This window comes from Zonotrichia leucophrys, chromosome 1 (assembly GCF_028769735.1).
Source record: "Zonotrichia leucophrys gambelii isolate GWCS_2022_RI chromosome 1, RI_Zleu_2.0, whole genome shotgun sequence".
Taxonomy (NCBI): domain Eukaryota; kingdom Metazoa; phylum Chordata; class Aves; order Passeriformes; family Passerellidae; genus Zonotrichia; species Zonotrichia leucophrys.
Genome location: NC_088169.1, coordinates 82,383,365 through 82,622,051, shown reverse-complemented (window position 1 = coordinate 82,622,051; position 238,687 = coordinate 82,383,365). Strand labels below are relative to the sequence as shown.

Sequence of the window (238,687 nt, the reverse complement as noted above, 5' to 3'; positions counted from 1 at the left end):
TTTGCAGTAGAAGAGAAAAAAATCCAAACAAACCTCAATGTAGGAGAAATTGTAGATTTGAAATGCCAAAGAAATGCCGACATCAGGCACTGGAGGGTGGCCTTTGACAGGGGCACCATCCACTCGCTGACCTTGCAAACCTGTGGCAGGTTAGACTCTTGTTCATGCAAGATGCTGGATTTGTGTAGGATAAATGCCAGATGATGGTTGGATGCTTTGGCTGTCTTTTATTCTTTGACCTAGTCATTTTTTTGTTTTTTAATGCCATTCCTTCTGTTCAGCCTTCAACTTGCTGTTTTCATCCTCACTGAACTCCCCTGGAGTTCCCCAGTGACCTGCCTTCCTCAAGGCCTAAAATCCTTTCGGACAAGATCTTCCATTTTAAACCTTTTGTCTTTTGGTAAATACATTTCAGTTTATGCTCTGACTTCTTCTGGGGCTCAGGTTTCCTCCCCTGTGCTCTGCCCCACATCAAAGATAACTCCTGCTAACACTTAACACTGGGAAACGAGCTGTGAAGCTTGAAGACACCATGTGTCTTTTACTGCCTCTTCCGCTGACCTTGAAGCTCCTTCCTTGGTAAATGTCTGACATGAGGGCTGGACCATCTGCTCTTCCTTCCCCAGGAAGCTGGCAATTTGAGTCTGTGAGAGAACAGAGGGGTATTTGGATAGGGAAAAGTCCCTGTATGTTTCCAGGTAGGTACAAGGCAAAGAGAGGGAAGGAAACATCCTTCAATGCTCAGACCTCTTGGGGAGTGAATATTTACTGGAGGAGAGGAGGGCTGGAGTGTGTTGCTCTTGGGAGTTGTGTTATGTGTTGCTTTTGCTGGAGAAAACAGACCAAACTCTTCCTGGGGGAAGGTAAGGGGCACGTGAAGAGTGGCAGCTCTTCCTTGCAAGGAGCATGTAACCAGTGGGATGTGCAACCTGCTGCTTGTTCAGCAGGTGTAGCAGCAAGGGCACAGCCTGTGCCAGGCTTCTCTGGGGTGAAAGGAATGGGAGCACACCAAGACTCCCTGCAAAAAGGGAACAAGCTGCCCAGGGGAGCACATGCAAGGCTGACTGACTACAGGCGCAAAAGCAAGAGAGCTTCTTGTGCCTCTCTTCCATCCTCTCATGGTCAAAGTCTCCCTACCAAGCATGAGGGGAGCTCTGCCCAGAAGATGCCATCTTGCTGACAGGAGCCTGTCACACAACAATACTTTTTGCTCTCACTCTGTGTGCAGTCCTCTTGCACAAAGCACAGGAGATCCGAGTGCTCTGCTTTAATTTCAATGGTATGGCACAGACAGTCCTGCCTAATTTAAAATCTAGTCTTGATTTATGGATTTCTATGCATAGGGAATCAATCACAAACCCAGTGTGCATTTTCAGGAGTTTTATTACCCTCAGAATTAAACATGCTGAGCTTTAGTCTTTTCATACAAGCTTATAATTATAATCACATCAGCCTGCACCAGAGCTATCACTTACCCTGGTATGTGAATGAATTGTCTGCTGAAAAAAAATCATTTATGCTGGACCCAACATTTCATGTCAAGATGCTGTCAGGTATATGATGTAGAAGCTGTTTCATAGCCAGCTGCATCAAGTCTCTGGTGTCTCACTTGGATCAGCTCTAACTCCTAGTGATAGAGTGGGTATCAGTCCAGTTCATCACAAGGGAGTGCTTAAAGAGCCAATGATAACTGCAGTACCCTATTATGTGCTGTAGTAGAAACAACTGGTTTCAAATGTTATGATGTCTTAAAACCTTTTCTGTATTGCCTTCTCTGTGCTCAGTGATTTGGATATGAGTAATGTTGCCTTTCACTTCATTTTTTCTACATAAGCTATACACGCTGGAGATTTATAATCTCCAGGCAGGCAACATTTCTTACTCCTTTTCCACTTGCCCCAAGGGTTCATCAAGTTGGATTTTATTTGCAATACATAAAATCTTTTCAATAAGCACAGCACTTGGTAAATGCAGGCACGAGTCCAGGCCTTTTCACTTGGCCTCATCCTGGAGCCCTGCCCTACCCTGACTGAAGCAGCCCTGGTGTGGTTTTGGTGTGCTGATTTGCTGGGCTAAAGCTCAGCTGGACAACTCAGCAGCAGCTTGCAAAGCCCTTGTACCTTCTTCTCCTGTGTGTGCCAGGAGGCCTTGTGTGGGGAGCTCTGTGTCCTTTACAGCAGAGCCCTGCCATGTTCTGCAGTCACTGGCACACTTTGCAAGCAACTACACCCACAGGTTACCTTGGGCACAGAACCACAGAATGGTTTTGGGTTGGAAGGGACTTCAAAGACCTCATTCCAATCGCCCTGCCATGGGCAGGGACACCTTCCACTACCAGGTTGCTCAGAGCTGCATCCAACCTGGCCTTGAATGCTTTCAGGGATGGGGCATCCACAGCTTCTCTGGGCAACCAGTGCCAGTGCTCACCACCCTAACGGTGAAGAATTTCTTCTGTGTATTTAACCTAAATTTCCCCTCTCTGTTAAAAAACATCATTAGTTTATCAATTAAACATTGTTAAAAATTGTGATGTCTATTCTGCTCTTTTTCTGTCTCTCTCTTTACTATAGCAAGATGTTCCTTTTTCTTCTGTTTATTTCTAGGGTTCAGGGACTGTAGAGCTCTAGGCTTGGACCTGTCAGAAGAAATCTTGCGCCTCTTTCCACTGCCATCTGCTGTTGCAGGATCCTTAAATACCAGAGCAACTTTTGTGGTGTGCTTGAGATTCTTGCTGGGGACAGCAAGGAGAGATAAGGTCTTTCAGGGATCTCCAGAGCTGTGCTCCCTGTCCTTTCAATGCCAGGCAAGTCTTTGAACTTGTGCCTAAATTTCAACTGTAAATAAGGAGGAAAAAAAATAACCAAACCAACCAATGCTGGCTTGAAAAAGCTTCTTTGTAGAAGGAATTTACCTGTGCAGACCTGCTGTATAACCATGTGTGACTTTTTCTTGGGTCAGCCTACAGGAATGCCTGCAGCCTCAGCACATCTGCACCCTTGGCAGGAGAGGCTGTACCTCATTTATACCCTGCTCAGCCACAGCAGAAGCCTGTTTGATTCCAAATGCCCTCCTCCCTCCCATCTCTCAAAGGGAAAAACATTTGATTAGAAGGTGCAGAAGTTAGGCTAGAGACTGAAAAACTGAAAATAGTTTACCTGTATGTTCTGTGATGGTGATCTATGCTAAAAATCATGGATAAGGAACAAGGTAGTGAGAGTAACTGCCCTTATTCCTGAAAAACTCTTCTGAACAAAGAGAGAGGCTTAAGTAGATGCTGTAGAAATTATGAGGCCTCAAACATAGGAAGATAAAAACATCTGCCTTGCAGCTGAGAAGGAACCAAGTAACCCCTCCCTGTCACCAGTCACAATGTAAATGGTTCATATTCATTTTACACCTCAAAAGTCACAGCAAGTCCTTTTAGATCTGTTTCTGGTTCTACAAGTGTGATGCATTCCTTCCCCCCTTGGGCCACAGCAGGACCTTAAAACACTCACTCACAACAAAATGTCAGCTGCTCAGATCCTGTGACACCAGATTCCCACATCCTTCTGCAGAACCGGACCTACAAGCTTACAAGCAGCAGATCCAAGATTTCTCTGTTCAATGATCCCAAATGCAGCTGGTTTGGATTTGGGATATAGAAGACCTTAGAGCAAGGAGAGGGAATACACTGTCAGGAATCTGCCACTACCAGTCTTTAACTTGAAAAAGCCTGTAGGAAAACTGGGAGCTGCTGCCAAGCTCTCAGGATGGCCCCTTCCATCCAGCTCAGGGCTGTCACAGGATCTCAATGGGCTATACAAGATACAAGGCTCCATCAAATCTTCAATGAAAATTTGGCCCTTCTCCTGAGAGTCATCAGGCAAAAATGTGGAGTGGACATGGATTCCAGCGCTGCTCTTATGATGAAAAGACAGCAGTGAGCATTAAAACACTTCACCTACTTGTACTTTATCAAGTGACATCTATTCAACACTCACACATTTACAAAAGTGAGTTTATTGCACATCCTCATTAATTTTCAAGAGAATATAGTAACTACAAATTCTCATTTCCCTCACCTCTGTGGTACAAAGGTCTGAAAATAAACCCAATGCCTCTTTGCAAGATACATGCTGACAGGCGTATAAACAATTTATCTTTTAAATAGCTCTTTTCTTCCACCAGATAATTCCCTAAAGTTTAAAAAAAAATTAAAAAGAACACAACATAGAAATGTATCTCTCCTAGTATTTTGGCTTCTTGGACAAAGGGGTGCGTGCTTGGAGGAACAGCTCAGGGGACCAGACTGTTGGCCTTTCCAGCACAACCCCTGAATAATTTCCACCTGAGAGGTGATCCTCACCTTCTGAAGGGGAACAAGTTTTCAGGACAGGATCATTTAAAAACAAGGTCTTGGTGACACTTGCAGATAAAGGAGTTGTTAGAATCCTGGCTCTTTCCCCAGGGCTCATTCTCTCATTCTGGATGAGAATTTCATCATTTTCACTGCTCTTTCTGCTTTCAGAAATAGGGTTCCTGCCAGTGTGCTCACAGGTGGATTGCAAGTCAGCAGCCCAGCTATCTGCTTTTAAATTTAAAGATGCAGTTGGTTTCAGCCCTTTGGTTGAAGATGGAGGGATCCACTCCTCCAAGCTGGCAGGCAGTTGGCTGTTCAGGAATTTCTGGGAAGCAGAGCTACCACTTTCTTTGTCCTTCCTGCTCCTTGGTCTCTCACGTTTCACTAACTTGCTGGTAAGCTGCTGCAGCAGAGTGTTCTGAAAGGAAGACCTGGATCTCTTGCCTTTGGAATGGACTTTGGTGGGATCTTTAGGGGTGAAGAGGGTGGTGAAAGAGCTTCTTTCCCCAACAGGCCATAGTCTCTGCAGAGGTTTTGTCATAGGAGTTGACTGTGAATGAGGAACGAAGTCCTGAGCACAAACTGAACTGCATTCTGAATCCCAGAAGGAGTAAGTTACAGGTGTGCTGTGCTTGCTGAAAGCATGAGGGGACCTGGGTAGGGATGAGCTCAGTTTTGAACTGTTACAAGGAACACCTCCAGGAGAAAGCACCGATTCAGCTGTGACCTTCTCTGTCAAAGTATCTTCCTGTATTGAAGAACCACATGATTTATTGAAGAATTCCACAGGTTTTGCTACATCTCTTACACTTGCATCAAAGAGATCAGCAGAAGCATTGTAGCTGCCTTCAGGGAACATGTGGTTCCACTGCAGCTCTTTCCTACTAACACTTTTGAAGGTATTATCTGACAGTTCTGTCAATGGTTTTAATTCTCTTTTATATAAACTTCTTGCATTGTTGGGAGCTGGTGCATCAGAGATCTGGGCCTCTGTAAGATCTGTTTTTTGGCTCGGTGTAGAATAGTTTTCTTTATTTTCACAAGAAGCTAAACAGCTTTCACATGCAGAATGCACACAGGTGGCTGTCTTGCTCCTTTTTGAACAGGAGGTTTCTCCATGCAGCCTAATAAAGGACCAAGATGAATTTGCAGGGTCATTATTTGCTTCTTCGGAGCGCACCCATCTGCTCTGAGAAACAGAAGGCTCTGGTGTAACTGGTGAGGACACTCCACCTTCCTTGAGGGTTGAAGATAAATCACTAGGGGAACACTCATATTGTGAGACATCACTTGAAGGGTTTGCATTTGACTGAAGACAAGCAAACACTGTGGTCTCCCAGCTATCATTCCCTACTGCTGGCAAGAGCCTCCCTGAAACACTGGCTGCAGGCAAATCACCTACAGCTTGCCTGGAATACGATTTGTTAACACTTACACCCAACTTGCTGCTCTTAAGATGGACAAGTTTGCCTGCATCAAGGCTGGGTGATGTTACAACACTCCTGCCATCCTCTATTCTGGCCAACAATTCATTTAGGCTTTCTGAGAATGGGAGCTCTTCCCAAAGCATGGAGTCCATTTGAGACACTCCAGCTACATTAACGTGATTAGGAGCTGAGGCATCTCTCTTGCAAACAAGGGAGTTGTGGGATTTTTCGGCATAAGAATAATTTCCACTATTAGCTGTTGGGTAATTGTTTTTTACCTCAGATTCCAAGGGATGTTGTAACAACTTGGAACTATTTCCATGTGAATATTTGGTGTTTGAAAAGGAAACTCTCTCCAATTTATCCGTTGCAGAGATACCGTCAGTCCGACTAAGCTGAGAACTTGATTCATTATCCTTCTCTTTATCCCCTTCCTTCACAGCAGAGATCAGAAACTGTGAGTCCCAAAGAGTTTGATTGTTGAGGCTTACACTGCCCAATTCTGCAGAGACAGGCTTCTCCTCTTGTTCATGCTGTTCACTCACCAGCTTTCCCACTTCCAGAGTGGGAAAGTCTTCCGCTGTTACCCAAGCAACAGATGAAGTCAGATTTAAGGATTGCTGCCAGCACCCTAAAAAACTTTCCCTGCCACTAGACTGAACAGAACAGGAGCTCCTGCTCAGGCTAGACAAGCTGCTGAGCTCACTGAGAGGTTCATCTATGGGAGCTGATGACGCAGCAGGTAAATCTGAGCTGTTCCTGCAGCTCCTGACCTGTGCCGACTGCAGGAGATGATCTAAGCAGCTGATAACAGTGAAGCCAGTAACAGCAGCGCTTGGCGGGAAGATCTGGCACGCCACAAGGCTTTTCGTGCTTCTATTAATTCTGGAACACTTCTGCAAGATGCTGCTGGCAGCAGAATGCCCTCCATCTTCCCTTGCACAAACCTGGGCGAAGGGAAAGAAAACAAAAAAACAATCAACTTAGAGAAAAAAATATTAACACATGTTCTTCTAAGTCAGGCGTAAATTTAGATCTCCCTTTTTGTCAGGATCTGCAGGGGAGAGAATACAAAACAGTCTGTCACACAAGGCCCTCCCTGGGAAATAAACCCTGGCAAGGGCTGTAAAGGGCATCACAGTGAGAAGTTCTTTGCTTGTTGCAATTACAGAGTTTTGGAGCTGGATAAACAACCAAGAACTCTGAGAAAGGACTTCACAGGAAATTTCTTCCTCCCTTTAGGGCACTGAATGCTTCCGGGCCTCCTCTAGTGCAGTTCAGAGTGAATGGCTGGCAGCCTAAGGCCAGTGCTTTGCTTTTATGCAGGAGGCACTGGGCAGCACTTGAAACAAAGCACTCTGGTGAGCAGACACTTGACTTGGCAGCTCAGCTGCCAAAGCCAGCGTGGTACTTTCTGTGCACTGCATCCGTGAAAGGGAAATAAGCTGCGACCTTCATCTGCTCAGAGGTTTTTAGAGAGCAGCGTTTCAAAGGAGCTTCAACTGCAATTCTGTATAAACCTGCTTCTCTCTACACTGAAATTACAGGTGAAAAATGACATTAAACGGAGAGGGAATCAGCTCATATTTCAAGAAGTGGATAAACCCTTTCTCATCTACTTCTCAAGGTCTGGCAAAGCCAGAGAGGCCAAAAAGCAGATACAGTTATCTCCAACAACCCTCCTCCTCCCTGAGCCTGTGCACAGTTTGAGGCTGAAGGCTGTTAGCCAAGGACAACACCCTCCTAGGTAAGTATTTAAAAAGTATGTTATGCTGATTCTGAGAACTATCTGGGACATACACACAGCTGAACACAACTGCACAGAAATGTCTACAGCCAAGGGCTGAACAAAGCCTTTGAATGTGCGTTCAGCTCTTGTGTGTGCATGAGCAGCCACAAGGCTGCTGATATCTAGGATTAGTTCTATTTGTCAAGGCATCAGGCCCAGAGACCTGGTCAAGAGTTCCAGGTAAGTAAAGTTAATCCAATAAGTCCTCCAACTTCAATTACTTAAGGTGCTGTCCACCAGGAAAAATCTCAGTTCAGATACAAGCTGTGGGAGAGGCAAAACACCTGCCAGGTAGGATTTAGTTCAGAGATTTCATAATATGAATGACTCACATAAGCACCACTTGAAGAGAACCTTGAACACTGTTTCTATAGAAATACTGCTAAGAACTAATATTTCAAAGGGTGTTGAACACACAAAAGAGCCACCAATGCAGATGCTGAACAGCTGTACTTTAACAACATTCTGAAAATGCTCTTGAATCCAGAAATATTAAAATGCTACAAGGGGATGTGCTTCTCCTTACATTTCAGGCTGGAAAGGAGAATACACAGCATGGGAAAGGTAGGGCAGTGCTTGGAAAGAGAGTCTGTTTCTTGCTCCAACCGTACATGGCTTTTTTACAGGCTGCAAGCTGTTACTGATATGCACAGGAGCTGGCATTGCTCAGGCTCTCCAAAAAGCACCCTGACAAGCTGTTAAGCTGACTACTGCCATTCAAGATGATTTTTGGATGTGACTCATTCAAAAAAAAAAAAAACCCAAACCACAGGAGTTTTGGGCAAAAGAAGCAGAGTCCTTCTCATGTCCTAGCCTTACATTTTCTCAAAAAGAAGTTGTAGATGAAGCTTTGATAAGTCAGTCTATACTCCTAACTGGCTACAGAAACTCATTAAAAGGCCATAATGTGGATTAAAAGTTACCTTCACTCCAAATATAAACCTTTTTCCAATGAAACAGGTTTCCACTGCTTGAACTAACGCTCTTGCAGTTGACTCTGTGCTTGTTTCTCCTGACAGCTGATTGAAGTCTTGAATATACCTAGAATAAAAACACACAGAGGTATTGGACTAACAGAGGAAGAAGACTTACACAGCATTTTAACAGTACTATAGTGCTAATGAGGACACATGTTAAGGAAAAGATTTTGTGCTAGCTTCAACTAAACTCAGAATGAAAACAGGAAAACCATGAAGCTATAAATTCAATTCTTTAGTTCACCTAACTTGTTAGTGAGATACAGTAAACAAAACAACCACTCAGGACAAGTTCAATACACTCACCACTTTCAGGTGTTCCCCATGTGTTTGTGATTTTCCTGCCACCACAGTGACTGTACAATGCTGGTCAAGATGCTGCTGTTCCTTACGCATCCCTCCTGCCCAGCCTTTACAGCACAGCAGTATCCATGCAAGACATGGAAATAACTGCTTTGCACAGCTGACAGCAGAACAGCAGTGTAGGGCAGAGTGCCTGTCATGGGCATGTTATTAATGCTGCTAATATGCCATTACAAATAATTCATCTATGAGCCAAGGCACTGGGAAAACAACAGACTAGAGAAAGAAGCAGGGAATCTATCTGAATATCCCATCCTGGCAGTTTCACATTTCAGAAAATCTGAAGCCTATAATGTGGGTGGCCAGGCTCTGAGGACTAACAGACTTAGAAATCCCTTCTTTCTTCAGGAAAATATGGTTATACTGTCAATTAGTCACAAGGTGCATTCAAACTGTTAAAAAAGAAAAGCCAGAGGCTCTATCTGGAAGAGCCAACTTACTTACACAAAGGAAATTTAATCATCCCAAAAAAAGGAGAAAGGACACAAGGAGGAAGCCAAACCAAGGAGTGAGGCTTACTTAACAGGTAGAAGCAGCCTTCAATAGACAAGTGGGGGATTTCTTTTACTACCTAGAAGTAATCCATCTCAAAACATCAAGATTTCAGGAAGAAACTAACTTCCACACTTTCTCAAGGTGATGGGTACCAAGCAAATGCTGGAAGGGAGCACTTTAGCAGTTACTTCCCACTCATCTTCCCACCATCTAGGCTCGTTGCAGTTATTATAGGCTGAACAAATAGCAGCAGCTATATGGTCAGACAATCTATTCCTTACCTCTGCAGATTCTCTGCGGTGACCCCAAAGAATGGATCTAAGCAACTTCCAAAAACAGTGATGTCAAACAAATCATTGGTGTCAGCAATCTTTAGGGACAATCTATATCTGTAGCTTGCATCTTTAGCTTCACCTGTGCAGCCACATTTTAGACAGCTGAACCTGACAAAAGACAGTAAAAGCATAAAAAAGATTGAATAGATGAAGTTCTGTTAATTACTGCTGAGGTAAGAATTTATCTGCAGCGGTAAATATTACTACTGTAATGTATCAAATATTCATCAAAAACTGTAAGATTTTTTCCTTATTCTTTACTCCTTGAGGTAAAGCATTAATCTTACCAAAGGCTCAGAGCAAGATGTGTGTATTATGACAGAATGTCTCTGGTTTCTATCACTGATTTATTAAATGCTAGCCTGTTGTGAAATTGAAGGGACAGTGGGTTTTCAGAGACTGTTGGGGTGCAATGTTGAATTTTTGAATTGCCTGTGCTCACTTTTCTCACATTTCATTTTGGTTTGGGATTTTTCCTCCTGCAGCTTGAGTATAAATACCTAGGTTTAAAAAATAACCAGGAAACAGCACTGTTATTTTGTACTTCAGCATTTGAGACAACAGATATCCTTGTTTTACAAAGTCAGCTCCTTCTATTTAGTGCTGGCATTCATTGATTTACTCTTCTTCTGTGTGTCAGAGATTTCACCCACTGCTGCAATTAAAAAAGAAAGCTCATCCCTTTCTGGACATGCACTCAGTGAAGAGTCATGCAGGTGCACTGCACATGTAGAAGGAGATGAAAAAAATAAAATCAGGATTTGATCTGGAGGGGCTGGATTTTCATCACTTTGTTTAGGGTTCAGCTAACAGAGTAATGGAAATCAGTAAGTTAATGGAAATCAGCACATGATCCCCCAAACAGGACATACCTCCTGGCATGCAGTATCAGCCTAGAAAAGCAGTTTTGACAGGCAGGATAGGTGAAGCAGGAATTCTGGATGGAAATCACTGAGGCAGCCAAGAGTCCCTGCACACTATTCATGTGCTCACAGCATCACCTGAAACGAGAAAGTTGAAATGGTTTGAAGAGTTCTCATGAGATGTCAACATTAACTGCTTTCAGTTGGGTTATTTGAACATTTTGAACAGCAGCTTTCAGGAAATTAGGATCTCTCTTTGAAAACAGAAATTCTATTAATTACCTCTTAAAAAATAAAATTAAAAAAAGGATAAAGTTATGCAATATGAGGGAACAGTTCATGGCATTTGTACACCATTTGCACACCATTGCACACACTTGAATTTAGAGATCTTTATCAGAATTATCCTCGGGCACAGCACTGCAGAAAACAGCTTTTTAATTCTTTCTCTTAATTTAGATTAAAGTCACAACATGGGGTTAAAAACTGAAATGATTCTGCACTTGTAATGCTACAAATGTTTCAACACCAATGACTTGGAGAGGTTACTCAGAAAATCCTGAAAAAGGCTCACAACAGAAACTCTATTTTCTTCTATATCATGCTCTTTGTGCTAAAAGGGAAGCTCCTGGTCAACAGAGGCTGCACAGATTTGACAAATAAATGATGAAATAAACAAATAAATAGGAGTGAATTTATTTTTATTCAGTATTACTTTCTTGTAGATTTATTTGGGCTTTATTACACTACTCTGCCCAAAAACGTCAAGTTTTAGGAAACTTCCAGTATTTTAGACAGAGAACTTTTTTTCTCAGTAGAAGTCAGGAAAATGTAGACAACAATCACAGAATCCCGGAATGGTTTGGGCTGGAAGGGACCTTAAACAGCACCTATTCCAGCCCCAAGGCCATGGGCAGGGACACCTTCCATTAGACCAAGTCACTTGGAGCCTCATCCAATACCTCAAACCACAGAGTTCCCACTGAAATGGCCAAAATGTTCTCTACAGCTGAATCAAGTCTGTATGTGCAAAAGCTCTTTTATCACAGCCACAGCTAAAGATAAATCTCTCTTTGATATAACTGCAGAATAGGAACGGAATTCCACAGCTTCATTCCAAAACTTTCTTGAGAGGCAAAAGACCAAAGAGATAGAAGAGACTCAACTATGGTTTTTACAGGTAAAAACAAAATCCCACATTCTATAATCAACAGTGATGTTTGGTCATGTTTTGCCACCAGAAAGTTAAACTTATGGGCTATTCCTTTGCCCTTTGGAACACCTTTCTCAGCATCCTGGTCAAAACAAGTTCTGTAACACTGAGTACTAGAAAAATGTGAGAGACTAAGCTCATTGCCTCTGAATAGGTCAGATAAAAATAAAAAAAAAGAATCCCAATATTCCCTTATTCCCTATATCTGGAAAATTGAGGTAGGAAAAGAGAAAAGCTGTAATAGGGACCCAAACTAAATAAGAAAAAACCCATCTCTTCAGAACATACATATTAACAGAAACTAATTTGACTCAGTATATTGAATGGTAAATGCCTTCAACTCATACCAAAAGGGAACTATTTTGTTTTAGTAACAAAGACTTTGTTTTAGTACAAGACAACAGTAAAAAGTGGAAAATACATCAATATATAGAAGAGGAGAAATAAGGTTAAATTTGATTTTTTTACTGCCCAAAAAGGTGGGCTTGGAGAAACTAGCAGGGCCTTCATTCCCACCTGTTTTCAACTCAGAACTCCAGAAACGAAGTTTATTACGTAGTTTTTGTTAGTGCACTTTTCCGAGACATTAAAAAACACACAACAAAATGCAAAACACCCAAAACACTAACGCACACCCTAGAAAATAGAGAACACTGCAAGTATTAAACTGAAATAGGGGAGACAAAGCACAGCGTGGAAGTGCTCACACAAGTTCTGTCAATGACAGACTCGAGGTCTCCAGCCCTATTTCTCTTCGGCAGAAATACAGCACTCACTACCTGGACGCAGTCTGACAGAGGTCGGCACGAACAGATCTGTTTTACTCGAACTTTTTGTAACAAACCAAACAGCGCAAACCTCGGTGCCCGGCCGGGCGATCTCAGAGCGCTGCTGCCCTCGCTGCCGTTCAGCGCGGTCCCTGCTGCCCTCTGGCGATCCCGCTTCCTCGCTCTCTCCCTAAGAAAAACCAAAGCACGGGTGGTTAACACATCTCGCTCCCGTTTGCACCCCTGGGCCTTCCCGAGGCCGACAGCGAGCGAGCGAGCGGCCGCTCCGGTCCGACTCACCCGGGCCGGTTTGGGGCAGCAGCGGGGTCGGAGCCGGCGGGCGGTGCCGGGAGCTGAGGGCAGAGCGGAAGGGCGGAAGTGCTGCAGCTGAGGGGGCGGGACAAGGCGGTGCTCAGCCAATCGCGATGCACTCCTAGGGGACGGTAGCTCGTCTCGCCCAATCACAGAGCGAGAATGTCGGCCGCGCCCCCGCAAGGAGCGGAGCGACGAGAGGGGTGGGTCATGTGCTTCGGGGCAGCCAATCACTACCTCCCTGCGGCAAGCCGCGCGGCCGAAACACCTATGGAAGCCGCCCCGGCCAACGGCCGACCGGCAGCCAATGGGAAGGCGCCGCTGGTGCGGGCCCGCCCCTCCACGTGTAGCCTGGCCCCGCCCCCAGGGCCCCGTTGCTCCCAGCGGGGCAGCCCCGGGCGGGGAACCCGGGCCCTGATAAAGCGGCGGCACCGAGCTCGCTCTCGCTTCTTCCCTTCCTGGTCCTCCTCCTGCCGCCCGCGGCGATGCTGCGGCTCCTCCTGCTCCTGCCGCTCCTCGGCGCGGCCGGCGCCCTGCCTGCCCCGCTGCTCCGCCGCCGCCGGAGCGCCTCGCTGCCCTCCGGGCCCTACCAGACGCGCTACCTGAGGCAGCAGGTGGGAGCCGGCTGCGGGGGGAGGGAGATTCCTTCGGGAGCGGGGGCGCTTTCCTCTGTCATCAGCCTCACTCGGGCCGCGGGCGGGACACGAATGTTCGCTTCAGGCTTGTAAAATAGCGCTGAGTGCCGGTTCTCTTATCTCGGTAAAATATTCCAAGCCGTGAGTGTTCCGGTTAAGCGCAGGTATTTAAAGTACTGCCGCACACGGCGAGGGGTTGCGCTCCGCGGCTGCACACACATCGTACCTACGGACAGAGCAGCGTGGGGATTTTTGTTTGTTTGTTTAATCACAGAGTGGTTTGGGTTGGGAGGGACCCTAAAGATCCGTCTGATTCCACCTTCCCCCCCAGCCATGGGCAGGGAGAAATAGCTTTTCCCTGGATGAGCACAATAGGAAAATAGCTTTTCCCTGGATGGTGATACCCATTTCATTTTTACCTTTTTTTTTTTTTTTTTTTCCCTTTTATACATTCTCTGTGTTCTTCGCACATGTATCTGTACCTCTGTAGCCTGTTGTATTAGTGGCTGGTTTTTCCAGTTATTTTCCATGGCCTTTCCCTAGACAAAACAAATTCCAGAGCTCCAGCCCCAGGGGGCACAAGGCCCCTCTCCTATCTTGGCTCTTTCAGGGAGCCAAGGTTGAGAACAGCTCATGGAGATACTTTTCGTGGACAAAGTACAGCTACTGCCAAAGGGACTCCAGAGAAGGGGCTTGACCTGGGGGGAAATTGCATCACCGCTTGTCCTCCTAACTGGTGCTTTTTATTAATTATTCTGACTTCCTAAAACCTCTAAAAATATACTCAGCCCTGTGGGGCTGGGCTTCTGTGGACATCTTTTCATAACTGCCTCTGAAAACCTTCAATAAAGATCCACTTTTATGTTACCTCCTTAGTAAAATTATCTCGAGTTTCATTAGAAAAAAAAGGCAAAAACAGAACATGAAACAGATTTCTGTTGCTAACTTGGACTTTGTCATCCTGTCTCCTCCAGCAATTCCTTGGTGAAAGCTATGGCATGTGGATAGAAGAGAGGGCTCTGCAGTGTCTTTAAGTGTTGGTGTGGTTTTCTTGAATCAGACTTTAAACCCTCCTTGTTAATAGATTTTCATAAAAACAGTCAGCAGGTCCTTGGGTGTGTCGAGCAGTGTCTGCAACGTCCCCTGTTCTGTACCTGGGTTTCCTGGGGGAGGCAATGGTTCTTTTTGCTGGGAGGCACAGTAAGGGAGGTGGATGTTTTCCTAGTCCTAGGACTCTCTTGGTTTGTTCAGAATCAGGCTTGGAGCATGTGTCTGAATTTCATGCCCTGGTCTGCACAGAGAGCGGTGCAAAGGAGATGTTTAATTTAGGATAGAATAATAAAGATAGAATAATTTAGGTTGAATAGAATTATAGAATAGAATTATTTAGGTTGGAGAAGACCTTTCAGATAATCTATTATTAACCCAGTACTGCTAAATGCACCACTAAGCAAGTGCCATGTCTACACCTCTTAAAAATCTCCAGGGTTGTTGATTCAACCTCTTCTCTGGGAAGCCTGTTCCAATGCTTGATAACCATGTCAGTAATTTTTTTTTTTTAATATCTTATCTAAATGTCTCTTGGTGCAACTTATGGCTGGGCATCTTGGATGATATGTGGATTGGATATCTCCTGTTTCAGCTTTGTACAAGGTGAAGTTATGGTGGAGTGAGCAAAATGGGAAGATTACACTCACAGAGAGGACAGATGTAAAGAAAACAGATAATCTTTGTAAGATTATGCTAAATAGCTATGGAATAATTTTAGCATCAAGGTCCCTGTCATTTGAGGTGAAAGGTAGATTTGGAATGATTTTATTGAGAAATCCATCCACTGAGATTACAGTCTTCTGCAGGTAGTGTTAATGGTTTGGGAATGCTCCTGTTCCAGGGATCTCCCTGCATGGAATCTGCCTCATGTTCACTCGGATAATGATTTGAGGTTTGTGTCCTGCATTAACTCCTCTAAGAGCCCTGGATTTGTACTGTGAGCATAGTGCAGATAGCTTTGGCAGTGTGTGGCCAGCGCTGGCCAGGACACCACTCCTGCAGCAGTGCTGTAATTAACCCTCATTGTTGTGGCACGCTGGTTGTTGCACATTGCTGTCATAGTATCAGTGATACTAATTCTGTGCTGTGGGCTCAGCCACCCTTTGTCACACTTCTGTCCTCACCTCCTCCCGGGGCCGTGCTGTCGCCTGGCTGTTTCCTCAGCTCTGGCTCTGACAGCCCAGCTGCCATCCAGCTGCCAGCAAAGCAGCAGAGCTGTGTGTGGCTGAGACCTGTGAATTTTGGGACATGGATGGGTATTGAGAGATGGGAGGGAACAGTCACAGTAACGACCCATTGTAAATATTGATGCCACATCTTGTTCACCCTTCTGTCTCTTCCTCTCATGCCTCAAGCACAATCATGGCTGAGCGCGCCTGCTGCAGGAAGGAGGGAGCCCATTCACCAGCCTGGAAATCCTTGCTTTCCTTGTCCAAAGACTTGCTAATATTGTTGAACAGAGTGTGGGAGGTTTGTTCATCAAAGATATGAATTCTGCTGCATGGCACTTGAAAGATACAGGGGTAGCACGAGAGGTCCAATCACACGGAGAGCATAGGACACACTGTCAGTAGCACGGTGTGTAGAACTTGTGGCATTCAGCCCTGATAAAGCATGCACTCGGTGCTCTTGTCTGGCAGTTTGTAATTGCATTATTGTTCAGTAGTGCAACATAAAATTATGTTTATGATTAACATGGTAGATAAGGTGGGGTGATACTTTGCCACCTCTCAGGATTGTTGAAGTTTAATTACTTACATTATATTTCTTATGACATGAATTATCTGCTTGTGTATCTTCCTGCCAAGCCTTTCTTCTTAGCTAAGGTTCCTGATTTGATTCTTGTTTCTCTCTTTGGTGATTTTCATCACAAGTTGAAATAATTTATCTAAAAGCAGTCAATATAAAAGAAATACTTCATAATATGGCAAAATACTATGCTGTCACAAAGGAAATGTTTTTATACCTATTAATATTAAACATACCTTTAAATCGAGTCTTCAAATACTTAATACTTCTACAGAATAAAACTTTTAAAGTATAAATAGATTCCTTACACGATTTGTTGCCTAAAAAGTTACTTCTTGATAACTGTGAATAATTTATTGGAACTTCCAGGCCTGACAGTCTATAGACATGTTACATTGTTTGAGTGTCTAGTGTCAACTTTTACTGTGAATCAGTGACATTAAAGTCTGTTTTCATAAAAATGGGGAAATAACAGGGTCAGAGTTAAGCTCAATGCTCATTGCATTAAACTTCCTCCTGTTTACCACTTAAAGTGTCAGACATCTGTGATGATGGGGCTAAAGTCTAGAATATTGAGAAATCAGTCAAGCAGTGCCTGTGTCACTGTGACTAGCATCTTAGCTTGTTTGCTAACCTGTGTATGCATTTAATAACTTTTATTATTTTGTCTTGGAGGTGTGATTTTTTTTTTCTTTTCCTCTCCCTTCAAAAGTAACTGATGTCTTTCAGCCCTCTACTCCTCCTATGTATGAATGAAATACAAAGTTTTTGCTCCAGTAAAAAGATACCTCATGCAGACCTGGAAGAGGAGATGGTCCTTGAAGGAGAAACTCTGCTATCAGCCACATCTTTAACAAATTTTGTGTGTTTAGAGGATGATTATCTCCTTTATAGCTTTTCTGATGTATTAATGTGACTTTTGTAGGCAAGTCTGTGGTAATTTGTTTGCCTGCTACACAGTTGTTTGTGATTTGTGTGTTAAATTAATCCATCCAAAATGGAACTTCACAGAGAGAATGATGTGTAGAATGTATAGAGCTGTATCAGGATCACCACTGCTGGGATGGCTTCTTTGTAAGCAGCTGGGTCTGTGGCCACAGTTCAAATTCATTGGAATGACTTGGTGAGGTATCCAAGATGCATCTAGTTCTCTTTACCCAAGCAGAAATAACATTACAGCATACTGAGGAGGGTCTGGAGTCAGTCAGTTCTGACTTTTGGGGAGCCTTATCTTGTACCTTTGTGTCTCTATCTTTGGCACACATACCAGTGATACAAAAACCACAGCCTGACGACTTGTGGTGCTTTATATGCAGCACTGCTGAGAGCATGATGCCTTAAAATTGCTGATATTTGAAGGCTTCTCAGTGATAAACTCATCTTAGGAGAGTGGAGCTGGTGTCTCTTCACTCAGTTTGATAATTGATGGCTATGTGAGACTCTGTGCTGAGGAACCTTCACCTCAGTCCTGGTTTGTGAACCGCTGTGAATTTTGTAACAAGTGTAACAAGTACAAATTAATTTTTGTTCAGCTGCTTCCTGAGCCTGGTCCTTCAATCAGATTGTCTTTTGAACTAATACATGTCAGTTGTGTCACCCCTTCCAAAAGAAGGATTCTGATTACATTTCATAACTTCCTAGGTTTCACCTATGTCAGTATCTTGTAATAAATTCACATTGTCTTTGTGCTCTGAAATGCATTCACACTTCATATTGTGCGTACATAAAAGGAATATATGTTGAAGCTTCAAAGAGATGAAGTTTAAAAAGTAATGCAATTGGATCCTTTCTGGCTTTATTAGGGGTCTTTAATACCCTATTTTTTATTACAGACTGAAATTCTGAGGTATAGAAAATACCCTGATTAAAAATGTGAACAATAGAATGAATATAAATGTTTTTTTAAACCTAATGAAGTAGTTTTCAATCACAGGTCTAAAACTTGCTTAGGAAGACACTGAGATGGGTTGAGGCTATAATTTTTAATTGTGGTTAGCATCTTATTTAGCATATTATTGTGACTCAGAATAGTAACAGATGTCGAGAATAGTTAAGATGGGTTTGTTTTTCATGCCTGGCACCATAATACAATAGCACTTTTGGCTTCTGGTGAAGGAAAAGCAAAGTGCTTTTTACAGAGCCCCTTGGTACCAATTAAAAGTTATGCCGGTGTTTAGAGAAGTGATGTTGATGTTTGTCTCTGAGGTGAATTACTTGGAATATGTGTTTTACTCATCAAGTAGTACAGGGGTTCTTGGCAGCTCTTTCTCTGTGATTTCATAGCATGATTTAAAATGGGAACTGTAAGCTATAAACCAGGAACAATAGCTCTTACTCAGTGAACAGGAAAACGGGGAAGTACTTGTTAAAGCTTGTCAGTGAAATTTTATTTTTATGCACTACTTATCTGTGGGGTCACAATGCAGACATCAGCTTCTCAAATTAATCAGGAAACAATTTCCTCACAACTTGCAGCCTCTTCCTTCAAGTGAGCAGTTAATACTAGTGACTCAAAAAACATCAATGATCACTACTGCCTCACTGAAAATGAGCATATCTCAATAGCTTTAATCGTTCAAAGCTCTAATAGGCCACTGACAGATTTCTGATAGACTGTCTTGATTAAAGAAAGTCTAAAGAGCAAAACAGTAAGCAGAACTGCCTTGTGGCTGAAGTAGCAAGCTGTTCCCAAGCCAGATGTGCATGAGAACTCCTGTTACCTCCATTAAATTTGGCTTGTACCATGAGATTCTACAAGCTGAAGCAGAGTCTTAGAGCTGATTTTTTTTTTTTTTTTGTGGGGAGATATGGAGGAAAATGAAGTTCAAAATGAAATTTTATGCTAATGAGTTCTGTATCTATTTCTTCATCTGACTTTGATCAAAACCAGCCATCAGCATAAGAAATTGTAGATCACGCAGGTAATTTGTAGCCTTTTGCCAAGTTGATGAGAGACCAGAAATCAAATTTGATTATTTGATTTTAAGCTTTCAAAAATCAAATACCTTAATTTATTTCATACATCCTGTCATATTTGGATTTTATATCTAAAGCTGTTAGGCTTATAAGAAATTTAGTGGGGTAAACCAGGCTGTACTGGGCCACCTTACTAATATTCACAAAATGGTCAATTTCTTTGTTTTCCAGGCATGTCAATTCAGAGAATTAAACATACAAAGAAGAATGGGATTGCATTTCTTTTAAGCACAGTCAGTAGATACCCTTTGCCTGTGGTGTAACAGGGTATTTTTTTTATTTTAAATTTCTAGTTTGTCTCGTGCTTTTGTTCAGCTCTAGCACACATGTAGTATGTTCTGATATTTGGTGCTGTTATAGTGCTGCTGTCAGGTGTGCTGTGCATGGTTGTTGTTCTCTAAACACACACAGTGAGCAAAGAACAAAACTTCTGATCCTTGTGGGCCGTTGTTTCTAACTTTAAATTGATGTAACAGCTTTTTCCATTATTCACATCTGCCACCAAGATACAGACAGAGCTTATGTACAAGTTGACCCTTGTGTCAGGCTTGAAGCCAAAGTGGATATGTGAAGATTAGCTGGAAAAGGTGCTTGTGGAGGGAAATTTGAGATGTGTCTCTTTCCTGCAGATGGCTCACTGAAAAGCCTGCCTGCATGGGATACCGTGGAGCCATGATAGTGTGTGATGTCCTTTCCCTCTGATTACCACTATGGACACACTCGGTGGTGCAGGGAGCCACAGATGATATTTCCCTGAATGCTGCTGGTTTCCCCGCCATCCTGTCTACCAACATCTTGCAGCTCTTCAAGCAGAAGTTGTTCCTTGGTGTTGCAAGCTTGACAAGCAGCAGTTGCTACATGGTATTTTTGCTATTGCATCAGGGCTGCAGAAGTAATTGCTGCTTTCCTGCTTTGTTTTGTGAAATTTTCTCTCCCTCCACCTCAGTGCTGATCAGAATTGGTGGCTACTGAAAGCATGATTCACAGTGGCACGTGTAAAACACTTAGCCTTTTGATGCTGATAAATTGCCATCCCTGCACTGAGCTCTTGTCATTTAGTCTCTGCTCTGCCTAATTAGAAGATTATCTGGATAGATGACAGCACAGTTTTCCTGTTTGTTGTCATTGTTCATCTCTATTTCTTTGGATCCTCGTTTCTAGGATTAGCAATAGAAAATATAATACAAATAATAGCGGTTGAACTACGCCTGGGAGAATGATAAAGCAAATTTGTTTATAGTTGTGAAAACCTGGGAAATAAAACAGTTGTAACCTGGATTAAACCTTTTAAAAATGTTTAGCAAATTAGACAGTTCTAGACCTTTTTGTGGTAGAGGTAGATCTGGTTTAAATATTTGACTAAATAAAAATATTATCTTGGATCTGAAATGCTTTTTTCCCTGTGTCTTTACACAAAAAAAAAAAAAAAGAAATATTGAGGAAGTCTTTCAAATGAGAACCATGTTCATCAGAAAAGATGAAACTTTGCAAATTATTTTGCTTAAACAATTAGTCCTACACAGAGCTTTAGGTCACTCTTTAAAAAACCTGGAATGCTTTTATGCTGCTTAATCTGTGATATATTGACATTTCACATCCAATTTTTTCCTCTCCTCTGAAGTTAATCCTCTGAATGTGATGGATTTGTAATTCAATCTGGAAGGCACATGGAAAATATTAGTGTCCTTTGCCTGTTAGGGGTTTGAGAGGCCTTGCACAAGGGTAACTTTGTTCTTGCTGGTGTATTGCAACTTTGTGCTTTTTTCAGCCTTGAGAAATCACACCTTGTGAAGTAGGGCTCTGAGCTGGTTGTTCCCCATGCCTTGCCCCATCCCTTGTCCTGTGGAAAAATGTCACCAGGAAAATAATGCCTTGAATGGAAGCATCACATTTGGGGTGTTTACTGCCACAGTGGTTAGTTGCAGAGTTATGTAGCTGGTGGAGTCTGAGCAGCACAAGCCCCTTTATTGCTCTGAAAAGAACCAGGTGGCAGAGGATGGAGACTGGTTAAGGAGTGACAGCTGCTTGAAGAGATTCCTGCCTTGGTCACCCATTCTCCCCCCTGTGCTGGAGCTTTGTGGCTCTCAAGTCTGGGACAGAAAATGGTGAGAGTGCCTGTGGTACTTCTCCTTCCACATGGAGGAGTTTTAACAGAGAGTAGCACCTTCACTGTCTGCTGGAGGATTTTAAAGCCTAAATGTGTTTATGGACTTCATTTTTTACAGGGTAAGCAGAATCTGGAGGTTCAATTGCAGCACAAACCTATTAATGGTTTGGGGAAGTTGAAATCAATTTGTTTGTGTTCTCATTAGCTGGTTGGGCTTCCGACATAAAAATAACCTTTCATCATGTACTGTTTGTTTCTAACAAGGGCTGACCCGAGTACCCTGGTACTTTCCTACAGCATATCCTGTCGCTGTTTAAATTTTCTTTGGTCTTTTCCAGTGCCTGTCCAAACTGTGTGACTCAGGGCAGGGGTAGAGTTCCTGTCTGAAGTTTTCCTTGTTCGTGTCTTTTAATCACTGAAGAGATAAATCCATGCTAAAAATCAGACTTCCTTAAACATCACAAGAGCAGGTGCTGTGATTTCTGCATCATAAGAGGAGCTTCAGAAAGATACATGAAGTGTAGAATCATAAACACATTTAGGCTGGAAGAGACCTTTAAGATCATCAAGTCCATTTGTAATGTAGCACTGTCAGATTTATCACTAACCTGTGTGAATTATCAAAGGCCACTTCATTCTCAAGGACACAGTTACAGTGAGATTCTTTCTGTTACAAGGATTTGATCCTAACCCTGCTTTTGCTCTGGGGGCATGGTTGGCTGGAAGCTCATTATAGTCAAGGAAAACTTGGTAACAGTTGCCCTAGACTATTTCAATAGTTGAATAGAAATTAAAAACTATAAATAGTCAAAAAGCATGTCTGGTGTTATCCATATGGTTTGATAAATGTGATGGTTTAACAATTAAAATTAAATCTGGTGAGCAAAACCTCTGAATTACGGATCTTGTGGAAAATAACAATGACAGAGGCAGTCCTGGCTTGGATGAGCATATTCTTTGCTGGGTGGAAAACTGGCAGAATAGCTAAGCCCAGAGTGTGGTGGTGAGTTGGGTTAAATCCAGCTGCTGGTTTCAGGAGGGCAGGAAGGCCCAGCAGAGGGATCTGGACAGGCTGAATCCATTGTCCAAAGCCACTTGTATGAGGCTCAGCAAGGCCAAGTGCTCAGTCCTGCCCTTGGGTCACAGCAACCCCAGGCAGTGCTACCGGCTGGGGGAAGAATGGCTGGAAAGCTGCCCAGGTAAAAGGATCTGGCAGTGCTGGCTGACAGCAGCTGAACCTGAGCCAGCAGTGCCCAGGTGCCAAGAAGGCCGATGGCACCCTGGCCTGGATCAGCACTGGTGTGGCAGCAGGAGCAGGGCAGGGATTGTCCCCTGTACTGGGCACTGGTGAGGCCTCACCTCCAATCCTGTGTCCAGTTCTGGGCCCCTCACTGCAAGAAGGACATTGAGGGGCTGGAGAGTGGCCAGAGAAGGGAAATGGAGCTGGGGAAGGGTCTGGAGCACAAAACTGGTGAGGACCAGCTGAGGGAGCCTGGGGGTGCTTAACCTGGAGAAAAGGGGGCTGAGGAGAGACCCTAATGTTCTCTACAACTTTGTGAAAGAAGATTATCGGTAGGTGAGTTTCTGTCTCTTAAGTAAAAGGCAATAGAATGAGAAGAAATGGCCTCGAGTTAGAACAGGGGAGGTTTAGATTGGATAGTAGAAATCTTCACTGAAAGGCTTGTCAGGGCCTTCAGCAGGATGTCCAGGGAAGTGGTGAAATTGCCATCTGTGGACCTGTTCTAAAGGTGTGTGGTTGTGGTTCTTGGGGATGTGGTTTTGGGCTGGGCTTCTCAGTGCTGTGTTAATGGTCAGTCTTAAGGTGTTGTTCCAGCCTAAGCAGTTCTGTTATTCTAACCTATGATCCTATCTCTCTTAAATTTCTGCTATTATTTACATTGAAGACTTTCCAGTTAGTGAGTTACACAGCCTGATGCAAAAAGGTGCAGTTTACATCTCCCTGCTCTTCCACAGAACACCAAATGATTATGCATTTCAACAGAGGGGTGCAAGTCTTCGATCTCTGCAGTTCCTTGCACAACTATCAGCCTTGAAAGCAAGGAATCACCTCATTCCTTGCATTTAAAATGAAAAATATGAAACAAAACTAAGCTTGATTTTCTTGTCTTTTCCCCCCTCCCTTTCCTGCACTGAGCAGGGACAAACAGAGAATCTTAGCAGGTACTGGTGGGATGAAACTTCAGTCCTGGCAGGCTCAATAAAATCTGCCCCCCACCCCTTCCTCCTTTTTGTTTAGACATGACAAGAAAGTCCCTGCCCTCATGAGCTTCAAATTTGAGTAGAGGAAACAAAGGTTGTAAGAGGAAACAAAACTAATAGGGCCAGCTGACTGAACTGGAGTCCCCCACAGCCCATCAGGAGTAAAAGCAGGAATAGAAACACATCAGTGAAATCCCAGGGAGGCTAAGGTCTACACTGCTGTTCACACAGGAGGATATCCTCAGGCTATCCTGTATCTTCCTGTCCTCAGGAAATAATTCAGACAGGATGAGCCCTCAAAACAGCTCCATGTACATGTGGAGAGTAAGGCACAGCTTAAAATCCCCTGGCTTCTCACCAGTAAAACAACTGGCTTGATTTCACATGGAATATCCAGTTTGGGGAAACAAAGCTATCGCATAGAGGATTGAAATTCAAGGCATCACAGAAAGGCTTTCAAATGCTCACAATCTTGCCAGAAACCCAAAAGCATAAAGCCATCAGGTGCTGATTTACCACCTCAAATGGTATTAGATTCCTTTGGTTAAAAACTGCCCTGTGAATTATTGTCTTTTTTAGTAGAGGCTTGGCTTTGCTGCCCTGTCTCTGTAGTCACTGGTGACCTTAAGGTGCTGCTGAGAAGGAAGTGGGTTTTAGCCCACATGTCCTGTTTTGTCTTTGTACTCTACTCATTGCCTGAGTTCCTGAGTACTTCCAGAAGCACATTAAGCAGACTAACATCTGTACAATAACTAACATCTGGTGAGCCTTTTTTTGTCTCCTCCCCAGGGGAGATGTGTGGCAGAGTAGCTTGTTTTATTTTAAATGGACTTTGAAAATAGCAGAAAAGCACTTTGCAAAAACCACCTTGAGATAAGTAATCTTTGAGAGGTTAACAAAAGCACATGGTACATGTGCACTTATAAGATAAAGATACAGAAAGGTGCTGTGTAGTTCAAACAGAGGGCACCAAGGTGGAGTTTGGCCAGTCCTCCCAGTGTGAGTTTGTTCAGTAAACCAGTCTGGGGAGGGTGCCTCACCCTGGGCTGGTCAGCTGCACTTCTCTGTAGAAAGTTTCTCTGAGCTCAAGGATTAAAGCTGCTGACTTGAGCCTTCAGTCAGGTGCTCTCATCATCCTCATGGGCTCAATGCCTTGTGCTGCCCACTGTTTGTCCTCAGCTCAGGGAGTGCAGTTCCCAGCAGCCCTGCCTTGGGTAGCACCCACAGTCTTCCATCAGAGCTGCCTTGCCTCACAAGCCATCTGCTGTAGGTTTGCTTTTATTTTCCCCAAATGCTTTGTGAGTCTTTGCACTCAAAGGTGTGCAGGAAAATACGAGGCTTTCTTAATTGAGCAGTGTTCACAAAGGTTTTTGTATGTGGGACTGAAATTTAAGTGTTCACTCTCCCATCCTGCCTGCCTCAGCTGACAAGAATTTCTCTTAAAAACTTATTCATAACTTATGAGTTTCAGTGCTGCTTTTTCTAGTTTTATCCTTCCTCTTATTAGTATCAGAATGACTGTTCTTGTGTCAGTAGATGATAGTTTCATCTGTAAAACATTTCTGTTGCATCACTGATGATGATTGTGGTGTTTTTTATCAAACGTGCCACATAATCCTGTTTACAGAAGCTTAGAATTTTAGGCTGAGTAACTGGTTTGCATTAATTCTAGAATTGTTTAGTTTTAGAAGTGAACTGAGCCATCATCTCTTCAAACCTCCCACACAAAGCAGGGCCAATTTAAAAATTGTTTAGGATTGCTCAAGACCTTGTACTTACTGCTGACATCCTGGACATGGTTGTAATTATGAAAATTTTAATTGGAAAAATCACATATCTGCTGGAATACCATAGCCATTGTTTTAACCAGCAGTTAAGGTATTTTAAGTGTGTTCTGAACAGGTATTTTTTTCCTTTTTGCTGTTGTGGTCTGGTTGTAAAAGTAATTGCTTTTATCTTACTTCATTTGTGTTAGAGTGCAGAAAAAACCTTTCTGGTTCAATTTTTTAATGACATCTGCTTAAGGAAAAAAAGCTATAAAAATACGTGGTTAATTTGAGTACTACAGTAGGCATCACACAGTTGCTGGGGTTTATTACCTGTTTGCATGCCTGTTCCATAAAGAGTGGTGAGATACAACAGTTGTTTGAGGCCCAGCAGCTCCTGTGCCCAGCCCTGCACGCTCCTGCTGCACACTTGGGCTACACAACAGCTCCATCTGCTGTTCCTCAAGTGCAGCTTTCCTGTGTGTCCAAACCTTCCACCTGTGTATCAATGTAAAATATTCAATTTTACATTGATTATTGGGCTTCTTCCCTCTGGCTGGAAAAATTTTAACATAGTTTTTACTCTTGTGAGAAGATACTCCTTGGGATACCACTACACTGTGTTTTGATGTTCTGGATTTAGAATTTCTTTAAATTTCTGGGCAATAACCAGCATTTGTGACACTTTTGTTTCTGACTGCCTTACAAACATTAGGTTTTGTTATGGTTTGGACTTTTTTTAAACTTATGTTGTATGTCTTACCCTTGCAAAGACAAGCTAGTACAAGGTATGAAGCCCCATCATCTAGCATTGAAAGAGTTTCTGCTCTTCAGCAAAGTAATGGCTACTTGTGATTTTTTTTTTCTTCTGGAGAAGTCTGGATTTGTGTGTGTTCTGCCTGGGATCATAAATGTGTCCACAGTTGGATGTGCTGTGAGTGTGATGAACAGAGGCAATCTAGCTGTTGTGGGAGAATCAAATTTCTACAGACTGGGTGAGGAATAGCAAAGAATAACATGGCTGATGGCAGTGAGGGAGTGTACAGCGTGTCAGAGTCAAGACAGAGGATCGTGACTCTCTGCTCAGTGTGGTTACTAAAACCACCAAAAGAGAACTTAAATTCGTTTTTCTCCCTCTTGGTTTTGGAGACAGACTCACTGGAGCATTGTGATTTTGTGGTTTGTTTTGGCGCATCAGAGGAAAACTCCAGTAAATCACATCTCTAAAGAAAACTAGCCATAATTTGGGAAAAGATGTGCATATTGGAGTATTACTCTCTTAATTTTCTAGCTCTTTGAAATAGGAACAGTAATATGGGCTTTAGAGTCTGTTCTGCATAATACCCCATTGGATAAGCTCAGCCTGGTATAAAAAATTTTCTCTGTTTTTTTTTTGTTTGTTTGTTTTGGTTTGGTTTTTTTTTTTTGTTTGCTTGGGGTTTTTTTTGGTGTTTGCTTTGGTTTTCCCTCTGCGCTCTTTTTTGTCTGTTGCATGTTAGGTTGCCTGCACTGGTATATATTTTTGTAGTTAGGAAAGTTGAATACTTTTTGGGGTGTAGTCCTTTAGCTGGCACTCTGGCTTCAGGCAGGAAGGATGCAGAATCAAGTTCTAGATCTAAATATTTAATTTTAGATGATTCCATAAAAGGCAAGCAGGACACATGGGCCTGTTTTTCCTATCTCTGGCAAGCAGCCTAACAAGAAATTTTAAATAGAAAAATAATTTCTCCCATTTACAAACAAAGACGGGACAAAAGATGTGTTAGTTGTACTTTGTAACAGTGTTGGAGTTTATCAAACTATACAGTGACTTTTTTAGATGTGTGTTAACTGATTGTTCTCTTTAATTGTCCCAAGGTCTTATGACCAGAGACTTTTTCAGTTGCTGACCTTGTTCTGCCTTTCTGCATTTAATCACTCTTAATAGGTGAAACTAAAATGAATAGCTGTGCAGGTGAGTTGTCAGTGTGAAACAAGGCCAGTGTGTGCTGTCAGTACTGAAGCTCGGTGAAAGAGCACTGAAACATGACATGATATGGTATTACCATGTACTTAAGAGTAAGGAGCAAATGGCATCCTAGAGGGAGATTGTGAGAGTACATAAAATAGCTTTATTTGGGCCTGGAAGCAGTCACTGAAGTTACTTACTGAAGGCAAAGACTGTCACCTGTCTGTCCACACCATGCCCAGACCTCCATGTGCTCCTGCTGTTGCAGCAGTGAGCTGCAGCACACACACCCTCCCACTCGAGTCCAAGAGTGAGTAACCCCTCAGGGAGTTCAGAGAAGACATTTTGCAGCAGACTGTGCATCTGAAATAATAATAAATAAGTTCCTGTGCTCTCTTTGACCCAAAGCAAAGATAAGTACCTGATGTGGAGTAGCTGCATCCTGCCCTCAAGCATTAGGCTTTTCTGAGCTGCCCAAAGGAATCCACCTAGCAGGTATGTCACTGTGATATCAGCAAGTGCTTGGGTTTGGGTGCCATCTGCTGCTCTTCAACTTTAACTTGCAGATGTCCCCAAAACAGGGAATGTGGAAGTTTGTTTTCTGTAGCAGCTGGGAGGTGTGGCAGAGTTTGGGTGTGAAGGAGATGGATGGGTGAGCAGAGATCCTCAAGCCAGCAGATGTCAGGCTGTTACCACCAGCAGGAACTATGACAGGAAAAGGTGGATTGATGCACTGATAAAAGTCAAAATTGGGAAGCTACAGGTCACCTGCAGCTGATGAATAAAAATAGTGAAGAACTGTGAATACATGGTAATTAAGTACAATAGGTCTTCTGGAGTAACTCTGTGGTTTGGTTTGATTTTTTTTTTTTTTTAATATTTCATAGTAAAAGCCAGTATGGGTATTCCAGAATAAGATTATACCTATGCAGGGAGTTACTTGCAAAAGCAATTTACTTGTAAAAGCACAGCTTTCCAGAGCAGATGAATTCTAGGGGAGGGGTCGAGGTGGATAGTGAATACAAAGCACTCTGAGTAAAAACTGGGAAAAAATGACCTTAGGAATTGAATTTCTAATGAGAGAATAAATCTAACACTGTGGGGTTTGGGTTAAGGGCTATGATGTATATAGGCTGGCAATATTTGTAGAGCAGTGGTAAACAGTAAAAACCCATTTTCTAACAAGAATCTGTTTAAATTTAATTCTTATGCCAGAAAGAGGACAGAAAGAAGAGGTGGGATTTTTGTTGGTTTTAGTTTTGGAGTTCTTTTTTGTTTAGTTTGCTGGGTTTTTCTTAGTAACGATGCTAGTAAGGTTTTCATGAGACTCAGAACATCCTGTGATGACTTTTTACTTGTTCATACAGTTTTATTGCATGAGGTACTTTGTGACCTCTCAGCAGATTTGTCCAACTTCCTAAATATATTTAGAATATCTGTTAAGTAGGATGCTATAAAGTGGGCATGGATTTTTTTTCTTAATGCCTGAAGATAGCATTCTTCCGTCAGTATAAACACCTGTAATTTGACTATTTTTTTTCCCAAAGCAGAAATAATTTCATGAATTAGAAATATAAATTAATTTAATGACATATTTTTTTAACCTGTTAAGTAACTGTCAGCACTCCCAGTGGGCTTCAGGATCAGTTCTAGCTTTCTGACCGTGTTGCTGACGCTTGTTCCTACAGATTGATCACTTTGGATTTGATGAAAATGGTACATTCCAGCAGAGGTACCTGGTAGCAGATCAGCACTGGAAGAAGGACAATGGACCAATTCTGTTTTATACAGGCAATGAAGGAGACATTGAGTGGTTCTGCAACAACACGGTAGGTGGCAAACAGTGGCATTGCAGTCCTGCCTGCCAGCCATGGCATCCTGAAAAAGGGAGGGGGAGCAAGAAGACAGTCACACAAGGTCATTGAAGGATAAGTTTGTAATGACTGCTGTCATTGTTATAGGAGGAAGAGGAGCTGAACAAAAGCACAGAAAAAGTTTAAGGGGCTTCAGGGTCCTATTTGAAGCCCAAACAAATAAAGGGATACACTTCTCTTAAATTCCTGGGGCAGTGAAGAAAATTTCTAGAGAAAACACTGTAGTTGCCCTGAGCTAACAGTTCATAATTTTGGACCAAATGAAACTTATCCTAGTACTTTAGAGTTCCCCAAGTAAAATTGAAGGTTTTCATGTTTGGATTTTTGTTTCTCTATTAAGAAAAATATGAAGGCAAGTGGAAGTCAGAGCCAGATAATTCTTGTTCTCTACAGTACCTGTGGAAGTTTTTACTGTCCTGACTGATACAAATGCAGAATGGAGTGTGTGGGTATTTTTCAGCCATTTCAATACCAAGTCCAGTAACATGATAGGAGGTGGCATGTGCTGAGCTCAAAGCCACCAAGGACTGCTTGCAGGCTTTGTGCTGCCAGCTGATGATCTCTGTCTGCTTCTTCTCATAGCTGGTGGTAACAAACTCTTATCAACAAGTAACGACAAGTTGTACTTTTTTATTAGTTGAAAATAACTGTATTGCAGTGCTCCAGATTACTGTTATTGCCAAACAAATTTTGTGTTTTCTGTAATGTAGTCCTAGGTCAAATGCATGGTTTTCTCCTGTAGCCTGTTTTATTTCCTGTGTGTTAAGCTTGTGCCATAGGAGTTCTGTTAAATTTCCTATGTGTAGTCACAAAACAAGGATATTTAATATTTTGCAGCATTGAACTATACATACTGTCTTTGTATATATCAGCTTCCCTGGGTTGATAGCTGTTTTGTGTGTTTCCTTACTTCAATGATATCTTAAAACCAAATTACACTCTGTCTTTCTAGTGGCATTTTGATAGTGATAGCTTTCTAATCAAAGAATTGGAATACACTAGATTGAAACTAGAGACTTTTAAACAAGTTGAATCAATTATTTTCTGTGTCTGTTTTCCTTCAACCAGGGTTTTATGTGGGATGTGGCTGAAGAACTTAATGCCATGTTGGTATTTGCTGAACATAGATATTATGGAGAATCTTTGCCCTTTGGGAATGAATCTTTCAGTGTAAGTGTCATCTTTTGTCTTCCTAATAAATGTATTTCCTACAAACATAATTCTGCATATTTTAATTATTGCCGGGGCATTGAGTGTTAACTTGAGTGATATATAACTCTTTTGTAGCTATCAATTCTAGGGTAAAAAAATAAAACCAAACTAGAAGGTTCTTTTTAGTGCTTCAAGTGACACCTGCAAAGAATATTGCATTTGTTCTCAGGCACAGATTTAGATTTTGTGATTTTAGCTGTACACCTGATTTTAGCTGTAGCTGCTGTGGGGAATAGAAAGGCTGTTGCTGGAAATCACTTGTGCTGTCCATAACCTGTCTTCTTTCTCTCAGGATTCCAAGCATCTCAATTACCTGACATCAGAACAAGCTCTGGCAGACTTTGCAGTACTTGTTGAGTACTTAAAGACAACCATTGCAGGAGCCAAGCACAGTCCAGTCATAGCTATTGGAGGGTCTTATGGAGGAATGCTTGCAGCCTGGTTTAGGATGAAGTATCCCCATGTGGTGGTTGGGTGAGTGTGCTTCTCCTGCTTAAACACAGCAGGCATTTCTTACTTCTGTGCTATAAATGTTACTGCTCTGGGAGAAGTACCATAATTCAAGCTGGCGTGAATTTTTCAGTACTGGGAGAAGGATTCAGGTTACTTTGAATTTGGGAAGAGGTGCTGTTTGCCTGACAAAGGCAACTGTTGATCAGCAGGTACTGGATGGTATATTTTGTCATATTTGTGAAAACAACATATGAATGCTGACTTGGTACCTAACTTTTTAGGATCTCCAGACTTTAGGCAGGCCTTTAATCTCTTCAATACCCTAGTTACCCTCTTGGAAACAACCTGGAGTGTATATTTTCATGGACTGGGCCTCTCTTCATTTGAGTTCACACAGTGCCTAGTGAGAAAGACCTAATTGATAGGTGAGAATAAAAAGCAGTAAAGTAATCAAGTCTGAATTCCTACCTTTTGTTTGCTGATATTGTTGTACCAGTGTCCAGGACTTACGTCCTCCAGCAGCCTTTTGCATACAGACCTGTGGAGTAATTTTGCAGCATTATGGTTGGTTCATCTAGAGCCCAGCGTCCAAGCTGAATTATAAATGCTGCCTAGATAGTGGCTGTTGGGAGGGTATGGAAGTCCTTTTTGCAGGGGTTCAGGATCTTTTTATGTCCCTTTGCAGAGCTCTGGCAGCCTCTGCCCCCATATGGCAGTTTGGTGATCTGGTTCCATGTGGCACATTTTTCAGCATAGTGACCAATGATTTCAAAAAGAGTGGCAAGGGCTGCTCAGAGAGCATCCGGAACTCCTGGAATGCTATAAACCACCTTTCCTCAACAGGTAAGACCTCACCAGTGCTTTTTCAAAGAATAGTAAAGATCAGGAGTGTGTTATGACTTTCACCTTTGTATGTTTTGGGTTTTTGACTAAAATTTGATCTGCTGTGCTTGTATGTGTGTGGAATAGTTTCACTAAATTTGTTAGGCTAAGTGAAAATGTTTTTTTAGTAGCAGCACAACTGATGTATGTGTTAATAGTACAATACACTAAATATTGTTTTATTCATTTATTTTTATTAAAGATGCAGGTTTGCAGTGGCTTTCCAACGCATTTCATTTGTGCAGCCCCTTAAAAACTCCTCAGGATGCTGCTGTATTGAAAAATTGGCTGAGTGAGACATGGGTAAACTTGGCTATGGTGGATTATCCCTATAAAGCTGACTTCTTGCAGCCTCTGCCAGCTTGGCCTATACAGGTAATTTAGAATCAATATCTTGTAAAATTGACTATTTGGTTCAATTAATTCTCTCCTCCCCTCCTAACTTGCACCTTTTCCTTTGTTTTCTTGGCTCCATAGAAGCAATGTGCTGAGAAAAGATAACCAAGATAATATCCTGTGCATATCTTGGTTTGTTGCCTAACTGCCCCTTGTAGGTATAACAAGTTATTGCAACAGCCCAGGAGAAAAAAAAGTGTCAGGGATGACTGAGAAACCTCAGCTGTCCTGCAGAGCTGTTCTTGAGTAGCAGAAATGCTGCACAAAAAGCACATGCTATTAGAGTTTCTTATGTCAGAATCAGCTGACAGAGCTTACAACAAACAAGTTTTGAGCCTATGTCCTTTTTGATGTGGGAAAACCAGTGAGAGAAAATGTGGATCTCCACAAATACACTCCTTGGAGGGTCCCTTCTCAAAGCAGAACCTCTTTTTACACTTGCAAGCCTTAGTTTGTGCAGTTCTCTTTATCCTTGGAGTGTTCTTATTATTTTAAAACTCTGCCTGAATTTCCCTGCAGGACTCTGGGTTACTATGTGAGGTAGGTAAGATACAAGTATTTTAGGCAGTAGTTAATTATAAAATAAAATCTTTCCCTTGTGTAGAGCTGCCTGACGGAGGAGGGAGGGAAATGAATCTGTCCTATGTGACTGTCTCAAAGAGCAGAATAAACACCTTGCAAATTATTTCTGCTTATAAACCTAACCCAGAAAAGGCCACTACCCATTGGACAATACTAATGTATGAAATCTGATTTATATAAGTTGTTAAGATACTTTATTTTCTGAAACAGTAGCTCTATTAGGACTCTGAGGGCAAGAAAGGGGGAGGGAAATGTGGACTTGATGATCTTGGAGGTCTTTTCCAATGTTTGAATAGCTGGAGATATATATATATATATATGTTGCTTAATCTGTTCTCTCTCTGTGATCTACCTGCATCAAACTGCAGGGGGAACCCCAGTTGATATCTGGAGCTTCTCTGTTAGGTATCTGTATGTGCAGTCTTTAATTACAGAGGTACTAAATACTATTTATTAAATATAATCAATTTTAAAGTATGGAAAATGGATTGAAAAATTTGATGAATGAAACATTAAGGTGGAACTGTTGGGTTTTGAAAAAAAAAATTTAGTCAGGAAATATAAAGTTTCAGGTTCCTCATAGTAGCATGCACGACACATATATGATACTGCATTTTGTGATAATCAGGGTATATAACTTCATAGACACTTTCTGGAAGTGGTCTGATTGTGGAGAATAAACGAATATCCTACCAGGTGTCATGTATTAATATTGAATTACTATAGATTGAGATGACTTCTTATTTCTTCATTGCAGGAAGTCTGCAAGTTCTTGAAGGATCCCAGTCTCTCTGACAAATTGTTGCTGCAGAATGTTTTCCAGGCAGTAAATTTATATTACAATTATACAGGAGAGACCTCATGCTTAGATGTGTCACAGACTGCAACGAAGAGTCTGGGTGAAATGGGTTGGTACTACCAGGTATGCTCACTAATCCTTATAAATTGCAAGTCAATGCTGGTTTTTTAATCTAGAGCTGATGAGAATTGCCATTTAGCTGTCAATATATTGTGCCAGAAGTATTGATGTGTACTGATAACAAACCTAGTCACAAACCAAGTGTGATTGTAGTGGGGAAGGCAAGGCAGAAAAGAGAAGCAGGTTTCCCAGGAGGTTTAGATTGTATCTTCATTATCTAGCTACTTGCCAAGTTTCAGCTGTTCACTGACTGGAAAATGATGTACAGCAGACAGTTGTAAGTTGTGTAGGGCAGTCAGTTGTACAAGGTCTAACAAGGCCAAGTGGTCAGTCCTGCACTTGGGTCACAACAACCCCAGGCAGGGCTAGGGGCTGAGGGCAAAGTGAATGGAAAGCTGCCCAGGGTAAAAGGCCCGGGGGCACTGGTGACAGCAGCTGAACCTGAGCCAGCAGTGCCCAGATGGCCAAGAAGGCCGATGGCACCCTGGCCTGGATCAGCACTGGTGTGGCAGCAGGAGCAGGGCAGGGATTGTCCCCTGTACTGGGCACTGGTGAGGCCTCAGCTCCAATCCTGTGTCCAGTTCTGTGCCCTCACTGCAAGAAGGACATTGAGGGGCTGGAGCGTGTCCAGAGAAGGGAAATGGAGCTGGGGAAGGGTCTGGAGCACAAGTCTGGTGAGGAACAGCTGAGGGAGCTGAGGTGTTTAGCCTGGAGAAAAGGAGGATGCTGAAGAAAGACCTTAATGTTCTCTACAACTTTGTGAAAGGAGATTGTAGGGAGGTGGGTTTCTGTCTCTTAAGTAACAAGCAATAGAAAGAGAAGAAATGGACTCAACCTGTACCAGGGGAGATGTAGACTGAATATTAGGAAAAATGTCAAGCACTGAAACAGGCTACATAGGGAAATGGTGGAGTCACCATCCTGGAGTTTTTTAAAAGATACTATGCACTTAGGTACATGGTTTAGAGGTGGACTTGGCACGTTTTGGTTTATGGTTGAACTCAGTCTTACAAGGTCTCTTCCAACCTAAATGATTCTGTAGTAGTTAGGTTGTAATTACTGATCAAATGCTGTTTGAGCCTGCCTTTTTAAATAGTGTAGTAACAGCTATTGGATATTCTCCTGAGAATATACTCTATTGACCTGCCCTTTCTTTCAGACTTGCACTGAGATGGTGATGCCCTTGTGCACAGATGGTGTCCATGACATGTTTGAGCCTCAGAAGTGGGACTTTGATGCACTTTCAGAAGAGTGTTACAGGATGTGGGGAGTGATGCCTCGCCTCTCTTGGATTCTTTCTATGTATGGAGGAAAAAACATCAGTTCACACAGCAACATCATCTTCAGGTAGGCCTTGTTTCAACTGATGGTGTAGTGTCTTCCACCAATTTGTGTTTCCAGTGTAGAGAATCTGCTCCAAATAGCAAAGGCATGGTAGCAAAGGGATCTGTCTCCAGCACTGCAGCTGAATAAATGATGGGCATGCTTTGTGTTGCTATTGAGAGTAAAATGGTCAGTCTGCAGTGGCCAAAGAAGCCAACTGTTCCGTTACTGCCTGTGTGACTCTAAAAGAAGTATCTGAGCTGGGATTCTGCCAAACATCTTCTTTCCATGTGGATTCCTTCTTACCTTGTGGCCAAATTCCAGGTTTCCCATGCTGGTGAATTCCTACTTTTATGAACCCAAAGCTCTGTTGCTTTACACACAAAAGGAAAGTCTAAATGAGTTCTAACTATAACACAGAACCTTGGTCGCCAAAATTACTGCTCTGAGCGATAGCCTTGTGAAGGGGCTGGCATTGCATTCCTTTTTCCCTTTCATACAGAAAGGAGAGGGAAGTAACTTTGGGAGTTTTTCTATTACTGCCAACAGCTTTTTCTTTTAGTGGCATTTAGTCAAGTTTCAACAAACTTGCGTAAGATCCAGATACAGAGATGTTTCTGTTTTTGTAAGGAATACTGGTAATACAACAAAAGCTTGTCTGAAACATTTATTTGTGGACAAAAAGTGAAAGAAATGTTTCAGTCTAGCACAAAAAACTAGTCCATGCTGCTTGCTGTCTATTCAGCCTTCACTTCCCTGACTTTTAAGATTAAACTCTGCTGTCTTTAAAGGGAGGTTCATGTGGTTGTACTTATGCTGTGAGGTGATTCAGGTGAGTATTGTCTATCCATCTTATGTGGGTGGGAGGTGTTCCACAAACCCATTTGAGACCTCAGTAGTCCTGAATTGCTGTACCCATTGCCCACTGTGGGAAGCTCCTGGATATGTAGTCCTCTGTGTTCTGGTTAAAATTTTGCAAGGCCTTTTCATAAAACACCTTGCCACTTCTACAAACCAAGCTCAGATTTAGTCTTTTGGATGTGGTAGATAAGTATGCATTTTAAAAGTGGAAAGTTCTCACTTGAATTGGGATTATTTTCTGGATCACTGCTGTTAGTGTCGGTCTGTTTGGCTGCAAAGGCCTTTTGCTTTCCTCTTGTTTGCCTCTTGCTGTTTCTGTCCCAGCAGGATATCTACTCTGGAGGGAGAAATCCCACCCTTTTTTGGAAAACTTTTTAATAAAAAAAATTTGTTGGTTTCACTTAGTTTCTGCAGAGTGTTGCTTATTTCCAAGGCTGCACAGCTCTGTACAGTAGAAATCTGCTTTGTAAGCGATAGACAAACAAACAAATCTAAATAAGTGTTTAAGAATTTATGCCAGCTGAAGGAGCTGGAAATGAGAAAAGTCTGAAAGCAACCAAATGAATGTTAAAGTAGTGCTGTACACACAAAGCTTTTGGATCTCAAGCTGGGATGTTTCTCTTCAAACAAATACATTGTCAACACTGTACATTTTATATAAGAGCCTTTTATCCTCAAACACTGCTGAGTGCTTTACAAAAAACATCCCAGTGTTTACCAGGGGATGTGGCTCCCTGTGGGCTGAAAAGAACTGTGTTTCAAGTGACAGGCAACTTGCACAATAGTGTAGAGCAGGAAGGGAAAAGTACTCCATCTAAAGAGAACCACTGTAGGGTGGATTTATCCAGACACAGTGGGATTTGGCCAGGATGCTCAAACTGGTGCTGCTGCCTCTCCCTCTATGAGCAGTACATCACTCTGCACAGTCACACTGTTGTTTGCACTGTGTGGGATTAGTGCAGGGAATTCCATTGCCATTCTGGTACCTTCCTGGAGTAATGTGGTGTGCAAGTGGTTACTTAGGCTGTGGGCAGGTGGTACTTGCCTGTTCTAGGCAGTACGCCTTTATTAACGCTAGCCTGAGGAAATGGGGGGTTTCAGAACACTGTTTCCCCTTTCTCTTCCAGCAATTTCCTCTCTTCTTATGGGAGCATGCTGTGTACTTCTTGTGGAAGTGTTGCACAGTGGTGGGAAGTGACATTTTAACACTATTCATACCTGTGGTGGCAGAGAGCTTGTAGCAGTTGTGGTGTCTCATCATCAGTGTACTGTGGTAGTCAGAATCAGCCCAGGTTATATCAGACAGTATGAAATTCGGTCTGCACAGTCTAAAAATGGGGGTTTTCAATCTCAGTGAATCACACCTAAGTTGTAGGCTTCTGAGCCAGGGCACCCACATATCCAGTCCTGCACTGGCACGGGAGAGGCAGAAGGAGAAGGCTCTGTGTTAAGAGATTCTGGTTCTCTGTGCAGAAGGAAGAATTGTTAGCACTAAAGAAGGGAATGGAGGCAGAGAAGAGAAGACAGGACAATGTGTTGCTGAAGAGAAAAGGTTAGAGAAAAAAGTTAACAGGAAACATGACAGTTGTGGAGGGTGGTCATGTTAAAAAAGGATGTACAGACAGTGCTGCTACAATTGTGTTTGTAGCAAAATGTTTTGTGTAAAACTTCTGGGCAGGACAGGAGGGCTGAGGAGACTGAAGAGAAAATAGGAAAGGGAACTGTGTGCTGTGGGATAGGCAGAACCCTATGGATGCTATCAAGGAAGTATATGAATTGAAAGCAGGACTAGCAGGCTGATTTTTGCACTAGTTTTTTCTGAAGTCCTGCTTGCCTGGCCACTGCTACAAAGAAATGTCTGACTTATTCTTTCTCTTCTTTGGTTTATACTGGGAAATTCCTGCCCTGTGAGATGGGCAACTGAGTACTTAAATGCTTGCTTAGTTTAAACACATAAATAATTTATTCCAGTTGGAATGATCTTAATCTGCAAAAACTGTAGAGATTTATGATTTTGTGGTGAGCCCTCCATCCCCCCTCCCTTCAAGTTTCACTTCCCAAACTGCGTCAGTGCCTCTGGTGCCATCCTTTGGAAGGAGCTGCAGAGGATGCAGCCAGAAGCTCACAGAAAAGCCTGTGGCATGCTTAGCTTCCACATGACTGGGACCAAAAGATCCAAGTTCATGTGCATCATGGGTCTCTCAGCAACTCATTCCCCTGTTGCCAAGGTGCTCTGCTGATTCAGGTGACCTTTTAAATCCAATGCTTTTGGCTTTTTGGGCAGCTCTCAATGCTTTTTGTTTTGCAGATACAAAATGTTTCTCTTGTCCTAAGTCATATTTAGAATCACTGAAAGTAAAGAACTACAGAGACTCAAGATACTTGGTTGTTTTGGTTTTTTTGCAGTGGTGAAACAAGTAAAATATTAGTTTAGACTCCAGGTTTTTACTTCTATTATTTTCTAAAAAAGCTTTAAAAAATTATTTTACTGTTATTTTCTGGTGCTACCATTGTGGTATTTTTCTAGCTGCATATCTCTGTGTCAAGGATGTTTTAATGTCTTAGCTTCTTCTAGAAATTTGCCCTCTCATACCTCAGCCCATCTCTGACATTTCCTTTTGTGGGCAGGCCCCGTGTTTAAAGTGAGAAACAGATCTAGGTTTGTGTAGTTCTACAAGTATATGGATGTTGCTTTCTTTGTGCAGAAAGATGGGACATGTGTGGGAAGGTCACTGCAGTAAAGGAAAATGAGATGTAGTTGGGGTTATTGGGTCAAGTCCAAAGCTAGGAATGAGAGATGGAAAGCTCTCTCCCAGCTGAGCCATTGGCCTGCTCCATCGACTATTCTTTGGAGCCGTATCTATAGTGTAAGGAATTGTTAAAATTGATCGAGGATGAGGGAGGAGGGGGAGTAAATGCTATTAAGTTGTCCTTTTACAGAGGAAGAGTCAGTTTAGACAGTTTTTTAAGGGATAAAATCTTCATTTTCATAGGGTTGTTAATAAAGTCAGCACACTAACAAACCATGCAAACATTTCTTTGCAAAACCAGGTTGGCACTCAGCTGAAACAGCAAAAGGTAGAACTTCCTAAAATTCAGCTCTAAATGGTCCAGTGAGTAATTTGTTTATGGCAGATTGTGAAGAAGGAAAGTGAAGTGCTTTAGTTTGGGCATGTTTTGGTAGAGGGAAACCTGAGACTTTAATGACAATTACAGGTGGCAGCATATTTCTCTTCAGAGGTTTTATAGGTTATTATCTGAATAAGCAGATAATTAATAAGAAGTGTTGCCTTGCTTAAGCTGCCGGTAGGTGCATACCGCTGTCAAAAAGTTGTTTCTTAGCAGAGGGGTGGGCACAAGACATTAAGACAGGGCTGAACTCTGTCACTGCATGTGCAAAACTAGTAGAAATGGTGATGTGAGCTGCAGCCTTGCTGCTGACTGCTGTGCACATGTCCCCTAATGAAATAGTCTTTCCTTACAGCAATGGTGGCCTGGATCCATGGTCTGCAGGTGGGGTGACCCAGAACATCACCGATTCCCTCGTGGCAGTTGTGATCCCGGATGGAGCCCATCACCTGGACCTGCGCAGCCGCCACCCTTTGGACCCCAAGTCTGTGCAGCAAGCTCGAGCCATGGAGATCTGCCTCATGAAGGAGTGGATTGAAAAGGCCAGGCACAGCCTCTGAAGTGCTACTGCAACATCTGTGGCCATTGCCCCTCTCTTGGCTTTGCTGGGAGTAGGGCCAGGCCTTGTGATACGGTCATTGGAGCATTTCCCTCCTCGCCTGCAGCACAGTGGCCACCATGGCTCATGTCCATGGGAGAGGCAGGCAGCAGATGGATGGAGAGCATGCTCAGATGATAAACTCCAGTCAAAGTGCATGGATTGAGCTGCCTGCTCTGGTTTGCTTTCCTCTTCTGCTCTTCTCAAATGCTGTGCTTTACTGCACAGTAGTGGGTTCCTGTTCTAGGCTTGTTGCTCTTCTCCTCGCTGCACTTGAGTGATTGTTCCAACTGCTGGTGTATCCAGCAGTGGATTACATGGGAGTGCTGTTGGTGTTGAAACTCTTGCTGCCTCCAGTGTGATTGAATTTCAGACATCCTCTGCTGGTGGAGATAATGAGGGAACAGAAATCACATCTGACTGTGATGTTTGGTGGAGATGTAGGGAAGGCCTGGGGAAAGTGGCTGTGCTGTTTGTAAGGAAACTAAACCCTTACTCAGCCCTTACCCTTTGGAATCAGTGTTGGAAAAGAAATAAATATACAACTTTTTTTCCTACCTAGTTTTCCAGCAGCTTATTAACCAGTGGATTTTTGTATTCTGTGCTGTACTGAATGGTCAGGGCTGGGCCCAGACTCACTCTGCTAACTGGCTGAGCATGCAGAATCTGCATCAAGATTTTACTACTTCTTTTGCTATGAGTCCTAATTCTGAGATATGTCACTGTCTGTGCTGGTGGTTACCAAAGAAAAATGAGTATGTATGTGTGTGTATCCCTCACAAATACTTTGCTTTTTAAAATCAGGAAGCTTTTGAAGCTATTCTCTTGAAGAGCAAATGGGACACTTGTGCTGGCTACATCTTATGAAGTGACAAATAATTGGGGCAGTGCCTTGTGTGGGTTCTTCCCTCCCCTCCATTCTGTGTATTGTTCAAATTCTGCATGATCTGTTTGCTGATGGCTCTTCAATAAAAGCCTTTTAAAAAAATTGTTTGCTGGACAAACTATTGAAAACACAGAATGCAGCTATTCCCTTGGATCAGCCCAAAGCCTGATGCTGAGCTCACCAAGCCAGGTGCACTGGGCTTTCTGTAAGGCTTCCAAACCAGACAAACTGCCCTGATTCATGAGACAGCATATTTGACATTAATAAATGGCTGGGGCAGTCCTCTTGTTTTCCAGCTTTGGCTTCATTCACACTGCAGCCCTTCTTCAGAAAGGATTCTTTGCAGTTTAAAGGACAACTCCGTTTTAGAATGACTCAGGCAAGTCTTCATGTCCCCAGACTTTTAAAATTCCATCTCTGTTGAAAAGTTTTCTCAGCTTTGGTGGTATGCCTGACAGTTGAGTATATTCCCAAGATCCCAGGTGGCCTTTTCTGTTTCCAGTCTCCTCCTGTCCTCTGGGAACAAAGAGAACCCAACACTGAATTTTTATCTTTTCAAACACTTCTTAGATAGCAGATTATCCAAGATAATAGATTATCTTTCTCCTCATCTAGTGTTAAACATGGCATTTATGTTCAGACTCTGTAGTCTGAACATTCCTGTGCTTTTGAGCAAGGTAATTTAGAGACTCCAGAGAACAAGGCCAGGGCTAAAGGAGGAGCTATGGAGGATTTGCCTGAAACCTGTTGACTGAAAGCTGTTGGTGTTCCCCTTTTCCAATAGTTCCAATTTTTGCTGTAAATATACTCTAGACTCTCACTCGTGGACATTAGAATAACATATCCTTGAGTCTTTTGAAACAAAATGTATTGGTTTTTATCAATTATGTTACAGCAAAGTTTTTAGAAATACTGTTGTATCTTCTTACACATTAATTGATGTGTGGTAATGCCCTGGTTCACTGTAAAACTTAGTATGAATTTGGGGATCAGAAATTATTTACTTGAGCAAACAAGATCCCTGGTCTAATCAGTCCCTGCTAATTAGGGAGGCTCTAATTAATTAGACTCCCACTAATCCACTGATTGCTCAGGGTGCTACTCCAAGTGAAAATTTTGGGAGAAGCATTTCCATGTTGTATGGATAAAGATGTGAACAGCCCAAATTAACAGCTATTGTATATTGTTAGTCAGCTTGTGTCTCCTTTCTCTCCCCTGCTAGTGAACTTACTGTGTCAGGAAACAGCTGCTGCTTTGTTGTATGGAAAACACTTTTTAGTGTCAAGCAGCATAAGTAATTTAAAATTTCATTGCTTTTCATTTGCTTTTCACTCCTTTCATAAGCAAAATATTACCTTCAACAACATTTAGGACAACATGGAATTTTTCAGTTTTAAGTTTTGTGAAATGACACTTAGAAAATTTTTTTTTTAGAGGGGTTTTGTGTTTTTTGTTTGTTTGGGAGAGGATGTTAATAGTCTTTCATGTTCCATATGGTTTCTGTCTCTGAGACTGATTCAAGTGCACTTTGGATCAGGTTCTTATTGGTTGGACCAGTTTATGAATTATGTGACTTGTTTTTATGGTATTTTTAATTGATTTGACTTTTTTCCCATCAAGCTGAGTAGTTCTTATTTATCTCAAACATCTCAAAGAGGTCTTATTTATCTCAAACCTTCAGACCTCATCTTAAAACCCATGTACACATCTCTGAATGCTACCAAGGGACTGACTTGTGGTTTGGCTACCTTATCTAAATGTTAGCTCTCCTGAGAGTTTCATACAGGTGAGAACAAGTTGGGCCATAACAAATGGTTGATGCCTCTTTCCAGGCATATGATGATGGGCCATACTTCATCTCAGGCTTCTGTAAGTTCTTGGCTTGTGTCAGAAATTACTGGGATTTAAGACTTAAAATTTTATATTTCCTACTCACTGGGAAAAATGCAGATGGAAAAAGAGTTAATGTTTTCCCCAAAGCATGAATCTTAGTGGTGAGCCTGCAGTTTGTATCAATAAAAATGCGTTTCTGAAACTGGATTTTGTTTACAGGGTCACAAATTTTGCATCCTTTGGCAGATTCCAAGTTCTGGAAGTGACATTGTCTGGTTTGTACTTGTCTGTTGAGGAGTAGGGGGAGAGCTGGTCACAGGAATCCTGGAGTCACACACATGGCAGTCAGGATGACAGATGGTGAGTCTGCACTCCTTTGGGAGTTTCTCACTTCAGAGCTTTGGCTGTGCTGGGAAGCAGGTGTATGAGCTGGCTGTTCTCTGTAGGTGACCACACTGGATGCAGTCAAGCTACCTATAATGGGAAAAGTCCATTTTCCTTTTGAAAGCTTTCCCAGGCAAACACACACTTCCCACATGTCCATACTGAGGAAGGTTGTGAGGACAGATCTGTAACCTCCCCTGACCTTGCAAGGGAATATTTTAACCAAATAGTTAACAGAGCAGAGCTAAGGCTGCAGACTCTTGGGAAGGAGCTAAATAAGTTCTGCAACTCATTTTTTTTTTGTACAATAGTTTTAATTTTGAAGATGATCAAATATTTCATCATCCAAAGAGTGTATAGAAAGGAAACTCCCTCCTGGAGCATGGATTCTAAATAACAGGAAAAGTGAGAGGTTTTGTTGCCCATGTTGTCTGCCCACCAAGGATGTTGCAAAAAAAAGTCATTATGCTTTAAATAAAGGGATTTCTTTTTCTACCTCTGCTCTTAAAAGGGGTATTTAGCTCTTGTGAATTGAATCTCTAAGGAATAATGAGTGACCTAAAGAGCTTTATGTAGGTTAAAGACAGCACAGAGACTCTTGGATATTTCAGCTCCTTGCAGGACTAATGGTGGAATCATTGTGCCTTTCTGGCAGTCAGGAGGACACTGTGAAGCCACTAAACACGGGATGAAAGAATTCATGGGATTGTATACTCCAAGCCTCCATTTTTAGCTCTCCCTGTTGATTCAGAGCATCATTGTTATGCTGTTACTGGCATCTGACTGGATGTTTATACTGTAGTCTCTAGGTTTTGGGTTATTTTTAAAATAATCTAACCTCTCTGTGTGTTTTTAAACCAAAGCCTTGGTCTTATGGAGATGACTATAAATCTGTCTTTTTTTAAGACCGTCCCTGTCAAAAATCCTAAAATGGTTTGTTTTGGCAGTGCAGGTTAGCAGGAAATGTGCAGTGAAGCAGTGGCAAAAAATATGAACTGAAGATATCTGCAGTACATTAACAGTGCTTAAGTGCTTTTTAATTTCCCTTCTATTATTTAAAAAATCCAGATTTATCATCTAAAGATGCTGCGCATTGGAACTTCCACTGGTCTGAGCAGACTTGTGCTCCTGTTTTGTTTGCATTCCGTGATTTCCCAGTTGAGCATACTGGGAAATATGGAACATAAGCCATTATGCAGGAATATGAGCCTTTCTTGTTTTACCCTCCAGTCCAAGTTTATTTTACCAGCAAATCTGAAACCATTTCATCCACATGCTTTAAGGCAGCGTCCATCTCTGTACACTTTCCATGCAGTCCCAATGAAGAAATTGCTTTACAGCAGAGTTAGATTGCTGACAGCTGATTGTGCTCCTGGCCCGGACCCTGCTGAGGTGGGACATGCTCTGTCCTTGCTGCACCTCCCGTGGCGATCCCTGGGGTGTGATGCAGAGACAGCAGTGCCCTCAGCACCCACAGCAGGGAGGAGGGAGGAGGATGTGCTCCTTCAGCACGGAGCGCCTCACAGCAGTGCTCTGCAAGGCAGCAATCAGCTCAGCCTCACTTGCAGCTGGGTTTTGATTTCTGCCGGATATTCAGCAGAGGAAAATCAGCTGTGGGGCTGCTTTGGGTGTAACCCGTGGGCATCTCCATGTGTAACAATGTCCTCTCCAAAGCCTCCATGCTGTACCCAAGTGTTTCCTGTGGGTGGGGGCTGCCCAGCTCTCAGGGGCTTTTCCCTCCGCTGGTGATTTGAAAAATCTTTTGGTTCCATCCCCCAGTTTAGAAAGTAGGGGCAGTGAAACACTGGGGCGGGGAATAGCAAATCCCTTCCGTTTGTCTTGTTGTTTTCTAATGTATGCGACCTCTCTGGGTGGTTTAAGCGGTTTAGGTACTTTCTATAAAAGGGATCTTTTAATGACAAAACTAATGTGATTATCTTACCAAGTGTGAGAGGCGTATTCAAGGTTTAAAGAAAATCTGTTAGAATAGCTGAATGTATCTGCTTAATCCTTTCTCTAATGTGGGTGGACAATGCTCTGGGAAGCAATTGGGCTTTCTTTCTTAGAGTAAATGCCTGGTCTCCAGAGGTAGGAACTTGTTTGCAGCTTTTTATACCCTTACGCTTCACCTTCTAGAGAATACAAAGGCACAGGAGAGAGGCAGAGAGCTTTGAGAGGCCAAGTTTTACCTCAAATAGCTGGGGGTGTAACCAATACAGGGCCAATTCCGGCAGGAGGCTGAGCACTCTCTGCTCCCTTTGACTGCCACCTGAATAGAGGGTCCTCCTTTTTTGCCCTCCTGCAAAACCACACTCCCTGCAACATGGAATACAAGAATGCATTCTCCTTTCTGAGCATGTGCTGAAGTTGTCTGCAGTTCCTTGGATGATAAGACCCTGTCTGGTTTTGTGCTTTGGGTGAGCAGCCCTACTGATGCAGATTCAGGGCTTTAGACCCTAAGGTCCAGTTTTCCATATCAACCCCTTGGAAAGGTTTGACTTCTGACAAGTTTTTGCAGGGTGGTGCCTGAGCAGGGGAGGGAGGACAGCGCCAAAGGGTGATGCTGTGGGATGCAGCTGGACCTTGTCTGGCACCAGCCTGGTGGTGGTCAGCTTCTCTGCTGTTCATAGGCCTGTGCTTGTGATTCTTTGATTTCCCCATGTCCATCTGAAGGCACAGGTTTTAGACGCATTAGAAAATATTGTTGGGAACAGATAGCAAGACAGGTAGAACCCCCCATATTGCTGAAGCATTTAACAAAGCAAGTAGTGGCTCTGGGACGCTTTAGCAAATGCATTTGGCTTTACAGCAGAGACAAACACATTGCATTTTCTAATTTGTTTTCTGAACATCCTCAAAACAGCACATCAGGAGGTAAAGGATATTGAGCTATTGCCTTTCCCAGTTGTAATGAAACACAATCTCCTCTCACCACCCAGTAGAGCAGCACAGGAAAAGGAGGTACCTCAACATCGGTGTGTCTTTCATGAAGACAGACACTCAGCTACACTCCTATATCTCATCTACCTGCCTTGACTGTGGGTTTGGTGCTGGGTTCTCTGTTGTGGAGAGAGAGACAGTGCTCAAGAACTTAGTGCACCACATAAAAACCAGTCCCAGATTGTATCAAACTGAATGTTCTGAAGGAGGGAAAAGCATTCTGCACCACTGCAGTGAGTCCTTCCTTCCAAAGAAACAGGATTTTGTGCTCACTCTCACTGAATGCCATGAAGTTCTTGTCTCCCTCTTTCAGCACATGTATGAATGGCTACCCTTCCTTCAGTTCTTCCCTCTGACTTGGTGTCATCTGCAAGGCTAAGACATTCCAAAGAATTTGAAATCTGGGAACAACATAGCTTCTTCATTGTCTTGTAGAAGATATGCTTGGACTTGTTTTGAAAACACTTTTTCTCTAAAACTTTGGCAGCAGTGAAAGGCTGACCAACTTCCTACATTGATCCCTACATCAATCCTGTCATGGATTCTCAGCTGAGATCTGACCAGCTGCCAGGACTAGGGAGGAAAAGCTTTGGCTGCTCAGAGCTTTAGAAGTGATGTTCAGTCCTCACAGCCTCCATGCTGCAGTGAAAACAGTGCCCAGTCATTTCTGAGAGGGACTGCGAGACGGGTTTGACAGTTTATCTCTGTCCACGCAACTGGGATGAGGAGGAGGAGCAGCAGTCTGGGCTGCCTGCATACAAGGATAAGGGATTTCTTTTGGAGGGTGGTTCAGAGGGTCAAACAAGTCTGAGAGGGCTGTGTATGGGATCACCAGTGCTTCATCACAGGTGTTATATAACTATCTCATAAGTGGGAAATTGGAACCAGAATAAGATCAGTCAGGTCTAGACTGTTTTTCTTCAGAAGGAATTATAAACATTTTAATGTGCATCTCTGTCCAAATCTTGAGCGGTGCTCCAGGGCTGCTCCGCATTCCCTGGGAAGCTATCCAGTCATCAGGAGAGATGGCAGGCACAGCTCAGTGTGTCACTATTTCCAGGACTGGCTTCCCAGGGCTCTGCTTCCACACCTGCATACCTGCATCAGGCTGATAGGAAGCAACCCCACTTTTTGCAGTGCCTAATGTCTCTTGGTGCTCCTCCAAGCATCTCACAGATCCACCAGCTGTGCTCAACTCCTTGGCTGAGGCAGGCTCTGGTGGTGTGAGCCCCATTCCTTCAGTCTAAGGGGAGGAGAGCGCGCTCCCCTCCAAGGGACACGTATCCATGTGTGAGCGCACAGATGAGGCCAGCGCTTGCTAGGCAAACGAGACTAATAAATGTCGGGGCAGCAGGAGGTGAGTGCAATCAACTGTGAGAGCCTGAGTTATAGCGGTAACCTGCTGAATTCCTGGGTCACAAAGTAATTTACAGAAGAGCCCCGATGTCACTCAATAATTGCTGGGCCAGCCCGGGCCCCGGGGGGCGCAGCCTCCTGCCGCGGCTGTTATTAATACCATCAGCCAGCAGCAGGATGTTGGTGTGAAGAAAAGAGCCACAGCACAAGCGTGTGAACCTAAGGAACAAATGGAAAATGGTATTAGATATTGGACCAGACTCTAGAAACTGATCCATCTTGTCCTAGCAAGGCATTCAGTGAAATATGAATGCGTCCCCCGTGGCAGGGGCTGATGGTAGCTTGCAGCAGGAGGGGAGGGAGATCCGTGTGTCCGTGCTGCTCATTTCTGTCGCCCAGCCCCTGCGATAGTCCCCATGGAGACTGAGCAGGAGCAGGGGGGAGGTGGTTTCCAAGCACCCCAGAATAATTTAAATTAATATCCAGTGAACAATGTAAACCTTCCCTTTGACGTGGCGTGGGAATAGGCAGTCCCAGCACTCGGGCTGGGTCAGCCGAAAGGGAAGGTAATGCCACAGCCCGGGATTTGATCAGCAGAGTGAGCCTGGGGCTCGACCTCTGCTACCTCAGTTCCTCCCGTCCCTTCCCACCCCCCACCCTCCAGAACGCTGAGAAATGACAGCAAAAATACCTTTTGGTGAATGGAGAATTTCTGGATAGAAAGGATGTATAGGAAACCTGTGAGTGGGTGTAGAGGGCAGTGCCTTCTGCAGTGTGTGTGGACCCCGGCATGTGGGTGCCAGGAGATGCAAGTGCCAGCAGGATTGCGTTGGCAGAGCTGTGCTTGTAAATCATTTCACAACACCACTTTGGGTTTTCTGAACTTCCCTGTCCCACTTGAAGTTCTGTGTGCTCTAAAGGTGACTGCAAATGCACAATAAGGAATTATGCGGGCAAAGCCTGAAGGGAATCAAGGCTGAAGTAAACCTGAGTTGTTTCTCAGCTGGGAAATGACAGCAGAGGGCTACTTGCTACTTTGCTTTGATCTGGTGCTCATGGCAAATAGACAGAGGTTCTGATCCTTCCTCATGCAGAGGAGCACACCGTTTATTTAAACATGAGGGCAAGTGATTCTCCAGGGCTTTTAGAGCATCAGAGCTGTTCCTGGCCCTTATGTCAGGGATAAAATAGCAGACATTGGCCTACAGCAGAAGATCCTTAGCCCCAGGGCTGTTCCTGTAACACAGTGATGGAGCTGGGCTGTTGCCCCACACTCTACCTGAGGTACTGGATCCATGTCCTTGCTTGTCCTCACCACATGTGTGAGGAATAGGCCACCACCAGTGACCAGAAGTGACCATCATGCCTGAGGTGCCCTGCTCTGCACAGAGCCCTCCTGGAGCCTCCCTGGCCACAGGGTCAGGCTGTTACAGCATCAACACTTTGACTTGCAGTATGAGATGAACTCAGCGGTCCTTTTTGCCACTTAAATGTGCAAAATGAGAAATCTCCACAAAATTTTGTGGCAAACAGAAGCTGGCCATGTGGAGTTGCCCAGTGGCAGGCAGTACCCTGGACAAGTTCAACCTCCACTGGGCATGCCAGGCATGTGAGGAGTGAACACGGCCAATTCACTGCTTTTTCATAGGCTGGATAGAATCCAGATGTCTGTGTAACTAAATCAGAATTGAGCAGAAGTCCAGCAGCTGATAAATGTTCATCTGCCAAGGAGAAGTGCCCAGGAACCTGCAAAACCACCAGGCTTGGAGAGAATCCCAGCAGGCAGGCATTTTATGACTTGGACAATACAGGGAAGGACAACCCTATAACTGTGGGGATGCTTCATTCCTAGAAATGTTCAAGGTCGTGTTGGATGGGACTTTGATCAATCTAGAAAAATATGCCCCTATCCATGGCAAGGGGAATGTCCTAGATGGTCTTTAAATGTCCCTTCCAACCCAACTCATTTGATCTAAGGAAATGGGGTGATGGGATTTCTGGCTGGGAACCAGGGGGAAGTAGGATACATGAGTGTGTCCTACACCCATGGTGAGCAGTCACAGCCTGAGGTTTAAGAAGCAGCTCAGCCATACAAATTGTTCCACTGGCCGCAAATGACTCCTTTCTGTGATCTTTTCCAATATTAGACTATTTCAATACTCTTTTTCAGTTCTCAGTTCTGCTTTGTTTTTGTGCTGCCAGTGCCTATCAGGCAGACAGGAGGTCTGCAGAGCACTGCAGGCACTAATGACAGGAGGTGTGGGGCATTCTGATATTAGTTTTAGGCTCTGGACCCTTCCTTTTGTTCACAGTTTAGCAATATATTGCTGGTGACCTCCCCCCATCTAGCCTTTCTCTTTGACTTTTCCTACACAGCACTGCCAGAAGTGACTGCAATTTTGTGCTTGTGCTGCTTCTCTTGATGAGACCCAGGAAAAAGGGGTGAGAGATATGTTATTGTGATGTTATCACTGTTGCTGCCTAAGAACAGGATTACCAAAATTCTTCTATTTCCTCTATTTCCCCTTTTGTGCTCATGCACGGATGTTGCGGCTGATATTCCCTGAATTCCCCTGAAAAATAAAGAGTGTTTTATCCCATTCCCCAAGTGCCCAATACAAATGCAAATCAGCTCTGGGCCATTGGTTTGTTGTTTGTTTTGTTTTTGTTTTTTTTTTCTCTGTCTGGCCAGCATTGCTTGGCAGGCCTTTTCTCACTTGTTCCTTTTCCTCCCTTTCCTTTAGCTGGTGTGTCCGAAGCAAGGTCCCCAGGAGGGTCAGAGACCTGCTTCATTCCCACTCCTCTTCCTCCTCATCCTGTTGCCCAACTTGTGTCTTTATTAACCCTTTGTGCAGAAAGATCTGAAGGGCTAAAAATAAACCAGAACTCACTCAAATTCCCTAAAATAACAGTCAGGTGGGCCACACTGGTTCCAGACGAGCCACTATGTTCCTGCTTTGTTGCTGCTCTGCACAGCTCATCCCTTGGACAAAATTGAGTAGGAAATCACAGCTCTGGAGACCCAAGATCAGAGGGAGGAAGGACTCTGAACTTTCCCATTGCTTTAAGTACGTTGGGATTTTTAGGTAATAATCTAACTAAATGAGTGACTCCTATATCCCACAACTGGGATTTGAAAAAGGGGGATTTAAACTAGTGACGCTGGTGAGACTAACCAGTGCTCTAAACCCCTTGGGCAAAAGCAAGTGCCTACTCACTTAGAAAATTCATGCACAATTTTTAAAAAAGGACAGAAAGTAGACTAGGCTGCCAGGTTAAAGCCATGCCTGCCCTTTCTTCTTCTGCAGCTGGCACATTTCATTATGTGCCCAAATTTCAGTCTGATGCTGACTCTCTGTGTCCTCAGCATCTCTTGCCTATTTTAAAAGAAATTGCTTTTAATTGTATTTAAAGCTACAGCTGAACATATTTGCAGGTTGTGTTTGATATGTATGGGATTACTACAGGGAGAAGTTAAAAATGGGATACCAGCATCAAAATTCAGCTCTAACAATGCAGCCAAAGGCAGCCTGCAGGTGCTGTGATCCTGAACTGAGCATCACTGCCAGGGGCAGCCAAGGACTTGGTCAGGACCCTTGCCTTCCTCCCATGGGTTTCAGATCAACCAAACACTTAAATACACACTTACCAGTGGTGCCTGAACAGCTCCTGCCTACCAAAATGTTCCTGCAATGGGCCTGGCATTTGGGACACCCTCCAACCCCAGCAAAGGGCTGGTGAAGCCTGGGTGAGGCTGAGATGTGGCTTCCTTCCCTGCTTGGGTCCACAAAAGAGGCTCAAGATCCCACAAATCTGCTGAGCCTGTGGCTTCATGTTCTGGTGTTGGGGCCCATGGAGACGAGGAGCTATCTGCTGGGGGTGAATGAATTTGTGTGGGAAACATGTGGGAACCAGTATGACCCCCTGCATCCCTTCATTGCCATTTCCCATTTCCCAGGTGCTGACACCAAGCAGTTTGTTCTGCCCTCAATGCTGCAGCTGAGCTTGTTCCTAAAAAAAAAACAACGAAAAACTCAAAGGGAAAAAAATAATTTGTGTGGGTTTCCTTCTTCCCTTCTTCCCTTTTCATCTTCTTTCCTGCTGCTATTCATTTAGCATGAAATAACCCTCCAAAATCAATCCGGAAGAGATAATTTGCAACTGTTGCTGTTTTCCCATTGCTAATTGCTGGTTTGAAATCCCATTCACATCGCCCTGAATACACAGTCCAATGTTCCTAAGCTAAGTGCCTACCAGGTATTTTTCCCAATGGGCTTTTATTTCCCTGCAAAAAAACCCACAAACAACCAGTCCTGGATCACTGGTTGGATTTAATAGGACAATAGCATCTCCATAGTACATCTTGTTTCCGAAGCAGAGCAGTGTTTTGGCAGGCACCGACCTCTGCTGAGTTTCACAGGCCTGGTGGCGTGTTTTGGTACTGGCAGAGCCAGAAATGAAGCAGTTAATTGCCCTACTGGGAAGGAGGAAATTTCTTGTAAAAATCCAGAATCTGGTTGAACAATGTGGCCTTTTATTTTTCAGCCTTGGAATCAAGCCTGGCTGCCCTTGTAAACAAAGAAAGGAAAGAATCACTGAACCAACCCAACACATAAAAACTGACCACATCTGTCTTTGAAGTTCCCTTTATGTTGTTTGGAAAACTTGGGATTATAGAGATTTTTTCTTTCTTTTTTTTTTTTTTTCTTTTTTTTTTTTTTTTTTCCTCTTAGAAAAAGAGGGATGGAAGTTAAGGGAAACTTTTTCTTAAACAGAGCAGAAGTCATTAATTAAGTATCCCATTCATCCCCGAGGCACCGGCTCATCAATCAGATTTCTTATTAGCATTCTGATGACCCGCCTGACCCCCTGTCTCTGCACTGTCTGCATGACGACACCGAGCAGCAGACCACACACCGAACGGAGCAGGAGGAGCAGGAGGAGGAGGAGGATTATTCCACACTTTTCCTTGCTCCAGGGCGGAGCACTGGGCTGGTAAGGGGAACGAGGAGGGATGTTGTTGTTTTGGGTTGAGGCGAGTCAGTAAGTGGCTCCTGGAGAAGCAGCCCTGGGAGGGTGACTCAGGAGGAGTCAGCTGCGTGCACGGGGCTGGCAACCCATGGCTTGGTGCTATCACTGGGTTATATCAGCTGTCACAGGGTATCTCTGCTCCCACCGGGGTCACAGGGCGCTTAAATCCAGCGGGAAGAACAGGATTTTAGCTCAGTGAGCACTGTGCTCTTACTCTCAGATAACCCCTGTCAGGAAATGATTGGGCCCTGAAAATGGGCTTCATAAGTAGGCTGTGTCCTCAAGATGGGCAAGGGCCCCACATTACCACTCCTCCAGCCTTTCTCCTTCCAAGTTATCCTAATTACAAGCTCTTATCTGACTAAATCTTTACACAACTGCTTTTGGACAAGGTTTTATGTTAAAAAAGAAAGAGGACAGTGACAGCAGCAAGCTGGGAGGTAGGCACATCTTGAGAGAAAATGCAACTGCAGCGGCCCCTTGCTTAGAATGGGAATTTACACATTGAAGGAGTATGGGTTCAGATTAGCTATAAGAAAGAAGTTCTTTGCAATGAGTTATAGAGACACAGGTTGCCCAGAGAGGATGTGGATGCCCCATCCTTGGAAACATTTTAGGCCAGGTTGGATGGGGCTCTGACCAGCCTGATCTAGTTGAAGGAGTCCCTGCTTATTGCAGGGTTGTTGGGCCAAATGGCCTTAATGGTCTCTTCCAACTCAAAGAATTCCATGATTCTGTGATTCCATGATGGCCCTGACCAGGGAAGGCCGTGGCCAGTGGAGGAAGGCAGCAGTGGCAGTGTGAGTGGTGTGCCCATGTGCCAATAGAACTGATATGGCACTACTCCTGGAGCAACTTGTTACCAAGAGTTGGCTGAGGTTGCTAAATGACATTTGTTCTGCCAAGTGTTCTTAAAATAAGACATTTTGATGAAGCTGGGGTTGCTGTTTTCCTATTTCTTTATTATTTTATCTTTCTCTTTTTCAAAAGCAGAAGTAAGGTGATGTGGTGGTGGATGGACAAAAGGAAAACTGGGAAATGTGAAGAAAATTCCAAAGTTTCTAAAGTATAGTTGGCTTGAAGCTGACCAAGTGTCACATACTCTCCTTTAAGTCTCCCAACCCTGGAGAGTTACCACCACAGATCATATCTGGCCTTAGGCAATATTCCCTGAGTCGTGCTAAAACTGGTAGGGATTAGACACCTTCAGGAGTCTGAGCCTCAAGATTTAGCCTAACGAGAAAAGTCCCTGCAAATGCAGCAAATTGCATCTTCTCTCCAGGCAAAACTCCAGTGTAAGAAACATCCTTTTCTTTGGGGCTCATCTTCAAGGCAGAGGGTTGCTGTGACAATAGAGGGAACACAAAGGTCCTTCCTGCAGATCCCAAGCTGTGCATCAGTCTTTGCTGATGGAGGAGGGAATGGAGAGGATGGAAGTGAAAGTAGGCAGCAGTTCCATCTGTCATGTTAAACACCAAAGCAGCACTGGGAGCCAATACCTGACCCCAGGGCTTCACAAGCCACGCAGGAGCCTTTGGCACAAAGCTACAGGAACTCTTCAGCTTGCTGTCCCAATGGACCCTCAATTACTGGGCACCAGTCTGAGGGGGGCAAGTCAACTTCTTCTGCACTGTGCTCTGAAATTAGCATTTTGTTGTGGTTTAACCCAGCCAGCAGCTCAGCCCCACACAGCCATGCAGTCATTCCCCCCACCCCCAGAGCAGCACAGGGAAGAGAACGGGAAGGGTAGAAGTGAGAAATAATGACAATTTAATAGATGAAGAAAAAGCCGCACACACAAGCAGAGCAAAATAAGGAATTTGTTTCCCACTTCCTACGGGCAAGCAGGTATTCAGCCATCCCCAGGGGAAAGCAAGCAATGGTGACTTGGAAATGTTTTCTTAAGCATCAGTCTGGACATCCCAGGCAGCCTCTGTGGCCTCAAGTGCCCAACTTTGACTAATACTATAGAGGTGTAAGCATCCCCTCCTTGGCAAATAACTGTGGACCAGGGCCAGCAGGATCAGCTGGGCCAAAAAAAAACACAACTCAAAGGGAAAAAATAATTTGTGTGGGTTTCCTGCTTCCCTTTTCATCTTCTTTCCTGCTGCTATTCATTTAGCATGAAATAACCCTAAGGATAAGGGCAAGTCAGATATCAGACTATCAGTCAAAGTAGCTGGAAACTGCTTCCCTGGGCTACCAACACAGACGTATCTTCCATGCTCTCAGAAAGGGATCTGTGTATCCCAGACACTTTTTGAAAGGCCATATTTTTTTCTTGGTGATGGCAAGAGTGCTTTGACAGACAGCTCTTAATGATGATGCCTGACCCTGGGCATCCTCCCAAAGCTGCTCCTGGTCTCAGAGCCCTAAAGACTGATACCCCATTGGGTTATTGCTGGACCTCTCTGCACAGCCCTTCCTGTCATGGAGCAAATCATGGATGGTGGGTGTCAGACTGTGAGGCTCATCCCCACACCTCCATCCAGCTGATTACTGGTGTGTATTCTGCAGCTGGGAAACACAGAAAGGAATTAAACCCATCACTTCCTGAAATGTTAAGGGGGTGGTTTAGATATTGACAATGAAGTCTAGTTTTCATGGCCCTTGTTAACCTAAGCAGTGTTTGATCTAGTTCCTCCCTGAAGTATCAGGTGGGCAGAGACTTCTATGTGGGAGATCAGAGAATGCACAGAATTGTGAGGAAGAAGGCTCAAACCCTCTCTGATCTCTCTGGTGCAGCAAACAAGGAGGTGAATTCAGCTGGGTACCAGTTTGGTGGCTGCTGTTCTGGTGCTGGACCATCTCACAGTCAGGTATTGTTTGCAAAGATGGCATAAATTAAATTCCATGGAAAAAAAATAAACTGGATGTCTGGTGTCAGCAGCTCCTCTTATCATTTTTGTAGCCTGTTCACATTCCCTGGCAGATAATTGCCATGACTAACATTTATCTGACACAGCCAATTTTGCCACCAAAATCTGTTTTCTGACCTTAGCTGGCAATTCACAAACATGACAGCTCCCCCCACAATAGTATAAATGCTAACAAAGCTCTCCTAGAAAATATATCGGTTTTGTGGGCACTACAATATCAAAACAAGATGTGATGAATGCCAGAGAGCTGGATGGAGGGGCTGAGTGCCTGTTATTTCTCTGTCTCAGTGGCGGTTTCCTTCATCTGATTTGTTTATTTGCTGTTGTCTGTTGTATCTTCAGACACAGGGAGAATTTCTGCAGTTAGATGGCCATGCTGGAGAACCTGACTTCTGGGCTTCCTTCCTCTGTGATTTTCTGCATTTCCAAGAGGTCTGTAAGGTAGGAAAAGCTGTTATAAAGGACAGGTTTGGCAATGCAGTGGAGGGCTCTGGGAGTTCAATCAGTGTTCAGGTGTCAAGAATGAAAAAGGACAGATTTATCTTTTAGCAGCAGTTTGGGCTGTTCACCATGGGGCTGTGTGTGATGCTGGCCACAGACAGTGGTGGGAGCTGGGGCTGGGACAGGGAAAAAGAATGGACCACAGCAGAAAGAAGGGCACAGGTCTGCCTGTGGCTCATCAGCAGATTTCTAATCTAACAAGATTCTGCTGCCCTGACCAATTCCCTCTGAAAGGGACCCAAGTTTCTGTAGATTTCCACTCAAGTCATGTGCATTGTAAACCCCCAGTTTCTCCTCTGGGACACAGACTGGGCAGGATCTCAAGGAGCTCTTGCTGGATAGATACGGGAACATTTAATCCACAATGATTTTTTGAGCACTGACAGTTAAGTTGTCTTTCTCAAGAACTAAATTCCTCAAGTTAATCTGCCCAGCCTTTCTAAAATTCTGTTAACTGTTCTGCCCTTTTTCTCCTTCTGATTCTTCCTCCATGAAGCCCATACCATCCCACGAACCAAAACCATGCTTCTAAGGAAAACCACCTTTAAACAGTGCATCTAGGCCATGAGTTAACTCTGCAGTGGTCCACACTAGTGGTTCCCACCTGAAGATCAGAGATGAAGGCTCCAGACTGCAGAGATGGCACAAAGATGGTATCTTGCACCAAAAATATCACCAGATGTACTGAAAACAGATATACATAACTTCCTATGGGCAAAATTGAGAGCACAGTATTTGTATTTCCATATCTCCATGTCTGGCTGCTTGTGAGGGTGACAGGCTCAGAACTGGCCTGAGACATTGGCAAAAGGGCCCACCCTGTCTGTGTCTGAGGATATAGTCTGAATCCTCTCATCCCTCAGGGTTTTCCAGTGGATTCTATTCTTCCTCCTTGTGTTGCCACTAGGAGACTGAATTTTGTCAATATTAGTGAGTCTCCCCATCCAAGCTGAATGACAGCCCCATATTCCCTTTCATATACTTCTTAAAAGTCCCTTTCATAGGCCCACAAGAAATAATTAAAAGTAGTTTGGAAGATAATGCCTTTCCTCACTTCCATTTTCCTGAGCATCCAGTCATATGAACAAGGCTTACTACATCTGGCAACTATTTGTTGTGGCGTCTGTGTATACTTGGCATGAGGCTAATTATGGATATTTTGATATACTAGTAGATTTTCTAAACCTAAAAATGGGAGTAAGAGGGATTAGATGACTTGGAGATTTTGGAGAGAGGTGCTCTCTGTTTGTCCCCTTTCCAGCTTTGTTCCCAGTCCAGTTTAAACCTGCAATGAACAAAAGTAGTTACTGGATGGGAGTGTCCCCCTCAAGAAGGAGTGTGGTGACCTCTGAATTTCTAAAAACCATTTTCAGGACATTTTGGGCAACTGCCTGCACTGGTTTGGCACTTGTAGCTCCAATGGATGTTGGGACAAATCTGCATCACTGAAATAGGACAGGGGAGTTACTCTGGAGCTGCCTGCTTCTCCCCATGAATAAGAGATTAGGGGTGAGATCCCGCAGGGTCCTCTTTGACAGCCACAATCAATGGCTTCTGAGTATTTCCTGTTTGGTTGTCATGTGGCAATCTGGCGGGCAGGGCCTTGTGGTCCTCACTGAGGTCCTTGCTGAGCTGGATGAGGGCTGTGGCCATGGCTGTGCCCATCCTGGCTGGCACAGCCGGGCTCCTCTTGTGGCTCCACACAGAGAGGACGATGAGAAACCCTTGCACAGCTCACCAAGGGAGGGTGGGTGTCCAAGGGTGATGTTATGATACTTGTATCCCCGTTAGTGTGTTCTGTTTATGCTGGATATCATGTTCTGTGCCTTCAAGACTGGCTCTGAAGAGTTAAAATTTTGTTTTGTTTTGTTTTGTTTTGTTTTGTTTTGTTTTGTTTTGTTTTGTTTTGTTATCAGCCTCTCCCCCGCGGCTGGCGGGACACACAGACGGGGCAGTACATAGTGCTGCTTTTGCTTTTCACTTTGCTCTTGCTCATGCTTCTGCTTTGCTCCTGCTCTTTGCTTCTGCTCATTAGTTAGTTTAGCCAAGCAGTCTGAATTTTCCCTGGATTGTTTCTCCTTTCCCTTTTTTGGACCTACTTGAACCTGCTCTGCACTGTGACCTAGGAACACCAAGAGTTTTGCACCTTGTGGCTGCAGCAGCTGCCCCTGCGCCGGAGGGACTCATAACAGAGCGTCCACTCCCAAAAGAGACTTTCTGAATTTGTCATCTTTTTCAGAGCAGTGAAGAGTGGTGTCATCCGGGATTGTTCATTTTCTGTGCTGGGGGGTGCTTTGCCTGTTAAATAAACAGATTCTTTCCACTTCTTTCCAAGAAATCCTTCCTGAGCTGGTTGAGACGAGGGATCATGTGGGTTTCCTTTCTGGAGGGGCCCCCTTTTGGAGGTTTTCTCCCAAATTTGCTCTAAACCAGGACAGTGGGAAGCAAAGAAAGCCTGCATCCTCCAGCTGGGAACCCCTGAGAGCGCAGGGACGGAGACAAGAGCATCAACACATGGAAAGGGCAAGGCCTGACTGTGGTGATGGAGGCCCCATGGAGGGGGGCATGGAGGATGGTGGATGGGCATGGAGGATGGCAGCCATGGAGCTGGTGCTGCCAGGCCCCACATGGCAGGGACGCCCAGCCCGTCCCTCCTGGCGCTCCGGGCACGCCGGGCGGGAGCAGCACGTTCCCACCGCCGGGCGCGATATGATGGCGTGCCAAAGGATCCCTGCGAGCTGAACGGGGGGAATATCCTGGCATAGTATTTAAAATGCGCTCTAACCTTTTCTGCAAACTGAAAGCAAGAAAAATGCTCATAAAACTAGTCTTTGTGCACAGAAAGAAGTCCGTTTTTATACTGTTGCTAAGTTCCTTATTGTTTTCTGGCTGTTTTTTGTGTTTCTGTGGCAGCCTTTTCTGTGGGCCTCTTTCAGTGACTTAGCTATATTGGCCTGCAGATAATTAGATCAGTGCTATCATTTTCACTGTCCTTTTTCCTCTGGAGCAATTTGCATGATAATGGCAGTTTGTGCGACTCTCTCCCTCCGTCTCCCTCTCCCTTTTAACCAGACACCATTTCTAAACATGAAATAATTCAGGGAACAATCTGTGAGTGGCTCTGTTAAGAAAAGACTGAAAAATCTGGTTAAGAATACATTTCTGGTAACCAAGAATCCAATATTTATGTCAGCTGTAGGTTTAAAAAAGAGGTCTTTTCTTAACAGCATTTTTGGTCTGTATTTTAGTCCATATACAGTATTGGCTGTATGCAAAGCTCCTAACCACAGTATACTCCCACCCTGGGTATATATGTCTTTATTATATATGTCTCTATTATATATATGTCTTTATTATATATACAGTGGCCATCTCAGCCTCCAGGCTGTGGGGCACCACTGAGAACATCATCTTTGCTGTAAGAAAGGGGTCTTGGGACCAACTCCTGCTCCTGATGGGATTAAACTCCCTGCAGACATACCTCAGCAAGGGAGAAAAATAAATAGTGGAAAAAAAATAGAGAGCTAATAAAATTGATCCTGGTATCTGAAGACTGTGAAATTAATTTGAGACTCTGATTTCCCTGTGGCAGCTCAGACAAGGAACATCAGCTGTCCTACACTGCTAATTTTTCACATGGATCTTCATGTCACCTTGGCAAAATTGTATTCCTGGTCTGGCTTCAGATCTTGCAGGGCCCCTCAGAGCAGCCCAGTGCTGCAGTGGATGGGTAGCAAGGCTGGATATAAAAAAATCAAATTTGCCTGTTGAGTTAAGCTTATTAAAGATGATTTGAAATTTCCTAAAAGACAATTTTTGATAGGCAAGACTGGACACAGTTTTGATAGCTTTCTAAGTTAAAAGCAAAACAATTAAAATTTCCACAGTTGTTTTTCTTTTTATGAGAAAAAGGTTCCTGTAAAGAAATGGGGTTTAATGAGTTTTCATTTATGTGAGTTAATTAACTAATTATTTTTATTTAAGTACTGGAACCTGTTGCTGAACATGAGAAAAAGATTCTTGTAAAGAAATGGGGTTTAACCAATTTTCATTTATGTGAGTTAATTAACGAATTGTTTTTATTTGAATACTGGAACATGTTGCTGAACAGTATTTTTACAGATGAACTTGTGCTGCAAATATCTCATAACAATTGTAACACACCAGAAAAAGCTTCCCTGTGGGTAAATATCTGCAAGGATTGGGCTCTCTTTTTGTCTGCCATGGGGTCACACAGAATCCCAGAATGGTTTGGGTTGAAAGGGACCTTAAAAGTCTAATTCCAAACCCTACCTTGGGCAGGGACACCTTCCACTAGACCAGATTGCTCAGAGCCCCATACAACCTGCCTTAGAACACTTCCAGGCTCGGGACATCCACAGCCTCTCTGGGCAATCTATTCCAGAGCCTCACCACCCTTTACCCACAGTAAAGAATTTCTTTCTTACATCTAACCTAAACCTATCTTCTTTCAGTCTAAAGCCATTCCCTCTTGTCTTGTCACTCCAGGCACTTGTGAAAAGCCCCTCTCTGTCTCTCTTGTTGCCTCTTTAGGTACTGGAAGGCGCTTGAAGATTTCCCCAACCTTCTCCTCTCCAGGCTGATCCATCAGCTGAGCTGCACTGAGAGACACAAAGGAGTAGGAAAAGATATGATAACACTGCTGTGGTGAGAGGTGCCTGAAAATCACCTTCAGTTCAGACAGAAGTCACCTCCCAGTCAGCCTGGCTGAAGCATCATTTGAGAGCTGCCCAGTGCTGGGAGAGCAGTGATCCCAAGCCATGGGGGAGCTGGAAAGACAAGCAGAGTCCAGCTCATTGCTACATGGAGCAGAGATGCCACAAATCATATGGAGATTATGACATGGGGTTTCCTGGCTCAGGAAAATTGATTATTCCCAAAGAGAGGGCAGGGACAGGGAGTGGCTTACCAGAGACATGAGAATTGCTGATGCCCAGCAATTGCGAACGAGCAGAGTTATTCATCCCCCAATGAAATCCAGCGGAAGTGGCTTCCCTGGGAATGGGACCAGGTGCTCACCTCAGAGCATAAGTGCTGACAGAGAAGGCTTCTTTCTGCAGCAGTGCTGCCAGGCAGTGTGTGACCATGGCCACAGCCAGCCCAGAGGGTGCCAGGCCTCCCCGGCTCTCCCTGTGCTGTGGGTGCTGCACGCAGGCCCTGAGGGACACCCAGCACCTCTGGTACCAGGGCCCACACTGACATACACGAAGGCTCTTCTGCAGCGTTTTTAAATCCTCACCCTTTGCATCAGGTAAGGTTTGAGGAGCTCCTGTCCTCCCCCAAGCCACACAGCCCCTTCTCAAAGACACGTAGCACCTCCTCAAAGCCTGCCAGCCACCAGGAGATCAAACAAGCTGGCTCCTGCCAAGCAGAAAAACCCAACATTACAGGGAAGATAGTCTGCAGCAAACAGGACAGTGCTTGACATTACTTGCTGTCTGATAGCATTTCACATTTCATCCAAGAAGCAATCTGCACTACCAGAGAAATAAAGGAAGGAATTTGATCCTAACCCCTGCACATTTACCTTCAGAAATGTCCCTGAGTGAAGATAAAACCCTGAAAATTTAAAGGAATACACAAGAGCTGAGGACAAAAATAATTCTCAATAGTATGAAAACTGGTTTATTTTCTAATTAATTTTATGTATTTGTAAATGTGTCCTCACAGAATATTTCTACCAGTAGCCAAGTGCCAGATTAGGAGCAGGACTTCATGAAAAACAAAATTACAATTTCAACCTCCAAAACCCTTTCTTGATGACGCCAGTGGTGTTTTTTCACAGCTCTTGCAGTGGTGAGTCAACAGTTGATAAACCACAAGAGGTGGCTTATCAACTTATTAAATGCACTATTTTTTTGACGGTGAAGTTCATGATTTTGCAGTTCTTGTGGGATTTTGATCTACTCCAGGTAATTTATAATCAAACTTTATTTTGAACTACTCCAGGTAATTTAAAATCAAACTTTAAATAATTATAGACAATTTAGGTGGAAGACTTACACATTTCAGCATTCTTCCTGAATGCTCCATGTTTTCAGAGTATGAAAAAATATTAGGCTACTGAAGGTAGCTTCAGTGAAGAGCTCAAAGCCTGCTGCCATCAACTTATATATTATATACAAGATTTGAACAAAAATCACAAGTGTGAAGAAGATGAGGGTTTCTTCAGGAAGTTTACATAAGAAAAAATAGCTACAATGTGAAATGTAATAGCAACACTAAGTTTTTTAAGCTGATGCTGAGGTTTCTTTTCCGATGAGCTGCCCCAGGAATTAGATTTGGACATGGTCCCTTCCCCATTGCACGTTTCTTCTGATGTCCTTAAGCTTCCAGTCTACATTCACACAGATAGATTCTCTTCACAACATTTCATATATAAAGTACAGAACACAAGTGAGGAAGAGGATTTAAAATTTCCAGATGAAGGAGACTGAGATGGCTGTGATGGAAGAGCTGATTCACTGCCCCAGGTTTACACTGGAGTAACCTCACTGAAATAAGGAATTTCACCCCTCCAAAACCAAGAGTTGGGTCAGGCTCAGCTGAATGATGGAATTTTGCATTTATTCAGAAGATTAAATGGAGTCCCCATGTGTGCTGGTTTTTCAGCTGAGTCCTGCATACCTCACATGAGAAAAACACCCCCTGCACTATGAGCAACATGATGGCAGACCTGGGCGCTGAAGGACTGGACTGCCCAGCACCGCAGAATTTCAGACAATACTGGCAAACTGGAAATAAAGTGTCTCCCTCATGACTTTATGAACTCAGCTCCAGTGGAAGCTTTGCCTATATAAAGTTGATGGGATGAGGGATCTACATACAAATATTAAATTCATGTTAAGGGGACTAAATTTGGCATAAGTGGAAAATGCCTTTTATCTCTCCTGATTTTATTGAGTATTTTATTGCAATTCTTTCTTTATTAGTGGGAAAGCAAATCAGTGTGTTTTAAAATTGTTCCCACTGTTGTGAGTATAAACTTCCTGAAGATTTTAGCCTGTTTGCAAGAGATTGAGTAAAATAAAGATTTTTTTTTTTAGGTCAACATTTTCTTCTGGCAGACTGAGCCTGAAGTGCACTTTATTTCCCTTTAATTTAACAGCTCCAGCAGCTTTTCCAGTTAAATCGACTGTTCATTATTGAGCCCATTTATGAAGGGCTGTGCAGTGCAGTTTAATGAATCCCTGGCACAAAGCTCCCTTTCAGTGTAGGGAAAGAATAGCAGCCTATTTAGGTCCTGTAGGGCTGTATGTCAAAGGCTGCCTATAATACTTGTCAGGGAAGGGCAGAAATTCCCACTGATATAAGAATGCGCAAGAAATCAACTTTCACAACCAAGTCGCCGATTAAGACGCGATCAGGAAATGAGTCTGTAGGTTGGGAGCGGTGACACCTGTTTGGGCAGCCTGATTTTCCCAGAACTTGATAACCATATGGGCCATACAACCAGGAAGGGGGGAAAAAAAGAAAAAAGGAGCCCTCCCTCCCCTGTCTCAGAGATTTCCTTACTTTCACGCTGCCTCCTTGATGCCACGATGAAAGGAAAGTGGGTGCTGTGAATGGTGAGAGCCGGGCTCAGCGCTGGATTTGGTTTGCCTTCCCTCGGAGAAGGTTTTGCTAGTGATCATAAAATCATGGAACAGTTTGGGTTGGAAGGGACTGCAAAGATCACCTGGTTCCAACCTCCCTGCAGTGAGTGGGGACATCTTCAACAAGACCAGCTTGCTCAAAGCCTCATCCAGCCTGGCCTTGAACACTTCCAGGGATGGGGAACCAACCACCTCTCTGGGCAACTTGCACCAGTGTTTCACAACTCTCATCATAGGACATTTCTTCCTTATATCAGCCTGAATCTACTTGTTTTTAGTGATGAGGCACAACATGAGATATTTCTTTCAGGCTGAATCCCAGTGAGATCCTTCCCTGGCATGGCAGAAGATTTACCCTGGGACACTCGGACACTGAGGTGAGCAGCCCCATGAGCTTCAGGAGGGCAGACAGAGCTTCTGCAACTGGCTCCAGCAAACAGCTGCTCCGCAGAAGTGCTGGCACTGTAACACAGCCCTCGACTCTGCAAGGCTTCCTCGCTTGTGGAAACTGCTCTCCTTTGTGTCCCGCCTGGGCTGCAAGGGTAACAAATTGTTCTTCTTGTGAAGGGCTCAGTCGTGTGGCCATGAGCTCAATCTGTGGCCAGAGCAAAGCATCAGTGATCAGGGCATGCTCCTACTCCCTTTGATTCTCAGTGATTCTGCCCTGGTTTTCTAAAAAAGCCAAGTTTGATGCCAAGGGTGTTACTCTCAGAAGCCTTGGTTCAACCCCCAGACATGGTTGAGATGTTGCACCCTATATCAAGCATAGGAAAATGCACAAAGCCAGATAAATTTCCTATGCAAAAGTGAGGAAAAAAAAGCAGTATAATCCCTGGAGCCCATTAGTAAGCACTGAGTGCTTTCCTGTGGGATGAAGGTTTGGGATGGTGGAAGCAATTCTGCAGCCACTTCATTCACCCCAGTCTGTTAGGGGTTAAGTGCAGGGAAAAGGACATCTGGTCCAAAATTTTGCCTGGGACTGGGGCTATTTTGTCGGTCTACACCCAGCATTTCCTGGACATTAGACCCTGCTAGTGAGCTGAGGTGGATAGCTGGGCCTGAGAGTCACCACGAGCGGACTCAGCATCAGCATCCTGAAAGGGCACAGGCAGAAGACAAGCAGTCTCATACAGCTGCTAGAAAATAGATGTTTTTCAGAAATAACCAAACTACTATTTCCTTCAAAAAAAATCAAGTTTCTTTACAAGTTGTTGACATCATGTGGCTTAGCAAATTTCCCTCCAGGCATTGCCCAACTCAGGGTAATCAGCTCTGCCTGAGAGAACACGGAGAATAAGCATGTTTAATGCAATTATGAAGGCTTTCTAAATCTCCAGATCTGCTTGAGAATATGTAAATTCAGCTGCTTAGCACAACTGAATGCAAACTTTCCTTTGCATGCCTGACAATTGTTTTAATACTCTCCAAGTTTTAGGAGGTAATAAAGTCTCCCGCTAAACCGTAGCTGAGCTCTCAAAGCTGTTTAATTGAATGAATTCAGCCTTACAGAAGAGAAGCTGGGGCTTTCAGCTCTTTTTTATCCGAGCCACCGGATATTTATCCACTCTGCATATAATGCCACCCATACTCATTAACAAACCCTTTAGACAAGCCAGGGAATATTGCTGCTACAATGCTGAGGCGGATGCTAATTTGAGGACAACTTCATTGCCGCTCTGTTTGAATAATTTCAGGTTGCTGACATAAGAAATAATCCCAGACTGTCTGCACATCCCATGAAGGACAGTGACCCCCGTTTTCTAGACCCATGTGCAGCTCAAAGTGGCCTCACGGGGGATGCAAAACTATATAGTGGAGCACATGGGGGATGTATATGTTGTTCTTTACATTTTCCCATCAATAAGGGAGCTTGGAGCAGGCTGCAAAGCTTGACAGGGCTTGACAGGGCCTGAGGGTAACAGCTCGGATCGTTAATCCCTGTCAGTTGTATTCCAGCTAAGTCCTTTAAATCCACCTTCTATGTAGACATACTCATTCTGACATGGAGAGACACAGAAACTTCCCAGAGCCCTCTGCCTACCAGGGATCTTTTGCTTCAATCACACAGTTAAACTCAGAGCAAGCCCCGAAATAAGAGAGACTCTGGGAGCCTCCAGCTGAGCAAGTTTGGCAAAGGAGACCTGGTCCGGATGGGCCGGCAGCAGAACCCAGGCTGTGCCTGGACTGTGAGGTTCTGCCTGCCACTGGGATCCTGCTGAGAGCTGCGGGTGAGAGATCAAGAAAATCAGCAATCTTGTTTTGTAGAGCATATTGTGCCTTCTTTTCCTCCCACGAAATACATGCTTTCTCCTCTTTTCGCTTTGCAATACTTGCTTTGCATTCAACAAGTGTTTCAAACCACAGTGAGGTGAATTTGGCTGGTTTTTCCATTTTACCACTAATTACAGTCCAAGTCCTGTCTCACTTTCCTTCTGCAGTTTTGCTTTCTGTTTTTCCCTCCCAATATAAATCTTCTGCATTTCTAATGAACTGATGCAGACCATGAAAACTTTACTTAAATTCCAAATCGGATATGGATCTTCATTCAAATTTGGACATATAAATGCATTGAACATAAATCTGGAGCTGTGTCTGTTCTGCATCAATGTAAGAGTTTTCTGAAGGCAAATTGAAATACCTTTTCCCTATAAGAAAGACAAGATAGTTCCTTCAGGAGTTGTTAACAGTACTTTAAGTGGCCACTTCACTAACTTTTTTATCTTTTATATGGAAGATTTATACTGCTGCTTCACTAAGTCCATGCAACACCACAAGCAAAGTGGTCTAGTGGAAGGTGTCTGTGCTCACTGTAGGGAAGTTGAACTAGATGATCTTTAAAGCCCCTACCAGTCCAAACCATTACATAATTCTGTGACTTTAACTCCCCGCACCCCAGCCATTTGAAATCTCTACTGGATCACAGCTCTGAATTTTCTTAGGACTTGACTAGACAGAGAACACACCATGCAATGTGCATATCAATGAGCTTGGAAAGAAGCATCCTTTGCAAATCAATTTAAGTGTGTGTATCCTGGCGGCTGTCAGAGCGGGAGCACGTCCTGAGCCCTCGCACCCAGAGCCGTGCGAGCGCCGGGCCGGACCCCAGAGGGAGGAACACGATTTGTGCCAGCTGGGCAGCTGCAGGAGCGGAGACACGGCAGATGGGGACTGAAGGATGCTGCGCACCTGCTCTGGGGTGCCTGCGAGTGTCTGGCCAGGTGATGCCGTGCACCTGTCCCGGAGTGTGTGTGTGTGTGTGTGTGTGTGTGTGTGTGTGTGTGTATACACCTGTCCCGGGGTGTGCGTGTGTGTGGGTGGGTGGGTGTGGGTGTGTGTGGGTGTGTGTGTGTGTGTGTGTGTGGGTGTACACCTGTCCCGGAGTGTGTGTGTGTGTGTGTACACCTGTCCCGCGGGGCTATGTCCCTGTCCCAGGGCGGGCGTGTCCCAGTCCCGGGGCGATGCTCGTCCCGCCCCGCCGCTGCCGGTGTTCCCGCCCGGCTCGGTGGTTTAGTGGGTTGGTGGGTGCAGCCGGCCCGGCCCCCGGGCTCCCGGCGGGGAGGGCCGGGCCAACCCCGCTCTGATCCCTCCCCCTCCTCCTCCTCCTTCCCCGCCCGCCGCCTTTTCCCCGCTCCGCCGCCGCCGCCCGCCGGGCGCATCCCAGCGGACTCTGTCGGGACTCGGGGCGGCGGCGTTCGCCGCCGGCCATGGCCGTGCCCGCCGCGCTGCTCAGCCCGCACCACCTCCTCTCCTTCTGCTTCCCCGCCGCCGCCGGCGGGCTCCTGGGCTATGCCGACCTGGAGAAGGGCTACGAGGGCGGCGGCGGCGGCGACGCGGGGGACTTTAGAGAAGCCACCCGGGACCTGCTGAGCTTCATCGACTCGGCTTCCAGCAACATCAAGCTGGCGCTGGACCGGCCGGTGAAGTCCCGGCGGAAGGTGAACCACAGGAAGTACCTGCAGAAGCAGATCAAGCGCTGCACCGGCATCATCGCCGCCGCCGCCCCGCCGCCCGCCGCCTGCCCGCCCGCCGCCTGCCCCGCCCGGCCCGCGCCGCGCCGGGAGCCCGCTCCGGGCAGCAGCCTGCAGAGCAAGAGCCTGGCCGCCCTCTTCGGCTCCCTGCAGCGGGGCCGGGGCGCGGCGGGCGGCGCCGAGGCACGGGCGGGCGGCGCGGAGCGGGCGGCGGGCGGCCCGCGGAAGGTGCCGCTGCGGGACCGCAACCTGCCGCCCTCCTTCTTCACGGAGCCCGCGCTGCCCGGGCCCGCCGCCCGCGGGCCGCCCGCCAAGGAGCCGGAGAAGGGCGGCGGGGCCGGCGGCGCCGAGGCCACCGAGTTCCTGGAGCTGCTGTGCCCCGAGTACGGCGCGCTGCTGCCCGAGCACGCCGCCCCGAGCGACGCCTTCGGCGGCCGGCTGCCGGCCGAGCTGGGGCTGGAGCACGGGCTGTACGAGCTGCCGCTGCCCGCCGGGCCGCACCCGCTGCTGGGCGGGCTGCTGTACCCCGAGCCGCCCTGGAGCCCGGCCGCGCCCTGCAGCCCTCCCAGGAAGGCGCCGCCCGAGCCGCTGCGCTCCATCTACCCCGGCGGCGGCGGCGCCGAGCCCGTGCCCGGCAGCGAGGAGCCCGGGGGACACCTGCCCGCGGGGTTCGCCCCCTTCTTCCCCGAGTGCCCGCTGCCCCCGCCGCAGCCGCCCTACGACTACGGCGGCGGGTACCACCGCGGGGCCTACCCCGGCCTCTAGGGCCGCTGGGGCAGCGCGGGGATCCGCACACTGCGCTGCATGCGAGAGCCCCGCGGCCGAAACCGCGGCCACGGCCCCCGCAGGACTCACCCTTGTGCACTGCCAGTCTCCTCCTCCTGCGGTTTGGGCGACGCTGCAAATAAAATGTGAAACTTTGGGTTTCTTCAGGTCTTTTTGTAGCGGCCGGTGCCCCCCTTTCATCCTCCTTCCTTAGGGGCCGGGGCTTGGCTGGCTGTAGGCAGACGCGTTGCTGAACCTGTGGGCGACCTGGGGACAGGGGCTGCGCTCCTCAGAGGCCGCGGGGACCGCTCGTCGGTGATTTCAGTCTAATTCTAAAGCTCGTGTCAACAGTTGAGGTGCGTTTAACATTTTTCCCAGGCTCACGTTTGTCACAAGTGCTGGCAGGTGTTCAGCTGAGGACACAAAGGCAAGAAAGCGAAGCAAAATTAAAAATGCTGCTACCAAAACTCAGTGTCCTGAAATTTTAACAGCGTCTTGCAGAGTCTTGCAAAACGGCAATTTACAGCGATTCGTAAGTTAATTGATGGTGTAAGTTCGGGACAAAAATGTACTGTAGCCACTGCGGCCATGTGATTCCTACAGACTGTTGGATTTCTTCCAGGAATGTGTCAAAGCTCAGAAAGCGATGCGGCTCCGTCTCATTGTGTACAGGAGATTATTTGATAATCATTTAAGTTATGTAAAAGAGTCTATGATAGGTCCTATAAAAATAAAGCAACACAATAGATCCGAGATGTGTGGTTGTTGCTGCTGTTGGGACGCGGCGTTCAGGGGCTTTCCCCGTGCCTCCATCCTCTGTAATGGTTTTTTGGCAGGAGTTAAGACAGGCAGCGGGTTTTGTCTTTTCCAAATCTTTTGAAATGGTGTATTTTATCCACAGCGACCCGTGCTTGTTTGGCCTTCAAGGAGCGATAATATGCTACAAAGTCAAGGGATGAAAATTGTTACAGTTATGAAAACAGATCAAAATACTCGGGGGTTTCCTATTGAGATGCAAGTTTTCAAGGGCAATCCCGCGGTTGGCTCCCTGCCAGCCCCAAGGGGATTGTTTGTTTTTAAAACGGGATCCACATACGGATCAGCCTGGGGTTTTACCCTCAGCCTGGGGTTTTACCCTCGGTGGTGGTGACAAATCCTTGTGCCTTCTGTGTTTTAAAAGATAGTGTGGAAGGTAAAGCAATTTTTTTTCATTCTTCTACCCAGGTTTAACTTTTCAGAGATTTGGGATCAGCATGCTGGGAAGTGTGGAGAGGTGAAGCAAAATCTTTTGGAGATAAACTGAGATAATTGTTTTGGCAAATGTTTTAATTTTACTTTCATAAGCAAGAGCTGTAACTGCTGCCTCCTCTTTCCTCCCCACAAGCTGCCCAAGTGTCCACAAGCTGTATGGAAAGGAACCACTATGGATGAATATCCACAACACTCCAGCGTTTGATAGCTGGGTGCTGTTGAGGAAATGCACTTTTCAAGAACAATTTTGCAGCAGTTTATTTCACTCAGCTTCTTGAGAGCGTGTATGAGGATCAATGGGCAGCCTATCCAGCCAAGGTAGCTACAAATTAGGTTAATCCTGCCCTGCTGTTGGTTTGGATGATGGGACAGTGTTCTGCTCTGTGAGCTCTGTCCTGCCTTCCTCACTTTGGCAAACCTCCCAGCTTGCATTAGTGAGCTGCACACTGCCAGCTCCCAGCAGAGCTTGCACCCAACTGCGTCTGACACTACCTGGGCAAGACCAGCTGGGGGTTATTGCAGGTGGAGATGTGTTGGATTATTTTTTTGTTTGTTTAGCTTCTACTTCAAGCATGTGAATTTGCAGTGTGTCTTGATAGCTGCTCAGAATTATTTCAGCTTGATGATGCTGTGCTAATAATCTGAGTGCCCATTTTTCTCCCCTGAGCTGTGCACCTAAGATTTGCAAATGATGGGAGAGCTGATAATGCAGTGGTCCCAGGTAAGGAGCAAACCCACCTGTTTTAGGATTTATATAACTCATAAGCTCAGTAGACAAACGTGTATTAACTGGGCATCTAATCCTGAAGACTTTTTAGCCTATCCTGACAGCTGTCTCACAGGTGCCAGTGAGATTTGCTCAGAGGAAGTCAAAAAGAGGTTTTCAGGCGTTGGTTCTGGGATAGACATTGCAAACCTGAATAGTCTGATTGCTCACGGACCTCACCTTCTTATTCCAAGTAGCCCCAAAGGACACAAATCTGAGCAGCTGGTGGTTTTCGCTCATTTGGTGCTCTGCTGCCCTGTACCTGTGGTGCTCAGAAGCTGAGCATCAAACAGCCTTCTTGGGTTAGGCCTTGTCTAAAACCAGTGGGAGAATCAGCTCTGTGGGTGCCAGCAGAGCTGGGCTGATCCAAGGCTGGGCAGGCAGCTCATTCCCAGTGCTGCCAGCTTGGGAGGGTTCTTTGTGGGCTTGCAGGTACTTTGGGTCAGGCTCTGGGAATCAGGCTGACTGAGCAGCAGCTGCACAAGTCTCTTCAGCTTAGCCTCTAACCTGCTATAGTTCCTTAAGGGGGATGCTCAGATTATGGGAGCTTGCACTGAAAGAAAAAAAAGAAATCTAGAAATCAGTGTTTTTCTAAGTATGGCTACATTGCTGCCAGAGGATGTATTTGTATCTGAGGAGTACGTGGCATTGGTAGTCTGATAAGCCTGGAAAGGAGCTAACAACAGCTTTTCCCAACACAGACCAAACAAAAACTTCAGTGTAACTCCTGAGGAGCAATGGAGCCCCTCTCCATGCTGTGGAGGTGGTGAGGGCACCTGGACAGCCCAGGGGTTGCCATCTAGTGAGGCTGCATCTCTGATCTCCCTTGCGCATGTGTGGGCTCTTTTTGTTGGGTTGTTTCCCCCAGCTAGAACAGTACAGGCACTGAAAGCATCACCTGACAGTCTAGCTCAGAAACAACCTTGGGAAATTGTTTTCCCCTCTGAAACACTGAAGAGCATCATCTTAAGCATCTGCAAGAATAAAAACTTTTGTAAATGAACAAGATACTTTGTTTTTTTTTTTGATGCACTTTTATAAGGAGTCTTTTCCTAAGGACTAAAGCTGATTCTTTTAAGCTTTTCTGTCTTAAAAGAAGTGTCTCCCTTTGAAAGGAAATGGGTTCTGTTTGGTTGGATCGAGGTCAGACTACCAAACTATTTCATTTTACAAAGCCTGCACTGAGTTCCTCAGATACACTAAACTCAGTTTTACCATTTTATTACTGATGTATTTTACACATATTGCCTGATGTTACTGGAGATTTTGATGGGAAAGCATACGCGTGTTAATAATTTTTTATATATAGTCAAAGATGATAAAGGGGGATGACAAAAACCCTTGCTTCTCATTTTAAATGAGGGAGTCTTAACCTTTCCTTAATGGTGATTTACTGACAAGTAAGTAAGGGTTCACCATGAATAATTACTACTGTGTCTCAGTATTTTGTGACTTAAATAGTCTGGGTCTATTCCAAAGCCACTTTCAGAAAGCAGAAAGATTCCTTTTTTAAAAGTGTTTTGAAACAGGCTCATTAACTATTTCATGGCCTGAGCTTGGGAATGCTCTAGTACAGCCCAGCCATTGATGATGAGTTATTTTTGTTGAGCTTACATGCTTGATCAAAGTGTTAGTGAAAAAGATACAGAAGTTTATTCTAAACTCTTTGTTTTCTAACTTTCTAAACAAGCTGCTTTTGGCTGCAGTGCAAAAACTGAAGGTCATTCTGCACTTGGCCACAGGAGGAAAAAGGTGGTGGAGCAATTGCGTAGAGATGTGCAAGAAATTCAGATGAGACTGTGAGAGTTCGAGCCTACAAGCCTGACTATATGAAGTGAGAGCTGGGAATGCTTTTAGGATAGCTTTGTGTCAGCCAAAGAGGCTGCTGAACACTTCCTTAAAATCCAGTGGTGTTTGTAACACATCTGCAAAACCAGCCAAAAATAGTGAGTGATAATGGGTGCTCTCTCCCCAGTTCTGTGTGGGTAAATACTGGCAGGAGATTGCTGACAGGCAATGCTATGAATGATGAAGATGTTTTATGGTATATTTTTCAATACCTCACTGTAACCCTGATTATCCCCTCCCTTGCAGGCAAAGAACTACTTCACCAGCCTGCAGGTTTTCAGGCTTTAATGCTTTTTGGACCCCCTCCATATGAAATGTAAATAAATGTGCTGTTATGCTAAACCTTGCCTTTAGGGCTGTTATGATTGTAGTCCACATACCTACAGTTGTCCAGAGGTCACAGACTCAATGTCACTGCATTGCTGTCAGTGGAATATATTTTTAATTACTTGAATTGGCCAGTGAGGGATTTGAGGAACAGGCAGCGTTTCCCAAATGATCCTTCATCTTTCCTTCTCTGAAATGGGGGAATCACATCTTAGTTATACAGTCTGTGTCACCCTCCCAGAGGCAGCAGAACTGCACGATTTACCCTGTGCTCCCTCCAGGTATTCCCCAACAAAGTTGGGCATATAAGAAAATGTGGACTGGTCTGCAGTGAAGGAGGGAGGATTCAGGATCTGTAGTAAGGGGCTCTAGTGTGCCTGTTAGTGCATATTTTGTGTGCTAGGATGTCTCCTGGTGGGCATTTTAGACTGCCTCAGCCTTAGCAGCTAATTGTAATTCATTCAGTGGGCTCTGCTGAACATTCTGGCAAATCCTGCTGTGCCAGATGAAGAGGTGGCTGTCTCCATTTCCTGCCCTGTCTCTTTGCCAGAGATGCCATCCCTTAGCTATATGCTGAAGAAAACTGCACCTGTGCCTCTGTTGCTACAACCTGTGATGAGTGCCCAAGTGCATCCTCCAGGAGGGTTTGGAGTGAAGTGGGGGCAGCTTGGCTTAGCCCAGGAATGCTAAGCTCAGCCATTTCAGCCACAGCTAAGTGAAGCAAATCTCCTGTCAGACTGAGAGTGAGTTAAACCTAAACCACTGTGTGACAAATCACTTCACTGGTGCCTGTAGATGGGGAGTACAGACTGCTCTGTCTTGGAGAAGTTGGCCATAATTGTTACTAACTTTATTTTTGTTCCGCTTCATGAAATATAGAGCCCACAGTTTCAACCCTTTGTACCTCCACTGTGGTGAAAGCTCAGTGAAGGATTTTTAGTTTGATGTTGTCACAATACTCTTCAATCAGAGGAATCCTGCCTGGGAAGCTGCTGGACCAAGGATGCTGTCACAGGAGAAGTGGTGGCCCAGATATTGTCCCTTTTTTAAATAGCAGAATACAATACAGGCTTTTCTGTACCACTGGGTAAAGGAGAAATTTATAGGGACTAATCCCCATGGCTCATTCCAATGATGTAGCAGACATGACCCTTTCTGTCTTCCAAACCTCATAGCAAAGAGCTTGAGCTTCCGCCAGGTGTGCTCAGGACTCTGCTCTGGAGTGACAGACAAACACTCCAGGGTGTCATTGAGAGCTGTCCTGGACCCTCCCTTAGTATGACATTGTTATTTCCTTCTCTTCCCATCTCTCTTTGATGTGTTCAGCTCCCAAGCTCACCAGGATGGTTTTCTGGGTATTGAGGCTGAGCACCCTGAAAGGTGATGGAGGTTCATAGTCAGTCTGTGAGATCTCTGGACATCTCAGTGACTTTCCAGACCAATCTGCAGGAGTTACAGATTAAATAACATTTAGTGCTCTGACTGCTGACTGTATGAACACAGCCCTGGGTGACTGTGAGTTGAGCTGGACTCTGGCAGATCCTGTTTCAATAATACCAGCAGTGTTACAGTTCTGTGATCAAATCCCCATCCCATGCCAGCAGTCTCTTCCCTGCCGGTGGTTTGTCACCTACATTTGCTAGGTCTGGAGTAAACAGCCCTGTTATTCTCAAGGTACAGAAAGCAGAGATCAGAGGGGTAAAATTGGGTATGAAGTTTAAATGAGGAGAAATTCCATCCTTCTACCACCATTTTTCATCAGTGGGTATCTAATCATTGTTTTGCATAGAAACACCACACAGTAGAACCGGGCTTCAAGTTACAGCTATAATTGCTTCTGTGCACTCCAATAATTGCATATAAATCAATTACCACCATTTTAGGTATTTGAACAGCTCGCTCTATGAAGAAAAACCTTTATTTCCTGTTTAATAGCCAGACCTTTAGCTTCTTTGTTTGTCCACATATCTGGGACAAATGATTCAAGCTCAGTCATTAATTAGTGATTTTATCAAGATTTTCCTTTCAGGATGGAAAGGTCATCACACCCTTGAAGTGCCAGCAGAACAAATGTCTCCCATTTGCACATGAAGTCAGGGCTTGTGAGGAAGAAGCCTCAGAACATGACTTAAAGGGTAGAGGCTTAATTTGGGTTGGCTACTTGTAAAAACATGCCTGGTGTTCCTAGTACAAATGTGATGGCCAGACATCCTGACTTTTTTCCTAAAGTCTGTGGTTAATTCTTTTTATGGCTTAGATGACCCTTAACACCTAGAGCCAGCTGACAGAACACCAGGCATAGGGGCTGGTGTAAAAACTCAGGCCAGAGGAGGATGGCCCTGACTTCAGTATAATTTATTTTTATTGTATTGTCCAGAGCTCCTTGGGCTGTCAGAGCCACACACTGGTTCCTGGATGCTCCTGGAGAAAAGCCAGTGCTACAGCCTGTGGCAACTCCAAGCAATGTGCTGTCTTGGCCAACAGATGGGCCCTGCCAGGGCAAGAAGAACAGATTTTACTACAGGACAAATGCTACCTGGCTAATCCAGACCAACTGGAGTTATAAATAAGATGAAATTTTGTTAAATAAGAGGAGAGACATGAGTGATGAAGCAGAGAAGTGAAGGTTTTTCCTGGCAGAGGTAATTTAGGTATCAGGAAATTGCCAGGCTATCATGTTTGGATGAAACAATAATAGTTTCTGAGCTTGAAATAGGTATTAAATTAATTGCTAAATTATTGTGTGTATTGATATACTTTTCTTGTGTTTATGCTAGTTATATCACAGGTTTCAAATTACCTCCTTTCTCAAAGGAAGGAAAAAAGAACAATTTAAGAATAGAGACTTTTCCTGCTGCTGAGAGAAAAACTGGGAACAGAGAAATCCCAAACGAGCTGCTAGAAATATCCTTGCTTTAAATTAGAAAACAAAGCACAGCAGCTAAAGTTCCACACTATTCAACTTGAGTTTTCCCTACACCAATTTAGTCTCTTTTACTAGTTGATGTTCCTTGTAGGGCAGGCACCCAGCAGCTCCAACCCCAGTAAGTATTCCCTCTGCAGGAGACTTTTCCTGTGCAAGACTGGACAAGAAACGAATATTCACTGCCACTGCTTAAGTCCCTGGTAAATGTGAGGTACTGCCGACAGGACCTTCTCTCCTGGGGAAAAGCTGCACATGGAAGTGCTCTGCAGCCCTCCAGTGGTTCCCTTTAGATCCTACACGGTGGGAACACAGGGCAGGGCAGGCATAGCCTTGCTGACATGAAAGGCTCCCACCCAACTTGCTGTGCTCCCCCGAGCACACCTTCCCTTCAGCCCCACCTCCCTTCTGCCCCACCAGCACAGGGAGTGTGCGCTGAGAGAGTTGCCAGCAATCTCTGTGCTTTTTCCCAGTTATGCTCAGGAGCACCCATCGAGCTGGGATAGTATTTGGTGAGGCATGACAATGTCACAAGGCTGGGGGAGACCTCCCTGGAACTTTGTGACACAGAGAGACTCCCAGTGAGCCCTTGGCTGGTGGCAGTGCTTCCTTAGCCGTATCCATCAGGAGCTGTGATGCCTGTATGTGGTTTTGGTGGTGTCCTGCTCTCTGGCTTGGCCATCCCCTATGTGTCCCTTCACTCTTGGGGAGAGGGTCTGTTGTCCCCACACGGTTGTGGGATGTTTTGCCGTTTGTTTCCATGGGGTGTGGCAGATGACAGTGCCAGGCTGTGTGACCCATGCACCAGTTTGGGTTGGTTGAGACTCCCCAGCATCAGGGACTTCAGAAGCAGAAAAGAGCAGCGCTTCCCAAGTGTGCAACTCTCCCAGGGCAATGCACACACTTCCCATTAATCCAGAGAGCCACAGGCAAAGCGTGGCTCTCGTGAGAGGGATGGCCACGTGCATTTGAGCTTCCTAAGGGCACTCCCAGTAGCAATGGGATTCTGTGCTTCTGAGGTGGCCCAGGTAGCTTGTCCCAAGGGAGCTGAGAGCAGGCAGCATGTTAAGCAATCAGCAATCAGCAGTGCTGACTGACTGGGATGGGCTGCAGCCAGGCTGTCTCTCTCCTTGGAGTACCCACTGCCCACCCTGGACTCCATTTTATTCCCTACTGACATGCTCCCCCAGACAAAAATCAGTGGCAAGTAAAAAACAACTTGGATTAATTTACTTTTATCATTCTGCAAGCCTGGATTATATCAGCAATGACATGGGCCACAGGAACTGATGGCAGAAATGAGAGAACAATTCTCACAAATATTATATATATTGTGTTTCCATGGCTGCGGGGGGCCACCTGTATTCATCAAAAACAAAAGAATCGTAGTCAGAGCTGTACATGAGCTGTCTCACAAAGCTTTCCTTGTCTGCTGGCTCAGGGTACAAAGAAGCGAGGCCGTGCTTGTAGGCCCAGTCAACAATCTGCAAAAAGATAAACAAAATGAGCTGCTGAAACAATGCTGGCACGTTATGAAGCTGAAACCAACTGCAGTTTGGCCCTGTCTGTGTTTTCTCTCTTTCCTCCTCTCAGAATTGTGCAGTTTTTTGCTTTTTTCTCTTTGTGAGTCAGCTGCACTTCACCCTCAGTTGGGTGAGGGAATGTAAGCTGCCTGCAAGCAGTGGCTGGTAAGAAAAGCACCCCCTGCCCTGGCAGAATGGTTGGGGTGTGCAGGTGAAGGAGGAGAGCAGCCCTTTGGCCAGCTCTGCTCACACCTGTAAGCTCCTCAGCCATGCTCTGCATCCATCAGGAGCTCTGAGCAGGCCAAGGAAATTCTCAGTGGGTGTCTCTGAATCACAGATCTGATGTATACAGGGCACCAAACCCATAAGTAGACAAATCCAGATCTGGAATAGTAGTTATGTACTGAGGTCCTTACCAAACACACGAGGAAAGGTTCCAATATAGCAATTTGGAACCTAAAATCTTTTGGCAATTTGAGTCATGCTTGAATTTGACTCTAAACCTCATTTTTTGAAGTGCTGAAGACTCACAGCTTCAAGCAATAAAGCAGAGCTTTGTGAGCTGTGAGGCACCCAGAATCAGAATGTATTTTTCACATCTGGGTTTTAATGATGGAAGAAATCAAGGCAGCAATTATGGCCAGAATTCCTGAGAATGACTGTTGTAGACTACAGAATGAATTGAATTAAAAAAACACAACCAACAACGATGCCAGGGCAATTCCTTCCCTTCCTACCATGAAAAGTGGAAATAAGAAAGGAAATACTCACTTTCACAGCAATTTTGAGAGACACTTCTCTGATGTTGTCCAAGGGGGGATAGAGTCTTCCTTCTGCAAGATGCTGCTCTGTCACTGCAGCAGCAATAGTCTAGAAAGAAGAGGATGGTAGTTTTTAGGGATGGTCTCAAGCAAACACCACATTTCCTCACATTACATCGTATGTGGCTGAAACCTCAGCAGCATCAGGGCTGGGACTAGTCCTGAGTGGGAACTCATGACCTGTTCAAACACACGTGTACATGTTTCAGCACAGACTTCAGACTGGAGCCAGAGTGGGGCAGTGCTGTGTTAGGACAGCAGGTGTGGAGAAGGAGAGCCCTGTCTTGGCTCCTGCACCTCTGCAGTTGTAATGGAAGCATGAGCTTTCCTGAGCCAGGAGAAGGCTGCAGCTTTTTGCTGAGGCTGAGCCATTTCCCCTCCACACACTGTCCTGGGCCAGGCTCTTTGAAACACCTGAAGTAGATACATGTGCCTCTTATCATCTTTTCTACAGTATCAGTGAAATGTCACTTGGAAACCTCTGCTGTGATGAGGAAGATTTCATCGGAGATGTGCCGGACCCCGCTGGCAATGACTCCCAGAGCCACTCCGGGGAAGACGTAGGCGTTGTTTCCTTGGCCAGGGAAGAAGGTCTGTCCATTGGGCAGGGTTACCTTTGGGAATGGACTCCCACTTGCAAATATCCCCCGGCCCTGATCAAAGAGAGAGAAAAAAGCATTCAGGTTCAGAAGAGAAGTCTTAGATTTCTGCTGCTCATCATGACCTGTGCTCAGGGGACACTGGTGACAAAGTTGCCCAAACTCAGTCAGCAGAGGCATCTCCACCACAGCCACCTCCAGCTGACACTTTGGGAGGACCCACACACCCAGAGGCAGGATCAGGGCCTCTGGAAAAGGCTACCATACACTGAACATGTGTTTGTACTGCAAGTGCTCTTATCTTGCTGAGGTCTTTCTACCTCTCTATCAACCGTCTATGGAGTATGAAGAGACTCGTGGGATAAAGGTCTGGGGCTGTGTGATTGCTCTGGCCGTAGGTAGGTGGTGGGGAAGGCAAAGGAAAGAGTGAGACAAGGGCTCCTCTCTCAAGCCAAGTCAATCCACATGACTGTAATTCTTCAGTGACATTGGGTCTAAGCTGGGTGATGAAATAGTTATATAAACAACTAGGTTGGGGTAACACAGGGGACAGAAACAGGGAGGATGGGACATCTCAGACATGTGGGTGAAAGAGGCCAGCACTTTCTTTAGAGCATCACAAAGTAATTCAGACTGGTTGGGACCCAAATTCTTGCTCATAGCAAGGTCAGCTGTGAAACCAGACCAGGCTGCTCAGGGCTTTCCCCGGTCTGCTCTTGGAAAACTTGCAAGGACAGAGACTGCATGAGCAACCTTGGCCCTGCCCCCTGCTCCACCTCCTGACACTCCTCACAGCATCAAAGTCTCTTTTACACCTAGCTCAACTGTCTCTTATTTCAATTTATGCAGGCTGTCACTTGTTTGCCAGCATGCCCCACTGTAGTGTCCTGGGTCCAGCCAGGCCCCGAGCTCCCCGTGCTGAGCCGCGGTACCTGGGTGAGCTACCAGGGTGAGGTACCACGGTGAGGTGGTATCAGGGTGAGCTACCAGGGTGAGGCGGTACCACGGTGAGGCGGTACCAGGGTAAGGCAGTACCACGGTGAGGTGGTACATGGGTAAGGCAGTACTTGGGTGAGGCGGTACCAGGATGAGGTACCAGGTGAGGTGGGTACCAGGGTGAAGTACCAGGGTGAGGCGGTACCACGGTGAAGTACCACGGTGAGGCGGTACCATGGTGAGGTGGTACCAGGGTAAGGTGGTACCAGGGTGAGGCGGTACCAGGGTGAGGTGGTATCAGGGTGAGGTGGTACCTGGGTAAGGCAGTACTTGGGTGAGGCGGTACCAGGATGAGGTACCAGGTGAGGCGGTACCAGGATGAGGTACAGGGTGAGGCAGTACCTGGGTGATGCGGTAGCACTGCTCCGCTGTGCACTCCGCTTTGCTGGTGGGGTTGCTCAGGGCGAACACGATGGGTCTCTCATTGAAGGCTGCCATGTCCTTCAGCAGTTTCTCGGTGAAAGCACCTGCAACAGCTGCCACACCTGGAACAGCAAGAGCAGAGTGAGTGGTGCCTTCCCACCGTGCGACTTCAGAGCATCGCGCTGCTCCCTCTGGGACTGGTGAATGAACTGTGGCAGGGAAACAGCTTCATCTCTGGATGTGCAGTAACAGGCAATGTTACTTTCTCATATGACAGTGAGATTTAAAGCCTATCTCAAACTAAAGCCCACTGCTCCTCCAGGCAGAGTGGGCCCCAGTGTTTTGGCCAGCCTGACTGCAGCACTCTGACTCCCAAAGACCTTCCTGAGGTGCCTGTTGTCATCCTCATCCTGCCCAGCCTGACAGGGCCAAGTTTGTTGCTTGAGAGCCCCAGATCCTGTCTCCCCCAGCACCTCCCTCTACAGCCCTGTCTGAAAGAATTCTTACAGCTCCAAAAGTGAGGAAGCCTGTGCCCCATAGTTAACACAAAAAGGATATGGAGAACTCAGCTGACAAAACGGGGGTAAACAAAGATCACTTTGTTTTGACTAGGAGAACAAAAGGAGACTCTGGAGGAAAGACAGAAACTTTCCTAAGAATTGAATTGACATGAAAAGGTCGTATTAAATGAACTCACCTATAACTGCTGTAGGCTTCACTTTCTGCACAACCTCTTCCAGTGAGTCCACACTAGGGTGGTCCTGAGCAAACATTTCTTTCTCGTGGTTCAGGTGGCTCCTGCCCTGTGAGGAAAAAGGAATCAAATTTTGGTCTGTTGGCAAATGATGGACACGTAACATAATAACTCATCTTCAGATAATTTTGTCTCTCAGCCCTCTACCTAAAGCAGATTCCTCATAGCAGGACCTCAGCATCAGCCAGTCAGGCATTGACCAGCTGGTGTAATGTCACACTGGGCTGGCCTCTGCTCCTCTCACCCACCGAACCACATTGACTGTGTGGAGGAAGGACCTGGCTGCTGTTGTACATAAAGCACAAGTCTCCTCCAGTCTGAGGAGGGACAAGGGCAGAGGCCCTGGGGACACAGGGAGGGCAGAATGGAGCTGGGCCAGGCTGGGTCATCAAGCAGGGCAGAATTTTTCTCTGATAATGCCCCATGTGATGTGCACGACTTTCAGCACTGCTTGAGGCCATGGCCAGCAGGGTATCCTTCCACTTTAGAGACCCAGCCTGAAGCTTTGCCTTTAGGGCAGCCAGTGCTGCTGGCACACTTGTCAGCATGAGACCTCCTCTGAAAGCAGGAGTGTCAGCAATGCTGACACCAATACAACTGCAGCCTTCACTTCAGGGCTGAGCAGGGGTCCAAGGTATCTGCCTGCTCTGGCCTCTCTAGCTGGCAATGGATGGCAGCTGAGTGGAGCTCAGCTCTGGAGACAAATTCACCTTCACAATCAGTCCCTTGGAGTCCACCATCCAAATTTTTTTGAGGGCATCTTCTCGTGAAACTCCTTCCTTTTCCATGGCCATGAGGATGAGATGACCTATGCCCATTGCAGCCTGGAACACAGTATATAAACACTTCAGTGGGATATTGTCATCTTTTGGGGGAAGATTTTGAATGAGAGGTGGATTGGATCATCCCCCAGCACTGCACAAAGCAGGAAGACTTTCTGTTGTACAGTGCCAAGGCATGGGGCTGATTTTAGCTTTGTAGGTGCTGCCATAAATCAAAACCCTCACAATCATTCAGCAGAGCAGGTTGCAGGTGAGGCTGAAGAAGCAGAGGTGGTACCTTGACAAGCAGGGGCTGTCTCCATAATTTAAACCAGCTGCTGCAGGGGAGGAAGAGAGGCAGACACTTAAAAAATGCTGGTGGCAATGCCAGTGCAGAGGAACTCAAATCCAAGCGGGACTGCTGCATCTGAAATACGGCCATGAGGAAAGTCTTCTCCCATTCCTGCCTGTGAAAGCAGCCCTGGATATTCTGTGTGTTTGTGGTCCTCTAGCCATGCCCCTTCTGCCCAGATGGGGACTAACAAGGCAGGAGGGGCTCTGTGCCACAGAGATGGGGACCAGCACAGACATATCTGGCAGCAGGGGTGGAGAGACAGAGAGCAATCTTTGTCTCAGTGAGGGATAGACAAGTAATAACAGACCTTCCCAAAGTCTCACAGGTGGGTGAGAGCTGAGACAGGTCCTGGACCAACACCTTTAGTCCATGGACCAGGCTTTGGAGGGTTTTTCCTCTCTCTTTGAGCAAGGTGCTATACAGGCAACCTGGCTTCTGCCATGGAGCACTATGACTGACTCCAGAGAAAAAGGTTGTGTTCTTACAGTTCTTTGACTCTGAGTCCTTTGGACTCTGCTGCTAAAGAAATTCTGGTTTACCCTAGACATCAACCCTGAGAACTCAAACCAGCCTCCTTCATATTCCTGCCTCATAAGGAACTTCCCTAAAGGTACCTAAAGCCCCACTGACACATGGGCAGCCTCATAGTATCCATGGAGTCTGCCCATGGAGTCTGCCCAGGCCAAAAAATCACTGACAGACTGTTGGCAACTTCCACACAGCAGCAAGATCCACCTGTAGGGCCCAAAACTGCCCAGTGACAAGGAACCTGCTTCTGTGCTTCAGCCTCATGAAGCCAAGCCTTGCAGGAAGTTTCAAAGGTGACTTTTCTCTCTCTAAATTTGAAGGTGGAGCATATTAAGGTACCAGCTCAGGAACATTCCTACCTCTCCAGCTCCCTGGAAAACAAACTTATGGTCAGAGAGCTTGTTCTTTGTGATCCTTAATGCTGCAATGAGGCCAGCGACTGCAACAGATGCTGTGCCTGAAAGAGAGAAACACCATGAGATGGACATCCTGGCAAATGCACTGTCTGCCCTGCAGAGGTACTGTCAGAAACCTTGTGGTAGGAATCATTCTCTTAGATTCTGTCACTGAAGGATCAGAGCACCTTCCCTGTGCTGAAATATTGACATTCAAATTCTCCTGCAAGGCTGGAGAACACAAATTTTCCTCCATGTAGAGTCAAAGGGACACCAAATCCTAGAATGTGAGAAGAAGAAGTTAATACCTAATTTGCAAGCACGATGCAACATTAAAGGGGACCTGGGAGTGAGGGTAGAAGTTTGATAACAGAATATGGAAAGTTGGAAGGACCCTTAAGGATCATAAAGTTGACTAATATTCTTCCTTAACATTTGAAAGAATATCAGTTTGGAATGCCCTGATCTATTCCCAGCTTTTCCCTAGAGTTTTGATCCGTTCCCAGCTCTAGTGGTGGTCTCTCCATTCTCATCTTTAGAAGCTTTGTGAGGAATCAGGGAGACTTGATAGTAACAAGTAATGAGTCTTGTGGGGGTGGTCATGGCTGGGGCAGGCAGTGACCACTTTTAGTCTAATACACCTGATTTCAGCAAATTTCCAGAATTTCCTATTTTGCTGCCCATGTAATCAGCCAGTGGTTCAGGGTTTTAAGTAGCCCGTGCTTCACTGAGGTTCCCTGCAGGGTCCTTAGGGCCTGGGGTGTTGCAAGGCATCAGGAACCAGCAGCTCCTGAGCAGACACGAGCACGAGCAGTGACACCAGCAGATGGAGCTGCTGTTTATCTCTGAAAGACCCACAAAACAAATTCAGCTTTACCGGCTCCTTTTCTTTAGTGCAAAAGCCACAGGCAAGCTAGGAATCTGCTGGTATATAACTGGGGAATTATTCACACTCTCAGCATTTCCTACCAAGCAGGAAATATAGTGGAAGCACAAGTACTCTGTCAAAGAAGTACTTTTATTGACACGACTTATCTTGTTTAGGGAACCTATATACACTGCTCTGACAAAGGAAATCTTTATAGGCCAGACCAGAAGGATTTGTCAGTACAATGTGAAACATTTTGTGATTGTAACTCAGATGAATTCAGTTCTCTAAAAGCTAATAATCAGCCTCTCTGAAGAGTGATTCTGGTTTAGCAGAGGTGACAGCAGCCACACTTCTGCAACAGACGTGGTGCCCACACTGGCACAGTGGTACAGAATGGCAGCATCACTTCATAGAACCATGGAGTAGTTTGGGTTGGAAGGGACCTCAAAAAACATCTAGTTCCAACTCCCCTGACACAAGCAGGGACATCTTCCACTAGATCAGGTTGTTCCAAGCCCCATCCAACCTGTCCTTGAACACTTCCAGGGATGAGGCATCCATGACTTCATGAGGGTACAGCAAGCATTCCTGCTTTAAACACAAAACAGACTAGACTGATGGCTGATAACTTTGTACGCTTCTTTTTTGCAATGAATCACTTGAGACACTCGCTTCAGCACCAAGGATGAATTCCCTTCATCAGCTCAGAAAAGTTTTCACCATTACATTTCCAGACCCAGACCATCTGAGCTCAGCTAGTTTACAAGGGAGTTGACAGGGAGGGAACCAGCCACTGAACACCTTGTTGCTTCAGTATTAACATGTCACACAACTGAAGGAAGTGCACAAAGGATTTCCTCTTGCTCCTCCTGCACTACATCTCTGCCTTTTAATGCTCTCTTTAGAGTAGTGTATTTGCCTGGTGAAATTCCACTGGACTGGGAAAATTACAGAGGAAGATAATGAATGTCCAGGAAATTTAAAAGAACACTAGATAATTGTCTAGTTTTTAGATTTTGTGTTTTATGGGTGTCACATAACCAGTCCATGCTCATTCTCTGTGTTAGGGTGAGTCTATAATCAGCAGAACCGCTTGGCTTGCCATGACAGATGCTGAGGATGGGTCTCTGAACAAACATGTATGATCCTGCTTATGCTAAAGCAGCCACCTGAAGTGGGTAAAACGAAATAAACCCTAGAAGAGCCACTAACACCACATGTTTTTTAGAGAGACAAGTTAACTGGAAAACATGTAGGCACTTCTGCTGCAGACATCTAATCTGTGCAGGAAGAGATTCCACTCTGTAAGTCTGAGCTGCAAAGAAATGGGAAGGGACCAGGGTCCCCCAGCTGTCAGCAATGCCAAGCTTGTGACATGCAGTAGAGTATGAACATCTGTGTGTGCACTCACACATGTTCACACACTACCTCCAAGGCTTACTTTGCACAGAAATCTCCAAATCCCTGTGTGGACGGGAGTGGGGAACTGATCAAAGTCAAAAAACCAGAAGTGAAACCATTACAGTGTGGTGGTGTAAGTGTCAGGTCATAGCATTAGCAGTGATAGATGCCTGGAAAGTATTGAAAAGACAAATGTAACTGGAGAAATATCTTGTTTCTCGTGGTCCTGACCCAGGCAGAACTGCTTTATACCCTGCAATTGTCAAGAAGTCTGATGGGACAAATGCTGGTATTTGCAAACCCATTTAAGTGGGAAATGCTCTAGAGAGATTTTAACAGAGGGAGGTGCTTGAGGTACTTTTAAAAGGTGTCACTAGCAGGAATTTGACAAGTGGTGTGTATGGAAAGAAAGGGGGCAGACTCAGTCTGCAGAGCAGAGACCTGTGGGACTGGGTGTGCCATTACTCATCCCCTGCACTTGCACTGCAGCTTTGACTAACAGCAGGGCTCTGTTCAGCTCTGCCACTCCTAATCCTCCTCTCTTGTTCCAATGTGTTTCTAATCCCTCCAGTCTCCCAAACTGCATCTCACCCCCATTACTCAAATAATAAAGTTACTGTACCTTGGCCTTAGCTCAATATATTTATTTGATAATTACAATTTCTGAGCACGGAACAACGGAGTATCTCTGTGGAGAAGGGTTCACAGCTGGTTCATGTAAAGAGCTGGCTAATCATTGTGCTTCAGTTCTAAAAGAATCACAAAGTCAGGCTGGGACAGGGAACTCCTCAGCATGGCAAGAAAAAACTAGCCATCTGTCAACACATTGGTCTATCTGTTTTCCAAAGAGAATGAGTGCTGCTATTGCAGATAACTCCTTCCTAAGTAATTAGCAAGAGCCAGCTTGGCTGGTCTGTATCTGAGGTGAGATATGGAGGGATACAGAGAGAAGAAAGGAAAGTTCTTGCAAACCATCCTGTCTGTCCAAGACTTAAAGTGAGTGTTAAACTTGATATCACAAAATAGCAGGCAGACCTCGAGACCTCTCTGGGAAGTCCACAGCAACAGAACCAGTACATTTAGAACTAAGGCACAGTCAGTAACACGGCCATCTCTGCAGGAATCAATTTCTGACACTCAGACACATTCAGAATATTGTAAAACATTAAGGAAAACCCTGTGGGGTTGATGTTCCACTTGTACTACTGCAAGTGAGAACAAGCCCCAGTAGGTGTCAGTGGAGATACACTGGAGCATAAGCTGAGAAAGGATCTGCTCCCCAGCATCGCATGGAAAGGCTGCATCAGAGAGGACCCCATTCCCGGGGACCTGACCCTTCCTCAGAGAGGGGAGAGGGGGCAGAGGGGGGAGCAGCTCTGCACTGGAGTGACAGAAAGCACTGCACGAGTCTCCGGGGAAAGCGCTGCCCAGTGCCAAGGACAAGGCTGTGCCGTGGCTGCCAGCAGCCGGTGGCTAAGCAGGGAACATGGGGGAAAGCATGGACCATGGGGGTGCTTGGGGGCAGGAGTCCTCTCATGCTGATGGCTGGCACTGCTCTGTCACCTGTCCTGGAGGCCTGACCGAGCTGAGCATCACCACCATGCTGAGTCCTTCCAATAGCCTCAGCAATGGGAATGTGCAGCCACACCACCGCCTGTTTCTTCACACAACACCTGTGTGAGTGATTCCTCCTTCTCCACAGTACACTGGTGGAAAAGATGACCAAATTCAACCTGAGCTTTTATTTTTTGCTCTTGATCTGCCTGCTTACATTTCGCCCTGTCAAAACCATGCCAATATGAGGGCCCGGGGAATAGCAAACTCTAGTTTAACAGCTCCAGCAAAGGGCAGCCAAGGAAATATATCTAAATTTATGGATGAGGAGGAAGCCTAGGGCTTTTCCAAATTCTGGTTCCCATTAACTCCCTGCAGCAGTTCCGCCCATTACTGGAAAGCAGAGTGGAGCTTGTCCAGATCCACTCTAAATGCATACTCAAAATTCAAACACAACAAAGCTGGAGCAGAAAACTGCCACAGTGTTTGCAGCTCAAGGTCTTCCCCTCCATGGCTGAGGGCTAGTGTTACCCTTTCCCCAGAGGGCCTCTGTAAGACATTAAGAAAATAAACTTAGAAATGGTGCAGAGTTAGTCAACAAGCAGAGCAGTAAAATGCAAAGCATTGGTGCACATGGATGAAACTTGCTCTCTGAAGGGTGACCCAGAATTGTTGGTGGCATGGAGAAGACCTGTCTGACGGTGGAGAAGCCTAATGAGACCATCTCTAGGTTCCTGCTTTTAATTTTTCCACTGTAAAGTGCTTGAACTGTACTGTGCATACCCTTAATGATGGGTTCTGACCATGGCAGCGGTGCCCTCCCTCCTGCCCATAGGGTGCCAGCCTGCACCTGTTGTGCCCACGCAGGTTGAGCCCCCTCGTGTGCCCACATGGGCAGAGGCTGTCAGGCAGCTTGCCTGCACTCTGCAAGAACATATCCCCATCCCCATCACAGCACTGGGCACTGCTGCACACCAACAAGCTGAACCAGGTCAGAGCACAGCCCTTTCTTCTGTTCCTTTTGCCTCCTTAGCCTGGACTTAAAAGATGACAGATAGCTTAACACAGAGGGGACCCGTGCTGTTCTTCACTGCAGAGGAGGACGCGGCAGTGGCATCCAGTGAATGAGATAAACAGCAAACAAGAAAAGCAGGAGAAGAGAGGGAAACAAATGCCACAATTCCCAAAAGTGACAGAAGATGAGGGCCTGATCTTTACAGTGCTGCACAGATGAGCCCAAGAAACTGAGGCCCATTTACAGCCTGGAGTCCACACTGTCCTGACCTGCCTTGTGAAGCAGTCAGTGTGTGAATGTAACACAAACCCAGGAGCTGGCCGTTACAGCCTCTTCTGCTGGGGAGCACAGCAGGTCCAGAGGGGCTCTTAATAGTGCACCTCTGCAGGACTGAGAACACCTCCACATCTATCTCCAGGTTGGGTAAATCCCCAGGGAAAGCGTGCTGCTCAGGAGCTGCCTGGCAAGACATTGCCTGCTTTGTTCCACAGTACGGTCCCGTCCCGCACTCCCTTCCTATTGTGCTTCCCCCTCCTTAGCTTCCTGTGATAATTACCCATGCATTTGCCACGCCAGCTGAAACAACAAAGTAAGATACTGTACCATTTTAATCTGCTGAAATTAGTTACTGCTGAGCCAAGAACTCTCACTTTGCCTGCTTCTCACAGCACATGGAAACGTGCCTGTGAAACAGGCCTCCTTTGCACATGATTGATTTCCAGCTTGCCCAAGTGTTTGAAGCAGCTCAGATTTGTGACACGGGAGTCAGCCTGTTCCCAGCCTCAGCTGAGATCTGGAGCACTGTTGCTTCAGGCCAGGCACTGCTTCCTGAAGTGTCTTGGGAAGGTTATGGAAAGGTTATCTGCTAGGATAATGAGAAAAGATGGTTGGTGGGTCAAGAGATATTTTGAGGATCATCAGCAGTCACACATCCTACAACCAAGGGGAATCATTGCTGTAATGACTTGGAAAAGACTCAGAGGTGTTCTGTGAAAGGGGGGACCCTGAGCATTGCCCGCAGGCTACTTCAGATAACAGGCTTTTGTGCACTGCTGTCTTTGCCCTGCCTGTATGTGTGAAAAACTTTTGAATGACATGATCCAACACAATTAATTAAATAACACATTAAAGATTTCTTCATTTTTTCTGGAATTTTGACTAAACTTGCAGAAGTACTTCTGCTGTTCAGTACTGAGCAAACACCTCAAGAGGCAGCTAAATTGGTCAGGTATGATTTGCCTTGGTAGATCTATTCTGTTCTCATTCACCTTCATGTTCCTAGGTACACTTCCACAAGACTTGCTTTGTCATCCCCAGACACTGTGGTTAGGCTAGCTGGGCTAAAATTCCTTGGATCTTTCTTTTTGCCTTTCCTGGAGATAGGTGTGACATTTGTCTTTTTTTCAGGAATTAGGATCTCCTCAATTACCATAACCTTTCAAAGAATTACTTTGTAATGCTGCTGGCCACATACCTAAGATGAATCCTTAGATGCATCTCATCAGGTCTCATGGACTTTGTCTCTTGAACAATCCCTGCTAAATAGGCAGAAGTCCATGGAGATGCTGTAATTTTGCATGCCTGAAGTTCTCATCATGGAAATAGAACTCTGGATGTTTTCCTTGATCTGCATGAGGCCTTTGACATAATCTCCCAAAACATCCTTGTAGCCAAACTGGAGAGGTACAGACTGAACAAGTGGGTGAAAACGTGGCTGGGCTGGTAGGCTCAAAGGTTTGTGTTCAGTGGTACAAAGAGGCCAATGCTATTTATGTTCTCATAACAATCTGGATTATAAAACAGAGTGCACTTCCATAAAGTTCATGGATGATTACAACTTGGAGATACTGATTGACACAGTGGTGGTATGACAGCCATTCACAGGGACATCAGCAGGCTGGAGAAATGGGCTCAGGGAAACCTCGTGAGGGTCAGCAAAGGCAAATGCTAAGTCCTAAAGCTTTGCAGAAGAAAACTTTGGGGTCATGGTAGCCAGCAAGTAGAAGATGAGCCAGAAATAAGCCCTTGTGACACAGAAGACCAACAGGCTGCTGGACTGTGTCAACAGTAGGTCAAAAAAAGTGATAATTTTTTCTATTTCAGTACTTTTGAGGTCATCCCTAGACAAGCATGTCCCATTTGGGGCTTTCAGCACAATGACAAACTGGAGCAAGTCCAGAGGAGGGACACAAATATGACCAGGGTTTACAAAAAGGACTGAGGAGCTTGGGTTTGAAAGGGCTGGAGAAGACTAAGAGGATATCTAATTTCTGTTTACAAGCACTGGTTGGAGTGTTTGTAAAGAGGCCAGATTCTTCTCAGAGCTGTACAAAAAAAAAGATGAGGGGCAATGAACACAAATTGCATGTTACAAAATTCCAATTAGATATTAGGGAAAAAAATGCACAAGAAAGATGAGAAAACTTTGGAACAGGTGGTGCAAAGAGGTTGTGGATACCTATCCTTGTATATACTGCAAAGTATTTGGCTGGACAAGGCTCTGAGGAACCTGAAATAATATAAAACTTGGATCTAAGTTTAAAATCACCCTTTATTTGAGTAAGGACTAGCTGATGTCCAGAGGACCCTTCCAAACTAATGCCTTCAATGGTTTTATGTCTTTTCTTGTATGAAGCAGGAATCCAGAGATGCCTGCTTTAAGGATTCACCAGACTTGACAACTTTGTGAGACTTTTAAGTTGTCTACTTTCTGTTTAACACTGTGAACAACTAAGTGGAGCAAAATTAGAGGAGGAAGAGAAAGAGCAGGAGCTAAAGCCTTCTCATGTACCTCTAATCTTCTGTGCTTCAGAGCCTGCCCTTGTACTTTACTGGGAAAAAGGAAGAAGTGACAATCAATTTTCTCCCTCAGAGCTGTAATTGAAGCTGTTGCCCCTCGCATGAACCCAGACGGAGCTGGGAAAGGACTGATGTCATCACCCCCTTAGAGGAAGGAGAAGCACTCCCTCAATGGGAGCTCCCACACATGGGCACTGTAAGCCAGCTCCTGCCTAGATCCCAGGCTGATGGCTTTCAGAATGAGCAGTCAACTCGTCCCAGTTGGTGGTACCTGGCAGGCATCCCACTCAGCATCAGCAGGCTGGCTCCAACTGGAAGGGTCTGAGTCACCTTCATTCTCTGGGGTTAGGATGGATTTGGAAATACAGTAATTTGTAGGACAAAAAAAAATAAAAGAAAAAAAAAGTAGGTATTAATATTTTAAACTGTTTTTCATTTTGTGTCGGCCCTGGGGCAGCAACAGGAAGGCCTAAAGGATCTTAAGGGAAGCAATTTATACCTTTTTTCCTCATCTCACCTGGGTGCGTATGTGTAGGCACACTACATCCAGAGTCCCACAAACCAATGGTCAATGAGTTTAATATTATAGCTCAGGCCTCATCTACCTTGCACTGCTTGTGCCTAAGATGTGTTTTTAATTCAACATACTTAAAACATTGCCAGCTCAGAAGTTGGAATAATTCAGGTTTCAGAAGGTCTGTTCCTGTCTTGCTTGAGTAAAATTAATCAGGCCTGCATTAAGAAGGCTTTGTATAATTCTCACTAATCATTTAAACACCACTTACATTGAAGTCTAACACTTTTTTAAGTAGGTGAGTTATGAAAGATCATCACGTTAGAAAAGAGAGAGTCTAAGGTAAACCCAAATAACAGGAGGGTGTAAGTGAGAAAATGCGACTTCCTACATTTCCATGCCATCTGAGGACACAGAGAGATATATTAGAGTGGGTAAATCAGACTACTCATCCCAGATTCAACTCTTTTATCTCTGACATGACTCCAAGACAGAGTTAACTGAGTAGATCCACGTTACTTCAGCATTCCAAAGGTCCTCAAAACAGATTTCTGACTACAACCCTAGCTTGGATTTCCCTTTTCTTTCTGACAGCTCCATAAAAAAGCCTAAACAGGTGCTTGCTTACTTCGACTCATTGCTTGTTGTGCAAAAGCTCAGCAGGATTTCTTTATAATCTACTACTGAGAAACCAGTGCCAGCAAAATGCTTTATTTGAGAACATAACCATGTTTTATTACAAAGAGGAAAATCCTACTCTTTCAAAAGGCAGAAGTTCAAAGAATTTTCAGGGGACTTGACATCTCCTATGCACTGTGACATGCATCTAACTGGGGAGAATCAGATAAGGTCCATTTTATGACAATACTGTTTTACAGCATCCCCCTGGATTTGGTTTGCTGCTCTGGGGCAGTCATTACCAGGAACTGTCTGAGGCATTCAGCTATGACCTCTGGCCAAAAGAAAACAATAAAAAATAGTCTGCTGCTTCCCACTCAGAATATGCAGTTTAGCTTTAATATTCTATTTTTCTTCTGTTATTGAAGAAACCTTTCAAACTCACCAAGAAACCTTTGCCATTCACTCCAGTTCTGCCAAGAAAACCTACATCCAGGCCCCTCATGTGTGATTTGCCACATCATATGGCCTCTTTTTGACTGCTGAGTCCCCTTCTACTTTCAGAGAGAGCAACTAATCCAAAAGAAATCTGTACAACATTGGCTTCTTATTATAGCCTTCACCTGCCCATTTCATAAAAGTCTGAGTGCTTGGTTCCCCCTTTCAATACTTCAATTCAAAAATGTGCCTCCTGGGTTTTCTCTTCCTGTACTTCTCTCTCCACTGGAAGTTTTTGGGGGTTGCAAGAACACCTGATGAGTCTCCTTGTACAGGAGTATCCATGTGCCTTTCCCTGAAATGCCTTTAGTTTGTGTGCTTCTAAACCCTCTTCATGAAAATGTCTTTGAGCAGTCCATGCATCCCACTACACCAGCCACATTTCCCCAAACCAGGATCTTACTCCTTGTGTCAGATAGGAAGAAGCTGCTATACACATTGCCAAATATTGTTAGATAAGCAGCAGAAGCAGAAACAGCACTGGAAAGTTTGCTCACAAAGGAACCAGCATTGTGTGAAAAATAACACTGATGTTTCTTTCGGTCTCTTTCAAGTACAAGTGAGGATGAGCCCAACTGACTGCAAATAATTAAATCAAACGTTGGAAATTTCTGCATGTTTCAAGCAGGACTAGACAAAAGAAAAGATGAAGGGACTCAGAGGAGAACTGGCTGTTTGTAGACACTTGGGAAGATCCTGTCCCTGTCAAATGGGCAAACAGCCCTTCCAAAGGTTTAAAGCAAAGTCAGCATCAGACTGGGATGCAGAATTCATCCCAGTGGGCACTGAGCAATCCTGCTGACTGCTGAGCCTCTCAGGGCCTGGAGACTTGTTTGCTATAACCCCAGCTTGGCTGCTGTCACTTCTCTGTGACACTGGAAGAGTTATGTTAAGCACGCTAGGGGAGAACAGATCTGTTCTCAGATTACTGCAGAGTTAGCATCCACAGAGAGGAAAGAAGCTGTTTACCTTTATTTTTGTGCATGTAGTAAAGAGTATAACAATAGAGGCAAAAGGCCAGGATCAGCTAATCACCACCTGGCTCATGAAAATGGAAAGCCTTGCATAACTGTTAAAACGTCATCATTGTTTTAGCTAAATTATAGAAAATTAATGGAACTCCCTATGTTACCTGCATAATCTAAAGCATAGGATCCATTTTCTCCCTTGAATGTTTCTTCAATGAACAGCTAAATTCCTAAAAACAATGGAGACTCACTTTTCAACTCTGATGGCTGAGCTTTTGTTTATATTTTTAAATGCTTCTGTATAAACTCTAAAATTTGTCAGACATCTGACTACTGTATAATAAACAGTCTTGTGATATTAACCACCACTTCTCATGACAAGGTGAAGGTTAAATCTGATTTTCCTAGCAGTACTCACCCTGAATATCATCATTGAATGTACAGTATCTGTTGCGGTATTTATTGAGGAGACGAAAAGCATTAGCATTGGCAAAGTCTTCAAACTGGATCAGACAATTCATGCCATACCTGCAAGTTAAAGGGCAATTTAAAATGGATAAATATATTTATACAACATAGGACAAGATACACACCTATAACCAAGGCAATGTAGCTAGACACTGTAGTGCAGAAATAAAAGTATCATAACAGAAATGCAGCACAGCAACAGCAAACAGGATCACACCCATCCCAAGGTCCACACACTGAGAAATGTGGAGTCACCAGGACACCAGGATTAAATTGCATTCATAATTCAAAGCGCTTCTTGATATGTGTACTTATATACCTATATGTACATGCATCTTTGGACTTTTGATATGAGAAATTTTCAGTGGTGAATTTGCAGAGGACCTTCTCAAAGCAAAGGATAACAGCTGCCACACTGCATCACAGCAAATCTGAATGCAAAGGGGACACCAGTTAAAGGGACACCACCAGGGGCCCACTTCAACTGAAGGTGGCCAAGAAATGAGAAAAAAATCTGCTTGTAGGATCCCATGGAGTGAGTGTTTCACGGTGGGACTGAGTGGTTCATGGTGTGATTTCACAGCCACACTTCTGTGCATTAGAAATGTTTTTCTCCACTGAGTTGTTCAGCAGGAAACCAGCAGGCAATGACAGCTAGTGACCTGTAGAGTGAAAACGCAGGAAATAATTGCAAACTTTCCATAATTGTCCAGTCATTTCCAGTAATTTCAAGGAGAAGTATGCAGTTTATAAATTGGGTAATATTCAGACTGGTCCATATATATACACATTCAGCAGTTTGTATGACTCTAAGCTGCATCAAAGCTTTGCAAATAAAATCTAAAAGGGCCATAATTACTTGTTTCTCACACATCAATGTGATAGGGCAGTGAGAGAAACTCAGGGAATGAGTAATGCAACTATTAGTAACCTCTGGGCTGCAGGCAGGTGAAGGGGCTCTGAATAGCTGCACTTTGTTAGACGTAGCATCACCTTACATATCTTCTATTCAGACTTTTCTCCTTCGCCACTGAAATCTGAGGTAGAACACCCCTGCTTTAGTGTAGAAACTGATACTGGATAAAACATTCTCCATTTGAGAACTGAGGCTTCTGTCATGAAGCCTTTTCATGGCACTCACAGTTTGGGCAGTCAGGCTCTCCTAGAAGGGCCTTGATTTTTTTATTATTTTCCATTTCAATTATATCTGTCAGTAAGGAGACAAGGATAAGCACATGCATTATGCTCCTTTATTTTTCCATACTGAGAATCTCTCACTTGACAAACCCCCTGGTCTCACAAAGGGACAAGGGTTGGCTCTAACTTGCTTCTCATTCTCCGTGTTTGCTTTTAGAAAAGGACCACAATGGGGACAGAGTTTTTAGTAGGGCCTGTAGCAACAGGACGAGGGGTAACGGGTTTAAACGAAAAGAGGATGAATTCAAACTAGATGTAAGGAAAATGCTTTCTGCATTGAGGATGGTGACACAGGTTGCTCAGAGAGATAGTGGATGCCCCATCCCTGGTAACATTCAGGGCGAGGGGTAGATGGGGCTCTGAGCATCCTGGTCTGGTTGAAGATCAGCTTACTAATGGATCTTCCTCTTATTCATCATTTGGATTTCATCATTAAGGAAAACACGGCTAAGAGGGAGATGACACAGCATCCAGAACATCTGCCAAAATCTCACAGCAAATAATTAGCAAATTTTTATGCAACTTCAGTTGCTATAGAAACTATTTATCTAACACCAGTCTTATTTATTGGTATCACTGAGGAAGTAACATTACTGAGCTGCTTAACAAAATCAGTGATCTCAGCCAGCATTAATGTACATGTGACCAGCTCTGTGAGCTCCTTCCCCACTTCACATTTGTGGTCTGCAGCAGGGGACAGTGCACAAGTTACTTCTATTTTCATCTTTGATCTCTTTTTATTAAGCAGAGCACAAAAGAAGAATGGTAGCCCATGAACACTTCATTTCTCTTTCTGCCCCTCAGTATGACAGGACGGTGCTGAAGTGCATGTTCTTCTCACTAAGGTATTTTTTGAAGATGATTTCTTTTCCACTGCCATACATTTAATGAGCTATTTGAAGTATGAACTCCATTTTTGAGCTTATGTGGGCCTTTGAATAATGTGAAAACTAAAGTTTTCATTCATAAAGAACACAAATTAGTCATGGTAAGACCCAATGACTGGATGCTTTAAATGAAAGAACCAAGTATTTAGGATTCACAGCTAAAGATGGGAATCTCAGATCATGATCTTAGTCCTCAAGGGCTACTCACCTTACTGAAGTTTTGAGAGAAATTTAAAGAACTCGTGCTACCCAAAGTCACTGAAATGAAACCCAGCTAGGCAGCTGACTTACTGAGTTGTCTTAGAAACTACCAGTTGATCTTGCTGCCCTTTTCTAGTGGTACTTTGGCAGCTGCATGCTGTGCTCCATCCAAGGGTGACCAGAGCAGGTTAAGGACGAACTTAGCAAGGAGTCTGAACACCCCAGCTGCTGGGGCCACGTGCAATAAGATCTTTGTGAGCATCAACATTATGAGTCAGTTCTACTGTCCCCCACAGCCAGCATCTCAATATTTGTGGAATTCTTTTCATCCCAAAGGAATTCAGAGCTTTCTACAAAGAATGTTTGGGTTGCACCCAAAAATAAAATGTAGCCAACTTGAGACTGGAGCACAGAAGTTCTTTAATATGCAACAATGCTAAGAAAAGTCCAGCTCAGGTAAGAAGGTGGAGAATACTTGGTACAGCAAAGGAAAAGGGTGTTCTGAGAGCTGCTACATGTATTGGAATCCAGCCAATAAAATGCAGGGCAGAATGGGATTTCTTTCACTGCCTTTGCATAACTAAAAGGTGGTTGTGTAATGCCCAGCTGTGTATTGCCCAGCTGGACAACTCTGACTGCCCTCTCAGACCATGGAGAGAAAGAGCATACCCAGAGCAACTTCTTTCAACTAGTCTGAGTGAAAAATGGAAGTAGATGACATGTCTGGAGATTCCTCTTTCTTTGGAGTGTCTATGAAGGCAGACTAAGATGACCAACCTAAATTTAGATATCTAACTTTAGACATCTAAATTAGGAGAAGTAATCTAATATTATCTAATTATCACAGTTGGGAAGATCTGGTTGGGAGAATCTTAAATATATAAATATATGTCATGCACCTTAGGTCACTGGCTTATCACCCTTTCACTGCAATACTATGCTGCCCTTCAATGTGTACAATTTCTTTGTTGATGTCTGCAGAAACCAAGTGGTCCCCTGTCAGCAAGCACAGAAGTACTTGATGAAGTTAATTACACCGGCCAGTTTCCCCCCCATCATAGTGTTTTAAAATGAAAACTGATTTTGCAAAATTGTGTTTAATTGGAACACTGTATTTCCCACTAAGAAATCCAAATTAATGAATTCCTTTGGAGGAATAATTTTTAATGAGGATTTTGTTGAACCTTCTGTTCTGTTTAATATGAGACATCTGATATGAATGCAGTCCCAGTTAGTACTCACATATTTGCTGTCTGCAGGTGCAGGACGCCTTTTAATAGAAAAAGTGTTCATAAAGTGAGTATTTGAACAAGGATTTCTGAAGATCCCTTCCAAGACATCTAAATATTCTTAAATTTGAAGCAAGAATTGATGCTGGCCCTGCAGAGAGATATTCAAAACTGCTGTGATAGGAAGAGACTCTTGAGGTCAGCCTGCTTGGCTTGTTGTCAGTTCTCATAGATTATTCCACTGACTCATCTCCTAACTTTCAGCTGAGAGCCCTGAAGGAGATTTGGAAGCAGATCAGCAGGTCACATCAGGACTGAATGTTTTCCAGTCCAGGAAAGGCACAGCCAGCTAAGGTTGGCTCGCTCCAGCAATCCCATCCTGACTGTCAATGATTCATCTTCTCTAGAGCATTCTATGATCTTCTTGGCATGGGACACGAGTAGTTAAACAGCCAGGATCTGACTGCCTTTATCTAAAAGGAAAGCTTAAATGTACACTATCTGGATTTCAGACCGACAAGATACACTGAAACCGAGCAAGTGCCATGGCCCAGTGTGGTTTCTCCCATTTCCCAGTTCTTTATCTCCCTTTCAAAAAAGGGAAAGTTGCATTTTTGAATGGTTTTGGGCTCAAAGTGTTGCCATTCCTCTTGAGCACACTGCAGTTTGCATGTTGTGGGATCTCTGCAGTTCTATGTCTCCTTGTGGAACTGGAGCCTTCCCCTCAGCATGAGTCATTCTTACATCTGTAGGCTGGCAAGAAGGATCCTTGGACATAGGTGTTTTTGAAAGAATTCAGACATGCTGAAACTTGTAACTCGTTGCACTGCAAGAGGTATTATTTAATACTGTCACCATGTCTCCTGTTGGCTGCCAGACCACCATCTGGGGGATCCTGTTCTCTGCCACCTCTGGAATTAATTTACCCATTTTATAGAATTGGAAACAGAAAGATACACTTTGTCCATTCTTGCTCTTCCAAAAATATTCACCAGTCCTTCAGGCGAAGATTATATTGCTGTCTTATTAGTTTGCTTATTTCATGGTTTTGTGCCACAAATAATTATGACACAAATTCTGGCTCTCACATCTTGCAAAAATCTTCCTGTGAAAATAGCCTCACTGGGAAATGCTTTATAGAATGGTCCCATACACTCATTTTAGTCCAATCTCCAGCCTTTGCCTAGCAAATCTTGTACAAACAGTACTTTCAATAAAACAATACACTATTGATTAAAATAATAGTACAAACTGTCACCCTAATGAAGGATGACTCTAAGGAGCTAAACACATATAATATAATAAGCCTTTTGTAAAAATTATCACCTGAAAATCTGTATTAAGAATTGATCCCTTTTCCTGGGAAACACACAAATATAGGATTCATGCTTTGTTTATGGCTGTATTGTTGCTCTGGTACTGTTACTATCCACCTAGATCTACACAGAACCCCACGGCTGTGCCAAAAGAAAAGATGTTCTCAGCAAAGTCTGTATCCCCTGCAGAGAATGATACACATTTTCCTTGGATGACCACCTGGAACAAGTGGTGGAACAAAAATGTGGAACAAAAGACCATGAATCCCAGAAAAGGAGCAATGATTACATTGCTTTTAGATTCATTATTCAAGAGACTTCTCAGTTGCCTAAACAATCTCAATATGCAATTTTCTCTTTCATCCTCTTTTGTATGTACCTCTTTGAGTTCATTCAGACTCATTATAAGCCATGAGGTCAGAGAGGAAAAAATTAATGAGGCAGCAGTTACCATTTGAGAAGCATCTAACCAAAACCGCCCAAGTCAGAACTTCAAGGGTGGCCTGAGGACCTGTGCAGTGCCTCTGCTGACCAGTATCAAAAGGGGGTTTTTTTTGACAATGAAGAGGGAATATAATACATTCCTACATGCATGCAAAAAAAAAAAAAAAAAATAGTACTGGCAAGAAGATCCTGTTCCTTTATGGAAAGAATCGTAAGAAAAAAGTTCCAGTCCTTGTCTGAATTTAAAATTTTATAGCACTGTTTTCAGCCATTCATGATGCAAGGAATCCGCTTTGAGAAGCTGCAACTCCTTTCCATAGTCTTAGATAAAACCAGGCAGAGAAGAAACAAATTGTCCTTGCCCTTGCCATCTTCCTATTGCTGCTTGAAACACCAGCCACCAAATTCTGATTTCCAAAAAAAACTAAGTTATCTGTAAAGAAGCCCATAATCAGAAAATTAGAATGCTTGGCAAGTGCTCAGCATTTAAGATTGGAAAAACAAAGTCCACTCAAGCAAGTCAAACAAGACTAGAACCTGAGTCTCTCTGGTGTCTTGAAGCCAATTTTAGCATTCAATTGTTACTATGATTCTTGCGAGGCTTCTCATCAGCCCAGCAGTACTCTGCCACACAATTCCTGGCCACAGGCCACAGTTTGGTCAGGCAGCTCCTCAGAGGCCAGCTGGGAGCAGCCCTGTGGAGAAGGACCTGGGGATATTGCTGGATGGAGAACTGAATATGCTCCCATATTCAGAAAGCCAACTGTGTCCTGGGCTGCAGCCAAAGCAATGTGGGCAGCAGGGCAAGAGAGGGGATTCTGTCCCTCCTGAGACCCCACCTGGATCCAGCATCCAGCTCTGGGGACTCCAACACAAGAAGAATGTGGACCTGTTGGAGTGGGTCCAGAGGAGGCTGTGAAGATTATCAAAGGGCTGGAGCATCTCTCCTACTGAAGACAGGCTGAGACAGCTGGGGTTGTTCAGCCTGGAAGAGAGGAGGCTCCAGGGATACCTTGGAGCCAATGCAAACTTAGGAACTCTGGGTCCTGGGTTAAGAAATCCCATGCCAGGGAGCTGCATCACAAACCCAACAGGACCCACTGCCTGCCTCACCATCATCTTAGGCTACAGATAATTTCTAACTTTGGGCAGGAGTCTCACTGGGCTTCTGCCAATATAAACATCAGCACCATGCTCTGAGGCACAGAGCCTGCTGTGGATTCAGGGAGTGCTGTGTCAATTAAAGCACCCCTTGAAGCACAAACATATCAGGAAAACCCAGAATTGTACATTTTGGAAACCGGGGGATGTGCTAAGGATGGCTGCTCTTAGTCATATGCCAGGGCATCTGCTATGAGCTACTGTTAGAAACAGGATAAGGGGCAAAATGAAATTAAGATTACCAAGCTCTTGGGGAAAAAAGAATCTTGAAAGTTCATAGTCAACTTTCATTACATTCTTTTTAAGGAAAAACCTCCAAACAACTATCTTGCACATCCAATCTCATGACTTTGAAGCACTAAGACCAGCACTAATGGCTGCTTTAAGCATTCTACTGCTCTTATGCAAAATGACACCATCCTGCTTGTGGCTGGCAAGAGGAAGCACTGCAGCTGGAGATACAAGGCTTCTCAGGAGCAGGCCCAAAAGCAGGAAATGCAACCCTATTAGAGCTGACCCTCAGATGTAACCTTGAGCTACCCTCTGACACACAACAAGGAGCAGACAGAGCCTCACCCTGTACCTTCTGCACAAACAGAGCTTCTCCAGCTGCATCTTACTGAAACTGCTGTGGTTCATCTGGCATAGGTGGAAAAGCCCAGATAAAAGCCCAGAGCAGAGGGCTTTGTGACATCTGTAACTGGGTTATCCAAAGTTTGAATTCATGGTAACAAAAGCCACAGTGATCCCTAGCAGCACATCTGGAGCTCAGTCATTCTTCAGTAGCAGAAAATCAAGCTAATTAAACCTAAATATTGTTCCTTGACTTAAAACATCATCCAGTGTCCTAAAGCAGATTACAGATGCTGGCTGATGATCTTATCTCACATCAAGCCAGGACAGTGCACAGCTGGGGTGGCTCTTCCCATCTTCATCACTTCTCCCTCATGAATGTTGTCAGAGTCCATCTGGCCATGGTAACTGGGGCAGATGGGCAAGGAGAATATCCACCTTGTATTCCATGAGGGATGGATCTGGTCTACATGATGCCCAGGCACCAGTGATGGTGTGCAGGCCTCCTAACAGACACACAGATGCTAGCGAGTGACTTGGAGTGTTAGCAGAACATGTGAGGGCTTTTTTGAAGCCCATCAGTGCCTAGATACTGGTGCCTAGAAAATAAAGTCTAATCCTTCAGGATCAATTAGCCACGTTAACCAGAGCATATGAAGAAATAACATGGGGGTGTACCTGTACTGGTGATTTTGTTTTTGGAAAGTGCTGGTGAATTTGTGATCCATGACCCTCAAGAACTGCTGAAACAGAGGTGGGTTCTGATTGTTGAAGAGCACATGAGACCTGACTTGGTATGTTTGTGGGTAAAAGTACTGGGAAGGCATTAGGCAAAGAGAAATCAGGTATGCAACATTCACAAGGGAAAAGAAACTCAGCAGAGGTATCTTTCTTTTCCCATCTGAGAAACTGAACACTTGATCTCCTGATGCCTCCTGTGCTCTGCCTTATGACACAGCAAGCTTGTTCCCCTGGTCACTCTGTTAATAAGCACTGATGGGAAAGAAAAGGGGAGTGAAGTTATGACAGGTTAATGAGGCTTCTGTGACACGGTTTGCTGGTGTGGGGAACTGCATCTCGTAGAGTCTCAGGCTGCACATTCCACATCTGCCAGCCAGCGACTGAGGCTAGAGCTCTAAATGGAGGCTGGAGTTCTGGGACAGGTCTGGCCTCTTGGAGCATGATGAAAGCTACACAAGCATTAATTTGATCAGATATTCAAGCCCCAGAAGCTCTGTGGTTTATTCCGATTATAATCCTTGGACACTTTAGGTGAATACTTATTTCAGCCTAGAGAGATGTACCAGGTTAAGAGCAAGACTGACTTTTTGCCACAGTAACTGAGCAAATGGAAATCTGAAGCACAGTGCATTTTCCCATGTGAAGCATTATTGCTGCTCACTGTGAAAAAACAGCAATTTGTCAGGCTGCTTCATTCAGACACAGGTAGGCTCAATGGGCCAAATTTTAGCATGTAGTTGCTTCCCAAGAGGAGCAAAAGGCATAGCTTAGAGCTGTTGTTAAAGAGCTGAGTCATTTTACATGTTTCACGTTTTAGGTGAAAGAATAATGAATGGTGGTTTAGGCAGCAGGAAAACACAAACATTTATCCAGCTGTTCCAGAAAAAGCTTTTCTTCCTAAAATTGCCCAGGGTGCCCACACTATTTCAAAATATTGGAACTGCTAATTCTGAAGCCTCTGGCACACGCCTTGTTTCACTACTAGGTAGGTACTATGAGACCAGGAGTCCTTTCTATGACTCTATTGGTCTCCAGCAGCAGAAATTTGACATCTGTTTGATATTATCATTCCATTACAAGATTAAATCTTCACTCCCTTGGCTTTTTTGTGGGCTCCAACACATTCCACTTCAGTGACAAATGTCCCTTGAGCCAGCAGTGCTTTGACAGGGTGGGAGGTACCCCTGCAGAGGGACTGACAAATGGTTTCCATGAGAAGTTTAAGTACCCTCAGGGAGCAGACAGAATTTCTGCATGAATATCAAGATGAAAAGGAAATCCCCAAATTGCAAGGGATTTGTGGCAAAAAACCAAAAGGTTCCTCCCCAAGCAACTGAAATTGCATGTGACATTACAGACTTGCATAAGACATTGCAGCAGCTCAGACTCACAGGTTGCCTCAAAAGTGGAAGCAGGCTACAATAAAGCAGCATGTTCTTGACCTTCTGAACAATTTCTGCTTCCTTTCGTAACAGAAGCAAGAGCTCCTACTGGGTTCAATCCAATCATTCCAGTGGAAATTTGAGACCAAATGAACCTGCTTCATATGAGTTTGCCAAACCCAGGCTAATAGCAGGATTATTCACCAGCCCAGAGTGCATAAGGATCACACTCCAACAATGCTTTAAAGTATGCTGGTGGTCAGGATGATAATATAGGGTAATGGCTCCTTTCACTCTAGGATCTCCAAATACTTTACAGATGTGAATGGAGAAGTGCAAAGCAGAATTTCCCAGCCCCACTTTGCTGAGAACTTTCAGGGGCATTACTGTGTTCAAGGAATTCATCCTGGTTAAGGGAAATAGAAAAGCAGGGACAGGGGCCCCAGGAACTTGATTACCAATACTTGGATGAAAGCATTAGACATGACTTCACAGCCTCCCAAGATAAGAGTTCATTGTTTCATGGTCTTCTCCCTTCAATGTGGAGATCAGCTCATGTAAACTAAACACAGGAAAATAACAGCCAATCCTTCCTCTCCAACAGCAAGCACAGAAAAGGCAAATTGTCTTTAGTGGGTGCAATGAGCTTTGCATTTAACACCACAAGCATAAATCTCAGAGCCAAATTTATGATGGCTGAGACCACAATCTGCTTTCTCATTCTATTGTTCCCATCCTATCATCAACAGCAACACTGCAATACCCCCATGATCTTCTGGCCAGAAAAAAAGCAGGATGGAGTTTCCCTGAAGGATTAATTAGTGACTTCAATGAAAATAAACAAAACCCCCACAAATCAACCCTGATGACTCTTAAATCGTTTCTACTTGTCTCTTGTGATTTCCTGGTTGTGTTTTACCAGCTTTCTAGCCTCTAAGAATTTCTTCCCACTAGATAATGCACAAAGCATCTAATGCAATACTACAATATAATCAAATGACATTTATCAAATGTCCTTTGTCCTATCAAATCATTTACCTTCTTTATCAGATGTAAAGAAGGTTCAGCTGTGACTGGATAGTCCTCTGCATTTCTGTCCCTATTTCCTCCACCACAGCCGGCAGGGCAGTCCCACCATATGCAAACCCATCCTTGTCAGTGGATGGGCAGGTGCTGTGTCAGACACTGCTCATGGTGCCTCCTGCCTCCAGGGAGACAGGGAACTGTGAGGTGCTGACACATGTACCACCCGCTCCCTCCCCTCTGTGCAGGAGCACACACACATACAGCTGCCTGCACACAGAGGGAGGGTCAAACACAGCTCCGTCCCTGGGAAGAAAAGACAGGCAGCAGCTTGGCAATCAGGCATAGGCTGCAGCTCTCTACTGCTCCTTATCAGTATCATCTGTGGTTTCAGGAAAGGCAAAAAAAGTTTTCCAAATATGAGTCTTCTTCCCTTAACAACTGAGCTCACATTCCTTCTTATGATAATCTATTTGGATAGTCATGGAGAGTTTAATACATTTTCTTTTATTTTTCAGAGAGAGGTGCACAGGGCTGAGGTGTAGTTCTGCTCTTCCCATATTAAACTTCCTGGTACATCAGAGACCCTCTATCCCAGTTAGTGAGTATGAAGGGAAGTATGCAGCTGGTCTGTTCCACACTTAAAAGGACAGTGCATATCATCCTGGCCTTCTGACTCCAGACTTAAATGCCAGCAGGAAAATTCCTATTTTTGACAAAGCCATAGAGAGGCAGTCTGCATACTCCACTCTGCATGAAGGAACATGCCATTTCCATTTAGATGATTTCCTTCACAACGGCAAGAGCTAGAAACTTCCTTTCTAAAGTGTAAACAAACCAAAGTTTAGGTTCTGACTATGCTGAATGAGGCTCATAAATACATGACAGAGGCCAGATCCAGCCCACAGGACACATGTTTGACACCTCCGGCCTATGTGGATAGGAAATGCTTATAAATAGTCAGTCCCATTCCAGTTCTCTGGAGACAAATATTTTTGACACAGAGTGTTCAAGCACAAAGAGTCATTTGCAGACCACCCAGGAGACTTGCATTGAAATGACCTTCCTTTGCTTGGATGATCAATTACACTGATGTTTATTTCAGGAGTTGCAACATTTGTTCTTAAATGGAAGCAGCCCGGAGGAGCCATGTATATAACCCCACTTACTTGTCGGTAACTGCCTGCATAAACTCATCCATCAGCTCGTCGTACTGCTTCCCACGAACCCTCTTGTGTTTCAGTCCAATATACAGTGGATCAGTCAGGAGAGCCTAGGACACAAAGCAATTCTGTTGACATCTTCTCTTCTGCAGATGGACAGAGATTTATGTCCCAGCCTACTAAAAATTTTTGTCTGATGAAGTCATATTACTTTTACTTACTATGCCAGCTCACACGTCTCCTCCCAAGCAGGAAGTGTTTCTGTAGGAAGCCGTGGCCTATCTTTTAGCATAAATAAAGTCAGAGGGATGCAACAGCTCTTGACTGCCATAGGAAATGGAGCTCTGCATCCCCAGAACATCTCTACCAAAGGCTCTCTGCCAAAGTGCCTACTCTCAGTGAATAAAACTGACCCTGTGTGGGGGTGTTCACTGTGCATTCAGTTCTTAATTTTGCACTGAGGGCAGGACAGCTGTTGACCACTAACAGTGCTTTGTGCAATGAAGACCATCTGATGTAACTTGAAATGATGTGCCATTTAGGCCTTTTAGGTGACAGCACAGACCACAATCACATGGTAGAATGTTCCCAAGCCCTGCACCTGCCTAGCACTCACCTCAATTATCTGGCAGGTATAAAGTCAAGGTATTTTCATACAACTGATTAATTTATATTTTGGTTCTCAATAGGAACATAAATTCAGACCATTCCTCCAAGGTGTTAAGTCAACATCCACAACTCACCTAAAAAGGACTGGGTCAGCACGGAAATTACAGGACAAACACCGGCAGGAGGCAGGTAGGCCAACACTTCTGAGAGTCACTGCAAAGGAACTCCCAATTTCAGGAACCAAACTATCCACATGAGGGGAGGATGACCCATCTCACATTTATTGTCCTGCAGCCATATAGCCCTAAATATTGGCAGGTATGCTAACATCAGATCTATTTTTACAGCCACAGATGTTTTCCCTTCGAAGGAAAGATGAAAGAGGTTTCGCTGTGAGTTTGATACATTAGGGCTCTGCAGGGCCACGAAACAGAAAGGAGACCCATTTGCATAACTTCCCTGATTGCTCCTACAGCACTGTGTGCTCTGGGCCCTGTTCACGGAGCACAAAATTCTGCCACAGACAAGCTGAGAAATGCCAGGGTCTGAAAGGAGACTGATTTGCTGAAAGTGTACACAAAGTATTATGTGTACACAAAGATTGTCAGGAGGATAAGTTGGCAACTGATGCTAAAAATATAATATAATGGCTGTATTTACTGAGTTCTACCTGAGGTTCATGTGTTAGCAACAGAGTCACACTTCGCTCACCAGATGTTGATGGGCAGAGATGAACAGGATGAATGCATATAAGAGGTATCTTATTAATGCACTGATAAACAAGTTTACTTGTGGGGCAGGATGCTCCTAGGATGTGCTTAGGGTTCAGTTAATCTGGGTTTATGTGCAAGAGAACATAAAAATAAATAAAATATTATTTAATAATTATATTAAATAAATAAATAAGCAAACAATTAAACATTAAATAAATAAGCAAACAAATTACTTGTATGGTGAGGAAATACATTGTTCATATTGCTGGAAAACAGAAGCTTCTATACATTAACCCCAGATGTGGAAATTGCCATCACAGAGAAGTTCCTAAAGACATAAATTACATCTAATCTTGGGCGGAAGAAAAAGGGTCCAAGACTGATTCTCTAAATCCCTTCTTCTGATGCCATCTGACCCTTGCAGAGGCCTAAAAATCACTGGTGCCAGTTTGGATTTTAGTGTCCACTGTCAGCTGAGACAGAAGCAAGATGGACATGCCCCATCAGATGCTTTTCATGGGAAGGGTACTTTTACCCAGATCCCTCTGGGAGAAGCTCCAGCTGGGAGGCTCAAAGCACTGATGGTGTGCAGATCAGCATGGAGGACAAGGAAGAGATGAAGGATCCAAAAGTACAATGCTCTATTGACTGGAGACTGCAGTAAGTGAGAGACTGAGACACAATTCCTGCTTTAGCCTCAGTGGGTCCAAACTCAGAGCTCTCCCTTTTCAGGAAAGACCATCAATCAGGCTGAGATGAGCACACCCTGTATTCCACAAGTCCATGACAGGCTGCTATGCTAAAGGGGTAACATAATCCTGGGGCCAGAGACCTAAGAGGTAATTGAGATTCTCAAATGTCAGTTATGGGCACTGATTTTGCATTCTTTCATTCTTTTCAAGGGTCCAATGTGAGAAGCTTGGGGCAGGACTGAAAGAGGTGTAGAAAATCTAGCTGTCCAGTGAGCATCAGCATGTCTGAAAATGTCAGCATTAATTTGTCTTTATACACAAACTCAAAGCTCTTTTACCCCAGATTTTTCATGTCCCTCAAGAAATGTGTGTTTGGTTTGGAGTCATGTGAAGCACAAGTTCATTTTACAAAAATGGACAAGCCCAGGCCATCACAAATCGCTATAGGATATTAACTTTAAAAAGACATCCTCACAGATGTCCATTCTGGCATTGCTGAAATGTTTCACTTTGGCCTTTCTGAGCCAGAGTCATAAGGCAAGAATCTGCAAACAGATGGAGTCCTCTTGCTTGGTTATCATGTGCAGTAACATGTGTAATCGAACAAAACAGTGACATTAATCATTCTCAAACCGCTCACCAGGGATTCTCCATTTCTGGAATATAGTCATCTCTACACAGACATGAATATCTGCCTGGTCCCTCACAATTACCAGAGGAACAATCATTCTGGGACCTCCTGTACGAAGCCTGTCAACTCACCTTGCCATGCTGAAAGGTGGAGCTGAGCTTTCAGCTCCAGCTGGTAACTCAGAGACTGAGTCTTCTCACCAGGGGACCATGAGTCTATTTAGCGCTTATTTCAGTTCCCCACAAGGAAAAAAGGGTCTCATGCATCAAACCAGAATTAAACCTTCCCATTTTTCTGCAGTGCTGGTCTAGCCACCATCTCATTTTGGATGTCTCCAGTCTTGTCTCCACATTTAGGGAACTGGCACCAGTTAAGCACTAATCTTGATTCTTTATTCCCCATTTCAGATTAATGAAAAATTGTCTTACCTCATTGTCTGTGCCAACATCCAGCAGGACAGGGAGGCATTGTTGTGGGTTAACTCCACCACAAGCTGTGTACAAAGCGAGCTTTCCAACTGGGATGCCCATGCCATAACTTCCTAGGTCTCCTAAACCAAGAATCCTCTCTCCATCTGTCACCACAATAGCCTAGGAAGATCAAAAGACACTTGTTTGGGGTTACCAAGGCTCTAGAAGCAAAACCACTGTTTCCACACTGATGCCACTTTGCAGATGCACTGTGCAATGGATATTTGCTCCTTGTCCCTGACAGCATGTTAATTAGCTGTCAGCAACAGGAGGCTGCTCATTTTTGGGGGTAGAGAAAGTGTGGTTAACAGGAAGCAGCTCACAGTGTGGGACAACAGCAGCTCTGATGGAGAGTACTTCAATTCACTGTAACAGACCCCAGCAGCATGGCTTTTTGTGCATCCCCAGCTGTACTACAAGAAGTATCACAAATGAGATCTGGTCTTGATTTTTTTCATCTTTTTTTCTAGAAGAATAAAGCGTGCTTAGGAACTGCATCTGTGGAAGAAACATATTTCAGTGTCCTTTCTTATTCAACATAAACTATACACATTTTTGAACTTTTTGCTATTTGCTTTTCCTTTTGAGTCAATGTGAAGTGACAGCAATGAGAAAGTCTCTTTTTGGGTGGGCTCCATCTGGTTTTGGGTGTGTGCTTACTTCTTTACCACGCCCAGAGGATGCAGTTGGGATTGAAAGTCAGTAGTGGGAATAGGGAAATCAGCAAGCATATTAATTGCTGCAGGTTTATGCTGAAATTAAATGGAGTTAATATTCCAACTATGCAGAGAATATTAAAACAAAATTAAGTTCTAATAAATCAAAATATTTTTCTGGAGCACTGATCCCCTGTCATCCAAATAAGTGTTCTCAGGCAAACCTAAAAACCTTTCAATAGCATTTAGATATCCATCAGAGAGAGAAAAATTCTTCAGCCTTGGATTGGCTGCAGCACTCTATAGTTACCAAAGCTCCTCAAGGCAGCACTGACAAATGAGTCAGAACAGAAAATACAGCATGGGAGAAATGTATTGCAATTAGTAAGAGAGGGGGAACTGGATTCACGTTTGTTTGTGGCTCTTTGGATTTGAAAAACACCCCAAAAAAAGAGCACAGTTTCTGTGAGCACCTGATACACAAGGATGTTAAAGTAATGCTTTTATTTATTTTAATAATGCTTTTATTTTATTTATGAACATCATGTTCATATGATCAGAGCTCAACAAAGAGGACATTAATCTCTGGCTGAGCAGGGCAGATCCTTCTACCTGAAGGTAGGAGGTTACAGGTTTAACAGTTAGGAACCTGTTTTCTTTCATCTGTGATACAAATTTTCTTGATGACTCTAGTGAAGTCACTGTATAAAGGTTAGGTGTGCAGTTTATGACAGCCATCTAAATGGTTTCTAAATTCATTTGACATCTGATGGGGAGAGACAGAAACCTCCAGAGGGCATCTGCTCTCTCCAGCAGCTGTTTGGGAACAGATGAATTTCTCTTTGAAAAGCTCAGCTCCCTCTTCACTGGCACTGCAGAAGTACTCACAATATGAGACTAGGTAGCTGATATTAACTAAGATGACTCTGGGGACCTCAGGCTGCACCCAGTTAACCAGTGCAGGTGTGCAGTGCCTTAGTAGCAGGCAGGTGGCCCAGCAGAGTGATCCAGAGTGCTACACTATCTCCAAGCTGCCAAGGCAATGCAGAGAGGTAAGTGCTGCTGTTGGCATTCCCAGTTCTCTGCACTGATTGCACAAGGTCAGCCTTTACAGGGTGAACTGATACTCTACATTGAGTGAACCAGCAGAAAACTCTCCATGGGAAGGATTTTGAGCAGCCCTGTACAGCAGTAATCCTGGTGGGGATTCAAGATCCTGAGCACACTTCTAGGGCAGGCATCCCACAGAAAGAGGGAGGAATGAAGGGAGGCAAGGAAGGATGGAAGGCCAGTGCAGTAGCTTGCATGGCAGCACACTTGTCTTGGAATAAAATACATGTTTCTTCACAATCCTCACTTTGAGTGGCTTGAATTCATAGCTGCCAGGATGACACCCATCCCGTATGATTCTTTGCATTCTTTTTGCTTTAGCTGGGCCATTGTGAAGAAAAGAGTACAAGATTAAGGAAGCAGAGACAAAATTGTCATGGGAAGGCACTCCTGAGTATGGCCAGCATTTCATCCAATATTTCATCATGTCAGGATTCATTAGCCATCCTGGAAGAGACACAAACCTCCCACATTCTCACATAAGTATGACCAGAAATGGTTTCTTCTCACTTGTTCTGCTTCTGGTACTATGATTATTTCAAGGCAGCCCAGCTTTGACAGGAGGGTTGAAGGTGTGGCTCATTAGAGCTTGGCTGAAGCTTTGCTAAGCTAAGCAGAGCACCAGCACCCTTCCAGACCTTCCAGGCAGAGGATTCAGGGTTTGGCCCAGATTTCCCATTTCTACAGTAAGCACTACTGCCATGAAGCCTTAATAAGCCAAATCTGATGAGCAAAATGTGGGCAGCATCTCCAGGTATTTCTGCACTGTCTTCAGTGGGTGGTGCTCAATAGTGGGGGGTGTTCAGCCTTTTAAAAACAACCAACAAAACTGGGTCCCTCCAGGGACTTAGGCACAGTCCAGGTGCCTCTCTGCTTATCTCAAAATCTTGAGTGTTCCAGTAGCCTACCAGTTCAGACATGAAGTCTGTGCACAAAGACACAGGGAACCTGTGCTGCTGAAATGAGCTGCCTTTGTAGTCTGGCAGACCTGGAAAGTAGATAGTCTGAATCTCTTTCATGGACCATTGCCTCTCCTGTGGTCTGTTTTGGGTGCCAGAGGGGCTGTTTCAACAACAGCCTCTAATCTTTCTGTGCCAGTTTCCCCATCTGCAAAAACATTTCTATTAGCCATAATGAATTCTGCTCACAGTTCTGAGTTGGAAACAAATGGAAATATTGAGTTTGTTGGACAGAACAAGGACAAAATACCTAGCCTGCCTCTCTTCTCCATGGTTCCAAACACAAGTTTGTATGACTGTGATCACTTTTTCTGAAAATATGTTAAATTTCCATTTTTTTCCCCCTTAGAAATGGAAAATGCTTGCAATATTTTCTCAGCTGCCAAACCTTTGTTTTGGGAAGAAGCAGATGATTGACAGGAAACCAAAACCCAGTCAATAGCCATGGAAATTCCCAGAAAGATGTACTTTCAGACTGATAGAATAAAGTGAGGTGACTGGCAAAACCTGTCTTAAGTGTTGACTTCATTGCATGCCAGGGACTTGCCCAGCCCCGAGCTCTAGTGAAAAACACTTCACAAGAACACTTTTTGGGTGGGGTGTCAGTAATATTTTCAGCTGCTGGATATCAAACATGATTTGCAGAGTTGCCAGTGTTCTTGATGCTGCATGACTCACTGGACTTGGGAAGGAGCCCTACAAGCATGTTAATTACAGAGATATTGTAAAGAGCTTTAGTACAAGTTAGCCACACAATTCTTCAATACACATATCTTATTTTTTCACTAGGGCCCCTATTCTGTACACTTTTATTAATATGCACATTTTTTTTCACTGACCATGACCCTGCTACCTCTGAAAAAGTCGTTCTTGACTGCATACATACATGATAGAGTCTCTGAAGTCCCACCTTGACTGGGAATTGAAACTGAAGTTCAGCCCGAAAATTGTCTGAGGAAGAAAAGCATTCTTTGCTTGTCCTTTTAAACAGCCAGTTCTGTAAATGATGCCAAGCAGTTCCACTAAATTTTGCACCAAACTGCCTGTAATTTCCCAGTCCACAGAAGACATGCTACATACCTTAACATTTTCTTCAGGCCAAGAGTTTAGCATTGTTGCAATATGGCCTCTGTCATGGATGGTGATAAACAATCCCCTAAGAGAGGAAAAGAAAAGGAAAGAAAGAGAAGAAAAATAAGCCTTGTAATAAAACTAGTAACTCCAAGATAAAAGAAAACAGGTGAGCTTGAAAATGGAGGGACATAAGCTGCTGAGTACAAAACCAGGCAACTCACTGACACAAAAATGAGACCTCCAGAGACTGCTAATAGCAAGGAAAATTCTCATTTTCAAACCAAAAGGCTCAACATCCTTAATGGCAACTTCATTGAGCAGCCACCAGTGTTGAATATTTTACACCTGTGAAACACCTTTGCTTCAAGGAGCAAACTCTGCCTTAGCGCAGAAGAGTCTTCTAGTTAAAACAATTTTGATAAATGCAGTGGAGGCTGATGGTATTACCATAAGCCTTGTTACTCATTCTTTCCTGAGGAGCTTACAGCTCCTGGCCATCCAGACAGTGAATGCATGAACCTTCTCACCCAGCTACCAGGGTCAATGATGGGGATGGCTACTGCAGAGCTAGATGTTTTGGGTCACCTCTCTAGTCCACCGAACTCCAATCCAACTGGATCAATATCTGCCATGACATTTGCTTTGATCAAGCCAAACCTGCCCCTGTGACAGTGTTTCTTTTTTCCCCGTTAATATCTGATCCCAGATTTTGACATGCACGAAGTGAAAATCATGAAAAATTATGAGAAGTGAAACAGAAAATCAAATGTTTGGGTGTAACTTCAGAGTGAATTGTTTATATAGAAAATAACATAGCTGATTGCACAGAGGTTAATCACTTCTCAATGCAAAGGTCTTCAGGGTTTAAACAAAAGTGCCTTCTTTTTAAATAAAATTAGGATCTGGAAGAGATTGTTTTTGAAACATGTTTTAGATTTGTGGCTTCTTTTTTTTTTTTTTTTTGCCTCTCTGCTGTTGTTATCAAAAAGAGTATCTATAGCAGGGATTCTTTCAATACCCAGGACAATATTATTTACATTGACTGATCTCTGCTCTGATACTCTGGGATTTTGCTGAAGTTCCTTTTAGGCTGTACTGACCCCAAAAGAAACAACCTGTCCTCTATACCTATGTCAGGGAAAATTGCTTACATTGCTCACAGTACTGTCTAATCAGTGCAAACCAAAGGCTCTAACTCGAGGACTCCCCTTGGCAGAAGGATGCAGCCATTTTCCTTGCCTTGTTATCTGCTCACAAAAGCAGGAGTTGTGCCAGCAATTAGTAACAGTTGGAAAAATGGATTTTTGTTGCTTACATCTCTCAACTATTGCTCCGCCCCAGAAAGTTCAGATCCGGTCACGGTTTGGGCTTCTAATGTGAAACATTAGGGAGAAGAAGCTTGGAAACAACTTCCATTGTAAGGCCATATGAGTGATGGATAATCAAACATAATTGGGCTACTCACTCTGGCAAGGGCTTATCTCACGTGACTCTTCTAGGGGACAGATATCTTCCCACAGTCAACTGTGGGATTCCTAATGAAAATGCCCTTTACTTCGAAAAGAAGGAAAATAAAAGTGCTGACTTCAACACTGATCAAGTCACAATCATACAGACGGATCAGAAAGGCAAAAAAGGAAAATAACATTTCATTTATTCAGTGTAATTCTTTAACACTGTGCCAATAACCAATGAACTAATCACATACACATGGCTTGCCTCAAAGGCAGTATTCACAGATGTCAATCTTCATAAAAAGGGAGTACTGTACTGCTGCCATCTATGTTTAGAAAGCAGTTATTAACTGGGAATTAAAAGTGCAAATTAGTAACATCCCTGCGTATATTTCAGGTTGTGATATGCTGCTAGGAAGAAAGCTATTGTTTGAAGGTAACATTTTCCATACATACTGAAGACATCTATTAAGTGTTTAGCTGCGTGCCTCATACATTCACATCTCTTCAGTACTGAAGGGAGTCCACCAGCTACTTAACCTTTGAAAAACATTTTGAGCTCACAGCAGAAGCTGAACCCAACTGTCTACCCACTGCAGGTCATGCAGCTCAATGGAACTGAGAGTTGTTTCATATGAAAGTGGAGAGGGCAGCTACCCAATGCCCCTTGATTCTGACACTTGAACTGGGAGGGAAGTGGTCTGGTCTTCAATCCCTGCTCAGGATTTGCCAGCAGAGAGAGTTCAGCTCGGGTCTTCCAAAATTTGATGGCTACTTTCACTATGCTCCTTGGGAGTAAGACTCTCACAGCTGCCATTGGACTGCCTTGGCTTAGATAGCCTGGTTGGTGACTGAGAACTAAGCATGGTGAGACAGCCATCCAGAATTTGTGTTTCCTTCCTTAATATTATGTATTCGATGCTAATTGCTCCTTACTTTACTTCAGGCAAAAGCACATGGTTTATTTTAGACTAACACCCTAATGGCACTACCAGCTTTGCAAGGGAAACCATCAGGAGGAGCAGAAATGAGGATCCATGGGGAAAAGTGGGGAAAGTGACCTCTCTCAGTGACACATCAGGAAGTGGGCATGTATCTAAGCAAGCCTCGTATTTTACTAATGCTGAATCTGAGAGCCAAGGGCCCAGGTTCAATAAAACACCTACATTTCCAATGCCTTTAGGCACCAGCTGAAGCAAGTCCCTGAATCTGGTTGAGGCTCTGTGGCCTCCCATTAGGTGTTCAAGCATTCAGAAGGGGATCCTGGTAGTAGTGAGTTGGAAATCCCTTTGCAGATGGAATATGCAATGACCAATTCTGACAAGCAGTTGAGTAAATTAATGCTATTTTTGAGATGCAAAGGGAAACAGACACATCAGACTTCAGAGTCAGGGGTCACAGGTATGTGCTCATTTTGCATGACCCCCAGGAGAGTTGTGCTCTCCCTCCTGACAGCATCTTACCCACAGAGATGAGCTGGCCAATTAGTTAAATAAACATGCTCCAAACTGGCAGAGGGTTTATCTGTCCAAAAATCCCTTCTGCAAGACAGGCAGAAGGAACAGACAAGCTCCACAAAACCAAACTCGGCAAAAGCTTTGCTGATGAGTGAACACGGAGGAGTAGCAGCCAGGTTTGTCCCAAGGACACAGAAACACTTTACTATGAGGGTGGTGAGGCACTTGAACAGGTTGCCCAGAGAAACTGTGGATGCACCTTCCCTGGAGGTATTCAAGGCTGGGTTGGATAGCCTCAAGCAAGTTGATCTAGTGGAATGTGTCCCTGTCCATGGCAAGGGGGTGCTCTACATGATCTGTCATCATTTCCAATCCAAACCATTCTATGGTTCCATGATTATAGGAGAGGTAACAGGAGCAAAAACTTATTTGTGCCTTTGAGAACAGCAAGGTAGAGCTCTGAATACTAAGAGGACCAGAATAGCCTATGAGGACCAGTAAGTAAGAAACATCCAAGGGGCAACAAAATGAATTAACTTAATTTTTCTGTGGAAAAGATGCAGCCTAAGCCTTCTGAAGGAGAAATGAAATCTCAGCAACCTTTATCATCTTTATTCTGCCTTTGTCATCATGTCTGCTCCAACTCACTTGAGATTACAGTTGATAAATTGCTTCAGAGAAACAAGAAATGAAGCAGTTTCCCTTTAATCTCCTTGGCACTCAATAACAAGGATTCAATTAAAATGTAAAGCTAAAAATGTAAGTAATTTTGATCAAGTCACATAACATAGGCATTCTGTGGGGCAGAGATACAATGTTTTTCCAGACCAGAAAACTCACCTGTGCCCAGGAACCTGCCATTCTACATGGGCTTAGTCATGCATGGGGACAAAATTACAAGAACTAGAGTTTAGTAAAAATTAACTACCTCAGCAATTTCAATCCAGAATGCAGATGCTGTACCATTACTTCTGGTTAAATAGTAACCTTCAGAGAGCTGTTAGCTCTGTGGGGGTAATTAAAAGCAGGGAGTGCTTCAGCCTGCATCCATTACGATTTCAGAGCTGCAGTCTCATATTCAGTCCATTAACATCACAGGTTTCACTACAGCTGCCTTTGGTTAAGGTGGAAGTCAGACTAGATTTTATTGTGCCACTGAGCACATCTGTAAGAGTCCAGGAAACTTCAAGGAGGGTTACAGCTTCTTAATTTGTCACCGAGGCAGTATTTCTGTCTGGATGTCAGCAAGTCCAGTCAAACTGCCTGAACTGGACTGCAGGATCTAAAAAACTGCAGGTCACTGCAGAATCCATCAAAAGCCTTGAGTACATTCACCCACAAGGCCTTTTTTCATCCCTAAGCCAGGGCCATTATCTTTTCTTTTCTGGTTTTATCCTGCCTGAGTTCATGACAGTACTCCGGGACTTACAAAGATACACAGTGTACCATGTGAGACATAAGAAGAATCCTGCTCTAAGCCCCAGTACTGGTTGGATCTTGGCCATTCTGAAGGCATTCTGGATGGAAGTCCCACAATGACAACAATCCCTTAACTACAAGGCACATTATAGAAAAATTCAGAGACAAAGAAATCATGGAACATTTGATACCTAGAGGAAGTGGTACTAGATACTAGTGATGGCTTTTTGGAATAACATTTATATTTTTTACAAGGACTTGTAGTGATAGGACAAGAGATAATACCTCTTTCAAAGTGGAACAGAGCAGGTTTAGATTAGATATTAGAAAGAAATTGTTTACTGTGAGGATAGAGAGGCACTACAACATGTTGCCCAGAGAGTTTGGGGACTTGCCGTCCCTAGAAGTGTTCAAGGCCAGGCTGGATGGAGCTTTGAGCAATCTGACCTAGTGGAAGGTATCCCGGCCCATGACAGGGAGGTTGAAACTAGGTAATCAATAAGGCCCCTTTTAACCCAAACCATTCCATGATTCTATGATTCTTTTAGACATTTGGGAAGGAATTAGTTTTAACAGGTCTCAGATATTAGAAAAAAAGAAATATCCATTAATCCTTTCATTCAGTAACAAGTTACTTCATTAAAAAGGCTAAGTAATGTTCCCCTTTCTGACAGTCCTGGTTAGCAATGCTGACTTGGGAGCTATTTCCCATTAGAAACAGCAGAGGAGCCAGCAGTGCTATCTCTAATGCGCTATTGTTTGTTTACAGAGAATGTTCACTTCCCAAGCACAGAGGGGAGTGAAAAACATTATGCAATCCATCCTCACAGCTCTAAATCTCTCCTCACTTCCCTCCTACCCAGAAGTCTCTCTCCCTTTCCTAATGGCTTTTCCTTGGCAATTACCAACGTTCCTGTGGCTATGCTGGCAACCCTCCTGGTGTAGTCTTGCCCCACTGCTGCCTCTGACATGAAATCGAACAGAAATCCACTGCAATCAAATGCAATCAAAGCCTTTGCTTCATCAAGCTCCATGTAAAATCTCTTTGGCCATTGCTGTGCTCTTCTTCCAATCTTGTCCTGTGCTGTGGGTTTGGGCAGCATTCCTATGACCTCAGTTATCTGTTTACATCTATAAAATTAATGGCCTCTTTACACTTACCATATATGTTACTCAGAAATTATGGCCACCAGTATTCACATCACATTAGTCAAAAGCCACAAAAGAGCAGAACAAATGATGGCACTGATCACTGATGCGTATACTAGCATGAAGCAAAAGGACATTAACTCTTTGATTCACCTGAACTTCCCTTACAGGCTGAGACTAAAGATGCTTGCATATTTATGATCTGTGGAGGAAAAGAGAAACCACCAGAAGGATGTCAAAAGCTCCTAAGTTGACAGGACTTGAACAACAAAACCCCTCCCACTCAACTATTGCAGCTTCATCCTTTTTCTCCTTGCTCACTCCTCCAAAGGACCTCTCTCTGAAGAATAAGATACTCAGTATTTGCACAGTGTGATCCAATATTTACTGACACTGCAATGGTCAGGCTTGCTCAGGGTTTGCAAATTCCACATGCTTTCTGCACAGAGATCAGGCCATCAGCCTTGTTTATTCACAAAAGAGGTGTCTTCTTTAATGGGCTACCAGGCTTTGCCTTATGTAACTCCTTGTTCCTGAGAAGAGGAACTGATGAAGGGAACTGGATTAAAATGATAGGTAAGGTCCCTAATTCTCTAGATACTTCTCAGCCAGCCAAGGGAGGGTCCTTCCAAGGAGTCTGGCTCTCTGTGTGTATGCTCCCATTGCAGTTCAGTGAATTGCAAGACTAAAGGCAGCAAAACTCAAGCTTTGTTTGATTTTCTTTGCACTTATGACCTTCTAGTCTGGTTGCTATGAGGGGAACTTGCTCCACAAGTGAGGAGATGATAAAAACTACCGTGTAAATTAATGTTAAGAAAATGCACATATTCCCAATACTTATATCAGACAAGCAAACATCATGAGCAAGTGCTTCTATCTGGATAGGAATGGCTCATTCTTGGAATACTAATAAAGGTTAAGCATCTCCACTTACAACCTGAGGGTGATGAAATTCTACTCACATAAAAGTCCTTGAGTGTTTTAACTTAATTTGGCCTGGTTTTCCCTTAGAAGACATAGGAAGTGCATGGGAAATCATTACTTAAAAAAGCTACAAACAAAAGAGATGAGTCAGATCTTTGCCAGCATCCCAGCCTGCACCAGGCTGCCGTTGGACAGTCATGAGAAAGTTGTGAGACAGCAGCCAGAAACCTACAGTGAGCTATAAGGTTGGACAGAAAACAGCTCTGACAGGCATGGCACAAGCTGACCTTCTGCAGTGATCACAGCCATTCCTTACACAAAGGCACAACGCTCTCAGAAAACCTGAAGCAAGACTGTCTCAGAGCAACACTGAAATGCACATGTCAAAATTATTTTCACAGTGAAGAAATGAAAAACCAAGTTGGCTGGTCAGGGTGGAGGGCTGCTGACAGCCGCTGCACGCCGCTCTGTGCTCTCTGCAGTCTGGCTGAATGATGCCCCAAGCCCAGCTGACTGGTGGGTGTTTTGGCTGCCCAAGGCTGCAAAAGGGACACACGCAAGGGAGGGATCAGCTGATGCACTTGGCTTTTGTTGCATACTAACCACAGAAAGCTCTCACTGCTGTGCCAGAGGAACAGGCTGCAGGAGCCACTCTGGATTTAAGGCCAGTCTGTGTTAGAGATGAAATAAAATGTGGTTACAGGAAGGGTCTACATTTGGTTTATTTTCACTTTCAAAACTCATACAAAATTGACAGGTTGAGCAATATGAGCCTTTAGGGACATTTCCACCAACTGCACCCCCACTGTTGACTTTTTTTATTCTGGTCTCTGCCAGAACAGGACAAAAGGCTTCAGAACAACAAAATAAACTTTGAAATTGCTTGGCTGTTTTAGGGAGCTTAAGATTACAAATGCCTGTGGGCTACAGACTTTGGAGGGAAACTTTGTGCTAGCATGCACTGATTTGTCTAAATACAGTACAATTAATCATCAGATCGGACAAAATCTCTGTGATGATTCATCAGCTATTTTTTTTCAGATTTTTTTATAAAGGCCAGGAAATTTTCATTGTTTTAGGTAATTTTCTTTGTAAATTGTAGGCTGCTGACCAGTACCCTGTGGTAATAATGAAAAAATAATAGAAACCAAGCACAATCAACTATTAGTGAAATCTATACAGAGACTTACAAGGCAATAAATCTATAATTTAAATACAGTAAGAGATTTCATTTCAAATGATCTGCAACATGAATAATTTCATTACTACTATAAATGTCCTTAATGTTATCACCATATATTTTAGGTAGGAAGCTCAAAATTCAGAGTGGAAGCCAGAAGATACAGGCTCCAAGGTACAATAATGAAAGATTCACTATCTGTATAACTCCCCTAAACCCACACTGGGAAATCTCCATGATCCCAAGGGATTGAGAGTTGCTAAGCTGTAGAAAACTGTCAAAGATTGGGCACAGGGAGATTAAAGTTGAGCATATATGAGGGCAAGCTGTAGATCTCTCCATGCTCGGGCACAGTCCACTCCCTGCCACAGCAGGAAGGTCCAGACCACAGCCTGGAGCAAAGCTTTTGGATCCATCTCCTATCTGCCAAATTATTAACACCCACCACTATTTTTAGCAGGGCCTTTTTTCCCAGGAAACAGGCAATTATCCTGTGTTCTCTCATACCTGTTAGCCCATTTCAACAAATTTATCAGAAAGGCAAAGGTCTCCAAGATGTTTGTTCCCATACCCTTTTATGAAAATTACTGTTAAGATAAAGAGAAAAGATAATGGGGTTCATGCCCTTACCACTCTGGGGAGGGGAACATAGACCTTACAATGACAATTTTCCTGACAGCTGCCCAAAAACACAGTTTGCAGCTGCACACAACATGTGCTGCTTCCCACCTAGTACCTACTTTAGTACCTACTCAGCCCTTGCTAACAAAGCCTTAGAGCTCTCCTGGGCTGCAGGAATAAACAGAAGGCAGAGAAAAGGAGGAAAAGGGTGACTGTAGAGGGAACCAAAGGAAAAACCAGAATGGTTATGGGGCAGGATCAAAAAGGTACAGATAGGAAATCAGAGGGGACAGCAAACAGAGCGCTGAAAGCTGTGCTCACTGCTCCCTGAGGAAGCGGTGGGGGAAGGGGAGGAGCACAGGCTGCTGTGGGGGGCTATGGTGAAGCACAGGTGGATGTGAAAAAAGGATGAAGGGGATGTGGAAAGGAACAGAAGGTTTCACAGATATGAAATGTTAGGGGACACTGGACAGAAACCAGGAAGAATCCCGGATTTATCAGTTCTGCTAGTCAGGCATCAGCCTAAAGAATAAATATCCGTTCCCAGGGGGAAGTTGATGGAGAAAGACCAGCTCAGTACTTGTTGTTATTGGTCATTATGCAGCAATGTGAAAAGGCAAGAGGGTTGGAAGCAGGTCCCCAGTGGATCTCTGCTGTCCACATTCTAGGATTAAGGCAAGAGGCAAGCAGACCCATGTTGCTCTTGGCTTGTCATGAGCTGCTTTTCCCTACTGTATTCTCAGGACTGGATTCTCTGGTTGAACCAGAGAACAGCCAAGTCACAGCATAATTCGGGGATTAAATCCTCCTTGTATTTTAAAACTTGACAACCCCAGATTTCCCAGTGTCTTTTCCAGCAGTGGTGTTACAATACTGTTTAGGAGGGCCTCCGAGGAGGTCTGTGTGTGTGAGGGTCAGCCTGCTGCTAATGTGCAGGAGGAAGAGGGAAAGACCAGACTGCCTTCTGTCACCCACAAATAAATTTAGAGATGCAGTTTGGTAAAGACCAGGCATTGAGGGTAGGCCTAAGTTTCCACCATGCAGGGATTCCACCAACTAGCAAGAGTGGGCATTTCCCAAATTCAGTAACCTTTGCCGCATTTAAGGTCATCATGCTCAAGGGGCTTGATATTCTTTGTTCAAAAACAATTTCAAGTGTAGGAAAATTTGACTTGGCCCTGATTTTCCTCTGCCTTTTTTGGAGGTTCTGTCCTACACCTGACTGTGTGCTGGATCCTGGAACTATCTCAGTATAACTGGAAGATTATAGGATTACAAAGAGAAACAGGCTGAGATGGTCAATCAGTGCTGTTGCTCAGTTGATTTTGACCAAGAAGCCCTTATCCGTTTCACTGCTAAGCACACAATGTATTCTGTTTTACTTGATAGTGCAGAGGTTAAGGTGGGACCGAAAACCCCTGGGAAGTTAAATTAAGTCCTACCCTGATTATATTTCCTTCCTGTGCTGTGCAAATTCTTCCAGGACCCACACCTTCCCTTTTAAAATACACTGCAGGGAGTCCCAAGAATGATTACAGAATTAGAACAAAGTTTGACAAAGAAAAGAAAGATTATTTTGACAATATTAGAGAAACTAGCTTCCTGATAAATGAAATATAATTTGGTATGCTTTTAGTGAGTCCATCTAATAAAAAAAAAACCCTAACTTTTGCCATAAATTGCAGCAAATACAGAAAGTAACGGCAGCTTTTATATTAGTTCTTCCATAATCAGGTCATAGAATCATAGGCTCTCGGAACTGTTTGGTCTGAAGGGGACCTTAGAGATAATCTAACCATGGCAAACCATCTAATCATGGCAAACCTCTTGCTGTGGGCAGGGACACCTTTTCCTACACCAGGGTGCTCAGAGCCCCATCCAGTCTGGCCTTGAACACTTACAGAGACAGGGCATCCACAGCTTCTCTTGGGAACCTATGCCAGTGCCTCATCACCCTCACAATCAAAAACTTCATGTATCTGACCTAAACCTACCTTCTTTCAGTTTAAAACCACTGCTCCTTATCCTATTACTACATGCCCCCGTGCAAGCCCCTCTCCAGCTTTCCTGGAACTGCAGGTGCTGTAAGGTGTCCTTCCCTTCTCCAGGCTGAACAAGCCCAGCTCTCTCAGCCTGTCTTCACAAGAGAGCCTCTCCAGCCATCTGAGTATCTTTGTGGCCTTCTCTGAACTCTCTACAACAGGTCCATGTCCTTCTTGTGTTGGGGGCCCCAGGGCTGGACACAGCATCCCAGGTGGGTCTCACCAGAGCAGATAGAGGGAAGAATCACCTCTCTTGCCCTGCTGGCCACTCTGCTTTTCATGCAGCCCAGGACACGGTTGGCCTTCTGAGCACAATCCGTGCCTGTTCCACAGCCCAATGGATACTGCTGTGCAAGGTTTTCATGACAGTCAGCACCATTTCCCCTCAAATTTACATCCTGGTATTCATTATTCTAAATAATTCTTCTCCCTCCTCCCTGTCTTTGGCATTTTTTGTTTGAGGTGGGGTTGTTTCTTGTGGCAGCAGCACAGATTTATGCCAGATCAAAGGAGAACACATTCTCTTGTATTTCCTTCACCAGGTCAACCTCTTTCTTTTGGACAACTCCACCTCTTCCTTCGAGCTTCTCCTGGTAATTTCGGGAATTTCAACAGACTTAGACCTAAATCACCTCTGACAGGAGCGGAAAGCCTGACCTTCATAAATTAACATGAGATTTGCTGTTAACTTCTGTAGGCCTGACGTTTTCCTCATGCCCATAAAAGTTTATCATGGTTGTTAGAGCCAGTGCATACACATTTTTCTTAGGAAATGTGAGGAAAAAAGAGAGAGAGAGAGAAGACTAGAGACATGGAACAAGGAGCATTGACTGGTTTTCTAATGAAAAGATGGAGCTAAGTCCTTCTTCACTCCCTTTTTCACTCATTGCAATGTAGGAACTGTGTTACAGCCTCACAACACCAAGAATGTCCATCCCATTCCCCAGCCTGCATGGAACTTCAGAGCAGGACCAATACAGCAGCTCTTCTCTCTGTATGCCCACAAACCAATCTGTGCTTGTCTCCACATTTTGAAAAACACTTCAGTGAAGTGGGAACAGAGAAGGGACAAGGATGGGGTACAGCACATTGAAAAGGCTTGCCTGAAGAAAGTGGGGGGAGAGAGAGCAGTGGGAACCTTTGAATTACTTTGCCAGCTCTCAAGTTCCAAACAGGCTGAGCCATTTTCAGCAGCTTTGGGCTCCCTCTGCATGAACTACTTTCTCCTCACCTATTCCAACTATGGTCTTCATCCCCTCATTTAATAATTTTGTCCCTTACCAATGACTGACTCTCACCCATGTGTCCTGAGAGCCTCTTCAGGGCTTTCTGGCTACACATGGTCTCTGTGAGGGTTTCCACAGACACTCCCTCCCCTTCAGTCAGTCACAAGACCAGTCTTTGGCTGGCTGTGGCAATGTTACCCAAACACACTGTTAAACATTCCTCTTCTCATGCACTGACTTCAGCCGCCTCTGCAAGAAGGCTGAACCAGGCTGGGGGCAACAAGAGAAGTTATGATGACTGGTTTTACAAGAAGTAGAGATTGTCTAAAGGGGTTACAAAACAAACTTTCAGGACAATAATCCAAACCCCAGTCTTCCCACTCACTTCTGGTCTCCAATGTTTTATAGAAGAGGGAATGGAGACAATTCTGTGGTTAGGGACATGTCTGTGGGATTACCACTTATGTTCTAATTTCATTTGACTTGGTCTTAAAGTGTCCAAAAATGACAGGTAACTTTCTCTCTTTCCCTCCTTTCCTGTCTGCTGCTCAGACAGCACAACACCACAAAAAACAGTCACTGATCAGAGCCAGACCTGCTGACAAGACAATTCTGTAGATTGACTGATGTTTCATTTACTCATTTTTCATCAGACACACAGATCATTATTCTGTCAGACCTAATTTTCACACCATCTGCATCCTGTTAGCTTTCTCCAGGTTCAGCTTAATCCCAAGATGTTTTGCATTGTTCTGCAAGCAGTTCTCAAGGATATTTACGTTTATAGGAAAAAAAAGTGAACTTAGGCAAGTTTTTTCTGTCCCGATAGCCATTCTCCAATGGTGATACAATCACCTTTTCCAGCCCTACTCTCAGGGGATGCCAAAAGCTTTTGAGGAGCAGTTGACAACTTTTTACTTTCAAATACCACTGTGTTTATGAATTAACTAGTGTCTTGAGAGACTGTGGTCTCATGCCACTGTAATAAACTACCCCTCACCATCACAGAAGAAATAAACCCCTAATTCCATGCCCTAAACTTCCTCTTTACTATCTTTTTGTGAAGATACTAAAGTGATACTTTCAAAGGTACTGTCACAATTAAAAAGAGATCCTCAGGCTTAAAACATACCTTTTAAATAGCATTGCGCATGTTCAGTCCTGTGCTCCATAAGGACCCCCACAGTACTCATTAAGTGCATGTTACATTAAAAAAGAGCAAAAAAATTGAAATACTACTATGCACATTTTTTTGTAGAGGCTTTGTATGCTTACTCTAAAGCAAAAAGGACTCTCAAGCACAGTCTGAAAGCTTATAGGGGTGGTAGAAGCATTTTCTAAGGAAATGGTGACTCTGTCTGTTAGCAGGATCAAAGAACCAAGATTCCTCCTTCCTTCCTTCATTTAGTGTCTCAGAGTTGCAAGTCCTGCTCTGTTATATTTCATTCTTTCCTTCTAGCAAACTTCTGATGTGTATGAGGGGTTCCTGAGCTTTGAAAAGCAAACACTTCAAGGCACATCTTCCTTGGATACCCTAGGATAGCCTGTCATTTGCTTGAGGCCAGTTTTGTTATCACTGCTGCTGAGCGTAAGCAAACCTGCTCTCCTCACTCCTTGAGCAGCTTGCTTCTGCTTCAGCACAGCAGCACAGCTCCTGTCCAGGTGGAAGTGAACTGGCTGTTTGGATTACTGCCAGCCTGGCCCGAAAAGGACTTGGATCTGCCCAGATTTATCCTTGAAACGTCATTACACAGCAGCATGGACATCTGTAGAGGCACCGGAGTGATGGGAGGGAGGAGTGAAGGATGCCAGGGATGGATTGCAGGAGACAGTCTGCAAAGCTGCACATGTGCAGACATAGGAGCTGAAGCTGTACAACTCTGCAAGAAATCTTCCCTAAGTCTGAATCATCCTTGATCATCCTACACTGCAACAGATATATTCCTTATATGGAACAAGTCTTGCTACCTTGGGACTCTTTATTTTCAGTCACATCCTTTGGCCTTGACAATGTGCAAACATCTGGGTCCCCTCACCACCTTTACAGAACTTGCGAGTCAAAGAGGGCAATGGATTATTGCAACAAAACTGCAACCACAAGACACAAAATGAGGAGGAGCATAACCTGAGAGGTCCCAAAGAAGTGAGCATGTTTGCCTATCTAGTCCTATACTCCTCCTGTTACTGTCCACAGCTGCCGACAGAACCTGTGCTTAGGAAGACTTCTCTCTGGACATGTTACTTTCCTTTAGTGCTTATTTAACATGGTTTGACCATACAAAAGAGATTGTGACAGGCTTCTTAATCATTACTGCAGTGCTATTGCTTAGTACTTTAACCTGTACTTACAAATTACATAATGATTTATATTTCTTATTTCAAAAAATCAAAATACAAAATGAAACTGTACTTTAGCCTGAAGGCTGTAATGCTTATTACATGGCTTTAAATAAACAAATATTGTTAAATCACCAGGGAGCTGGCTGGAAAACAAGATGGGAAAAATGTATTCAAGATAGACACCTTCCAGCAAAAACTTCATAGTTCTTAGGCAACAGTGCCTGAATGTAATTTTTATAAATGTTATGGCTCTACCTCTGTTTCAGTCATTTTAAACCTCTGAGGCTTAATCATAGTGGACGAAGTCTGAGGTCAATGGGAAAAAAAATCCTGCCTGAAGGATTTAAAGCAACTAGTAAAGAGAAAGGCAGTAGGAGTTGGGGAAGGCAGAGAATGTGCTGGGGCATCAGGAGCTATGCCTTCAGGCCCATCAGAAGAAGTGGGGAAAGTGTAGGCATCATAGATAAGCATGAGAACAGCTGAATGCCTAGAAGTATTTTTGTTCCTAGCAGCTCTTTTCTAGTGTTAAATATAGAAAACCTGTTCATTTACACTGCTGGCTGGATAGCTTTTTGAAAGAAAGGAACATCAGGTGTCTTATTCCATTTGGAGCAGATAAATCTGCTAGCAGGGAGTATATGCTGGAGCCCTGACCTGGAAGGAGAACTCTGTCCACTGGCCCCATAAAAGTGCAGGGTAGAGAGATTTACCCTTTAAGGGTTTGTATATAAAGACTGAGAAAGGGAAGAGAGGCATTGAGTCCTGCAATTACAACAGTATCTGACAAACAAAGCCTGCAGGCATGTTAATATAGATAAACATGCTCTGATAAAGGATTCTGAGGGAAGCCCTGCTGGACATCTTGGGACTGTTTTTAGATGCTGTTGTACAAGAGCTGCTTTGTAAGAAAGTTACATGCACTGTGATCCTTCCAGGCTCAACCTTCTAGTATAAAGCCAAGCACTAATGGGGCTGAGAAAGATCCCAGCATGGGGAAGAAGCTAACTGTATCCAAAGGTTGCTGCTGCTGTGGCCACAGACAGACTGCACAGTAAGCTGTGCTATGTGGGCTTTGCTATGTGGGTATCCATGTTGGAGCACAATGTGGGGCTTTAAAATGGAGATTTTAGCAGAAGTATTGGCATCCTATCTTGAACTATGTGTCTTGCAGGCCAGCTTCTAATGTACTTAATATGCTCCAGGACAGAAAATATATCCTCCAAGACAGTAAGAGTCAGATTGAAAGAAATAGCACATATATACACTTCCCATTTTAGTCTCATCACTTTACATGATATACCAGCTCTTTTATTTTCACAATAAAAACATTTGTCTGCTAAAACAACTTGATTACATCCAAATCTGAAGCTAGGCTGGAATTAATTCTCTATCTTCAGGGAAACAAACTCCCCACCACAGGAAATCCAGTGTACCAAGGACATGGTCATTTGCTCTTTCCTGAAGAAGCCATAGGCTGGAATCCAGAACAGACCCAGCCCAAATTTAGCAGCAAAACTGTTGGAATATGAGAACAGACATTCCTATCACGTTAGTAAAATAACGTGGATTTTAAACATGAGAAAGACAGGAGCTACAGGAAGGGGAATTCTCCAACAGAAACAACTGCAGAAAGAGCTCAGCATGTAGAAAGACATCCCTGCTTTCCTGAAGATAACAATGGATGGAAAATAAAAGAAGCAAAGCTCCCAAATATTGTTTTAACTTATTGCAAGGTAAAGGCAGCCAGGAGGCAAAGACACAGTGGGTGTACAGCAGCAATTGCTGCATGAATATTGATTACCTGAGAATCAGCAGCTGCTGCATTAATATTGATTAGCTGAGAACCAGCAGTGTGCCCTTCTCTGCCTGACAGTTCTCACAGCTCCTGGAGACACAATCTGGGCTGTTTTATCTTTGATACCTTTAACTCATGCCCAGAAGAAGTTAGTGTCCTCCCCCCTTAAAACATGCAGATCCTTCTCTGGCTTCCTCATACACACTGAGGAGGAGGAGGGCATAAGATCAAGGCTTGGATAGATGAATGACTTTTCCACAGCCCAGCAGATCCCCAAGGTGCACATCAAGGCCCAGAACACAATTACCTGGCGCAGACACGAGCCAAAAAGCAGTCATAAGGAGCAGTTCACATGAAGGAATACACTGGCTTTATTGGGAATTTTCATCACAAGAGGGAAGCAAGCATGTTTGCCAAGATAATCTTATACCTAAAATGCTATTAATTATCTTGTCTACACAGCCCTTACATCTTTGAGGTGTGCCTCAGGGACCCCTTGTGACCTAGAGTCAGTAGAACTTGCCTCAGCTGCCCCACCTGTAGCACTATCCTCAGCTGAAACTGGAGTCAAACCTCATGCTTGTGAAATGCTTTGTAAATTATATTATTCCATTCCTTAACTTCGCAAATTTCTATTTCAAAAGCTTAAATGTTCATCTGACTACTGATACATTTCAAGGACCAAAAAATTCAAAAGCCTACAAAGAAAACCGAACCATACCATTGAATTTTCAGGCTAGGTTAAAATGTACTTCAAAAAGCTAACAAGGGATTTATCTAAGCATTAATCATTAAAAAGAATTATGCAGAATGGGGTCTTCCAACATGGTACAGAGTGCTTAATGTTGCATGAATTTATACAGTGACTGTTCTGAGCAGAGAGGGAGGCACTGATGCAGAGCATCATCTACGAAGATGATTCTAGTGGGGTAGTTTGTGGAAGTGCATACAAAAGTTCAAAATCAGCACAATGTATCCAAAACCCAACAATTACTCAAACAGCATTGCAGAGGGCACTCGGTGCTCCTGAGACAGCAGATGGGGAGGGGTGCAACCCTAAGTTCAGCAAGCTGTTTGGGGACTGTACAGCACTGTTTGAGAACAAAACCACTCTGTTCACTGTTTATAGGAAGAAGTCAGGGCCATTCTCGACTCCCCAACTCATCATCAAATGTACACACACAAAGCTGCTGGCTGGTTCACTTTTTGATGAGGGATTGAGTTTTAGATGTTTTGGGCCACCCACATAAAGATGGTGTCCACACAAAAGAAACATTCACATGAAATGAAAGAACTGCAAACGCAGTCTCTTCACTCACCGTGGTCTCCTGAAAGCCAAACCATACTGCTGACAAGCCAGGCCAACTGTTGGGGTGTAAACTATGGGCATGAATTTCTCGATATCAGAAGTCAGCAGTCGGTAAAAAAGCTTCTCATTTCTGTCTTGCAATGTCATAAGAATAATGTACCTTTAAAGTAATAAAAACAAGTTATACATCAGTATTTATGGTAGTTCATAGTTTCACAACAAGCAGTCATTGGCTCACTCAGTATGCACTCAGTTCTCCCAAGCCCTGACACTCCTTTGTGCCACATCATGAGCAAGTACTTGGAGTAAAATTTCCCAGAGGGCCTGGTCAGCTCCACCACCCTCAGTGACAGCTCGCAATGACTCAGCAGGGCTGGGCGCCACACCCATGCACAACCTTAGAATTTTAAAATTTGCATCAAAAGGCATCATACACAGCTATCAATACAGAATTTTCAAGATCAACATGGATATTTGTGACACAGAAAAGCCAGTTCAATTGGTCTACAGGATAAGAGTCCTACTGCCTCAGTCCTCAGATCAATGGAGGTGAGGTGCAAACCCTACTGTTTGCAGCTGAGAGAGACAGAGGTGCAAACCCTACTGTCCTCACAGCAGGAATCAAACAGCATTTTCCATCAGTAACCCTGATGAACAATACTGGATGCAATGAAAACTCGAAAGATTAGCCAATACAATATTGCTTCTGTTTTTTTTTTTTTTTATTTTTTCCTAACACACTGTCAGGTTTTTTTTCTGTTCTTCCATCCAGTGTTTTAGTGAATGTATTGGGGAGCACACAGAGAGGTACATCAACTACATGTGTTCCCTCTACCTTCAGTGCCCTGCTTCTTTTTTGCAGCCAAAGTACACCAGAACTCTCCAAAACTAGAGTGGTAGAAAAAAGTAACATCAGTGACCTGTTGGAACAGGTCCAGAGGAGAGTCATGACGATAATCAGAGGGCTGGAGCACCTCTCCTGTGAAGACAGGCTGAGAGAGTTGGCATTGTTCAGCCTGGAGAAGGGACAGTGCTGGGGACATCTAGCAACTTCCAGTATCTAAACAGGGCCCAAATAAAAGCTGGAGAAGGACTTTTTACAAGGGCGTGCATTGATAGGACAAGAGGGAATGGTTCCCAACTGAAAGAGGGTAGGTTTAGATTAGATATTAGGAAGAAATTTTTGAGTGTCAGCATGATGAGGCACTGGCACATGTTGCCCAGAGAAGCTGTGGATGTCCCAGCCCTGTCCCAGCCCTGTTCAAGACTAGATTGAATAGGGTTTGAGCAACCTGGTCAAGTGGAAGGTGTCCCTGCCCATGGCAGGAGGTTTGAGCTTACATAATTTTTAAGGTCCCTTTAAACCTGAACTACTCTGTGATTCTGCTGCTGGAGAGTATAGAGAGCTGGAAAAAAGTGACTCAGAGGGAAACATGTACATTGAAGCAGAATCCACAAGTTTTCCTCAAGGCTTTAAAGAACAGAAAAGTAAAGAGGAAAGGGAGAGGAAATAAGATGTTTTTGACATACTTGTCTAGATCATTAGATTGCTTTTCAAAGTTTTTTATCACACGAAGGAGTTGAACATCTGGGCTCAGGAAGCAAGGAGGTATGAGGCCATGAATTCCCAGCTGTAGCCTTTCTTTAAGTGTAAAAGCCATTCCCTGGGAAGAAAAAAGAGAGGCACATTCAAGTGGCATAATATGCACTACCAACTAGGATATCCAAGAAGAAAGCAAGCAACAGCATGCAGCCCCTGTGGGCCCAGAGGCAGTCCTGCCCCACAGGGAGTGTGGGTCTAGACCACCCAGACCTGCAGCTTCTGGATTTGCTGTCCAACACCAGTAATGCTGTAAAGACTCACACTCTTTCGCCATCTGAATTTGGTTTATTTCTATAGTGTTTTTACACATATTTTTAGTGTTTTTTTCACTTCATACTCTTTTTATGGTACTTCATTAGCTCATGCCTACTAGTTTCCATGGCCTTCCTGGAAGCACAGTGATCATACTCCTTTACAAATCCCACAACATGTAGAATCATGGAAGCATTTAGGTTGGAAAAGACTTCAAACTTCATCAAGTTCAACTGTTAACCCAGCACTGCCAAGTCCACCTCTAAATTATGTCCATAAGCACATCTACATGATTTTTAAACACCTTCAGGTATGGTGACTCCACCACTTCCCTGGGCAGCCTGTTCCAATGCTTGATGACACTTCAGATGAAGAAATCCTTCCTAATATCCAATACAAAACCCTCTTGGTGCAATTTGACACTGTCTCCTCTCATCCTATCTATCACTTGTTATTGGGGAAAAGAGATTGACCTGGCTACAACCACCTTTAGGTGGTTATAGAGAGCAACAAGGCCCCTATAAAGCCTCCTTTTCTTCAGGATAAACACCCCCAGCTTCCTCAGCTGCTCCTCATCAATTTTGTGCTCCAGACCCTTCCCCAGCTCCGTTGCCCTTCTCTGGACATGCTCCAGCCCCTCAATGTCTTTTGGTGGTGAGGGGCCTAGAACTGAACACAGCATTTGAGGTGTGGCCTCACCAGTGCCAAGCACAGGGGACAATCCCTGCCCTGCTCCTGCTGGCCACACCAGTGCTGATCCAGGCCAGGGTGCCATTGGCCTTGCAGGACCCAGCACTTTACTTTGTTGAATTTAATACAATTTGCCTTGGCCCATCAATCTAGCCAGTGCAGATCCCTCTGCAGAGCCTTCCTGCCTCCATCAGATCAACACTCCCACACAACCTGCAAGTGGTGCAGATGCTGGCAAAAATGTTTGTAAAACTATCAGCAATGCCAAGGAACCCATGCCAGGACAGAGGGAAGGACTGAAACGAATTTTCCTGTTTGCCAGATCCATGCTTTTTACATACATGCTGTGACACTCCTTTAATCAGAAAAATGTGCACTAGCACAAATTAAATGAAAAAAAAGTTTTCATATATCTTAGAAAAGTTATTCAGCCTCCAGGATAGCTGAAAACAATCTTTATCTCACAAGCATTCTCATAGGACTTTTCTGCTCTACAATAGGATAGAGTCAAATATTTTCAAAAATTGCTGTAAGAGCATAGCAGAGAGAAACTGTTCCTCTTCCAGCCAGCAGATGAGGAGCCAGCAGTTGCCTGGGAGGCAGGAGGCCAGGATTCTGCTGCCAAGCCCAGAAACAGCATTGAGCCCTCCATGGTCGTTGTTGAACGTTATACCCAGGACAAGTCTGTTTCTGCTGAAATGACTGACATTTCTGACACAAATTTCCTTCCTGGACAACAGCAACTTTGCCTCAAATGAGTTGCATAGCAGAACTGTTACATTCCCACAAGATAAAGTTTGAGTTTTTGTAAGTCATCATTTCTGAATTAAAAAAGAGGCAATAAGTTCTCATCAGAAAACTTGTAATCATCTGCATTCTCCAGACTGGAGACTTCTGAAGTACTAGACTAAGATCAACACTGGACATCAGCTCGGCATCAATATTTGGTTTTACATTGGCAATATTAGACCACAGCAGGGAAAATACAGCTACTGTGAATGTCTAAGTTTATCTATAATGAATGGGTAAAAAAGAATACTATTTCAAACTTTTATTTACTTCCTGTGACCTTTGCACATGGAAGACAGATAATGAGAGACAGAAATATTTGTCAGTAAATACTCTACTTGCTTGTCTAGAGAAAGTCACATCAAAGATTGGCCAATCAAGGTTCAGACCTGCCCCCTGCTCATACCCTAGCACAGAAATGAAGCAAGCAAACACAGTAAACCAGCAGTGGTTACTCTTCAGAAAAGGCAGAAACACAGTATCATAGCCGTTTCTGCATCCAACCACTCAAAATCTTCTTGTGGTAATTTTTCAATAGGAAATAAAGTCCTTTCTGTGATTTTCCACACAATAAAACAGTGAGAAGTTTTAGTATTTCATCAAATGATCACACATCCCACACAAGAAAAACTTTCTGCATTTCAGCTCATTTCTATTCAAAAAGGTACCACAATGCCTTACAGAAACAAGAGCCTGAATGGCCACTATAGTAACCCTTTCTTGTTTTCTGTCTTGGGCTCTGCCTAAATGACATCTCCAACCATTCCACAAGACCAGGAGCAGCTCAAACTTCTTGAACAGCCCAAGCTGTTTAAACACAACCACAGTTGTGCTGTTAATAGTCCCAGGCTAAGCATGGCAATAGTGACACACAACATCTCTAACTCACTGCATTTACTGCAGCTCTGCATTTATCTGAATGAGCTATACCAGTATCTTCATACTGGTGCAATTGCAGACACTTGTGATGAGGAAACTGCTGCTTCCACAACCAGTTAAATCTACAAAACACTTTTCAGTACAGAGGCACTGGTCCATCATCCAGTGCCTCTGTGGCAGGGGTGGGAGTGGTACAGAAACTGCCAGCTCCAACATTAAGGCTGCTTTCTGAAGTGTCTGTGAAGGCCTAGGAGCAGAACCCCATGGTGAGGTGGTTATATTCACTGAAACAGCACAGCGTGAAATGAATCTGGAAACACATTCTGCCCCAGATCAAAAGCTCAAATTCACTGAGGTATTGCTATGTTTAAGATTAAAGCTTTTAGAATTGTTTTTTTTTAAAGCCTGCCTGAAAGCCATATTGTACCTCTCTTTTTCTGGTCTTGAAAGGTCTAATGATTAGATGATGGGCCACAACCTTGCAGAGCTAAAGCCAGGTGCTGCAATTCAATTTTAAATGTATTGGAAATGAGTTGGCATGGAGAGGGCAGATGCTATGTCACTAACCAAAAACAAAGGCAAAAATATCAGCTGCCCACCATGCTTCACGCTACATGGAGGCTAAGTGAGGGGTTTTGTTTTGAACAAGGCTTGCTGCAAATAACCTCAAATGCTTCTGTTTTCTTACTGCTGACAGCACCAAGACTGTTACGTGGCAGGTCCCTCTGTGCAGTTCAATCCTATAAAAGCCACTTATTTTGTAAACTGAAGGATGAAGCCAATTCACAGATAATGATTAGTTTTATCACTGCCTGCACTTTATAGCAGTGAGAAGGGGTTGTTTCGCTCCGGGCTGGATACAAGCAGGGGGAATGCTGGCAAGGCTTGTCTTTATAGTTTACTCGTTATAGATCAGCCTTCGGTAAGTGGGAATAAAGACACAAATGAAAGTTCCTATGGTATCAGAAAACTACTTTTAATGTAATGGGTGCCTAATCAGGGGCTGAATTACTCTTTACCTAATGTAGAACATCCAGAGTCCAGCGTAACTCAGATAATCTCCAGCTCCTGAGCATTTTTTTTGGAGCAAAGCTTTGGCTTACTGCATCTATCCATATCTCTGTGCTCTAGAGAGCAATGAACAGCCACAGCACAGGGAGGGCTGTGGGACTTGTTGGATGGCCAGTCCAAGGGGTTCATGCAGTTTATACTGTCCCAGGCCATTGCCCTCAGTGATGCTGGGACTCCAGCTGCAGTTCTCAGGAAACCTTTGGAACCACATCCTTCATCCATGCAAGTGAAAGCTGGTTTGGCAGTCTCTGAGCTGAGTAAACAAGTAAACATCCCCAACCCTTTGGCAACAGTCCCTGCAACTGGGAACTTCCTAGTCTGACTAGAGCAGAGTGCTGGAAGGGCACACTGGGGAAATAGAGACACACAGGGATCACCACTGCAAGCTGCAAGAACAGGTGCAGTTAATCTATTTCTCCTTTACAACTAGTATGTTAGCAGCCAGGCTAAGGAAGACCTAACAGGGAACTCAACAAGTTTATTCTGTATAGATTTTTTTCCTGTAATGTATTTTCCATATATTCCCATAATGCGTTTTGCACCTGTCCAGTTTTATGGTAGGGATGTACTTTGACTATCTGCAAGCAAGAGTTCCTTCCATAAGGGGTCAGCATCAGAAGCTAAACTAATCCCCACTGAGACTGCACATGGGCTGGCGAGCAGAGAGCAACAGCAGAAAACATCAATTTTCTACATGGAGAAAGACTTTTCCACAGAGATCAGATCGTACAGTGACCTCCTTGACTCCAACTGACTTGATAAGCTTCTTCACAGTATTCCTTCTCAGCTACTCCACCTTCTCTTCGTGGTGTGGACGGACTCACAGGTACTGAACTCCACCCTGGGAAAAGCTGTATTGAAAATATTTGCAAAAAAAGAGTGAGGGAGGGACATCAGAGCGGCAGTTCTTTGTTTTCTCTTTAAGTATTGTAGCTTCATATTACCTTTAATTTAAATGTGTTTGTGCTCTTAAGCTAGGAAAAACCCAAACCTGTGATGCTTTGGGGTATGGGGAAGACATCTCTGAAACCTGGAAAGAAGAATCCCCTCTGTGTCTTCTCAGCAATTATTGCTGGGCAAACCTTTTGCTGACTCTTCTCACACTGCACCCTTCTCCCAGTGCCTTTTCCTCTTTCTGAGTTTGCAGTTACTGGTTGAAAAATCCCTCACTCTCAACCATCGCCTTTGTCACAAAATGATATAATAGTGGATTTCTAATCCTTTCATGTTGTTCATCCTTCCTCTCCCACAGGGCCTGGGAACACTATTAAAAACTCCAAGACAAAGGTAATTAAGCAACTCAACTTTGTGTTCATTTTAGTTCCTGGAGAACCATCTTTAATGAGGTCCTCTAATTCAATTACAACGTAAGTTGTCCCTACTATTAATGAGGTTTTACCAGTAACTCTTTTGTTTTGTGCAAGTAACTTTTTTTCACTGGATTACATTTCTATTATTCTTCTCAGTGACTTTTGATTTACACCAATGTACAACTGAGCAGAACTGGAAGATGACAAAGCCCCTGTGCCAGAGGGACCTGATCCTGCACAGTTTCGTCTCACAGAAGTAACCACTTTCCTGGTGAGGACTCTCCTGCTGCAAGATGTGTCAGGGTCCCAGGCAAAAAGCAGCAAAGCTTGCTGTTCTCACGTGTTGCAGGAGGTTTTCTTCAATAAATAAAACTCATAAGGGAAATATCTTCAGGGATTTGTTCATTAATCCATAGGAAGAACTGCAGTGCCAAACTCCTCAAGCCCCGCACTGTGATTTCAGACTGCAGTGGTACAGACCTATACCAAAGTCAGTAGAGAACTCATTATGATTTCCTGCAGTTTGTCAGCTCCAGGGCAGCAATTCATCCTCCATATCAAAAAAATAAATGAATCTATTTGCTACAGACTTAATGTGTTTTGTCTGCAAATAAGTTTCTGTTGCATTGAGAAAAGCAGATTTTTAAAAGATGAATGACACAAAATTCCCCAAAGAACAGCTTGTTTGGCACACTTGCTTCTTCCCACAAAAGCAATGTTAAGATCCTCACAAAGTTCTAGCCAAGCTAATGAGAATATTTCTTTGGCTCTGTGGAGGGATAGATAAGTCTTTTGATTTTGACTAGATTCACAAATATGCATGATGTGTCTACATACAAGCTTCAGTGTCTTTTGGTAAAGGAGAAAAGTTAAATCACTTCAGGGAGAACAAGACTGCCACATACACAAAAATGTGTTGGCATGGGGAAGAAAAACCCCAGAGAAATCTTGAGAAATTATGAGGAGCAATAGAGCACTGCAGAATCCCAAATGGTGGGTGCATGCAAACAAGTGAGTACAAGACCATTCCTGCCTGGATCAACCTAAATCATGAAGCACTTGTTGGTTTCCCTCTCATGTGTAGCAAAATATTGCAGACAAGGGTGGCCTGATGGAGCAAGCAGCAATGAGGACATCAGGTTTTGGACTACTGCCAAGCTGTTGGGCAGAACCCTAAGGCAACCCCCAAATTCTCAGTTCCTGACCAAAATATCCCATGTAATCCCGGCACACAGATTCTGGTGGATTGCCCCTCCTAAATCCAAAGCAAAGGAAGACTCTCTGGTGCCTCCCCTAATAAATTCCCTAAATAATTCCACATCAGTTTTACACCTACAACTGTCACAGCTTTTCATGCCAATTAGTGAGTGAAACAAGCTAGTTCCAGGATAGAAATGTATCATACTCCACGGGCCCATGTCTCAGCTAAGGGGGAAGCTATTATTTCTTTTCATGAGGAAAGGGGGCAGGGTAAAATCAGTTTCTGCAGGCAGTTTGCCAAGCACTAACCCAAATATTTCAGTTACTGTGATGTTGGAGACACTTTTCTCCCAAATATAATGTTGCCACTAGACAGGAAGAATGCAGCACAAATGACAATGCTTGCTTTCCCAAGCCTGTGAAAACCACCCATCATCATCAATTTGAAAGAGCAAGTATGTCTGAGAAGAAAGATCAAGGCAATCCTAAGGTTTAAATGTGATCCAAAACATTAAGAAAATACAGTTTAAAAAGCCAGTTTTACAATGTCTGGAAACTTCTCCCATTGTACATGCAGCTGATCATGTGAGTTGTGGCTGCATACAATTTTTCTCTGGTGCTACTGAGAGCACTAACTTCCTTTTGAAGTCCCTTTTGAGTAAATCACATAAAATGAGACTTGTGCACTTACTGCTTGCATACAAACTGCACCATGCTGTAGGTCTGGAGTGTGGGAGCCTCTCTGCAATTTGTATCTCTTTTGCTACTGCCACCCCAGCAGATGGGGCTGCTCCAAACATAGGCTGCAGCTGGATTGCAGTTCATGGATGATTGCTGATGCTGTATTCTGTTAAACAACACTGAAAAACACTGCTTCAGCCATAAAATTAGCTGTTTCACAAGAAAACAGCTTGGATGGAAGCTGAATCTGAATGAAAGTAAGAGTAGTTTTGTTACTGACTGTACTGGAGATGCTTTCCCTGCTGTAGCATTCCAATGTCCTTGTCACTGTCCTCCTTCACATGCTGCTTCTACCAAAGCTCTGTAGAAAGGAACCATAGCAGCAGCTTCTTGAGCATTACCAGATGCTCTTTGCACATCCTTGTCTAATCCAGGAGAGGCAGGCTTGTCTCTTGAACTAGAATTTTGATAGCTGTGCAAGGAGATCTAACATGGCGACTTCGGAACATTTGAGATGTTTGCAAAACATTCAGATACCCTCTCATATAAAGGATTCTAGAGAAATGCAATGTTGTCTTTTAAAAATCAGGAGCAAGAGAAACACACAAGGCTCTAACTAAGAAATTTGCCATCTAAGTAAAACAAACACACTACAAAAGACACCCTGAGCTCTCATTTAATGATAAAACCACCACTCGAAGGCAGCTAAACATGCAGGTAAACAGAGAGCACGCCACAGGAAATCTGTGTGAGCCTCCATTTCCTATTGGAGTAATTTGCACAACTTTTGTTTTTCCCTAGCTGCTTCTGCAGTCCTGCATGGCAAGGTCACTGATGGACTTCAACCCAGGCAGCTTGTGCTTTCAACAGAGAAACCATCCCCCAGTGCAGTGCCCATTGGCACTGAACACACCAGAGGCATACAGCAATCAAGAGTGTCCAGCTTCCCTTTGGAGATCTTTGTGCAGTCCTCATTTGGAATCTCACCTTAGAATTTAGCTGTGCTCTGTGCCATGCTGGGATTTTTCTTCCCACTTCTCAGCCTTCCAGAGATTCAACCTTCCAGTAATTCAACCTTCGTCTCTCAAGGCATTAAGGAAGTTGCTTTCCTCTCTTTACTCCAGCATTTCTACAGCTGCATTTCACAAAACCCCTTTAAAAGACTGACAGGTAGCTAAAGGTTTATATGCACATACACAAATGTGTGTGTGTGTGTGTACATACATACAAACACTTAGCCCTAGTGCATGTTCTTTTCCAATCCAGCTTCCAGCCAGTCCCAAATGATCTCCATGCTGACCTCAGGGGCCTGTCTCTTTGCCAAGCACATGTTTTTCCTAAGCACACATGGGCCCTCTAACTGTCCAAACTACTTTTGGCACCACCAGGAGAGTAGCTGGCCTATCATGACTACGCTAGGACTCATCCCCTTGTCCTCCTTGTCTGAACACTTTACTTCAAAATTTTTATTCCTTTTAATGCATCTTGCATGAAGATGCATGAAGTGCTCACATACATGCAGCCTGACCCTCTGTCTCCAGCTCTCATCATCTCTGTGTGCACTCTCCCTGCTTTGCTTACTGACAACTGGATGTGAGCTGTTGCTAAATCCTGGGCAGCTGAATGCTCAGCACTTGGCACACTTGGCCCTGACACCAAAGCATCTGGGCTGCAATTTCTACAGAAACACAATACAAAATGATACATCCTTTCTATCAGATTTCCCCTTCAGAACCTCTAAATATTCTTCCAATTATACAGTCCTTTTATTTTCCACTTTCTTTGCTCCTCAATATTTCAGTTCTATTATTTCCATATAGTGTGAGTACACTATGTCCAAATATTCCAGGTGACAAAATACCACTAATTTCATACCTAAAACACTAATTCATAGTGTTTTAATTTTTATGACTTTCTCAAGACTGAGCTTAACCACTTCAAGTTTCAAAAGCACACACTGCTCTATAAACTATAAATCAAATACCTAATAAAGTTCCTGAAATTTTTTTAGAAAGAAAGTTCAAAAATAAAACTCTCATCCTCCTCTTCCGACTGTTTTTAATCAAGGACAGTATAAAATAAGTTATCCAAGTTCAGAATGAAAAAAAAGACAACGCAAAATTACTTGGAGATTAAATTTGAAGATTAAACCCCTTTTGATTCCTTGAACTGTCCAACAAACATTTCTGTGGGACAGCAATTGCAGCAAGATGTTATGAAATATTTATGTCGGTTTGTAACATGCGTGACCACATGTTGGTCAAGACAGCTGAACTGTTCATTATTGGTAGGAAGCTGTAAATCACCCCTCTGGCAAACCTTCACATGAGTTTTGAAATAAATTGGTTCTGTTCTTGGTCCCATTAGATGCTATAGCTTGAAATGCAAACAATATTATTGTTGGCATGGCTGCTGCCTGTCCACCTCAGCTCATATTACTCCAGCCTGTCCTAGCTCAAACAAGTATTGTCCGAGGCCAAAGCAGTGGCTTCCTTCCTCCAGCAGAACATCCATTCCTCTGCACCCAAAATAATTTGGCTAAATGACACAAAGAAGCAGCATGACTGCAGTAAGGGTAACAAACAGTCCAGGCTCTTTGAATAAACAAGTGTTATCCCAAAATAATTTGATATATGGGTGATCAGGTAAAGATTATGGTTAAGGGATTGATTACACTCATGCACCTCAGTCAGGAGACACCAATCAAACCTCCAAACCTGCTATTCAAAGTGGGGTTTCGACTTAGTAACAGCTGCCTTGCTAAAAAGAAACGTTGCAGTGTGGGGAGTATTGGAGGCAGAGCCAGAGTCTGCAAATACTGGGAACGCTGACATGATTTTTGCTCATGGCCTGCCATGAAAGACCTGTAGGCAGGGCATATCTTTGGGAATAGACCCCTCAAACTCAGGTTTGAGGCCAAGGTTTTGGTTCTCCTCTACCTGGCATCACAGTAATGCAGCAACATCAGAGTAAAGCAAATGTAAAGTAACTTTTAACTTCTCAGAGTTTGAAATAAATGAAGGTCTGGATAGCCAGAGCCGAAAAGTTGGATGGAGACCTTATAGTGACCTTTAAAAATAAAAAGGTCATTTATAGAAAGGATGAGGACAGGCTTTTTAGTAGGGCCTGTTGTGATAGGAGAAGGGTTAGTGGTTTTAAACTGAAAGAGGGTAGGTTTAGATTGGACATAAGGAAGACTTATTTTAGAATAGTATTAGTATTTTTTACAAGGGCATGTAGTGATGGACAAGGGGAAATGGCTTTAAAATGAAAGAGGGCAGGTTTAGATTAGATACTGGGGAGAAATTGTTTCTTGTGGGAGTGGTAAGACACTATAAGAGGTTGTCCAGAGAAGCTGTGGATATCCCATCCCTGAAAATGTTCAAGGCCACTTTGAACAGAGATTTGAGTAATCTGGTCTATGGGTGACATCCTAACCCATGGGAGGAGATGATCTTTAAGGTCCCCTCCAACCCAATGAATCTGTGTTCTGGGGAAAACGAGGCTACAATTCACTATCAGCATGATTTTGGCAGTTGTCAATGGCTATATGGAGTTTTATCATACCCAGCATCTTCCTCCTGGGCCTGAAACTCAGATGTAAGAAGTTATCATACTGTCTGTAAAATCAGAATTAGGGAACACTCCTGAAGTCGTAGGTTACCATTACATTTAGCATTGAACAAAACCCAACAAGTCACACTCTGCTTTGCCACTCCTCACAATAAAAGCATGGTTTGAGAGTACGTATCCATATGGAATGTCTTTTGTGTGCTTACAAAAGCTTTGTCTTCTGTCCCATCAGTACACAGAAGTGCTGACTTTTCCATGTCAGTCATTAACCAACATCACTTACTTTTTGGCAGTGTGTCTGACTTGCTGCCACACAGCAGCATCCCTTCCAAACCCAGGAAAAGAGGTTGGCAGTTTTGACTGACTGATCCATCACTCATTTTGATGAACTAAGGATTCTTTTGGAGAGAAGTCCTGAAGCTGAGCAGCTGAACCGTTCTTGAAAATGTGCATACAACTGCATCAGCAGCTTCTCAAGTAAATAAAAGCCATAGGCTGGACAGAAGCCCATGAGCCAGAGAGATGAAACTCCAGCCCTGATGCTGGTGTGGGCAAACAGAGAAATTGATGTTTTAGTGCAGGTCTCTAATAGTATACAATGGTCAGGAGAAAGCCAGTGGGATATTTCAGCCCCCCCAGCAGGGTCAGCACTGCCCCAGGAGCTGCCTCTTTCCAGAGCCCAAGGGGAGTTCCCGGTCACTTGGACGCAAGCATTTCCAAGCTCAAGTGCATTTCCATTCGTAGAGCAGTTTCTACTGTGTTGTTACAACACAGATGTAGAATGCTTCTTCTGTCCTCTCTCTTCTGATTTTCTTTCACAGAAAATGCAAAGAACTTACGTGGCAGAGATGACAACGAATGCCAGATTATCTCGTGGCTGTTGCTATTTCCAGGATGTATCACTCAGGGCTTTCAAGAACGTCAGTGAACATTTTGTTTGGGCTGCAGTACTGACACACTTATTGTATTTCCTCTGATGACTTCCTGAAGCAAGGTTTTTGTTTTTTCTAGCTGATAGCAGATGTATGTGTGCCAGAAGCTAAGGAAATGAACACCGTTAGTGCCAAACCTGCAGGATGAACCTGACTGCTGCTTCAGTACACAATTACAAAAAACTTGCACTAAAAGATGATTATTTTCACAGTTATTAGTAACTTCTTGTTAGTACTTTTGTTATAGCATTCTGTGTACAAATAATGTCAGTAATAACCAAAGATAATCCTATAGACAATTGCTACACATTTACTGCTCTAGGCTGTGTTAGGCAACTTGGTACACACTTTATTTAAAGATCACAAAATCACTCCGGCTGGCATACACTGGTGACCTGCTCCCTTTGGGACAGTGGCTGTTGAGAGTTCACAGCCTCCTGTTCAAGTGTACACACTGTATTTCAGCCAACAATGTTAAACCTCCTTTTTAAAGAAATCAATCTCTCAAGTTGCTTCCAACCTGTACTAAGATTTAGTGGACTGAGCTCTTGAATAGAGATTGAATTTTGACTTAAGAGCTTGGTCTCTGAACCACTGCAATGTCAGGTACACTGAGGCAGGGCACACACCACATCCCAAGGCAAACTGTGTGCAAGCTTCATATATGTTGTCAAAGATATCTAGCTCTGGAAGAAGCTTTCAGAGAATGTCAAGAAGATCCTGGGTGGGGCCTTCTGGAAATAACCAAAAGCTTTTCCCTTCAGCAACAACACCCCTAACAATTCGAAACAACCTTTTATTCCTAAACCCTATCAACTCAACTCTTCAAAAACACAAAGCACAACAGAGAGCTTAACCATAGATGGAGTCTGGACTCCCCAAGGGAAAGAGGGTGGTGTCTCCATGTCTGCATCCCAGGATGAAAATCAGTGATATGAAGTCTAAAGATGAGCAGTTGCTTGTCTAAAGACAAAAGCACTGAGTTAATCCTTCTGCTAGAACAAATTTAAAAAATTTAAACTTTAGAAGCAATTTAAATTTTTTTCTGAAAGCCATCTCTTCTGTCCAAAGATTGCACATTTGTTCTCAGCCTAATGCAGGCCTTCACTCGGCAGCAGGCTAGGGTGGGAATTATGGAGCTGACATTTAGGCCTGGCAAAATCAAACCCTGTATGTACTGAAACAGAAAGCAAAGTGGAATAAGGTTCCTTTGTTCCTTAGCCAGAGAGTTTGGCTAAACCCTTAGCCTAGCCCTTCTTCCCAGCTTAAGAGAAACTGGACTCCAGTGGTAAAACCCTGGCTCCACAGCAAAACTCATGTTGAATCCAGAGCAGATCAGATACAATAAGTCTTTGGAATTTTTTTGCTAGACAAAAACATAAATGTAAACAATGACAATTACTACATTATTATTAAAAAAGCGCCTCCTTTAAGTGGAAATTGAAGCAATGGCAAGACATACCAAGGTTTAATCATACTAAACCTGCAAGGTCCTGTGAGGAGCAGGGAGTAGGACTCAGTGATCCTTATGGGTCACCTCCAGCCAGAGATATACAATTCTGTGATCTTACAGACTTAAGGTTTTTAAGATAAATGTAACTTTTGTAGCAAAATAAATGTTGCATTATTAAGTTACATGTCTAAGAAGAAAATCTCATACTTTTAAATTTATGTAGAATCAACAGAGCCAAATTCAAACACAGGTACAAATGCCAGTGAAGTGCACTCTTTCAAATATAAATCTTTTAATTTCTGCCATTCTGAAATGCCCTCAACTTAGTGTCTTTGGATTTGAATTTAGCTTGCAGATACGATATTTCCTCTCTACGATATTTGGGCTAGCCACAAAGTTGGAAAATCAACTTATATTTGATAAAGAATTTTTCCTTTATCATTCTTTAGCAAGAAAATGAATCAAAAATAAAATCCATTTAGTCAAAACAAAAATAAAATGAAAACAAAATTTCATTTTCTTCATGAAAACAGAGTTCTACTTTCCAGGTGCATTTAGATACTTGTAGATGCATAAATACACCTACTTGGATTATCAAAGATATGTTAATAAAATATGTCTCTAATCTGCATTCATCTGTGTTCAGACCCCAGAGATTTGATATAGCTCTGTCTAAATACTTCCACAAGTCTGACTGGAAAGATAGTAAGAAATGATATATTCTCAATTGGCTGTATTTTATTTATTTTATAAACTAGGTTTTCTCATAACATTATCTGCGAGGCTGGGTATACACAGACACACACACACAAACAGACACACACAAACAGACAGACGGACACACACACACAAACACACACACAAAAGAAAAAAAGAAGCCATAAAATTTATTTAAAAGAGACCTTGCCAAATAGCCCTAATATAAAATTACAATAAAGGTATCTGGGAAAGGAAAAGAGAATACATATAAATGGATCTAGACAAGTTTATCTGGCTGCTCAACTAAAAACAATGTCTTGGGGCTGTCTTGCAGCAAGAACTTGCTTACACCGTACATGTGCATAAGCATTGCCAGCCAAGGAGAAAGAACATTAAGGAAAATAAAGACAAAATATAAAATTAGGTTTCCTTCTTGTTACAGCCAGTACCTTCCTCCAGATCATTTACTCCAGCAGGATGCTGTTTCTGCACCACAGTGCTGTAACTCATGAGTTGCTTTTGCTACAGGGGTTCATTTTGTTGAGGGGGCTACATGAATTTTTCTAGATTAGTAGTTTGCTGGACAACCAAGCTCCTCACCATCTAATTCTGCGACCTTCTCTGCAATTTCTAAGGCTTAGAACATCCCAGTTTATTAAAAGGATGTGCCCATGTGTGGTATTGATAATTTTTTAATGAGTCCAGAATCAGTAGGAGGTTAGTGTCCCTAACAAAAGTGCTAAAGGTAGAATGGCATTTTGGGAAAGCTTCTACCAGTTGATTTCTTCTACTTAACCATGAACAAACAAAAAGAAAAAAAAAGAAATTAAAAGTGAATATACAACACATTTTTCACATGGAGCCACATAAATGAATTTTTTCTATTGATTTTTTTTTGTTTAGAGAAAGAGACAACAATGACATGCAGGTATTAAATTGTACCGAGGAGACAGACATACTCTGTTAGTGTGGTTTTGTCAGCAAACATTTGATTACTTGGAGCTTTCTTTAGAGCCTGGAGCAGAGCCAGGTGGTGACTAGTGGTGGCACTGAAAGAAGAGGAACACGGTGGAAGTCAGCCACCAGAAGGGACCTTTTTTGCTTGTGCTTTGCCAAGTTGCTTGACAACGTGGCTGATGGAAACAGCTTCTTTTCATCAGTTACAATGCGATTCTTTCAGGCTCTTTCTCAGCTCAGCCTCATTGTCAGCCCTGTACACAGCCCAGTGCCGAGTTTGCAATGAAGTCACCATAGAAATGACATGATGAGCATGTACTGACCTCCCAACTGTGTTTCCTGGTCCTGAAATAAATTTGAGCTCAGTTATTACGGCGCCTCTGATTTAATAATTGGCTTTTGGGAGACACTCAAATGCTTCAAATGGAATCTTTTCTTAGGGTCAAATCCTGTCTCTTATTGTAGCCTACGGGAATTCTGCCATTGGACTTTAATAAGACAACAATTTGGCCATTAATCCATGAAAATTTGGTACTCTGGTTCACACTGCCCTCCCATTTAGGACCCTGTTGTTCAATTCACTCTGAACCAGCTTGTTTTCACTTTCAAGATAATTGTGCAGACTAAAGAGTAATTCAAACAACAAATTCAGCAAGAGCAGGCATTAGCTGCATTAACTGTATGGCTGCTGGCTGGACACTGCTAAACCCCACTGCAGCATCCTCCCGAACCTGCTAACAGTCACTAAGTCACTGAATAATAATTTCAACAAAAAGACAATAAAAGCACCATAAACAAGGAGTTTCTATGGTGCACAGCCTAGGAACATGAATATCTTTCACCTTTGAGAGAGAGGAGTCAATTCTTTAGGTCAGGAAGCATCAAGGATCAAATTCTCTCTAGTTGTATATGAGGGCTCACATTACTGGGAGGATACCTTAGGGCAGACCTTCCAACTGTCTCTTGCACACTGGCTGACTCCTGTAAGTTTCTGTCTACCATAACATACTGCATTTTCGTAGTCTTGTTTGAGTTGCAGGTTTCTGATAATCTTCAAGCAAGATACAAATGCTCTTTTAGAAATGTCTGTACAGTGCTGTTCAGCAGCTGCACACTTGTATTCCTAACCACTCCTCACAGACTTGCTTAGAAGCAATTAATGAACTCCTGGGGCTCACAGATTAAACACCAGTGGTACAAAAAATAATGCATATTTTCAGAGGTGACCAAGATCACAGTAACTACCACTAATTTCAAGTCTGTTAGATAACTTTTCCTCCCTTGGCAATTGCTCATCGCTCTTGTTCACAGCTAATTTCAAGTTATACTCCTAGACTTGATTCCTACAACATTTTGCAGCAACTAGAGAAATGCCTTTATAAATATGATGGCAGATTCTCTGTGTGGAAGAGGGTTGGATAAAAGAATTTCCATTTTTCCATGTCTCTGGTTAATAAAACATAGCATTTCTCTCCTGTTGCTTCTCATCGATCCTGTTTAAGTGGTCTGGCACACTCTGAAAACGCACAAGGGCTCTATTATGTCCAGGCAGTAGGTACAGCAGGTTTCACTGGACTGTAACTGATTTGTTTCAGATGAAGGGATGCTGTTAACCACCACTGTGAATATAATTGCTTAGTTGATTTCCACATTCTTGTCATTGTTGGCCTGGCTACTGCAAGAACAAGCTGGTGAGGAATTCCCTACTGCTGGTTAAAAAAAAGAAAAGAAAAAAAAAGGAAGTCTTCAGGTCAAACCAGGAGTTCATCCAGACATGCCCACACCAGAGGTAATACAAATATGCCTTTTCACCACTTCACTGCTTTTCCTTTGCTCCTTCTTTAGACCAGAATCGACTCTAGAATGGGAGATTCTCCAGGTGAAGAGGGAAAGGGACCTGTGCATATGGTCAGAATACAGAAGTGCCACCTCTGAGCTCTGGGATGAACAATATTTGATGCATTCTTTGACATGTGGCAGGGGGCTCAGAAGTCTTTAGCAGACTTTCAGTGCTGGTTGTTGCCCACAGTCTGTCCTTACACAAAGCACAGTTCAGCTCCTGATGTGCTGCCTCTGTAGCATGTCCTGTGCTATGAAGTTTGTGCGAAAACCCCCAGATTTCAGCTGAAACCAGAGCTGTGTGCTTCCACCAGAGCATAAAGAAAAGACACAGTTGATTTATCACAATGGGTCTTAGCAGTTCTGATTTGGTTCCCTCCCCTCTCACAGGCTCAGACCAGAGTGTTTCCACCGTGGAGTCTGGCAGCACCTGCAGCCTCCAAGAAAGACTGATGCCTGCCTGTACCAGCCATTACACATACGTGGGGTCCATGGGTTCTGATCTAAAGGTTGTTGAGCAGCATAGCATTAGGACTGGGAATGTTACAGGGAAGGTATTTGCAAAGGTGTAACTGGAGAAGTCTGGTGCTCCATGGGTCCTGGGTATTCAGGAGACCTTAAGACCTCTCTACTGCCAAATCCCACTACATTTTTAATCTACATTCTTTGGATTTTTGTTAACTTCATCTGTCCCATGGAAAACTCACCTGCACATCCTTCCTCCTCTGACTTACTCTTTTCAAAACACCAGAAATGAAGGCCTTCTGTTTTTACAGAGGCTTTTGCACATGCTTTTTCCCTCCATTCTAACATGTAATGTCAAGTGCACACATAATTCTTTGTAGACTGGGACTCCTAAGCCTGCTTTCTTACCATTTAACTTATCACCTTCATCATTATTATCTAAATATGGGGTGTATCATAATATTAATTTCTCAGTAAAACTCCTTGGAAAATAAGGTGGAAACACTATCATTTATAGCCTTTAGAACATTTCACTTGGTTTAAGTAATTAACCAACATAAAATCTCATTGAAAAAAACCAAACCAAACCAAAAAACCACTGTGGTGAGACACAGCCCTTAATAGAATCAGCCTGGCAGCATAAGTATTGACAACTATGCTTGCAAGATTTGCTTACCAGCAGCACAGACACATAAGCTCAATGCACTACAGGTACCAGGAGAGGACTGTAACTTGCAGACTGACTGAAAGAAAAGCAGCCGATTTCTTTTAAATAAACGCAAAGCTCTTGTTCTGGGCTATGAACAAACCCTCAGAACCATTCATATTAGAATAGCCCTTGTCATGTATCACAGCCTTAGGGTCCAAAGCACATTATAAAAAAAGACACGGGAGATCAAAACAAAGCAATGAAGAAAGGTGGGCTCTGTCCCAAAGACATGACTGGTACAGAGAGGCAGCACACAGCAGAGGAGCAGCACTGATTAGCGTGATGAGCTCCATCCTCAGCACAAGCCTCGCAGTGCTCTCAGCACGCCTGCTTGCCAAGTCAGTAAGTCAGCTCAAAAATATTTGTTATGTTAAAGTAATCCTCTGTGCAAGTGGTTTTAGTGTAGGATGACATTCGTCTCGGAGGTAAAACACAAAGGCTCTTTGGCTGAATTCTTATTGTGAGTGACACGAAGAAAAACCCCTCGCCATAGGACACCGATTTATTGCCTATGGCCCCATTGAAATGTCTGCATAGAAAATCAGGCTACTCCCATCGAGCTGCATGACACCCAGCTGGGCATGCCGTGCAAATGAGGAGCTCACAGTGCCAGCTCTGGCAGCCACCAGGCCTGCTGAGCACAGACATGGCTAAGCAGGACAATCATCCTATAGCATAACACAGTAAAGGGGTGCTTCCTTGGAGGGACAACACCGAACAGACCCTGTGGATCTATACAGCAGAGTGGAAAAGAGAGCATCTTGTTCTTTATAAAAGCAAGGAAGACTGAGGAAGAGATGCTCCAGATTTCTGTCTTGCTTCACGTAATTGGGAAGCATTACCAGCTGCAGGAGGTATGTAACCAGCATAAATTACTGCATCATTAGCTACCTAATAGGCAACTCTTGCTCTCAGAATTAATTGGGTGAGCCAGGAAGGGCAGAATAAAACTAGACAATGACACTGTATGAGATGTCTTCCTTCTAAAACCATTCAGCAGCAGCATTAGATCATCTCCATCTGAAGGCTGTAAAGAAAAACTTTGGTATGGCACTACAGCAAAGAGTACAGATGGCTCCTAGTCATATTCCTTCACCAGGGACCTTGAATTGAGTCCTATTACATTCTTTCACATATTTTGTGAATATATCACTGATCCTACAAATCTGACGTAGTAAATAAGAAGTTAAAAGATGCACAATTTTCCCAATAGCTCACTTCCCATATACATTTTACTGCAAACACAAAGACATTTCAGCTTTCTGGCACTGCTGCCATGCAAAGTTCACAAGCTGAATTTCATGGTCTGTGTCTGACATATGCAAAATGACTTTTTAGTTTTACTGCATCAAAAGGAACTTTCTCCAGACTGCAGAAGTGCAGTCAAACGTGGATGTTTAGTTTTCAGCCTCACAGGAAGGGCTGAGAAGCACACACAAAGCAAACTCCTGCCAGCACAGCCCTTCAGGGAGGTCACAGGCTAAAGGTTTACAGCACTTTCCTTAAAACAGGAAAGGAATTAAATAATTGTTTCTATACTGGACAAAAAGTTAAAGAAAGACTCAAAGGCCAGGCTCAGCAGTAAGCAGATGGAACCCACCAAATACTTCATAAACTTCCTTCTCTGCTTGAACTGCCATGGCACCTTTGGGGGCCATCTCTGCTGGTGAGACCCAGAGCAGTTGTTTTGGAGGTGGTACCAACAGAGCAAATCCTGCCCAAATAGACTAATATAGCATAGGAAGTCCAGCTTCCAGGTCCAGGCACACAGCAGGGCACAAATGTGTACCTGCAAGATAAGCAATGATTTTGAGAGATGTGGTCCTTAGGGGCATGGTTTAGGGATGGACTTGGCACTGCCATTCTAACAGCTGGACTTGAACTTAAAGATCTTTTCCCACTTAAACAACTCTATGATTCTCTATCAGTAGCTTTCTTGGTCAGGTAGTAGTTTTTTGAAAAGTTGGTTGAATGTTTCACTTTGTTGGTACTCAAAGGAAGTTCTTTCTAATGTGGAGAAAATGAGAGAAAGCAGAAAATATTACAAAGGAATGACAGAGGCCAATGTTGCAGGCTGCTTTGAATCAGGAGTCAACATCTGACAATAAATAAAAGAAGCCATGCAATGAGAATCACCTGTGAACTGCTCTGACCACAAAGACTGGTTAGATTCAGTACAGAAAAGTGGAGAACAGCAGCACACAGAAAAGCCAGAAACAAAGCAAAAATACTTCAGGTTAATTCATGTACAAGATTATAAAAGCGTACATGAAATGACAGCTGTATGACATTTCAACATAAGAAAGACCATGCACTGGAGATGTTATGCAAAAAACACTGAGAACATGCAGATATACTGAGTACAGCCTTTAGAGAGACACAGAGTGCCTGCTTACATTGGGATGGAGGCTGATGGAGCTTACAGTGATGCAAAAAGGGAGGGAATGAAATACCAGGTCCTCAGTACACAAGGACGAGCTAATAGCCAGATAGCCTTAAGAAAGGTCAGATAAAATTGCATCTGAAATAGGATAAGTTGTAGTTTGTAGAAAAAGGACTGCAGTTTGGAAAGAGATTTGCATGTGGAGAAATATAAAATGTACATCACACATGGCTGATGATAGTTGCACTTGTAGTTATGGTTAAGGTCAAGGGAAAAGAAAGGAACAAACAGCAGGAGATCTTCCCCCAGGAAGTCTTCTAGTGAGCAGAAAATAAAAATGTGATGAGAGATGTATGAATAGAGGCAAACAGCCACAGATGGCAAAGGATGATGGGACTTCAAGAATAGAGATGTCATGGACTTTGTTGAAGCTGGCAGAGACTGGAATAGAAGGAAGGGTGTAAAATACGGTCTTTGAGTTAGCTTTTTTCCTAAGACAAGGAGGTCTTGTCACTAGAAATGTTTCTCCCAGCAGTAATATGCAGTATGTACCATATTGTTATTTAGACCACAGAGAAATGCTGATTTGAACTTTTATCAAAGAAGAAGAAACTTCTATATCACTAGGATGGGATCTGGTCCTACCCCACTAATTTCTCATTCCTGGTGTCATACCTGTTGCTTCTGAAAAAGAAAAAAAAAGTGAGGCAAAGGATTTATGACTTTCTTAAATCACAGCTTAGCTGTAAATTTTGAGACAGGGAGAAACTTGCATGAAAAGACAGCAAAACCTCAGAAAGGGGTGAAGTAGAGACAATGAAATGACAATATCTCTGAGTGCACAACTCCTGTCCCATGAAAACAGGTTGAACATTTTGATGTGAAAAGCTTATATCAGCTTTAAAACACCCATAAGGTATGAAGCCTTGCACTTCTTAGAAATTAATACCTAGCCTTCAAAAACCTTGCCAAGGAACCCGCCCTGTCCAAAAGCTCCAGGTCTCTGCATCCACTTCTACATGGAGCCTACCAAGAGGGCAACGCCACCAGCAGCAGCAGTACTGGGGATGCCCCTGTGGCATCTGGAGGAATGTCTTAAGCTAAGCCAGCAATCTCCTGCAACCAACACCAGAGCTGAAGGCAGCTGTCAAGAGGGAAGATTCCCCACAGCTCGGGATCCTTCTCTATTTTTCTTTTGATTCCTTCTGAATCCTGAGCAGCTCATCAGGGCAATTCTCTGATCGTGAACCAAAACAATTTGAACACTTACAACATGGTGGTTATTGAACATTTCCCCCAATAGCGTGCATCTCTGTTTATAGTGCCCTTGACTAATGCAGGCCCTTCCCAATGCTGAACCTATAGGACTGCGTATTTTAACAGAGTATTCACTTTGTATTAAAAAAGCATCCCTTAACTGTAGCCAGATGTCCAGTGAACTCTGCAAAAAGCTTTTTCCACCAGTGCCACTTGCTTTACTCTTACATCTGTTGCGTAGCTCAGGAATTAGTAGAATGTAAAACGTTTTATGAATTCCCTCTGCTCTCATTCAGTGTTAATGTATTCAACATGTTTTTCTAAAACCACATGCACGTTTTTTCCATTTCTTCTAATTTACTTGCATAACTTAACTCCCAAAGCTAACCTGGAAAATTCGCAGAAATTGGAGACAAACCCCATCCACCTATATAAAAGCTTGGTCCATTTCTTGTTCCAGAGAGGATCATTTCCAAAGGGCGAAATCTGACCTGATTGAAGTTAAGGGCAAAACTTTGAGGGGCATCATTAAAAGCAAGTTTGTCTCAAAACTACCCCCAGGACTCTTCTCTCACCCCTGCTATTTATGGTTATGACACACCATCCACTCCATATGAACATGTTTGAATCAGTATTCAGAAATTTAAAGCTCCTTGGACTGTACTCAAGCTTATACACACCATAATGGCATCATGGAATTATTAGCATCATGGTTTGGTATATTCCTAGACATTTCTTTTCTGTCTGAGACTGAACTTTCCATCTCTATTTTCCCCTCTTTAATGTCAAGAAGTAAGCATTGGTGTCAGATTTGCCAAATATATCCCAATTCATCTTGGTCATTTTTTTTGGAAATGAGCGAGGGAAAAATGACAAACTGTAATCACCATCTTATTCTCTATTGTGTGAAACCCAAATTGCTTCATACTCAGCATAAATAATAGTTTTGTTTTTTAAAGTAAATTGTGACCTGATTTCAATTTCCTTCTTAGTTGAAAAGGTGGTTGGTTGTTGCAAATACTCCCTATGTTGCCTATGTGGTACAGACGTACCAAGAAAGGTTGTGAAAACCAATGAGCAGGAATTTGCTGGTTTGGACGCTGCATTTCCATCATTCTGATTTCAGGCTGTGCTCACAGTGCCAACATAAATCCACAGAGAGAAGCAGCCTCTGCACATCTTGTCCTTCCAGCTGAACTTGCTACTTTAATGAAAGTGAATTCCTGTGCATGCTGTTCCCCAGCTGAATGCTTCAATGGGCAAATCCAGCTCCTCTCTCCTTGCCAATGTCCTGCTGACATAGCCCACATAATGACACTGCATGTTGGCACAGGGTAGGAAATACATCTGGACGATGTTCTATGTCCAATTTTGTAGTCATGAGCTAATTTTTTTTGCCAAATGCTTCTTGCCCCTATTAGTTCTCCTGGGGTGGGGAAAGAAAACATGATTTTTGATTTGCCTGGAGGGGTTACATTCCCCATCAAGTGGCCTTGGGAGAGTATTAATTTCCTTCCCACTCAGTCAAGCTTCCATGAGAACGTCACACAGCCAATACATCCTTTGGGTCTAAGGTCTGCTCAGCTGCAAAGTTACTTTCCTTTAGTTACAGAGAAGAAAAGGGGTTGGAAGGGCTCATAAGGCAAGAGGAGCTACACCTACATCTCTCTGGACAGACCTTCTCTTTAGTCTTAACAATCTCCCATGTTAGATGTTATGTTAAGGCCCCACTTCAGGTATGTGAAGACCACTGTCCTTTATGGAACATACCTCCAGCTTCTGACCAAGGGGCCTCCTCTCTTTGGAAGTGCTGTGTGCCAGATGGGGCGTGGCATCCTGCTCAATTGCACAGGCCAAAGGGAGGAGAACGTTCACTAAATACATCTTGCAAAGAACAACCCAATCTATACATAATCATATGGAGATTGGATTTTTTTTCCACAACAGTATGAGATTGTTGTCTTCTGTTTGGTTTGAGATCTCCATAATCCCCCCAACCCCCCTTTGGATCCTTTCCTGCAGATGTGCTCCCTGGCTGGATTTCTCCCCTCAGCTTGTGTTTGCACTGTTGATTTTTGCAAATCAACCTCACAAATGTATGCTTTTTCATGTAATTCCTGCAGTTTGTGCAAATTCTTTTGAGTTCTAGTTCTGGCATGGATGTGCCCACAGACATTGCATACATCGTTGTCATCAGAAAATGTAAGGAATAAATACCATAAATGCCTTGCTTAAAAATCACTGCTAACTCAAACCCTACAATACACAGAAAGCAGTAAAAAGCACAGAAAGTAGAGCCCTCTGTTGTATCACTGCTGGCATCTAAATTTCTAACAGTCAGCTCAAAGGAATGATTTCTCAGTTTTGTATTCTGCCATGGCAAAGTGCATGGACCATGATGGAAGGTTCTTCTGGTCTCAGTGAACTCAGGAAGGGGGAATCACTGCTCCCAGTGCCAACAGTATTCCCATGATCTCAAGCAGCAGCCAAGAAATGCAGATTGCTCGGGCCTCCTGAGTCCTTGAGAACTTGGAGGGAGCAGAGAGTACAGCGACCAAGCAGGTAACATTACCATGGAATAATTTTACTATATAATTTCTTTATTGTTTACTGTATAATTTCTATCAATACCACACAAAGCACAAGCTGTTCAGGCAAATAGAAAGTAAGTATTGCAACTGCCACTACCAGAAATGTTTGCTGCATCTCATATTTCAGGAGAAAACTCCTAGACTGGATGCTTCAAAGAGCAGCAGGTTCCCACCAGAATGAGTTACTTGGTAGCTACAGCCAAGAGAACTTCTGTACCATTCTTCTTGGGGGAACAGTGCAGGACTGGAAAAGTCAAAATGGAACAAGCCGTTTGTTTAATTTGTATACCATGGTTGTTATAAAAGTGTAACAATCAGGTGGGAAAATATCTCCAAAAGCATGAAATGAAGCAAAAAATGGTTAAAGGAAGTGCAGGTTATGTACATCTTTCTCTGTTTTGTACATCTTTTGTTTCCTGCCTTTGTTCTCTCCTTCCTGTTCCTTTAAGCTTAGGCACAGTTGTTACTACATGACAGTGATGAGCATTCTTGAGTTATCATTCCTTGACACTACCATGTCCTACATCACAGCCCGTGCACAGCATCCAGGCAGCTCACTGCTGTCTGGCACGGCTGTCCATCGCCAGACACAGCTCTCAGCTGTGGCTGCAATCAGCTGGGACAGCTCAGGGCTGCAGGCAGAAGCAGCTGCCAGCTCACATCTGGAGCCAGCTGATGGCTGCTTCAGTCAGCTGAAGGACTTGTTCCTCACTGCACACTCCCAGCAATGCCACTCACAGCCCATGACTTGTACAGTTCCCCTGCAAATCCTCTGCACTGAAATGGAAAGAGATGCAGAGGGCTTGGTGCCAGCTCCTCTCTGCACTGAAAAAACCATTTTATATCAGCTTTATCTGCCCAGTACACAGGCCTTTTATGATCCTGCATCAGCCAACCTACAGACCAAATGCTACGCACAGTATCATTGCATTCATGACTTGCATTGAGGGAATGAAAACAAAAATTTCCCCATTCCCTAATGTACAGCCAGGAAGGATAAACAACATATTTCAGCCTCAGAAGGTCTCCTCTTCCAGACTTGGACAATAATCTAGAGGCAGTCAAGGAAAACTGGCAGTAACCAAGAAGGTGTCTCCTGCCTCCTCATGGGAGCAGAGTAAGTAAGAATGTTAAGCTGTGCTTTCCCATTTCTCCCAGCCTCTCCAAAGGCCATATCTAAAAGGGAGTAGGAAACAAACAACTTGGTGAAGTGATCCTGCTGCAGTACATCTGTCTTTTCAAAAGCCCAAGTCAGCAAGCTGTGGAGGTTGGAGCACTTGGCTTGGAAGTGCATTAACCCCACGGAAGAGCACGGCAGCAGCAGAGCCTCAGTATGTCACAGCAAGTTCCCCTCCACCACAGCACCCTGCTGCACTGGCAAAGTCCAGCCTCTGTGTTTCTGAAAAGCTGGACTCTGCAGTGTGGGAATGCACGGGATGGAGGGAAGGCAGGAGGTGCCAGCAGGATGCAGAGCAGCCACAGCAGCACAACCAGAACAGCAATGGTGTCAGACCAGTGACCCAAGTAACCTGCTCAGGAGAGCAGGCTCTGACAACAGCCAGCACCAGCTGTTTGAAAAAGTGGGAAATGATTTGCAAAGATGGCAAATGGGCATCTGCTTTGCATCCTGTGTGTTTCCTTTCAAAGGTCTGGGGCTTTTGCCTGAACAGTGTATCTGCACCCACACATGCATTGGCTGAGGTGTTTGTGCACTCAGTTTAAGAGGCTTTGGAAGTAGAAAATAAAGACTTGTATTATGATTTGCAATACTTCAAACTTTCAAGTTAATTCAGTAAATAACAGGAAAATCCAGGGAACTACAACAGAAGTCTCTTAAATCTCAACCTTTCTGTGAGTCTCACTTGAAAAAACAGGATATGCTCCTCACTTCACTGCTTCTTTCCACTTTTCATCCATCTCATAGGGGCCACTGCTGCCCCTTCAGCATCCATCTCAAGCACAGCACAGATTCATCATCCTGGTCTTACTGCCCCAACTCCATCCCTCCAACATGCAAGCAGAGCTCTGCATTAGGCTATGGCTCAGGCAGAGAGTACTCTACTTCTTCCTGGAGTCCAGATTTCCAACCCAGTACCTTTACAGTCTCATCTTTGGTAACTATAAATACTATATTAAATGTTAGCTTTAACAGTGTCCAGAATTTTTGATGGGTTTTATAAGCAATTTTCTTCTCCTTGTAACTACACTATTGAAACTGTGGCATACTAGGAAGAAAAAAAAAAAGAGAGAAAGGGCAGCCCCAAAAATGTTTGGAAATCTCATGTTTTGATGAAGCACAAAATTATTTTTATTTCACCAAAGCATGGGATATGGGCTAAAACATTTGAATACTTTAGATTTCTGCACACAGGAGAATAGGAAAAAATTAGCAAACAACTCAGGTACCTACTAAACAAAGGACAGAAACAGGTCACAGCAGGTCAAATAGCTAAACCACGCTTTTCAGGCCAAACTGATCTGAATTCAAATCAATGATGTCAAATTCTGTAATTTACAGCTTAGTAGCATCTCCCTCTGGAATGTCAAAATAGCAACTCAATGCATAGTCCAGTGCTTTCACACTTCCTTAATGGAGTTATTCACATGCTGAACAAAGCCTGAAAGGAGCCAGGCTAGGAGGAAAAAATGTATGAATCTCCCTAAATATTCAGTATTTAAAATGCAGGTCAGAGAACACAATTGAGTTAATTAGAAAACTCAAACGGGACCCTGCATGTTAATGCACTTGCTCACTGCTTGGGTTCATTTCAAAGTGCTCCCACTTGATTGTCCTTGGAGACATTTGTGTTTGTATCTAACAAAGAAGATAAAAAATGACAGGAAATGTTTGTTCTGGGTGTATCTGTGTAAATCTGCTTGCAGCAAAGCTGTTATTGCAGCCCTTCACTACAGCATTGAGTTCATGAGACAGGAATGGTTGGACACTCGGTGCTGAGTGAACTTTCTTCCCTGGAAAACCCCTCACTAAACTGCATCCGTAGCAAAATGTAGTTTCCAGGGCACTGGGGTTTGACTTTTAGAACTCTGGAAAATATTGTCAAGAATTAGAGCAGTGACACAGAACTGTACAGATCACAACCTGCCTGGAAATAATCAGGTTTTCAATTCTCAGCTGCAGTGCACAGGGATGCTGCTTAAATGCATAGATGCAATGATGATGAATTTATAAAACAAAACCTCACATGCTTTTATTTATATATATAATTTTATAAATAAAATTGCTTCTTGAAATGACTCAGTTTAATAATAAACCCTTAGTGTGTGAAGCCCATGAGCTGCTCCTGTTGGTGCTACTCAAATATGATTATAGTGAAACAAGTTGGGTAGCATTCCTCTAGATAAATTTTTCAAACTCTTTGAAGTTTAGCCCTTCACTATCTGTTTTTCAGAAGTTATCATATAATATAAATCAGCAATTTTTATTGCTAGATTTAATATATTTTATAGAACCAAAAATAAAGATGAGTTGTTTTTATGTTTCCTTCAGTTTATGGCTTTTGTGGAAAAAAACATAGGGCACAAGTCAGAGCTGAATGAAACACTACAAAATATATTTAAGAAACAGTTTAGATTACTTCAGGCCAGGACTGTCCTGAAGGGAGCTACTAGAGGATTATTGCCAGTATCCTTATGAAGGATTGACCTCCTTCCTTGTCCTTCCTAAATACATTATAAGAAGTACATATATAGGTATAAGAAAACAAGGAAATTAAATACTGACTGGAGACACACAAGGTTTGCAGCAGACCTGAACAAACAGCCCAGTGGGAATGGTCCAAAAAGTCTGAACGTTTTCAGACTACTCCTATCTTTCTGTTGTGTTTGCAGTGCAAAAGTTTTCAATGCTAAACTAGTGCACTGGTTCTCAAATTTACCTGAAAGATCTCCTTTCCTTCAGAGAGACCTGTCCTGACTAGAAGATATCACGTCTGTTTTCAAGGTGCAGTAAAGGATGGAGAGCTGGAATCCCAGTGCTGGGGCACACAATGAAGTGAATTGAAATCAAAACAGATTATGAACAGAAGATTAACCTGTGTAGATGCTTGTTACTTCAGCTGAATTAAATGCAACTAATAGCAAGTGGCAGCAAACACACGCATGTAAACTAAAGTTGTTAACATCAAATATAGGATGTAAATCATACTTTTGAAGAAATATTCAAGCCCATTTTAAAGCACTATCCACAGATATAGACATAAAAAAACCCCAACAAAACAAGTCACAGTAATATAATGAAGTGAAGATCTGAAAGAATATCCTGTTCTGTTCTTTAGGACTGGCTCAGGATCAAGAACAATTGTAAAGCTGGAAACTCAACATGGGATTGTCCTGTGTTGTGTGACAGCTGCCTATAAGGTGGCCAGTGTGCATACTATGAAGTCTTGTTTTGTGTTGCCTCAGCTGGGAAAAGGCTGACTTAAGTGGTTGCTTACTGAAATAACTCAATATCCAGTTCACACACTTGGTCAAGAGTGGTGGATGTGGACCATGCTCCTTGGTGTGACCCAGGCCCATGGGGCAGGGCCAAGGAATCCATCCACAGTTCAGTGCTCACCACTGTCCTTCCCACAATGTGCACATTATGGAACCAGCCATGGGGATCTTTCTGAATTTTAATCTCAGAGGATCTATATCTTATCCTAGACAAGGTCTGCTGCTGCTACAAGCTGTTCCATGAGGGGCATTCCCCCTCCACACAGACTGAGTGCACTCAAGAACAGTCTCAATCTAAGACCCACTTCCAGCAGCTGCAGATGGAACTGGACAAAGGCACAACTCTCCATCCCATCTTCCTGCCGTTATTCTCTCTTGTGGTCATCAACCAATCCCATGCCCACTTGAGGAGTCAGTTTGGACACTGACATCCCAAACAATTCTTCCCAGGAGGGACTAGCAGAGCTGTGGCATCTCTCTAGCCACCCCCATGTGAATAGCACACACTGCTCTTCAGAGAAGGAAACTGAAACATGGGACAACTGTTAATCATCTCATTTGAGTCAAACCTGACCCAAATAAACCAGAGCCTGCTTTTAAATCCCATAACTCCTAAATTGTGACTATTTGGCTTGGAGATGCCTGTATCCTTATATTTGGTCTAATGAGAGATGTTCCCCTTCCTGCCCACAGCAAAATACCCTGGATTTCACTCTCCAGCAGTGCAACAGGAATTTGAGGGCTGCATTTTTCCCTTTAAAGGGGAGACAAAAAGCTGCCAAGCATCTCTACTCTTTTGAACCTTGCAGACAAACTGAAAAAAAAATCTCATTACTTGGGACATATTTTACCTCCTGCAAAGGGTGAAACAGGCCAAGTGCAGAGATAGTTAAAAAAGCAAACCCAGAAACGCTTCCTCCATCCTTGGAAACTCACTGGAGCCTGAAGCATTTGCAGAGATCTCCCACTGCGGGGAGCTACAGACCACAGTGCCCTCAAATCACCCAGAAAGAAATAAAATTAAGGGTCTTTAATACAGCAGCTAGGAACTGGATGTCAGGGTTTCCTTCTGGAGAATGTGGAATAATTGTGGAATAATTCTATGGTACACAGAAAGTCAAAGAGATGAGTACCCAGATGCCAGAACCAGCTGGCAGGTCCCCTTTGGCATGTCCCCATCTAAGCTGCAGATAGCTGATGCCCTGAAGGAATGTGAGCATTTCCCTCCTTCAGAAATGCTTCTGGCTCTTTGTGTGCTGCTCCTGACAGAGGAAATCCCTTCCCAACCCCCAGCAGGAGACCACTTTAGGCATGTGCACAGACAGACAGCCTGCTATGTCAGCCAAAATAGGTTTTCTTAAATCCTGCACATTTACATCAGGTCGTGAGCTGATGTCTAAGAAAATTAGTAGAAAAACTCATTGCTGTAAACAGATGGCCCTATTTCACCTAGCAGAAAGCAATGAGAAAATTCAAAGAACTGTCAGATAACCACTTGAATGAAGAGAGACGAAGTAGCACAAAGATTTCAACATGAGCTAAACAAAGAAAGGAGAGCTTAAATCTGACAGGAGCTTTTGGGTCCCAGCAAAAACCTTCACACAGAAAGGAGTGACAGTACAACACAGACAGGCATGGCAAAGTGGCAGCCTGTCCATCAAAAGCAGATGAGAAGATGCTTCTCCCTAAGATAGCTGCAGGGCTGACTTGTATTTGAAGATTTAGCTCAAATACCCACTCACCTACAAGACTCTTGGGTGCACCAACATACTGACCTCCTGAAAGGTCAAATTCTTAATAAGCGTCAGAGTGAAGAAAGCACAAGAAACAGCCTGTTTTTCAAATTCCAGGCAGGACAAATGCACCCCATCAGCCACGGAGCAGTGTCTGACAATGCCAAATTCAGCCCTGCTTGGGGCTGGACTTCAGCTGCCAGGCTGAATCTGATCCAAGCAGTTAAAAGACAGTAGTTTTGTATCCCTCACACACTCCAAAACTACTACTATTTTCCCACCTTTTCGAAAAATTAAGACCTGGTGCAAAGAACACAGGCCAGACAAATGAAAGTTGCTCCATTTGAAATTGCTAAGGTGAGAGGCCTCTCTTTCTGGAAGGAAAACTGAATCAAGATCACTTACAGGGCTGCTTAAGTTGGTTTGTTTGGATTCACAGCAGAGACCACAAAAAGTATTCACAGATACAGCAATGAAGACATTATGATCCCCACAGCTTTTCAGGCTGAACAAGAAAGTACTTTTCTGCAGCAGGTTATAGAGGTATAAAATCCTTCTTTCCTGTATTTTCACTGTATCTGCTGTGTTTTCACCCCCATAACAGGGGGTAAGTTCTTAAAAGCACAATACCCGATGATTCAGCAGAAGCATTGGCAATATGCAACACACACAAAATGAGGGTAAATTTCTCTCAGTTCCTCCTTTCCATCTGCCTTATGGCCTCTTCTGTCTCTTGCCTACTCCCTGTGCTCATTTAGACTCTCTCATTTACCTCTCTCTCTGCATGTGATTTTGGTAAATTATCTGGAGGCATCAACATTGTGAACTTTTAGGAGCTTCAGTTTATACAAATGAAAGAAAAATGGCCCAACAGCAAAGCTGCAATTAAATGTTTGCTTTTTACTTCAGAGAGGTTGAACACCTCAGAAAAAAGTTTATTTTAAATACCTGCAGAGTCTGGTGAACCACAGCATCAAAACACCAGTGCAAAGGCTCCCTCATGCTCTGTGAGCTTAGAGTTTTATTGAGTAGATGTAGCCTAAAATAGGATAGCTGCATTCCTGGCAATAGATGAGGAGCTTTTAAGTAAACAGTCTTAGGGAAAAGTTGATGGAAAGGAGACAACAAACACCCATTTTATAACATGCTGCAGCAATTCCTTTCTTTGAACTCTTCCTCTTCTTTCACAGCACTTTGTTGAATTGCCCAGCCTATATTAGACTCACAGAAGATGCAGTACTCATATGCAGAATGCCCCCAAAGGCAGAAAACACTTGTGTAGAAGCACACACTAATTTCCCATTAACTTCAGCAGAACTGAAATCATGCTGACATGGGACCACAGTTTATGTCTCATTCGGGTTCTAATTACTATAAGTAGTTGTCCTCCCAAAACTGTGTACAGGCACATGCATAGCAGCTGAAGTGGATGCAGGTAGGAAACAAACACATTTAATGTGAAACTCTCCAAGAGTTAGAAAAATGGTTGGCTAACAGTAATTTTTTCTCTGAATGGTAACATTTTACCAATATAGTTACATAGCCTGTAAATAAAAACCAGAAAAAGAAGACATTAGAGATACATCACCTTTAGATCTTTTGGTGTTAAAGCAGGTAAATTTTCAATGTTTCATACATCAGAGCCCTCCTAGAATTTCATATCAAATGTACATGGCCAAAGTGGATGAAAAGCAAAGTGACAACAAATCACAGGCAAAAAACAGCACAGGCAGCAGAATTCTACATTTTAAGGTCCCTTCAGGAACTGTCTTTCTAGAGATTTGAATGCAACTCCAATGTAAATTTAATATTCACAGTAAATGTTGAGCATCTGCATTTACAGCTTGAAATGGAAACAAACCTTAGAACTGGCAGAACGTAATCTTCTTATGCCTTTAGGAGAGCACGCGCAGGTGCAACAAAACACCTGGAAGCACAGGATTCTGTAACAGCAAAATCCTCCAAATAACACAAAGCAAGAGTGGGCAGGTGGGGGGAGTAATTTAGGACAGGACTCTGTGCCAAATCTGGCATATATTAGGTTATTGTGTGTGAAGCATGAAATGCCTGCAGCAAGCTCCACATGGCAAATCCAATGTGATACGCGTATCTTTAAGCACCCTGGGATTTCTGAATGCTGCAAACAGGGAAAATCAGTTTGAAGTCAGGAAAGATATGGCATCCGAGAATCCCAGGAAAGTATTAGTGACACAAGGTCAGAAAGCAGAGAAAAGTCCAGTCTAGAAGCAGCATGAGGGATCAGTGTTCTCCCAGACGGAAAAGGAGGAAAAGAAAGAAATTTTCAACATACATTTAATCAAGTCCTAAAGCAGAATTACTACTGAAAAGCCCAAAACAAGAAGCCTAAAAGGACAGGGATAGGAGGAAACACCATCCCATCTACAGAGGGCGAAGTCTCACCCTGAGTGACCACAGAGTACCCACAAGGTCAAGTCAGCTCTTTGGCAGAGCAGCCTCAGGTGGCTGGAAGAGGAACTGGAGTTGGCCCCAGCTGCAGTGGGCCAAGACACTCCTATGAAAAAGAAGGCTATTGGCTAAATACCTCCTAGAAGGACATTTTCTTATAATTTTCTTTTTTAGATGTTCAAAGCAGTACAATTGAAGCCTATGATCATGTTTATGAAGATAAAGATCAAATATAACTCCTTGAGTTATGGCTGGTACTGAACAACTTCCCAGTGATCTGACAGTTTTGGGGAACCTTTGGGAGCAGCAAAGTGAATGAATAAATTCTCTCATAAATAAGCTAATGGGTTCTCTAAAGCTGGAGATACTCTTTACACCCTTCTGGAAGCAGCTGATTTAGGGACTGATGGAACAACAGAAAGGACTCCAGGTCTCTTCAGTGGGTGAGAATCCACTGCCTGAAGGCAAAGAGCAGGAGTGTAAATCAGTCACTGACCCTGAAAACACTGTCTCATTCCATCATTCAGAAATTAATATGGTTAAACTGAATATCCTGGGAATAAATATGTCATTTGAAGGACACAGTATAGAACAGATAGTTTGGGCATTCATGACTTTGGGTTGATTTTTGAACTTATAAACTGGGCATCTTGCAAAAAAATGCATTTCTTTGACCCCATGTGCAACTCTAAAAGCTAGTATGTGCTTTGGAGACCTAAGTCTACCCAAGAGTCTTTACTTGTATGTTAATTACAGATGCACTGCCCTGGGACGAGACAAACATTTCTCTGCCCAATCTGACCAACCTTCACAGTCTGAAGATTACAAAATTTCATTTTTTTAGCAATTTTCATGGTCTTCAGACACAAGCATTTGCAATTATTGCATTATCTAGATCAACACATTAATACATAAATTAAAATTACATAGTTAAGCTCACAATCTTGCCTAGCAGCATTTCCTGTTCAGTGATTCGGATCAGCGTGGGCTGATCCTTATTGGAATGCTTGAAACCTTTAATTGTATTGCACGTGAACACAACAGGATTTTATGCTCATGGCAGTGATTTAATGTCCACTCCTCTCTATAATGAAGTCTTTCAAGTTATCCATAGAGAAAAAGTTAACAGCTTTAATACTCTGGCTTACAGGAGTCCCTTTATCAATCAGCATAAACCCCAATACTTCTGCAACAACTCTCATAGAAAATAAATGGTTTGGAAATCAGTGCTGCTCTTCTGGCAACAGTTTAAGGACACAGTTTTCCCTTGAAATAGTGAGCCCAGTTCTCATTAAAAATCTGATTCTGATAGCACTTATCAGCAATACCTGGAGCAACTCTACTGATGTTAATAACATAACAATGGGGTAAAATCAGGCTAAGTGAAAATAAGGACTCAGGACACAGGCAATAAAAGTTTTGTGTCTGTTTATATTGGACCCAAGCTTGGCCTGGCTGATCTAAGTCTCATGTATTCATGAAAAACAAGTATGTACAATGCAGCAGAAGTACCCAAGTAAAGTTGAAAAACCACCCACTGGAATATTTTTGGCTGCTTCTAATCTTCTAATCTTTTATTTACTCAGTGAATGCTTTTCCCCCCCAATACAGACAAACTCAAAAATTACTTTCCTTTTTCCTTTTTACTCTGGCAACATGCTTCAGAAGACTATGAACAATCTGGGGGCTGTATCATACACCTACATGAAAGAGCAGGAATTTGCTGTCCTCACATTCCAACCTAAATGAACCCAGAGCCACTCTGCTCTGGAAGCAAAGCAGCAGGCTACTTTGGCAGTGACTCAGGTGGCCACAGTCTTCTTAACAGGAACTATGTTATTACTGGCCAGTTTTCTAGCAGAGGCAAGTAAAGTCAAGTCTCTCTAAACCCATTTCCTTAGGTAAAACTTGTGTTTTACAAAATATTCTCCAAGCAATACTCAGCAATTTGAGTATTGTGACTAATTTGGAGGTCTCATGCTGAAGCACTTCATGTCTGACTTTTAGATACCAGGAGAAGACATAACTTTATCCATCTCTACAGATGGCCAGGACTTCAGAAACAAAATGAAACTGGAAAGACTAAAACAAATCAAATTAAATTTATGTCTCGATTTTAGACCTGAGAAGTTAAGGAAAGTGCTAAGAAATACAGATGGAACTTGTGACATTTCCAGCTCACTATTTTAACTCCTGGGGATTTTCTTTCAAGGGATAACTTCTGAAAATTATACCCTACTTTTCATACATACTTGAAAAACCAAAGTCATCTTTGTCCATCCCTTCCATGCCACTCACAATTTTGGAACCCAAATAATCCAAATATGCTTCTTATCTGAAGCTCTGCTGCCATTCTGGTGACCTTTGGCAGGAGATCCCTTTTTGCAGGGCATTTACAAATGAGATGAGCAGGACAGATCTCAGCACAGATTCTTCTGGGAAGTCACTGGTAACTCCATTCACCCCAAGCCTTTGTTTCTTATCTTTAAATTACAGATATAACCATGCCAAGAATTTATCCCAAAATGCTCTGTCTGTCTCAACTGTTTTTTCAATAGTGAGTAACAATGGAGATAATGAATTTGGCCTCTCTGCAATGCAGTGTCCATCATGTCAAGCTGCTCAGTTTTAAACTATGATAATAAAGTGATGCTACAGTCTCTGGTCAGCTTTTTGCTTTTGAGGGTTTGAAGAATTAATACTGGTTTTTCTAGTTCTTTACCTAATTGCCCAATTTTTTGCTTTATATTTTTGTATCTTTATATCTCCTTACGGAGATTGGGATCCTTTTCCTTCTCATCCTTTGGATATGTTTTTAGCTTTTTAAAAACTGTCTTTCCATCTTTCATAACCTAATTTACTTTCCTGTTTAGCCTGCACCTGTTCCCTTTGACCATTTCCTTTTTTTTTTCACTCTTGTTAGAGGGTGATAATGTATTAACAATTCTGGTTGGTATCGTTCAGCAGCCCCTTATCTCCTCTAAGTGTTTAATTCTCTTTAAAACCCATTTTAATGTGCTTTTATCAAATTTCTTCATAAACACACGTACTTAATCTTACAGAGCTGAGCATAACTGCAGTGGATGTTTGGCCTTTTTATTCTGCAGGGACAGTGAATCTAATGGATGCTGTACTCACTGGTATGAGCTGCACTTAAAATGCAAAACTTTCAGCCAACTCTGGCACATTACTTAGTGTCAAATCAAGGCTTTTTCTTTTTTGTTTTTGTGGTGCACCTTGATTAGCTGCTCCAGGAAACAAATACTGACACTGTCTGCCCATTTTACCTCTGGGCAAATCTCAGACAAGATGTGAGGTAACAGCTATGGTGGTAACCAGATTTTCATACACGACTATTTTCTGCCCCTGTGATCTCTGTGTATGCAGTTAGAGTCATGGTTCTGGTAGAAAGGACAATACTAAGGATCTAATGTCATTCTCTTCTTATTGAAAATGAAATTTCAGCCCAGATTGCACAGAATTCCTAACAATTCCTGCTCCCAAATGTGATCTTTAAAGTATTCACAGGTTTTTTTTAACTGATCTCAAGTGCTACAAAATCATGTCCAGACTTGCACCTCACTGTGAATTAAGTCCTTCCAGATGGCAGGTGCCACTCACACACACTCATTCACACAGTTACCTGGTCACACTCACAAACTGGTGATATCAAAACATTGGAAGTACAATTGTTCTGCTCTCCCTTATTTCCAAAATAAACCTTTGACAGGTTTTACAGAAGGAGTTTTAAAGAAGGAGGTTTTAAAGAAGGAGTGGCCTATGTACAAATCTTTTTTTTTAATTAATAGCAAACAAGGGAAAGAGTATGAAAAATTGTTGCAAAGTATGGATTAATTTTTGTGTGGAACTGCTATTTGTAAGGATTTTGTGTCGGTGCCTGTGAGAGGCAGCAACTATCTGTCTGCCTGGCTTTACATACACACAGCAGATGCTATTCTCAGAATTATTCTCCACATCCCTGTAGCACTATACCAAGCACATGGACTCTCATCTTGAGCAATGGCACAGATATTTCTAGTGGAAAACAAGTGAAGCCCTGGCTTCAAGTTTTAAATGAGCCAGAGACTTTCGTGCGTGGAAACAAGTTGTCCAAGTACTTCTTGCCATCCAAGAGTGCATTTAAATAATCTTTTAAGACCTACTGGCAAGAGCAATGTCCTTGCTCTTCTCTGCTTCAGAGATGCTCTATGGATGTGCATGGTTTTTTTAACTTTGAAAGCTCTATGCTGAGGAATAGGGAAGGGGAAATAAACAACAACTCTCTTGGCACAGATTAAAAATAAATACACCTTCTGCCAAAAGTTGTAGTTTAATTTTGGTCTCACTTAAAAAATAATCTTTACAGAACATTAAAATCTACATTTTGTGTCCCTCAGGCAGCAATAAAGTATCAATTAATGTCAAGCTAAGTAAAAAAAAAAACAAACCCATTTGTTTTTAATATCTAGAAATTAATAGCTAGAAATTAAAGTCTTCAACCCCTTAAGCTCTTGGCTTCAACCACAAGGACAGAGCTACTCTTCTTGCTGTCCAGGTCAGCAGTGGAGGCAGAACTCCAAGGACAAAATTTACTGAAGTACTGTCTCCCTCAGGAACACGAATGTCACACAGCCACTGATGAATTGAGGCAGAAAGGGACCTCCAGAGATGATCTAGCCCTGCTCAGTGCCGGTCAGCTTGTTCAGGATCATGCCTTCTTACTGCTATGCAAAATCCAGGTGGGTTTGACAGAGCAAAGAGAATAGTCTGACTGGAGCACAGCACTGACGTAATAATTTAGAATTTAGAAACTTTTCAGAAAAGAAGAGATGGAATCAGTAGAAAAATGAACATATTTTGGACACCCATAGCAAACCTAGTTTTGTAGTGTGGGGTTTTGTTTGTTTGTTTTAAAGAAAATGACCCGGAAGAGAGACAAGCAAAGTATTCTTTGTTGCCCAGACCTGGCATGCTGTGCAAGGTGACCTGAACCAGGCATGCCAGACTGTCTCACCCTCCTGGGGCTCTTCACTGACAGTCACTGACAGAGCATCTGCATCCTCGTTCATCTGCCTGAAGGAACCAAAGCCAAATGCCTCTTGATCTTTAATTGCTCCTCTCCCATTCCCTGCTTCTCTCATGAGGCAGAGAACAACAGAACAGTGTTTCTCACTATTTGAATTAACCTAATTAGCGCAGTGAGACCCCAGGCCACACATGCTGTACAGATCTAAACAATATAATTACACAAATATTTTCATTTTCAGAATGTTTTTGTTTGTATATTCCCCTTTTGCCTCAGTTTTCCTCAGATAAACTACTGCAAAACTCATCTGACTATGTTCACTGAGTGCCTATAGGACCCTTGGAGAAGGTTGGCTTTTGTTACTCAAATCTTACTTCCTCCTCTCATGTTCTGTCTTTCTGAAAGAAAATAATTTAGTTCTTTCCTCCTTCCACATTTTAAACTCATTTTTCCTTATTCTAGCTTCTTAAATTTGAGCTAATAAAATAAAAAAACCCTGCAAAATATGGTAACAGGAGAAAGAACAAAAAACAGTAGGTAGGCTTTTATTGTACTTAGTGACAAAAAGTAAAACTTCTTTTAAAAGGCTAAACTAAAAACAAGAGAGTTTTAATATTTCATTTCTATTAGAAAATGGGAAACTTCTAACAAAAGCCTTTGCAAAAAATTTTGAAAGACACTTTTGTAAGGGAAAAGACTTTTAACAGCAAATAAATGAAAGACTAAAGTAAGCTCTCATCTTAGAACTTTGGGAACAGGCCTTTTAGTAGTGCCTGTAGGGACAGCACAAGAGATAATGGTTTTCTACTAAAAGAGGGTAAATTCAGGCTACTTACAAGAAAGAATTTTTTTGCAATGAAGGTGGAACTGGAACAGGTCGCCCAGAGATGTGGTAGATGCCCCATCCCTAGAAACATTCAAGGCCAGGCTGGACAGGGCTCTGAGCAACCCAGATCATGGCAGGAGAGTTGGACTAGATGAACTTGAAAGGTTCCCTCCAACTCAAAATATCCAGTATTTCTGCTTGTTCCTATTCACAAGACATCAGGTTGACCCCTTGTCCAGCACTATCAGCCCTACTGGAAAAGCTGATTAATAATTTTCAGCTGATCTCCAACTTCTAATTAGACTTCAGGACAAAACATCTCAGTTCCCTGCACTCTACCACAAATCAACAGAGACCTGCTGAAAGAATTCCAGGTCAAATTCCCTGGATGCAAGTGAGGTGAATTATGGCAACCATAACACAGGCTCCAATAACAGTCTGAAATAAAAAAAGCAAAACATCCCAACAGAAAACCCAACCACACTGCTGAACAAATAGCCAGGACAGATGAAACTGCACAGACCCGCAGGGCTTCCCGCAGTCGCAACTTGGAAGTTGATGCCAGAAGTGCTGCTTAATGTACCTGGGCTACAAAAGCTGACAAAGCTACAAATGATGTGGCCAGGAAAGAATTTTAGAGGCAAAGTTGAGAGGAGTGCTTTAGCAGAGCTGCAGCTCTCCAGAGAGATGAGCACTCCTGGCCATGCCAGTCCTCACAGGCCTCTCCAAGGGCACACAGTCATTCTGAGGACAACACAGGAGCTGAGTCCACATCTGCCTTGACTTCCCTCAGGTTTGCCCTCATGTGTCATCTCCAGCACTGTACTGGCAGAAATCTCCCCACAATTTGGAAGAAAGTAAAAGGGCTTTCCTTTTATCTCCATATTATCTCCATATTTCTCCAATCAGCAAAATTTTTCCTTGGTTCTAGGTTTCAGACTTTCTTTCTTTCACATTCTCTGCAGAACTGAAGCCAGTGTGAGATCCTCAGAGAAACCTCTCAGTGAATGATAGGAGTGCCCAGTAAGATAAAGCAGATGGGATTGAGAGCATAAATGAGTTTTGGGATCTGCTCCTACAGCTTCACAGCACATCCCTAGGGAGTTTCCACTGAGGCTGCAATGATGAACCTGCTGGTTTTGCATTTGCTCTCTTACAAGCTAATAATGAACCCTCAGAGTAGCAGATGACTTCAAAATACGTGGAAATATCAAGGCCAGCCTGTGACAATATAGATATTTTCTTTAAATTAAAGCCAGATTCAGATCAAATAATTATGTAAAATGGGCAAGGACTGTTTTCTTAAGAAAAAGTGTATTTTAGTGGTTTGTTTTTAAAGAAAATCAACACAAAACCCCCTGTTGTAAAGACCCTTATGGCTTATCTCTACAGCTCTACCACCACAGTGGTGTTCACCCTTTCACAGAGGAATTTGTATTGAAATTCTATCCTATCGATTTATCAAATAGGCTTTGAGGCTGTAGAATATGTTCTTATGTGCTGCACTTGAAGTTACATTTTCAGATTAGGGTAGTAATTTTCATTTCAGAGTTGTACTTTAGATACTGCTTTAGAACTCTAATTTTCTTATGAAACGAGAAACATTACTTTCTATAAATGCACATTTCAAATTCATTTTCTAGCTCGACTCCAACACACTGGGGCTTGTAAAAATCAAGTCTCCACCTGATTTTTAAAGTTTTTCATTCATTCACCATGAGAATTTTAGTAGCTGGCTGAGAACCAATTACTTTTTAAAATATGTGCTAATTTCTCATAATAATCTTTTGTGGTGTTTATTATTTGTTGCTTGTTTGTTATTCTTTCACCTTGGTGAGACTCAAAATGAATCTGCTTCAAATGGAACCAACATTTCCTGACTCGTAGTATTATTCTCTTCCCTGCACACACTGGAAAAAAAACCCAAACCAGTGTTGAGATTGAGGAGGTCATAAATATATTAAGCAGAAAACTTGAAGTAAAGAAGAGAGATCCACTCTGTCTAGTTAGCCCCAGTAATAGGTCCCCAAGACAGAAACTGAATTAGACTGGTACATGTTGTCCTACTTCAGAGCCTTCATCCCACCACCTCAAGGCCTTCTTTAGTAATACCTTTGTTCCATCAGCACCTCAGGCTCTGAGACTCTCTAGATGTCTCTCCTGAAAAGTTTCTAGAAATCATATTTTTCCTGGAGGGATAAAGAAATCTATGATTATTCCCAGTCTTTTCTAAAAGAAGGGCAAGAGAACATCAAACAATTCTACCAAACCACAGGTTCAAAATAAATGAAGTATTTCTTTATACAACTCTCAGTCGTCTTAATCAACTCATTACCTTGGATGTTACTTCTTTAAATATGGAGTTTAAAAGCATTTAACAAGCAGGAGGAGAAAAAATACTTTGAAGGCTATTAAATGGAGTTATTTAAGTTTGTAGGTCCCTGAGACAGATGCTGCTGGTGGCAGGAAACACTGTTGCTGCTTGCCTGCGTTCCCCTATTTTTCACTAAGCATCTGCTGCTGCCCACTCTAGGAACAGGACACTGGCATAAACCATCTGGTCTAATTAAAGCCAAATAGACATACCCAAGGACTGAAATTACTATTCTACTTGAAATCCAGGATATGAACAGCCATTTGCTTGGCAGAATACAAGGAGCCCCCACATTAGCTGAAGTTGCTCATGGTTTTTTCCATACTATTCTTGCTGTGGGGCTCTCCACACAGATCTTCAGCATTGACTGTCCAAACCCAATTCATTGCAGAGCCAAGGCATGTGTCAGGAGATCTTACCACACAGTTTGTGCAAAAACCAAAATTCTGCAACTACCAAGTAGTGGCTTGTAACAATATCCCTTAAAAAGGCAAAAGTATATTCTAATAGTTTATAGAGCATTGGAAACAGCATTAAGAACAACTTGAGTAGCTGGACATTGTGAAACTGATTCTTAACACCAACACAAGATTGCACTTTCTGAACAGTAAACTTCACACTGGGGTGGTTACGATTCATGGTTGAACTGGATTTCCTAACAACACAGAACTGGGAATGAAGCAGGGGAACCTCTGAGATTTCTTCACTTTCATATTTTTCCTTTCCAAACTGTGGAACAGGGGAAAACGAATCAGAGGGTGGGTGGAGGGAGAGCAGAATAGAGTCAGCTTGACCAGCCAAACTCTGCTGACAGAGCCAAGTATCATCCAGCATGTTATTGGCCAAAGAGCCTTACACTGCCAAACACTGACTGTACGGCTTCTGCAATTGAGGTACATGCAGTTACAGCCACAACAGCCAGGCATAAATGCTGAAATAAACACAAACAAGGTATTGGTAGTGCTACAGAAACAGCAATCCTGACAGAGGGAAACAGACATGAATGGCTTTAGATGAATAGGCTGGAAAGAAAAAAAATGCCGGAGTGTTTTGCAATTTGAAAATCTTTGGATGTATCACTGCTGTTAATGCAAGCATATTGAGAAGGAAATTTTTACTTTATAAAGAGCAAGATTAAAGAAGCTATTATCAAGTGCAAGATTAAGAAGCTATATCATCCATAGCTGGTTTTTTTCCCCCTGTATGTACACACCTAAATGTAACAAGGTGATTCTCAAACTTCTGCTTGTGGGGCAGCTCTCTGGCTGTGAAAGGCCTTCACAGAAAAGAAGCTGCCTATGATCTGTCACTGGTAAGATTAGCAAGGCCCAAACACCCTTTGGAACAACAGCATAAATCCCATCACACGCTCTCTACTACTAACATGTTCACATGTACCCAGCTGCCAGTACTTTGAGGATTTATCCCACAGATAAGCAGTCAATAAAAAATCCATGTCTCACAAGTTTGTGAAGTCAGAAACTAAGATGTAGTGCTTCGCCAAAAACATTAAATATACTTAAAATCTGAATGCTTTTCTGAAGTGCTGAAGCATGGCACAGAGAAAGCATGTGCCATTCAGCTAGATCCCATCCCTGTGCCAGATCTGTCTGAAATATCACACTGACAGCTGACAGTGCTTCAGAACTGAGTTTTGCTCAGCGTAACAACAGCAGGCTTTTCTTCATATTTAAAGAAAACAAGACCTGCCTGCAAAGAAACACACTCATTTTTTTTTTGCCCTTTTATACAGAAACATGACCTTTATTTGTAGAAAGGAGACTTGACAACACTCTACAAATGAGCAGAATCCCATCAGGGCTCACAGATGCAGCAGATCCTGCCACCAAAAGCCAAACACCCACATAGAAGGGTTTGTACCACAACAGTGACGAGGGTCCTTTGGGGGGTCTGCGAACTGCTATGGTGGTGAAGCTTTTTGTTCAAGGCATGAACACTGGCTTTTGGGTAGAATGTGTATCACAAGGCCCTGAAGGTAATTGCTGTGGCATTTTAAGGTCTTTTAGTCTCTGATTTGACTGTTTAGCCTTGCTTAAGTTGACTGCTGCTGTAGTAATGTGAGCAAGAATCTGTCCACATAAAGCATGAAGCAACTAGTCTAAACCACTGATGAAAGGTCACCTGTGAAGCACAATGGATATCAATAAATTTTGAAGCTCCCTTTGACCTTGGCTCTTTAAGTCCAGAACACCCCTTACCTAATTACTGAACACCATTCATCCCTTGACAGGCATCGTTTTTGGAAGGATGACGAACTAGTCATGAAAAACAAGTCTTGAACCAGTCTTGAAACACAAGTCACCACTTACTCTGGGGTTGATGAAGTACTACTTTTCAGAGGTCCATCAGACTACTTGCCTTGTATTTGGAACCCCTCCCACAAAGGTATTTTTGTGAGAGGCCTTTAAATGTACATTCCAATCCCTCCAATCTTACAGGTGTTGCAGGTGGGAGAGCATTTCCTTCAATGGCTAAAAAACCCCAAGAGTACTGGCAATCTCCAGAAGTTGTGAGACTTTAAACAACCCTGTTCCAGAAAACAGACCTTCTAAATGGGCTCTAGTTCTTTATTCCTCTCTAAAACTGCCATTCAATTTAGGTGAGAAGCAACAAGCAAAATACCATAAACTCTTAATGCAAATCAATTAAGAACCCAAGGTTTAAAAGACATTACTAGTAAACAAAATATTTTAAATAATAGTAATAGTTTGAAAACTAAAAAGATCAATTCTCCTATGTAAAATTATCTGTAGTTGCTTTCTCAGCGTTCATATTAATTATCATAATGAAAAATCAGTCCAAGAGAAAAAGTACCATCCCGGGGGAATGAAAAGCTTTCCAATTAGAAATGCTAGGCAAACACATTAACCATTCTGCACTAACCACAACCACTGCCATTCTCAGTCTCAGAATTATGAACCCCTGGAATATGTCCATCATTGCCATTTAGGTTGGCAATGCAATACAGTTGCGGATTAAAAAGTAATGGATAAGCTTTCAGGGTCACAAATTCTTCTTCAAGTACTGGAAATTTTTGTTTACTCTAGACCATTTAACCAAGCTATAATTTATTGCCTCATGATTCACCAACACCAAGGAAGCCCACAAGAAATATAATTTTCAAAGAATTTCTTAAAAATGTGAGTGGAAAATCCCTGTTTGCTGCACAAGAGGTCTTTGACTCTGCTGTGGACAAGCATAAAAATCCACAAGCAGCTGTCATACAGACCACACTGGATTCACACTGAAAAGGTGCAGGCAGAAAGGTCTGGGCAAGCAGAGCTGCACTGACACTCTAAGGTGTCAATGTCCTTTTCCATTGTCTAAGCTTTTAGCCACAACTTTGTAAGTTCCATTAAAGCAACATGACACCACACACACACAAAATTCATAATTTTCACACCTTATTCCAAAGAAAATAAACAGAAATAACATCTCAACTGAGTTACCTCATGAGGAATAGTAAGGCAATGTGAAGTGCTTTGCATATTTTGTATTTTAAGACTAAAATCAGAATTAGAATTAGATTCCGCTTCAATAAGAAATTCTACTTCTGTCCAGAAGTTCTCCGCGTGGGGACTCATGTCTTAAAGTAGAAAGAATGGAACAAAAGAAATGAAATCCTGGGGTCATCACTGATGTGGAAAGACAAAGAAATGCAACAAACCAAACCAAATAAACACAATGCCTACCCCTCAAATTAAAACAACATCATCAATAAAGTCTCCCTGGCTAAAAAAATGAAAGACTGTAAACCCTAGTTTGTATTTTGAGATTCAAAGAAAACTGATCATAAAAACTAAATTGTACTGTTGTTACTATATCAAAAGTCGAATGGCACCTGAAGACAAGTGTAGGAGAATAATTAAATACATGTATATAGAAAACTGTTGCTACCAATACTGCATTTTACCTACGTATCCATGATGTTCCCCAGTAACAGTAGATGCAAAACCTCTGTAGCAGTGAGTCTTACTTATAGGACCAGTGATTCCTAGACTGGCAGTTTGGGAGCTACCATGGGTCACAGAGCAGACTGAGTTATATAAAGACTCACTGTTACAAAGATTAAGGCCTTAGCAGTGTGCATGCAGACCCTGCAGCTGGCTTTGGTTGTTTATGCTGTATATGCTAAATTTGTTAGTACAGAGACTGCCTACATCTGATGTACACCATTTGGGGTTTCTAGAGTTTTTACATCAGCAGGAACCAGTACAACACAAAACCGAAAGCAGACCAATTGACAGAAAGTGTTAACCGACATGTTCCCCTGAGACAGGGATGAACTTGAGCTATAAAGCCTGCATTAAGAAACTGTAATCAGATTATAAATGTGAACATTTAATTATGTCACTGAAACTAGTACAGATGCCAAAGTAGCCCAAAGTGGTTTTAAGTGAGCATCAGGATATCCTGATCAATTAGTAGTCCAAGGAAGTCTGGTAGTGATCATAAGACTGTTGAGAGCTGGCAGATTACTGGAGGTTGAGAAGGATAATACATCACATTTGATTTTGATTATAGAGGTGAAGCCACAACCTTTCTGGATATCACCACACAAAAAAAAAACCCCTCCAATCACTTTCAAAAAGCTTATGCCACCATTTCCCCAGGAGCTTATCTGCAATATCTGCCCCTTAAAATAGTACACCTCTTTCACCACCATGATATCACCAAAACCTCATGTCTGTTGAAGCACAGTGAAGACAAAGAGGTATTTCTAAGGGAAATCTTAATTTCAATTTTAAATCAGATGTTTTCCTGAAGTCTTTCTAGATGTATCAGACAGCTAAGTAAACTGTGGGCAACTATGCTTACATAAACTGTGGGCAATTATGCTTACATACAGTGAATGAATTTGTTTGTAACAAAAAGCATCCGGATTGAAAAAATGGTTTCTCTGTTCTTTTCTTGGTAGCTGATCATGTTTCCAGAAGAAGATAAAATCTTGCAAACCCTAAACTTGACTGCAAATTCTCACCACATGTTTAAGTCCACAAAGGCAAGAGAGAGGCATATGTATCCATTTTACATTTGCTTTCCTGAGACATATTCATAAAGTTAAAAAAATTATCATCTCCTTGACTTCGGGGTGGCACCAGATACCTATCTCTGTGCTGATGTGCTGCAAACTCAGAGAGCTACTGACACAGAATGAGGAGGCAAAGTGCACTGTGCTGCAGCTGTATGTTACTTTATACCTATAAACTGCATTATGCACTTCCTTCCCTCCCCACTGTACAGGAGCAGAATTTTGTTTTAGTCATTTTGAGAGGATTATTTTTGCTTAAAGATACAGAAAAGTAAACTAACTGGAAACAAATATATGTCATACAAGATTTCAGAAACAGGAACACCACCTACTTCTACTGTGTCTTTCAAAATGCCAGGCTCAAGGCCTGTTTCACTGCTTGCCCATCCTGTTCACCCTCAAAAACTCACCATGGGACACTACTAGGACAATCAGGCTGCCACACCTAAGAAAAGATCTCAAGTACAGTCTGTGCCTTACAGTACACTCAAGCATAACTCCTGTGGGGCAGCAGATCACAGGGAGGCTCCAATATGCCCTCTCTCATCCATTTTTCAGTGACCTGATGCCAACAGATAGGACCACATCTGCTTTTTCCTGAAGAGGTTTGCACAAGAGTTTCCATTTCATGAACAAGATGAAGCCAAGCTGCTTACCAAGACAAATGGACAGACAGAAGCAGGATCTGGGCTCCTCCAAACTCGCCCAAATACAGTATAGACACAGGCAAAATATCAAATCACTTTTGTTATTGGTCTTGCTTTTATTATAGGACAGAGATTTTGTTTCTCATCTCCTTATCTTGTATTCCTGATGATAAAATCCCCTTAGTTACATTAAAATTATTTTCTGACAAGTCATATTCAAAATAAGGTTGTATTAATAGCATGAAACATTTCACACTTTTCTCAAAAGTGTTACAGATTCTCCACAGAATGCAGCTTCAGATTTGAAGTTATGTCTTCATTTCCAAAGCATTTCTATTCATGATCTATACACAATATTAATAAAAGAAGAGCTCTAAAAGAGACAGCTTTTGCATTTATGTGTAGAAGATTTTATTCAAAGCTGTAACTGCTTCAGAAAAATGCTTTTAGTCGTAAAATACAAAATATGGATTAACACAATGTAGATAAACACATCATTTGTAGACCACAGGACACACAAACTAACAAATTGGTTACATGACAAAAAACATTCAGTCTCTTAATTTCCGTGTTTGACATAAGATAAGGATATGCCTTTGAACATTCTTAAAAAGTCACCATATGCTGAGAGGTCAGTGTGGTTTTAGCATGATGTAGATGCTGATGCACTGCAGATGGCAGCAGCAATGCCTCTGCCTGAATGATAATGAGAAGATAATTTCAGACAACAGCAGGAGTGAATCAGAACTTAGAATAAAAAGGCCAGATTCTGCCAAAAACCATGGTCTAGGTACATGCATGTGATTGTTTATGGGGGGAAAAAAGGGCAGTTTCAGACAAATTTAATGTAAAATTCTACTTTGGTAGGCATCCACAATATTACGTTGTTCAAATCTTATTCTGTTAGGAGTATTTTGAATCTATGATATCTTACTGCTGACTAAAAGTTATGTTAAATGCAAAGAGATTCCCCTGCAGTTGCACATTTTAAAGTCACTTCCTATAACATGCAAATATACAGAATCTATATTACATTATGCTGGCCTCAGTCAAACTTTCTGCATAAAAGCTAACCTGATGCTTCTTCAAGTCTTTTTCTCTCCAGACAATATAAAGAAGTTCTGCAAAGCCTGAGGTTACCTGAATAACTCAGAGACATTAAAAAAAATTGTTTTCCTAAAAGCCAACAACTTCTAAGCTATGTTTATGTTGGAACAACATTGCTAAGACTCAGCAAGAGGCAAACATTCTGGGTTTATTTTTGTCCTTACTGAAAATCTATGCCTTGGAGTATTGTTTACACAGACCTAGGCATCCACATTCATATTATTCACCAATCTTTCTACCATTGAATTTTCTCATCAAATCTCAGAATCTGTGCATAATCCTGAACCTACTACCTGGTATAAGTCTTTCCATGTGGATCAAGGAGATAAGATTCCACTTCCTGATTGTAACCAACTGTGCCTAAGGATCTGTAGGATCAACCTCCAGACATGTACACAAAGTTGTTGATCTGATTTCTTTCCAAGAAATACACTGACTTTTGGCTTGCAAAGTGCCTGGTATATAGAGGAGGGCCCAAGTTTGTCATGACTGTGGGTTTTATTCCTTTTATCATGTATTTATCATATGATATTTTTATCACTATGATCTTTGTTACTGCTACACTTTGCTTTGCTTTCCCTAGCTTTCCATACACAGGAACAAGAGAGCTGGGACATGGGATTTCTGAACCAGAATAGCAAATGTTTCAGTGTGGTCTTTCACACCAAGACAAAGTGAACCAAAATTTAATGTCTGACTATTTGGGGAAAATGGTTTAGAGAGGTTTGCTCTTCATGGCTTGCAGGCAGGTCCTGGCTCCAAACACCCTTAATGTGTCTGTTTTACCAACCATAGTTTAATCTTACTGCCGAGTTACTGCATAGCACATGGGGAAGACAGATCAAACTCCTACACTAGCATTAGAGAATCCAGGATCTAAACCCACTACAATATAAGGGTCTGTCATACCACTTCAGGATTTCTTCTTCCATGCATCCACTACACTTCTGCTCTTCCTTTTTCAAATTAAAGAAAGTGATTCAGTGAAAAAATGTCATGTAACCTCCGCTGAAGGCAGATGTATACATTCAAAGTGACTGTGTTTTACTTTTCATTTATTTAATACAGCAAATGCCAACTGGAGACATATAAACTGTCTGAAGCTCATCCTCTAAGTTCATTTCAGTTTTGCAGTTGGTTTTCTACTGCCTGGTACTTAGAAATTCAGATTATTGTCTTGTAGTTTTGCTTCTCCTCCCTCTGAATGCAGAGCAAAGTGCATCACCATTTGTTTACAACCCAGCTGTGCTCCTATAAATCCACTGCTCACATAGGCGTTAGCCAGAAGACACCCGCAGTCTTACAGCACTGGGATACTAAATCAAAAACCTATGCCCTAGTTCAGCAAAGCACTTTCTCTAAACAATACCAAGCCAGTAAGATTATAACTTCACTGCAAAGGGCTGCAAATACTCATTTGCTTCCCACAAAATTCAGTCTGCTTTGGATCTAGTCCTAGACATTTGCTGGAAGGTGTTATTAAATAAAATGAGAGGAAAGGCACGCCAATAATATTTTGATTTCTAAGAAATCACTGGTTGTTACATCTGCCTCATCAGATACTTGAGCAGCACTCACAGGGGGACCACACAGCACACCCACTAACCCACTTTCCGGCCCACTAGCTTTAAAATGTAATTATTTAGTCTATTTTGGTTCTCTCCTTGAATTACTATTTTAATTATGCAGACAACATAATAATCTCAAGTTTACAGGTATTGGTATCTGTAACTTTTACACTCGAAGTTTTGAACTGTTATGAAATAAACCCAGAAATTTTAAGTGAATAAATAAAATAAAAAAAGAAGTGAGCTCTGGTAAGCAATTAAAATAACTTCCTATAACTGCTGTGTATTACCACTCACTTCCTTTGTGCACAGCTTATGGGAAATATTTCACAAAGTGTTTTTCATTTTATACAACAATGCAATTTGATGGCATGTATGGGATAAAGCAGTTGATAAATCACATATATTTCTACCAGGCTGTGCTGGAGATTGTTTTTGGTACAGACAATAGATGTTACAATAAGACAACTGAGCAACAGGTTTGCTGGCTGAATGGTGAGCAAATTCATTCTGAGGGACTCTGTTTACCTACAAATGTCCCATATTACCTTGGGCAAGCTAAATTCAGCTCCCCACTGAAGTAGTCCAAAACCAAATGTAAATTATGACAACATGATGCCCATGACTGCATGATCCTTTCTGGAATGCTTATCAGTGATTCAGAAACTGTCCTCCATAACTGGTAAGAAATGGGACAGAGTTCAAAAGTGCTTGATGTAATGCAGCAGTGTGTTAGGGCTCCAGTAGTCTGAATGACTGTCATTAATGAGAAGCAGAAAGTGAATGATACATGCCTTGAAAGTCTCAAGAATTAGGAATAAGAAATAAGCCACAAATATTTCTCTCAGTCACATTTTTCCTTTTCTGTTTTTTTTTCAAGTCCTGATGTTCAAATTCAATAGTTTCTATATTTTGCTAAAATCTGGAAGCCACAGCTGAGGATTATGTGCCTAACCACAGTCTCACTGGACTGAAAAAGTAATCTGTAACTCCATTTTACGCTCAAGTTGGAGAAAATTCTACATAAATGATGCATTCTAGCTAATTAAGATGTTTCTTAATTTACAGAGCAATAAGCAAAATACCTTTACAACTTCCAGTATACCTTCTTTTCACCTCTCATTTGTCAGGTTAATTAAGTAACATGAATCGAGATGCTCTTCCTAAAGAATGAGCTCTGAGATCTATTCTCTCCTGTACAGGTATCTCAAGACATTCCCTCTGTTTCTACCTAGAATTCCTGTTGGGGAAAAATATAAGGATTTTGGGTGTTGCCCTGTGATTTCTGGAAGTCCAGGAGCGTCCGGGAGCTGGCTCAGAGCTTCAGTCTCACATGATGAATTAGTCTGCAAGTGGACAGCAAATCCAATGCATCCCAAATATGATCAGCCTCTGCATATGCACAGCCTATATGCAGAGGAGATGCTGCATGCCTAGAAGCCCCAGATACCTGCCCCATCTCATCCAGAATGGAGATGGGAATATCTACAATGCACAAAGTTTGTCCAGATGGTCTAGTAACCATGCCTACCACAGATCTGGAAACTCTCACATACTTGCAGCTCCTCAGCCTCACCTAAGCATTCTTCTGCCTGGATAGGAAAACACAGTGCTTCCCCAGAGTAAAGGCTGAAGCCTCTTTTCAAGAGACATAAAGCACTTTCCATAGTATAAAATTACTACAAATCTGAAAGAAAGAAGGCTTACAGTAGTTCAAGCCAATTTGGTTTGGGCCCTAACAGGGTTCGCTGCAGTCAGCTCAGAGTTTGAGAAAAATTTTCCAACACTAGGAAAGTTAACACCAGTGATGAACTGACCAGGTGACTCTTTTATCAATGAGTTTCTGCCTCCTACAAGCACACTTGATACAGTGCTGCAGTTCAGAGAGTGTATTATGGTGGTGCCAATCAGACATTGAGAAAGACCTGAGAAGGTTCCAGCTGCTCACTGTGTCCTAGCAGATCTGTAGCCATCTCCCCTGCTCCAACACTGTGCCACATGTAAGCTCCTGTGAGATGTCATAGTCATTCGCTGACAATAAAAGAAAAAACAACAAAACCTGAAAAGTTAAAAGCATCTACTTTACTGAATTTGCTGTTTCTCAGGAAATACTAATTGAAAACTTCTTGCTCTGTGTTACAAATTGCAGCACAAATATTATGACTCTGTAAGTCAAACAAGATTAATATCCCTCTTTCCCTGCAGGAAATCCTAATAAATGCTACAGGGGTTTCCAGCTTTGCAGGAAGTGAAACTGCTGGACTCTCATACTCTTTTATATTTGGCTACAGTGGGAAACTGATTTTGCAACTCCATCAAATACCAGTTACATTCCTACAAGGAAAACAGTCCAGCTGCCAGTCAATAGGACATTCGACCTTGCAGAGAAACCTGAAAGGCACTTGTACAAAACAACAAGATCTGGTTACAGTTTCACTGTCACTGCCAATTCCATTAAAGCTTATCTTTAAAATGTAATAAGCTTTTTAAAAGTGGCCAACACTAAACCCATTTTACAGCAGCAGCCAGAGTCTCGCTGCTGCTTTCCAGCACCTTCCCATCACTTTCTTTCTATTTATATGAGAAATTACTTTGTTATCGTATAATTTCAAATACAGTTAACATGCTAAATACAAAACAATTACTTGCCTCTAGGAAGAGTGACCCAGTTTCAGCAAGCTTGAGTCACGCACTCCTTCTGCTTTCATAACCCCACCCCATTACCCTTGACCAATGGGCATTTGGGAGGTCACAGTTCAAAGGCACTTTTGTAAATTTTATTAAGCAACAAGAACTCTGCAGGACAGCTTCAAGCTCTCTAAAGCATCTTACTTAGTGCCCTTGTTTTTCCTCCAGCAGGTCTGTGAAGAAGTCCAGCTCTTCTTGCTTGCATGCCAGAGGACAGCTTCTGGCATTGGAAAGGTATCCCTGAGCAAGTCACTCCAAAGCTCTTATGCAAGATGAATGAGTTTAGGCAGACCACACTAAAATAAAGAACACTAACATGCACTTTTGACTTTTAGGACACGCAACTGTGGGAGTAGCTGGAGCCTTCATGGGATTATCTATCAGTAGAAATTGGTATTATTAATAAATTCCATTTTTGATTTGAGACTTTGGCTTAAACAATCAGTAAGAACAATTTTTTACACATGCTTTCATTTTAATTGCCATTTATTAACAGAGCAAGATGATGAAATTTAACAATGTACTACCTTTAACCTTCATAGTTTGTAATGAAAATGACCTGGTATCTTGAATGGTGCAGCTGCCTGAATTCCTAAATTCAAAAAAGGCTCAATGTAAAGTTGACTGAAGTCAACAGAAACCCTCCCAACAACTTAAGCCTACGCTGCCCCTTAGAAACCAAAGAGCAATGCTCAGGCAGGGCTCTGCTGTAGCAAGCATTTTTCCTCCCTAGACAAAAGCCAGGAAAAGCTGCTGGCATCAGCACATGGAGTGAAAGGCACGTTCCACATCTCCTTCGAATAAATACTGCTGCACATCACAACCTGGGCAAGTTACCAAACCTAAGAGGAATCTGCTGCATGTGTGCAATGAGCAACAAGGCACAGTGGTATGCGCACTGAAAATCCTTACAACTTGAGACAGGAAAAATTCTTTTATTTTACCTTTACCTTTGAACATCTATTTCTGTGTTGGAATATAATTTACAAACTCATGAGCCACTGATGGCAGGCCAATTCACTAATGAGTATAAGGTAGCAGAAACTGCAGAATGAGCCTCTGTATTAAGACCAGCAGTGAATTCCACTTGGAAAGTTTTCTGTAAAGTTTTCTGCCTACCTGGAGCACATGGTCACCTCTATCATTGCTTTTCATGGCTTTCATACATCAAGCCACTGCATCTGCCAGGCATCAGGGGAAAAGAGAAGTTTTCAATTATTCTTCTCAATATCCTCTTCACTTCAAGTATTTTGGGATCCTCTCCCACAAACTGTGTGTCTCTTGCCTAGAAAACACCTGAACTGCTAAGCTGTTCTAGTACAAGTGCCTTTACACTTTTGCAACCATTGTACAACACTTTTCCCTAAAAGAGTCTGAATTCTGCTGGAATTCAGACTTTATGCACATTCCACTACTGCAAATTACTTCCTCTTGCAGCAGGTTTGGGGTGTTTTTATTTTATTTTTTTTGCTAGATTTTAAAGAGGTTTTTTCATAGAAAAATAAAGTCCAAAACAATGGGAGAGACAAGATACAATTTTTAGAAGTTTTTCCTCCCAGTAGTTAGATTCAGCATTTCAACAAACAATTTTTATTACTTTTCTCATTTGACGGCTAGATCTAGAAGCCTTCATACAGTATGGGGGAAAAAAGGGACTTGACCCTCCAATAATTGTGATCAAGGAACCTGATTTACAGAGGGAGTTGTTTTATCACAGAAATTGCTACAGACACAAGTGACAACATAAAAACATAAAATTCCCTGTGAGGTAAGAAATGGCTAAAAGGGAGAAGTTTTTTGGCTTGGGTGGTGGTAGGGCTGTTTGGGGTTTTTTTGCTGGATTTTTCTTTCTTTGTTTGTTGGACCAAGTAATCTAGCTGGGGATACAAAATACTAGAGTTGCTAGAAGAAGGGCTATGAACATGAAAATCCCTGGACTTACTTCTCCCCTTTCCCCTCACCTTTAAATCATTAGGCACAATAAAACAGATTATCTCTTGCTCCAGCCTCTGCCCTGCTTAGACTATCTTGATAACAGAAACCCTTAATAATCTGGACACTTCAAAAAATAACAGGATTTGGCAGTTTGATCCATTCTGTCATTTGTAATAATCCCAAATAATGCAAATAATCATAGCTGAAATCACCTGCAGGTTTTGCATCAAACCATTCAAATGAAGATTAGACAGAATTTAATAGTTTCCATAATGAATTTAACCACTAGGCAAAGTGACAAATCCATTGGTCCAGCCAAAGAGAAAACATTCAAGACATCTTGTCCAGGAGAAAATAGCACTGTTGTTTTTGAAGTAACCTATTTTTTTCAATATATAGAAACGCAATGAAGTCTTAACTACACGTTTTATGAGACTGAACACAGTTAATCCATAGGGACCTATTATAAAATAGACACCATTTTTTAAAGATAGACATCAGAATAGAAGACTTTAAGGTGTGGAGATAATATTTTTTTTTTATATAAACAGATAGGTACTGAAAATCTGTTTCAGTTCTATGGGTCCACATGTTGAAAAAGGTTACATATGCAACAGGGAGCTGCAAAGTAGAAAAGGTTGATAGGCAGAAAACTTTTGCATTGGCCTATTTTCTTTGTCTGAAGCATAGTCTGCTCAGTTACCCTGTCTTAGTTTTGTGTTTGGCAGCTGCAGAACTATAAAAAGCTTTGCCATTTAAAACATTTTTAGAAGAATGATATTGTATTAGGCTGACAATACAGAAGTCATTTATCAAAATGTCACATTGTCTGGAGAGACAGATAGCATCACCCCTGGGCCTCAAAGAGGAGGTTAAAAAATTAAAGACATGCTCATCATCTCCACTAGAGCACATTCTAAACTCAAAGTAGTGAAGTTTGCTGTTGTGCTAAGCCTTCTATTGAAAGAGAGGGAATTTCAGCAGTGTTTATTCTCTCCCAAGCACCAAGGCCTGCCTGACCTGCTTACAACAGCTATAAAGCTAAGTCTGAAAAAAGAATTTATTTGTGTGAGTGCTACAATAGGCTCAAGATTTGGTAGCAGGTGTGTATTTCAGTGAGAAAAAGATAAAAAAAAGTAAGTAACAGAGGAAAAGAAAGAGACAAAGCAAAACCCAAACCAATAAAAAAACCCCAGCAAAATAAGATTATCTACAGAACTGCATGTCATTTAATTAAGAGAGAGGTTAGAGGCAAGGCTCCTCCTGTGCAGGGCAGCATCCAACTTTCAGCTACAGCAACCATGTGCATTGGCAGCTTTCCTATCAAACTCGAGGCCCAGCCTCTGCCAGGGGCTCAGTGCCAGAAATGCCAGAATCCTGCCTGCATCCTGCCTGGGGGTACGTGGTGGCAGAGGCCTTCTTTGAGAGTGAGGAATGAATAAAACACCTGAAGTACAGGAGAGCTGCTAAAAGGTATGTTTGAACAATATGTCCCATCAGCCTGGCAAATGAGCAGGGCAGGAAGGTAGACTAGCATAATTCATACCAAGTCAGAAAAGAAAACTATCCCAAAGTCCTGGAGGGGCATAAATGCTATAAAAAACTGTAACTGTCCCACCTTCAGCAAGGGGTAACAAGAGAGCATAGTTATTCGTTAAAAGAACAAACTTTCTCATCTCTGAATGAAGGTCAGTAGGAGAACCAAGTGTTCTTCTGGAGGTGGCTTGTGCAGAAGCAAAGAGGAATTCAATTTACATTCTCCTAATCAGCAGAACTTAATACAGTAAAAAAGAGGCAGTTCAGGAAGATTTTAGACAACAAAGGACAACTTTTTGTTGCAGCTGGTGAGTGAGCCCACCAGGGGAGGAACTAGGTTAGACCTGATGTTTGCAAATAGAGATGGGCTGGCAGGAGATGTGGTGGTTGGAGGCTACTTGGGGCACAGTGATCATGAAATTATAGAGTTCTCTATATTTGGTGATATCAGGAGGAACATCAATGAGACTTCTATACTGGACTTCCAGAGGGCAGACTTTGGCCTATTTAGGAGACTTATTCAGAGAGTTCCTTGAGAAGCAGCCCTTAAAAACAAAGGAGTCCAGGAAAGGTAGGCATGCTTCAAAACAGAGATCTTGAGGGCAGAGGAACAGGCTGTCCCTGTGTACCAAAAGACAAGTTGATGAGGCAAATGTCCAGCCTAGATGGGCAAGGTGGTTTTGAAAGAACTTAGGAATAAAAAGAGGATGTGTCATCTTCGGAAGGAGGGTCAGATCTCTCAGGAAGTATTTAAGTGGGTTGCTAGGGCATGTAGGAAAAAATTAGGGAGGCCAAAGCTCAGTTTGAACTTAATTTGGAAACTTTTGTAAAGGAAAATAAAAAATGTTTTTACAAATACATTAATGCTAGAAGGAAGGGTGAGACCAACCTTTGTTCTCTACTGGATGAGGGAGGGAATTTAGCAACTGCAGATGAGGTGAAGGCAGAAGTGCTTAATGCCCTCTTTGCCTCAGTCTTTAGTGCGAAGATGACTTGCCCTCAGGACAGCTGTCTTCCTGGGCTGGTAGATGGTGTCAGGGAGCAGAATGGTCCTCCCATTATCCAAGAGAAGGCCGCTGCTGAGCTGCTTGGATGTTCATAAATCTATGGGCCCAGATGGGATCCATCCCAGGGTGATGAGAGCTGACAGATGAGCTTGTAAAGCCACTCTCCATCATTTGCCAACAGTCTTGGCTCACTGGTGACGTTCCAGATAACTGGAAGCTGACCAGTGTGACCCCCATTCACAAAAAGGGTAGGAAGGAGGATCCTGGTAACTATAGGCCAGTTAGCCTGGCCTCAGTACCTGGTAAAGTAATGGAGCAGTTTATATTGAGTGTCATCACACAGCACTTACAGGGTGGCCTGGGTATCAGACCCAGACAGCAGGGGTTTAGGTTGTGTTTGACCAACCTTGTCTCCTTTCAGGTGACCTGGCTGGTGGATGCAGGAAAGGCTGTGGATGTTGTGTACCTGGACTTCAGCATGGCCTTTGGCACTGCCTGTCACTGCACACTCCTGGAAAAGCTGGCAGCCCATGGGTTGCACAGGAGCACTCTGTGCTGGGTTAGGAACCGGCTGCATGGCCGGGCCCAGAGGGTGGTGGTGAACAGCGCTGCATCCAGCTGGGCCCAGTCAGCAGTGGTGTGCCTCAGGGGTCTGCGCTGGGGCCTGCTCTGTTCAATGTCTTTATCGATTACATGGATGAGGGGATCAAGTCTTTCATTAGTAAATTTGCAGACTACACAGGACTGTGTGTCAATCTGTTGGAAGGTAAGAGGGGTCTGCAGACAGACCTGGAACGGTTGGATGGATGGGCAGTCCAACGGGATGAAGTTTATTAACTCCAAGTGCCGAGTCCTGCATTTTGGCCATAATAACCCCTTCCAGTGTTATAGGCTGGGGATGGTGTGGCTGGACAGTGCCCAGGCAGAAAAGGGCCTGGGGGCACTGGTGACAGCCAGCTGAACATGAGCCAGCAGTGCCCTGGGGGCCAAGAAGGCCAGTGGCATCCTGGCCTATGTCAGGAACAGTGTGGCCAGCAGGAGCAGGGAGGTCATTCCTTCCCCTGTACCCAGCACTGGTGAGGGCACACCTTGAGTGCTGTGTCCAGCTCTGGGCCCTCAGTTTGGGAAGGACATTGAGACACTTGAGCACATCCAGAGGAGGCAACGAGGCTGGTGAGGGGCTGGGAACACAAACCCTGTGAGGAGCGGCTGAGGCAGCTGGGGGTGTTTAGCCTGGAGAAAAGGAGACTCAGGGGTGACCTTGTCACTCTCTAAACTCCCTGAAAGGGGCTGTAGCCTGGTGGGGTTGGTCTCTTTCTCCAGGCAGCAACTGACAGAACCAGAGGCCACAGCCTCAAACTGCATCAAGGGAAATAGAGGTTGGATATTAGGAAAAAGTTTTTTACAGAAAGAGTGAGCAGCACAGTCTCTAACATCAGTGACATTGTATGTTGTGCTACTTATGAGGGGCAAGGCTTGGAGCATGCTGAGGTCACTATTTACCCCACACATAATATGCTCAGTCTTCCTGACAACATCTACAGTGTTTCCAAAGTAATCAACTAGTAGCTTACCCGGTATTTCACTAGATGGAAGGAATAGGAATGTGAACAAGCTGCAATATTCAGCACTAAATCCATTCTAACTGCAACAATATCAATATTAATATTCTTCACCAAAGACTTTGTGTTACTTAAGTGCAAATTTTATTTAAGTGCCAGAAAAGCTTAGTCCATCCTATGAAACCAGAGCTATATTCATTCTTGGCTCTGCCTTACCAAAACATGCCTGATGTAAAGATTAAGGTTTCTCCAAAAAAAAGGGCATGATAAAAAGAAAGCAACATAAGCATCTGCCAAACTGATGAATTTCCTCAACTAAAAGGCAGTTTTAAAGGTATTTTTACAACATTTTCAGAAAACAGAATGAAGCATTTTGTTCCAAAACCAATTTATTTTTATTAAAATGTTAAACTGAGTGCAAGCATAAACTCAGCACTTATAAAAGCTGCCCAACCAATGCTTCCAAGACCTCTCAATCTCATTTATAAGGGCTGAAGGGAAAACAAGGACCAACATATTACCCGACGAGTACAGCACAGAGGCAGGGTCTGCATCAGCACCCTTCTGACTCTCACAGCAACAGATATCCTATGCACTTCCAAGCTTCTCCATGGGAACACCAATCCCAAAGCACTAGCAGCATCTCAAAGGGGAGAGTGACAGTGTTGGCAGGAGGTTATGCAGGCAGACAGGGAGGCAGATGGCTCCTTGGTTTGGCTATAAGGGAGACGAACTGGAATCCAAGCTGGGGGAGTAAAGGGACTTTTGCAGGCTGCTTCTAATACCAGAAGCACCAACAGATTTAGTTTGGGCTCAGTCTGCTGACCACACCATAACAACAAGTTCTTTGGCATCAAAACATTGGGAAATGTTCTTGCCAAAAGACAATCTGGCCTCAGAAAAATATGATTGACACTAACACCAAACAAATAAAAATGAAAGTTCACATGCCAGGATGATGGCCAAAACAGATCTAACTGAGCAATCATATTTCCAAAACACACAACATTTGCCAAAATATTTGGCCAAAGCTCACCTTTGTGGAGTTTGTTTCCAATTGAAGTCACGGGGATACGTGCACGTTGGCTTGACTAATGAAGCACAAACATGTAAAGAGCCTCTGCTCCAGGCACCATCAAGGCTCATCACAATGCACAGTGCTCCAGCTCACTCACTTTTCTACTCTAGAGTATTTAGAACCTGATTTGACAAAACTCATCTCTCAGCTAGAGTTTTACTTGGGTCTAAAGTTGCAGGGTTTGGCAATGCAAGCGTCTTATTTGTTACCCCTAGAAACTCAATAGCACCATCAGGTCAGTTCATGTACATGAGCGTCCTGTCTCCTGCAGCAATCACAAGCCTTAAGAAGAGTAAATAACACAGGTTAATAGGATACTCTTCCACTGCACTCTCCCATCTTTTCATCATTTGCAGTTTGGGGACTTTCTAAGCCAGGTGTTTTTTTAAAGTATTTAGCAACTCCCAGTGGATTTTTTCCCCCTAAATTAACTTGTCCAGTCTAAAATTTGCCCCCCAAACCTTGCTCAAATAGTTTTGGGCTCTTGAAAAAATATGAGGGGAACCTCTAAACTCTGCCCATCTCATACTCTTCCTTTGCAAAACATGAACAGATGGCAACTTAGCAAACACTGGAATGCATACACTTAAAGCCTCACACATCACCCAGTTGTTATGTATCTATCAGACCTAAAGCTAGCCAACTGAAAAGTCCAGCTGCAAGAGAAACTCCAGTTGTAAGAACTCAATCCTGTGGATTTAGAGAGATTCACTACTTTGAAAACAGAATTCTGCCTTGGTCTGATCTTGCCAACTAATTTCAGACACACTGTTCTTGTGCCCAGTAGTATTTTTTTAAAATCAAATAATTTTACAAATCCATCTAATTTTAGCTCTGTTTCACCACAGCTGCCAAGTGCAGCCGTGTGCAAGATCACACGATTTGTTTCTCAGCTGCAGTGGCAAATTACTGACACTATTCAAAGAACCCTCGGTTAACTCAATTCCAATCCCTGCAAAGCTGAAGGACAAACAACCTTTCTGCATTTTAATCATGTATACAGCAGTACATTCAAAAATGCTGCAGAAGCCCACAGCAGTTCTTTAAGGTTTGATTCTTACAGATCCAGACTAGTAATTTTTTTTTTTTTTTTTTTTTGTAATTCATCATGACATTCCATGAAAAAAAAATGGAGACTATGCATGCACATCAAAGGAGAGTATAATCCAGATGTACTCAGAGACCACAAAGTCAGATCCCTGCATTGCACTTGCAGGAAAGTTTAATGGATTATCTTAACCCTTCAAGTAGGGCAATATCCTGCCACTCTGAAAACAAACTGTGACCTCCAGTGCTGCATCTGTTTGTGATGGCAGATCTCCAAGCAGGCATGATTTATCTCAAAATTAGAACTTCCAGAAAAATGTCAGAAGTGTCATCAACCTTCCAGTCAGATGTCATGAACAAAGTTACAATCAATTTTGGACACAACAAGACTTTTGAGTCCCTGCAGGTGTGTGGTCAAACTGGGAATTGTCCAGCTCAGCCTTTGTTTGTTCAAATACAAAAAAGGCATATGAATTTGACAGAGTCCCTGGAAAAACTGGGAATCATAAAAGGCACATGTGAGATGAATAGAACTGCACAAATCTCAAGAACTGACAGCAGTGTCAGAGAGAACACGACATGGACTTGACCACACCAAACACACAGCAGCTCTGATAAACAAGGCAGTGGGTAAGGGAGGCCCCATCTTTCCTCCCAGGGTCTGAGCACTGAATCAGCTTTTCACAAGGCTGAGGTCCCACAGTAGAACAGACTTATTTCTCAGTCCCTGCAGTTTTCATTAGATCTGTGCTCTGTGGTTATCTGACATTGTTAACATGTCTAGGCTTTCCAATTTTATGGCATTCCAGGTCTGGAAAACAACTTCTTCATGAGACACTTCATAAAAACATATGACAAGTTCTTCTTCATCCTTTTGTTATTTCTGAGACTCCTCAGACAAATAACAGCAACTGCTATTGCTTTTTAAAGCTGCAAGTACCTCTCACAAGAATGCTGATGTTTCCCAAGTCCTGTCCTTGGATTAAACATGGGACTGTCACACTTCACAACACAAGGAAGAACAGTATTTGAATACCACAGTAGTAAAAAATGTAGTACATGGTAAACAAAGATCAAAGGGAAGAAACAACTGCAAATTTATTAAATTCATAACTAGTTTTTGGATTTATTTTTCTTCTTCTTCTCAGGCAGCTTTGGAAACCAGGGAGACTTCTCAGAGGACAGCCTGCTATCACTTTTACTAACATTTAGGATATTACAGAGGACCTGCCAGCAGTGGATTTTGAGTCTGCTTCTTCTTCAAAGCACCTTCAACCTAGTAAGCAAGCAAAGACTCGGATCAATAACCTCAGACTGTAAATCTGTCTGCAGTTCTGCTGAAGGGACAGTGTTCTTCATTGAATAAATACTACACACTTGACAGCTTCAGACTGACAGCTTCAACTTCATCCAAAAGCTATAAAACACCCATGGTATTGAATAAAGCAGTGAAACACTTGCTGCATTAAGTCTCACTTCTGAATATTTTTTTGGAGGTTCTTGGAGAGATGTAAGGACTATTCCGTGCAGAGCTGCTTGCAGTCAGTTGAAAACTTAGATTAAAGTGAGATCCACTGCAGAAAAAACAGCAATAACCCCATGCCTGCATTTAGTTACCAAAGGAGTAAAGAGCAATTGCAACGTGAGGAGAGTACAACAGCTGAAAACATACCTAAATTGGGGATCCCTAATTTTGATTTACACTGCTGCAGCACAGCAGACCAAAAAGTCACCATGCTGACAAGACATGAACTGCCTGAAAAACACCGTTTCAGCTGAACACAGGTAACTCTTCAGAGGCTACAAGGAACTGCTAAGAGCCACAGAGAAATGGAAGCCTGTTTAGAAAAGCCTGGAAGGAGGTCTTGAGTGTTTAGTAATGATGGGTTACCTAGGTGCATACACAGGCAGTCCTTATCTCTTACCACAGATGTAAGCCATCTCTGTCTTGACTTGGATGCTCTGCAGATGATTTATCACAGCGACTGAGAAACGTAACAAACAGCAAACACACAGGCTTGAGGCCAGCTGGGAGACTTCTCATGGCACACCACAGTACATTTTTCCTCTAACAGGAACAGTTGTCTACCCTTCTCTTCACATGGCCAAAAATTCCATTTAAATGTCAAGAAAAATACTTTATTTCACTGGGAGGAGGCAAAACACTCAAGAAAAGCCTCAGTTCTGAAAATTACAGAACAGGACATTAAAAATCTACTCTTGCATCAACCAGATTCAACTGTGTGTTATTATTGCATTACATAGAGGAAAGGTCAAAGCATTTTCAGTTCAAATCCATATATGCAAGAAAACAAGAAACATTAGCTATGTCACTCTTTGTAAGTACCATGAAGCACCCATCAAAACCTCTTAATGCTGACAAATTACTGTTATTTATGACCTAGTTGGCAGTCCCTTTCTCTTCAGCCTTACACACAGGCAATAATGATTCAAACCAGACTGCCTATGAAGTTGTTGCATATTGAGTAATATCCAGTGTCATCACATGCCTTGGTCCTTAGGGATTCATCTCTGTGGATGCTGAAATGGTACCAGAAGATGGAACTCAATGCACAGTATCCTACACAAAGCAAAAGTGGTCATCCAAAGGGTCTCCAGTCTGGAAGACAACATAGGAAGCTCATGGACTGGATAACTGTGTACCAAGCATACGACAAATAGTAACAGCCCAATCAATCAAACAATCAATCAATTTCAATACCATGTTCAATACCTGCTCTTTTTAGGTAAATAACACACTTGTAGTTATTTCTATTAATATTAGCACAAGAAAGTAGAACCCAGCATAGTTGAGTCTGACATACTTGATCCCAATATTGGCACCCAGATTATTTTTTCCCTTCAAATCACATAAAGTAAAGTTATTGGGTCTCACTTCACATGCTTTGTAGACTTTGCTAAAAACTTTCTCCAAAAGCATTTTTAAAAAATTCTTTTTATTACAACTGTACTGTTAATGTTTCCACAGTTTTGATGATAAACACATCTTCAGCCTGGCGAGATGTTGCTTTGGTAGTGGCCATGGATATGCTATGAAAGGAAGAGTGAAAACAAGAACAGCCACACATGCTTGTTTCATCATGGAAGGGTAAACGATCCGTTTCACAGCTACATGCATAAAACAATATACACACACACATATATATACACACACATATATACATACATATAAAAACCCAGATTTTGGTATTGGACTTTAAAGAGAAGTTATATTTGTATTTTCTCCATCCCAATTTTTTGTGCTTTCAGGCAAACAGCTTCAGTTCCCAGGCAAGGGCACTTCTGGCTCTGTGGGTGCCGCTGCGGCAGCAGGACAGCGGCCAGAGGGGAAGCAGGTGCCCGGCTTCCCAGGAGGCCGCAGTACCGAGCCAGCAGCCGGGCACCCATCACGCATCCCGGGCTCCGTTCAGGTCAACCCTTGGCTCCCCCTCCGCAGCATTTCAGCCTTTGGGACCGTCCCCGCTCCCTGGGGACGGTCACGGGTGACGCTGCCAGCCCCAGCAGCCGGGACACCTGCGCTCCGGGCCTTCCCCACGCCCGCCGCCCTCCCCGCGGCCCGGCCGCGCCTTGCCCCCGCCCAGGCACGCACCTTGTTGAGGTGGGGGTTCCTGGTGATGTCGTAGCCTCGCCTCTTGATGTTCGGGCCGCGGCCGGGGCCGGCCGGGCCGGTGCACCCTGCCTGGCTGCAGCGGGCCCGGCTGAGGGCGAGCAGCAGCGGCGCCCGGCCGGCCGCCACCATGGGCAGCAGGCGGCGGGCGCAGACCCCGCCGCACACCGGCACCATCGCCGCCGCTCCTGCCGCGGGGAGCCCGGCGGGCTGGGCGGGCGCGGCCGGCCCGGCCCAGGCGTGCCCTGCCCAGGTGAGCCTGGCGCGGCGCCCCCGCCGAAGCGAAAGGAAACCCGGGAAGGAGATCCCGCCGCAACCCCGCGGCGGCCGCCCCTCCTCCGTTACCTGTTAAGGCTCAGCCGGCGGCGGCCGCGGCGGGGAGGGGGAGCCGGGCCGGGCCCGCCCCCACCGGGGACCGCGGCACGTCCGGCCCGGGGGTGGCGGTGGGAGCGGGGCTGCCCGGCCGCGGCCATGCGGTGCTCGCCCCTCTGTGCCCGCACTGCCCCCGAGAGCCGCCATAAAGGCGTTCGGTGGGGGCTGCAGCCTGGGGACCCTGGACAAGGACACGGGACCTTGGCGGGACTCGGAGCAGGGCAGCGGAGCAAAGCCGCTCGCCATGAGTTGTTAGTGCTGAAGGAGCATCTTCAAAGAACTTGTCAGTGCAGGAGTGTGAACAGCCGTGGTTGCTTAGGCATTTCAAGCTGCATATAATCCGTAAATTCCCTATGTGAAAATTATGTACACCGTATATTGTACATAAAATGTATTTACTATGCATGTAGTTATATAATGTATATAACCTGTATTTATTCATGTTATAATTGTTTATTTGCTGAAGAAGGCTGCTCCCTGCACCCCTCGGGTTGTTTTTTTTTTTTATAAATTAACTCTTATCCTTGAAAGTAGTGAAAATATCATCACCACCACCACTACCATCACCACAACCACTTCTGTGGAAAAAACAGTGCTCTGATTACCCCCCAAAACAGTGGAAGTTTCATGTTCAATTTCATCTTAAGGTCAACACTGCTTCTGTACCTGCATCTCTCTCATGAAGTTCACACCTGCTTTGCTAGAGGGACACTCTTATCCTTCCATTAGTATTGCTGTCTGCATGTGTATTTTTTAATATGCTTTAATATATTTGTGGATAGATGATACAGTCCATGCAGAAAAGAGCAGACCTCAGAGCAAAAGATGACTAGATGGATATGGTTGTTTTTCCTTGCCCTGCCTCTAGGCACTCAATAGAGTAGATTGTTGCAATTCAATTCCATAACCCTATGATTTCTCCCTAAAGAGCACATGGCTTCATGCATTGTTCTGGGTGTGTTCAGGATATTTACATCCCTGCTGTAGGCAATGGTTATATTCAAACCTCATACTTGAGGACTGTGGCAACTTCCTAACTACTATGGGGGGAAAAAGACTCCTGGAAGTAGGGTTGTCTGTCTGGTATTTGGGTCTTTCCCTAAAAAATTGGTCATAAATGGAGACACACTCCTGAGGAGACCCAGACAGTGGAGAAAAGGAGTATGTGCATCATCAAGGCCAGAATATTATCAGGGAGTTTGTTAGTGCATAGAACGTGCACCAGAAGAAATATACCACTATTCTTACTTTGTGTAGCTATTAACTGGAAAAATCCAGAGATTTTGACCTCCTCAGGAACAAATTGCATAAAAGCCAAGTCAATGTCATGCCAACTTGCCAAAGCTTTTTTCCTTCCACCAGCCAGCTGGTATACACCAGCCCCCATGCCAGACCTCTGAGATCCTCATGGACTCCTCTGGACCAACAGGTCCACATCCTTCTTATATTGGGGGTCCAGAACTGGATGCAGCACTCTGGGTGGGGTCTGATGAGAGTGGAATAAAGGGGGAGAATCCCTTCCCTGACCTGCTGGGCACACTGCTTCTGATGCAGCCCGGGAATGTAGGCAGGGGAGAAATCATTTGCCTCGGCTACACAACAGTCAAATGGCAAAGGTGGGAATTCCTACACAGCCCTTCTACAATGGACAGGCAAAAAGTGAGAACTGGGGGAATAAGGGAAGTGCTGCATCTGTAGTTTCTTATTCCTAAATGGGCTGCAGAAATGGTTGCATATGACTGCTGAGGTTATTGGACAGGGTTATTTTTAACAGGTGCACAGGATTATAAGCATTTTTGGCTCATGCACACACTGCCACAAGAAGCTATATACACATATGTATGCTTTTGACTTTATTGTTACTGTATGGACTCTTTCACACACTTTAATTCTAAAATTCTGAAATTCTAGCTTATGTGCTTTTCAGAGCAGGGATCTATTATAAATTTATATGTGTAAAATTAATTTTTTTCTCTGCAGCCACAAATTGTCTCCTTAATTTTGTGCAGCCACTGAATAGTCCCTTGAAGGGGCCATCTCATCTTTTATCTCCTATTGGCTGACAGTAGCCATCAAACTGACTTTTTCATCTTAGTGAGAAATAAATTACTAATGCTGGGCCTCTGAAATTTACCTGGCACTGCAAAATAAAGCCTGAATCTGATTTAGATTCATTATCTCCAAGCTGCAGAGTGCTTGTTGTCAGATGCACACGAATGTACTTCATCTAATGTGCAAACCTTTCTTGAATGCAAATTGAATAAAAGAGATGGTCACATTCTTGATTAAAAAACTAGAAAGAACATTACAAAAAAAGCTATAAAAGCAATGAAATGCACACTTATATTAATCATTGAGGTCTTTGAATTTTTTGAAGCTATTTTGCAGCAGCGGGAAGGAAACAATGGTTTGTGGAGTGGGATTCCATATACACTTGAGGATTTGAGAGTCGCTGCAGAATGCAATTGAAATTACAAAGCATGTTACAAGACCCAATTTATTCCTCCAGTAATTTAAGAAACCTCTTTGTGCTGTGGCCTTGCATTTAATAGTTTGGCATCTAAGAGAATGCCAATGAAATACTCTTCAAGCTTACCAGAGAATGAATCTCTGACATATAAAGCAGAATTGTATAGTGTCTATTCTTCTATGGTATTACCTTTCCTCTCACGAAATGAATTGAGCTGCAGTTATAAACTTTCATTGTAGTGATTTTCAAATCAGATACCTTGAGAATTCCTGGTATTGTGCAGCCATGTGTCCCCTGGTTTATTAGATTTTGCACAGACTATATACTATTCAGACTGTTAATTGAAATTCATTGTGACGTGAGAAGCCTAACACAACTGGAGTAATGAGTTTTGGTTGGGACCCCTCTGTGCAACAAATAGTGGCTAGAAAAACTGTAAGTGCTATAGAAGAGTCTGGAGCCAACTGATTCACAGATAGACGCACAGTCATGTAGATTTGAAAAGACCTAAAATCATCAGGTTCCAACTTTAACCTAACACTGCCAAGTCCACCACTGAACCATGTCCCTACACACTACATCTATATGTCTTCCAAATACCTTCAGGGATAGTGAGTGAACCACTTCCCTGGGCAGCATATTCCAGTGCTTGATCACCTTTCAGTGGAGAAATTTTTCCTAGTTTCTAATCTGAACCTCCCCTGGTGCAACTTGAGGCCATTTCCTCTGGTCTTGTCTCTTGTTGCTTGGTAGATGAGGCTGAGCCCCCCTCAATGCAGCCTCCTTACAGGCAGCTGTGGAGAGGAATGATCTCCTCTGAGCCTCCTTTTCTCCAGGCTAAACACCCCCAGCTCCCTCAGCCACTCCTCACCAGACTTGTGCTCCACACCCTTCCCCAGCTCCACTGCCCTTCTCCAGCCATGCCTCAGCCCCTCAATGTCTTTTTGGTAGTGAGGGGCCCAAAACTGAACACAGAATTTGAGGTGCGGCCTCACCAGTGCCAAGTACAGGGGGACAATCCCTGCCCTGCCCCTGCTGGGATTTGGAGACACCACAGGAATCATTGTGCCAACCTTCCCCATGTGCAAGAAATTATCTACTTGGTGTTTAATCCACAAGGATTCAAAAAAGTCTGTTTTAGATGCAGCAGCTACAGAACCCTTCTGTTCACCTCTAGTGAACTCAAGACCCAGTGTTACAGACAGAATGCCACAGATGCTGCCATAAAACAGCAGACCCCTGCAATGGGAGAACAAGCCTCTCTGGTCTTAAAAATCCTTATTGCTGCAGCCTGTCCCATGCAGTGAAGTTCAAAGTTTTTTTTAACATATAGGTAGGGTTAATGCCACTGTGCTAACTCCATATTTTCTCATACACATTACAGATGGAGGGACCTGCAGAGGATTCTTGTTCGTGGTCACATAGTCAGACAGTGATGGATCTGGGAACAGGATCCACACATCCTGGCTGTCAGTCCCTTGCTTACTCTGTCTTCTATCACTAGGCTGCCTTTGTCACTGTTTACTTTCTTGCTCTCATGGTGTAATTCTTCAGCAGTGAGAGACTTCACTGTCATCCAGACAAAAAAAACCTCTGCAGCGATGCCTTAATCAGACTCCTGGGCCTCTTTCTTGGCTTTGGCTAATTTTAAGTGATAATGATGATGGTTTGGACTTACACCTCTTCAAATGAATAATGAGGATGGCAATAAACATACTTCAGTCAATAAATTCTCCCTTCGTCTCTAATACAAATGCTGTCTTTTGGTTGCTATGTTGTTTTACCCCTATCTTACTACTTACATACTAAGCAGTGCAGTACCCCTATAGAGCACATGCATAATCCTCAGGGCCCAAAGTTTTTAAGAGGACAGAACAGCAAAGACAATGCACTGTTAAATGTCTCAATCAATTTACAGTGATATATAAGCATTTAATGTTGATTTATTTTAAAAATAATTTTTAATATGCATAGGCTTCAAGCTTCCTGCCACAGAAGGTGGCATAGATTTTACAGTTGTCTTCAACAGGACTACCTATTGGCTTCAGTAGGACTTCGTAATAGTGCTATAGTCCAGCTATAAATTTTAGCCATATTTTAAATTTTAAAATGGTTCCACATGCAGTGCAAGAGTACATTTTTTCATCTAGCATGATAACACTATTTTGAGTAACATCGTACATATCTAAACAGAAGATTCTGAAGTCAAAAAAAAGGTGAAAAATCATTTTTTTTTAAAGTCTGCTTGTTATTTGGAGGAGCATATCAGACTGACAGCCAGCTGATAATGTGGCACAAGTGTGACCTGGACCATTTCTTTTGCTAGAAAACTTTGAGCAGTTGAGAGATTAAATTGACAATATGGATTCACTAAAATGATGCTGAGTGAAGCTTTGCAGCTTACAAAAAAAAAAAAAAAGAAAAAAAAGTGTCCCAATAAACTCTTGTGATATAAACAGATTCAAGAGGGTGATCAAAGATTCAGACACATGAACAGGAGCCGTTATACAAGTTACTGAGGGATAAAATTACTGTGTCAGCTGGTTCACCCATGCACATCCTCACTTACTGCTGCTGTGAAGGCAGTTCAGGGTGGGTTAACTATAACTGAAAGTGCACTACAGTGATCTGTGTTCCCTTCAGCCTGACTGAGGCAAACACACAGACAGTTAAGGTGTTTCTGCATAGTTCACATTTGCCATAGTGTGGAAACATGCACATGTACAGCTGATATGCAACATGTTTAACAATTCATGGTAAATAAAGTTTTAACAGTCCTCTCTGGTTGTAAAGCAACAAAATATTTATCTTCATACCACAGTTTTGTCAGAGGAGCTTTAACTTTTTAAACTCTTTTATTAGTTTCAGACTAATATAAAGAAAATATTTTTTTTTTATGATGAGGGTGGTGAAACACAGGAACGGATTGCTGAGAAAGGTTGTGGATGCCCCATCTGTAAACATTCAAGGTCTGTTTGGATGTGGCTCCGAGCAGCCTGACCTAGTTGAAGATGTCCCTGATCACTGCAGGACTGTTGCTACTAGATGCCTTTTAAACTCTTCTATCATCTTTAAATTCTGTTTATTTCAGGTCATGTTCTAACATTCATAAGTGTTCTAGGGCAGTATGAGTCTATGATGAAAGGACAAAGCTGTGTGAGAAGCTTTTAATCAGAGAGGATAGTTTTACTTCATAAGTGTGTTCATTGGCATCTTTCACAATGGGATTTTTAAGTGTTTTAATTGTATGTGTGAAAAGGCAAGGTTCAAAAATAGCTATTTTTGAACATTGCAAAATGAGAAAATAATACCAGTTTGTGCATAAGTGAACATTCTGAAAATGGCTTCAGAGCCAGGTAAACCTGGATGTCATTAAAAAAAATGTTGAGAAGAAATCTGCATGCCTACATGCAAAGCATTTCTTCACTCATCCTCTACAACCTTCATTTTTTCAATATCATTCCTAGAAGACAAGGCTTACTAATGTTTATATAATGCTCTTTATACTCATCCCTATCCCAAAAGGTATCTTCCTTAGCAGGCAAGTCTCCAGTAAGAACTAGTAAGGACTGGAAGAATTAATCTGTTGAAGATTTCTCGGGCTCCTAGAGAAACTGGGGCTGGTGTGGTACAAGACCCCATTAGAAATCTGCTTTAACTTTGCTGGCCTCTGTATAATTGTATTAGCCCTGCCATTAACAATCAGGAGCCATCAAGTGAAACTGCAACCATGGCCTGCTCGTGAAATCATCTCATTAGTGCTGTATCCAAAAGCGTGCCTCCTTTAAACTCTTTGGGAGAGGGAGAACACTGGCACAAAATTTCCAAGTGATAACCAGTTCACACAGGGCAGCAGCCTCTCGCTGACCTTGCTGTCCAGTTATGCATGACAGAGCTCTTCAGAGCTCTATGGATGAAATACAGGGCTGATAAGCAAAGTAAACAGCTGAAAGTGAGAAGTGGCTTGAAAGGTCAGTTACAGAACAGGTACAGATGTACTCAGATGCCAGCACACTCTCCTACCTGGAGCAGAGCTCTCAGTCCTGATGCCATTTAAAAAAAATATATGTAAGGTCAGTTTTGTAGAGTCCTGTGCAATCATAAAATAATCTTTTTAAAGAAGTGACAGGCTTCAAATCATGTGGCATAAAAACATGTTATTTACATAAGTAAAGCAGAAATGTTTTCTGGTTTTCTCATTCAAGTGCTCTTCCTTGGCAATATGAAGGTTTTCAAAATTTCTACCTGTTCATCAAGTTAATTCTCAAACCTCCAAAATAATCTTCCTAAAAGCCTTTGGGTCTGATTTTTGGAGACTTTGAGTCTCTTATGCATCTTAAAATGAATGAGGGCTAACATTTTTCAAGTCAATGTGCCTATATTTTTGACTGATATAAATCAGCAGAGCTTTTTTTGGCATTTCTCTTATTTGCACACTAGCAGATAGTGGCCTTGTGTTGTGGTGTGTTGCAATATCCTGTTTTACCTTCTCCCTTCCCCCTCGCCCCTCGCTGAGTGTGCCCTGTCAATCAGGCTAACATACCAGCAAGGCGTCGTGTGATAGGTGTCCCTAGTACCTTGAGACCCTGCCCCTTCACCTGGTTGGTGACTCACCTGTCCCCTCCCCTTCCCCTGTCCTGAGCTTAAAATGTGAATCAGACCATGCGGCTTTATTCTGTTACCAGCAGTGGCCCAGTGCAGACGTATCTGTACTCATGGAATAAACATCTGGCTACCTTCTAGCAGAATCCGCTCCCTTCTTTTCTTCACCATCGCCAGAAGCTCTCTCCTGAGGAGAACGGAGTCCTGTCTTGTGCCCCGCTGCACTTTGCCGCCAGCCAAGGTACCTCTGGGGTTAAACACCACAGTGCTGCCTCTGGCCAAGCAGCGAAGGTCAGAACTGGCCTAGGCACCATCTAACTGGTTATATTGGGATAACTATTTCAATATATTGGCGTCCCTGTGGGTGGCTCGACTCTGCAGCCCGAAAACGGACTCGCAGTACCTCAGAGAAGCTTCTGCCAGCCGTGCATCCAGCTGAAAGGAGCCTGGCTTCAAGACTCCCAGCTAGAGACTTTGGGAATACTCCCAGAAAAAGTTTCGTGGACTGTTCGGCGCCTTTGGAAAGCCCTGCTTCATCGTGGTGAACAGATTTTCCAGAGGGAGAAAAGGGCAGCCTCTCTTGCACCCAGAGAGAGGTCCTTTTCCGGTGGAGACCTGCCTGCCTGTACCCAGCCTACAGCTTCCATTTCACGTGAGTATCTCTGCTTTCGGTAGAGCAGAAGCTCAAAAACAGACTCTGCCGCGAGTTCTGTTCCTTTTTGCCTTTGCATTTTGGCTGCGCAGCCCCACAGACGAGAATTCATAGCGTTCTAGTTTAGCTTTCCTGCTGCGTGTTTCACTGTTTTTAGAATTCGCGCCGGAGCGGGATCGCTCTCTGCCCTTCCCCCCCCTGGCTCAGCAGCGTGCTCAGACACGTGTTAGGAGACTTTCTTTCTCTTTCTCTTTGCGGAGGAGGGGGGGGGCTCTCTTTCCACGTGGCCGGGGGACCTGCGGGGTCGGGCGTGCTCTGCACACGCGGCGGCGGGGGGGGGCGGCCCGGTTTCGGCTGCCACGTGGAGTGGCTGCTCCCTCTGCTCCGCGGGGGTGCTGCATTCCACCGCGGGGGAGGCTTTGTTTCTGCCTCTGTTCAGCAGAGCGTGCCCTGCCGCTGCTGCCCGGGAATTTTAAAGGCAGTATATACAGCTGCATTGTGAAGCTTTTGTCTGCTCGTTATCGCTTTCTATCTGTGGTTTTTTTTAGAAATTGGTAGCTGATTTTAGCTTTGTTTTTGGTCAGGCGGGATTAAGTACTCTGCTTTTTTACATCTATCATGGGTTCCAAACTTAGCATTGTACAAAGGGGAGTGTATTATCATATTGTTAGCATTTTAATCAAGAGTAATGTGAAATTCTCTAAAGGAAAATTGAAACAGTTTATAAGATGGCTTTTTCTGCAGTTCCCAAACATTTCCCCTGAAGAAATCCACAATATTCAATTCTGGGATAAAGTTGGGAATGAATTGATAACCTTAGGACAATCTGGGAAATCACCCTCAGCTAAATTTGTGTTCTGGAGTTTACAAATTCGAACAGCATTGCTCAAACAAAAGGAAATGGAGAAAAAGCCAAATGTAAAGCCATGTGCCTCTGCTCTCCCTGTTCCTCCCTCTCCCTCTAAAACCCCTGTTAGCTTTTCGGAGAGCAGTGATGTCCAAAATGGCCCCCAGTCCCTAGGGGGTGCACAAGATGGTGGATGCCACGTGGCATCTTCCCAAACCTGGTCTTCTTCCCAAAATCCTCTTAAGCATCCCAAAATTCCTGCCCCATCCCCCTCTCCTCCTGTTCCTCGTGACACCTTCCCCCCTCCCCCCGCCTTTCCTGCAGTACCCTCAGCTCCGCCCCTCTACTCCTGCCAGGGGGCGGCTGCTGACGTGATGTCACCAGGTGACCCCGCCCTCTGTTCCCACGGTATCCCCGCCCCCTGCCAGCCCCTTGACCCCGCCCCCTGTTCCCACGGTATCCCCGCCCCCTGCCAGCCCCTTGACCCCGCCCCTTGTTCCCACGGTTTCCCCGCCCCTTGCCGGCTCCCTGTCCCCGCCCCCTCCCCGGGTTCCCACGGTGGGGACACACCCACTGCCTGTCCCCAAACCTGTAGCTGTGATCCCAATGCTTCTGATTCAAGGGATACAGAGCCGGGGACAGCAGACCCAATGCATGGTGCCATGTTGTCACTGGCCCCTGTTACGTTTCAGCCTGCAGCTCAAGCTGGAGCAGCCCCAACTGCTAATTGGAGTTCTTTTGGACGACAATTGATTAAAGAGATCTGTAAATCTCATAAAGAATATGGTCAACACAGTCCATATTTCCGTGGCCTTTTAAATTCTGAATTAAGTAGGACTATTGTGGTTCCACATGATTTAAAACAATTGTTTTCATGTCTCATGACATCCACGGAATTCAAATTATGGGAATCAGCATTGAAACAACTGCTAAAAGATGCTCTCCCAAGCTTACAGGCTGATCCAAACACAGCAAAAGACAACAATGGTAACCTTATTACTATTGACCACCTCTGTGGTGAGGGTCAATGGTCTTCTCCCTCAGTCCAAGCTGCTGCAATTCCTGCAGAAACACTTGAGAAAGTAAAGGAAGCAGCTGAAAAGGCATTCTTTTCCCTCCAACCTGAGGGGCCTTTTGAGCCCTATAGTAAAATCAAACAACTACCATCAGAGCCTTTTGTGAAATTTGTAGAAAGGCTAACTAGAGCCATTGAAATACAAGTTAAAAAGGAAAATGCAAGGGAAGCAATTTTAGAAGAAATAGCGTTTACAAATGCAAATGAACAGTGTCGAGCAGCAATCCTGAGCCTTCCTATGGAACCTTCCCCTACATTAAAAGATATGCTTCTAGTCTGTAACAGGAAAGTGCCTCTGATGAGTGTGGCTGAAGACTCCAGACCAAGGCTGCTGCCAAGACCACCTCAGCGTGTTGCTGTTGCCAGCCCTGCACCTTCTCTTTCAGCACAGCAGCACCCTGGGCAGCAGCGGAGACCGGCAATAGTTGAGCCCACTAAACCATGCCTGCTTTGTAATAAGCTGGGCACTGGAGTAACCAGTGCCCCCTGAAAAGAGAATTTGATGAATTTAAAAATAGCAGGGGAGGAGAACTGCAAGCCCTCCCTGGGGGTCAACAACAAAAAAACGAAGAATAAAGCGCCAGCCTGCCAGGCGTGCAGACATAAAAGGAGCAGGCCAAGAGAATAAGGGTAGCAAAATAAATCAAGCGCGCGATAATATTAACATTTGTGTAAGTGAAGCAGGTGCTTCAAAGACCAAGTCCGCTAGTCCACTGTTAAATGTGAAACAAAATAACCTTTGTTATGATTTAAGTGATTCTGTATTAACCGCATCTTCTGTCAATGAGCCTTACAGGTTGCAGCTGACAGAGTCACTCCACCTGAAGGACACTGACTGGCATTGTGTCTCTGTAAATCCTGAACAGAAGGGTACTTGGAACCAAATTCGTTGTAAGTACATCATCACTGGGGACAGAAACACACCACAAGAGATCGAAATTGCTCCAGGACTGACAACATCAGATCCCAAGCAATTTGTTCTCAGCCTGCACTGTTTCCACCCACCCCTGTTTCTTCCTAAGGGACAAATTGTTGCTCAAGCTATCCCTGTGCCATCTTTACCTGAAAATGTCGATAAACAAGGGCCCACAGTCGCCCGGGTCCAAGTTATTGGGACAGATAAACCCAAATTGTGGTGCAATGTCAGTGGGGGTGGGGAGTCTAAACGCATTGAAATGCTTGTAGACACAGGTGCAGACTGCACAGTGATTCCAGTACAAGACTGGCCAGCACACTGGCCTTTACAAAATGTTGCTGGTCACCTTCGAGGTGTAGGAGGTCTGCAATTGGCAAGGCAATCCAAAAGCATTATTCAATTCGAGGGTCCAAACGGACAATTGGCAAATATCCGTCCATTTGTGTTAGATTATTCAGAACCTTTGTTAGGGAGAGATTTAATGGCCCAGTGGGGTGTCACAATTAATATTCCAGACTCTCCACAGCATTTTTGTGCAGCAGTCATTAAACAACAGCGCCCCACCCAAAAACTTAAGTGGAAAACAGACGAACCAGTTGATGTGAAACAGTGGCCACTCAGTAAACAAAAAATAAAGGTGCTTGAAGAACTAGTACAAGAGCAACTAAGAAAGGGCCACATTGTGGAGACCATGTCCCCATGGAACTCTCCAGTGTTTGTCATCCAAAAAGCTGACAAAAAGAGGTGGCGACTTCTCTGTGACCTCCGACAAATTAATAATGTAATTGAAGATATGGGTTCTCCCCAGCCTGGTATGCCATCCCCAACAATGCTTCCTCAAGATTGGAAATTAGCTGTTATTGATATTAAAGATTGTTTTTTTCAAATCCCATTGCACCCTGACGATGCACCGCGTTTGGCATTCTCTGTCCCTTCTATCAATTCAGAAGCTCCTATGAAAAGGTACCATTGGACTGTTCTTCCTCAGGGCCTGAAGGTATCTCCAGCTATCTGCCAGTGGTATGTCTCTTCCCTGCTTTCCCCAGTGCGTGCAGCCGCAGAGAAGGCCATCATTTATCATTATATGGATGACATCCTTGTGTGTGCCCCCAATGATGATTTACTAACACATGCGCTTGACCTAACAATCGATGCATTGATTGTTGCAGGGTTCGAGCTCCAGGAACAGAAAATTCAAAAGATGCCACCTTGGAAGTATTTGGGCTTAGAAATTGGAAATAAGACCATTGTTCCTCAAAAACTAGAAATCAATCCAAGGATCAAGACCCTTGCGGATGTCCACAAGTTGTGTGGGTCTTTGAATTGGGTAAGACCATGGCTTGGTCTGACTAATGAAGACCTTGCCCCTCTTTTCAATTTATTGAAAGGGGGAGAGGACCCAGGTGCTCCTAGGTCTATTACCCCAGAGGCACGGAAAGCTCTAGAAAAGGTTCAGATTGCAATGTCCACAAGACAGGCCCACCGATGCCGGCCTGATCTGCCATTCAAATTTATCATCCTAGGTAAGTTGCCACACCTCCATGGAATTATTTTCCAGTGGGAGGAAAAACAAACACCTAAGGCAAAGGACACACCAAAAAAGGACCGGGACCAGAGGGACTCTCTCTTGATCATAGAATGGGTCTTCCTCAGTCACAAAAGGTCCAAGAGGCTGACAAAGCCTCAGGAGCTGATAGCAGAACTGATCCGGAAAGCAAGGACCCGGATCAGGGAGTTAGCAGGATGTGATTTTAAGTGCATTCACATTCCAGTTGAGTTAAAATCAGGTCAAAATACTATGAAAATACTGGAACAATTGTTTCAAGAAAATGAAGTGTTGCAGTTTGCTCTGGATTCCTACTCAGGACAATTTTCGGTAGCACAGCCCGCTCACAAATTGTTCGAACAAGATGTTCAATTTACTTTAAAATTGAGAACTGCTCTGAGTAGGAGACCTTTAAAAAGGGCTCTAACTGTCTTTACAGATGCGTCCGGGAGGTCCCACAAGTCTGTTATGACTTGGAAAGATCCTCAAACCCAGCAGTGGGAGACGGACATTGCTGAGGTGGAAAGTTCACCTCAGGTTGCTGAATTGGCTGCAGTTGTTAGGGCTTTTGAAAGGTTCTCAGAACCATTTAATCTGATTACAGACTCTGCATACGTGGCAGGAGTAGTATCCAGAGCAGATCAAGCAATACTGCAAGATGTATCTAACATTGCACTTTTTGAATTGCTTTCCAAACTGGTAAAGTTAGTCACTCACCGAGAGCAACCCTTTTATGTGATGCATGTCAGGTCACACACTGACTTGCCAGGGTTTATCGCTGAAGGCAACAGAAGGGCAGATGCTCTTGCTGCACCTACAGTGATGGCCACTCTCCCAAATGTTTTTGAACAGGCAAAAATCAGCCACCAGCTTTTCCACCAAAATGCACCTGGCCTGGTTCGCCAGTTTAACATCACTCGAGAACAGGCCAAAGCGATTGTGGCCACGTGCCCAAATTGCCAACAACATGCACTCCCTACAGTGAGTACGGGAGCAAACCCAAGGGGACTGAACAGTTGTGAACTGTGGCAAACAGATGTAACACACATACAGGCTTTTGGACGGCAGAAATATGTTCATGTTAGTGTAGATACCTTTTCTGGAGCGGTCTATGCTTCTGCCCACACAGGAGAATCATCTATTGATGCTATTAAACACCTCTTACAGGCTTTTTCTTTCATGGGCATCCCCAAGGAGCTGAAAACTGATAATGGGCCTGCTTATAAATCCAAGGAATTCGGGAGCTTCCTGCAGCAATGGGGAGTAGAGCACAAAACTGGCATCCCCTACTCCCCTACAGGTCAAGCCATTGTAGAAAGAACTCACCGTGATATTAAAAGGGTCCTGGACCAGCAACAACAGGTTCTGAAGGTAGAACCTCCCCACATCCGGTTATCCAGGGCACTATTCACAATCAATTTTCTGAATTGTTCTTTTGACAGCCTGAACCCACCCATCCTACGCCACTTTGGGGGGAGCAGTCACAGGTTGATGAAAGAAAAACCTCCGGTTTTAGTAAAGGACCCTGAGACTTGGAAAATGGTGGGACCTTACAAATTGGTTACTTGGGGACGTGGATACGCCTGTGTGTCCACCCCCTCTGGTTTAAGGTGGGTTCCTTCCAAATGGGTAAAGCCCTATGTTCCCAAAGTCTCAGAGAAATCTGCAGAAGCACCCCAGGTTGCTCACGCTGCCTGGAGAAGAAAACGCCGCGCACGTTCTCTAGAAGAAATTCCATTTAAGCCTCCTATCTGGAATAGTTTGTAATATATGTTTGTCTCAAGTTTTTGTACCAGTTTAGATCCCACTGTTCGTGTGTAGCCTCGAGACGTCATGAGACCGAGCCTGCTTCTCGTCCTACTCGTGATCGTCCCACCTGCGATCTCCTGCATAGTCCCGCAGCCCAAACCACGAATGGACTACCTTGACAAAGGCTCTCAGACATCAACAGAGAAACTGACAACGAGCTGAATGGACTTTTCAATGGCTGGGGACTCTCGGGCTGGTTGGGATCTATTCTGAAAACTGTAATTTTAGTGCTGTTTATTTTAGTTGTAGTTATTGTAGTTTTTAGCATTGTTTTTGGAGTAATCAGACGCATGGTTCTCAAGTTAATCTCAAACTCATCTCCCCCTCCTGAAGTCTACCATTTAGAAGCCCTCAGTGCTCCAGTGGATGACCTGGAAGCCTCAGTAGAATCATTCTGCACCATAAACACAGCCCTCTTCTTTTTAAACAAAACTAGGGGGAGATGTTGTGGTGTGTTGCAATATCCTGTTTTACCTTCTCCCTTCCCCCTCGCCCCTCGCTGAGTGTGCCCTGTCAATCAGGCTAACATACCAGCAAGGCGTCGTGTGATAGGTGTCCCTAGTACCTTGAGACCCTGCCCCTTCACCTGGTTGGTGACTCACCTGTCCCCTCCCCTTCCCCTGTCCTGAGCTTAAAATGTGAATCAGACCATGCGGCTTTATTCTGTTACCAGCAGTGGCCCAGTGCAGACGTATCTGTACTCATGGAATAAACATCTGGCTACCTTCTAGCAGAATCCGCTCCCTTCTTTTCTTCACCATCGCCAGAAGCTCTCTCCTGAGGAGAACGGAGTCCTGTCTTGTGCCCCGCTGCACTTTGCCGCCAGCCAAGGTACCTCTGGGGTTAAACACCACAGTGCTGCCTCTGGCCAAGCAGCGAAGGTCAGAACTGGCCTAGGCACCATCTAACTGGTTATATTGGGATACATATTTCAATAGCCTTGTATCACTGACCTTATCTCTTCATTCCAAACAAGCAGCACTTCTCCTAAGTGCTTGTAGTCAGAAGTACCTATTTATTGCAGAGACAAGAAAACCAGAAAGTAGGAAATGAACACTTTAATAAAAGTACAGGAAAACTTGCACTGCTAAAAGTAAATTATATTAGATGGTTCACTGAGAAGAATCTCTCAGATACTCTGCTGAGAAGATTTGACTATTTGGGTAATACACTTTATTTCATGGAACCTGCATGCATGAGAGAGCTGTAGAAAGGAATTTTAATCAGTGTGTTCATTTTTTAATCAAAGCTGCTGCCCATCATGAAAAATAGTGTCCTGCCAAGCTCCAGCTGCAGCCCAGCTTTGCACTGAGGCTGCTGGGATCTGGGCAGATGTGCTTCTGCTGACTCTGCTCTGAGAAATCAACTTCTGGCAAAGGAGGTGGACAGCAGCTGGCTCTGCTGATGTTGCAAACTTCTGCAGTACAAATTGCCAGCCCTGCGTGTCAGAGAGGGGTGTTGTTGCTTTTGGTTTTGTTGGGTTTTTTTGCTTTTTTTTTTTTTTTTTTTTGGAAGAGGAGGGAGAAGACAGCAATTATAACATTGAACCAGGCAGCAATGAGTTTGGGTTGGGTTTTTTTTTTGCAAATAGACATTCTTTAGGTCACAGTGGGGAATTGTGACATTGCAAAGGGGATGAATGAATTAGTAGGCAAAGTAAGAAGAGTTTCGACTTGTAGCTGTAATATGCAAATGCTGCCAGCACATCCATACAGGCTATTGGATCCATGCAGAAGTCTAGGAGGCTTACAAAAGCTTTTTAACCCATGGAAAATGCCACATGTGAAAGTTAATGCTTTCTGAATTGCCATTTAATATAAGGGGAAAACACAGATCATTGTAATGGTGAACATAATTTATGTTGTAATGAGTCTTTAATGGTGAACTGATTTGTGTTGCTTCTAAATTAAGAGGGAAGGATATAGCAAGCCACAGGCCCATCCCTAGGGAGCTCAGACTAACTCTACTAACACCTATTGGCATGTGCAATGCTGATGAATACGCTCATTCTCTAGAGCTGAGTGGAGGCAATCCATCACTGATACAGAGAAATCTGCAAGCAGCAAAGATTGAGCAAGCCATTTATTAGTGAGGAGACTCTTCCCAGGAATCACAAAAGGCAATTTGATAGCAAAATAACTTCCTGTCCAAAACTCATATCAAAATCAGCATAAAACTCTGTTTCCCAACAACACTACAGACAGCAATGGAAAGAATCTCAGGGGAGAAAGGCAGAGACATTCCAAGTCCAAAGTGCACACACAAATTATAGATAATCTCTAAAATCTGAAGAGCTGCTAAAACCCAAACATTTCCACAGGATACATCACGCACCTAGCAGCAGTGTGGGGGTGCACAGGCTATGCAGCAGTGCATATTTCACTGAAATGGAGCTGTGAATGTCAACATGGGCAGCTCCTAAGGACCCTCTCTTTTTCCACTGCAGCAGAACATGAAAGAGTTCAGTGCAGGGACCAGCTGAGGGTTAGTGGGACAGATTCTCAAAACTGAACCACCAGAATAATAAAGAGGAAAGAGATACCATCTTTTTATCACAAGACAAACTATCAATTGCACAAGTGTCAAATTGCCAATGCAGTGTAATAAAAAATTGTATAACACAGTAAAAAGACTGAAGAACCTTTGAAGCCCAAAATTATGCAAAATGCTCCTAAAACATTAGATGTTGCTTAACTGCTGAAAACAGGAGGGATAGTCTAAGATAGGTGAGCAGAGTCTAATCTTGAGCAAACAGAGAAAGATATCACCAGAGGCCACTTTCTCCCATCCTAAGATCAGCACCTAGGGGGTTGTGAATCACCAGCTGGGAAGTGTCTGACTCCTCTCATCCTAAAGAATGGAGATCATCTTCAAGCTGCTGTCTAATATTTAAACACACAAAACAAACCAGGATTAACCCTTAGAATCCACCTGTAATGAGTCCAGTTTGTATGCCTTGTTCAGTACAGTTTATAAACTGTTTATAAACAGTTTATAAACAATTCTTTTTCTCTCACTGAAGCTGGCAGCCTCTGTTACTGTGTATTCACATCAGTATTCCCTGACAAAAGCTATTTTCCTGCAGTGAGAGAAGGGTCTCTGCTGACAGCTAACTCCCAGTTAGGTGCTGTATCTGCAGCAGCGACATCTTGATAACTGAAGGATTAAATCTGAAAAAGTAGGTCTGTGTGTGTGTTGGAAGGAGGGAGGAAGAGAAGATGAAAAACAGAAGCAAAATTGCTTTGGAGTACTAAATGTGCTGGAGCCTCTGGTATGACAGCGTGTGTACCAACAGCCATAACTAAAGTGCAGACATATCCCTGCAGCCTGCCAGGCTTCTCCCCCGTCCCAGCACAGGCAGATACAAGAAACCTTCCCCTTCCCACTCACATTCCCTAAAACCTGGATGCTCACTGACACTTGGCTGTATTTCAGAGCCTGTGTGAGTCACTGAGCAAGGGATGATTACTCATTGCTGAGCAATAGCTCAGGAATTAGGAGCTCCGGGGTTCATGTGTCGGTGGTCACTGTGGATGTGATGTTAAATAGGGCAGGTTTGCCTGGGAACCCTCCAAGTCATCCCTGGGAACCCTCCGAGTCATCCCTCTTTTCCTTTTATTTATTTATTTATTTAGTTAGTTTTCAACAGGGTTCAGGAACAGGGTGTTCCTGCTTTCTGGGTTATTTTGTTACCCGAGGGTGAGCAAGAAGACAAACTGTGCAAGAAAATGGATTTTATTCATTGTGGGAAAGTCAGTGTATACGGGGGAAAAAAAATGTGTTCCACATTCTCTCCACATGATGAATCTAAGATTCATGTGGAGATAAACCAAAAATACCCATGACACAACTTTGGTTTTTGCATTTCATTTCCACAGGAGATTCCCAGAGTTGTTTGTTTGAAATAAACAACATAAAAGGAGACCCTCTGCCCACTCTGATGTGAAGCAATTAATGGCTGGATCAGCATTTAATTCTGCTTTTCATATGGTTTGTTTTAAAAATTTGCTCCAGTCATGAACTTACCATGTAATAATACTTGCATTTAGAAAAGTCTTTCATCTGAGCAGCACAAAGTGCTTTGAAAATGTTAGTCAATTAGTATTCACACTAGCATGAGAAATAAAGGCTTTTTTCCCCAAGAGAAACTGAGGCATTTGGAGTGAGACAACTTGATGACATTTTGTACAGTGATATGACAGAGTATAAAAAACCCAGATTTCTGTTCATGAATTCTGATAATCATTTGAACTCATCACTCTTTTGATGTTCTACTTAAAAACAATCTTTTTCACTTTCATGCTGAGAGGAAATTTTAAACAGTTGCTTCACTAAATTTTTTCTACATGGCTAGATGTAGGTTTAGGATATGAGGTAATAATAAATAATAAAATGTAGAAAATATCTTGTATGTATAATCCTCATGAATAATTGTAAGACTTCATTGATGAAACAGAGAAAGTTCTCACACCTGCTGTTGATCTGCAGTCACCTTATGGTGTTGAGCATCAAATATTAACAGAACACTACATCTGCACTGCAGCAGAGCCTGCAACTGATAATGCAGATGGGAAAAGGAACTGTAAATTATACTTACCGGGGACAGAATTTGCCCTTGGTCTCATGGTCACTGAGAGTCTGCATGGGGTTAAGTCTAGGTAATTTAGGCTAAAAACTTACACTCTAAATTTCCCAAACTGAGTGTAACAGTTCTTGTCCATTACAGGCTGGGTGTCCATTTCCAAAGGCACTGTAAGCTTCCAAAGACACTTCCCTCTTTTCATTGACCATACACACCATATGGATTCTGAGGTTCTGACTTTTAAAATATTGTTTCTTAGCTGGATAGAATTCAGGGTACCACTTGGTTGCTTCCATTAGGCAGACTGGATGCACATTTCCTTGTGATGTTCTGCAAAAATTGCAGTGGGATCTACAATGCCTGTTTCTCCTACTGATTTCAGCACTCACTGCAGCATTTAGGACTTGCTTAAGGATCTCTCAGCCCAGTTTTTAGAGCTGGTCTTCTCTGTGAGAATATGTAAGTTCACAGCACACTACAGCCAAACTACCTGTGAAAATCATATTTTTACAGCACAAGAAGCAACTCTAAAAGTATAATTATTTTCTTGCTAATTTTCTTGCTTAGGCAGAACAGCTGCTAAGATGTTCTGCACTGTGGCAGACAAGATTACCCAACCATACCCTGCATGATGTGACACCCAGTCTAAGCCTGTGGGTGCTCTGCATATCTGAATATTATGGGAATGATCTATAAAAAAATTAGTCAGAAATTACCCTTGTCCTTTACAACCTTGCTCCCTGACTTTGGAAAATTGCAGAAAGTGGTTGTATCATGCAATCAGGAGGAACGGAGGAAAGAAAAGAAATTTTATAGGATCCCACAGGATTACAGAACTCTATTGAACGCCAAAACGAGTCGTTTCAAGTCATGTAGTTACAAAAGAGTGAAGTACATGAAGGAGGCATAAAATTGATGAAAGGGAGGTGAGATGCCTCTCCTGCCCACCTGCCCACCTGCAAGCTGGAACAGCTTGGCACAAAATGTACTGGCAGGTGTAGGAAAAGCTGGCAGACAAACTGGAGGAACTGGAGCTGGAGCTGGGCTATTTAATACCTTGTAATTCCCCAAGTCACAGATTTCACAAAATTAATGTGGATAGTGGCACTCTGATATGCTACTTGGCTTGTGACATTCAGTTTGAGCTTGATATCCTATTTTGGAACAAGACAATGCCATTACCTTAGCTGAGAAACAAGAGCCCTGGAAAGAAAACTGTAGTGAGCTGAGGGAGAAGGTAAGTCCTCATTAGTCCTGTTAACTCTATTTCTCTTTCTGAACACATTTTTTCCACCAATAACAACAATTTATCAAATTTCAGTAGTCAAGGATCGCCATATCTGCTCCTCTCATGGTCCAATCTGCAATGCAGAGATTAATTACCCATGTCTTACACTTAATTGCATAACTAAGAACAAAAACTATCAGTATATCAGTAAGTTTTCATCCAAACAAATACATTTAACCTTTGTTTTAACCATGACATACGAGGTTGGCAGGGACCTCAAGGATCAGCTGGTCCAACCTGTTCAAATCCCCTGAAGACTGTAATACCAAAGTCTGCATATAAACTGGTACCCTGACCTTTACCAGGAGAAAATGTATTTCAGCTTTAACTCTGGAGAGGCAAGGGTAAGGAACTGGTGTGACTGCTAATAAGCTATGCAGCACACGAGGTTCTGGGAGGGTTGCAGAGTCATGCATTACCCTAATGACTCCTCTTGAGAGGGAGTGACAGTCCTGCTCCACAGTGTATTGATCACCAGAGCAGCTGCCAAACAAAACAGCAGTGACACATCAAATATGCATTGAACTTGGCTCTATGTCTCACAGTATCTTGTTCCAGGGTTTGTAACCGCACAACTTGAGGCACAAAATGGTCATGTTTGTGTTAAATGTCTGTTCCTTCTGGGGAGCTCTCTGTAACTGTGGTGTCAAAATGCTTCCCATCTTCTGACACATAGTTCTTGCTCTGTCGGATCTCAAGATTTCAGTCCTGAGATGCCGGGCCATCGAGACCACCCTTGGGGGGGCTCGGGACTCCTGGAATGTTGCCAGAAGTGTCTGGTGGCTGCACTTTGACCCTACACAGGATGAGGATAGGAGGACTTCACCAGGGTGAATGGTGAAGGGATTAGCTAATTAGAGGGTGAGACACAGGGTTTAGGATTTATGTACAGGGGGGTTTAGAGGAGTAAGATGGAGGAATTGGGGTGTGTCCTGTCCTTCTTCTTCTTCCTCTTCTCCTCCATCTTCTTTGGCCACGGTGGCACCTTTGGATTGGTTATTACTGAGAGTGCACCGAGTTATAAGAATAAATGGTATTGGGGAAAAATGATAAATATTGTACATGTAACAATGGGTATAAAGATACGTGGCTGCCCGGGAGGGCAGCACAGTGTGCTCATGGCTGACTGCTGAGCAGATCTTTGTTCGGCTGAAAGAACATCTTTTAGATAAACAATTAATAAACATAAAAACCGAAAGAAGAACTGAAGCCTCTTCTCGTCCTTCGATACGCGGGCTGCCCCAAGGCCACCCCGGGCCTTTCCAGGCCCCTCAAACAGCCGAGATAACCGGACATTGCTCCAGTCCCCTGTGATTCCCATTTTTCAGAAGACAGCCAGCACCATAACTGAACAGGGGTTTTTTTTGGCATCATGGGAAGTGTATATCAAAACAGGGGAGTTTCACCTGTGCATCATAGTGGCCTAAGAGCAAAGTCGTCTTTCAGTAGGTTCTCAGGTATAATCCTTTTTTCTCCCAAACTGTTACAATGCTGAGTGCCACAGTGCCTTCTAATTGCAAGTGCAGTAAATGCAAATAGAAACAATTCTTGTGGGACTAAACAAGTAACTGGGGAAGATGCATGCAGTAACAAGAGGTGACTCTAAACTGGTGTATTGCACCAAGCATCGTGGTAGCAAAGGGACTGGTGGAGGGATTGTAAATAGAAGGAACATCCCTGCTGCAGACAGGGCTTCAACTTTCATTTTGTGTGGAAGCTTGTTATGTTGCAGCTTCTCCTCTTTTTTCTTTTTTGATTAATCTAGGGCCATTGTTGGTGGTATAAAATCCTTTTAACAGATTGCCTAGGGCATCGCCCACTGTAATCAAGGGCAGCACATTCAGTCCCTGTCATTAAACAGTGCTGCCTTTAATCCCCAGAGGTGAGTGATGTTACATACTTTTACGATGTGGCAAATACATATGGCAATGTTCAGATGTGGGTTATGAGGGAGTGTTTTTACAGGCACGAATGCAAATATAAAACTGTTCTGAGCAAGGTTCCAATAATTCATGATACATATTTTGGCTCAGCTTGAGGATCATCAGCAAAACCTGCATACAGAAAACAGCAGGCAAGATTAATAAAAAATCTAACAGTTTGTTATGATTTGGTTGAAGAGCCCTTTCAGCTGCTCTTTACTCATGCCAATAAACATTGGCCATTGCCTGCCTATGTACCTTTGTTCATATGAACCACACCTCAGAAAAGACACTACAAGAAAGCTGTAGAGGAACTTTCTACAAGGGCACGTAGTGATAGGATGAAAGGGAATGGTTTTAAGCTGAGTGAGGGCAGGTTTAGATTAGATATTGGGAGGAAATTCTTTACTGTGAGGGTGGTGAGGCACTGGCACAGGTAGCCCTGAAAATTGTGGATGTCCCACCCTGGAAGTGTTCAAGGCCAGGCTAGATGGGATTTTGAGCAACCTGGTGAAGTGAAGGGGTCCCAGCCTATGTGTAAAGACTTACAGACTGCAGTTGCCTGTCTCAAACACTGTGAAGGCCACAGAAGGACTCTGCAATGAAATAAGTACAGAAGGGAGCAACAGGATGGCACTAACTCCAGTCCTGGTGGAGGTGAGATCTGGTTAGCACATCCCGGGTAATGCATCCAGACAAAAATTTGCACTGTGGTAAACTTTACAAAGAAGTAACTGCTTGTAGGGATATCACTGGTCAGACAAAAATCACTCCAAGTTATGGGACAGATGGCATCTGTGACCATCAATGACCACCAAAGCCCCCTGAATATAAGCTGGAACCTGAACTGTAAGTTAAGCTGCCATGGAAGGAGCCTGAGATAAGATAAAGGTGGTACTATTGTCTTAGGTGTTATCTCAGACCTAGAGGAAGGTTAACAAAGCTAGGGGAGAAGAATGTATCGCTGATAATGGACATAAAAATGCAGAATTTATGGCCCGCTTGGAAAACCAACTCAGCTGAAATCAGCTCAGATGGGGTAAAAGGTAGGTCTGGCAGGGGGAGATCGTGACCCCCAACTCACAGACCAGCAACCCAAGAAACTAACTGAACTCCAAAAAAGAGAAAGACAGAGCATGTGGACTAATTAGCATTGGAAGTGAGGGAATAATTAAACCAATAGAATAAGAGAACTGTGTAGCCAATGAGCATTAATTCCTTTGTTTGCTAAGCTGTAAAGAGTGAAAAGTTTTGAATGACGTTGGGACCTCCACCACCAAGAAATTCAGGGTGAAGAAGGATGAACAGAACAGGATGCTGCTGGATCCATAGGTTGAGACTGTCTGTTGCTTGATCCCTCACTCTCTCTCTTTCTTCTTGCTCTTCTATTTCTTTCTTTCTACCTCACATTTATTTTTAAATAAAATTGTATTATTGACTTCCACATATGGTCTTGTTTGCACCTTAATTTGGGCAGAGGCAGCTCTCAGTAGCTGGATCACGGCAGGGAGTTTGAAGCTAGATGATCTTTAACAGCCCAATCCAAAACCACTGTATGATTCTATATGGGAAGGATGTTTGTGTAGACACTCAGTGGTCTGTAAGAACCAAGCCAGATGTGGTATTTTATATCCACACCCAGAAGAACTACATTGCAGTCACTTCTCTGTGTCAAAAGTCAGTTTCAAAACACAGGCTTGTTTATAAACTATTCCTTTTTAAGGCTAATTCCAGAACATTAGATGTTTCTGGGTAGTTTTAACTGTTATTTTATTTGTCTGATAAGAGTCCTACTTGAATATTTGAGACTTATCCTGGTGAGCACACTAACAGGATATGGTCTCATCAACATCTGATGGGAAGGTTCACTAGTTGTGAACTCACAAAACCTCAGCTATTTTGTGGAAACAGCCCTCTGCACGCCTGATCCCCTGGCGCCAGGGAACAAGCTCCCTGGATCAGAGCACACTGACCATGGAGTATGCTCCAGCGGCTACCAGGATGCTCCAGCAGTTACCGGATGCTCTGTGAACCCACTTCCCAATTAACCCCTCAAGAACATGTTCACAGGCCTGAACAAAGATATTTAATCTGCAACATACAATAACAGGGACTCTTCAGCATCAGGTAGAGAGTGTTCTTGTCATGTGAGAGATTTTGGATGTTAACAGAGGGTGGGAGCAATGGCTTTGCCAGTGAGTGGGTTTTGAGACAAGCTTTTAAGGAAGAGAAGATTCTTAGGGTGCTGAAAGCCTGAAAAGCAAGGACTTTTTCTCCCTCCTAATAACAAAGTTGAAACCACAGTCTGCCATCCTGAGTCCCCGGGATACTGGAGGGAGATGATGAGTGATTAGAAACAGCTGAAATACTGTTTTAAACATCTATTAATTAATCCTGTAACAATCCCACTGTCTTCAGAACTTCCTTCAACAGGAAATTTTCCTTCCATTTTCTGAAGGCTGTAGATCATTTTTTGCTTATTATTATATTCATTTCAAGAACTTGTTTTGAAATGAATTTGTCAGACTGCCCTGAGTGATGCTGTACCTACCAGATAAACCTGCAAACGTGAAGAACCACCACAGAGCATTAAACAGCTCACTCCACCTATAGGAAACAGCCTGTAGTGCATAAACATCGCCCGGGGCAGGATCACATCTGCGTTCCCACTGCCAGGTATCCAGCTTGGCAGGACACCAACATACAGCTCTAAAAACAAACCTGTGGCAGCAGCAGGAGGCTGTCACGGGCTCCCTCCCACAGCCAGCTTTAGTCGTCTTCCAAAGCTGGGGCTGGGAAGTTGGTGCGTCATTTGGCGCCTTTGAAGAGGAGCCAACAAGGAGAATTTTCCTGCAGGGTGAGTCTGCACCTCAGGATATGTGTGTATGGATCCCATCAGCACTACTGCACAGCTGGGACACCCAGGAATTGTAGTGAAAACCCCAATTCCAGACCCTCACCTGCAACAAAAAAGAGGCAGGAACACGCATGAAATGGGTGTTAATTGTGTTGTTCTTGCTCTGCAAGACACTGACTCATTCCTTCCATTTTGACAGGCTATATCCAGAAAAACAACTCAATGATGGCTGGGGCTGCCCGCAATCCTGGCAGAGAGACAGCAAGAGAGATCACACCTGTTTTTATGGGTGTAAAAAGGCCAACATCGAGAAACAATCAAGATGGAAGAAGGCCTTTTTGTTAACTCAGCAAAGCTGTTTGAGAAGTGGGCACATGCTATTCTGTCCTTTCCACCTTTTCTTCTGGATTACTTTGTCACTGGGACAGGCTCTAGTCCCTCCAACACAAAGAGAAAAACATGGGGGCAGTGTAAGTAACCTGGCCTTGCATCTGTGAGTTCTGTTTGCACTGAGCTTGCTTTGCTCTTGAGTGTGTCAGCTATGTGTGTGTCATCTGGGAAAGCCAGAGGATTTCTCTGACACAAAACTCACATGGGAATAATTTCCTAAAGCTGAGCCACAACCTCATAATGGATCTCTACACAAAGAGGGGAAGAGTGCTGGGAAGAAATGCTGGGATCAGGAAGGGTGACTGCATTGGAAACTGCAATGACAACTAATGGAAGATGCAGCTGATGACAAGAGAAGGGAAGAGAGTCCCAAGAAGCTTAAAAGAGTGAACCTCATGTATCAAAACATGTTGCTGCTGTCCTGCTCTGAGGATAACTCAAATGCCTGAGATAGACTGGCAATTAAGTGCGGTGTGGTCCTTTGAAGGCTTATGGGGTATAAAGCAGCATGTGGGAGAAGGATGCTGTCCCTTCCCATTACACAGTGGTTTTTCCGTGGCTGTGTAGGAAGCTGTGGCAGAGCTGGGCCTTGGACACAGTCTGAGGAGCCCCAGCAGCCACAGCCACCCCTGTTTGCTGGCTGCAGATGCTGCACTTCTCCCATTGACTGAACAAGGCCAGAACGTCACAAGTGTCCAAAAGGGCAGAAGCATTAAACTGATATTATCTCACAGAGTGAAACAAAAAGAAGCACAAACATAGAATTGTGTAAATCCATGGGATTATGAACATATATAAGAAAATAAAAATAGCCCAAAAACCTGAACATACTCAGTCCCAGTTCCCACTGGAACGTGCTGCAGTTCCTTTACCTGCAGGGAAGGGATGGGAGAACAAATTCCAAATGCCAGATGTTTTATTGCATAATGTGTTACTGGAAAATGGAATAAGGATTAATATATAGATCAGCGGTGAATAATACAGAATAAGTAATAACAAAATTCACTCTCACACAAGAAGCACAATAATTATCCATAGGAACCAGAGGAAACTCCATCCCTTGTCAAAGTTTCAACTAGACTTGACAGAGTACACCTATCAGGAATATGCATGGGAAAATGATAAATCAATACATTTAAACTGGACCAGTTAACATCTCTCAAAAAAATCATACTATAGAAAATTCTGGTTTAATACATTCAGTTCACAAATGGGCCAGTTTTGTATTTGGTAAGATAACTTGGCAGAAGCCAACTGCCTTATTTACGCACTTGAAGATTTTCCTATGTTAGATAAGAATTAAGAAAATATCTTTTTTAGCTCATTGAAGAAAAAAAAAATTACTTTAATAGTGACTGCTCCTCTTCTTCCAAAGACTAGAAGTCATTGTAAAACAGGCCTATGATGAACTTCTTGGTGTAAATCTACCCACACTTGCCCAGGCCACCAACACCTACCAGTATGTGGTGAAATTTTTAGTAACTACAGCTTGAAGGCAACATCTGTTCTGAGAGACTTCAAGGTAAAGGGACCAGCAGGTACTGAGACTTTTAACAGATTATTTCCTGAGTTCCTATGCCACCTACTTCTAAACAGCAAGGTCCACGGCACGCTTTAAAACCCTGAGATATGATTTACACAGAGGCAAACAGCTTGGTGCACCATAGGCCACCTTTTTTCAGAACTGCTGAAAGTCACTGGTTATTTTCCTTACCTCTACTTTTCTCCATGCCTTGTTCCTTTTTACTGGTTCCTGACTCCAACATCACTATTTGAATACATCATGAAACCACACACTGAGCCTGAGACTATTTCTAGAGAATTGCTTGTGATACCTGTTGAGAAAGGATATGGCAACAACAGGATGGTGACCACATGCCTGGGAGAAGGCATAGAGAGGGAAATAAAAAGACGGGTGAAGGTACAGAAAGTAATTTTCTACATGTTGTCCTGATGAATGCAGTAGAAACACCTTAAAGAGGAATAAGGATTTGGAAGTGCTGATACAGAGAGCCTGTGCAAGCAAGTGGACAAAGACCAGTCAATGGAGATAGATCTAGGCAGGCAAAGAGAAGGAAGAGGGAAGGACGGACTTAGATGATGGCAGTACTAAGGGCTTTATCATCTGGGCATCCTTGCACAGAGGCTGAAGTTCATGGTTTCATGCTGTAGAACAGCACTGAGGCATTGAACCTTGGGGTTTGGGAGGGAAAATGGGGCTGCCATTTCAGGCATCCAAACCAGAGTGCAGGCATGCAACAAGAGGACTGTGCTACTACATCTTGATGAATCACTGCCCACCAGCTGTACACACCAACATAAAACAACTTCACCTTTCATATCTGCCAGCCAAAATGTGTGAACCAACCCTAAGATGAAGGTGGATCCCTTCCAAGGCACTGTGAGAGGAGTTTCAGCACATGCATGTTGATTGTTACCCAGACAGGCTTAAAACAAACCTGAGGTGCATGTTATGGGACAGATGGCAAAGTCACAGTATTCACATTGCTTTTATTCAGATAGCCATATAAATTACCATGGTTTTGGCCACTGATAGTCTGCAGTCAGTGGCTTCCCCATATATTTCATGGACTTCCTTATAAGACACACTGAAAAATAGTTATTTTTCCTTTCTTGGATCTTGTATTAAAAAGAAGTAAGAATTTTATTAAACTGCCCTGGGAAAAGAGAGAGGGCTGAATTTCATACCAATAGCTACAGGATTTTTTTTAATCCAAGCCCAGATGACAAGGCACCCTTCATGTATTATAAAACACTCCATGTAAATAAATCATAAGCCGCTCAGGTGGAGGAGGAGTTAGGGACTGCTAACCTTTCCCTTCAGGGTCTGTGCACTGAGTAGTTTAGGAACCTCCCTTTTTTTCTGTGCTGCAGGCAGATGTTTGAGTTCAGCTAAGCCATTCCAGCAGATATTTCCCAACATTCATGAGCCTTATGGATACCCTCCATCCCAAGCAAGCAGTCATTGGCATTGCTGGTGTATGGTGAGATCACTCACCACTCTGTTAGCAAGGAACTAGCAAAAGTGTAGGGGACAAAGCCAAGAAAGCAGCAAAGTGTCACCAGGCCTTTTTTTTAACATTTTCATTCTGTTTATTATGCAGAGGTAGTTTTAAAGATCATCATTGCATTGTTCCTCAGTTTAGGGAAGCACCAAAGCTGCAGGATGTCCAGTAGTAATCTTTCTCATGGCTAAATAAAACTTTGTGTTTACATGGCACTTTCTGGCGTGAAAAAGACTCTATATTTCTTCTGTCTATCTAAGGAGTTTGATCCTTACATATTCAAAATGCAGTGGGTTCCAGTTCAAACTGGGCTGCTGATAAAAAAGTAAATGTGGCCAAATGCAATAGAGGCCATGGAAACATTGCACACACAAGCACACTCACAGATATGTGGGAAATGTACAAGTAAGTAGTGTATCTGAGGCATATGTATGCTTAAGTAGTGGCTCTGTATGCCATGCCAAGTGAACACTGTACACTTGAATGAACTTTCCCTCAGAGCAAAAATGTAGTTTTCCATCTTGTACTCATAATTTTTTCCCCATAAAAATTTTAATGATTTAAGTCCCACAAGCCCAAGAGCTCCAGATGCATATTTTAGTTGTTTGTCATAAGAACTATCCAAGATAAAAAATGACCACCCTTTTAGCCAGAATGAGTTTGCACAATGTTTAATGTTAAAGTGAAGTAGAAGAGTTTTTCACTGTAATGAAATAAGTTCTAGTAAAAGTGTCATTTGTGAAACTTTAAAGCCAGCAGTGGAAAAATAAGATTTTTTTTTTTTGCCATCTGAAATTCTTTAAAAGGAAATAGGTCTCTAGGAGGTTAACTCTTGTTCCTATCAAAGGCAGCAATAACCTTCCAATTGATTTCAGCGGTGCCTAAATTTTAGACAGAGATACATCTTTTAGCTCTTTGGAGTCTTGAATTATCACCATCCTACTCTTTTGGGAAGAACTATGTACCTACCATATTAACCACACTCTCCTGCAAGGGTGAATAAATAAAAGTCACAGATGTTTTTCCTAAGCCATCCTTATAGATGAGTGAAACAAAGCACTGATTTTCCAGAGAGCCACACAACTCACTGCTCACCTGCCTGGAACTGCTGCTGAATCAAGGCAAGGCATGGATCTACCTGTCTGGCTTCCTCTTTCTTCTACTGGGTGCACCCATCCACTTTGTTGGGGCTGGATTTGCATGCAACCCAAAGACAAACCCAACAGAATTCCATGGATGGATGGAAATGGATTCATGTTTCAATGCAAACTGGATTTGCAGTGATTTCAGGAGGCAAAATTCAGTGTCATCTCCTGAGGAACAGCATTTGGGTGTATGTCTTAGGACCTTTTCTTCCAAACATACCTATCTCTACCTCTTGGTGAAAAGTGCTTGCAGGGCCACATGTCAGAGGGAGCAGACTGCTTCAAGTCAGATGTGGCTAATGGAGCATCCACTTCTCATCTCTATATAAGACAGTGTCATCCATTTCCCAATTCTTTTTCAAACTGTTTATTTTTCCCTCTGGGTTAATGATTTTCCCATAAGCAATACTCTGTTTCTGGAATTACTTGGGTGATGCCCACTCAATTGCCCTCTGCCCTTTTCACCTTGGGGTGGACTCAGATATGGAGAGTGATTTACCTGAAAGGGAAAGTTCCTGCAGTCTTCAGTTTAATATTTACTTCTGCCTTTTTTGGTGTGCCTCATCCTCGGTCCTCTGAGACATCAGTATCAATTCCCAGTGACTGCAGACACTCCCCTCCTCAAGGAGGGTTACTCAATACTCTTTTGGACACATTTTCTGCTACTTAACTTGACTGCAAATATTTTTGTATTTGTGTTACTAAGGTCAACAGAGACCTTGTGGACAATTTCCTTCTGTTCTTAGAAAAGTATGTGCAAGTGTGGTTAGGATGCAGACATTTCAAGCTGGGTTTTGAGTGGACTGCAGGAGCAGGCTGAGGAGCCTTGTGGCACTCCAAGAGGTGTTCCCTGCCTCTGTGAAAATTCCTGTGTGCTGCCAATTTGAAGAGTGCTGTTCAGGGTGGCATCTTGCCGAGGCAATCCCAACCCTCCCATTTGGGAACTTGTGCAAAAGCACCCCAGGTTAGAAGGTTTTTGTGTTTGTCTTGAAGATGACTGATCAGATTGAAGCCAAGCTGTTTTGAACAAGCCTTGAACATGCCCACAGGGATGGGAGGTATTTGGGAGGGACATGCTAAGCCTTCTTGGGTACATGTTTAGGTTGCTGATAACATTTGAAAAGTGTGGCAAAACCCTCATTGCACAGCATGTACTTTGACACAGCACCAAGTCCTTGGTGGAAATGTTGGAAATGTTGTCTTCCCCTAAAGGTGATTGGGCTCCTATGTACGTATAGTGAGATTTCTTCAAAAGCTACCCAGTGATGCTTTGCCCAGTGTGCTTGACTGGTCCATGGAGCTTGTTATTTAAAAGTCCCACTGGCTACAGCTGTAGTACTAAATGCAAGACTAGTGACTGCTGCCTGGCATGAAGCCAGAGTCATGTTATGATTCATACCCAACTGGCTGAACTCTTTTACCCCTAAAAACAGGGTGGCCACACCCAGCCTACCTTTTGGGAATGGTCCCAAGAATGTGCTGTTCTCTACACTGTGCTAACAGGTATGGATTTTCTGCTGGCTGATGCTAATCCATGCCAAGGGGCCATGAAACAACATAGACAAGCATGGAGCAGTGTCAGAAGTGGTGTCATGGCCCTGTTTAATTTAGAGGTCTAGACACAGCCATTAATACCAAGAGTTTAGCAGGATTCTTGGAAGGGCCAATGCATTTATATGGCCAGTGAGAATATCCAAAGGAATGGGAAAAATATTTCAAAAGCCAAAAAAAAACCCCAACAAAAATCAGATTTTTGGAACTGAAAAAGGATTAAGTTCTTCTGGGATCAGATTACACAGAGTTTCTGGTATCCTCCCTAGCAGCATCTGCAGGTTTTTGGGAAGAGGATGCTGGACGTAATAGCACTCTGTCCACTCTGCTGTGTCCATCCTGGTGCTAACTGCCACACACTGTTACATTTGCGGTAAAATCTATGGGGAAAATGTGAAAATACCTCTCATGCCCTCTGATTTCCTTGGCTCTCTCTCTGATATGAACAGGGAAAAGCCTGGAGCTGGAAGCTGACAGCTGGCTTCTGCCCAGGGCTCCATTGAGATTAGGGGCCCTGAGTGCACTGGCTCTGCTGAGTGAAGCTGTTCTGCCCCGCTCCTGGGATGGCACATTGAAACAAAATGTGCATTTAGTTCCTAAGGTGGTTTTGCTGCCTAATGTCTTTATACTTGTGGGAAGTACACAAAGTACACAAGTTCAGCTTAGCTGTGTCTGTCATGATTTTTGCAGTCAGTTCTGCAACTGATCCCCCACTTAAGCTTTCTCTCTTGTTTTCTTATTTAAACCTATCTAAACAAAGATGTTTCATCTCCCCCATGCACACATACCACAGCTTGCCTCCTGTATCCCTTCTCTTACCTCCAGGTTTCAACTTGATATCTTCTTCCAAACATGCCTGTGGTGTGATGAGCTGGGGAGTTTTGACTTCCAGCTGAGCTTCCTTTTTTGAAGGTCCATGAGAAGCAGCAACTGTAGAAGAGGGGGCTGAAGCAGCTCTGTAGAAATGACACCAGGGGCAAACCCAGTCACTCGTTCTCAGAGCAGCCAGCCCACATGATTGCCCTGTCTGGAAACACCAATAGATTGTAGGGAGTTCAGAATAGCCACAGACATCACCTGTACCCTCCTTTCTGAGGGCAGAATCTGGGACACAAACTTAGCAATTATAGGAAAAAATAAAGTGATATCTGAGTGAAGAACCAGTGTTGGCAACTGAGCTGTAGTCCCAGTAGTGTCTGTAGCAAGATCCCAAGGGAATCACATGCACAGATCAGTTTGCATGGCCATGGTACAGGCACAATGCTTCTTAGCGTGGGAGTGAAGACATGGATTATGTAGTCCCCATGAGAGACCCTGAGCCAAAATGACTCATGTCACACCATTTCCTCCAGGTGAGTGGCACTGTCTCTGATGGGTGATAGCTGGTCTGCAGATATTTCATGTGCAGTGTCCTGTCACAAAGGGGACAGACAAGGGTGATACTGAGACTCCATCATCAGGAGGCATGAAAAAGCACTTTATTTTTAGAAATCTACAATTCTTATAGAAATAATGATGGATCTAAGACCTGATTGGCCTTTAGAATCTTCTCTCACCTATTGGTCAAGAAGGGACATCTCCTTCTTGTAAACATCTTTGACAAACAGAGGTTGCCTGCCAGGTGCAGAGACTGAGATAATAATTGTTTTAATTCTTTCTCTGAGCTTTCTCACAGTTTCTCACAACTTTCCAGGAAAATCCCAGGACAGCTATGTCTCCCTCTGTTCAGAGGATATGTGATTACCACAGTGTCCATTTACATTGAAGAAATATTATCCTCGATAATATGTCTGTATGCCCCTTTCATTGCAAAGGCAGGCTTCAGGTATGAGGTGAAATGTAAAGCCACATCCTATATCTCATCTTGACTACAAATTCCCACCTAAAAAGGGTTTGGAAATACAGAATCAGACCCAGGCAAAATCTAAAAGCAGTTTGTCCCTGCTCTTTCTCGTGGGTGATATTCCATCCATTACTGAGGCTTAGCACAAAGCGTAACCAGCACTTAAACCCTCAGCAGGATGTTAAGTGGTGTCTAGGCTTTGTGCTGGGTCTCTGCACTAGCATGAATTTGTACCAGTGAGGAGAAGGATTGCTTTGTCCATACTGAAAAGTACACAGCCAGCCTGCTCTGTAGTATGCCATTTAATTTAGTTTTGATTTAATCCTTTGCATAGAGGGGATGCTGATTACCCCAAAAGAATAAAAGCTGCCACTCTGAGGCATGTGCCTTTGGCTGGCCATGTGATCCAAACAGTTGCATTAAATCAAATCAAAGCACTTCAAGGGCCAAATATAGTGCAGTTTTTCTTACTTGGATGTAAAGTTTTACTTATTTTTTCAATATTTTAAGACAAATTAGAAGCAGTATTCTAAATACTGAGCATTAAGGACACTAGCCTCATACATGCAAGTACTCCCACATTTCTTACTTTATATGATTTTCCACTAGCAGCTGCTTTTTGGATGCTGGGACATCAGATATGGCCATGTTTTCTTTGCATCACAGGTTTCTAGTGAACAACTCAAGGATTTAGGCTATAAAATAGCTATCAAGTAAAAAGAGGAGCTGAAAAGCTCTGAAAAAGCAAAATATAAAAACAAAGTTTTGGTTCAGTGGCTTGGTAAATATTCCAGGAACTACTCTTCTTTCTGTGGTATTAGGGAGGAAATCCTCCCTCCTTTTCCTTGTCTCCTTGTGGAGGCTGATGTATCTGGTCCTCATTAGGGGGTGGTTATAGCAGTGGGATCAAACGAGCTCAGACTGTAGTTGTGAGGCACTGCAATCTCCTGGTTCAGGCAGGGGGCTGTGGCTCAGACATCCTGACCTGCATTCCTGGGTTTGACTCTCAGTCAGGCTATGGACAAGTCCCAGGTACCCAGAGTCCTTTGAACCTGTCTCTCAGGTACACACAGCACACTCCAGCTGTGTGCAGAGCCTGGGACATGTATGAGCTTCTCTTGAGTTCCTCTGAACTATTTGGCTTATATAGACTTACCTTGGCAACTCAGATGTTGGTCTGTCCCTATCTCCTCACAAGTAGGATTGTCACATGGCTACAGGATGGAAAGAGTCAGCCCATCCCTCACACAGCAGTGTTGTCCCAGCACATCTCAGCTAACTCCAGAAACTTATCTCCTACATCTAAAGGTGCAGCTCCACTAAGAAATTAAAGAAGCCAGGGAATGCTGCAGGGTGCAGGATTCAGGTATACAGGTCCAGCTGTACTGTCAGAAGGGCCCTTGACACTGTAGTGGAGGGCACTGGCCATGTTCAGACAGTGCCCTGTCACCACTTGGGAACCTGCCATGACCCAACACAGACACCTTGGTGGGGAGAGCAGGAAGATTTACTTCCTGCAGTTGTCTTGGGCAGTTTGGGATCAAACCCAGAGCTTGGACACATTTAACTTCCTAATACAGACCAAGTCTAGGGCCTGTAAAGATACAGACACTTCCAGAGTCTGAGTCAGCCCGGCCAGGATCTGAATCACTCTGAAGGTGTCTGTTTGTCTGTCTGTCCGTCTCTCTGCAGTGGAAAACTTGGGTGTTATCTTCTTCAGTAGCTGTCTCAGCTGTAGGTGTACAGCCAGGGCAGAGGAATGTGACCAAGCCAAGATGTGTCGGATTAGACCTGAGTAGTGTATTTTCCTTTGTACTCTGCCAGATGATAAATTAATTAATTGATTGATATTGGTTTTATTACCCACATCCTGGTATCACTAATAAATAATGGCCATAATTAAAACGTTTAGAGCTTTGAAAGCTGAAATGTTGGTTTTGGAATGGATGGTTTTGGAATACCAGAATTTGGTATCTGTATCCACCCAGCATCACAACCTCCTTTATAAATTGTAATTAATTCCAATAAAATTCTAAGATGACTCTGAGTAGTGGTGTGTGTCCCTACTCCATGAATGTGCAGACTGAGGTACAGAGATGTGAAAGCATGGTTTGTCCTTTCTTTCCCCCATACATCTATTCATAGATGAAGCTGGAAGTGCAGCCCCTGGGACTCGGTTCCTACTCTTCCAAACCTGCCAGCCAAGGAAGTGTCTTGCTTTGTTTTAATGAAGCTCTGTTTGCCATTTCATTTTACAGACTGTTAGCCCAGAAGAATGGGAAGTGGATACCCTGATGGACGACAGGAAGCCTTTGTAATTTGTCAAACTACAATTAATAGCTGGCAAGCTCAAGACCAGCTCTCTGTCAGTAAATACCATTTGGGCCAGAGTCACTTTGAGATTTCTGTCCTTGTGCCTCCAAGTTGACAAGGTCAGCTGCAGCTCAGGCTGGAATCTGAATCCCCAAGTGCAGAAGCAATCCTGATCCTGGAGAGCCCTCTTAGAAATGATATTCCAGGCCTCCAAGATCATGAGTCTTTTACATCTGGTCAGAATAAAAGCAGAGAGATAGTAAGAAAAGGCCAAGGTCTGATTTGTGTTTTTTAATGGAGTTTTGTCCTCAAGCTCTTCTCTGAGGTGAATTTTCTTGCCAGACATTATCAGCTTCAGTGGTTTGGCTCAGATTTTTGCTCTAGATTCTTTTGTCCTGTTGACTTTTGGATCAACTCTGCACTGGCTCTGTTTTGAAGATTGCTTTACCCATATTAATGTTTAACTTACACAAGTATTAAATCATAAGTTTAACATGGAAATGTTTTAGTCTCTGGGCAGTTCCTTTCCTTGCTGATTTCACACTGTACATAAGTACAGCTTCACTTGGCAGGATTTCTTCTGTTTGGTGCTGGTCTCATGACACTCCGTTATTACTGTGGCCTTAATTCAGAGGAAAACAATAAAAAAAAAACCTCACTATGGTGTTGTAGGCATTATTGTGGGTTCCTGTGAGTCAGAAGGCCCAAAGTAGGGGCCTTGGGTGAAGCCTGAAACTAATTTATTTCACATTATATCCATGAGTGTCCACAGTTAGGGCTGGGAACCTGGTGGTGAATCTAGAGGCTGTATGAGGAAGAAAAATGTCTCTTACTGGTGTCATATACCATTACAGCTAATCATGGCAGTCATGGTTCGATTACTAGATACAACTAACAATAGAAACAGGAGAGAAAAAGAGATAGAAGATGCATCAGGACAGCTATCCTCATAAAGACTGTCTTAACTTTCCATGGTGACACTGTTTTGGGCAGACTTTCCAGGGAACACGGAGACAAGAGTTGTTGTGGCTCCCACTGCCCTGAGTTGCCTGCAAGATCTCACAGAACCACAGATTATGCTGAGTTGGAAGGGAATCACAAGGATCACTGAGTCCAGCTCTTAACCCTGCACAAAACCATCCCTAAGAGTCACACCATGTGCCTGAGAGCATTGTCCAAACACTTCTTGAACTCTGTCAGGCTGGGGGCTGCAAACACTTCCCTGGGGAGCTGTTCCAGTGCCCAAGTACCCTCTGGGTGAAGAGGCTTTTTCTAATACCCAACCTAAACCTCCCCTGACACAGCTTCAGGCCATTCCCTTGAGTTCTGTCACCAGAGAGAAGAGATCAGTGCCTGCCCCTCCTCTTTCCCTCACAAGGAAGTTGCAGGCTGCAATGAGGTCTCCCCTCAGTCTCTTTTTCTCCAGGCTGAACAGACCAAGTGATCTCAGCTGTTTCTCATGTGGCTTCTCCTCAAGGCCCTTCACCATCCTTGTGGTCCTCCTTTGGACACTCTCTAATGGCTTAATGTCTTTTTCAAACTGTGCTGCCCTAAACTGTGCACAGGACTTGAGGTGAGGCTACACGAGTGCAGAGCAGAGTGGGACAATCACCTCCCTCAATCTCAAAGAAAAGCTTCCAAAGGCTTAATATCCTGAACAGCATAGGCCTACAGCTTTCCTTTTGGGATGTTACTTCATTCCTGTTTCTGTCAGTACCAGCCTTTGTAGAAGATTAATATATAGCAGAGTCAAAAAACATCATGTCAGAGTTTGAGAGTCATGGCAGAACAGTGAAAATAAGAGCTAAGATCTCTCCAAATGGCCTCAGTTCTCATTTCTTCTATGTTTGCTTGGCTGGTTGTTTTTTTGTGGGATAGGTTTTTAGAAAAAGATTGACTCATTTCATCTGTATGTCCAGCACACTCATCAACCAACAACTCTGCCTTTGGTCCTGCAGGTGAGGGTGTCATCAACTCATATTGCTTCAACTCCCTCTCCTGCTGTCTCCAAATGTCTCCACTAGGACACATTTTGAAGGAAATGCTGTTGGGCTCAGTGACAGAAAGGCAAAGCAGCCTAGGAGTGAAAAGAGGAGCTCCACACATTAATCTCAGGTTACCATCTTGCTTTTCTATCTCCTTCTAAGGCCCCAGCAGACAGCTCTGCCTTTGCAGAAAGCCATCCTCCCTATCATGGGAGTGAGATCCACTGACCCTTCTACTCTCTCTGAACAGCACATCCCACCTGCCCATTCACATCCACAGCAGTCTCATGTGCACATAAAGCACATCAAAGCACAGACAACTCAGGCTGGTGACCACCTCCTGAGGCACAAGCACAGTGCAAATGCCTAATGCCTACCTTGTTCAGGTGAGCTGGGGGACAACCCAAGGGCCCAGAGCTGTGGTTCCCCTCTTGGCATTCTCTAGAGCAGTGAGCAAGCTGCTTGTGGCCTGATGTGCCGGAGTTCTGGGTTCACCAAGTCCCCTTCCTCGTGTTTCAGGGTCTGGGTGGATATGCTTGGGGTTTCCAAAAAGCTTGCAATTTATTGTGTGATGTTCTCAAAGCATTCTATAAGTCTAATACTGAAAGCATGCTCTGCTTAGCACTGGAATACTCTCAGCTAGGCTGGTGCTGGGCAGAGCAGATGCTCAGACAGTCCTGGTGTTGCTGCTAAGGTCAGAGAGTGATGGATTAGTGTCCTACTGCAGCTGGCAAAGCATTGTGGATATGCACAGTGTACTTAGACTGGAATTTGTCTAAGGCTCAGAACTGAACAGCTTTCTCTTACAAAAATATTTCAGGGTCTTCAGGGAGCATGGGTGGGTTGGTCTTCAGATTTATGTCCCCTGCTCTCCTGGCAGTATTCGTGGGCCATCATACACAGCAGGATGTTTGCCTGCTGCTTAGTGCAATAAAAGTCACTGCCTGTGATGGCTGGGAGGATCTTTTGGAGCCTGTCTGCTCCTTCCTGACTTCTCCTGCTGCTGCTCACCAGAGAGATCCCAGCCGAAGGGTAACTCTGGCATCTCTGCCCTATTTCATAAAACAGATACCAACAGTATGAGTAAGGCAAGATCCCATGTGACTGTGTAACCACTGCTTTCCATGGGAAGATATTTCTCACATTAGAAAGCCCAGTGAGTGGGAGGGGGGAAATCTATAGCAGTGGTTTGGCTTGTGACTCTGGAAAAGATATGTGATGCAAGCTAAACTACTGGCCCCTCTCACCTTTCCTTGGCATGGGAAAAGTTTTCTTTCTAACTCTGAACTACCAATGACAGTGCAAATGGTTATCTATAACTACTGTTGAAGTTCTGAATTTCTCGCTGTGTTTTGCATTTTATTACATGCAAAAACTCAAAAACTTTGGTTTTGTTGTGGCTATAAATAAAAAAGCTGGTCAGAATCATTCCTCCAACAGGGTTGCCCAGAAAATGAGTAGGAAGTTCACTCAGTGAAGTGAAAGGGGTGGTAAGTGTAGCTGTGTACATTGTTCCTCGCTCCAAACAGCTCATTGAGATAGCTTGCCAACCTCTCTCATCAATGTTAATGTATTCCATTTTCCTCTCCATGACATGTGAAGTTCAAATTTATCCAAGCAGCAAGCAGAGACAGAATCTCTATTGACTGATTTTGGCTGGAAGTACATTTTCTGATTTCCAACCAAATTTTTCATGGAAGTTCAGATTATTTTATGAAACAACCATGTCTTCCTGCTTTTATGAGAATACAGCTGGATTCTGCAGAACAGGTGTGAACTCCTGTCCCTCATATTTTAGTCTGTATTAAAATAAGGGATTAATTAAAAGTGATTAGATCTATCTGAAACCTCAAGTTTCCATTCTACATGAAATGCCAACATTTTAAGGTCAGTTCTATTATGGTGAGAACAAAGAATACTATTATGACTTTAGCTTTGGGGAGTATTAATATAATGTCATATAGAACAAAATATGTTTGGAGACAACAAGTTGTTGTGAGATAAAAAAAAATCAGTCAAAGAAGTCAATCCAAAATACCATCAAAGTCAGTACTGTTACAGAGGAAGTTTTGAATATAGATGAAACAGGAAAAAATCATGTCTGAATATTTTCAGGCAGTCGTAGATGCTTTAATTATAGCTGCATTATCAGTAGGTAGATTAAATAAATGTACAACTCTTCTCCTGGAGAAATCCAGGCAAAATGTCCTTTCACTTGCTCCTACGCAGTGTCAGCAGTCTAGTGAGAGACACAGCTAATATAAATATACACAGACACACAGACACATATACATATATATACACATACATACATATATGTGTGTGTGTGTATATATATATATATATATATATATATATGCTTGGTACAATCCAGCAAATGGGTGGATAGGAACTTTCCACAGTGACACATTTCCAGGGACAGTCCAAAATGACTTTCAATAAGGAAGTCTGCTTTGAGGAGACCTCAGCACTGATACCTGTGACAGAGGAATAAGCTGTCCTTTTGCAGCGAGGATTTATTTACCTGGGGGGTGATGAGGAGGCGGTTGCTCTTCTCATTAGCACTGCCCACTGCTCCTCCTCAGCCCTGGATGACACAAGCTGTGTATCTGTGTCTCCTCTTGCTGTTAGCCAAGTATTTATGTCCTGCCTTATGTTGCAGCACGTCCACAGAGACACACACATAGGGCATGGGACTAGCTGAGTCGCCAGGTTTTGGATCACCTGTTTGCACCAGAGGGATATTTTCAGGCTGCCTGACCCAGAAAAGATAATGTGTCCCCGAGCCATGGGGCACGAGCAATGCTGACATTTTAGAATGGTTGGCACAAATCCCTGCCTGGCCACTGGCTCCTTGTCCTTGAGACATTCAAGTTCACATGAGATTTTGATTTGATTGCTGTATGCCAGTAACTCTTCTTTGCCTCCCAAGGTTCCAGCTGCTCACTGCACTGCACTGGACCCCTACAGACTCTTCAAATTGCACTTCTCAGCTGCAGGTAACTTGGTACAAATTCCCCTATGGTCCTGTTGTGCATTCTTCCTATTTTGTACAGTTTCTTTTCTCCATACAAAGATCTGGATCCTACAGTGGGAAGATCAGAGATGGAAAAAATAAAGTATCAACACAGTTACCCATACATAGTTTGCTTTATAATTTTCTTATTGCCATTGCCTTTCTTCTGCTGGCAGACAGGAGCAGTGTGCATTTCTATAACTCCATAGAGTATTTGAATTTGTTTGTGTTCATGGAAAAATTGTCTTCTGACCACAGAGTAATCACTAAATGAAAAATGCTTTGCCAATCTGCAGTCATTCCCAGTTCAGCACCAAAGGAGCTCTTCCTTGGAAATCACTGGAAAACATAAATGCAGAATTAAGGTGGCACCAAATAGCTTCCAGAAGGCTGTTTGTGAGAGGGTCTTGCAGGCTTGCAATCCAAATAATGAGGAGGCTGTAGGAGCTATCCAGAGCAGTTAAGGGTGAAATGATGTACTTCCTATCCACTGCATTGAAACCACAATTTAATAAAACAATTAACTGCTTTTATACTTGAACATAAGTTTTCATCTACTGTAAATTAATATAATTGAATAGGCAAAGTGATTGGTTAGAGTAGTTTCTTTCAAAATTTCACGAGGCATGTCTTTATGCTATGGGTCTGATTGTAGTGCTCCCTCAAACAATGTTTTGCAAAGCTGCTTTCAACATGAGTTGTTTTTCCAGGTTACTATTTGCTGTGACAACAGAAAATGCTACTGCCTGCAGCTGGACATGGGAATGATTGCAGGATTCTGGGCAGCAGGGGCAAAAGCTCCCTCTTTTGATGGCACCAGAGCTGAGGCCAGAAGGCCAGAGGAGACATGAAGGAAGGACTGGGGGAGAAAAAATCCCATCAAGCATTTCAAGAAAAGTCAAGTAAGGGTAAAGCAACTTGGAGATGCCAGTACAGGTGTAACCTCAGCTGTTTATCCCACTGCTCTCTCTCAGTACCTTCTATCCCAGTCCATCCCTCCATGAGATCCAGAGCTTGAAATTCTTGTTGAGACTGCACCCTAACAGACTTCTGGGCTTCTAATATTTTGAAGTACTAAAATGTCTACTTCTAGATCAGAAAGCCTGTCCAACTTCTGCTCTTAGCATTTATTGCTGTTTCTTAGGTTGCCCTGTTTTCCTCTAGAAACCCAATGCTTGCAAGAAACAACTGAATGTGAGATTACAAAATGAGAACTAAATCCTGATCAATATTCCCAGACACAAGTGATTTTTCAACAGAGGATGTCAGAAACTTGTCTTCTTGACAGTGTCTTCATAATTCCAGTTTTATCATTAATTCTGACAAGAGACCAAGACGAAAAGATGTTTCCTAGCAGAATGCAGTGGGGATAAACTGTGACAAGAGAAAATGGGCAATGTAGGCTGGGCTCCTGAAGAGGGATCTGTGATGCTAAGGAATAATCCTCCAAGGAAAATGCAACATGGGGAATTGTAGAGAAATTTACTTTGTAAAGGACCTCTGGAGGTACCTAGTCATCCTGCACAATAGAGCTCTCCTTGACAATGAGCACAGCCTTCGTCCATCTGTCTGTACTCCCTGAAGAGTGAGATGCATGTAATAGTTCCACCTGGGAACATCTCTGCACTCTAGCCATGCAAACATCCCACCACACCTCTGTAGCTGCAGTGATGGCAAAGTTCCAAAGCTGCACAGTCCTCCAGTTCCTCCTGCTTGTTTCCCAGGTGGTGTATTAGTGTTCAGGAACTTCCCAGGATGTCCTCTGCTTCTGGTGAACATAAGGGCCTCCCCAATGCCCTGCTTCCTCTGTGATTTCATCTCCATCCACAGATGAACCCACTTTAAAGTCTTTCTCAGTGGGTTAGAAAAGAGCCAGAGGAGCTTTTCCATAGAGGCAGACGATGGCACATGGAGCTTTCCCCTTTTGTCAAGGCATTCCAATCAGATCCAAGGCAGCAGCAGCCAGAGTTACTGCCAGCTGGCAATTTGGAGACACAGGCTTGTAATATTAATTAATCTTCCAATAGCACCACTTTTAAACATATTTATCAATCATCTCAGCAGAAAGGCCAGAGTGAGTGAGGAAGGCCTGGGGGTCCCCTTGCCGCAGCACAGGACACTAAAGGAGCAGAGTGCTGGTGCACTAGAGGTACACCACTGATCTCCAGGGAAATCACAGAGCTTGCTTCCTAAACTCTGAGTCTCTCTTCAATTCCCACACTTCATGATCTCTGTCAATCCATGACATTAATTAACCACCATGCGGAAACAGATCCTCAGACAAATTTCCAAGAGAGAAACAGTTTAACCTCAAAAGCTGCTGTTTTCCAGCTCCATACTTCTTTTGCTTTCTGCTCCTCAAACACTTCCAAGAAATAAGTAAATCAGTTCCAAAAATTTATTGTTATCTTCTCAAACATTAGAGACAAATTGAAAGTTCATTCCTTCACTGAGTTACACAGGGGGTTGTACTACAGAATCTGACAGTCTCCTGAAACTACTATGAGGAATATGGAAAGTGGAAGAATATTAAATTCAATGGAAGAATATTAAATTCAAGAATATTAAATTCAAGAATATTAAATTAAATGGAATTCAGTGGAAGAATATTAAATTCCTAATGTTAGGAATGTAGCTGAGAAGCCAAATTAAATTGGAGTAATATTACCTACTGAAAAGAAGTTCTGGGATGCTGACTCTATTTTAGGTTGTGCCAGTTACAGAGTATGCAATATTATACAGATAGACTAATTAGACTATCTAGACTATAGATATTTTTTCCTATCATGATTGCAAATAGGGTAAGAAAACATCTTTTTTCTTTAAGTTCTATAATGTATAGCACAGTGCAGTTCCAAACAGAGTTAAGACTTGTGGATTCCAGAGGAATACAAAGAATATATGAACCAACATAGTACAATATTGTTCCTAATCAGACAGAGCTCCCATTTATTTCAGTGAGAACATTGCCTGCAGGATCAGGTTGACAGGTCCTAACCAGGGCTCAGTCAGCTGTCAGCTTTCCCCGGCGAGTGGAGTACAGGGGATTCGACTTCACCTCACCCTCCTTCTGCCACTCCTCTGCCCTCACAGCAGAAGCTCCATATTCACATTCAGAACGGCACACTGGTTTCATTCTGGCCAGGCCTGGCATGTCCCGTCTTTGTCAGCGCCTGCTCTGCCTCGGTGCCGTCCTTTATTGTCAGCCTAATAAGTGCATAAAGGCTAACGGGATCCTGTGAGCAGGCTCGCAGCAATCAGCCTCCAGGAGCTTGTTTGCCCGGCCAGACAGGCTGGGTAAACAATTAGCTCCAGCTCCAACATTCAAGTCCTGCAGAAGAATTGGATGCTTGGCACTGGCCGCTCTCCATGACATTCAAAATTTGGCTTTTCTCCAGTCAAATATTTAAACATTCGCAACCGTTTGTCCGGACCCAAAGCCTCGGTGAGGAATTTCTGCTCCATTCTAATTTTGTAACTGGAGACTTGGAGATTATTTACTGGGAACTTTGAAAAAAAAAATGTACTTAGCTTTACAGGAAGGGTAAAAGAGAATTTGTTTGAAAGTCATATAATGGAAGAGGTCAGCACTACCAGCATATACTACCAACACTCTAAGCAGTGTACACTTGGACAAAGTATAACTTGGAGTGTTGCTGTCACAGACCCTTCAGTGTTCATTGCTGGTAGCAAACAGCTGGCTTTTAATGAAACATAATAGAGAATTTGTTATTTTAAAACTGCCTTTCCATTTATAATCATGCCTGTTGCAGTACAATGGTGAATTGTATCCTTATTCCTTCATGCTGGCAATGCAGGAAATATTTAAACAAGTGCTTGTGAAGTATTTATTTTCAAATACATTAATGATGTGTCTCCAAATCAGTAAAGTTAGTGCACCCTGAGTTATGCATGAAGGTATTACCTTTTGTATCAGGACTTTATGCTTATTATAATCCATGCCTTTTCTAGTTTCAGATTGATAGAGTAAAAGATACACAGTATTATCTTAGTCAATCTCCTGCACATCACAAACTCTTATATTTGACCCTAATTAATTTTATCCAACCAATTTTTACCGCATCTCTTCAATGCGAGTAAGGAATTTGAGTAATTCTCAAGGAAATGAACATTCTGAATGTCAGAGATCTGTCAAGCCAGCTTTGACAGATTTTTGGCAATAAATAAACAAAATATGGTAAACAACAAGGAAAATTTGCAGGAAAATATTTTTGATTAGATGTTGGAAGAGAGTGAGAAACAAAGGTTGCTTGTTTTCCTGGCAGGCTGTACATGAGCTGGCAATGTGCACTTGCTGCCTGGAAAGCCAAATGTACCCTGGGCTGCACCAGGAGCAGCGTGGCCAGCAGGTCAAGGCAGCGATCTCACCCCTCTGCTTTGCCCCCATGGGACTCCACCTGTAGTGCTGCATCCAGCTCTGGGCTCCTCAGCACCTGAAAGACATGGGCCTGTTAGAGAAACACAGAAATTGCTAGGGGGAAGGAAGACCTCTCCTATGAGTAAAGGCTGACAGAAATGGGATTGTTTAGCCTAGAGAAGAGAAGGCTCTGGGATGAGCTTACTGTGACCTTCCAGTGCCTGAAAGGGGCCTGCAAGAAAGCTGAGGAGGGACTTTTTACAAGGGTGTGTAGTGACAGGACAAGGGGGGAATGGCTTTAAAAATGGAAGAGAGAAGGTTTAGATTAGATATAAGGAAGAGATTCTTTACTGTGAGGGCACAAGTCACTGGCACAGCTTGCCCAGAGAAATTGTGGATGCCCCATCCCTGGAAGTGTTGAAGGCCAGGTTGGATGTAGCAACCTGGTCTAGTGGAAGGTGTCCCTGCTCATGGTGGAGGGACTGGAACTAGATGATTTTAAAGATCCCTTCCAGCTCAAACCATTTTGTGATTCTATTATTGCTTTTCACTTGTCCTTGAGAGCAGAATCAAGCCACTCTTGCACATAATCACTGAAATTGGTATTAATTGTTTTCTTCAGCCACCTACACACAAAATGCTTAGAAAAAACCCAGAGCACATAGGAAAGATCACTGTAGAAGTCTTAACCTGTGAGGCTGTACATGTTCTGTACAAGAAGTCACAACCTGTTCAAAGGCAGAGGATGGTCCTTGCTGAATATACTGCAAGAGAGGTGGGAATTGGACTTAAAAGGGAAATCTAAGGCTCAGCTTCATTATATGGGCTCCAAATCAAGAGAGAGGCATATAGACTTCTCTGGGATCAGACTGAGGCATTAAGCTGGTAGAAAAAGAGCGGAAAGAAAGGAGAGCAAAAGCACTCATTAGCACAAATCTAAAACACCATGAAAGGAATCAGCAAAGGAACCAGAAGACTTGCACGGAAGAAAATATCTAATTTACTTAAGTTAATACTCAGTCTGGAAAATAGGCAAAAAGAATTTTCCTGGCCACTAATAAACATAATTTTGACCCAACAGATATTACCAAATTTAGTGGCAGGATTTCTGTGACTAGACAGTTTAAAACACTCGCTATAACTCAAACAGCAAGGAGTGACCCCAAAACAGCAGAATCTGTACATCAATAAAGGGCATCAGCTCTTGCTGTCATTGGTGAGGGAAACCACTGAACTCAAATGTTTTTGAACTACAGGATAAGCACCTACTTAAAACATCCCTCTGCA

General features: G+C 43.4%; 4 protein-coding genes across 5 annotated transcripts; 2 read left to right on the top strand and 2 right to left on the bottom strand.

Annotated features, from left to right (window-relative positions):
* Positions 1-3,982: 3,982 nt before the first annotated feature.
* On the bottom strand, positions 3,983-12,994 carry DDIAS (DNA damage induced apoptosis suppressor). The gene is made up of 6 exons (XM_064719410.1): positions 12,872-12,994; positions 12,663-12,761; positions 10,601-10,729; positions 9,675-9,836; positions 8,482-8,599; positions 3,983-6,716 (listed from the first exon to the last, which is right to left on the bottom strand). The coding sequence occupies exons 3-6, from the start codon at positions 10,711-10,713 to the stop codon at positions 4,230-4,232; spliced, it is 2,880 nt and encodes a 959-aa protein (XP_064575480.1). The 5' UTR covers positions 10,714-10,729; positions 12,663-12,761; positions 12,872-12,994; the 3' UTR covers positions 3,983-4,229.
* A 231-nt stretch (positions 12,995-13,225) lies between these two features.
* On the top strand, positions 13,226-40,547 carry PRCP (prolylcarboxypeptidase). The gene is made up of 9 exons (XM_064719398.1): positions 13,226-13,497; positions 29,023-29,163; positions 30,277-30,378; positions 30,713-30,894; positions 31,559-31,716; positions 31,958-32,130; positions 33,491-33,655; positions 34,812-34,999; positions 39,321-40,547. Exons 1-9 carry the CDS (start codon positions 13,369-13,371, stop codon positions 39,523-39,525), a joined length of 1,443 nt encoding a protein of 480 aa, XP_064575468.1. The 5' UTR covers positions 13,226-13,368; the 3' UTR covers positions 39,526-40,547.
* Positions 40,548-66,392: 25,845 nt separating this feature from the next.
* On the top strand, positions 66,393-68,475 carry FAM181B (family with sequence similarity 181 member B). Its single transcript, XM_064719384.1, has one exon. The coding sequence runs from the start codon at positions 66,694-66,696 to the stop codon at positions 67,720-67,722; it is 1,029 nt and encodes a 342-aa protein (XP_064575454.1). The 5' UTR covers positions 66,393-66,693; the 3' UTR covers positions 67,723-68,475.
* A 7,570-nt stretch (positions 68,476-76,045) lies between these two features.
* ME3 (malic enzyme 3) lies at positions 76,046-193,179 on the bottom strand. Of its 2 annotated transcripts, none has more exons than XM_064719363.1 (14): positions 193,161-193,179; positions 129,316-129,449; positions 127,796-127,945; positions 110,876-110,951; positions 107,029-107,190; positions 103,962-104,065; positions 92,589-92,698; positions 81,897-81,994; positions 80,604-80,717; positions 79,837-79,942; positions 79,119-79,261; positions 77,661-77,834; positions 77,132-77,230; positions 76,046-76,321 (listed from the first exon to the last, which is right to left on the bottom strand). In XM_064719363.1, exons 2-14 carry the CDS (start codon positions 129,444-129,446, stop codon positions 76,160-76,162), a joined length of 1,629 nt encoding a protein of 542 aa, XP_064575433.1. In that variant the 5' UTR covers positions 129,447-129,449; positions 193,161-193,179; the 3' UTR covers positions 76,046-76,159. The 2 variants fall into 2 exon arrangements, with proteins under 2 accessions (XP_064575433.1, XP_064575442.1); XM_064719372.1 differs by lacking the exon at positions 193,161-193,179 and adding an exon at positions 192,798-193,119.
* Between the last annotated feature and the right edge of the window lie 45,508 nt (positions 193,180-238,687).

Bases quoted from the DNA above. Each gene is read 5' to 3' on its own strand.
- DDIAS (XM_064719410.1), bottom strand. From the start codon at position 10,713: ATGAATAGTGTGCAGGGACTCTTGGCTGCCTCAGTGATTTCCATCCAG. The intron at 8,600-9,674 runs GTAAGGAATAGA...TTTTTATTCTAG, and splicing joins ACCGCAGAGAATCTGCAGAG to GTATATTCAAGACTTCAATC. The intron at 6,717-8,481 runs GTAACTTTTAAT...CCCTTCGCCCAG, and splicing joins GGTTTATATTTGGAGTGAAG to GTTTGTGCAAGGGAAGATGG.
- PRCP (XM_064719398.1), top strand. From the start codon at position 13,369: ATGCTGCGGCTCCTCCTGCTCCTGCCGCTCCTCGGCGCGGCCGGCGCC. The intron at 31,717-31,957 runs GTAAGACCTCAC...TTTTTATTAAAG, and splicing joins AAACCACCTTTCCTCAACAG to ATGCAGGTTTGCAGTGGCTT. The intron at 33,656-34,811 runs GTATGCTCACTA...CCTTTCTTTCAG, and splicing joins AAATGGGTTGGTACTACCAG to ACTTGCACTGAGATGGTGAT.
- FAM181B (XM_064719384.1), top strand. From the start codon at position 66,694: ATGGCCGTGCCCGCCGCGCTGCTCAGCCCGCACCACCTCCTCTCCTTC.
- ME3 (XM_064719372.1), bottom strand. From the start codon at position 192,992: ATGGTGCCGGTGTGCGGCGGGGTCTGCGCCCGCCGCCTGCTGCCCATG. The intron at 104,066-107,028 runs GTAAGACAATTT...TTTGTGTCCTAG, and splicing joins ATGTTGGCACAGACAATGAG to GCTCTCCTGACTGATCCACT. The intron at 79,943-80,603 runs GTGAATTTGTCT...TTTTCCTCACAG, and splicing joins CCAAGGGACTGATTGTGAAG to GGCAGGAGCCACCTGAACCA.